Genomic DNA, 220,540 nt, shown 5'->3' on the forward strand with positions numbered 1-220,540 from the left:
CTGATTTTCAACTATGAGATAGTGTGAAGTTTACTTAGATATAAAAATATGATAACTCTAGACTGTAAACTCGCTGTGGGCAAGCATCAGGTCTATCAACTTTGTTGCATTGCACTTTCCCACGTACTGAGATCAAGGCCCTACATACTGTAAATGCTCAATAAATCCCGCTGACAATGGTATTGATGTAATAAAATTTACCGAGAGCCTACTATGTGCAGAGCACTGTTGTATGCACTTGAGAAAGTACAAGAAAATTAATAACTTGATCCTGATTCTCAAGAAGCTTACCATTTAATCAAGGGAGAAAAGCAGTAAATTAATTTTCAGATAAGAGGAAGTAGGAGAAGATCTGGTGGTCAGGGCTTATTCTACCAACTCTGTTATACTGGGATCTCCCAAGGGCTTAGTACAGTGCTCTGCACACTGTAAGCACTCAATACGTACCACTGACCGAGAAGCAGCACGCCTTAGTGGAAAGGGCACGGGCTTGAGAGTCAGAGGACATGGGTTCTAATCCCGGTTTCGCCACTTGTCTGCTGTGTGACCTTGGGCAAATCACTTAACTTCTCGGTAACTCAGTTACTTCTTCTGTAAAATGGGGATTAAGACTGTGAGCCCATGTGGGACAGGGACTGTGTCCAACCCGATGAGCTTTTATCTACTCCAGCACTTAGAACAGTGTTTGATGTATAGTAAGTGTTTAACAAATATCATCATGATTATTGACAACAGCAGAGAGGACTCTTTTGGCAGAATTAGAAAAAAAAGCTACCCCCAGAACTGAAAACAAAGAAACAGCATTTGGGTAAAATTACAGTTTGGCCCTGAACACAGTGGTTATATCATCACTGATTTAGGCTTTCAAATAATGAGCTGTAATTTGAAGAATCAGTGAGGTAATTATCACATCCACCTTTTGGGTAGAGTGGAGCAGCTGTTTAAGCAGGCCTAGCAACACTACACAACAGAATCAAACAGGAAGTAAAGGAGAAAGCCTTAGGCAACTGAAACAGGCAGTCAAAAGAGGGTAGCACAATGCTATCACCCAAATTAGTTTTTGGCCGGCACGCAAGGGTCAATAACTCTATACTTGTGAAGGCTTCCTGGACATCCTTTATGACCACAAATGGTGCCTACATTACTATTACCTACCATGTGAAAAATGCATTTCAAACAGCCCAATTCTCTGACACCAGGCTGAGGCGTTGGAGGAGCAGTGATTCATTAAGAAGAATGCCACCTACTTCATCACTTGGAATAGATTCCTGCAAACTCATGGCTCTTTCTTCAACGGTTTTCATCGAGGCTCAATTTTATTTCACTGTATTTTGCTATCTGACAAATTTGCAGCTCAAGGGCAGTGTGGTTGGCTTAAAAGGCACCAGGGACCCTGAGAGTCAGATGTCTAGAGTCGAGAATTTGTACTGTCTCTGTCCTCCCGTAATTGGTAAGAAGCTTAAACAAAGAAAGGAATGCTTATTTCTAAGACAGAACAATTTGCTGCTACTATCATCAGTTTGACTTGTGCCGTCGAGTCGTCTCCGATCTATAGCTACTCAATGGACACATCTCTCCCAGAACGTCCTGAGTGAGGAACTCATTTACAAACTGGACTTGTCTAGCAATTCTGTTATAGTATACTCTCCCATATGTTTAGTAAAGTAAACGCTCAGTAAATACCATCAATCCAGTTCCTCTGTTGTTCAAATCTAGAATGCATGCTGGAAGCACTTGATAAATAGGGAGCGTATCTGCCAACTGTTTTACTGTACTCTCCCAAGTGCTTAGTACAGTGGTCTGCACCTATTATGTGCTCAATAAATCCCACTGGTGATGATTAGACTAGATTGGGCGGGGATTGCCTCTATCTGTTACCGATTTGTACATTCCAAGTGCTTAGTACAGTGCTCTGCCCATAGTAAGCGCTCAATATATACTATTGAACGAATGAATGAGGATGATGACTGATTAACTGATAGAGGGCTACTTTGCCATGCTTCCCCGATCTAGGGATGTGGTGACTTTAGTAATTATTGAAATCGTAGCCACTGGTGGTGATGCTATGATGAATACCCTGTTCTTGATACTGCCTGCCAGTATTAAACAAATCACTACATCAAGAAAATATTGCATATCTCGATTTCCCCTTTTTGACACAAATGCATTTGGATGTGCAGATCAGTGAGGGGTATTTATTGAGTGCTGATTGTTTGTAGAGTACCACGTTGATCACCTGTGAAAGTACAATGCCATGGAGTTGGAAGTCATGATCCCTGCTCAGAAGGAGCTTACAATCTAATAATAATCATAATGTTGGTATTTGTTAAGCGCTTACTATGTGCAGAGCACTGTTCTAAGCGCTGGCGTAGACACAGGGGAATCAGGTTGTCCCCCGTGGGGCTCACAGTCTTAATCCCCATTTTACAGATGAGGTAACTGAGGCACAGAGAAGTTAAGTGACTTGCCCACCGTCACACAGCTGACAAGTGGCAGAGCTGGGATTCGAACCCATGACCTCTGACTGCAAAGCCCGTGTTCTTTCCACTGAGCCACACTGCTTCTTTACAGGGCTAGACCTTCACTGAGATAATAATGTTGGTATTTGTTTAGCGCTTACTTGGTGCAGAGCACTGTTCTAAGCGCTGGGGTAGATACAGGGTAATCGGGTTGTCCCACGTGAGGCTCCCAGTTAATCCCCATTTTACAGATGGGGGAACTGAGGCCCAGAGAAGTGAAGTGACTTGCCCACAGTCACACAGCTGACAAGGGGCAGAGTCGGGTTTCGAACCCACGACCTCTGACTCCCAAGCCCGAGCTCTTTCCAGTGAGCCACGCTGCTTCTCTGAGATAACTAGAAGCAGCTTGGCCAAGTTGAAAGATCGTGAGCCTAAGAGTGAGAAGACCTGGGTTCCATTCCCAGCTCCACCACTCGTCCCCTGTGTGACCTTGGGCACGTCACTGAAATTTTCTGGGCCTCAGTTACCTCATCTGTAAAATGGGGATTAAGACTCAGAGCCCTGTGTGGGACAGCGATTGTGTCCAACCTGATTGTCTCAAATCTACACTAACAATTCCTACTGACACATGGTAAACGCATAACAAATACCATAATTATATATGTATATATATATGTGAATATATGTGTATCTCTGTACATATATAAAAATGTACACACATACGTAACAATATGTATCACCATCAATAGTCACCGGGCAATTTTTTGAAGACCTATTGTGGGTAGTGTTTTGGGCTGCATTGCCTTGCAAACAAAACACCGATACATTGTTTGGAGGTGGATCTAGGGGATTGAGAGGAAAGCAGGCAATTTTCCCTAAAGAAACTACATTTCCCAGGAGGCAAAGGGCATTGCTAGGTCCTGAGGAGGACCCAGAAGTAACAAGCCCACCTTCAGAGATACACTTCCTACAAGACGTTTCCCTGCACTTCCTTCTTACCCAAGTCCCTTGGAGACTTGAGCATTAAAAAGCAGATGATGTAAGTCACTTTCTCTCTCATACTCTTTCTCTTTACTGGTGCATGGGGGTGTGCCTTAGGGAAATCCATGTTTTTTTTTGTGTTTGTTTCTGGTAAGGCCTCCATTGGGGCAAATGAGTCCTTTAGTACCTTGTATAACTTTTTTAAGAGCCCGGGATGAGAGTCAGAAGGGCCTGGGTTCTAATCCAGACTCTGCCGCTTGACTGCTGTGTGACCTTGGTCAAGTCACTTAATAATAATAATAATAATGTTGGTATTTGTTAAGCGCTTACTATGTGCAGAGCACTGTTCTAAGCGCTGGGGAGACACAGGGGAATCAGGTTGTCCCACGTGGGGCTCACAGTCTTCATCCCCATTTTACAGATGAGGGAACTGAGGCACAGAGAAGTTAAGTGACTTGCCCACAGTCCCACAGCTGACAAGTGGCAGAGCTGGGATTCGAACTCATGACCTCTGACTCCAAAGCCCACGCTCTTTCCACTGAGCCACGCTGCTTCTCTTCTCTGTGCCTCAGTTACCTCATCTGTAAAATAGGGATTACGACTGTGAGCCCCACGTGGGACAACCTGATAACCTGGTATCTATCTCAGCGCTTAGAACAGTGCTTGGCACATAGTATAGTAAGTGCTTAATGATTCTATTTATTGCTATTGTTCTTGTCTGTCCGTCTCCCCCCGATTAGACTGTAAGCCCGTCGGAGGGCAGGGACGATCTCTATCTGTTACCGATTTGTACATTCCAAGCGCTTAGTACAGTGCTCTGTACATAGTAAGCGCTCAATAAATACTATTGAATGAATGAATACCACTATTATTATTATTATTATTTGTGGAAAGCTCTAGACAAGTTGATAGGAAAACTGGAGCTTTGTTCGTCTTTTTTTCTATTAGTTTCCATCCTTCTCTGTATTGAACTCCTTTATAAGGGTGTCTGAATACTTGCCCTTTTATGTGATATATACCAGATCACTAACTGGCTTAGAGGAGCCTTTCTCAGTACCACTCAAAGATCTGCTAACACTTCAATTAATTTGGATCTGTCCCAGGGGAATGACATTTTTGATTTTCATCCAAGATATCATTGCGAGGGTATCACCTAACACAGAGAACTATACTAGGGACTTGGGGAACATCAAAGAAATAAGATGCAAACCCTATAATCTAGGATCTCATTAGGGAGACAAGTGTCCACCAATTGATTAATATGCCAGAAATAGGAGTAAGGAAATTGATATGACTTATAGATGCACGCTTGAACAGATAAATGTATGTGTGCTGAGTTGCCTGTAGGAATTTTTGACCGAAAAGATGGTGATATTAATCAGGAAAATCCTCCCGAAGGAGCAGAGTTTTTAGGAGAATTTTGAAAAGGGACTGAAGTTGTTTGAGGAAGCCAGGGACAAATAGTGTTGCTGGAGGACAGAGAGGAAGGAGAGATGATTGTATTAAACATTAGGAAGTTTGTTTGGGAAGAGAAAAGACCATTAACCAGGAAGGTGCAGGACAGAGAAAAGACGGTTGAATTTCATGAAAGGAGATCAGCCGACAACTTCAGTGAATGAAGAAGGTGAAAAATAGATTTTAGTGGGTTTAAATGGCAAACGGGATTTAGAGGAAGTGGGTATTCGGAGTCCATTGGGGGAATTATGCAAGAAAGGGCATAGCAAGATAAGATGACAGCTAGAAAGTATGATAGAAAGGAGAAGAGATGTCGCCTAGTGGATAGAGCACAGGCCTGGGAGTCCGAAGTACCTGGGTTCTAATCCCTGCTCTACCTCTTGCCTCCTGTGTGACCTTGGGCAGGTCACTTCACTTCTCTGTGCCTCAGTTACCTCATCTGTAAAATGAGGATTAAGATTTGGAGCCCCATGTCCGACATGGACTGTGTCCAACTTAATTTGCTTGTATCTACCCCAGCGCTTAGAACAGTACTTGACACTTAGTAAGCACTTAACAAATACCATCATCATTATTATTATCCCTAGCTAGTTTTTTAACCGGTTCCGGAGATACTTAAGCCTGTTTGAAAACTGAAGAAGAGTCAGAGGATAGGGAGAATTGAAAATAGCTGAAAGCAAATAGGAGGAATTGACAACATACCTATTTTGTAATGGTGTTTGTTAAGTGCTTATTGCGTGTCAGGCACTGTACTAAGCTTTGGGTTAGATCCAAGATAGTCATCTTGGACACAGTCCATGTCCCACGTGGAGCTCATAGTCTTAATCTCCATTTTACAGATGAGGTAACTGAGGCACAGAGAAGTGACTTGCCAGTGGAAACACAGCAGACATGTGGCAGAGCTGGTAATAGAACCTGGTTGTCTGACTCCCAGGCCCATGTTCTTTTCACTAGATCACTCTGCTTTTCGTCTAAAGATCAGAGAGAGGGAGAGGATGGAGCCCATGATACAATCTGTGGCCCAGTGAATTCAGGTAAAGTTTGTCCTACATCACCTGACACCCCAATCTTCCTAAACTTTCTCCACAAGTGAGGAACCCCCTCTTCTTTGCCACCTATTAAATATATCTTTCTATTACATCTATCTCTCACCCTTTACAATCATTCCTCAATCTAACCTGCCTCTCAAGAATAAGTTATTCAAATAATAGCTCCCTCTCCTACGCTCTTTTTTCTCAGTTAATTATCTCAGTTGATTAGCAGATGTTCCAATTGGCAACAAAGCACATTTTTCAGGGGTTCATATTAAATGCTTATAGGTACCAGGCACTGTATTAAACTAGTAGGTGAGATAGATGCAAGATAATCAGGTAGGACACAGCGCATGTTCCACGTGGGGCTGAAGGGCTTAACCCCATTTTACAGGTGAGTTAACTGAGGCACAGAAAAGTTAAGCGACTTAAATTCAACTAGTCAGCAGTGGCGGAGCTGGGATTAAGACCCAAGTCTTCTGACTCCCAAGCCTGGGCTATTTCTACCAGGCCAGTCTGCTTCACACTGCCGCACATACGTGCTGTCTGTCCATCACTTCGGCGGACGATAGAGTGAGCTTTGAGTGTCTACTTTCCCAGTGCCACCATCACAAGCTCACCAAGCTAGCTCTGAGTCTGGCTCGTTGGCAGAATAGATCGAGTTTTTGACTCATTCTCAGATTCCAGCCACACGAATCTTGAGCCGCATGGTGGGTATTTAAGAACACTCTACGTAATTCATCTGCAGATGTTCTTGGCTTCACCAGGAGAAAACACTGCAAGTGGGTTGACGAAAAGATCGTGCTGCCAAGCAGCTGCTGGAGGCCACACAAAACAATGGGAACTTGGATTTAAAAAAAAACCCATCACATTAAGAAGCACATTACAAGCCAGTCCGTGGAAATTAGATGTAGGAGAAATAGTGGATGGCAAAAATTGAGGACCTTCAGGAAGGATAGTCACAACGACTGGCCAGTCATGGGATAGTCCTGGTCAGGTGGGTTGAACATTTCAATCAAGTTCTCGATTGCTGGGGTAGATACAGGGTAATCAGGTTGTCCCACATGAGGCTCACAGTCTGAATCCCCATTTTACAGATGAGGTAACTGAGGCACAGAGAGGTTAAGTGACTTGCCCATAGTCACACAGCTGACACGTGGCAGAGCCGAGATTCAAACCCATGTCCTCTGACTCCCAAGCCCGTGCTCTTTCCACTGAGCCCTGTTGCTTCTCTGTAGAATAGAGTAGGTAGAGTAGATATAGGTTAATCAGATCAGAAAGAGTCCCTGTCCCAAATGGGGCTCACAGTCCAAGTAGGAGAGAGATTCGATTTAGAATCCCCATTTTAGAGTTGAGGAAACTGAGGCACAGAGAAGTGAAGTATTTGCCCCAGGTCAAAAAGTAGACAATTGGAAAAGTTTTAAACCCCTTGCTAAACACCAGAATAAAGGGACCATGGTCTATCTGTCATTTTGGGTGGGAGTCTTTCTCTCCCTCAAAAATGATATGCTAGAAGACTGTACAAGAAGTGATTTTGAGTAAATATGCACAAATTTCCCAGTTCTGTGATAAACCATAAAAAAGGATTAGATCCTCAGGCCCCAATCCATCAAAGAATGTCCTGAAACTAAGAGTTTGTGAAACTTTCCAGTTTTAGTCAAACCAATCCTTTTGTAATTTCTGTAATGAAATCTTAGTAGTGACCATAGAAATTCTTAGAATGTTCTTAAGAAACCTTACCATAGAGTTCAGCCTTTGTGTCATATGGTTGTCTTCAAATCCATCTTTGAATAATACCTTTCATTATACAGGATCTCTCCTGATGGGCTTCTCCTTCATCCTCATGATGATCCTGACTGTAATTTGTTCATTCATTCAATTGTATTTATTGAGTGCTTACTGCGTGCAAAGCACTGTATTAAGCACTTGGCAGAGTACAATATGACAACAGATACATTACAATGAGCTCACAGTCTAGAGACTGTAAGACGAATTATTCCGCTTTTGCTTTTCAATTGATGGAGAAAAGGACATGAAGCAATAAAATGGCTAAAATGAAAATCATCCCCCTAATCACCCAAAATAAGAACTTTCATAGCGCTTTACTTTGTGCAGACCACTGTACTAAACGCTTGGGAAGTACAACAGAGATAATTCCTGCCCATAACAGACTCACAGTCTAGAAGGGAGAAAACAGACATCGAAACAAGTAAACAGGCATCAGTAGCATTATTATAAATAAAAAGAATTATAGATATATGTATACATCATTAATAAAAATAAATAGAATTATAAATTTGTACACATATACACAAGTGCTAACTTCTGCTTCTCACTTTGGACCCGATGTATTCCAAACTTAGACGCAGTGAAGTATGAATTTGTAGCCCTTGCACCAGGACTCAAAATGGTTTTTCCATAAACCACTTTAGATAATAAAATAGGTCCTTTGTTGCAGACAAAATTGTGCATGCCATGCTGGAATTTAGATTGAACTCATTTCCACCTGAGGCAGCAGGCACGTATGATCAGTCAATCAATCATCGATATTTATTGAGAGCTTACTGTGTTTAGAGCACTGTGCTAAGTGCTTGGGAGAGTATAATGCAAGAGAGTAGGTAGACATATTCTTTGCCCACAGTCAATCGTATTTATTGAGCACATACTGTGTGCAGAGCACGGTACTAAGTGATGATGATGATGTCGGTATTTGTTAAGCGCTTACTATGTGCAGAGCACTGTTCTAAGCGCTGGGGTAGACACAGGGGAATCAGGTTGTCGCACGTGGGGCTCCCAGTCTTCATCCCCATTTTACAGATGAGGTAACTGAGGCCCAGAGAAGTGAAGCGACTTGCCGACAGTCACACGGCTGACAAGTGGCAGAGCTGGGATTCGAACTCATGACCTCTGACTCCAAAGCCCGTGCTCTTTCCACTGAGCCACGCTGCTTCTCTTGTGCTTGGGTGAGTACGATATGACAATATAGCAGACCCATTCCTTGCCTTCTAGACTGTAAGATCATTGTAAGCAGGGAACATGTCTACTAATTCTGTTACATTAGGGTCTCCCAAATGCTTAGTCCAGTGCTCTGCACATAGCAAGCATTCAATAAATATGAGAGGAAAGGGGTGCTACTTTGGTGTGGAAGAGTAGGAATGTCAAAGGCTGGCGGTTAGATCATGGGGGAGGATAATGATAATAATAATAATTATGGTATTTGTTAAGTGCTTACTATGTGCCAGGCCCTGTACTAAGCGCTGGAGTGGATACTAGAAAATCGGGTTGGACAGTCTCTGTCCCACATGGGGCTCACAGTCTTAATCCCCACTTCACAGATAAGGGAACGGAGGCCCAGAAAAGCAAAGTGACTCTAGAATGCCAAAGCATAGAGGAGAAAAGCAGTCAATTAAAGAGGCTGTGAAACAGATGTATTTAAAGTAGAAAGGATATGTGACAAACTGAACTAGATCTGAAATGTATATGCCGAAGAAGAAAGAAGAGGTCATCGATGATGGTGAAACGGGGAAGGAGAGGAAAATGGAGGGAGAAAAAAGGAGTGGTCAAAGATAGAAAAAGGAAAGAAAGAGGAGATAAGTAGATCACCTAAAAGAACATATTTCTTTTCAAGCCATGTCAGAACCTCACCCCAAAGGCTCATTTCCACTGCTGCAAATTCCCTTGCTATCTAAGCTTCTTAGCCACAGGAACCTAGTGCTCAGTACATTGTCTGGCATATAGTAAGCACTGAACAAATACTAAAAAAATCTCAATAAAAATGAGCCAGGTCTTCTCCCATTATGGAAATGAGGATGTCAAGGAAATACGGTAAAAGCAAGAACTGTAGAACATAAGTAGGATGGCTTAGTGGAAAGGTTCTCGCCCTGGGAGTCAGAGGTCCCGGATTCTTATCGCAGCTCCACCTCCGATTTGCCGGCTTTGGGTAGGTCAATTAACTTATCTGTTCCTCAGTTCCCTCATCTGCAAAATGGGGATTCGATATCTATTCTCCATGTGGGACCTGATTATCTTATATCTACCCCACCATTTAATACCATTGCACATAGAATGTGCTTAACAAAGGCCACAGTTATTATTATTAACAAAAGAGGCATAAAAGGAAAGTAAGTCATATAAGTATAATAATTATGTTGGTATTCGTTAAGCACTTACTATGTGCCAAGCACTGTTCTAAGCGCTGGGGGAGATACAAGGTCATCGGGTTGCCCCACGTGGGGCTCCCAGTCTTAATTCCCATTTTACAGATGAGGTAACTGAGGCCCAGAGAAGTTAAGTGACTTGCCCAAAGTCACACAGCCGACAAGTGGCGGAGCTGGGATTAGAACCCATCACCTCTGACTCCCAAGCCCGTGCTCTTTCCACTAAGCCACCCTGCTTCTCTAGGACAACTAGCCTCCAAAATAAATATTCGCAAAGAAAAAAGTAACTGTCCTTACGGGAATTGTGACAAAGAGGGGAAAAGAAAGCAGCTTCCAAAAGGTAGAGCGGGAGGAAAAAGAAATAGAAATACATAGCCAATATCTGTAGGATTTCAGCACATTTTACTCCCTAAGGTGCCACGAGGTGACACAGCAGTGGGTGACGGGTGGTACCCTCCGAGCAACAATATAAAGTAACGAAGCAGGGAAGCGGATGCACAGAGGGAATGCGATGGAAGTTTGGAGCTACAACTGGCAAGAGGAGATGTCACTGATGACATCTTGTGGCTTTGCAAGGCAGAAGCCGCAGGAGAGAGCTCAGGAGCCGATATTCCTACCACTGTTGACTTGCGATATTTGAAAAATGTTAACTCTGTTCCTGGCACTGTTCTAAGCACTGAGGCAGAATATAGAAGATAATCAGGTTGGATACGGTCCCCGTCCCACGTGGGACTCACGATCAGAAGCTTTCCAGTCTAATCCTCTTCTAATCCCGGCTCTGCCCCTTATCATCTGTGTGACTTTGGGCAAGTCACTTAACTTCTCGGCCTCAGTTAGCTCATCTGTAAAATGGGGATTAAGACTGTGAGCCTCAGGAGGCACAGCCTGATTACCCTGTATCTCCCCCAGCGCTTAGAACAGTGTTTGACACGTCGTAAGCGCTTTACAAATACCAACGTTATTATTTTATTTGCCAAATAGATAAATGGAAGTTATTCATTCCATTGTCCTTATTGAGTGCGTAATGTGTGCAGAGCACTGGACTAAGCGCTTGGGAGAGTACAGTTCAACAATAATCAGGCACATTCCCTGTCCACAACAAGCTTATAGTCTAGAGGGGGCTAGTTGTTAAATATCCACCTGTATCTGAATAATAACGTACGTCACCGCTGAAATACTCCTGTGTAAAAGCCTGTTTGTGTAGCCATCCGTAATGTATCCTTATTTCCTTCCAAGGATACATGTTTTTGTCTTTTGTGAGCCTGTGAGGTACGTTAGAACACGTTGCTTATAAGACCCTCTTTCAGCCCATGCTGTTTACTTTTTCCCTGCCTGTCTCCCAGGTTTATCACGGAGAAATATATACTCTGGCCTTCAGAAATCACCTCACCGTGAGTTATGAAACCAACACAGCAGTGAATAATGCCTGTAATGTCGGTGTATTCACTGACATGGGTAGGGCCACGTGGTTTATAGCTGATTATCTGGATATCAATCATTTACTGCAATGATCTATTCTTTGGTCAAAGATTCATTTTCGTTGTAAATTAATTCTTGAAATGTTGGACTGTGAATGTCATCAGCATCATTACAAAAACTTCCCACGACAGCAATTCTGTCATCTTACTGCAGGTGTTGGGCTTCTGAAAGGGTGGTCTTCCAAACTGAACACATTAGAGCATGACTCTACAATCTGAGGCAATCAATCTGTGGTATTTATTGAGTGCTTAACTGTGTGCAGAGCACTCGACTAAGGCAATCCCTCCTCAAGATGCGTGCGAATCCTCATCCATAACTCCTCACTGCCCTGTTGTTTTGGAAAGAGATCTATGGCTGCCATTTCTCATAAGAAACTGGGCTCAGGCATTTTCTCTTGGTTTGTTTCACTTGCCCTACAAAATGATCCCTAGAAGAGGCTTTCTTTTCCAAAATCCTGTCCACCTGCCTTCAACATTGTTGGATGAGGAGCTGCAATAAATGTATGATCTAGAAATTATTACTGCCGATGTCAGGGAGGCTTTTTAATTGTCATTATCCTATTTTGAGATTTGGGCTGCTGTTTTATTAGTGACATACTGCTTTGTCATGCATTCGATTGTGTTTATTGAGTGCTGACTGGGTGCAGAACACTGTACTGAGCACTTGGGAGAGTACAGTAAAACAATAGACATTTTCTCTGCCTTACAACAAGCTCACAGTCTAGTAGGAGAAGCTAACTGCTGCAGTCATATTTATGTGCAATTGCCAGGACGACAAATAAGACACTGGAGAACAGAGCACTTTCCTGTTTTTTACTGCCCATTTGCCTGCACTGACTACAAAACTGACCTGAGGAGAGGGTTTTTCCACTGTATTCATCTCCACATTCATCAGGCAAGGACATACCCAGCCAATTCAGTCAGGATTTAAAATATTTCCGAGTCAAGGATGATATATCATTAGGAAGCAACTTTTCTGCAGAAATGAATGGCAAAACACTTAAAGAAAATTCAAAAGAGGTATGGCCATGAGGAAACAGCATGGTATAGTGAATTGAGCATGGGCCTGCGAGTCAGAAGGTCATGGGTTCTAATCCAGGCTCTGCTACTTGTCTGCTGCGTGGCCTTGGGCAAATCACTTTACTTCTCTGTGCCTCAGTTACCTAATCTATAAAATGAGGATTGAGCGGTGAGCCCTATGTGGGACAGGAACTGTGCCCGACCAATTTGCTGGTATCCACCCCAGCACCAGGTGCTGTACAAAGCACTGGAGTAGATGCAAGCTGGTCATAGCATACATGGGACTTACATTCTTAAACCACATTTTACAGCTGTGGCAACTGAGGCACAGAGAAGTGAAGTGACTTGCTCAAGGCCACCTAGCAGACAGGTAGCAGAGCCAGGATTAGAACCCAGGTCCCTCTGACTTCCAGACCTGTGCTTTCTCCAGTAGGCCATGCTGCTTCTCCTAGGAACCTGCATGAGGTCATAGTCCCCTCCTCCACATTCCCTTACTTCAATCCCTTTCATTCATTCAATAGTATTTATTGAGCGCTTACTATGTGCAGAGCACTGTATTAAGCGCTTGGGATGAACAAGTCGGCAACAGAGAGAGACAGTCCCTGCCGTTTGACGGGCTTACGGTCTAATCGGGGGAGACGGACAGACGAGAACGATGGCGATAAATAGAGTCGAGGGGAAGAACATCTCGTAAAAGCAATGGCAACTAAATAGAATCGAGGCGATGTACAATTCATTAACAAAATAAATAGGGTAATGAAAATATATACAGTTGAGCGGACGAGTACAGTGCTGAGGGGATGGGAAGAGAGAGGTGGAGGAGCAGAGGGAAAGGGGGAAAAAGAGGGTTTAGCTGCGGAGAGGTAAAGGGGGGGTGGCAGAGGGAGTAGAGGGAGAAGAGGAGCTCAGTCTGGGAAGGCCTCTTGGAGGAGGTGAGTTTTAAGTAGGGTTTTGAAGAGGGAAAGAGAATCAGTTTGGCGGAGGTGAGGAGGGAGGGAGGGAGGGTTGTTACAGCCACACATATTCCTGTCAGGTGAACGCCTTCTACTTGGATCTTTGAATTCTTTCCTGAGCAGAGATGCCATGATCACTTTATCTGACTACACAGGTCAAAGCCTGAATTGTTCCAATCCTTTCACTGACTATATAGGTCAAAACCTGATGCTTATTCAGAAGTAAGGCACTGATTCTACAAAACTGTTTTGATAAAGCATTGTACAGCATGTGTATCCCTATAAAATCAGAATTCAGCTTTACACAGAGGACGGGAATCAATCCATCAGTGCTATTTATTGAGTGATTACTGCATGCAAAGCACTGAACTAAAAGCTGGAGAGAATACAACAGCATAGAGTTGGTAGACATATTCCCTGCCCCCAAAGACTTTTAGTCTAGAGGTGGGGACAGACATTAAAATAAATTTTGGTTCTGAGCATGATTGGTGGGAGGCTGAAGCTAGGCTGAATATCAGTTCTTAAAAGGTACATTGCTTTTACATAGGAGGTAGAAGGAGTAGGGAAAATGGGGGCTTATTCAGGGAAGGCCTCATGGAGCCGATGTGATCTTAATAAGGCTCCGAAGGTGGAGAGAGTGGATAGTCTCTCATATGTGAAGAGGGAGGGAGTTCCAGGCCTGAGGCAGGACATGGGCAAGTGGTTGGCAACTGGATAGATGAGGTACTGTGAGTGAACTGGTGTTCAAGGATCTCAGTGGGAAATAAACCGGCTAAAGTAAGAGGGCGAGGGCTGACTGAGCGCCTTAAAGTCAATGGTAAGTAGATTCTGTTTAATGCAGAGCTGGATGGGCAACCCCTGGAGGTTCTTGAGGGATGGGGAGAAATGGACTGAATGTGTTTTTAGACAAGTGATCCGGGCAGTAGTGTGAAGTAAGGACTGGAGTGGGGAGAGAAAGGAGTCAGGGAGATCAGCAAGGAAGCTGATGCAGTAGTTAAGGCGGGGTATTTGGATCAGTAGGGTAGCAGTTTGGATGGAGAAGGCAGATTTTAGTGACGTTGAGAAGGTAGAAAGGACAAGATTTGGTGACAGTTTGGATATGTGGGTTGAAAGAGAGATGGTAGCTGAAGCTGTGGGAGAAAATCAGTTCTCCAAGGAAATGCATGTAGATGGAGAATGGAAGGGGACCTAGACCAGAGCTTTGAGGGACTCTCACAGTTAGGGGGTGGGAGGCAGAGGAGGAGCCCATGAAACAGACTAAGATTGAGCAGCCAGAAGGGGAATTGGAGAGGACAGTGTCAGTGAAGCCAAGGGTAGATAATGTTTCCAGGAGAAGGGAGAGGCACCTGAGAGAGGCTGAGGAGGATTAGGATGGAGTGGAGGCTGTTGGATTTGGCAAAATGGGAGGTCATTACAGACCTAAAAGAGGGAGGTTTCCGGGGAGTGAAGTGGGTGGAAACCAGATCGGAGGGAGGTCAAGGAAATAATTGAGGAGAGGAAGTGAAGGTAGAAAGTTTAGACAACTCACTCAAGGAGTCAAGGAAGAGAGATTTTAGGTTAGGGGTTACATATGCTTCTTTGAAAGCTGTGGAGGAGGAGCCATTGGAAAGTGGCAGATTGAAGATGGCAGTCATGGAAGAAAGAAGGGAAGGGACAGTGGAGGGAGTAGATTTTGAGAGGAGGTGGTGGATTTCTTGTGATACTTCGAGAAAATTTGGGGGAATTAAATAGGGTGCAAGGGGAGAGGGGGCGGAAGAGTAGCAGGGGACATTTTAGGGAGTCACATCTTATTCTATTTTATTGATAAAATATGTGGCAAGGGCACTGGGGCAAGAGATGCAGAGGCAGAGTGATGGGGGATTTGAGGACAGAGTTAAAAGTCTGAAATAGATGACATAGGCAATGGATCTGGGGGTCGATAAGGATGGAGAAATATTGCTTCCAGTTGGCAGAAAAGGCAGAATCAAAGCAGGTGAGAGTAAGTTTAAAATGGGCTAGATCAATATTTAAGATGAGGTTTAAATGCCTTTTCTTCATCTTCTTATACTGTAAGCCCCACATGAGATAGGAACATGTCTGACTTGATTTTTTCATATCTACCCCGGTGCATAGTACAGAGCTTAGCACATAGTAAGCTCACTGTGGGTAGGAAAGGGGTCTGCTAACCCTGATGTATTGAACTCTCCCAAGTGCTTAGTACAGCGCTCTGCACATAATACGGGTTCAGTCAATGCCATCGATTGGTTGATTGACTGATAGTAGGTGCATTCGAAATACCACAATTTTTATTATTGAAGGAATTGATTATAGTGGTGGAGGAAGTGCCACTACCATTCTTTCAACCCTGCCAATAGTTATGCCATTAGACAGTGTATGCCCCAGTAAAGTGGTAGGCAGACAGGAGTACATGCCGAGTGACCTTGGACAGGTCACTTAACCTCTCTATGCCTCGGTTACCTCATTTGTAAAATGGGGGTTGAGACTGTGAACCCTGTGACAAGTACTGAGCCAATCCAATCTGCTTGAATCCACCCCAGGGTTTAGTACAGTGCCTGTCACATAGTAAGCACTTAACAAATATCCCCATGTCTAGTAGAGCAAGAAGTTTAATATTTACGTTCTTTCACGCTCTTGGACTGTTCTATGAAAAATACATAGCATGAAACACATCTCTTAGAAGCTACTTATATCTGCTTCAAAGAATTCTCTTCTAGAGCCCTTTACAGTTATGTCATCAAGGAAATATGGGATAATGAGAGCTGAAAATCATTCATCAGTTTAGAGGTTTCTAACCTGTGTGTGCATCTACCACTGATATGAATTACTCATTAAAAGACACATTATTCAAAAAATCTGGAAGCACCATCCATCCAGGAAGAGGCTATCATTATTGGTCTTTAAATACTAGTAGTGCCCTTGCCGCCTTACTAAACATGAAAGAAAACATAACTATGCAAGTTCTCTGTTCAATTCCCTATTGTGTTAGGATTTTTTCTTCTTTTGTAGAATGAAAAGGAAAATGGTCTTGAAATCTTAACTGCACCATTAGCTGTAGTCTGTATCTGAAATGAGAAGCTTTTATTATTATTACTATCATTATTATTCTTAGGAAGGAACAGGGTGAAAGAACAGAAAGATGGGAGCGGAGAAGAGGCGCATGTTGAAAATGAAAGCAGAAAGATCAAGGCTTCTGACCAAATCCAGGCAAAAAGTTTCAAGCTTTAGAAAGTATGGTATTCCATTTATAACACCAAATACCAGAATGTTACTCTATTCTTATATCCTTAGGAAGAAGACCCAACATTAAGGCGTTCACTTTGCCTTTCAGATTTCCTTATTGAAGGCTTATGGACCTTTAGACATGCTTGGATGTCTTTGAGGGTGGGAAAATGACCTCCAGCACTCTTCGATATCAGTTGTCAGTCTAGCATATTCCCAGGTCAGTCCGAGGACATGTACGAGGAGGCAGGATTCCTCTCTGGAGGACAGGACTTCCAGGAGTTGAGATTTCAGGAGACGCAGCTGCTGACAGGGATACTGCTGAAATGAAAATATCATTTGCATGACTGAAAAATAAATGAAATGAAAATGTGATAATAAAGAATGGAGCTTGAAGGTAATCCAAATAAAGACTGAGTTGTATGGATTATGTGTCGCCCCTTTATTTTAGGCAGAACAGGCTCCAGACAAGACTTACATTCTCTAGACTGTAAGCTCACTGTGGGCAGGGAATGTGTCTGCCAGCTCTCCCAAGCACTTAGTACAGTGCTTTACACTCAATAAGCCCATAATAACGAGCATTGATTGACAGATTTTGAAATAACTGTGTGTGTCTTCAGTCCATTCAGTTTCCTACCCTGCCCTTCTTCTCTCTCCCATCCTCCAACCCTCTAGACTGTAAACTCATTGCGGACAGGGAATGTATCTGTTTATTCTTACTTTGCACTTTGCCAAGTGCTTAGTACAGTGCTCGGCAGGCAGTAAGCGCTCAGTAAATGTGATTGACTGACTGACTTCTCCACTTTTACCAATCTCATATTTCCCCACCCATTTATCACGTAATCTGCTCTTTAGCCTCCACATTTTAGAACATGCCTGAATACTATACTCCGTCTGTGACACGCAACTCACCTACAACTCTCCATTTGCCCTCCCAGATCCTTTAGTTTCCTCCAGTTTCTTGTTTCTCTAATGCCTCTGCTCTTTCTCGTTTCTTCCTTTCCCTCATTTTCTATTTCATTGTATTTGCATCACATCCTCCTTTTCCTTGGATTATTTATGGCATTTCTTTGCAGCTTTTCCTTTAGGGTTGACTTTTCCTGTTATCACTTGATTTTTATTTTTTAGTAGTATTTGTTAAGCACTTACTATGTAACAGGCACTGTACCGAGCACTGGGGTCTTAGAGAAGCAGCGTGGCTCAGTGGAAAGAGACCGGGCTTGGCAGTCAGAGGTCATGGGTGTGAATCCTGGCTCTGCCACTTGTCAGCTGTGTGACTGTGGGCAAGTCACTTCACTTCTCTGTGCCTCACTTACCTCATCTGTAAAATGGAAATTAACTGTGAGCCTCACGTGGGACAACCTGATGACCCTGTATTTACCCCAGTGCTTAGAACAGTGCTCTGCACATAGTGAGCGCTTAACACATACCAACATTATTATTATTATTGTCTGGTCTTATGCTGTCGAGTTGTCTCCGACCCATGGAGACAACATGGACGCATTTCTCCCAGAATGCCCAATCTCCATCTGCAATCATTCAGATAGTGTATTCATAGATCACTGGCGTAGATACAAGATAATCAGGTTGGACGCAATCTCTATCCCAACTGCGGTTCACATTTGATAGATGAGATAACTGAGGTATAGAGATGTTAAGTGATTAGCCCCAAATCACACAGCAGACAAGTGGTGGAGGTGGCATTAGAATCTAGGCCCTCTGTTTCCAAGGTCCATGCTCTTTCCACTGTGCACCCTGCTTTTTCTTTCTTCTGTTCCCTTCCCCTTTTCATTTCCTAGCTTCCTTTTTGCCCCTTTCCCATTTTGATATTTTTATTTTTTCTTCCTTTTCTTCTCTTTTACCTTTTTCTCCTACCAAACACTGCACTGTCCTTTTGCAAAGTCATTGTCTACTTGAATGGATGGCTTTGCTCCTGGGATTAAAGCTTGTAATGGGGTCCAGATAGCCAGCGATCCTCAATTCTTCAATCTTTCAGTGGCAAGACAGGATCAAGGGGCTCTTCGAGGCCGGGAGAACTCTTTCAGATCCCTTTTCCTGGTCAACAAATATGTCACCCTTTATTTTGGCCAAGGAGTATGGGAACCAGGAGAACAAATCTGCTCTGTCAGAAGAAAAAGAAAGATCTCTTTCTTGAGGTACACCCATCGCTTTCTGGCCCTTCCGAGGTGCTGAAAAATCAGAATTTCATCCCCATCCCTTCCCACTTTTTCTCACTCTTCCCCTGCTCTAGTCCACATCTTTCCCACTCCTCTTCCCTGCACCAAGTGGTTTTCACAGGGCTGATTTGCCACTAGAGTTGTTACCTGTTGTTACAACAATTTTTATTTATGGTATTTGTTCCAGTGCTTACTAGGCGACAGGAACTGTACTATGCTCTGGGGTCGATACAAGCTAATCAGGTTGGACTCAGTCCACGTCGTACATGGGCCTCATTGTTTTCATCCCTACTTTACAGATGAGGTAACCGAGGCACAGAGAAGTTAATTGACTTGGTCCAGCTCACCCAACAGACAAGTGGCGGAGCTGTGATTAGCCAATTTGGCTGCACCGTTAGGTGAAGCTCAAAGAACACAACCGTTTCTTTACTGAGGTATGTAAATAGAACCCTTCACCCTCTAAGCAAAACTAAGCTAATCCTCCCCTCTCACCCCTTTAAACCCTCCCCTTCTATGATACTTAGCCCACGGCTTTCCTGCCCTCCTCCCCGCATCCAAAACTGTCCACCCTCTCTTGAGTCATCCGGCACCCCTTTCCTCATGCCTTTATTGTATTTCCACTTGTAACTTATGTAACTTGTAACACAGCTAGCTGCTCCTGCATTGTCCCTTGTCAGGATTTGCAGGTCTCACCTTCCAGGTCCCGTACAAGGATGGTATATAGTGGAAGAGCTAGTGACAGTGGCGGTGAAGGAAAAGGAAAAGAAGGGGGTCCCCACGTCAGACCCCTCCAGGCTTACTTCCCAGCCCACCGGCTGCCTGTCCTGCCCCCAACCCACCTGCTTCAGCCCCTTCCCTCAGTGTGGTGGCCCTAGAAGATGGGAACCTCAACGATTGGATTCAGCGGCCAAGATGGTGGCGACTGGGAGTTTGTGCAGGTCCTTCCCCTCAAACCCTGTTCTACTTCACGTCTGACTCTGTATCTCACCACCCCATCCCCCACCCCCCCATCTCCACCCCCAATTCCTCCACTGAAGTTGTTTAGCCTCCCCCAGGTGCAGGTCCAGCAGTGAACCCCATGTGAGATAAGGGACTGTGTCCAACTTGATTAGCTTCATCTACCCCAGTGCTTAGAACGGTGCTTGACACATAGTAAGTGCTTAACAAATGCCATCTTTATCATCTACCCCAGCCATTATTTATGTGGCTTAAACATAGTAAGTGCTTAACAAATACCATAAAAAGCAAACAAACAAAAAAACCATGGCAGTCGGGTGTCTTCCGGTCAAACTATTCTCAATCGCAATCCAAAACCTTTAGTTTGCAATCCCCCATTTGTTAGAAAGGCTAGGCTGGACCTGGCTGGACATTAAGCAGCTGGTGGCATGGTGATGTCCACATAAATTCTTTTTTCCATTCAAACTGCCTCATAGCTCACTGTGGTAGACATCATAAAAGTACAGTGGAGATTTGGCAATTATTCTGCGAATTAGATCCAAGTCAAAGGCCTGTGGGAAACTTTGGGATGATTGTATTTCCAAACTTCTGTTTTTGCTTGAGTCATCTACACTGATTAACCAGATAATGGTCCCAACTTTTGTTGGCTTTCCACTGTCTAGACATAGCCTGAGTGAAGTGACTAAATCCTTTAAATTGATCCCAGTGGGAGGGAATGGCAAGTATTAAGATTTCTATTTTGCAGATGAGGCAATTGAGGCACTGAAAAGTAACTTGAAGCCTCAAAGCAGGCCAGTGATCGAGCTAGCGTTGCCTGTATTCATTCCACTAGACTGTACTGCTTTCCTGAAAAAAGTAAAACTTTTCATTCATTCATTCAATCATATTTATTGAGTCCTTACTGTTTGCAGAGCACTGTACTAAGCACTTGGGAAGTACAGTTCGGCAACAGATAGAGACAATCCCTACCCCTTTCTGTAGAAAGATAATCTGGGCAGCAGAGTGAAGTATAGACTGAAGTGGGGAGAGACAGGAAGGTCAGAAAGGATGCTGATGGGGTTCTTCGGTTGCAGATATTCACTGCAAATGGCATAGCCCCAGAAGGCAGGGCTAGGACTAGATTCCGGGTCTAATTTCCAGAGCTCCTTTCACTGGACGAACAGCACTACTGCTCAGTAAACACTACCAACTGAATCAATCAATGAATGTTATGTTCTTTTCAGTAGGCTCAACGATATATCACTTCATCCCTAACAAATACCCAGGAGCCTGACTTAAGCAGTCAAATTCATCACGACAAAATGCTTAGCGAATTTGTGTTTTTCCTTTCGCTTGCAGAATGCTGTAGCCTCTTAGAGCCCTAAGTCGAGGAGTGTGTGCAATAGGTCTCTTTAAGAATCTTAAACCTGTGGGTCCTAATCAACACAAAAGCAAATCTGGTTGAAATAGACTTGTGTGAATAAGGAATACAGGGTTGCAAGTGATATCTTGGAGTAAATAACCTAAATATTTAGACACGCTCACCTTGTACAGCCTTTGTTAGGGATTGTCCATCAGGTGGTTTGGTTGTAAACCTTTTCTTCTCTTTCCAAATGATCACATATTAAGTATTCGAGGCAGAGTATTTTTGGATCATGGATTGGCAAATAGCTCAAGTGTGGGTATTTCTGGACTAAATGAATTTTGGGTTTGATTTAGCCCTTCATTTTTTATACAAATAAATTTAATTAATAAAAGCATTTATATTATTCACAAATATATATGGAAAGAGAGAGAGAGAGTTGTGCTTTGTTTTCAAATTGAAGCTATTGACAGTGAGATCCTGTGAGTATAAATGTGTCTGTGAAGATTGATATATGCATAACTTCTCCACAATGTTTGCATGTACTACTAATCATAATAACTGTGGTATTTAAGCACTTACTATATACCGAACACTATACTAAGCACTGGAGTCGATTCAAGGTCGTCAGATTGTACACAGTCTCTCTCCCCCATAGGGTTCACAGTCTAAGTAGGAGGGAGGTATCGACTCCCTATTTTGCAGATGAGGAAATGGAGATCCAGAGTTAAGTGACTTGCCTAAGGTCACCCTGCAGGCAAGTGGCGGATCCCAGGTGGTTTGATTTCCGGGCCCACTAGGCCACGCGGTTTCTGATGGTTTTTAATCCATTCAGGGTCTCTCTGATTTCTAGTTTTCCTTTTTGTGTCTAGAACTTCACAGAGCCTTTGCTCAACCAGAGCAATCCCTCTTCTTAACTGTTATTCACCACATGAGCCTATCTGCTCAGAGGTCTGCCCCAATCCATTGCTATAGCATATCGACTGAGCTGCACTTCACTAAATCTTTATATGTTTTCTCTGCCCGTGGATTGGGTCTGCTTCTTCTCATTCCCCTACGGTAGCTGCATGGGTAGTCCCATAAATAGAATCACTCAGGTCGATAACTAGTTCTCTTTTACTGGGGAAGAGAAGATCTATGTAAAGCTATATGATAATGTGTGCTTTTCTGCCAATATGAAGAAAAAACTGCTTTTGGACTTTAACTGGGTATAAAGGATGACCCTTCGCTCAATTGTTTTCTCAGCCGTTAATCAGTAATGTTTATTTTGCTCTGAATGTGTAGCGCACTGTATCACTTGGGAAAATACAATGGAGTTGGTAGATACAGTCCTCACTGTAAGCAGTGTGGCCTGATGGAAAGAGCATGGGCCTGAGAGGCAGAGGACCTCGGTTCCAATCCCAGCACCGCCACTTGTCTGCTCTGTGATCTTGGACAAGTCACTTAACTCCTCTGTGCCTCAGTTACCTCCTCTGTAAAATGGGGATTAAGACTGTGAGCCCTATGCAAGACAGGGACCGGGTCCACCCCAGTTATATTGTATCTATTCCAGTGCTTAGTACAGTGACTAGCACTGTGTGCACTCAACAAATACCATAAAAAAAGAAAGGCACTTAGAGTGCAACCACCTGCCTCTGACGTTATCTGTAGTACAATTTGAAGATGCTTCTGGTAAATTTCCCCATTAATTTTAAGGGTTTATTCATATTTTAATAGACACAAGCACATATTTCTTTTTTTTTAATTTTTAACACAGTAGTCAGTCATTAAGAAAAGCTTCTACCGGAATCCCATTAGTAAAAGTATATTAGGCTTTAGGTAATTTTGCTCCATGATAGCAGAACTAAGTCTTTATTTATTATTAATATTTGTAGAGTTAAGTCAGCCTGGGAGTTCTGAGTTAAATTAAAAATTTGCTCGTTTCCTATTGTTTGTGATGGCCTTGACTAAAGCCATGGGACTTTCTGAAGAAGCCGCAATACACAGAGCAAATAAACATTGCTTGAATTCTTGCAAGTGGATTTAGTTTTCTGTAGAACCTCTGGGACAATTAAATTACAGATGAGATTTTGTTCCAGTTCCTTCCTGAAATAAAACTCACCAATCAATCCAATGTAACGAAACCATAGGATAATTGAAAGGTGGGACAAAACGACTGGAGTAGACGATGAAATAAAAAGCAAGGGGATCTTTAAAAGGTAGATGGTGCTTTAGATTAACACCAGAGTATACGGAATATTTCTTTGGTATTTCTTTTTTTTTCCTGATGTTTCCCCGAAAGTATCCAACTTTGTTCTGAGAAAATTACAAGTCCCTCTTTCACAAAGCTTTTGCCTGCTCCCTTGTGGTCAGATGGAAAAAAAAAATCATTTTTGAACCTTCCTTTTACGTGTCTCTCACTCGATGGATTTTGCTAAACAAGTCTGTACTTTGGAGTCTCCCTCATATGCTCAGTAGTCAGTGGTGAGTCTAGAAATGGATTTAAACATTTTGGAGTGTCTCTTTCCTTGGACTTCCTCTGTTACACTTATTCTATTTACAAGATTATTGCCTGGAATTTTACAGTTGCATGCTGGTAGTCCATTCTGTTATTGTTTTCGTTGCAATTCTGAAAGGGTTACAAGGTTAGGAGTCAAACCTAAGTACTCATTCCATGTGAAAATACACAAACAGCCTCTCCTGGCCCTGTCTTTTTCCACTCAGCCTTAGTCCCTTATGAATTCCAAAAGAAGACTGAAGTGCTCTTTGTCTAGCAGGCAGATAGTGTCAATCAATCAATCAGTCAATCCACCAATTTTATTCATCGAGTGCTTACTCTGTGCAGAGCACTGTAGAATACTCTGTGCAGAGCACTGGGAGAATACAACAGAGTTGGTATTCCTGACCTCAAGAAGCTTACAGTCTAGAAGGAAGACAGTAAAATCATTACTGATAAAGGGAAGCAGCCATGGATAAAGATATGTACATATAATAATGTTGGTATTTGTTAAGCACTTACTATGTGCAGAGCACTGTTCTAAGCACTGGGGGGGATACAGGGTCATCACGTGGTCCCAAGTGAGGCTCACAGTTAATCCCCATTTTACCGATGAGGTAACTGAGGCACAGAGAAGTGAAGTGACTCGCCCACAGTCACACAGCTGACAAGGGGCAGAGCCGGGAGTCGAACTCATGACCTCTGACTCCGTAAGCCCGGGCTCTTTCCACTGAGCCACGGTACTGAGGAGCTGCTGATGAGATGAGAATCAAATCATTTAAGGGGCACAGTGTGTAGGTGATGCAGAAGGGAGGGCGAAGAGTGGGGAAATGAGAGGTTAGTCAGGGAGGGGCTTTTGGAGGAGATCTGACTTTAACAGGGTTTTGAAGATGGAGAGAATGGTGCTGTTTCCTCTAGGCCACGCAGTTCTTCCAGACCTTTGGCCTATTAGAGTACTTTTCTCTGTGACTGGGTGGTATTCTCTCTGCCCTTCACACCGTCTCAGGCTGAAAAAATTAGGGCAACCAGATAACGGTTGACAGCCAGGTTTAGCATTTGAAAATTGAAATGCTGAGTAGCTTCATTCTCATCTTGGAGAGTGCTTTGAATTTGAAATTCTGTATTTATTAAAAGTATACACGCCTACCTCTACCTCAAAACTTTCATCTGGCCGTGACTGGACACTTGTAGAAAGTTTCCTAATAATAATAGCGATATTTTTCAAGTATTTCCTATGTGCCAAGCACTGTGCTGTGGGCTGGGTTAGATGCAACATGATCAGATCACACCATACCCTATCTCATAAAAGGGGTGAGGTATTTAATCCAGCATGGCTCAGTGGAAAGAGCCCGAGCTTGGGAGTCAGAGGTCACGGGTTCGAATCCCGGCTCTGCCCCTTGTCAGCTGTGTGACTGTGGGCAAATCACTTAACTTCTCTGTGCCTCAGTTACCTCATCTGTAAAATGGGGATCGACTGTGAGCCTCCAGTGAGACAACCTGATTAACCTGTATCTACCCCAACGCTTAGAACAGTGCTCTGCACATAGTAAGCGTTTAACAAATACCATCATTAAAATCCCCATTTTACAGATGAAGAAACCGAGGCCTAGAGAAGTTAAGGGACTTGCCTATGGTCATACAGCTGAAAAGTGGCAGAGTTGAGAGTAGAACCCAATAGTCTTGATTCCCAGCCTGGACTCTTTCTAGCAGACTAGAAAGCATTAGCCAACCCTTCCAGAATCCTCATCAGCCCTAATTCGGACCTTTCTTTTGGGCAGAGATTTTGGGATGACTAGGGCATGGTGTCGCTATAGGTCGGAGATGACTCGACAGCACAGGACAGGACAAAGGCCTCCCTCTTGGCCCACTCGACTGGTACCAATGACGATAGCTGAGGGACGGAGGTACCGACGAAGCAGTGTCGCCTGGTGGATAAACCCAGGCCTGGAGAACAGAGGACCTGGGTTCTAATTCTGGCTCTGCCACTTGTCTGCTGGGGGACCTTCGGCAAATCGCTTCACTCCTCCGGGCCTCAGTTCCTTTATCTGTAAAATGGAGGTTACCACTGTGAGCCCTTATGTGGAACAGAGACTATGTCCAACCTGACTGTCCTATATCTATCCCAGTTCCTCGTGGTACATAATAAGCACTTAATAAATTACCGTCATCATCATCACTATTATTAGAGAAGCAGTGTGGTTCAGTGGAAAGAGCCCGGGCTTGGGAGTCAGAGATCATGGGTTCAAATCCCGGCTCTGCCACTGGTCAGCTGTGTGACTGTGGGCAAGTCACTTCACTTCTCTGTGCCTCAGGTACCTCATCTGTAAAATGGAGATTAACCGTGAGCCTCACATGGGACAACCTGATGACCCTGGATCTACCCCAGCGCTTAGAACAGTACTCTGCAAACAGTAAGCGCTTAACAAATACCGACATTATTATTATTATTATTGCATTATACTCCCCCTAAGCTTTTAGTACAGTGCTCTGCTTTCAGGAAGCACTCGATGAGTACCATTGATTGGTTAATCTCAATGGGGAGAAGGGGAACACCATTTTCCAAGTTCAGTCTCCCTACAGCTCCTCGCTCACCACTACCGTTTGCCATTTCCCCTAGGCAACGCCCACTCGCGGTTCTGGATTTCTTTATAGCAGTAAGGTCACCTCGGGAAGGAAGTCTTCTGAACTGCAGCAGGCCCTCTTGAACCCGAGGCCTAGGGCTTCAGCCCCATGAGACCCTCAGTTAATCCAGCCCCGATCGAGGAGGAACAAGGAGCTGATAAAGCAGCGATGAGCTTTCCTGTACCCCGTTGGCTTTCCCTTTTCCCATGTGGGGCTCCCTCCTTTGTATGCTGTGATTGCTTTTCAGCTTGGTTCATTCGTTGTCGTTATTGTAGCATACCCATTTCATATTCGGAGCATTTATTTCTGAGAATCCCTGCAGGGTTGGATTAAAACCGTGGAGTGAACACCTTGCTCTGGTCTTGTAAAAATTACACCCAAAGTGAGGAGACAAGGGAGAGAATGGAAGAGGGCTTTTTTTTCTTTTTCATTTCTGACTCCAACTGCAAGATTTGTATCCAGCCATTTTTATATGGCAGCTTTCCCTCCTGTGGCTCAGTGCCGGCCCTCTTGCTCTGTCATTCATTCATTCAGTTGTATTTACTGAGTGCTTCCTGTGTGCGAAGCACTGTATTAAGCTGTTGGGAGAGTACGGTACAACAATGAACAGACACATTCCCTGCCCACAACGAGCTTACAGTCTCAACAGCATCCGTTTCCAGGCTCCAGCTACCCCAACTCTTAGATGGTCAGTAAAGACCCCTCTCGCACTCCCGCCAACCTGGAACCGGGCCGCAGTCACCTGGGCTTTCCTAGAGGGAATCACCGCTGTCCAAGCTTCTGGCCTCCTCGGGAATTACCATGGGAGAAGGGGTAGAAAAAGCTTTAGCTACTGTCCAACCCTCTTATCTTGTATCTACCCCACTGCTTAGTAATAATAATAATAATGTTGGTATTTGTTAAGCGCTTACTATGTGCAGAGCACTGTTCTAAGCGCTGGGGGGGATACAGGGTCATCAGATTGTCCCACGTGAGGCTCACAGTCATAATCCCCGTTTTACAGGTGAGGTAACTGAGGCACAGAGAAGTTAAGTGACTTGCCCACAGTCCAGCTGACAAGTGGCAGAGGCGGAATTCAAACCCATGACCTATGACTCCCAGGCCCGTGCTCTTTCCACTGAGCCACGTAGCTCCACTGGACTTTTCTATAGCTCATGCAGTCTGTCGAATTTATCGGGCATTTAACTGGTGAGTGTGCAGAGCACAATGTAGCAGTCGACATACCCTGCCCATGATGAGTTTATAGTCCGTGGGCCTGTAGCTCAGTTTTCTCAAGATACCCCTTCTTCTTCCTACTCTGACTCTGAGCCCCGTGGGGGAAAGAGACTCCAGCAGACCTGATCAATTATTGTTATTATCATTAAAGGAGACTGAGATGTGGCATCTGGCTAATCGATCAATCAATAGTATTTATTGACCACTTACTGTGTGCAGAGCAGTGTACTAAACACTACGGCTAGGGGTCTGTGTCGTGGTGTGTGTGGGAGCATGACATCACTTTTCGTCTCGGTGAAAATTGAAAGAAGAGGCCGCCAAGCTCACTTTGCAGGGAACAAAAGATGCTGAGGAGACTCCCAGATGGAGCGATAACGTCTTTCGTTGGAAAGACTTGTGGAGTCGGAAGCCTAGTCAGATTCCCTGAAGGCGTGACCACACAATTCCAATTGAGCCAATGGATGAGTTCCCCTCAGGAGCTCTTGCCGGCCAGGCAATTTTGGGAAGGAGGCCCACGGTGACTGGAGAGCCTCTTTTTCTGTTTCATTCATTCATTCATTCATTCAATCGAATTTATCGAGCACTTACTGTGTGCAGAGCACTGCACTGAGCACTTGGGAAAGTGCAAACAACATTTAACAGTGGCATTCCCTGCCCACAATGAGCTCGTGGGATATGGGAATGGGAATGGGAATGGGAGAAACGTCAATACAAATATATAAAATTTCAGATGTGTACATAAGTGACTAGGGGTTGAGAGTGGGAAGAGAAAATCACAGATATATAGATATAAGTGCTTTGGGTGTTTGTGCATAGAATCGTTCTTAACCACCACCAGTGCTACGCAGTTTGGTGGAGTCCGTGATATGCAAGAACCTACTAGGTCAGGCAAGTTGAAAGCCCCAGCTCTGCATCAATCCGCTCCCGTTTGATGATATTTGTTAAGCGCTTACTATGTGCCAGGGCTCGTACAAAGCGATCGGGAAGATACAAGCTTATCAAATTGGACAAAGTCCATGTCCCACATGGGGTTTATAGTCTTAATCCCCATTTTACAGATGAGGTAACTAAAGCACAAAGAAGTTAAGTGATGTAATAATAATCATCATCATAATAATAATTGTGATATTTGTAAAGCACTTACTATGTGCTAGGTACTCTTCTCAGTGCTGGGGTAGATACGAAGTGATCATGTTGGACATAGTCCCAGTACCACATGGGGATTAAGACTATGAGCCTTATTTTACAGAGAAGTTAAGTGCCTTGCCCAAGGTCACACAGCAGACAAGTGGCAGACTCTTCTCTCTGTCTGGCATGGTCATGCCTCTGTATTCAGGGAGTAATGGGGAAAGAGATGACGTTATAATAATGATAATTGTGCCATTTCTTAGGTGCTTACTATGTGCCAAGCACTAAGCACTGGGGTAGATGCGGGATAAGCAGGTCATTCAAAGTCCGTCTCCCACCTGAGGCTTACGGTCTAATGTGGAAGGAGAATAAATATTTCATCCCCATTTTACAGATGAGGAAACTGAAGAACAGTGAGGTTAAGTGACTTGCCCCAGGTCACACGGCGGACAAGTGGCAGAGTTGGGATTAGAACCCAGGTCCCCTGACTCTCAGGCCCATGCTCTTTCTTTCCAAAAGGCACGTTGCCGTTTCCCGCATAACTAACCCAGAATCCTCTCAGACAAGGGGTCGTCTAACTTACTGGCGGGCAGAACTTGCCCTAACGATTCTGCCGTAGAGAGTGCCAGCCGAAAGGGGGATTTGCAGCATTGATGTTGGGAAACACCTAGTTATGGCTTTAAGAAGTGTACTTAACTAGGCCCAATCCCGCGGTCCTGGAACGCCCTCCCTCCTCTCCTCCGCCAAACTCTCTTCCCCTCTTCAAAACCCTACTTAAAGCTCACCTCCTCCAAGAGGCCTTCCCAGACTGAGCTCCCCTTTTCCCTCTGCTCCCTCTACCCCCCCTTCACCTCTCCACAGCTAAACCCTCCTTTCCCCCCTTTCCCTCTGCTCCTCCCCCTCTCCTTTCCCATCCCCTCAGCACCGTACTCGTCCGCTCAACTGTATAGATCTTCATCACCCTATTTATTTTGTTAAGGAGATGTACATCACCCTGATTCTATTTATTTGCTATTTTAATGAGATGTTCATCCCCTCGATTCTATTTATTGCCATTGTTCTCGTCTGTCCGTCTCCCCCGATTAGACCGTAAGCCCGTCAAAGGGCAGGGACTGTCTCTATCGGTTACCGATTTGTCCATTCCAAGCGCTTAGTACGGTGCTCTGCACATAGCAAGTGCTCAATAAATACTAATGAATGAATGAATAATTCAAGTCTTCCGTTTGGCAGCTGCCCCTGTCTGCGCTGCAAGCCATCTCCTGCTTTATAAAGACCCAGCCACCAGGCTGTAGAGGATTCAACTCCAGCAGAGTGTCACATCTCCCTTGGAAATCCACTCCCACCCAGCTGAGTTACTCCCTTTGCAGACAGTCAGTCAACCAATCAGTCATGTTTATTGAGTGTTTATGCGGAGAACTGTACTGAGTGCTTGGGAGAGCACGATGCACAGAATTCTCAGATCCATTCCCTACCCAAAAGGAGCTTACAGGCTAAGGGGGAAGAAGAGAAGCTTGGGGAATGGGAGGTAGGGGGAAGGGGGAGGAGTCAGGATGAGAGGTGGGGCCGGGGAGAGCGTAGCAGCTGGAAGAATCATTAAGGCCGGGAAAGGTTATAAGAGCAAGTGGAAGAGGAGGAATCAGCCCTGTAGCTTTGGCACGCTGAGGACCTTCAGCTAAGACAGGTAACTGTTGTTGGCTCTTTCCAACCTTTGGACCAGAAAGCAAAGGGGGCTACAAGTTGAGTCTACCTAGATGATAATCCTACTCTCACCCTGGACCCAGTATGAGTTGGGGTTTCTTTCCACCAGCCAGGCCCTGGGACACGGCTCCCAGACTGCTGGGTGGGTGATGTGATGGTAGCCAAAGGCAGATGAAATGGTGCTGTGACAGAGTGTAGATATTGAAGTCTTCGCTCCCCTTTTCTCTCTCTTCTACTCTCCTCCTTCTCCTTTTTCCCCCTTCCTCCTTTCACATCTCCCCCAGGTTATTCCTGTTCTATCAGTCAGTTCTATTTATTGGGAGCTTACTGTGTGCTGAGTACTGTACTAAGCACCTGGGAGTGTACGATATTATTATTATGATGGTAATTGTTAAGCGCTTACTATGTACAAAGCCCTGTCCTATACACTGTGATACAGTTTAACAGATATATTCTCTGCCCACTCAAAGCTCCACCTAAGTTTGTCCCTCAAAGGAAAAGTTGATACATTTTATTGCCTTCAATATTATCGGAAATGATGGAGGTAAATGCTCAGAAATTTGGTGCATTTTTGTTCGAATCTCTTCCTTCACACCGTTATGAAACTCTCTCTTGGAACAAACTGGGCACTGGAAGTGCCCAGTTCTGCCACTTGCTAGCTGTGTGACACTGGGTAAATTGCTCAACTCCTCTGTGCTTCAGTTTCCTCACTCTGTAAAACGGGGATTAAATACCTGTTCTCAGTTTCCACTGTGGGACAGGGACCATGTCCTATGCACTTGTGATATTTATTTAGTGCTTAATCTGTGTCCAGCCCTGTACTGGGTACTGGAAGTCGTGTAGCTGAGTCAGATGCTTTGGTTAATGGGAATAAGGTCCCTGGCTCCCTGCTCCTGGGAATTGGGGAGGAATTGGCATAAGAGGAGCAGGGAGGATCCTGGTCCATTCTTCCCACCCTAAGTGCTTCCCTAACTTGGCCCATCTCCCTTCTAAGACTGATCCCGCTTCAATTTCTCCACTCCCTGACATTCAATATGTGAACTGGAGAGGCCCCTTCTGAACCTCAGGTTAAAAATACGATCCAGTCTTCCTCTCAATCAAGCAAGCTATGGTATTAACCGAGCACTTATTGAGTGCTCTGCTTGGCAGTGGTTAAGATAATAGAGTTGGGTAGACATGATCCCTTAGTCAGGGAAGGCCTCTTGGAAGAGTTGTGTGTTCAATAAGGCTTTGAGAGTGGGGGAGAGTAATTGTCTGATGGATATGAGGAGAGAAGACGTTCCAGGCCAGAGGCAGGACACGTGTGAGGAGTCAGCAGTGAGGTAGACGAGATTGAGGTACAGTGAGTAGGTCGGCATGAGAGAAGCAGAGTATTCGGGCTGGGTTGTATTAGGAGAGTAGCGAGGTGAGGCAAGAGGGGGCAAGGTGATTGAGTGCTTCAAAATTGACGGTAAGGAGTTTTTGTCTGATGGGAAGGTGGATAGGAGGTTCTTGAGGAGTGGGAAATTGTAGACTTTTTTTGTAGGAAAATTATCCAGGCAGCAGAGTGAAATATGGACTGGAGTGGGGAGATACAGGAGGCAGGGAGGTCAGCAAAGAGCTTAAAGTCTACTGAAGGAGGTACAGTCTCACATATAGCCTCTTCCGCTCTGGAAGGGGATGCCTGGGTCCATTTTGACTCCTTGAGTGGGTTTGTGGGTAGCTTCGATACCCTGGAGTCCAAATCGGAAAAGAATCTGTACTTCTCCCGTGAAATTCTGTCTCTACTCCGATGCCTGGGGTGTTGTCCTTGCAGATGCCAGAGAGATCCTGTTTTACAGTTATCTCAAAGCACAGCTCACAAAGCTAGATCCTGGATACACCTACTTTTGGAGGAGACTTCTTTGCTCAGAACAGCAATAAGCGGGTTGGATCTGTAATTACTTGCCTAATATTGGGCCTCCCAAATACACCCCGTGGAATCAGGGACTGCCTGATAATGCTATGCCTGTCCTGAAACAAATGCCTTGTCACTCTCATAAGTACACGTGTCCCTCGGTGACAACCTGTGATTTAGACAAACCAGTAGCTGGAGTGCCACAGACTCGGACTAATTATAGCAGCCAATTTTAACACCAGAGTTGTGGCAGCTTGCACGGCCTTATATTTCTTCCATTTTGACATCCCGCTACCTGTTGTGCATGTTCCTTACCTTGATTTGTATATCACAAGGTAGGTTTCTATATACTCACTTGTATTAGAAGAGTTACAGCCTGTTCCCCTTCCGGGAACATTTCACTCTGCAGCCCATATCATTTTTATTTAAAAAAATCCATTTGCACACATCTCCCCACCCCTCAAAAACCAGAGATTGTCCATCTCTGAAAAGAAGCCAGACTCCTCCCCATCACCTTTGTGCCTCTTAATCGGCTCTCTCCTCCACCTATCCTCCCCCCCGCACAACTCAGCCCGCAAACTTCACTTCTCTAACACCAACCTATTTACCATGCTTTGATCTTGTCTCTCACAGTTGACCCCTTGCTTACCCTCCTGCCTGCATCTTCCTCCCACTTTATATCCATCAGACCAACACTCTCCCAGTTTTCAGAGCCCTACTATCAATCAATGAATGAATCATATTTATCGAGTGCTTACTATGTGCAGAACACTCCTCGAAGCATTTGGAAAGGTATAACAATTTAATAGGCACATTCCCTGCCCACAAGGGGCTTAATGTCTGGAAGGGGAGACAGATATCAATATATATAAATAAATTTTGGCTTTATACGGAAAGGCTGTGGAGCTGGGACAGGGGATGAATAAAGGGAGTAAGTCGGGGCGATGCAGAAGAGAGTAGAAGACAAGGAAAAGAGGGCTTAGTCAGGGAAGGCCTCTTGGAAGAGAAGCAGCGTGGCTCAGGGGAAAGAGCCCGGGCATGGGAGTCAGTGGTCATGGGTTCGATTCCCGGCTCTGCTACTTGTCAGCTGTGTGACTGTGGGCAAGTCACTTAACCTCTCTGTGCCTCAGTGACCTCATCTGTAAAATGGGGATGAAGACTGCGAGCCTCATGAGGGACAACCTGATTACCTGTATCTACCCCAGCGCTTAGAACAGTGCTTTGCGCATAGTAAGCGATTAACAAATACCAACATTATTATTATTATTATTATCAAAAAGGCTTTGATAGTGGGGGAGAGTAATTGTCTGATGGATATGAGGAGGAAAGGCGTTCCAGGCCAGAGGCAGGACAGGTATGAGGGGTCAGCAGTGAGGTAGACGAGATTGAGGTACAGTGAGTAGGTCGGCATTAGAGAAGCAGAGTATTCGGGCTGGGTTGTAATAGGAGAGTAGCGAGGTGAGGTAAGAGGGGGCAAGGTGATTGAGTGCTTTAAAATTGACGGTAAGGAGTTTTTGTCTGATGGGAAGGTGGATAAGGGGTTCTTGAGGAGTGGGAAAAGGTAGACATTGTTTTTGTAGAAAAATTATCCAGGGAGCAGAGTGAAATATGGACTGGAGTGGAGAGATACAGGAGACAGGGAGGTCAGCAAGAAGGATGACTAAAATCATATCTTCTCCCGGGAGGCTCCCCAGACTGAAATCTCATCTCCTCACTCTATTCTCCCCCCCACTGCATTGCCTCTGAACTGAAGTCCGTATCTCCTAAGCAGTTTGATACTTAGTCTATTCTCTTTTTTCTCTAAATCGGTGGTATTTACTAAGCACCTACGTGCAGAGCAGTGTACTAAGCATTTAGGAGATTAGAACTATCACATATTCATCATTCTTTGTCCCTTATCTACCCCAGTCAATTACAAACTCCCTGATAACAGGACAGTGTCTTTTACCAATTTCGCAAGCACTAGAACAATGGTCTGTACAAAGTTGGTGCTCAGTAAATGTTAATAGAGAAAGAGCATGGCCTAGTGGATAGAGCATGGGCCTGGGAGTCAGAAGGAACTGGGTTCTAGTCCTGGCTCCGCCACTTTTCTTCTGGATGACCTTGGACAAGTCACTTGACTTCTCCGTGCCTTTATTCCCTCATCTTCTAAATGGGGATTAAAACTGTTAGCCCTATGTAGGACAGGGACTGTTTCCAACCTAATTATCTTTTATCTATCGCAGTGCTTAGAACGGTGCATGATACATAGTAAATGTGTAACAGATACCATGATGATTATTATTATTAACTGATGTTATTAATAGAGTTCTGATATTCATCAGTGCATTCAAACAATTAGTTTCTCTTATCCCATCAAGACACAGGTGTCAAATTTATCCAGCTATAGAACCGTAAACCCACTCTGGGCAGGGAATTTGTCTACAGACTGTTACATTGTTATACTGTACTCTCCTAAAAGCTTAGTACAATACTCTGTACTTGGTAAGTGCTCAATAAATATGATGGATTGATTGAGTGAAAGTAGGACTGCATACCAGCACTTAATCCCACCCTGAAAATAGGGAAAATAATAATAATAATGATAATTGTGGTATTTATTAAGCGTTTACTATGTGCCAGGCATTGTACTAAGCATGGGAGTGGATAACACTGTACTAAGCTGTGTGACTGTGGGCAAGTCACTTAACTTCTCTGTGCCTCAGTTCCCTCATCTGGAAAATGGGGATGAAGACTGTGAGCCTCACGTGGGTCAACCTGATTACCCTGTATCTACCCCAGCACTTAGAACAGTGCTCTGCACATAGTAAGCGCTTAACAAATACCAACATTATTATTATTATTATTATTATTATTATTATTATTAAGCACTGGGGTGGGTACAAGCAAATCAGGTTGGACACAGTCTCTATCCTACATGGGGCTCACAGTCTTAATCTCCATTTTACAGATGAGGTAAACTGAGGCACAGAGAAGTGAAGTGACTTGCCCATAGACACCCAAATGACAAGTGGTGGAGCCGGGATTAGAACCCAGATCCTTCTGACTCCCAGGCCCACGCTCTCTCCACTAGCTCAGGCTGCTTCTCTAAAAGAGAATGCCAAGGCCTAATGGCAGTAGTGTAAGAAGGCTAGGAAAAGTTTGTCGATTGTTGAAAAAAGCATCCATGATAAGAAGAATTAACTATCAATACTGAAAGGAAGGGTTGTGAGAGGTGGGAAATGAGGTTGTGGGCAGGGAACTTTTCTATTAACTCTGTTTTGTTGTGCTCTCCTAAGCACTTAGTACAGTGCTCTGCACAGAGGAAGTGCTCAATAAATACAATCGATTGATTGGCTTAGGAAATATGAACAGGGCCTAAGGACATAATAATAATAATGTTGGTATTTGTTAAGCGCTTACTATGTGCCGAGCACTGTTCTAAGCGCTGGGGGAGATACAGGGTAATCAGGCTGTCCCACGTGAGGCTCATAGTTAATCCCCATTTTACAGATGAGGTAACGGAGGCACAGAGAAGTGAAGTGACTTGCCCACAGTCACACAGCTGACAGGTGGCGGAGCCGGGAATCGAACCCATGACCTCTGACTCCCAAGACCAGGCTCTTGCCACTGAGCCACGCTGCTTCTCTAAGGACATAAGATATGGGGGTGGTTACTGGGGAAGTCTTTGAGATTAGATCAGTCAGTGGGGAGAAGGATGTGAGTAAAGATGAGGATCCAGTGAGGACATACCTGTCCACCCTAGATAAACCATTTCTGATTGCCACCAATACCAATCTCTTTTTTCATAATAAACACATTACTCTCAGTCTTATGTCTCTAATAGTTTATACTTTTCAACAGCATAATATCACTTTGGTCAAGTTATACCACAGCACCTGTTTTGCAGCTCTTTGATAAAATAATGAAAACAAACATTGGGCATGCAATTCCAGAATTGTATTAATTTCAGGCAGAGTACTTTTATTTCTATTTTAAGTCCTTATAGCAAGCATCGTGTGTCTTCTGTGTTCGGAGCGGCAGGTAGACACACAGCAGATGTTCAATTACAATGTTCAAGAGCATTAATCATCTGCTTCTGCTCTCTAGAACATTCTCTAGATAGAATTTCCGCGTCTGATTTTTGTCCAAATCCATGAAGTTTCGTATTCCTCCGGGATCGGGAGGTAGTACAGTCTAAGGTTAGGTGGGGTGTCCTGAGTTCTGTTTCTGTTTCTACCTCTGATTACTTCATTAATGGTAAAATCAGGAGATCTCTCCATTCCCCAGGATCTTCCCTGCTATTTAAATCAAAATAGTATAAATAGGAATGCTGGTACATACTCTCTGTTTGCTGAGCTGGGAATGAAGTGCAATGATCTATTATTGAGCTTCTCTAAAAGGGGGCTATAAACATTCAAGCGTTTCTTGATAAAATAAAAGTAGCAAATCTGGTATATATAACAATACTGGAGGGAATCAGAATCCATAAACTCCCCGCTTAAAAAAAAAAATTGGTTAAAATTTTGTCCAAAGCAGGTAATTAGCTACTGTCCATTTAATGGTAATTTGACAAAAATCACCAGATCAACTTGGCAAGCTTCATTTGTTTCAGTGGGTCTCCAAAATGAATTACAGATCTGAATATCAAATCTTTACCATACAATGACTAATCCTTACCTCCTCCTTGTCAGCATGATAATTTCAAATGGCATTTGCTGAGTTTTTACAACCTATCTGGCTGCTATGAAAGAGACACTAGTCTGGGTTAAGGCTGCATTCTAGACTTGCCTGCTTGTGAAGGAAAATTTAGGTTGCACGTTTGAACTTCAGCTGAGAAAAAGTCCGGATTCCACCCGGCACCAATTCAACCACCTTCATCTCTTAGGGCCAGGAACAATCAATCAATCAGTAGTAGAAATTGAGGGCTTTGCAGGGTGCAGAGCACTGTAGTAAGCACTTGGGATAGTACAGTACATCAGAGTTGGAATAATTATAATAGTGATAGTATTGAATCGCTTTTGATGTGACAAGCACTGTTCTAAGTGCCGGATTTGATGCGAGTCAATCAGGTTGGACACATTCCCTGTCCTACAAGGGGCTCACAGTCCAAGTTGAAGGGAGTTGTACAGGTATTGAATCCTTGTTTTCAGATGAGGAAACTGAGACAAGGAGAAATTAGGTGACATGTCCAAGGTCACTCAGCAAGCAAGTGGCAGAGCCAGGATGAGAAGCCAGGACCTCCGACTGCCACGTCCGTGCTCTTTTCACTTGTTCAGCCTGCTTCGCAGGACTGGGTTAGGAATAGTTGGGAACACCAAGAACCTTCATACCTGATTAGAATCAACAAATCAATGGAATTTATTGAGCACTTATTGTGTGCAGAGCACTGTACTATGTGCTAGGGAGAGTACAGCGCATAGAGTTGGTAGATATGTTCTCTACCCACCCAGGAGCCTACAACCTAGAAATTCAGCTAGGCCAGAGAGATGGGGAATGTGACAGGGTTTGTCCGTGGCTCTGATTATCTCCTCAAACAGTGCTTGCCTTGCTAATACATGTGTTTCACTTGGTGAAAAGTGACAATGATAAAGCAAATTTTGGTTTTGAAAACTGCATTCGTAATTGAATGTGAACCCCAGGGAGTCCAGATTTTTCATGGAGAGCGACAGATCCACCCAAAACATCCAAATGCTAAATTTGTCTAAAGGATCGTAGGAATTTGTGTAATTAGAGAGCACTTTCTTGATCAGGTGGCTGAATAAAAAATCGATGGTATTCTTTCCGATTTCAATTAAAATTCAAGATCGTTTCTTCCCTCTAAAGCTTCTATTTCAAAGTAATGCTAAATCAAAACGAATGTAATCTGATGAAACAGAAAGTTTTTATCAAAATATGCTCCTTGAATCTGCCATCACACCTTTCTTTTGGGATAAAGAAAGGAATACTGCAGTCTAGAAGCTGTGTTTCTTGATTACCATTGAAATGAAAGAGGCTTCAGAAGTTCAAGTAAAGGAATGTAGTTTGACCTAACGTGGTGACTTCAGTAACCTCGGTGATTGGGCCTTTACTATAAGATGTTCTTATCTTGGTTTGGCATAGATTATCAACTTATTAGCAACTGATGCATAACATTTTATACAATTTTATAGACCCAAACATGATCTATTTTTGTAAGTTACTTTGTGTCTCAGCTGTAAAGTTTTTGAGTTTTTTGTGAACATGGTAAAGACATATACATATATATGCAGATCTATGATTATATATTTTTAAAAACTTCAGCATAACCTCCACAACAGGTACCATTAACCATTCTTTTGTGCTGATGTGAAATCACACAGTGACTCTAAAATTGAGATAACCCAGTGCGACTCCCTTTGTTAAAGACCATATTTCAAAATATTTCATGTTTATAAAGTTGAAAATTGGATGTCCGGTGCTCTTCCATAGCAGGAACACTATTGCAAATTTCCACCGAATTACATCTTCATCTTTTAAAATGATGAAATTACTGGAAACAATGTCTGCCCTTTAGAGAATAAAGTTTCTTCTAACATTTGTTTGCAGATGGCGATATGGCAGTTGGAAAGTTAAACTGTGTCTCTGACAAGGGATTATTGTAAAGCAAATGATGATTTTGCAGAGGCATTCCCTTTCTTAAGAATCAGTTCACCAGCCTCTGAACGATAGTTACTCCTGATAGTTTTCTTCCTGGATTCATGCATTTTCCTCTCACTTCTTCATGTTTTCACTCTTCTAGTTATGATAAAAATTAGTTTTTTTTAATTTGGTTTTGATGAGAAATTTTTTTCCCAGATAATTTTATGGGGAATTAGTACTTTTTGAATCTCACACCTTATTTGAATATCTTATTTCACTATTTACATTTATACATACTTTTATGTCTTCGGTAAACACTTTTTTGTGTGCCAGAGGAGAAGACTTTAAACAACTTAAAAATCTCTTTTCCCTTATTTTTAAGAGAAATGACATTTAAGTTACATGACCATGACAATAGCCACCTGTTAATCTTTGGGGGAAGTGACCTTCTAAGCATAGGTTAATATATTCCATATTATTTATTTAGGTAGCTACATATATAATTGTATGTACTATATGTTATCTAATTGATTCCAGTAACCCCTATCCTTCAATATCAAACAGATCTTCATGACAGCATAACAGTGTAGATAGAAACACTTTACATTTTGTCAAATTTTATCAACCATAAAATATAAAACTTTAAAAAAAATACAGAAAGCTGCATTATACCTATCACATGGATACCTGTTCAACAAAGTGAGGTCTTTTGCTAAGTGTCTTACTAGACATAATTTTATAGTGAGAAAAGGATCTATTTCTGTAACAAATACATTCTGACAATATATATTTTATGGAATAAATATACATTATATTCATTTAAATTTTAGAATAATAGATACCTGCAATGCCTAAATTCAAAAATACAGTACTAGAGTTCTCTATCCTTGCTGCTAACAAAATAAACGTTGACCTAAAATTGCCCCACCCTATTGATGCATAATAAAGTTTATGGAAACACCAAGAGTAAAAAGCCAATTGCTTCTACAACCTGAATACAGTATAAATATATTATACTAGTAACTTGCTATTTTCAGAAAAAAATTGGATTTATTACAAACTGGAAGTCCAATTGAATCAACTCTGCAATATATATATATATACACTTACCATATATATATGTAAGTGTATACACATATACACTTACAGGGGTGTTATCAAGTGAGCTGCTTTGATTTGTGTTTAGTGGCAAAAACCTTGAACTGATGCAGTTTGATGTACAGACTAATCACTTGTTAATCTCTGGAAATACCTTAGATCAGAGATTTACTCCATCCATTCTCTGAATACTCTTTTTTTTTTTCAGAAGCCATGGGTTTTCATGGTGTTTAAACTCTTCAGACTGCAACTGCAGCATATTAAAAAAATCCTTACACAGCAGAAATTTCCACTGTATCGAATGGAAGCTCCATCTGTGTAAAGATTACATAAGCAGGAAGGTATTAGAACCAGAAAATTAGGTATGCAGTTGCCTTGCCAAATAATAATTATTCCACTTGTTCAAAGTTTCTTGATCCGTACAATTACAGGATTTTCCTTTTCCTTGATGGTGGAATTACTGAAGCATGGCTCTGATTGCTTAATTCTTGAGCTATTAGCATTTTCAACAATCTAAAAAAAAGAAAGAAAAATAAACTAGTCAATCTTTATACCAAAACTTTCTAGGTATCATGAGCTATAAGTCTACAGGAAAGCTTTTATCACTGGTACTTCATTCTATTACTGTAAGTTATAAAAGGTATATGATACTGGCTCAGCAAAAACATCTCCAGATGAAGGAAGGGCATGTAGGATTAGAACATACAATATATATTTATCGTAAATAGGGCCAGTTTTGATGCACCAAAGGTATTTATTGAGTGCTTACTCTGTTCAGAGCACTGGACTTAAGCACTTGGAAAAGTACAGTACAACAGAATTGAGAGATGCTATTCGTGCCCACAAAGAACCTTCAGTCTAGAGCGGAAGATCAACATTAAAATAAAATATTGCTATGGGAAAATAGTAGAATATAAGAGTATTTAAATAAGTGCTGTGCGGCTGGGATAACAAAGTGCTTTAGGAGTTCGCTGCCAGAAGCATAGCTGATGCAGAGGGGATATTTTATATTGATTTATTTTAATACATGATATATTTATATTTGATATTTTAAAGATGCAGAATATATCATTCTCCATTGCTGCATCATTTTGTATCTTCGAAGGAATGGAATTGATCCAGCTAATTATTAAAATAAAAGTATATGCTTTTAATCCTCAAAGGCAGGTGGCACCTTTTTTAAAAAAAAATACCTCTTCAAACCTAGAAACAACCATTTTCTGAAATGACTAGACTGTAGATTGTAAGCTTACTGTAGACTGTAAGCTTTTTATAGGCAGGGAATGTGTCTGCCATCTCTATTTATTGTACTCTCCCAAGCACTTAATGCCTTGCTCTGCACACAGTAAGCAATCAATAAATAAGATTGATTGAAAAGTTTAGAACAATTAAGAAACCTTTTCAACATTTTGGACAGAGGCCTAGATCCAAGTGTGAACTGCATAAAAGCCCTGGAGGCTATGTCTTCTCAGGAAAACAAAACATTTTGTCCTGTGCAGTTTCCTTGGAGATCTTCAACTTTGTGGCCACCACCTCCCTCTCCCTCTTCTCAGCGGGTTTAGCGTGAAGATGTCCGTGAGCACCATGTTGCGTCAGTGCGTCTGCCATTTCACCATGTTCGTGGTCCACAGGGGCCACTAGGAGGAGGGACCAGGGAAGGTAACAGAGGCGCCAGAGGGTGAAACGGGTTTGGCCCTCACGGCCTGGGAGGAGGATGCAGGAAGGGACGGGTGCCGCGGGGTGGGTGGCATGGGACCCGGCCAAATCCATCTCCGCTTCTAGACTGTAAGCTCCTTGTGGGCAGGGAATGTCTGTTCATTGTTGTATTGTACTCCGTTCAGCACTTAGTACAGTGCTCTGCACACAGTAGTACAATTAACTGATTGGCTAATGTAACAGCAACAATCCTTCCCCAAAAGTCACAGAAGTTCAGCCTATTTTGATTGAGTCACTTTTATTTGATGACAAATCTATGGAGGAACTGTCAGGCAGAATTGGCAGAGACAAGATCAGATTTTCTTGCCTCAGTTTCCTGATTCTCTTCGACATGAATTTGCTCTTCCTCTTACCAAGAATTCTTTGGTTGTGAATATTCTCGAATCTCCAATTTGCTTTCCCCATCCATCCTCTCTGCCTTTCAAATGGGAGACTTTTTCTATATCAAGCATAACTGGAATCCATTGATTCAATTGTAAGATCCCTGAGGTCAAGGCACCCAGCTTTATACCCCTATATTATCTTGCTTTTGTGACTGCTCAAAAATCCTTGTGGATGATGATGATGATGATCTTGGAATATTCCTACAGATTGGGTGGATGACAGTAAAAACAGATGGCTTAATGTGAAATGCAGTTAGGATGAAGGTACAGTGTCTGGTGGATAGGGAATGAGTACTGATTAGAACTAATCTTTGTTGCATATCATCAGAAACATTGATTGAGTGCTTTATTGGGCATGACATTGTACTAATTTTTGACAAAGTAAAATGAAACAAGACACTTTATATTAATGCTTGTGAAGGAACTATTTAAAATTTACCTGGGCTGGGGGATTTCCATATTTCCATAAAATAAGTGACTATCTTTCATAAATATCTGACAAAACAATTGCAAATAATGTTTCCAATCAGGGTTCTATAGTGAATCCCATCAAACATAGGGTGTTGAATACTTGCTAACTCCACTATTCATTAGATTGCTAAGGGTTAAATAATATTGTTCCCTTTGCTAAGTAGAATGGGAATTTTTTTCAGAATTCAATCTACTGCCTCATTGAAAGCTTATTTATTTAATGCTTGCTCGATCCTCTAAAGGACTTGATAAATAGTGAAAGTCAGATTGGGTGTTGTTCAATTTCCCATCAAAAGTCATATCGATAGCCAGATTAGGAAGACTGGAGAACTCTCTGCCATATTAATTTTACAATCCCCAGGCTGCTTAGAAATGTGGCTGGAGCAGTGTTGGCCTGGTGGAAAGAGCCTGGGCCTGGGAGTCAGGGGACCTGGCCTTCTAATCCCGGCCCTGCTGCATGCCGGCCGTGTGACCCTGGTCAAGTTATTTCAATTTTGAGTGCCTTAGTTTCCTCACCTGCTAAATGGGGATTCGATGCTTGTTCTTCCCCTACTTATTCTGTGAGTCCCATATAGGACAGGGACCGTGTCCAACTTGTTTCTACCTCACTTTCTTTACTGGAAAGAATTTCACCTTTGAGGATCCATCCAGAGGGGCCACATGGGTAGAGAAATTTCAGGTTATAACAGTGGCATTTATTGACTTTCTATGCGATAAAATCTGCATTTATCCCTGGACTAGGTCTTAAATGATTACATTAGACACAGTCCCTGTCCTTTAAGGGACACACAGACTAAGAAGGAGGGACAACAAACATTTTAACCACAATTTACAGATGCTAAAACCGACATACATGGAATTGAAGTGATTTGCTTAAGGTCATAGAGAGGGCAAGTAGTGGAGCTGGGTCTAGAATCTGGTTTTCCTTTGAAAATGTCCAATACATTGGGTAACTATTAAGGCCGGCATTTACCTCGCGGGAGATTGCAAAGAAGTTGACGGCAAAGTTGACGGCATGGAAATCCATTTCTTACCATAGCCTCCAGTTAGATTTTGCCATAGGTGGGTGAAGAGGTTTGAATAATTCAGTAGGAAGATGGCCAAGTATGTAACCATGGTGGCAGAAATATTGGTCAATCAATCCAAGTATTTATTGAGCACTTACGCTGTGCAGAACTCTGTACCAAGCACTTCGGAGAGTACAACACAGGATTAGCAGACATGTTCCCTGCCCATAACGAGCAATCCGAGAATTCAAGGTGAGCATGGTTTTACTGAACCATAGTACGCAAATATGTAAAACTCTTCCAAAAAAGAGATAAGCCAGGTCAGTGGTAATAAGCATGCCAATATGTAAAATTGGCAGAATATTTGGGGTCAAAATTACCCCAAAGGGGGCAGATATCAGTACTCTGTGTAACTGCACAGCCTTGGATGCACTCAGTTATCTGAGAAGATAGAGAAGTAGCGTGGCTTGGTGGAAAGAGCCAGGGCTTGGGAGTCAGAGGTTGTGGGTTCTAATCCCAGCTCCTCCACATGTCAGCTGTGTGACTTTGGGCAAGTCAGTTAACTTCTCTGGACCTCAGTTACCTCATCTGAGGTAAGACTGTGAGCCCCACGTGGGACAACCTGATTACCTTGTATCAACCCCAGCGTTTAGAACAGTTCTTTGCACACGGTAAGCACTTAACAAATACCATAAATATTATTATTATCTTACGGTACAGAGGCTGCATTTTTAATGAACACTCATTAGGCAAGGTTCATGTTACAATGCCATTGTCTTGACAGATGCCATGCACATGTGGATTGCCATTTTTTTCAAATTGCTCCCTGTCTTGTATCCAGATAGATTCAAGCTGTTGAAAGACCATTCCCTTCTGCCCTGGAAGCACACTATGGAGGACCTGATTGTGTACCACCTTGAAAATTCAAATGAACTACAAATAAATACATGATATCAAGAAGAATGCAGCTTTTTTTATTTCCTATATCATTTGGAAAGAAGATGACATTATTATTGATAGCTAAGAAGTGAATCTACTATTCCTCTACCAGCCAAGTCCATTGAAATTCAAATCTTTCTGGGGGAATTGAAATTCCCTGATATTATTTTTCCAACTGTACATTCTAGCAGATTACCCAGAATATCAGAAACCAAAAAACTGCCAAGCATGAAAACATAACAAATATATATATATATATACATATATATATATATATATAGTTAACCATGCTTGTTTAAACTTTCTGCAAACATAACAAAGCATTTCTGTTTCTGGAGTAATTTGCTAAATGACAGGACAGTAGCCTAGAGAGTTGATGTCATTTTAACAGTGAATGAGCCTAGGACTAATCTCTGTTTTTTTGTTTTTTTAAATCATATTTGTTAAGCACTTACTATTTGCTAGGTACCGTACTAAGTGCTGGGGTAGATACAAGTTACTCAGGTTGGACATAGTCCGTGTCTCCACATGGGACCCTCAGTATTAATCCGCATTTTACAGATAAGGTAGATGAGGCACAGAGAAGTGAAGTGACCTCTAGACCGTAAGTTCGTTGTGGACAGCAATGGTTTCTTTTTATCATTGTATTGTACTCTCCCAAGTGCTTAGTACAGTGCTCTGTACACAGTAAGCGCTCAATAAATACGATTGAATGACTCGTCCAAGGTCACACAGCAGAGAAGCGGCAGAGTCGGAATGAGAACCCAGGTCCTTCTGACTTCCAGGCATGTGCTCTATTTACTAGGCGACGTTGCTTCTCTAAGACTTCTGGTTAGGGAACCTGTTTGAAGGAATTGATTCTACTGCTGGAGTGGGGACAGAGTCCCTCTCTTTCATACCTGCCAGTCATTTTCTTTCTCAGCATATCCAGTGCCGGTAGGCAGAGGTGTAGAAAATTGCAAAGTGCATATAGGAATTTTACCTAAGAGAAGAAATTCTTATGCCAATAGACGTGACAATTCCGGAGAGTAAATATCTTCTGGGAGACTCTAATTGCATTTCACTTACACTTTTTCTAGGGTCTTCATTCAATTAACTGGACTCTCAGAAAGCATTCCGTGATGCTATAAGAGGAAATTCATTTTTTCCTTAATGGTAAAAGGTGCATTCCTCACCTATGACATGTGATTTTGCTGTGTCTGTTGCTGCTGTTGCTGCTGTTGCTGAATTAAGAGTTGCTGCTGCTGGCGGCGTCGAGCTGTCCGTAGTTTTTCAAAACGAGCCTCCATTTCTTCCAGGACTTTGGGCGTGTAACGCACAACCAACTTGACACTTTCCTTAGCAGCCTTAAGCAGTTCCACTGCCTTCTCATGATGCTCTCCTTCCACACTCTGAAAGCACATAGTGAGTGTAATTAGTGTTACTTTTTCAAGAATCCTTCACCTTCCTTTTTAGTTATAGATGAGACAAACGTTTGCAACTTTTCAATTTTACCAGTCTTGCAATTAATGATTGGAATACTACCGTTTCCTATTTTCAGGACATCTTAGCTATTTTTGCAGTAACTGTACTTGTGATATTTGTTAAGCATTTAATATGTGCCCGTACTTGGGGGAGGAAAATACAACAGTACATAATGTGATATTTGCTAAGTGCTTATTCTGTGCTAAACATTTTGCTAAGCATCGAAATAGATACAAGATCATCAGGTCAAACACAGGTCCTGTCCCACACTGGGTATTTCATCCCTATTTTACAAATGAGGAAAGTAAGGCCCAGAGAAATTAAGTGTCTTGCCCAAAGCCACACAGGTGGCAAGTGGCAGATCTAGGATTAGAATCCAGGGCCTCTGACTCCCAGGCCCATGCTCTTTCCACTAGGTCATACTGTATATATTTTAATTACCCTATTTATTTTGTTAATGAGATGTACATCACCTTGATTCTATTTATTTGCTATTGTCTTAATGAGATGTTCATCCCCTTGAGTCTATTCATTGCTATTGTTCTTGTCTGTCTCCCCCGATTAGACTGTAAGCCCATCATAGGGCAGGGACTGTCTCTATCCGTTACCGATTTGTACATTCCAAGCGCTTAGTACAGTGCTCTGCACATAGTAAGCGCTCGATAAATACTATTGAATGAATTAATGGATGCGGTGACCACAGCCTAATGCTAGTAATGAGCTGTAGCTGCTTTGGAAGCCACTGAGATCTTTGCAGCCCACGTCAATCAACTAGTTTTTAGGATTTCGTGATTCGTGTTGGTTTTGTCCACTTTGTACAACACCATAAGTGGTTCTTGGCTTAGAGTCCTTCATCACTGATAGAACAGTCTCAAGAGGCAAAACCAGGAGTAGAATCCTCAGCTTGACTGAAAACAGTGACTGAATAATGCCAACTGAGTAGATAAGCTCTGGCACTGACTTGAGGTTCTGTATACGTAGGTTTGGAGTTTCAGTTGTCACACCGCGGCTGATTAAAATGTGCTTTCTAATAATAATGATAGTGGTGGTATTTGTTTAGCGCTTACTATGTGCAAAGCACTGTTCTAAGCGCTGGGGGGATGCGAGGTGATCAGCTCGTCCCACGTGGGGCTCACAATTTTAATCCCCATTTTACAGATGAGGTAACGGAGGCACAGAGAAGTTGTGATTTGCCCAAAGTCACACAGTTGGCAAGCGGCGGAGCTGGGATTCGAACTCACGACCTCTGACTCCCAAGCCCGAGCTCTTTCCACTCAGCCACACTGCTTCTCTCCATCATTCTGTCAGATTTACTCACCCAGTATTAATTTGTTCATACAGTTAACCACTTAGGATTTGCCGGTTTGCCTAAACAAGCCATCGAAGTGTATCCCTTCCTCTACTTGCAAATAGTGTTTTGTAATTAATGCAACTGGGCTAAATGCAAAACATAGTTTACAACCAGAAAGTTGAATGTTTACCACAATTCCAAATGGCCCTAATTTAACATTTAACAGAAAAATGATTGTTCTCAGAGTGCAAATGCAAATGAACATAATTCATCCTTCTGTGAAAAATCTGGTCACGCACAATAATTTTATAAAAATGTGTGTGGTCATATGCTTCGGTGAATGACTCTAGTTAGATATCGGAATTAAGAGCGTCATGAAAAATGATACAGCTATGCCACTCTGAGGTCTGCTTTCTCTGCCTTTCCTTTAGATTGCTTCTTGTTTTTCTTTAGCCTTATTTAAGGCTCAAATTACATATAATAAAAGAGGAAGAGTGTCCAAATGCAGGACTGGATCAAAGCCTGCACAATAATAAGAGCATCAGTAAAAAAAAAAAAAAAAAAACCTCCAAAGCATACTTAGAAGTGGGGAGTCAGAGGAAAGAAGATGATGGGTATGTTGATTGCTTTGAAAGTCATGGTATCAGGTTGAGTTATTCATTCAGTTGTATTTACTGAGTGTTTACTGTGTGCAGAGCACTGTACTAAGCGCTTGGAGAGTACAATTCGGCAACGGATAGAGACAATCCCTACCCAACAACAGGCTTATGATTCGTTTAAACCTTTATGGAAATAGGAAGGACTGCAGAGTACTGAACATTAATGTGACTGAGTTAATGGATTTAAAACAATAATAATTTTCGTATCTCTTAGGGACTTACTGGGTGCCAAGTACTGTACTAAATGCTGAGGTACGTACTACAATCATACTGGTCACAGTCCTTATCTCACATGAGGTTCACCATCTTAAGCAGGCAGAAATGCTGTACAAAATTGATACTAGAACTAGACTAGTAACAAATGTAACAGTTGTTATATTTGAGCTTAAAAGTTGGAAAGCCCAATAAAATATATGAATACAATCATGTATAAAATATTATATATAATATTTTGCTCCTTTTAAAAAATGGATATTCGTGGCTTTGCTCACAGTAAAGAAGCTCTCATAATTCCTTGGGATAAAGAAAATTGGGATATGCAGCAAGGTGTTTCAAAGAAAGGGAAGCAGCATGGCCTAGTGGAAAGAGCAAATGCCTGGGAGTCAGAGGATCTGAGAAGCAGCGTGGCTCAGTGGAAAGAGCACGGGCTTTGGAGTCAGGGCTCATGAGTTCGAATCCCAGCTCTGCCACTTGTCAGCTGTGTGACTGTGGGCAAGTCACTTAACTTCTCTGTGCCTCAGTTTCCTCATCTGTAAAATGGGGATTAAGACTGTGAGCCCCACGTGGGACAACCTGATTCCCCTGTGTTTACCCCAGCGCTTAGAACAGTGCTCTGCACATAGTAAGCGCTTAACAAATACCAACATTATTATTATTATTACAGACTTATCTGTCTCTGTAAATAGCACCTTCATCCTTACTGGAGAAGGAGCGTGGCTCAGTGGAAAGAGCACGGGCTTTGGAGTCAGGGCTCATGAGTTCGAATCCCAGCTCTGCCACTTGTCGGCTGTGTGACTGTGGGCAAGTCACTTAACTTCTCTGTGCCTCAGTTTCCTCATCTGTAAAATGGGGATTAAGACTGTGAGCCCCACGTGGGACAACCTGATTCCCCTATGTCTACCCCAGCGCTTAGAACAGTGCTCGGCACATAGTAAGCGCTTAACAAATACCAACATTATTATTATTATTATTATCTGGGTTCCAATCCCAGCTCTGCCACTTGTTTGCTCTGTGACCTTGGGCAAGTCACTTAACTTCTCTGTGCCTCATTTATCACATCTGTGATATGGGGATTACGACTGTGAGACCCATGCGAGACGTGGATTGGGTCCAACCTGATTATATAAACCGCTCATTTATCGGATCCTCTCTTGAAGGACTCGGCCTGATTGACATGCTCCATCTCGAAACCATAGAAAGTCTAGAAACGTACATCCCTGGGGACATTCAACAATAAATCAAGGAAGCAAGCAATGGTATTTATTGAAAGCCTCCTGTGTGCAGAGCACTATACTAAGTGCTTGGGAGAGTACAATAACAGAATTTGTAAGCATATTTTCCTGCCCACAGTAAGCTTACAGTCTACAGCACATCAACCAGAGAATCAGCGTGGCGCAGTGGAAAGAGCACGGGCTTTGGAGTCAGGGCTCATGAGTTCGAATCCCAGCTCTGCCACTTGTCGGCTGTGTGACTGTGGGCAAGTCACTTAACTTCTCCGTGCCTCAGTTCCCTCATCTGTAAAAAGGGGATTAAGACTGTGAGCCCCACGTGGGACAACCTGATTCCCCTGTGTCTACCCCAGCGCTTAGAACAGTGCTCGGCACATAGTAAGCGCTTAACAAAACAAATACCAACCAGTCGATCAAGTTACGTTTTAATGGGAAAATTCTAATTTATTATTTAAAATGCTTGAGAATATTAGAAAACATGGAGGATAATGAGGTAATCAAATAAGCCAATGGAGAATATTTATCTTTGGTGAGACATTCTCTGGCGCTGTCAATTTTTATTTTATCAAATATAAAGCGGCATATACATTTGGGTTTCCGTATTCAATGAATAATTGAAAAATGAACATTTAAAGTTTAGATTAATTACAGATAGAGACAATAACCCAGATGCCTGACAGCAGAGGAGTTATAGTTGAAAGTTGCCGTCGTCAAAGTTCTGATAATTATCTGGCATTCCATATTCGGCCCTTCTCAGGGAAGAACACAAATCATTTGCCATCTGGCTTTGAAAGATTAATTTTAGTAGGATTAATAGACCATCATGCCTAGATGTTCCCTCTTTCCCTCCCTTTATATTTGTGCACATATATATGTACAGGGAGAGGGAGAGAGGGCGTGTGTAATAAAATTTAACTTCAATTAGCCTCTCTCCCATCTTCCATCATCTCCTGAAGGCAGAAAAAAGAAAGCATAACAAACGGTTACTTGGGCATTGGTTTAGAGGGTCAAGGTGATCCCTTCATGACAGACAGATAGACTATATGCGATTAAGTTGTTTTACCAAGGGGGACGGTACGGGGGTGGAAATAAAATTTCCTTTAGCAGTTATTCTGTATATGGACTTAAAACTGTTGTAAACATTCTATATTGCTTTTCTCTTGAATTGTTCCATTTGTCTTGCCTGCACAGTTACTATCGATGTTGTTATTAAGTGACATAGTGTTCCCCCTGCCTGAATTATAGTTCAGGTGAAATATGGGAGTTTTTGGCAGAACAGTTTCAGTGCTTCTGACTCCAGGCCAGGGGTGTGGGAACTCTTGGTCAGGCTCAGCAAAATGGAAAATCTAATAAATTAAATTTGGGCAGTCATGCCTGATTGCTTTCTTTTTCTAGGCTGTTAATCTGATGGGAAACATCTTTCCTTCCTTCATTCCTTTTTTCTTTTTCACACTGATTGTTGAAAATCTCCATTTTATGTGTCTGGCAGATCATTTTGTAATTGTGTCTGAATTTGTGTGTTCTGGGCATGAGCAATATAGAGTGGTATGAAATGCTCCATGTTTAAATTTTTACCCCTCATGTAATAATTTCTGTAATGAAAAAAGTCATTTGTAGCCTTTTTTTTTCTGTAGTATCAAATCTGTCTAACCAGGAATTTCTGATAAGGGTGAATGGCTCAGATTGCAAGTTTTGAAAATATGGTATTATCATTTTTCATCCTTTATTGATAATCACAATGCTCTATGTGTGCATAGTTGTTAATAATAATAATAACGTTGGCATTTGTTAAGCGCTTACTATGTGCAAAACACTGTTCTAAGCGCTGGGGGGGATACAAGGTGATCAGGTTGTCCCACATGGGGCTCACAGTTTTAATCTCCATTTTACAGATGAGGGGACTGAGGCACAGAGAAGTTAAGTGACTTGCCTAAAGTCACACAGCTGGCAAGTGGCAGAGGCGGGATTCGAACTCATGACCTCTGACTCCCAAGCCCGGGCTCTTGCCTCTGAGCCACGCTGCTTCTCTTTGTGTCACAGATGACACAGTTGTTGTTGTTATGGCACTTAAGCTCTTATTATATTCCAAGTACTGTACAAAGCTAATCTTATTAGATAGAAACTAATCAAGTTAGACACAGTCTATGTCCCACATGGGGCTCACGGTCTTAATCCCCATTTCACAGATGAGGTAACTGAGGTACAGGGAAGTTAAGTGACTTCCCCAAGGTCACACCACAGACAAGTGGCAGGGCTTGGATTAGGACCCAGGTCCTTCTGACTCCCGGGCCCATGGTCTCGTGTGAAAATGGCTGAAAAGACTTCGGAACAGATCAACCCATCCACGCAGTATGGCAGAGAAGAGCATTGGTCTGGGAATCAGAGGACCTGGGTTCTTATCCTGGCTCCACCATTTTTCTGCTATGTGACCTGGACTTAATTTCTCCGTGCTTCAGTTTTCTCATCTGGGAAGCGGGGATTAAATCCTCTTCCCCCTATTTAGACTGTGAGCCCCGCATGGGACAGGGACAGGGTACGTAGAATTTAGTACACTGCTTAGCACACAGTAGGCGCTTAACAAGTACCATAATCATTATACGAAACATCCCTCCTTGTGCCAATGTATTTTTTCTTTTACAGGGAGTCTGTTTATTGTACTCTCTCAAGCACTTAATACAGTGCTCTGCACACAGTGAGCACTAGATGATCCCATCTTTGCCACTTGTCCTCTCTGTGACCTTTGGCAAATTAATTTATTGTGCCTCTGTTACCGCATCTATAAAATGGGGGTTCAGTGCCAGTTGTACCTCTTACTTCCCTTCTCATATCCAACACTTACTCTCCCCTCCTTCAAAGTCTAACTGAAGGCACATCTCTTCCAAGGGGCCTTCCCTGACTGAGCCCTCCTGTCCTCTCCGTAAATACGATCGACTGACTGACAAATTATGCTGCACTTGGAGGTGTTTTTGTTTGCTTCTTAGTTTCATGATCCTCCAGAAGCTTTCCCTTGAAACTTCCTCCACCTGGTGACATTTTATTCCCTATCTCCCCTACTAGATTATAAACTCCTTTAGTGATCCTGTCTGCTATTTCTAGGATATTCTCCCAAGAATTTAGTACCATACTCTGCACACAGTTTATGCTCGTGACTCAGTGGAAAGAGCACGGGCTTGGGAGTCAGAGGTCATGGGCTCGAATCCCGGCTCTGCCACTTGTCAGCTGTGTGACTGTGGGCAAGTCACTTAACTTCTCTGGGCCTCAGTTACCTCATCGGTAAAATGGGGATTAACTGTGAGCCTCACGTGGGGCAACCTGATGACCCTGTATCCACCCCAGTGCTTAGAACAGTGGTCTGCACATAGTAAGCGCTTAACAAATACCAACATTATTATATGCTCGATAACTACTATTGATTGATTTATTTGCTGCTATTTGAACAGCCATGTGCCTCAGTGGTCAATCTGCTAAAGTGCTGCCATATTGTCTGAAGCTGTACTTTGTGATATCCGGAAAGAGACTTCTCTTTCTCCTTTTTTGTTTTTTAATCGTATCGTTTCAACTAACTATGCAACAGCTGCTTAGGTAGTCTACTTTCATCCCATTTCCACCAAATTAAGGGGAACATACCTTCAAAACTGAGGTGTATCAAAGAGGCACTAATTTGACTAAAACGATTTAGATTTTGAAAGACTATCTGTAGTACAGCAAAAATGCATCAGTGATACCTTGCAGGTCTTTTTGATTATACCAAGTGGAGTCCTAGCAAAATCTTGAGCATGTGAAAGGAGCTAAGAAACCCATTTGGCCTGTGGTGGAATGACAAAGCTTAATCAAGCAGTCGAACAATCGACACTATTTATTACCTGTCAACTGTGTGCAGAGGGTTGTGCCAAGGGATTTGAATAGTTCACTAGTTTCATAGACATGATCTTTGCCCTTAGGACATTGCAGTCTAGCGGGGAAGATGGGAATCAATGCGAAGTACAGATTGGGATGAAGATGGAAAAAAGAATGAGTCCATGATTTAAATATTAATGAGATGGTATCCATATATCCAGCATAGGTTGACCGCCAACAAACTCAGGATTTTTACTTAACGCAAAGGAAGCTACATGGCTCTATCCCCACAAATATGATACTGATAATCGTATTGGTTGTAGTTTCCCTGAGGGACTGGACTAGTGTTCAAGAAATCTCACCGATGGATTTTAAAGTGAAACACCTTCACTGCAGGTAAGGAGAGAGATTTTGTATGGATGGTGAAAACATTATTATGATCTTTTGAACGTATGGATTGAGAGAGGGCTCGTGCAAGCAAGGAGGGGCAGTATAACTGTTTCAGAGGGATAGTAAACCACAAGCTCAACAATGCTACGTTACAGCGAGGGAGCGGCATGGCTTCGTGGATAGAGCACGCGTTGGGGAGTCAGAAGGACTTGAGTTCTAATTCCAGCTCTCCACTTGTCTGCTGTGTGACCTTGGGCAAGTCATTTCACTTCCTCTGTGTCTCAGTTACCTCATCTGTAAAATGGGGATCAAGACTGTGAGCCCCATGAGAGACAAGGGCTGTGTTCAATCCGATTAACTTGTACCTACCCTAGCATTTAGAACAGGGCTTGGTACATAATAAGCTCTTAACAAATACTATTATTATTATTATTATTATTATTAACAGTGAACCACTGCAAGTCAAACATATCAGACAGGGAAGTCTGGCGGCATGCAATCCACCTAGTAGTGGTTTCTTATGCTCAAGATTCCAAGAGACAATCTTGAAAACAGGGCTTTGCTTTGAGCAGTGCCATGAGGAATTATTTTCACAAGTATTCAAGATAAAGTAAAATGTTATTTGCACCGTGATCTTTTCCCCTCCACCTGCATACGCAAATTGAATGTCATCGTATCTTCATGTCATAAACGCAGGATATTCGTGTATACATATCCGAGGCCAGACATAAGACAAGTAGGAGTCAGGATTAGACGGTAAGCTTCCCGACCCACAGTTCTGTGTTCTTTCCACTAAACTATGCTGCTTTGCTCCTTTAATGCCAAATTATTCACTGTGCCTCGCTCTCGTCTCTCCGAATGCTGACATTTTGCTCACACCCTCCTTCCTGCCTGGAACTTCCTTCCCTGTTCCACAGCTCACTGCTCTCTGTATCATCAAAGCCTTACTGAAATCACAGATCCTCCAGGAAATCTTCCCTGGCCAATCTCTCATCTCCATACTTTATTTCCCTCCCTTCTGCATCACTTATGCTAAAAAGTCTATAGCCTCTAAGCACTTAGATACTCAATTTCTCCCTCTGACAGTAATAGTGCTCATATTCTTGTATGCAGTTGCTTCCTCTACCTGTAATTTATTATAGTGTCTGTTTTCCCCACTAGTTAGTTGCTTGATTGTGCCTGCTAACTCCGTTGTACTCTCCCAAACACTAAGTTCAAAACTGTGCAGAGTAAGTGTTCAGTAAATACTGTCGATTGCTTGATTCTCCCCGACTAGACTGTAGGCTTGTTGTGGGCAGGGAACGTTGTTGTAGTGTAATAATGATAATAATCATAATAGTGGTATTTGTTAAGTGCTTACTATGTGCCAGGCACTGTACTAAACTCTGGGGTGGATACAAGTAAATTGGATTGGACACGGTCCTCGTCCCAAATGAGGCTCACAGTCTTAGTCCCCATTTTACAGATGAAGTAACTGAGACACAGAGGAAACGAAGTGACTTGGCCAGACAAGTGGTGGAGCTGTTATCCCAAGCACTGAGTTCAGCGCTTCATCATAAATGAATCATAAATGATGATGATGATGATAAAAAATGATGATTGATTGAAAAGGGAGGAATGAGGGAGGGGTACGCCCCATCACTCCTCCCACTTAGAAGCATGACCAGAAGGCCCCTATCAGTGATCTTCCATCATCGTTCCCGACCCCCACCCAAGTGTGGAATGGGAAGAAAGAAACTCTTCAGGAAGGTCAGGTGGTCTCCATCAGTATAAGAGTGGGGAAATGATGACTCTGAGGGCACCTGGCTCTTCCTGTAGATAAACGTGGCTCTCGGGCGCAGATGCCACCGGTAGGCTCAGCACTGGAACAGTGACGTCATTAGCTTGGCTTCCACAACAGGAAGCTGAGCCAAAAGGAGCTGGGCCATCCTGCCCACCGGAGCTGGGATGGGGCTGAAGGGAGCAGAGGTGAGCTCCAATGTGTCTATTTGTTGTTATTTTGTACACCCCAAGCGCTTAGTACAGCGCTTTGCACACAGTAAGCACTCAATAAATACAAGTGAATGAATGGATGAATGAAGGCTGGAAGACTCCCGGGATGCAGTGGAGCTTAAGCTCCTCCCGTACCCTCTGGACGCTGACAAGCAGCACCCGACAGTGGAGCAGGGAGGTGGCTCCCCTTTCCCCATACTGGTACCAGACACTACATGCCCCAGTAGCAGCAATTTTTTACATTTTTTTATTTTTCTACAAAAACATTCATCCCATATTTCCCTTCTCAAGAACTTCCAGTGGTTGTCCATCCACCTCCGTATCAAAGAGAAAGTCCTCGCCGTTGACTTTAAAACACTCAATCACTTTGTCCCCTTCTGCCTCATCTTGTTACTCTCCTACTATAACCCAGCCCGCACTGTTCACTCCTGTAATGCTAACCCTCTCACCGTACCTCCATCTTGTCTATTTTGCCACTGACCTCCTGCCCACATCCTACCTCTGGCCTGATATGCCCTCCTTCCTCGAATCCGAACGAATAATTACTCTCTCCTGCTTCAAAGCATTATTGAAAGCACATTTCCTCCATGAGGGCTTCCCCTTACTAAGCCCTCCTTTCGTCTTCTCCCTCTCCCTTCTGGGCGTCCCTAACTTGTTCCCTTCATCTACCTCCCCCCCGTGCCCTTCCCAGCTGTCAACACTTATGTACATATCTGTAATTTATTTACAGTCCCTGTCCCATATTGGACTCACACTCTTAATCCCCATTTTTTACTGATGGGGTAACTGAGGCACAGAGATTTCCCCGAAGGCACACAGCAGACAAGTGGTGGAGCTGGGATTAGAACCCATGACCACCTGACTCCCAGGCCTGTGCTCTATCATGCATTCAATCGTATTTATTGAGCACTGTACTAAGCGCCATTACACCATGCTGCTTCTGGGGGAAACCGACGAGGAAATGGAGGCCCAGAGAAGTTAAATGGCTTCCCCAATTTTGCACAGAAGGCAAATGGCAGAGCTGGGATTTGTACTCATGCTCTCTGACCCCTGGGCCTGTTCGCTTACCTTCCCTTTCCTCCCTCAGTCCCTTCCCTTTCCCATTCCCAAAGTAGCTGCACGATGTAGTGATGTCACCACATTGCACAGAGCATTGTGTGATATGATGAAGTCACGTGTCAGACCGTCAATTATGTGGCTCTTTGTGTACCTCCACTCAAATATGTCATCTTCTTTGGCTTTTCTGCAAAACAAAGTGAGCCCCCTGTATTGAACCATCTCTGCTCATAGACATTTCACAAGCAAAAATGTGCACCAGGATTACAGCTCCAGAAGAGAATTTGGCTGAGATGTGAGCAGAAAACTAGCAATGAGCTCCAAAGGTTAAAATTTTCTTCTCATCTCATTTTTTTTTTCTGACAGTAGTTGGAAGTGCAGGGAATGTGAGTTTAATACAAACACAATTTACACTTCATTTGTCCGATCTCCCGGGTAATCAGTGTGAAAGAAAAATGACATCAAAATAATCTTCAAGGAAAATTTCTATATATAGTAGATTAGAAGCAAAGCAAACTCCAGTGGGTTTGGCTTGATGTCTGAAAAATGAGCCACAAAGAATTTGGGAACAGCCCAGAGGTATAACTTCAGCTTCAGAGGACATCGTATGCTAACTAAATACTAGTAGCTAGAATAGAGAATTAAACTGATCATTGCGTATGGACATGTGTTCTTGAAGCCCATCCCATAGAGTTTTTTCATAAAGTCACCCGCCAATTTTCTGAAAATAAACAGAAAAGGATAAACCGAGACAGCGTTACCTAGTAGATTGGGCCTGGGAGGCAGAAGGACCTGGGTTCTAAACCTGGCTCTGCCGCTCTGTGTCTCAGTTACCTCATCTGTAAAGTGGGGATTCAGTGCCTGTTGTCCCTCTTACGTCTCTCTTCATAATCAAAAATTACCGTCCCCTGAAGCCTAATTGAAGGCACATCTCCTCCAAGAGGCCTTCCCTAAGGCCTCCTTTCTTCTTCTCCCACTCCCTTCTGCGTCTCCCCGGCTTTCTCCCTTTATCCATCTCCCCTCCCAGCCTGATAGCACTTATGTACATATCTGTCATTTATTTATTTATATTCATATCTGTCACTTCCTAGACGGCAAGCTCACTGTGGGCAGGGAATGTGTCCATTTATCGTTATATATTAGACTGTGCGCCCCTGCCCCTAGCCAGTACTGTAAAAAGGGAATTAAATTCCCGTTCTCTCTACTGTTCTCAATAGAGCACAGAGAACAGATGGGCTGGGGTGCTGTGGATTGCCAACACAAGCTGTTTTATATGTGCATGACTTATTTATAGTGTTAGTGTGACCACAACACAGTTCTGCTGCCATCTTTGCTGTCCATGATCCACTGGACAAGCCCATCCGGACTCTTGTCTATCAAGGCTGCGGTGCGGATGTCAGGGTTCCCCCGTCAGTCCAACCGACACCGGACTGATGATAATAATAATGTGTCATATTTGTTAAGTGCTTACTATATGTCAGGCACTGATCTTCGAACTGCTTAGAACAGTGCTCTGCACATAGTAAGCGCTTAATAAATACATTATTATCTAAGCACTGGGGTAGACACAAGCTAATTGGGTTGGACACAGTCTCTGTCCCACATAGGCTCACAGCGCCCATTTTACAGATGAGGGAACTGAGGCACCGGAAAGTGAAGTGACTTGCCCAAGGTCACACAGCAGACAAGTGGTGGAACTAGGATTAGAATCTAGTTCCTTCTGACTCCCAGGCCCATGCTCTATCCCCTAGACCACAGTGCTTCCAGGAATACTGGAACATGCCCCATTGCATTTAATTTCCAGGCAGAAAAATTCTAAGTGAATATATTCCCTCTGGCAGGCATGGGCTTGGACAGGTTTTAGAGGACAGTGAAACGTTGCAGAATGCTTTATTTCTGGAACATAAGGTCAGCGCTGAGACTAAAGCCTGTAGGAGGTCTATGTTTCTCCAGCACTTCCTGAATACTGAGCAATAGTCAGAGATGATGATAGTGCATTCTATTGTAAGCACAATTTCCCTAGATGGAGGAAGGGGAAGTTCCCACATTTATGGAGAGTCCAAAGTTGCCTGAGCAATAAAAGTCATCTTCCTTTGATTGGATGATGCAGAATAGAAACTTCCAGGGATCGGGATGTAGAGTTATCTCACTTAGAAAGACTCAAAGTGTGTGGGTCATTGCATCCTACACTGTGATTTTTTTTCAAAAGCCAGCAATTCTTTAGGTTTTTCTTTTTCCATTTAATCTCTTCCATTTTTATACTATTATCACTTTTATTTAATGTGTCCATTTCAACTAAATTACAATTATCTTTGGATCCATAACCTTGTGTGAGCAACACATTCACTTTCACAGCTTGACATTTTAATGGTTTTGTTTAAATTCAGTTCATTCACTGATGTCCCTTCAGGACATCCAGCACATTGATATTTATTCATTTGATCTTTAAATGAGGGAATCTGCTAAAGTTCCCGACTTACAGCTTTGACTCCAAATCTTCAGCATTTAGGTAAATTGTAAAAAAGGAAAAATCAATTGCTGCCTGATATCTAAAGTGTGTGTGTGTGTGTGTGTGTGTGTAAGAGAGAGAGAGAGAAACTCATTCCTGCAGATGAACCAGGCTTCTGCATGGACTGCCGGTTAAAAGAGCTGTAAAAATTTGACTTAAATCTACACTATTTTTAGCAGCTTCATCCACTATTACTAAACAGATCAAAAAGAAACGGAACTAGCGAATAGCTCTAACTGTATTGCTTCCTGCCGTTATGGCATTTTTGTGAGGGTCTTCCCTTAAGAAATCAAAAGAAGCAGCCAGGAATTCAAGAGCTAAAGTGAGAGACAGATGCGAGTTCGTCCTTCTGGGCTTTCATTCTGCCCTCTCCCCTGCCCGGCAAAATTGTCTCTCTGTTCTTATTGACACCCGTGCCCGTTGCCCTTGCCAGTTGTAATCGCCGTTTAACTCCCTCCTCGAACCCCTGTCCCATGGTCATTCTTGCCCCTAATGATCTGGCCACCTATTTTATTGAGAAAATTGAATCCATCAGATGTAATCTCCCTAACATCTCCCTGTTCCTCTCTGGTTCCTCCCTCTTCCTGCCCCTTCTTCAACTCCCCCATCTTTCCCAGCAGGAAAAGAGGACATCCAAGAGGAGATCTCCTGTCTCCTCTCAAAATCCACCCCCTCCACCTGCACATCAGACCCCATCCATTCTCACCTTAGCAAACCACTTGCCCCTGTCCCTTCTTCTCTCCCTTCCACCATCTTCAGGTGTTCACTCTCCAAAGACTTTTTACCCACTGCTTTCACACATTTTATAATGATGATAATAATGATTCTGGTATTTGTAAAGCACTTCTGTGTTCCAGGCTCTGGACTAAGTGCTAGGGTGGCTACAAGCAAATCAGGTTGGACAGAGTCCCCGTCCCTGTGGGGCTCACATTCTCAATCCCCATTTTAGAGATGAGGAAACTGAGGCACAGAGAAGCGAAGCGACTTGGTCACACAGCAGACAAGTGATGGATCAGAATTAGAACCCACAACCTTCTGACTCCCAAGCCCGTGCTCTATCCCCTACGTCATGCTGCTTCCCATATTAGCTTACATTTGACTTATATATCTCTTTTACCAATTTAGAAAAATCTAATGCAGAAGAATTTTCAGAAGTAGTGATTAAACCACCATCTCCTCTACAGGCATTTCTAGCCTGGGAGAGCAATTGCAAATTCTCTCCCAATTCTCTCTTTTGCCGTTTCACACTTAACTATTTGATTGAGGGAGCTACCTTTTGATTGAGGAAGGCAACCATTTGCTTGAAGGAGGTGTCTTTCTTCAAACAAACTCCTTTTCTCAAGCAAATGTCTCCCCTCTCCTAAAACAAGCCTCCCTCTCTCGACCCCATGGCTCCCACTAATTATCATCTCTTCTCCCTCCTACCATTCCTCTCCAAACTCCTTGAGCAATTCTTCTGTACCCACCGCGTCCACTTCCTCTCCTCCAATTCTCTCCTTCGCCCCCTCCAATTTGGCTTGCATCCCCTTCACTCTATAAAAGCTGCTCTCTCAAAGGTCACCAGTGATTTCCGTCTTGCCAAATCCAGTGGCTTCTACTTCATCCCGTTCCTCCTCGACCTCTCATTTGACTTCGGTAATGTCAACCTCCACCCTTTCTTGTCCTCTCCTGGTTCTTCTCCTGTCTCTCTGGCTGCTCATTCTCTGTCTCTTTGGCGGGCTCCTCCTCTGCCTCCCACCCCCTAACTTTGGGAGTCCCCCAAGGTTCAGTTCTGGGTCCCCTTCTATTTGCCATCTACATCCACTCCCTTGGAGAATTCATTCACTCCCATGGCTTCAACCATCCCCTCTGTGTGGATGATTCCCAAATCTACATGTCCAGCCTTGTCTCTTTCCTTCTCTGCAGTCTCACATTTCCGCCTGCCATCAAGACCTCTCTACTTGGATGGCCCACCGACACCTCCAACTTAACGTGTCCCAAACTGAACTCCTCATCTTCACGCTCAAATTCCATCCTCGCCCTGACTTTCTCGTCACTGTAGATAGCACCACCGTCCTTCCTGTCTAACACGCCAGGAACCCTGGCGTTATGCTCGACTCATCTCTCCTGTTGGTTCAACATTCACAACGTTGCTAAAACCCATCCTTTCCACTCCATCCAAACTGCCGCCCAGCTAATGCACTCACTTATCCTATCTTGCCTTGATTACATTATCAGACTCCTTGATGACCTCCCTGCCTCCTGTCTCTCCCTGCTCCGGTTTATATTTCACTCTGCTGCCTATTTCATTCTTCTGTAAAAAAAATTCAGTCTGTGTTTGCCCACTCCTTCTGGGGTTGCCCATTCACCTCTGTATCAAACAGAAACTCCATACCATCCGCTTTAAAATTCCCAATCTCCTTACACCCTTCTACCTTGCCTCTCTGCTCTCCTACTACAACCCAGCCTACGCACTTTGCTCCTCTAATGCCATTCTGTTTTGCTTTGTTGTCTGTCTCCCCCGTTTAGACTGTGAGCCCGTTATTGGGCAGGGATTGTCTCTATCTGTTTGCCGAATTGTACAGTCCAAGCACTTAGCACATAGTAAACGCTCAATAAATACTATTGAATGAATGAAGAGAAGAGGAGATAGAGACAAAGGCGAAAGTATGAGTGGAAGAGGGGACGAATGTGAGAAAGTGGGATTTGCTAGGCAAAATCATTTTTCTTTTCTGAAGCGTCAGATGGAACCGGAGTTGAATCCGTTTCAGAGTATCCAGCGGGTTTACCTAGCTTTGACATATGAATTCGTACTTTCCGACCAACATGTCCAAAGCCTCTCTTGGGTCTAAGCCACGATGGGGAATTCCCCACCCTGTCCCTGGAGAGAAATTCTGGACGTGGAGGGAGGAGGGGTGGGAAGATTGGGAAAGACGAAATGTCCAAATGCCAGGAAGGACCCGGGAGGGGTTATCCCCGGTGCTATAGATTGTGAACAGTGAGGTTCTAGATCACTAGTCAGTCTCCTAGCATCGATTCTATGTGAAAGGCAAGTCACTTAACTTCTCTGTGTCTCGGTTACCTCATCTGCAAAATGGGGATTGAGTCTGTGAACCCCACGTGGGACAGCCTGATTCCCTTGTGTCTACCCCAGCGCTTAGAACGGTGCTCTGCACATAGTAAGCACTTAACAAATACCAACATTATCATTATTAATATCAACATAGCTCTGCTGGATGGAAATCTGAGGAGAATGAAAGTGACAGGGACAGGAGCCCCAAAGAAGCTGCTGCAAGGAGTGCTGAAATTGAGAAACTGAAAGCGAAGAGGGCAGAGGCAGCATTTTAAGGGCAGGGTGAAACAAAGGGTCAGATATTGCTGCATCCCAGCTATAAACTGGTAGTCAATTACTAAAGATAGCCCAGCTCATTGCCAACAGGAAGAGAGTAGCTCTCTTTCTCATGGAAAGGAAGACAAGGATGCAAATGAGTAAACAGCACTGAGCATAGAGAAGCAGCATGGCTCAGTGGAACCAACACGGGCTTGGGAGTCAGAGGTCACAGGTTCCAATCCCAGCTCTGCCACTTAGCTGTGTGACCGTGGGCAAGTCACTTCACTTCTCTGTGCCTCAGTTCCCTCATCTGGAAAATGGGGATTAAGACTGTGAGCCTCACGTGGGACAACCTGATTACCCTGTATCTACCCCAGCGCTTAGAACAGTGCTCTGCACATAGTAAGCGCTTAACAAATGCCAAATTATTATTATTATGATAAACATTAAGTACAAGACAACGATTTATAACCTCGTTTGCATGCCCGATAGGTCAAGTACTGAGGATCTCATATTCTCCTTTTCAGCCGCACACTCACTACTAGGTGAGCTTCAACAGCAGTAGTGTCTTCTGTGAATATTAATAATTATTAATAAGGGAGCAGCGTGGCCTAGTGGAAAGAGCACAGGCCTAGGAGTCAGACGACCTGGGTTCTAAACCCAGGTCCACCATATCCCTCCTGTGTAATTTGGGCGAGTCACTTAACCTCTCTGTCTCAGTTACCTCATTTATAAAATGGGGATTCGATTCCCGTTCCCCCTCCTATTTAGGCTGTGAGTGCTGTGTGGAGCAGGGACTGCCTCTGACTAGATTATCTTGTATCTTCCCCAGCGCTTAGATCAGTGCTTAACACGTAGCAAGCACTTAATTTTTTTATTATTGTTGTTACTATCGTTGTTATTATTATGTGGGAAATCCCTGTGTAATGCTGTGGAATGAAGCAGTTCAGGTCAGGCTGTTCCTGTGCCAGCATATCATGGATCTATCGCAGTTCTAATGGTAACATTTGTTAAACATTTACTGTGTGCCAACCACTGGGGAAGATACGATCTAAACCTGTTGGGCACAGTCCTTGTCCCAAATGGGAGAGAGAGGGAGCGTGGGTTTTTAATCTCCATGTTACCAATGGAGAAACGGAGGCATTGAGAAGTTAAGTTGACTTTCCCAAGATCACACAACAGGCAAACCTGCTGTGGGTAGGGATCGTCTCTCTGTCGCTGTACTGTACTTTCCAAGCACTTAGTACTGTGCTCTGTGCATAGTAGACACTCAGTAAATTCGACTGAATAAATAAATGAATGAAGTCGCGGAGTCAGGATTAGAACCCAGGTCCTCTGACTCAACAGGCCTGTGCTCTTTCCACCAGGATATGTGCTTATACGATTGAATGAATGAACCTGTGATTCTATTCATCTCTTCTGATGCTACTAATGCCCCTCTATTTGTTTTATGTTGCTGTCCGCCTCTTCCTTTTAGCCTGTGGGCCCGTCGTTGGGCAGGGGCTGTATGTTTCTGAACTGTATATTCGAAGTACAGAGCTGTGCACATAGCAGGCGTTCAATAAATACTAGTGAATGAATGAACCTATGATTCCATTTATTTTGCGGCTACTTCATTCAGTCACATTTATTGAACGCTTACTGTGTGCAGAGCACTGTTCTAAGTGCTTGGAAGAGTACAGTAGATCAATAAGCTCACACATTCCCCATCCTTTATAAATGATGGGGCCTGTCAGTACAACCCATGTCATCTGGCCTCACTCCGCATTTCTGGCACCTTAAAACCAGACCCTTTTTGTGACACGTCAGGGTGCAGAGTCCGAAGAGCAGCTCCCAAGTGTTACGTGATCTTCCCGAGTCGCAGGTGACATTTACTGTTTGATCCCATCTGCCTTTGGGTATTCTCTCCATGCGATGAGAATCAGAGAAAGACAAAGAACAAGATCTATTCTTGGAAGTTGCAGAAGCACAGATGGAAACACATTTTCATCCTTCAGTGGTAAACGTTTGGGATTTGTTTTCACAGGAAGTGGTGCTGGCCAAAAAATATCAATAGATTTAAGGAGGATTTGAATAAATGAATCTATGAGATGAAAAGCAGAAGGGTCCAGTGGATAGAGGATAGGCCTGGGAGTTGGAAGGACCTAGGTTCTAATCCTGGCTCCCCCACTTGTCTGCTGGGTTAGCTTGGGCAAGTCACTTCTCTGTGCCTCAGTTACCTCTTCTGTAAAATGGGGATTAAGACTGTGAGACCCATGTGGGACTGGACTGTGTCCAAACTCATTAGCTTGTATCTACCCCAGTGCTTAGTGGCGGTTCCTGGCACACAATAAGTGCTTGACAAATACCATTAAAAAAGGGGTGAGCAGGCTATAATGTGTTCAAAGAAAGAAAAGTAAGGGATGTTTGAAGGTGATTTATCATGATGGGAGATGGCTGTCAAGGAGAGCAACCATTACACGTTTCCCCCGAGCATCCTTTGCTGACACTGATCAATCCATCATAGTTATTGAGTGCTTTCTGTGTGCACAGCACTGTACTAAGCACTTGGGAAAGTACAATGTGACAGATTAGGCAGACGTATTCCCTTCCCGCAAAGAGTTTATAATCTAGAGGGGTAGACAGACAATAAAATAAATTTATGGAGATATACACAGGTGCTGTGGGGCTGAGGGTGGGGTGAATAAAGGCTACAAATCCAAGTGCCAGGGTAGCGCAGAAGGGAGAGGAGTAAGGGAAATGAGGGCTTAGTCGGGGAGGGCCTTGGGGAGAACATGAGGTTTTAATAAAACTTTGAAGGTGGGGAGAGTGGTGGACTATTATATATGAAGAGGAAAGGAGTCCAGGCTAGAGGCAGGATGAGAGAGAGATGTTGGCGGCAAGATACATGGGATGGCATCATCAGAAATAGAATACTATGCCAAATGGACCGTTGGTCTGACTCAATTCATGCATGTGGTGGTTTTTATATTATGTTCTTACATTAACGCTTGATCTCTTCCTCTCTTCCAATCCTCCTACCTAATCTGTTGCCAAATTTTGTAGGTTCTTCTTCCATATTTCCAATCCCACCCCAGCTTGATTACTGCAGCAGCCTCCCAGTTGGTCTCCCTACCTCTGGTTGATTCTTCACTCTGGTACTCGGATCATTTTTTTTCCAAAATGTCCCAAAGCGATCATCTCCCCACTCTTCAAAAACTCCCCAGTCCTCTCTACATCAAGTAGATATTCCTCCCTGTTGACTTTAAGGAACTCAACCGGCAATCTTCCTTCTATTTTTCTACTCTTCTCTCTCCCACTGCACATCAGTTCATAATTTCCATTCCCTACTCACTGCGCTTCATTCTGGTGTCCTCCCATCTCAGACCTCCCCCTTCCCCGTGTGGGGAATTCCTGCTCCCTGCGTATCGAACTCCATCCTAACCAACGGAGTTCTTCTCTATATCCAGCAGACCCTAGTTCAAGTCATTTTAAAAGCCCTTCTGAGATCAAGCTCCTCCATGAGAAACAGCATGGCTAAGTGGATAATGCACAGGCCTGGGAGTCAGAAAGTCATGGGTTCTAATGCCGGTTCTGCCCCTTATCTACCGTGTGACCTTGGGCAAGTCACTTAACTTCTCTGGGCCTCAGTTCCCTCATCCGTAAAAGGATTAAGACTGTGAGCCCCATGTGGGACTGGGACTGTGTCCAACCTGAATAACCTGTATCTACCCCAGAGTTTAGAACAGTGCTTGGAATATAGTAAGTGCTTAACAAGTACCATAATTATATGAGGCCCTCCCTGAAGAATCTTGTATCACCTGAGTTCTCACCTCAGTGATTCTGAGCCATCTAGGGACTGTTACCACAGCCTTTCCCACTACCCCACTGAAGTACTTAGGAACATATCTTATATACTCTATTACTCCCTAAGTGCTTTTGTTTCACATCAAGGATAATTGAAAGTGTTGCCCCATTAACTGTTGTTATGAAACAAGTCTGAGCTTCTTAGAGGGCAGGAGGGACAGGCATTTTACCCCCGATTTTCCATTCAAAAGCAGAACTTCTGAACAGTTCTTATGCAGCCAGCAGCATCATGATCTAGTGGAAAGAGAACAGGCCTTAGAGTCAGAGGACCTGGGTTCTCATACCTGGGAAGCAGCCTGGCTCAGTGGAGAGAGCCTTTGCTTCGGAGCCGGAGGTCATGGGTTCGACTCCCGGCTCTGCCCCTTGTCAGCTGTGTGACTCTGGGCAAGTCACTTCACTTCTCTGTGCCTCAGTTACCTCATCTGCAAAATGGGGATTAACTGTGAGCCTCACGTGGGACAACCTGATTACCCTGTATCTCCCCCAGCGCTTAGAACAGTGCTCTGCACATAGTAAGCGCTTAACAAATACCAACATTATTATTATTATACTGACTCCACCCCTTGTCAGCTATGTGACCTTGGGAAAGTCATTTAACTCCTTTGGGCCTCAGCTTCATTCGTAAAATGGGAATTAAATACCCGTTCTCCTTCTCCCTTACCCAGTGCAAGCCTGATTATCTTGCATCTATGCCAGCTTATAATGTAGTGCTTGGCACATAGTAAGAGCTTAACAAATACTACATTTATCATCGTCATTTGAAGAGGAACCATTATGCCTTCAACAGTTTTTTTCTCTAGGCCAGAACTTTATAAAGCTAGGAAAGAGGAGAAGGCCAATCTCGAGCCTTTTTTACATCTATGGGGGCTCATTACCTGAATCTTATACCAAATGGAGTGCAGGGAAAGAGACTTGAACTAAGTGACAAATCTTAAAACCTAAAAACCAAAGTGAATTTTACAGATAGCAGCAGAACATATTACCTTCCTTGAACTTTACCGGTAATATCTATTTAAATGAATCAAAAGCTATTAAGAAATAAATGGAAGAGTCAGGGTCTAATGGACTCTGCAGACTTCTCTTCCTGTACTTGATAACTATTTTGACCTCAGTGATTGGGTTATCCGGCTACATCTCTCTGATTGCTCTGATTCGATATTGCAGAAATGTGAACAGAGTTTAATATTAGCATAGTCTCAGACTGCACCTAAATGTGGATTGGTTTATTCATTTGGTACCGGATATCTTAAGGTTCATGTTTAGAGCTGGACTAAGGAAGAACAGCTTTGGTAGTTAAAGTTCTATAGTGATTCTACCTTTTCCATTAAAACTAGCACCATCGGTTTTTATTGTCTTACCATAAATCGACTGACAGCTCAATCAATAATATTTATTGTGCTCCCACTGTGTGCAGAGTTCTGTACTAGGCGCTTGGGAGAGGGCAATAGAATTTGTAGACAGGTTTCCTGGCCTCACAAAGCTAAAATATTTTACCGACAGTGGGAAGAAGGAAAAGGGATATGTGCAGAAGTTATTGCAGATGAAGAAACTGAGGCACAGAGAAGTTAAATGGCTTACCTAAGGCCATGCAACATGCAAGTGGCAGAGTCAGGATTAGAGCCCAGATTTTCCGACTACCAGTTGTGTGCTTTTTTCACTAGCCACCCACTTCTCCCTGGACCTCCTGGTGCTTCTGTTTAGCCTGGAGTAAAACCAAGGTTCTCAGGAACCCCAACCCTACCACATTCCTGTTGATGCCCCAAAGAGAGTCTGCCAGTTCTTGGAAACAGAAAAATTACCGCCGGACAAACTTCCTCTGTTCAGCCTCCCAAGTGACACTGAGTACGGTTGTTGCGGATCAGGTGACCATTCATCCAGCTGTATACCAGACGATCCATTTTTCAGCCGTTCTGGTCACCATCTGCTAATACGCTAGATGCCTTTATATCTGGTGTTTTTATTATAAGCACCACCCTCTTTTCGGAGAAACACCATGGCATCATGGGCCTGGGAGTCAGAAGGACCTAGGTTCCGGCTTCACCGCTTGTCTGCCCTGTGACCTTAGGAGTCACTTCAACTTTCTTTGCCTCAGTTCCCTCATCTGTAAAATGAGATTACGACTGTGAGTCCCATGCGAGAGACGGAATAGCGTTCAACCTGATTATCTTGTATCTACCACAGCGCATAGAACAGTGCTTGACACTTCATAAACACTTTAACAAATACTATTATTATGATTTCAGTTATTAGTATCTGGACTCCTGTCGCAAAGACCCAGGGCCAGAGTGATGTCTACGTTCTCTGGGACTAGGAGGGAACTCAAAGGCTCTGGACCAAGGTGAAGGGGGAGGTTTCAGGCAACCCCTGAGAAGCAGCATGGTCTAGTGGAAAGAGCACAGGCCTGGAAATCAGAGGACCTGGGTTCTAATCCCATTCTTCCACTTGTCGGCTATGTGACCTTAGGAAAGTCATTTATCCTCTCTGGGCCTCAGTTACCTCATCTGTAAAATGGGGATTTAGACTGTGAGTTCCATGTGGAACATATACTGTGTCTAACCTGATTAGCTTGCATTTACGCCAGTGCTTAGTGCAGGGCCTGGCACACGCTTAACAAATACCATTTCAAAAAAGAAAAACGAAAAGCAAAACAAAAAACCCTGAGAAAAGTTATTTGTCCAGGCAGAATTGGGGAAACTTCTGAAAAATGTTCTGATCAATCAATTGTATTTACTGAACATTTACTGTATGAAGAGCACTGTACTAAGAGTTTGGGAGAGGACAATATAACCTGAATGATAACACCAATGCATGCCATGTCCCTCCTCTTAACATATTCAATTTTCCATAATTCCTAGTGTCCCCTCTCGACGAGGCCATCAAAAACCACACCAACTGGGGACATGCACGGGGACAGATAAGCAGAGGTAAAAGTTATGATTCCCTGACCATACTAAGCAAGAGCGGTGTGACCTACCCAATGCTTAAGCCCTCCATGCCCCGGAGGAGCAGCAGGGTGTAGCGGATGGAGCACGGGCCTGGAGTCAGAAGGTCATGGGTTCTCATCCCAACTCTGCCACTTGTTTGCAGTGAGACCTTGGGTAGGTCGGTTCACTTCTCTGTGCCTTAGTTACCCCATTTGTAAAATGGGGATTGAGACTGTGAGGCCCATGTGGGACAGTGACTGCGTCCAACCTGATTTGCTTGTAACCACCCCAGCGCTTAGTACAGTGTCTGGTTCACATTAAGTGCTTAACAAATACCACAATTATTATTGTTATCTGAAATCTTTTTTTTTTCATCTCCCTCCCAACTCCTTTCAGGGAAATTATAAATCTCAATGATAGCAGAAACATACACCACCTGAAAAGGATTTGAAACAAACTCAAGAAAAACTAGGGTGTGAGCTCACTGTGGGCAAGGAATGTGTCTGTTTGTTGTTATATTATGCTAATTAATACTATTATACTAAATGATATAATAATATAATATATTATATATATTTAACAAAAAGGGTCTGGTGTTAAGGTGCCAGAAATGCAGAGTGAGACCAGATGACATGGGTTGTACTGACAGGCCACACTTGTCATTTATAGAGTACAGGGAATGTGTCAGCTTATTGATCTACTGTACTCTCCCAAGCTCCTAGAACAGTGCTCTGCACACAGTAAGTGCTCAATAAATGCGATTTAATGAGTGAACTTGGGGAAAATTAAAATGAATGAAAAGTTCCACATCTTTATGAACCTACCACACCATTAACCGAAAGCAGCTGGTCCCCTCTCTTCAGGCCGCCGTGTCTTTCCGCCACTCCTCCCGGGATGATGCGAGAAATGTAAATTGGGGAGTTCTGTTCCTTTCCTCCCATCACGTTGAAGCCGAGGCCTTCGTCCGTCTTCGGCAGTTCCACCACCCTAGGGTGGGAGTGACCTTCGCTGGCTGCAAAGGCCGCCACCGTTGCCTGGAAGAAAAGACAGTGATTCGGCAATGGGTGCGAGAGTAGGCGCATCTAGCGCAGTCGGCGGCATGGGAACATGCGAGTGACAACCCATCACTCTTTCAAATTTTATTGCTTTACCTGCAAAAAAAGAAAACAAACACACTTGTTCTGTTTTGTTACTAAGGGACCTTATGCCGGTGAACTGAAATTCGGTTTAGGTAGGTACCTTTGCTTAATGCAAGACGTGATCACCACTGTAGCAGATTCATTCCCTTTCTAAATAAGGATGATTAATTTCCAGAAAAAATGCCAAAGTAATGGGCTCGGACACTCAGGTTTTGGATGACTTTATATGAGATTTGGTGATAAAACTACATAAATCTGGCATTTTTATACTATTTCTTGCTTCTTTTTTTTTTTCCTTTAGACTGCTTTGGTCCTGGAGTGTGCTGGATATAATAATAATAATTACAGTATTTGTTAAGTGCTTACTATGTGCCAAGCACTGTTCTAAGTAATGGGGTAGAAACAAGGTAATCAGGTTATCGCATGTGGGGCTCACAGTCTTAATCCCCATTTTACAGATGAGGTAACTGAGGCACAGAGGAGTTAAGCGGCTTGGCCAAGATCACATAGCAGACAAGTGGCGGAGCCGGCATTAGAACCAGCATCCTCTGACTCCCAGGCCTGTGCACTTTCCACTAAGCCGTACTGCTTGATCAACTTCTCAGGGCTCAGTACTGCGCTTGGCACATGGTAAGTTCTTAACAAATACCAAACGGTCATTATTATTTACCTTTCAGCATTTTAACCAAGTAACTTGGATTTATAAAGAGAGCAAGGCCTGTTAACTCATAACTGTATTTGAGTAAATACATTGTTTTATGCTTATTTACAAAGGTCTTTACAAATGTAATACATTTAGGAATATTCTCATCACGACATTTATTGAGTGCTCACTATGTGCAGAACAGTGTACTAAGCGCTTGGGAGAGTATAATACGACAGAGTGGGCAGACACCTTCCCTTCCCAAAATGAGCTTACTATAGTCTAGTCTACAGTCTAAAATATAATCTTTATAATTTTTCAGCTTGACCAATGAACATGGCAAGATTATTTCCTCCTCAGAAAATTAATGCAAAACTAAGCAAGGCAAGAGAAGGAAAGTTTGTTTCAAAAAATAAAATTATCCATGTACTTGGTCACCACTAAGAAACAACTGATCACTCCCTTGATCAAATGACTAGAGTGTAAACTATGGGAAAATATTAACTACCACTTTGTTATATTACCGGTTTCTAGTAATATGAACTGCAGTGTAGCATTATGTTCCCACCTACGGTTAATAATGCCAGCGAGTAAATGATGAAAATAATGGCTCATTCTCAGCTACGTGCATTTGCTCATGCAAACCTTGTCATCATGCATAGATTAAATGGCCCTCATGGATGCACTAAAAATGCAATACAGACAGCCCAGAAACAACCAGGAAATGTTGAACTATTGCAACACTGCTCTATTATCCTGCTCTTCTATGTGAATAAGAAATGAGAATGGAGAAACACGATCCAATTCTCTTAGAACACTACCCACCCTTAATTATATCAAGGAGAAAGCATTTTTTAGCTGAACATCACCGGTTAAATCATGAACTATGAGGAGGATAACCTAAATCCGGTAGCGTGAACCTTCCCAGATCTACAGTGTTGACCGAACGTTTGAGCACAAAAATAGGGGAGAGTGAAAATTATAATGAAAGGCGACTAAAAGTTGACTCCCCGTCAAAGAGAATGAAATGTAGAGAAGAAATTGGAGGTGAAAGAGTTATGTTTTCACTGTCTTATTACTTTCAATTTATCCGACGTAATCATTTCCGAAATATGAGAATACATACCTTTGAGAGAATATTTTGGACTTTCAAAAATGCTTTATTTTATTGATGCATTTACTTTGTAAACATTATTTTCCAGAACATCTGATGATCGTTTACATTCCTTTACACTCTCTAGCTCTCAGGTTCAGATACAAACAAGGAACTTGGCTGTAGGCTGATAAAAAGCAACCAGTTCTCTTTTCTATTAGATGACACGGGCGCTCCTCTGGCTGAGTGTCACATTCTGTAACCATGAAACATACTACATGGCTGGATAATCAGAAAATCGTATCAATGCATGAAGCATGAGAAATCTACATATCTAATCTTAATATCTGAGACTTTTGCAGAGGAATACAATGAGTGAATAGACCCTCTTGTATCTAGAATAGTAGAAGAAAACCATGTAGTATTTCATACCATGAACCAGTAGATTTGCTTGAGCCAAACTGACTTTCAGTGAATTCAAGAATATCATTCTCTTTTCTTAAGCTACAGAAGCAGCAGAAATGTTGAATTTTCCATTATGATTTTTTTACCTGGGAAGTAGTACTGGTTCTAGACTCTGGGCTGCCACTGATGTCTAAATTTTCTTACAGTGAACACACGAGAATACCTGAAACACACACGCGCACAATCAATTACTAAACCACTGGGGTAGAGTATATTTTTAAAGTTGCACAAATCTTACCTTTGCAGTGGCCCTGGCATGGAATTCGGGACAGCCATTAACTGCAATGGTTTCATGCATATATTGATACACCTAAAAAATTCATGAAGACAAAAAAAATTATGAAAACATTACGCTTTATTTTTTCATCTTATCGTCGTCGAGAGAACAGATTTCTACACAGACATAACCAAATGTTGAGGTCACTACCTAGATGCTTTAGGCTGTCAAGAAAATTGATTTTGAGGTGAAAATAGAGACACGAATTTCACCATGCAAAGACAAGGCCATGTTTACGTGACTCAAATGCTGGCAAGCAAATGGATATTTTGTTCTAAGGCTCAATGGGCAAACTTGTGGTATAGCCCAAGGACATAAGTACATACACCGTTCCAATCTTGGCCAATCCTGTAACCGATCAAAGGTATCTATTAAGTGCTTACTATGTGCAGAGTACTGTACTAAGCACTTGGGAAAGTGCACTAAAGTAAAGTAACTTGATCCTTCAGGGAATTTAATAATGTTGATATTTGTTAAGCGCTTACTATGTGCAGAGCACTGTTCTAAGCGCCGGGGTAGATACAGGGTCGTCAGGTTGTCCCACGTGAGGCTCACAGTTACTCCCCATTTTACAGATGAGGTAACTGAGCCACAGAGAAGTTGTGATTTGCCCACAGTCACACAGCTGACAATGGCAGAGCCGGGAGTAGAACCCATGACCTCTGACTCCGAAGCCCAGGCTCTTTCCATTGAGCCACGCTGCTTCCCCAGTGTAGCCCGGGAAACAGAAATAAAAATATATTACAGGTAGGAGAAGCAACTGATTATTAAGACGTTATGTACATCAGTGTTGGAGTGGGAAGGATAAAGAAGGGGGTGATTACCGAAGTGAAGATAAAAAAGCAAAAGTGGTTCAAAAGGGAGGAAAATGGGGAGGGGGGGCGGGGGGGACTGACAGATTAGTCAAGGAAGGATTCCTTTAGGAGTTGTGATTTTATAGTAAAGTTTTTAAGATGAGTAGTAATTTGCCAGATGTGGAGGAGAGAGTTCCAGGCAAGAGGGGGGCTGCAAAGAGTCAAGTTGAGAGAGGTAAGAGTGAGGCACAGAGAATAGACGGGCTTGAGGAGGGAGAAGTCTGTGGGCTGGGTTGTAGTGGGAGAGGAAGAGGGGGAGAGCTGATTGAGGGCTTTTTTCTAAAATGATGATCAGTCTGTATCTCATCTCTCATTAGGAACCTCCAGGGGTTAGTCATCCACAAGCCTCAGACAGAAACTCCTTACCATCAGCTTTGAAGCACTCAATCAGCTCACCCCCTCTAATCTTACCTTGCTGATTTCCCACTACAACCCAACCCGGACACTTTACTCCTCTAATGCCAACTTACTCACTGCCCCTCGATCTCATCAAGCTCATCGCTGACCCTTTGCTCATGACCCTCTCTGGCCTGGAACTCCCTCCACTTCTATATACACTAGACCACTACTCTCCCCACCTTAAAAGCCTTATTAAGGTCCAAAGAGGGCTTCTCTTTTCCCCAACTCCCTCTCACTTCTGTGTCTCCAATGCACTTGGATCTGTACCCTTTAAGCACTTGATATTCGTTCCACTCTCGCGCCACAGCATTTACATTACATCCCCCGATTAGACTGTGAGCCCGTCATTGGGCAGGGATTGTCTCTATCTGTTGCCAGACTGTACATTCCAAGCACTTAGTACAGTGCTCTGCGCATAGTAAGCGCTCAATACTATTGAATTTACATACATATCCATAAATTATTTTAATGTCTGTCTGGTCCTCTAGGCTGTAAACTCCTTGTGGGCAGGAATATAGTCTACCAACTCTGATTTACTGTATTCTCCCAAGTGCCTAGAGTACAGTAAGTGCTCAGTAAATATCACAGATTGACCGAATGCCTTAAAGCTGAGTTTCTGCTTGAGGCCGGGAGATGAGCAAACTTTGGAGGTCTTTGAGGACTGGGGAGATGTGCCCAGAATGATTTTTAGAGCCAGTCACAGCACAGATGCCAGTTCCAACTGATTCTTTCCCCAGCACTGTGCCCCTTTCACCCCATTCTGGTTGGCTTCCAGCTTCTCAGTTCAGTAAAATGGCCGTTTCTCATGGTTTTATGATCCATGTTCCATCACTGTGCATCTCTCAAACAATGGAATGATCCTCCAGACCGTGAACCTGTGGGCGGGGAACATGTCTACCAACTCTGTTTTACCGTACTCTTTTGAGCACTTAGTACGGTTCTCTGGAGACAGTAAGTGCTCAATAAATATAACTGATTGATCGATCATTCTTCTGGAAGGAATTCCTAATTCTACAACAGCTCAACCATTTAATCCTGAAAATCTTTCCTTTCCCCATTTTACCTGAAAATATAGGCAGGGTGAAGCCACACTGTGGTTTGGATAACCCTCCTCTTAGTCAATCTGTTCTTATTCCTTTCCCCATCATCCTTCTAATTTCTCACCCTCTAATCTATACTCTGCTAAGTATAACCAATTCAGCTAACTCAAACTCAACTAACCTATACCCTCTAACCTGTACCTCAAACTAAACGTATCCAAAATAGAACTCCTTATCTATGTCCTCCCAATGTGTTTCCTTTCACTGTAGACAATGCCACTATCCTCCATATCTCAAAAGCCTGTAACCTCCGCGTAGTGCTCGACTCATCTCTCTCATTCTACCAACATATTAATTCAGTTACCAAATCCGGTTGGTTCTACCTTCACACACTGCTAAAATCTGCCCTTTCCTCTCCATCCAAACTATTATGCTGATCCAACCATTTATCCTATCCCACTTTGACTATTGCATCTGCCTCCTAACTGACCTCCCTGCCTCCTTTCTCTCCCCACTCCAATCCATACTCTACTCTGCTGCCCGGATCATTTTTCTACAAAACCAATCAGTCCATATTTCCCCACTTCTTAAGAACCTTAAGAATGGTTGCCCAGCCACCTCTGCATCAAACAGAAATTTCCTACAATTTGCTTTAAAGCACTCAATCAGTTTGCCCCCTCCTACCTTATCTCTCTGATCTCCTACAGCCTAGAGAGGAAGACATAATATAATCAATCATGGGTCTTACATAAGTCCTTGGGGGATGAGTGTGGTAAAATTAAGCGTACAATTCCAAGTGCAAGGGCAACACAGAAGGGAGAGGAGTAGAGGAAATGATGGTTTAGTTGGGAAAAGGTCTCTTTGAGGAGATGGAATTTTAATAAGATGAAAGATGAACATCCTTGATTAGCTGTACATGGTTGGAAGGAGGACCCATCTGTAAATGTCCCTGTTGGAGGAGTAGTAGTAATAAATATATTTTGTGTGTCTACTGGTACCAGTGAGCAGCATGGCGTAGTGGATAGAGCATGGGTCTGGGAGTCAGAAGATCATGGGTTCTACTCCCAGCTCCACCACCAGTTTGGTCAAGTCACTTCATTTCTGTGTGCCTCAATTACCTCATCTGTAAAATGGGGATTAAGACTGTAAGCACTAACAGATAACACGATCATTATACTAAGTGCTTAAGAAAATAATGAGACATGAAACAATTTCCTGCCCACAAGGAGTTTATATTCTGAAGAGGGAGAAATTAATATTTTCCAATAGAGTTATCAGGTCATACATACATACAAAATTGTTGAGAGAAGATATATAACTGTGGTATTTGTTAAGTGCTTACTATGTGACAAGCACTCTACTAAGCGCTGGAGTGGACACAAGCAAATCAAGTTGGATGCAGTCCTTGTCCCAAGTGGGACTCAGAGTCTTAATCCCCATTTTACAGATGAGATAACTGAGGTGCAGAGAAATGAAGTGACTTGCCCAAGGTCACCCAGCAGACAAGTGGAGGAGCCAGGATAAGAACCCATGACCTTCTGAGTCCCAGGCCCATGCTCTATCCACTATGCTAAGCTACAGGTGGCTTGGGATGTTGGAAGCTAATGAGAAAGGCTTATTGGAGGAGAAATGATTTTAGGAGAGCTTTGAAAGTGGTGAGAACTGTAGCCTACAGAATTGTGTTAGAGAAGGACTGGTGGAACAGCCACGTGAAGGGACGGGGGAGGAAAATATGAGAGAAAGATTAAGATAGAAGGTTGGCTTGGGAGAAATGAAGAGTGAGTTGGAGAAGGCAAATCTAGATTCAGAGAGAGTGACATTGACTAGAATCTGTATTCATGTATATTTATATGATTCCGTATGCACAAGGCCAAAATTACTGTGCCAGTAATAATAGATAGGATTAAAAACACTAGATTCCTTTAACTTTTCACTTATTTCTGCCTTAATGGATGATTGTTTGGATAGGTTTTAATTTTTATATCCATAGGAAAGGTTCGTCAAGATGGAAACCGGTGAGGTTCCCGGGAAAATATTAGCATACAACGTGAAGGAAAAGTGAAGAAATTTTGGGGATAAAAAATTCTAAAGTTATTTCCTGCTTTAAATGTAATAGCAGGGCTTTGAAATGCAAATAGCATTATTCAGGCAGGAAAGTGTTTGAATAATAACAAGGAAGAGATCAGTCCCTAATAAGTAGGTAGAGGAAGTGAACTACCTTCAAGGGGTAATCTTGTGGAAACAAAAGAGACTCTGCTGGCAATCTGAAATATTTGATGAGGATGAAGTAGCCATGAACTGTCAAAAAGATTTAAATGAGGATTTGTTTTTGCTCTTATATTTCTAACCTGGAGGAAGAAATGAACCTTTCAATAAAATTTTGAAAAATTGAATGACTCTAAACTGGGTACCTCAAGAGCAAACCCGAAAATGCCAACTCAATTTTCAGTTTTTCTTTTTCTTTTAAAGAACCCAGGAACATTGAAGTAATGATAGTAAGGAGGTGAACTAGGCAAAAAAATGATCAAAGAGCATATGAATAACAAGCATGAATAGAAGGGAAGTTACATATCCAGATTATAAAACCCTCTGCATTTTCAGCAGTGGCCAAAGTGGATAAAGAATGAACAAAGACCTAAAATATTCCCACAGAGGTTTTTAAACACAGAACTGAATTAGTAATATCCAAAATTAAGGTTAGGACAATCTTGTCCTCTTAGAATTAGAACCATCTGTGTGCTTGGACAACATATGCAATATTCTACTCCAATGAATTCACCATAATAGAATCAAAAAACAGCAGGTTTGTTGAAAACAGATTGTGAGGCATGGGAGGTGCCTAAAATGAATGTGACTCAGAATTTAATTGTATTCAAGGGAGTTCAATCCACCATAAGTAACTCCCACTGAAGAAAGCTCTGTGTGTAAATACCAAGTGCTATGATGGGTGTATTGTAATATGCTTAGAGTCACTAGAGAAGAAGTGAAAGGTACCTGTCAAAAATAAAAACTCAACATTCAGCACAGTGTATGCTTGTTCAAGATTCTATCCAATAAAATAACCTGTGCTGATGATCAGTTAAGAATTTATTTTTTGGTAGGGTTTTTTTGTTTTTGTTTTTGTATATGCAAAATTTGTGGTTGTTCCTTCAGTTTGGAGGTGACGCAGCTGGTGGCAAGATCTTAATGAGTGTGGGCAAATGAGACTGTTAAAACCTGTGCACCACCAGTAATCCATTATACATCTACATATGGTATTTATTAAGCATTTACTGTGACGAGAGCATATAAATATTTTCCTTTGCTGCAATATTGAGTTTACTTCCCACAGGAACTGGATCCATTTTCATTTCCCCCACTAGGTTTTAAAGGATTATGTCTCTTGTCCTCTTTCAAACAAGGTTATGTCTATTTACTCTATCAAACATTTGCTACAAATCTACCTTTCCAACTCCAACCTTTGTTCTTTTCAGTTCCAAAGAACTGTCTTTTCCAACCTACTGTCTTTGGGACATCTACTTGTATGTCCGGCTGATACCTCAAACGACATGTCCAAGTCCCTAAACTTCCCCATCACTGTAGACAATGCCACTATCCTCCCTTTCTCACAAGCCTGCATCCTTGACTCATATCTCTCATTTGACCCAGATATTCTGTCAGTCACCGATACCATCAGGTCTACTTTCACTCCACCCCTAGAATCACTCTCTTTCTTCTCTATCCAAGCTGCCTCCACACGGGGACAAGCACTTATCCTATCTCTGCCTCTAGTCTCTCCCTTCTCTAGCCCATACTTCACTTTGCTGCCTATATCATTTTTCTAAAACAAACATCCCGAGCACGCCTCAAAAACCTCCAATAGTTGTCCATCCATCTCCACACCACTGGCATTCCATCAACCCCCTCCTAACCTATATTCCTTCCTATTGCCACTGCAATCCAGCCCACACATTTTGCTCCTCTAATACCAACCTAATTACTGTGCCTCAGCCTCATCTGTTTCTCCATCAACCTCTAATAAAAACATATCTCCTCCAGGAACTGATTAACCTATCATTTTACCACCTTATTTATCCTCTTTTCCTTTTACATACTCTATGCGTAGGGTTTGTAGTTCTTAAGCACTTTGATACCCACTCCCCCCGACCCAGTACTTATGTACATGTGGCTTAGTGGTTAGGGTGTGGTCTTGGGAGTCAAAAATCATGTATTATAATCCCAGCTCCGCCACATGTCTGCTGTGTGACCTTCCGCAAGTCACTTAACTTCTCAGGGCCTCAGTTCCCTCATCTGTAAAATGGAAATTAAGAGTGTGAACCCCAGGTGGGAGAGGGACTGTGTCCAACTGGACTAACTTAATAACAAATAATAATAATAACAATAATAATAATTATAGTACATGTCAAGTGTTTACTATGTGCTGAGCGCTGTTCTAAGCACTGGGTAGATACAGATTAATCAGGTGGGACACAGTCCCTGTCCCACATGGGGCTCAAACTCTTAATCCCCATTTTACAAATGAGCTATCTGAGGCCCAGATATATTAAGCACTTGCCCAATGTCACACAGCAGACATGTGGCAGAGTCAGGATTAGAACCCAGGTCCTAATCTATCCCAGAACTTAGAACAGTGTTTTGCACATATTAAGCACTTAACAAGTACCATAATTATTATTATTATCATTATTATTATATCTATACATTCTGTTGCTTCCCCTATCTGAAATGTATTTTAATATGTTTCCTCTACTAGATTGTAAACTCCTTAAGAGTAGGGATTGTGTCTACAAACCCTTTTGTACTCTCCCAGGTGCTTAGTATAGCATACATTAAGTATTCAATAGACACCAGTGATTGATTGATAGGTTCATATTGTCCCTCAAGATCTGAAACTCCCTTTCCCCCAAACTCCACTAGACCTATTTCCAAGGTGGTTCTATTTCCACTAGGGCAACAATAGAGTTTAGGGAATACATCTGCTTAGGGAATCACAGTCTAAAATGTCTGATGGTTAATGTGACCAGTGTCTAGGGACCAGCACGCCACAGACCATCTTCCCTGGAGGGCAGTCTGGTGTCCTTGGAGTTCCTTGGTTAACATGATTTAGTTCACTTTGCCCAAATTTCCTTCACACCACCCCAACTTCAAACTCTATGCCCATTTTCCCTCCAACTTTTTCTCTGATCTCACACCTCTCTTTTTTAAAATGATATTTGTGAAGCACTTACTATGTGCCAGACACTGTACTAAGCACTGGGGTAGATCCAAGCTAATCAAGTTGGACATAGTCCATGTCCCACATGGAACTCACAGTCTTAATTCCCATGAAGGCAGGGAATGTGTTGTTTATTGCTATTTTGTACTGTTCCAAGCACTTAATACAATGTTTTGCACACGGTAAGCACTCAATAATATGATTGAATTAATATACAGATGAGGTAACTGAGGCATAGAGAAGTTAAGTGACTTGCCGCAAGGTTACACAGAAGACAAGCACTGGAGCTAGGTTTGGAACCCAGATCCTCTGACTCCCAGGTCTGTGGTCTTTCCACTAGGCTACGTTGCTTCTCTCATCTATCTCATTCAAATACTATAAAACCAGAGTATCCCTTCCTTTGCTGGAACTCACAGAGTACTGAGTCCTATGAGACTATTTGTATTATGACCAATTAGGATCAGAAAATCCAGGATGTGAGTGTTGTAGTGCTTGTGATTACCTCCTAAGGAAAGTCTTTGGTTTGAATAAATTGAACACAAAGGATGAATAAAATATTGGGTTTTATGATGAATAAGCTGAATTGATGAGACAAGGGTGTGCACTGTAATATTATTGATTAGGTTGGAAAGAATTTTAGTCCTAGCTTCAACTATTTAAATAATAATAATTCCTCACAGTCTTTATTAAGGAAAAAAAAGTATCAAAGGATGATTGAACAAAGATGACTTGAAGGTCTTTTTCATAGCTATCCCATTTCTTTGATTTTTTTAATAAAGAAAGTGCTCTATTTGTTTACTGACTGAACAAACAGAAATCCAAATAAATGTCCCTTACTATTGTTTTACAAAACTATAGCTAAAAATGTAGAAAATATAGTATACATTTCAAAGTTTAAGATCAACAAGCTATTTCTAGAGTAGATATCTTTAGAGACTGCTTTAATTGAATGCTGGGTAAAACTGACAGTTATCTCTGATAAAAATGAATAAATAGCAAGTTGAAAATATTAATGGTTGAGAGAAATTCGTTGAATCAATACAAATCTATAGAATGTACTAGATAAGAATTTGCCTCATAATGAAGCAAAATACTCTAATTACAACTTTCTTCTATGATGTTTTTAAGGCTCCTGAGGCTTCCAACAGCAATTACTTTGAAGAAAAGAACAATACAAAAGGTTAAAACGGCATTCTGATTCACATCTTCTTTCAGGATGATAAAATTGACCTAGTTTTTTTTTTATTTCAGAGAGAAATAATTTTCTCCAACACTTTCATATTAATAATGTTAGATTTTCATATATTTTTCCCAGTGACTATAATTAGAAGTGGCATCTTCTCTCCCGAAAATTCAATGATATTTAGTACATTTTCAGTTTGGCCTTTTTAATGAGCTTCTAATTCCGCTGTTTGCAACCAAATGACATTCACTGCTCTTGGGGGTTAGATCATTTTTGTGACAGTAGTAATAATGATGCAGATGTTTTTCTTCTCTGGTATCTCCTAGCAATATTCCCAGTGCAAAAGTCTATTTCTTGGAAACTAAATCATCTATTTTTCTAGTGCCTATTGTTATTTAATTACAGAAGTCTATCCGTTAACACTGGTCTCTTGAAGACATAAAATACTTTTTCATTCAAGAATGAAAACCTTTGAAAGCCACCAATGGAAAACAATACAATAAAAAGGAAATCTATATAATAATGTTGGTATTTGTTTAGCGCTTACTATGTGCAGAGCACTGTTCTCAGCACTGGGGTAGATACAGGGTGATTAGGTTATCCCACGTGGGGCTCACAGTTTGAATCCCCATTTTAGAGATGAGGTAGCTGAGGCACAGAGAAGTGAAAGGACTTGCCCATAGCCACACAGCTGACAAGTGGCAGAGGTGGGATTAGAACCCGTGACCTCTGACTCTCAAGCCCGGGCTCTTTCCACTGAGCCACACTGCTTCTCTATATACATTTAAAGAAAATGAAGCTAGACTAATCCAACTGATTTGCCAGCGGAAGTTGAACCATCCATATCTTTTATCATGTTCTCTAGCTTTAGTTGTGTATCTCAATTGTGAGCACGGTGCCAAATTGCATTTGTACAGTTGCTTTCCATCTCCAGGATAACAATCATGCATTTCTCTTGCCTGCAAGCTCATTGTGGGCAGGGAACATGTTTACCAACTCTGTACTCTCTCAAGCAGTTAGTATAGTGCTCTACACACAGTAAGCTCTCAATAAATGCCATTGATTTCTCCTTTATGAATTCCTCCTGTTGTTTTTTTTCTGACCGCGTTTCCAACTTAGCAATATTAATTTGAATACTATATCTAGATTTAAAGAAGCTGGGCAACCCTTAAACCTGGCATCATCTGAAAATTTAATGAGCAAATATTCTGCCGCAATATCCCTGTCACTGATGAAAATTATGAATCTCACTGAGTTTAGTATTGCTCCCTTATCATTTTTTTTTTCAAAATCAACTTTCTTAGTGTTTGCCTGTGCCCAATCTATTCAGTCCCAGATTTCCCCCTCTTAGGTCCTAAGCATTTTCTTGTGAAATTCTAAATGCCCCAACTTTTAATTGTGGATCATTATATTGTCATTACCAAACTGCTCCAACCTGTTAATTATGGTAATGATAATTATGGTACTTTTTAAGGGTTTCATATGTGCCAAGCACCGTTTCAAGAGCTGGGGTAGATACAAATTAGTCAGTTTGGACAAAGGCCCTGCCTGTCTCACATGGGGCTCACACTCCTAGTCCCCATTTTACAGATGAGGTAACTGAGGCACAGAGAAGTGAAGTGACTTGCCTCAGGTCACACAGCAGACATGTGGTGGAGTCAGGATTAGAACCCAGGTCCTTCCGACTCTCAAGCCTGTGTTCTAGCCACTAAGTCACACTGCTTCTCATATCCCTGTGTCCTTTGGCTAACTCCATCACCAAGTTCACTGAAGATTCTAGCAATTATGAAGTAGTGTGGCCTAGTAGAAGAGCACATTGGCTTACTGTGTGGCGTGGAGCAAGAAGTTACTTCACTTCTCTGTGCTTCAATTTTCTTATTTATAAAATGGGGATGATCGATTATGAGCCTCTTGGGACAGAGAATGTATCTGGTCTCATAATCATAACACATAGCTAGTGCTTTCTAAATGCAATGGCTACTTTTATTAATTATGATTCAAGAACACAGTAGTGATGGCTAAATAGTGAGGAATACTTGCTTCCAGCTTGGATCAGAAATTTCTTGGGGAGGAAAATGACAGAAATCAGAAGACTGATATTCTCGCTATTTTATAGAGAAGCAGCGTGGCTCAGTGGAAAGAGCCTGGGCTTCGGAGTCAGAGGTCATGAGTTTGACTCCCGGCTCTGCCACTTGTCGGCTGTGTGACTGTGGGCAAGTCACTTCACTTCTCTGTGCCTCAGTTACCTCATCTGTAAAATGGGGATTAACTGTGAGCCTCACGTGGGACAACCTGATGACCCTGTATCTACCCTAGCGCTTAGAATAGTGCTCGGCACATAGTAAGCGCTTAACAAATACCAAAATTATTATCTGGGCTACCAAGCCATGTACTCCACTGAGCTGGCTCTCTGAAGACTAGGCACTTGCGAAATTTGATCTTTACCTGCTCCCGGCTGAAATCTGCCCCAAAGATAAAATGAGATGGGAAAATAAATTGAACTTGATCTTCTGAAGTCCTAAAAGATTAAAAAGCTCAGGATATGTAAACAGAGTTTCCTTACCATGTAAATGATGAAAATTAATCATTTGTTTGACTGCTCCATACGGATATCAGTTTTATCTTAAATTAAAAGTGAAGGGCTTAAAATAATTAAAAGCATTTATCCGGTTCAACTCTTGCGAGCAAACCACAGATCCGATTTTAAAAATAATTATGCGCCCAGCTCGCGTTTTGCTATTTTTGTTTCTTTCACCAGAGGATTTCAAAAGTCTGATATTCATGAATGAAAGATGACACTACCTCTGGGAAGCCAATGGTAACAGATTTGCTTCTGAAATTATGTGCATTTTTTTCTGTTTTATTCTCTCCTGTACCTTTCAGGTTCTGAGCCTTTAGAATTTAGTGCTTCACTTCTACTAATGCTGGAAAATATATTGTTTCCTCATCCTTTTTGCCAGAATATAAGATTTTTCTGATTAAGAATTGTGTCCTGCTATTTCTTTGCATTTTCTTGCAGCATGTGGAATAGTGAGTGCTGCAAACTGAGTGCTCAATTCAAACCCCTGAATGGAATGATTGAATAGGTATCAATCACTCAATCAATCATATTTATAGAGTGCTCACTCTGTGCAGAGCACTGTACTAGGCACTTGGGACAGTACAGTATAACAAGTACAATGACCTTACATGGGCACTTTACCATCTGTATCATTCCATCCAGAAAATGTTCCCCCCCACAATATTTAAGTTATTTTCTAAATAATAGCCTCAATTTCCCATTTGCTCTGCCTGTGAAGACATAAACTGTGGTTGTGTCCTGATTAATGCTCCAGTGGGATCTGGGTTATTGGATTTTGTTGGGCCTCTATGTAATTTACTTGCATAAATTGCCCTGTATAAATTTCCTAATTTAAAACACAGTAATCACAATTCTGGTATCGAGGCTGTTATTAATGGTACTGTAAAACTTTCCTTTTAATTAACCTCAGGCCATTCTGTGGTTACGTTTCAGTCCTAAACTATGTTTTATATACATATATATAAAGTTATATATATATATATAGGTTTTTTTGAGGGTTGGGGAGGAGTGCTTATCCTGGGACCCTGAGCTGCAGTCCTTGGCTTGTCCCTTAAAAAAAAATCACAGCATAAGAAAATAAAATGTTCAAATTAAGGGTTGTTTCATCCTCCAGTCATCTTCTCATTTACTAAATATTACTTGTGTTCTATTTCTTGCCTGAAAGCTATATTTGTGAAGAAAAACCTAAAGTATCTTCGTGGGAGGAAATGAAACTAAAATAAATTCATAAATAGTATTTATTGAGCACCTGCTCTGTGCAGAGCACTGTACTAACCTCTTGAGAGAATACCATATGAATAGACATAATTCCTGCCCTCAAGGATCTTATAAGTCAGATGCTGAAAAGGAATTGATGCCCGAAACTGAGAGAATATACGTTTAGTGGTGTTATTCCACTGTGCATCTATAGCAGGGATAAATGTTTAACATTTATTTATTTATTTATACTATTTATATATACTAATGTCTGTTTCCCCTCTAGACAGTCAGATTGTTGTGGGCGGGAAATGTGTCTACCAACTCTATCAACTCTGTTATTATTGTACTCTCCCAAGCTCTAAGCAAAATACTGTGCATACAGTAAGTGCTCAATAAATACCACTGCTTGATGGATTGATTGAACGCCAAAGGAAGCTTCAGTTTTGGAGAGTGATGTTAGCCATTGTTTTCAAGTCTTTTTCGTATAAGGCAAAAGATGAGACTGTGTCTCATGAAATGATCTCATCATCCTGTATCTATCCCAGTCTTAATCAGTGGTTGGCTTTTAGTCAGTGCTTACCAAACACTATTATTCATTACAAACATTATTTTTATTAATTATTATCATTATTGTCATTAGACTGAATGCCTCCCCACTGTAAATCGCTGTATACATTGTGTTGTCTCTGCTGCTGTTAGTTAATAATAATGATAATAATAATCATACTTGTTAAGGGCTTTGTGTCAAGCACTGGGATAGTTACGAGTTATTCAGGTTGGACAGGTGAGTCTTAATCCCCATTTTACAAATGAGTTAACTGAGGCCCAGAGAAGTTAAGTGACTTGCCCAAGGTCCCAAAACAGACATATAATGAAGTCAGGATTAGAACCCAGGTCCTTCTGACTCCCAGGCCCATGCTCTATCCAGTATATTTATGCATTATTGCTTCACAAACTTTGTTCACCAGCTCCCACCTTGCTGGCAGATATATCACTGTGGTTTGGAATCCTCTTTAGGCTGGGTGGATGCCAACAGCAATCTGTTGCTTCTGTGATACCACAGATTTGGACAGAAGAAAAAAAAAGGGGTCTAAGGCTTTATGTGATTTTTTTTCCTAATTTTCAAATTATTTATCTGGAATTTTCCCCTCAAAATCACCTTTCTGAGGGGGAATCCCTAGGATGAGGCTAAAGTATAGGGTAAAGCCCGCTAAAGCTGTGACTTGCCCTACTTAATAATAATAATAATAATGATGATGATGGCATTTGCTAAGTGCTTACTATGTGCCAAGTACTGTTCTAAGTGCTGGGGTAGAAACAAGGTAATCATGTTGTCCCACATGGGGCTCACAGTCTTAATCCCCATTTTACAGATGAGATAACTGAGGCCCAGAGAAATGAAGTGACTTGCCCAAGGTTACACATCAGACAAGTGGATGAGCGGGGAGTAGAACTCAGGTCCTTCTCACTCCCAGGTCTCTGATCTATCTACTAGGCTACACTTCTTCCCACAACAAATTTGCCCCTTCCCAGGGACACCAGGGTGCATTTCAGTGCTCTGCACAACTTCTGCCTCCTCCTCCTTATCATGAGCCAGACTTTGATCCTGGAAGAGTCACTGCACCCTAGGATTTCAGTTTTTTGTAACATTTGGTGATAGGCATCACTTGTGAAATTGCATCCAAAGCTACATGTGGCATAACTGGATAGTTGGAAACATCCTTTATTGATAATGACAATGATAATGGCATTTGTTAAGCGCTTACTATGTATGAGGCACTGCACTAAGCACTGGGGTGGATAAAAGGAAATCGGGTTGGACAAAGTCCCTGTCCCATATGGGGCTCACAGTCTCAATCCCCATTTTACAGATGAGGTAACTGAGGTACAGAGAAGTAAAGTGATTGGGCCAAGGTCACATAGCAGACAAGTAGTGGTGCCAAGATTAGAACCCATGACCTTCTGACTTCCAGACCGTGCTCTATCCACTGCGTCATGCTGCTTTTACATCACTAAGGAGAAATAGTAGATAGTCCTCTAGCCTGTAAATGTGTTGTGAGCAGGGAACCTTTTAGTGACATTGTTATAGTGTACTCTCCGAAGTGCTTCGTACAGTGCTCCGCACACAGTAAGCGCTTAATAAATACCTCTGATTGATTCTGAAGAAATGAGAACAGGATTTTCTTTGCATGTCTAAGATGGTGTTTTTTAAATAACTCAGCTGTTTTACCTTGCGTGAAAAACCCACCATTTCCTGGTTAGGTATTCATTATTTACTGGAAACTCTGTTCACAAATTATACCAACTGACAAATGACAAATAACGCATGACTGTGGAAAAAGAGTGATTTTTGGACCATTTTCCATCCCGGGCAAAGAGTTGCCTTTCTAAGCTGTGCATCCTTCAAGCCCTGACAGGCTCTAAGTAAAAACTTGGTGACTGATTATCTTGTCACTAGGCAGATGGCCTTCACTAACAAAGACTGTGCATATGTACAAAGCAGCCTTCGTGATATCAGAGTGAGGAAACATGATTTCACCATGGGAAGTTTACCACAACTGCTCTTTTATCACTAGGGTAATAATCCAGAATTATTTTATCTGAGTTATAAGCCTGAAAATCTTCAAAGGAAACTGATTTCCTATGACAATAGGCACACTTTGCTTCTCTAAAGCCAATTTCTCACTTATTCGATTTACTTGATCTCACCTCTCTCCCTCCAGATATTTTTTGTTTGTTTGTTTCTTAGGGTATTCATTAAGTGCTTACTATGTGCCAGGCACTGTAATATGAGCAGGTATAAACTATTTAGTTTGAACCTGGTCCATATCCCACCTGAGTCTCACGGTCTTGATCACTATTTAACAGATGAGGTAACTGAGGCACAGAGAAGTTAAGTGACTTGGCCAAGGTAACACAGCAGACAAGTGGTGGAGCCAAAATTACAGCTCGGGTCTTTCTGACCCCCAGTTCTGTGTTGTAGCCCACTAGGCCACTCTGCTTTCATTAGGCCTCACTGCTTTTCAGCATTTATTGCCTTAACGCGCAATACAACCTTCCAGTGATATCGTGACTCCAGTTTAACAACCTGTATATTGTTTGATTTCTTACTTTATGCAACAGCCTGGTCAATTTTGATGTCTCAGCAAAGTGCTAAAGGTAAGTAAATCCTTTCCTGCCCTCCTTCCTACCTGGACTGAGATTGAGAAATTCAATCCATCAATCCATCTTATTTTTTGAGCATCCAGAGCACTGTACTAAGCGTTTGGGAGAGTACAATATAAGAGAGTTGGTAAGACACCTTCCAGGTCTACAGTCGAGAGAAAAAAATAAATCAACTTGAGGACGCTCAGCCCTCAGATAGATCAGGTTTTTGAGACATTGAAGAGTTCTCTGCCCAGATAACCAAAGAAGTTATTGAATTGAGCGGTAAATGAATTTAGAAATGGTTGAGGCAGAGATCTAGAGTTAATTGAATTTCATTAAGAAGAATTGTTGTCCAACAATGGATTAATTGATTGACTGCACGAAGAACTAATCAAGCTTTTACAATCTAATGTGTCATTACAAGATACTGTAAGAGTTGAAGTTCGGGTCATTCTTCCACCAGTTAAAATTTGGGAATTAGGAGATCTTGCATCCTTTTTCAAGACTATAGATGATTAAAATCACTTCTCCTCCAAGTGGTCTTCCCTAAGCCCTCATTTCCTCTTCTCCCACTCCCTTCTGCACTCTCCTTGTACTTGGATTTGCACTCTTTATTATTCACCTCTCCCTCAGCCTCACAGCACTTATGCACATATCTGTAATTGATTTATTTATATTACCATCTGTATCCTCCTTTTAAACTGTAAGCTCTTTGTGGACAGGAAATATGTCTACCAACTCTCTTGTACTGTACTCTCCCAAGTGCTTAGTGAAGTGTTTTGCACACAGTACGTGCTCAATAAAGACGATTGATATTTTTTTCATTTCTGAGGAAGACACAAATAGACAGAGACATCCAAACTGGGCAGAGGTGTTCGGCAATAGTTCAGCTATTGCAGGGAGTCTTCAGGATGCAACCTAAATTGGGGAAATTCTTCACGTAAATTAAAAGTCCACTATTACAGTCAGATGAACCAAACGCCTGCTTTTGCAGCCAATTGGTCAATCACTCAGTATGGTATTTATTGAGCACCTGCTGTGTGCAGAGCTTTGTAGAGTACAGTTAAATTAGTAGTCTAGCAGGCAGTCATATTTATTGAACACTTACTGTGTGCAGAGCACAGTACTAAGCGCTTGGGAGAGGACAATGCAACAATAAACAGACACATTCCCTGTCCACAGTGAACTTACAGACTAGAGGGGGAGACTGAAAATAATATAAATAAATAAATGACAGATATGTACATAAGTGGTGTGAGGCTGGGAGGGCTGATGAATATAGGAAGTATTTTGGAGAAGAGGAAAGGACAGCTCTGTCATGGAAGGTCTCTTGGAGGCGATGTGCCTTCAATAAGACTTTGAATAGGGGTAGAACATAGTCCCTACCCTCAAGAAGCTTCCAATCTACTGAGGGAGGTGATGATTAAAACAAATAATAGATGGGTGGAAGAAGAAAAAAGGAAAAGGAGATTTGTACATGAGTTAGTGCTTAAGTAATAGGATATGCGCAAAAGTCCTAGGGAAAGTTGTATTTAAGTTTTTGGAGGATTCGGGAATGCTCTATGCCCAATAGTGGAAATACAAACATGTGAGATTGGAAATTAATCAGGGATGGCTTCTGGAGGGAATGTGATGTCAGCCTCCTGCTAAGAGTCATGATCATGTCCCACCTGATTCATTCAAAATTGTGTTATCATGCATTAAATTCCTTTCAGAAACATTTGACAATAACTTAGTTACATTTGTCGTTACAACATATAGCATATAAAGGAATTCCATGTTGCTTTTCTAAAGGTTTTGGAAAGGATCCTCATTTATTGCATGTAAGTCTAGATGAAAATACACTCCACAGAATAACCTTTCAAAATACAGTCTCATTTTCTACATTCAGTACCTTAGTGTATGCCTATTCTGATGTTTACTACCAGTATACTCCCTAATTTGGGGGAAAAAAATCTTACAGTAAATTGATTAGTTCCACAGAGAATTTGCATTACTTATGGTGGCACGTTCAAAAATATATTGATTTTTTTCCTGGTTTTTTTTAATGAAATGTCAATGACGCAGTATTACTATTGGATAGTATGAGAAGATTTTCCATTGAGAGACACATACATAATTACTAAGTGGGTAGGAAGGATCAAGTGTCCAGAGTTATTTAGGGTTTATCTAGGAAAGCTCCCTCAACAAGGTTGATTTTTTGTTGTTGCTGTTATTTTTTGCAGTGTTGCGATGCACTCAAGAAGCAGTGTGGCTTAGTGGAAGGACTATGGACCTGGGGATCAGAGAACTTGGGTTCAAATCCTGGCTCTGCCACTTGGCTGCTTTGTGACCTTAGGCAATTCAGTTAACTTATCTGTGCCTCAGTTTTCTCATCTGTATAATGGGGATTAAATACCTGTTCTCCCTCCCACTTAGATTGTGAGCCCCACGTGGGACAGGGACTGTGTTCGACCTGATTATCCTATATCTACTCCAGAACTAAGTAGAGTGCATGGCACAAAATCAGCACTTTTAAATACTATTATCATTATTTATTAAAACTATATGGATTGGTAAGGAGAAGGAGGGAGAGTACCCCAGGCTGGATTCTTCCCTAGGCAATGGTTAGAAATGAGAGAATCTTATGAAAGGAAGAGTAAGTAGGTTAGTTTAACTTAATTGGAAAGAATGAGACGTGTCCTGCAAGGTATGAAAGCAGACACTTCAATCAATGGTGAGTATTGAGTGAATACTGGACTAAGCTTTATATTAAGCACTTGGAGAGTACAAAATCACTTTCTAAAAAAAAAAATTCAGTCCTTATTTCCCCATTCCTCAAGAATATCCAGTGGTTGCCCGGCCAACTCCACATTAAAAAAAAGGATAATGATAACGTTGGTATTTGTTAAGCGCTTACTAGGTGCAGAGCATTGTTCTAAGCACTGGGGTAAATTCAGGGTAATCAGGTTGTCCCACGTGAGGCTCACAGTTAATCCCCATTTTACAGGTGAGGTAACTGAGGCCCAGAGAAGTTAAGTGACTTGCCCACAGTCACACAGCTGACAAGTGGCAGAACCGGGAGTCGAACCCATGACTTCTGACTCTCCAGCCCGGGCTCTTTCCACTGAGCCATGCTGCTTCTCTATCTTACCGTAGGATTTGAAGCCCAATCAGCTCTCCCTCTTTTACCTCACGAAGCTGATTTCCTACTACTATCCAACCCACGTATTTCACTTCTCTAATGCCAACCTACTCGCTGAACTTTGACCACCTCTGTCTGCCACTGACCCCTTGCCCATGTCCGTGTCACGACGTGGAACTCCCTCTCCCTTCCACTAGACTGTAGGCTCATTGTTGGCAGCTGATGTGTATAAAAGCTCTGTTGCATTGAACTTTCCCAAGCATTTAGTGCAGTGCTCTGCAACACAGTAAGTTCTCAATAAATACCACTGATGATGATATACAACCGACCACCCTCTCCCCACTTTCAAAGCCTTATTAAAATCACATCTCCAAGAAGCTTTCCCTAAGACCTCATTTCCCCTACTCTCTCTCCCTTCTGTGTTGCTCATGTGCTTGTATTTGTGCAGAACTTACATTCATATCTGCAATTGAATTTAATACTTGTATCCCCCTCTAGAAGGTCCTTATGGGCAAGGAGTGTGTCTACCAACTCTTGTTATTTGATCTCCCAATGCCGGGACCCATCTGTTGTTTCTCATGTAAGGTTTCCATTCATGATCATGATCATTCAAAAAGTATAACAAGCCAAAATATATCTAGGAAGAAATTACATTCCTACCACCTTTCTCCTGGAATTTTTAGAGAACATATCAATGAACTAAGAAAAAGAGGCTCAGAGAAGTCATTGCTCTCCAATTTGTTGAAAATCCCAGGAAGGTAGTTGCAGAACCAGAGAAACTGAGATTTCACTTTTAATCTTTAACACTGACCTGCACATAAACTCTCTACAAAAACTCTTTCTTTAAGAAATGTCCTGCCCAGAAGACATAATTCAATTAAAATGTATTTGAACTGCTGGCAATTTCATCATTATTGATTTTTAACTTATTAAACCTATAACTCCCACACTTATCTCTTGGCTTGCGCTTCTGAATATAATCACACTTTCTCATTTAAAAATGACAATGATTTTTTTCCTTCTCCCATTTGCTACGTATCTGAGCAAACATTGACTAATTACTTTGTAGTCAGTAGAATATCAATCAATTCACTAAAAAGCCCAGTAATAAAATTTTGAGTGACTATTAGTCACTAATAGTCTTTGTGATCATTAGTCTTTGTTATTTGGGTGGGGGGGTGTAAAAATATATATTGTAGTTTAACAACAGAAGAAAAAAGAGTCACCATTGGTTCAGAAAAACACACATTTCCAAAAGTATTCACAAATGTCTTATATATCCTAAATACCTTCAGCCTCACTAATTTATAAATGGTGAGAATTATAACTGTGAATTGGCTCATTTTATTAATCAACTATTAGGAAGGTAATAATGTATCTCAATTATGATGTCATTATATACCCTTTATCATTTTTCAGTCATGGATTTTCTGAAAAGTATTCCCTTGACCCTGCCAATACTGTGCCAAAATTAATTAAGGCAAATGAGTATTTAAAATTAATTACATCCTCTTACCTACTTTTTTTCTTACTAGCTGGGGTTTTTAAGAAGGTATTTTGCAATATCTTCAAGAATGAAATGGTTCCAATTTGGGAATTCCTCTAAGCTGTTCATAGTTTCTAACAACTATAAAAAGCCTCAATGTCACACTTTAGTTATGCAACCTGACTTGTACAAGACTATACTCCAAGATAACCTGGGGTTCCTGTCTACTGGGCTGAAGTGGGACGGGGAGAATCCAAAGTGGCAACAGTAAACCTTCTCAACTTTGGAGCGTTAGGATGGCTGTTTCTGTAGTGATTGTTGGTCAGAGATGGTAAGGAATCTGAAAATCGTTCCCTTAGTTGCAAAGTTCCAACAGCTCTTTTTGTATTAAATATTGTCCTTGTATTCCTTAGTAGTCATCACTATATCATTTGAATCTTTCCACATGTGTCCATCACCATCCTCCCTGCCTCCTATTTAGATCAGATCTAATTTACCCCCTTTTATATTTTTTAATGACGTTTAATAAGTGATTTCTATGTTCCAGGCACTGTACACTGTACACTGTACACTATGTTCCAGGCACTGGAGTTGATACAAGATAATCGAGTTGGACACAGTCCATGTTCCACATGGGGCTCTTAATTCCCATTTTACAGATGAGGTAAGTGAAACCCAGAAAAATCGAGTGATATGCCCGAGGTGACGCAGCAGATGAGTAGCGGAGTAGGCATAAGAATCCAGTATTGCATTAGAACCCAGTACTTAGCACAGTGCCTTGGGCACAATAGGTGCTCAATAAATCCCAATGGATTTAAATCTTCCTGTCGGGAGAAATGGATGAACCATACCAAGACTACAGGTTCAAGAGCTTGGGTGGGGGAACTGATTATTGTGATAATGATTTGCACAGAGCCAATCCCATCCTCTCATATCTGCATGTCATGTTCCCTCTGGGTACGGAGTACAAAAAGGGAGTTGGCAGACATGGGGGCAGAACAATGTGAAATGCCAACAGAGGTTTTTAACGGGCAGGATCCATCCATGGTGTGCCATTGCCGACACTGTGACAAAGTGACATACAATCTCAGCCCAGCAGACGGTTGCCTTGGTGGCCACTGCAATCCCTGCTACGACATTAGACATCAGCCTTCCTAATTTCCAGAGAAATGCTCTTTTCACTGGGCCGTCAACGCTGCTGTTTGAAGAATGAATGAGTGAATGAATGCATTGTATTATTTTATAATCCATAGAAGGAAAGATATATCATATCATGAAATACCTAAGATTCTGTCTAGAGCAATCTACTTCATCTACACAAAATTCAGAGCATGAGCTTGTTTTTCTTTCAATGCTTGTAGAAGCTGAGCCACCCAAATGAGCCAAGTACGCCAGTGCTTAGTATAGTGCCTGGCATATAGAAAGTGCTTACCAATTATCATTTTAATAAAAAAGTGGATGGGGGAGGAGAAGGAAAAGGGTTGGGGGTAAGAGTAATGTTAGAAAACTTCTCAGGTAAACCTCTCTGTGTTGACATAATCTAGCAGATTTCTTTAAAAAATAAACTGCAGCCTCACTTTTCAAATAATTTCATATAAATTATGGTCACAGCATAGGAAGTCACCAACTTAGCCTCCCTCAAAAGAAATCCCTTAAATGTCACCATCTGATTAACATTCAGCTTTTAGGGATTGTGTATATCTTATTTGGGTTGCATTTCCAAATTTAGCAGACTAAATCACTCCTAACATCCATCCAAGAAGCTAAAAATGGCATTTAGTTGTAGTCAAGCTATTTCACTGTTTATAGCTTATGGGCAGAAAATATGTCTTCTACTTGGGTGACATATGGCTTATAATAGTGACTAAAATCTTTGTGCCATACCTCTCGGGTAGCAGTACAAAACTCACTCTGTGGTACTTTTTGAGGGATTGACTAAAATCTTAGTGCCATACCTCTCGGATAGCAGTACAAAACTCACTCTGCAGTACTTTTTTGAGGGATTCCAGCTTGTGTACAGGTACTTCTCCAGATGCTTGTAATTTCTCCAGTAGCTCAATTGCTCGTGCAACATCTGAGTGGATTAAAAAAAGGAAAGAAAAAAGAAACTTTGAGAAAAAGAACAACATAAATTATAACTGAAAGGAAAAGATCCACCATTCCAGCTTTAACAGAGTGAAGATAAAACGGAAGATGTAAAATCGGATTTCGCTACCTGGTATATCTAGTGTCCTCTACTATAAAAGCTGGGGAGAATAGGGCTCAATTACAAATTAAAGTTACTTAAAATAATGATAATAATTATGGTATTTAAGTGCTTACTATGTGGTGAGCACTGTTCTAAGCGCTGGGGTAGAAACAGGGTAATCAGGTTGTCCCACGTGAGGCACACAGTCTTAATCCCCATTTTACAAATGAGGTAGCTGAGGCACAGAGAAGTGAAGTGACTTGCCCAAAGTCACACAGTTGACAGGTGGTAGAGCCGGGATTAGAACCCATGACCTCTGACTCCTAAGCCCGTGCTGTTTCCACTGAGCCATGCTGCTTCTCTATAGAATGTATATTACACTCTATAGTCATCTTCAATAGCATTTGGTGAATACCCTAATCGGTGCAGAAAAATGACATCAAGTTATGATACATTCCTGAAATAAAAAAAAAAATCCATGTCCTAAGAGCGGAAGAAAATGAGCAGTGCAGTTATGGTCCGAACAGCTTTGACAGAGGAAATGGAAAGTGCTGGGAAGATCAATGAAAAAGGCATTTCTCCTTGATAGTGAATCTCGGGCTTAAGGATGATATCCCTAATTTTCTAACCTAAATCCCTATTATGAAGCACTTATCCTTGAACATATCTCACCCTTCTTGAAGCTAGTGGATTTCCTCCTTTTCTTTTGGTGATGAGTCCATATCTAACGTGAAAAGCTTTTCTATAGCCTGGATTGTCTAACGGGGTCTCTCACATTACCCTGGACTCTGATGATGCCATGCGTAGCTCTGCATGATGACATCATTACAGCACCACCAGCCAGAGTGTTGGCAGAGATGAATAGGAGCTTTGGGCAGGGTTTGCCACACGTGATCACCCAGAGATCTGGTTCAGTATGGCCTTTTGTCTGTGATGTGGGGAGGCAGGAAGACTCCTCCCTGACACTATTAGGGAGTGGAATCTTCAGATATGCTCCTCTTCCCCTTCCCCCTCCTCACTTAGCTACATTGCTTTGGTCTTCCATAAACAAAGTCAGCTACGGGGAAAGAGTGGGAAAGGAAGACGGTTGGCAGGGGAGTCCCCCTTTCATTCATTCAATCATTCAATCCTATTTATTGAGCGCTTACTGTGTGCAGAGCACTGTACTAAGTGCTTGGGAGGGTACAATACAACAATATTCAGGCACATTCCCCGCCCGCAGCAAGTTTACAGTCTAGAAGGGGAGAGACAACATTAAAATAAATAAATTACAGATATGGACATAAGTGCTGTGGGGCTGAGGGGGGGAAGAACAAATGGAGTGAGTCAGGGTGAAGCAGAAGGAGGTGGGAAAAAAGCAAAGGGGGGCTTAGGGTATTCCTCTTGGAGGAAATGTGTCTTCAATAAGGCTTTGAAGGAGGGGAGAGTAGTTTGTCGGATTTGAGGAGGGAGGGATGTTGAAGAGGGCTGGCGGTGAGATAGATGACAAGCGATCACATGCATCAGAAATTTCTGTGAATTAGAATCGTATACCTTTGCTCCCCAGAGATTTCTGACTCTTCCTTTAGCCTAATTTCCAAACTGCCTCGTGACACCAAATCTGTGTTCCCCATCTCTAATCTAGTCTAGTCACGAACCAAAACTCCGGGAGATCCAGACTCTGCTTATTCTCCCCATTTTCTGCAAGGCCAACGGTAGAGTCCCCTTTATGAGCCAAACACAACATCTTGGGCTGCCTTGAAGAATTTAAAGGAATCATAGTCATCACTCTCCAAACTGCAGCTCTCTTTGTAACTTCTAGAGGGGCACAATTTTAGGAGTTTGGCCAGTGGGAAACCAAGACCTCCAGAGCTGAATCCTGCTAGCCTCTGACCTCATTTGACTATGACTCTAGTCTGTTGGACGTTACATGCTGACAGAACGAACGTGAAGAAGAGAATGGAGACCAGAATCACTATGGGCATGGAGCAGATCTACCAACTCTGATGTAGTGTACTCCGCCAAGCACTTATTACAGTGCTCTGTACTCAGTAAGTACTCAATAAATACCAATGATTGTTTGGGAGTGAGGTTTGGTAAGAGATGTAACTTGGGAGTAAAGAAGAGAGTAGGCTAGAAAATAGTCAGTGGAAATAGCTGAGCCGTAAGATGGGGCGAGTTAGGGATGAGTTTTAAAGACTGAGGAGTTTTCACTTGATGAGCAACCTTGGAGGAATTCGAGGAGGGGAAAATATGCTCTAGGCATTGCTTCAAGAAAACCTATGAAGTAGCATGCAGTATGGGCTGAACTGAAGAGACATTGGAGGCAAGAAGACCAATCAGTGGTATTTATTGAGTGCTTACTTTATGCAGAGCATTGTACTTAGCCCTTGAAAGAGTATAATACACCAGAAAAGAAGAGGTTGACACAACAGTCTAGATGTAATGTGAGAAGAATTTGGACCAAGGAAGTAATTGCTTTAAACATGAGTTTAATGTGCTCTGTGAAGCAATAAAAAGAGAAATTCAGTATCGTGAGTTTAATGTGCTCTGCTAAGCAGTAAAAAGAAGCATCCAATATAAATAACTGGAGGACTATTTGAACAACTTTTTTTTCAAGCCACAATTCACACTGCCATTCCAGGCCTACCAACTTTCCAACCTACCAGATTTTAACATCTCTCACTTCTATAGTCATATGGAATATTGGCTATATATGGCATCTCCATTTATGTAAGATGTTTAGGGACAGTCACAGAATATAGATCTCTGTGATAGGAAATTTAAATATCTCTTTTTTGGTTTGAGGAATATTTGTTTTAGGTTTCTTTCAAGAACCCGCTGAAAACTCAATAACACTATATTCTGCCAGGGATTTAAGATGCTGAACACAATAAGTTGTTTATATTTTGGCCCTGGGAGTAGGCAATTTTCTCAAGACTAAAAGAACTTTGATTTTTAAAAAACCCACAAAGAACATAATTTCACATATTGTTCCTGACACAAACAGCAAGTTTGGGAGAACTGGGAGTTTTCCTTTCTAGCTATCAGGAAATCCCAATTCTCTTCTCTGCCATGCTCAGGAAATCGGTAATGAGGGACTTCTATCAAGTTCTATCTCACAAAGGCCTTGCACTGAGAAATCATATGAATGTAGCATTTCATGCTCCCAGATTCATCCACTAAATCAAAAGGGATGAATGTTTTTATCCAAAATGACATCTTGATGTATTATTCTGTTAGGTCCCTACTTAATAGTGTGCTTCCTCTGTTACCTTATCACACTAATACGGCTTGCTATTCAATTTCTTAGTCACTTTAAGGATGGTTTTTTTTTGGCGAAGGTGTGTTCAAAGCAATCTTCGACTTCAGGACTAGAGGCCAAAGTGAAACTTGGTGACTGAAGAAATTGTTTATTTTGCGTACTGTCTATTCTTTTGTGAACGTGCAAAGAATGAACTAAAAAATGAACTAAACCTAAAACAAAATTGGTGAATTTATAACATGTTCCTTCACTAATTATAAATTACTTATGTATTCGTATTCATATCTGTCTCCCCCTTGAGACTGTAAGCTCATTATGGGCAAAGAACTTGTCTACAAATTCTATTATATTGTATTCTCCCAATTACTTGGTACAGTGCTCTGCCCATGGTAAATGCTTAATAAATGAGATCTATCGACTGATTGATAGTGCTGCTTTCTCCAAGTTTCTTATAGAAAGCAGCTGACTGATACCAGAACAAAAGGAAAACACTTATTATGGGGACAATCCAAGTTATCTATTGAGTACTTCTGTGTGCAGGGCACTTCATTAAGTGCTTAAAAGCACTTACTCTAAAAGAGCAATTGAATAATAAGCATCGATGTAACCGTACTTTCTGTACCAACATGTAAATTAGGAACATTTAGTAGAAGACCATTCTAAAGAAGCTTTTTTTTTCACTGTTTTGAATTATATGACATAAGTATTCTACAGTCATGATGATCTAATTAATTGAGTCTCTCAGACGGAAGGCAAAGACATGTTTTGGGGGGCTTTTTGGCCTCCATTTTAGTACCTCTAATAGAAGGTAATCTCCCTGTGGGCGGGGAATGTTTCTCATAGCGCTCTGCAGATTGTAAACTCCTAGTGACTCGAGAACGTGTCTTCCAATTCTATTATAGTGTACTCTCCCAAATTTTTGGTGTGGTATAATTAATCAACAAATACTTTTGATTAAATGATTGATTGTGCTTCCCAAGCACTTAGCACATTTCATTGCAACATTAGATATTCAATAATTCCATTGGTATTACTATTACTAGAATGCAATTTTTAGGAATCAATTGAATAGATTATAGTATCAAAAATCCTTAATCTAGGACCTCCAAGCGACCACAGAGAACACTTACTACTCTCTGAAGTTACATCCTCTTTCATGTTTTACATATAAAACTTGACTTTCCAACATGGGGCTTGTAAAATATGAATAATGTTACCCCACCCTCTCTGTTCTCACAGCTTTCCTCTTCTCCCCATTCGACCCCCCACCTCCTCTGCTCAATGTCGCTCCTGCCACAACGCCTGGGAAGAAAATGGAAGTCATATACCAACCCACCTAGTCTGATGCTATAATCTGACCATATATCTGAAGAAAATGGAGGTCAGGTATGAGCCTACTTTCAGGAAAGCCTGCAGACCATCAGCGATTTCCCTCTAGCACCACAGAACTCAAACGATCACCAAATCTTTCTGTCAGCACAAATAGCACAGGAAAGGAGAGCCCCTTCCTAAGCCACTCTACTGAAGTAGCCTGTGGTTGACAATGATTCCCCTTTGACCTGATGTCAAGTAAACACTTAGAAACCATTAAGAACAAACAAAACGAAAATAAGACCCTGAAAAACCATTTAAATCTATCTCTGCATTTTTGTATCTTGATTGTTCGTGGTTTGGGGTTTTATCCCATGCAAAATGTTCTCCCATACACTGGAAAAGTATAGTTGGGCAACCTGGCTAGTAGAGGGATATGCCCAGGGAAATTTCCAAAGAAACTTTGCAGTCGCCTGAATAATTATTACCCCTCTTTTGCTCATTATATTGGTTCTGCCCTGGTGTCAGCTGAAGGAAACGTCTCGCCTTGGCCGAGGGAGCAGTAGATCTTGGTCCAAGACAGATCAGCACTCTCTTGTCATATTACAAAAAATCCTTTTTTTTATCAGAGTTTTGTTAATTGAATGCCAGTGTCGATGCCTCCAAAACTAATATGTCTCAGTGATTTTACTAATAGAGCAAAATTTGAAATGGCTATTGTCTGGGCCTGATAATAATAATAATGACATTTGTTAAGTGCTTAAGTCCCAGGTACTGTACTGAGCAGTGGGGTAGATAACAAGATAGCCAGGTCAGACACTAACCCTGTCCACCATGGGTTTGACAGTCTATGTAGGAGGGAGAATTGGTATTTAATCTCCATTTTACAGATGAGGAAACTGAGGCTCAGATCATTTAAGTGACTTGCCTTAAGTACACAGCAGGCAAGTGACAGAGCTGGAATTAGAACCGAGGACCAGTGTCTCCCAAGCCCAAACTCTTGTCATTAGGCTATGATGCTTCACACTGCTGATACTCAAAGTGTAAGTGAGGGTTACCTTTAGTCAACAATAAATAACTGTATTAAAACCTTAAAAGATCTTTTTTGCCACCCCCCCACCCCCATGACAACCACAGTAGGGGTACTTTTAACAGATTTTTTTTCCTTCTGGAGGAGAGGGAGAGGATTTTATTTTGAACCTTGCCATCTCTTTTAATATAAACTAAGATCAAATCGCAACTATGTGAATTAATTGATTCTGGTAAACAAAATGGCATTCTCTCCAAAGACATTTTCCTAGGGTAGTATCTTAGTCTTTGTTAAACAATGAAATAGCACAAGGCAAATGTTGTTGAGCGTTGTGGCTCTGATGAGTGATATCAGCGTTCTTCTGCAACCTTAATTCACCCCCATTAGTAGGAAAATTAAGGGGGTCTATCAAATGCATTGTTTTACTGTTGGTAGTGAGTATTCCAGTATAACTGTATACCATTATAGATTTATTTATGAACATTTTTTAAAACGTCAGTGAAACACATAAAAAGTAATAAAAATGCAATCACTTAGAAATGGTAGATACTAAACTACTTATTTGCATATCAGAAAGGACAAAATAATTAGTAAGTTAGCAAAACCAGGGATCTAGATACACTTCTTTAAAGTAGAGCTAAAGCTCAGTTACAAAATAGGATTTTTTTTTTCCTTCCCCTTTATCTTCATACCAGAGACAAATACGCAATTAATAAGGATGGTAAGAAAAAGAGGTCCACTTTAAATGGGTTTTACAAATACTAGAACCACACATCGGCTATGTGGAAATGCTATCAGCCTACGGTCCCAAGTGAAAAATGCATGAAGCAGTGACTTCTGCATAATTTAAGAAATGACAAAGGTTTAGAGTGATCTCTCATGAATCTATTTTGAGAAGTCTGGGATACTCAATGGATTTCACATCGGTGAAAGCCTTCAAAAAACATGGTCCCCTGCAGTTAATATCTGCAAAATGCCAAATGACTGTTTCTTGCATTCCAGGGTGTTTTTTTCCCCCTCCTACTGTACCTAGCTGATATCCTACTACAACCCCTCCCACACACTTTGCTCTTCTAATGCCAAACTACTCATTGTATCTCGATCTCATCTATCTCACCACCAACCTCTCCAGCCCACGTCCTCCCTCTGGCCTGGAACTTTCTCCCCTTTCCCAAAGACTGAGAGGTCCGTGTGGGACAGGGACTGTCTCCGACCTCTAACCTAGTATCTACCCTGACATTTAGAACAGTGCTTGGAACATAGTAAGCGCTTAGCAAGTACCACAGTTATCATTATTAATTATTTTATACCACAGACCACCACTCTCTCCGCCTTCAAAGCCTTATTAAAATCACATTTCCTCTAGATCCTCCCAACCAACTGAGCCCTCGTTTCTGCTATGCCCTCTCCCTTCTGGGTCACCCAAACACTGGCATTTGTATCCTTTAAGTACCTGATATTCACCCTATCCACAGCCCCACAGCACTTATGTACATATCCATAATGTAGTTTAGTGGCTCGCCCACATCCAGACTCCTTGCAGGCAGGGATCGTGCCAACCAATTCTATTGTACTCTCCCTAGTGCTTAGTACAGTGCTCTACACCCAGTAAGTGCTCAATATATATTTTTATTACCGTATTTATTTTGTTAAGGAGATGTACATCCCCTGGATTCTATTTATTGGTATTGTTTTTGTCTGTCTGTCTCCCCCGATTAGACTGTAAGCCCGTCGATGGGTAGGGATTGTCTCTATCTGTTGCGGAATTGTACATTCCAAGCACTTAGTACAGTGTTCTGCCCATAGTAAGCGCCCAATAAATACTATTGAATGAATGTAACTCTTTCAGTAGTCGATTACTGCTTATAAAAGTAAGTGCTTAATACAGGGCTTTGCACATAGTAGGCTCTCAATAAATATGCTTGAATGAATGAATGCATAAAAGCATAACTCTTTCGGTAATTGGTTATTGCTCATGAAATTTAGTGAAATCCTTTTTAAGTTCAATTTATTTTTCTTGTCCTAAACAGTGTAGCAGAACTTCATTACGTATCTAAGTTCTAAAGGCTGTATCAAAAACAAAGTATATCGATTAATGAGAGCAAATACAAAGATGTTTTGAGACAAAGAAAGAAGGTCCTAAAGGAACAATTTCAGCCCACCAGAAGACTATTTAGATTAAAATAATTTTTGAACTGTAATGTCACCATCTTGGATTGTTTATGTCAAGAGAAGAGGAAAATTCAGCAACTGATACTGCTTTCGATCAATGTCAAAAACAACCTGGCTGTGCAGAGTTTAGGGTTTCTTTTGTGGAGTTTTTTTTGGCTGAATCATAATTACCCCCAATCTTTTCTGGTCTGACCAGTGTAGGGTTAGGTAAAAAAATAAAATCATCCAATCAATTTTAACTGTGTAGTTGGAAGACCTATATGACAATTCAGGACAAAATGAGATCTAGTTTATCTTATGAATTTGGCCTATGCGATCAGGACAAGTTGCCAATTCTTTACTTCTTTTTGGACATCCTAGAGGAGTTTTTAGAATTCATCTACAAGAGCCAAGTAGGTTGAGCTTTTTTGTGTTTGCTTTTAAAGTTTTTTGTTGTTGTTTTTGTTGTTACTTCAATAGAAAAGTCCTTGGGCGCCTCTGTACTTAATTATAAAATCCTGATGGAATAATTGTACCTTGGATTGTAAAGTTCTCATCAAATATTAATCCATAGACTACCCATGGGTTTTTGTTTTTTTTAGGAATCAATCAATAGTGTTTACTGAGACCCTACTGTGAACAGAGCACTGTACTAAGCACTATATAATTAGTAGACATGATCCCTAAACTCAATAATTGTACAATCTAATGGGAAGGACAGTCACTACAACAACTTATGGACGGAAAGTCACTACAACACCTTATAAGTAGGAGGAAAAAAGAAATTCAATATGTTTGTGAGTTAATGTATAAGTAATGGTGTGGGCACATAGGTGGCCGTATATATATATATATGTGTGTGTGTGTGAAATATATATATATATATATAATGTTGGTATTTGTTAAGCGCTTACTATGTGCAGAGCACTGTTCTAAGTGCTGGAGTAGATACAGGGTAATCAGGTTGTCCCACGTGAGGCTCACAGTTAATCCCCATTTTACAGATGAGATCACTGAGGTGCAGAGAAGTTAAGTGACTTGCCCACAGTCACACAGCTGACAAGTGGCAGAGCTGGGATTCGAACCCATGACTTCTGACTCCCAAGCCCGGGCTCTTTCCACTAAGCCACGCTGCTTACACACACACACACACACACACACACACACACACACGCATATATACACACACACACACACACACATACACACATGTATATATACTGTGAAATCATGTGAAACAGGTATTGTGTCTGACCTGATTAACTGATTAACTCGCATCTACCCCAGTACTTGACACGTAGTAAGCACTTAACAAATACCATGACTGTTGTTATCATGAGTATTCTTGTTGTTGTTATTCTCTTCTACGAGAAGTTCTTATGAGTGCAGAAGTGCTGATGTGGAAATTGAGAGGATTTCAATAGGAGTGATTAGAAACAAATCAGGGAACGCTTCCTGGAAGAGATGTGATTTCAGGAGGGCTTGGAAGAAGGGGAGAGCTGTGACTGTCATAAATGAAGCAGAAGGTAGTTCCAGGCCGGGGTTAGGATTTAATCAATTAATCAGTTGTATTTATTGAGCACCGTATGCAGAGAACTGTACTAAGTGCTTGGGAGAGTACCATATTCCAGAGTCGGTAGGTAGGTTGCAGTTTACAGTCTAGAGGGAGAGACAGACATTAAAGTAAATTAAGTGCGGTGGGCTGAGGGTGGAGGTGAATAAAGAGTACAAATCTACGCGCAAGAGCAAAACAGAAGGGAGAGGGAGTAGGGAAAGTGGGGGGCTTAGTCAGAGAAGGCTCTTGGAGGAGATGTGATTTAAATAAGGCTTTTAAGGGAGGGAGAGGGAATGTCTTAAGGGTATGAAAAGGGAGGGAGTTCCAGGTCAGGGCCAGGACGTGGGCGAGAGGTCAGTGGCGAGATGGATGAGATAGAGCAACAGTGAGAAGGATGGAATTAGAGGAGTGAAGTGAGCGTGCTGGGCTGTAGTAGAAAATCAACGAGGTAAAGATAGGAAGGGCCAAGGTGACTGAATGCTTTCACGCCAATGGCCAGGAGCTTCCGTTTGACGCGGAGGCGGATGGACCGCCACCGGAGGCTCTCGAGGAATGGGGAAATATAAGCCAGAGATGACAGGAGACGAGCAATTAGGCACACCGAGTAAAATGAGGAGCAGTGGAGAAGAATGTGAGTAATTAGGAGGGAGAGATCACACCGACAGCATTAAAATAGTAGCAGAACTTATTAAGTACCCAGTTGGCGGCGTGCACCGTACTAGTAGTTTGGGAAGTACAGAAACAAGAAGTCACGTAGTCCCTGCCCACAGAGAACCTAAAACTCAATGCAGAAAGAAACGAGGAAACACTGGAGGTTTTTTTAGGAGAAGGGATGATCAGAACCAAGTTAGGCAACCCAGCGAATTATGGATCGGAGATGGGGGAGATTGGAGGGGGGAGACAACGGTGAGGAGGCCGATGTAACAGTCGAGCCCGGATAGGACAAGCGTCTGAGCCAGAGAGGTGGCCTTCTGGATGGAGGGGAAGGAGAGATCCTGGAAATGAGGTGGAGGGAGAAAAAAAAAAATCTGACATGACAGATTGATTATGTGGGTTGAAAAAGTCAAGGATAGTACCATGGTTGCTGGCTTCAGAATCTATACTATTGAAAGCAAGTGGAAAGGAGAGATAGGGTCAATGCTCCTACTGTAATCATCTGCATCTGGCCGCAGAATCCAGATTTCTTATCTACCGACAAATACGTTAGCCTTCTTTCCAAATGAGTAAAGATTAAGATGTTTCTCTTACACATCTTTGAAGGGCTGAAAAAAAAATCTTCTATTCCAAGTCGAAATTATAAACACCTCTATTTTGATCCATTTACCAGACTATGTGAAGGAGGCTTCCTTGAAATTTAGAAATAGTTGACAGTTTCATAGATTCAACATAATCACCACAGACTTTGTGCTCAGACACTCGTATGCGCTATGAGTACCTTAAATGAGATCTACAGTCCCGCAGGTCAAGAAGAAAACGCTATGACCGCAATTAAGAAGCTGTCTTTTAGTCAGGTTATTAAGACTTCAGCTGTTTCCGCGGTACGGATTTTTTTTTTTCATACACCTCAATATTAATGTAATTCCATTATTCTTTTCAAATCACTAAAAAAAAGTTTTCATTGCCTAGGAACCGTACATTCCTCAGTACCGTGATACATTTTAGCTAAAGTCCGTTAGCCCGTTTAACTTTTTTAAACGGTTTAACCCACGTTTAACTTTTGGTGGAAATACAGAATGTTCTTTCTATCATTTTGACCCTAGTTTTCTCGGAATTGTAAAGGAACGGGGTTGACGGATGAAGGGGTAGGAGGTCGTATTGTTTTAAAATCATTTTTTGGGGGGGTTGGGGGGATGGATTCATCACTTCTAACGGATGGCCTCTTTTCTAATTCTTCGACTCGATGGTCTGTGGTCCCGAGTTTAGGGCAGCTGAAGACGAGGGGGGTGAAACGGGGGATTATGCAGTGTGTTTCTGGACCCTACATGCCGGCAGCGTCCTGTGTCAATCCCCCTTTCCCCTCCACGCTCCGTACGCTCGCCGTTGCCATGGTTACCGTTCCGCATCATCTCTGGACCCGAAAGGGTCCCCATCAAGTTGTCCTACCAGGTTCCCCGGGTTACAGATCTCCAACGGGGTTCCCGGGGCGGGTGATGCGGGGGGAGACGATGCGGGGCCGGGAGCTTTTCCGTGGTCCTCGCTGCGGGATGCTCGGACCGGTTGCCCCTTTTATTAACCCTCCAGCGGGGTCATTTTTCAGCAAGGGATGCCCGGGCCTGGGCACGGGGGGATCCAACAGTTGGAGGGGCTTCTGCTGACCTTTCCCTCTCTCCCTGCAGCCGAGGACCCCTTCTGCTCCCCTTCCCCATCCCGCCAACGAGCCCGCCCCCCCGCCGGGTCCTTCCCCATCCCGCCATCGAGTCCCCCCGCTTCTTCTCCATCCCGCACTGGAGACCCTCCTCTTCTCCCCCATCCCGCTAAACGAGTCGTCCCACCCCCTGCCCCTTCCCCATCCCGCAGCGGAGCCCCTCTTCCGCTCCCCCATCCCGCACCGGAGCCCCTCCTCCCCTTCCCCATCCCGCACCGGAGACCCTCCTCTCCCCCCCCCCCCCCAATCCCGCAACCTACTGCTTCCTCCCCTCCTCCATCCCGCACTCGAGTCCCCCCCGCTCCTTCCCCATCCCGAACTGGAGACCCTCTCCCCCCTCCCCTCCGATCGCTCAGTGGAGCCCCTCCTCCCCTCGCCCATCCCGCAAACGAGTCCTCCCCCCTCCCCTTCCCCATCCCGCACCGGAGACCCTCCCCCTCTTCCCCATCCCGCCCCGGAGACCCCCTGCCCCTGCCCGCCGGGCCCCCGACCCCCCATAGCGGGGGCTCCCTCTCCCCCCCCCCGCCCCCGGCCGTGCCCCACCACCCAGGCCCCCTCCCCCCGGTGGAGCCCCCGGGCCGCCCCCCCCCCAAAGTCCCGGCCGTCCCGGCCCTACCTCTGTCCAGGCTGAGCGGGCGGACCACGGTGAGGGTGGCCATGTCTGCCCAAGGCGCGCTGGGCTCCAGCATCGGCCTCCGGCAGGGAGACCCAGAGACAGCGGCAGAGACACCTCCAGAGACGCCAGAGACGCACGGACACGGGGAGGGGAGGGGAGGGGAAGGGAAGGAAAGGGAGGGGAGGGGAGGGGAGGGGAGGGGAGGGGAGGAAAGGAGGGGAGGGGAGGGGAGGGGAGGGGGGAGGACCGGCCCGGGCAAGGGATGGACGCGGCCCGCCGGGGACGAGGGAGATGGACGGTCGGAGGGAAGGCGGAGAGATGGAGGGACGGAGACGATGGTGGACAGACGGACCGACCCGGAGGGAGTGGGGGAGGCAGTAAGGAAGAGACGGAGGGCAGAGGGAGGGCGGTGGGAGGGAGAGAGACGGAGGGAAAGAGAGAGACGGGGAGGGAGGGAGGGACGGATGGAGAGACGAGGGGGAGAGGGAGAGATGGAGAGAAGAGGGAGGGAGGGAGAGAGATGGAGGAAGAGATGGAGAGACAGAGGGAGGGAAAGAGACAGAAGGGGAGGGAGAGATGGAGAGGCAGAGGGAGGGACGGAGATGGAGGGAGAGATGGAGAGACGGGCGGAGGGAGAGAGATGGGGACGGAGAGAGACAGGGCGAGGGAGAGATGGAGACACTGAGGGAGATGGAGAGATGGAAGGCGGAGGGAGGGAGACAGATGGGCGAGGGAGAGAGACAGAGAGACGGGAGGGAGAGATGGAGAGACGGGGGAGGGGGAGAGATGGGGGAGGCAGAGAGACAGTGGGAGGGAGAGAGATAGAGACGGTGAGGGAGAGATGGAGAGCGCAGGGAGGGAGTAGAGCTGGAGGGAGAGTTGGAGAGCGGAGAGAGGGAGAGAGATGGAGGGAAGATGGATAGAAGTGATGGAGGGAAGGAGAGAAGGAGGGGAGAGACGCGGGGAGGGAGTGTGATGGAGGGAGGAGGGAAGGAAAGGGGAGGGGGGAGAGGACTGGGGCTTAGCGGCAAGGAAAGGGAAAGGTTCCGGTCGCTGGGGTCCGATGGAGACGCGATTGCTCGCTCGTTGATGGGGAGCTCATGGATCGGTGACGCTCTCTTCGGCTCAGCCCTCCGCTGCCAGCCTGGGTCACGGTGCCAGATGCCCCGGCCCGCGACTTTGCCCTTCCTCCTTCATTTGCTCCCTCCTTCCTTTCCTTCTTCCCTTCCCTTTTTCCCTCCCTCCTTCCCTCCCTCCTTCCCTCCCACCGTCCCTCCCTCCTTCCCTCCCTCCTTCCCTTCTTCCCTCCCTCTTTCCCTTCTTCCCTCCCTCCGTCCCTTCTTCCTCCCCTCCTTCCCTCCTTCCCTCCCTCCTTCCTTTCTTCCCTCCCTCCTTCCCGCCCTCCCCTAAGGCCACCTGCTGCATTCGGCCTGGACAATTTCCCTCTGATTATCCCCCAGATGATACAAAAACGGAACAGTCACGACGAGGACCTCCCTCGCCCTTAAAAAATAGAACCTTCCGTCTCCTGGCTTTTCTGGAATCGTTTAGCTTTCAAGGGAAAGATTTTAGCACCTTGAAGTACTGACGATTTCACTTAGGCGGAAATAACCCATATCGACCTAAGGATTTTGGAACTTGGGCTTGCTGGAGACAGGTGAATGGAAGTTATTTCTGTGTAAGAAGGGTTAGAGTAAGAGGAGACTTCTCCCTGACATCACTCTACGTTTAAGACCTCTTTGCTTTAAAAGGAAACTCTTAGAGTGACAACAAACACTTCTACGTCCTTGCTAGTATTTTTAGGGAGAACCCCCATCAGAGATGACTGTGTAGAATGCTCTTTTCGATTGTCTAAAAATTTGTCTTTTTTTCAAGTGGGGGACAGCACGTAACAATTTTAAGATTAAATGAAGGTGCGCCTTAAAAATTGTAATCAATTTGGCTGTGTGGTGTTTCTAGAAAGTTTATTATTTTAGAGTTCGATGTCTTTCTTCTGGTCTAGGGGCCTGGGAGTCAAGGCACCTGGGTTCTAATCCTGGCTCAGCCAGTTGCCTGCTGGGTGACCTTGAGCAAGTCACAACTTCTCCGGGCCACGGTTTCCTCAGATGAAAGCGGAGATTACATCTCTTCTCTCCCTCCAACTTATTCTGCGAGCCCCAGTCCAACCTGATTACTTGTACCCACCCCAGTGCTTCAGTACGGTGCTTAGCACATAGTGGTAGCTTAACCAGTACCGCAACCAATTAATTCATGAGTTAATCTCTTGAACAGAGCCGGCAATGTCTGGAACACCATGCCACTAAAACAATCAAATGTCAATCGATTCATTCATTTATTCATTCATCCAATCGTATTGATTGTCTTCTGTGTGCAAAGCACTGTACCAAGCACTTGGGAGAATACAGTATATCATCAACCAGACACATTCCCTGCCTTCAGTGAATCAATCCATCATATCTGTGGAGCATTTACTGTGTACAGTTCACCTGGACTAATCACTAGGGAGAGTATAACATTAAACAGACCCATTCCCTTCCCGCAAGGAATCGATCAATTCGTCATATGTACTGAGTGCTTACTGTGTGCTCAGCACCTGTACTAAGTGCTTGGAAGAGTAATTATGAAGAGAAGCAGCGTGGCTCAGTGGAAAGAGCCCAGGCCTAGGAGTCAGAGCTCATGAGTTCTGATTCCGACTCCGCCACCTCTCAGCTCTGTGACTTGGGGCAAGTCGCTTATCTTCTCGGTGCCTCAGTTCCCTCATCTGTAAAATGTGGATTCAGACTGGGAGCCTCACATGGGACAACTGATTACCCTGTATCTACCCCAGCGCTTAGAACGGTATCGCTTAACAAATACCAACATTATTAACATTATCATTACTCTGTAACAGTATAACAGACACATTCCTTGCCCGTACCTCCCACCTGGCAGTGTGGCAGTGTGGCCATTCCAGTACAAATGATTTCAAAGCGTATGCTTTTTTTTCTTTTCTCCTTTGCCCCGAAGCCATCGTCTACTGCAGTTCAAGGTGGGGGTCTGGTGCGTCTGATCGAGGAGAGGTTGGGCCTGGCGCTCTGGCCCAGCGGCCCCATGGTGGGGTGGACCGGAGAGCCCCTCACTTGTTGAGATCTGTCATCGTTGTATGTTTGAAGGTAGCCCACTTGAGGTATAGAGTACGTTGCAGATTGTATGTCATCACATCGGATACTGGATATTATATACAATATTGTTATATCGTACTCTCCCAAGTGCTTAGTTGAGTGTGCTGCACCCAGTAAGTGCTCAATAAATACAACTGACTGACTGACCGAATCAGATGGCATCTAGCCTCTCTCCAAGTGTATAGCACAGGGTCCGGGCTGCAAGGGGACGAGTGAGTCACTAGGAATGCAGTTTGCTCGGAGCTTATGATAATAATGTTGGTATTTGTTAAGCGCTTACTATGTGCAGAGCACCGTTCTCAGCGCTGGGGTAGACACAGGGGAATCAGGTTGCCCCACGTGGGGCTCACAGTCTTAATCCCCGTTTTCCAGATGAGGTAACTGAAGCACAGAGAAGTGAAGTGACTTGCCCACAGTCACACAGCTGACGAGTGGCAGAGCGGGGATTCGAACCCCCGTGCTCTTTCCCCTGAGCCACGCTGCTTCTCCACTCATTCACTCATTCAGTCGTATTTAGTGAGTGCTTACTGTGTGCAAAGCCCTGTCATTCCCTGACCATAATGAAGCTCCTGGAAGGGCAGAGGGTTGTCCCTGAAATGGGGATGGGAGAAAGCCAGATGACCCTTCCCACTGTCCCCAGCCTGGTCTAGGGGTCTGTGGGGACCCCTTGTCCTCACTGAGTTTCAGAAAGAGCTGAGATCAGTCAGTTCATTGTATTTATTAGGCACTTACTGTGTGCAGAGCACTATACCAAGTGCTTGGGAGAGTACACTATAACAACATAACAGACACATTCACTGCTCACAGTGAGCTCACAGTCTGGGGGCGGGGGTGGGACAGGCATTAATATAAATAAATTCAACATTACAGATAAGCACATAAGCGCCGTGGAGCCGGTACAGTGCTCTGCACACAGTAGGCGCTTACTAAATACTAGTAGATGAATGAATAAAGGGAGCAAGTCAGGGTGGCGCAGAAATGAGAGGAGAAGAGGAAAGGAGGGCTGAGAGAGGGAAGGCCTCTTGGAGGAGATGGTGCCTTTAATGGGGCTTTGAAGCAGGGGAGAGTGATTGTCTGTTGGATGTGAAGAGGGAGGGCGTCCCAGGCCAGAGGTCTGACAGGGCGAGAGGTCAGCAGCAAGATAGATGAGACCGAGGTTCGGTGAGAGGTTGGCAGGAGAGGAGCAAAGTGTGTGGGCTGGGTTGTAGTAGGACAGTAGCCAGGTGAGGTAGGAATTCACCACCTCTCCCACCCCCTGTCCTGGGATCCATGGCGGGGATTGGGCACCTTCCCCAGTGAGAAAGGCACCGCCTTTGCCCCCACCCCTGCTAATATCCACTCGCCGCGGCAGCTTTGGCGGTAGCGACAGCCGTGACTGTTTAAAATCCTTCAGTGTTTCGGTAAGAGCACAACTTTCACACGCCCGCTGCAGAGGTGTGTAAAGTTAGCAGCACCTACACTGAGATTCCCGAGCCCAAGCCCGTCTCCCCCAGTCTGCCTGCTGGCACCCCGAGCCCCCTCGGCTCCGACCCCGCATCGTCTGTTCTATTTCTCCTCTTTTCGCTGCTCGGTATTTTTTTCTACCAACCCTAAAGCTGTTGGCTTCCACTGGGAACCTTGTTGCTTCCGTCATTGTGCCTTCTGCCGGCCAATTCCTTCCACGGGCAGAGAGAGGGCTGCGGAGGAGGAGGTGGGGGTGGGGAGGAAGACCCCCTCGGCAGGCCCCCTCTCCCCAACCCCCATCCTCCCCTTCTCCCGCGCAGCCCTTGCCCCCACCAGTCCCCAGGCGTGTCAGGCCGGCAGTGCAAATAGAGTAAGGCCAAGGCAGCGAAATCCCCTGATGGAAGCTGGCAGCGTTGGACCTGCTCAAAAACTTATTTAAGAGTTGAGAATTGGGATTGGGAGGGACTGGGCAGACAAGGCATGATGCTGAGGTGTTGGGGAAGGGCAAGAAACCTCAGGCACTGGGGAGAAAGGGGGAAAACCGGGTCGGGAGGTTGGCAGGAATAGGAGAGGGGCAGAGGTTCTTTCCCGACAAATTCACCTGTAGGGGAAATGCTTTTCACCAGGCTGAGGAGAAACTATACCCTGTTCCCTCATATGTCTGCCTCCCACCTGGTGCGATACACTGCGGCCTTTATCTAATTCCTTCAGCCGTGGTCTGCGGAGCCGTTAGCGGCTATTCTCAATATTGCGTAAGGAGCTGAAATATTTCCTTTCCAGAGCTACCTCTTCTTTAATGGGCAGTTTTTGTGGCCAACAAACATCTTGAGAAACCTGCACTGCCTGCTTGCCGCATAAGAGTTTCACTCCACGTTCTTTACCTCTTATTACAGAGTACACGAATGCTCAGTCTTTCTACAGAAAATGCATAGATGACAGTTCGAGCTACTTCCCTTCTGTACGAGAGAGATAGACGTATGCATGATCGATCAAAAGGCAAAATGCCAAGTTGGAACAGAATTGCAAGATAGTTACAATATTTAAATAGTTCAATATCGGTTTCTATGATATCTGTTGAGTGCTTTCTCTGACGCTGAACTACACACTGGGGTAGATACAAGCTAAACAGTTTGGACATAGTCAGTGTCCCTTTTGGGGTTTAGAGTCTTGATCCCCATTTTACAGATGCGGTAACTGAGGCACAGAGAAGTTAAATGACTTGCCCAAGGTCACACGGCGGACAAGTGGAGGAGCCAGGGTTAGTACCCGGGTCCTCTGACTCCCAGGCCCATGCTCTATCTCTTAATCTTAAAGCTCGGCTCAAAATGCTCAAAAGAAGGCTTTCCCCTTTAGCTCACGAGCCTCTGGTCACAGCAATCAGTTTAATAATCCGCATCATTGAAATGATATCTATGTTTCTCTTCATATTCTTATATTGTTGATGCACCGATGTGCTTTTACAGCAAACTCTCAAGTGTCCAAATACTAACTTAGAGAAGCAGCGTGGCTCAGTGGAAAGAGCCCGGGCTTGGGAGCCAGAGGTCATGGGTTCGAATCCCGGCTCTGCCACTTGGCACCTGTGTGACTGTGGGCAAGTCACTTCACTTCTCTGGGCCTCAGTTCCCTCATCTGTAAAATGTGAGCCTCACGTGGGACGACCTGATTACCCTGTATCTCCCCCAGCGCTTAGAACAGTGCTCTGCACATAGTAAGCACTTAACAAATACCAACGTTATTATTATTATTATTATTATTATTAAATATCTCAAACCTGGGGGCGATGTGCAGTGTTGGTATATGCAGACATCTCCCTTGTCCCAGCATCTCCGGACTCTGAAACGAGGAGGGTTAAAAGTAATCTGCTTCTCCATGGAACCTATGACTGCAGAGGAGACTGGAAAAGTAGGTGATAAATGGAACCCTAGCATCCCCTCCTCTTGGTTACCAAAAATAAAATCAAGTCAAAATAGATTTGGTCCTCAGTGTTTTGGATAGTCAACCCTTTGCTCAACATTCATATAAACTAGGCCTTGTCATGCATCTCATTATCCTGCCCCCGGATGGCAGGAAGAAACAGAATAAGTAGCTGGGACCACCTCTTGAATTCATTTATTCATTCAATAGTATTTACTGAGCGCTTACTATGTGCAGAGCACTGTGCTAAGCGCTTGGAATGGACAAATCGGTAACGGATAGAGACAGTCCCTGCTCTTTGACGGGCTTACGGTCTAATCGGGGGAGACGGACAGACAAGAAGAGTGGCAATAAATAGACTCAAGGGGAAGAACATCTCATTAAAACGATAGCAAATAAATAGAATCAGGGTGATGTACATCTCATTAACAAAATAAATAGGGTGTTGAAGATCTATACAGTTGAGCGGACGAGTACGGTGCTGAGGTGAGGGGACGGGAGAGGGGGAGGAGCAGAGGGAAAGGAGGGAGAAGAGGGTTTAGCTGCGGAGAGGGGAAGGCGGGGTAGAGGGAGCAGAGGGAACAAAGGGGGGAGCTCAGTCTGGGAAGGCCTCTTGGAGGAGGTGAGCTTTAAGTCGGGTTTTGAAGAGGGGAAGAGAATTAGTTTGGATTCCGATCCTGTCATAGCAGAGCAAAAGCTGATTAAAATATCGAGCCTTCTCCAGCCTTTACTTCTCAGAGTTTTTTCCTCCTCCTCCTCATCTTGTGTTCTTTCTCTTTTCTGGCTGTCCGTGGACAGCCTGGTCTCTAACAGTGATAATAATTATAATAATTGTGACATTCGTTCAGTGCTTACTATGTGCCAGGCACTATACCAAGCGTCAGGGTGGATTAAAGCAAGTCGGGTTGGACCAGTCCCGCTTGGGACTCAGTCTCAATCCCCATTTTAAAATGAGGTAACTGAGGCGCAGAGAAGTGAAGTGACTTGTCCAAGGTCACACAGCAGACTAGTGTTGGAGCCGGGATTAGAACCCATGAGCCAAGTCTCTGGCTGACCCGCTTGAGCCTCGGAACTCCTGATCCCCATCCAGAACCAAGGGTCGGTGCCTTGATCCTGGCTACGTCGCCTTCCATCCACCTGGCTTTTACCTTGTGGTTTTCCAAGGTTTTCCCGGTTGCCATGCCTTCAGCAGGGAGCATCAGGTATTGGCTTCTCCCTGTTTTCCCACCTGGCACAAACACCTCATTTTGTGCACTGTGGATTCTCAGAGACCACCACTTTCCACTGAGCAGGGAACAGGCTGCCGTTCGCTGCAGAGTGTAAGCTCGCTTCGGGCTGGGAATATGCCTGTTTATTTTTGTATTGTATTCTCCCAGGCATTTAGTACAGTGCTCTGCATACAATAAGTGCTCCATAAATATGATTGACTGACTGACTGACAGGCAAATTCCCCTATATTGACCTGGGTAAATGTAGGCAAAACTGAGATGACCGCCAACTCCTGTTTAAGGTCTAGGGCTACTCTGGAATTTCAGAAGATCTGTGGAGGTTCAGCTCTTCTTCTTTATTTCATACATTAAAGTAATGGGAGGGAACTCTCTAGAGTAGAATCCCCTAGATTGCACAGTACCAAATCTGGCCTAAATAGCCAGATATGATAGATAACTGAGTTTATATCTCAGTTGTTTCTATCTGAGTTTATCTCTCAGTTGCTCAACTCTATATATCTTCATTACCCTATTTATTTTGTTAATGAGATGTACATCGTCTTGATTCTATTTATTTGCTATTGTTTTAATGAGATGTTCATCCCCTCGATTCTATTTATTGCTGTCGTTTTTGTCTGTCTCCCTCGATTAGACCGTAAGCCCGTCAAAGGGCAGGGACTGTCTCTATCTGTTACCGATCTGTACATTCCAAGCGCTCAGTACAGTGCTCAGCACACAGTAAGCGCTCGATAAATACTATCGAATGAATGAATTATATGAGTTTATAATCTGTACAGAACTCAGATCATCTGGGTTTATCAACCAAGCAAGGCCCAACTTCACTTACCTACTAGTCTGGGATCCAATCCTTAGAAAGGACTTCAGGGAACTCATGTGGAGCCCTAAATTGTCTCAGATTCCTGATCCCGAGGTCACTGTAACCATTTATTGGAGCAGGAGACAGGCTACATCGAATGTGCCGAACACTCTGGAATACAGCTTCTCTAGTCTGAAAATAGCATTTTCCGGATACGCAGAATCCAGATGCCAAAACATTCATGGTTTTTTTTGGACTTTACATTGTGTTGTACTTTTTATTTTTGGCAGGAGTAGGGTCTGTTTCCCCCAGTGCATAGTATGTTTAATGAGGGCAGCGGCCAGTGTCATTCAAGGTAATGGGGATTTCTCTAGGCGGATCGGTAATGTGGCTCCAAACCAAATAACAAATTCTAAAATTCGCCATCTATACTTTTTCTCCAATATGAGTCAAAATATTCCAAGACCGGTAATTTTCCAAACAAGGAGCACTGAGGAATGGGCTGCTCTGGCTCCAAAGGTAGAGTTGCAGCTGAACGCATAATAAGCAGTAGCACGAATCGCTGGCTCACTTGAGCTTCTTTAGCTGCTATTTTTGGCAGTTGGGTACCACACTGACAGTGATGTAGATGTGGATGGGTGGCCTCTGGATTACCTCTCCTAGGCTATGGCCAGTCTTCTGGCCTCCAAAATCAGGATCCTTCTTGTTAATGATAATAACGCTGATAATACTAAGAATGATATAATAATAATAATGATAATGGTACTTGTTAAGCACTTACAATGTGCCAAGTGCCATACTAAGTGCTGGGGTAGATACAAGTTAATCAGGTTGGACACAGTCCCTGTCCCACCCGGAGCTCACAGTCTAAGTAGGAGGGAGCAGGATTGAATCCTCATTTCACAGATGAAGGAAAAAGAGGCATAGAGAAGGTGAGCCATTTGTCCAAGGTCACACAGCAGACACGTGGAAGAGCCAGTATCAAAATGCAGGGCTTCTGACTTGTTGGAACCTCTCTGAGGGAATAGAGGGAGAGGAGGGCTGTAAAGTAATTAGGAAAGGTTTGGATTGAACCCTTGAGGATGTATATCTGAGGCAGGACTCACAACTGTGTCAAATACCCCATTTTCATGCTGGTATGAGGACAATGGCTTGGGGTTTTGCTCCCACAGTGGTGACCTTCCAGGTCTTTAATAATAATAATGTTTGTATTTGTTAAGCGCTTACTATGTCCCGAGCACTGTTCTAAGCGCTGGGGCAGACACAGGGGAATCAGGTTGTCCCATGTGGGGCTCACAGTCTTAATCTCCATTTTACAGATGAGGTCACTGAGGCACCGAGAAGTGAAGTGACTTGCTCACAGTCACACAGCTGACAAGTGGGGGGGGGCCGGGATTCGAACCCATGACCTCTGACTCCAAAGCCCGGGCTCTTTCCACTGAGCCACGCTGCTTCCCTGGCCGAGGTCTTTCTGGGCTCCTTTCTCTCCTGATCCTTGTGGTGGCTTGGTTGCTTTGTGTGTGTGTGTGTGTTTTTAATGGAATTTGTTAAGCACTTACCATGTGCTAGACACTGTACTAAGCACAGGGGTAGGTCGGAAAAAGCCCCTGTCCCACTTTAGGCTCACAGTCTTAATCCCCGTTTTACAGATGAGGTCAGTAGACAAATTGCAGAGCCAGGATAAGAACCCAGGTTCTTTATGTAACTCAGCTGTCTTCCTGATGGCAGACACCACGACTTTTCTTCTTCCGAAGCTATTACAAGTGCCCTGAACAGAGGTGCTTCGTAAAAATGGCTGATTTACCCTGATGAATCAAAGGCATTTATTGAGCGCTATTTGCAGAGCACTGTACTAAACGCTTGGGAGAATACCACAGAATTGTCAGACCTGTTCCCTGTACCCTCTAGACCGTAAGATAGTTATGGACAGGGATTGTGTCAGTTTGGCGTTGTGCTTTACTTTCCCAAGCACTTAGTACAATGGTCTGTGCACAGTAAGCGCTCAACAGATATGACTGAACTTAAAAAATACGATTGAACACAATGAGCTTACCGTCTAGAGGATCGCCGCAAACGCATTACTCGTATCTGAATGTCGATCGCTGGTTTGGTGTGGGTCAAGCCTCAGTTTTTCGGCAAAGCTGGTGTCATAACTGAAGGTGAAAATGCAAATTCAAATCCTGACTTCAAGTCTGTCGCATTAAAACGGAGTACTGATTCACATTTGGTCAAATTTAATTCCAACCTTCCCCAGTAGATCTACTCCCCAGCTATGTTTCCTAGCAGGGTGAATATTCTACTTCATTTCATACCTCAGAAGGGCAAGTTCATTTTCTTGAAATCTTCCAGCTGCAGTGTTAATAAATGCAATCCTGTAACAGTACCAGCTCCTAAAGATCACCTCAGGAGGCTTTGCAAGACAAATCCTCCAAATAAATAAAACCAGAATTTCCCCCTTTCTTTGTTCCTGTGCCAATTGCGTTGTGAGTAGGGGCTGCATGGGCTTTGTAATCTTAGGTTATGTCTGCGCAAAGTGAGTGGAGATTTTAGTACTTAAAAATTTCTGGTAGACTGCACTGTCTAAAAGGTTTATAAGGATTATTCAAAAAAATGTTCTTTCCGCCTTAACAGATTTGTTTCACCTAAGGGTTCCTGAGCTTTACCTTAACTCCACTTTAGCTATCTCTGAGACAGTTGTTCAGAGTGGAATCTTTTTTTCACTTGAGGTACGGTAAGTAATTTGAGGAACAATATTCTCAGTCCTTTTTTTGAGTTGCAGTTGCTCCAGTCTCTTCTACTATGTGTGTGTGTAATAATAACAATAATGTTGGGATTTGTTAAGCGCTTACTAGGTGCAGAGCACTGTTCTAAGCACTGGGGGAGATACAGGGGAATCAGGTTGTCCCACGTGAGGTTCACCGTCTTAATCCCCATTTTACAGATGAGGTCACTGAGGCACAGAGAAGTGAAGTGACTCGCCCACAGTCACACAGCGGACAAGTGGCAGAGCTGGGATTCGAACCCGTGACCTCTATCTGTCTCCCCCCTAGATTGTAGCTTGCTGTGGGCAGGGAATGTGACTATTCATTGTTCCATTGTACTCTCCCAAGCCTCTCTCAGAGTCACACCTGGAGAATTTCCAGTATCCTACCAGTCTCGACTATGGGAGGGAGAGTCAAGCAGAGGCATAGCCGTTCCATTCCTAGCTTGGACAGTGGCTAGCGAGCGGAAGGTAATATGTTACAAGTCAAAACTCACCTATGCTGGGCAGTAGCAGGAGAGAGTCGAGGGTGGAGACTCAAGTTTACTACACAGGAGGCAATGGTAAACCACTTCTGTGTTTTTACCAATAAAACTCAACCAGAAGGATTGCAGATGGAGGTGGGGAGTTCTGGGAGAGATGTGTCCATGGCGTTGCTATGGATCGGAGATGACTCAAGGGCATAAGACAAGGCAAGATTCTCCCAGTGCTTGGTACAGTGCTCTGCACCCAGTAAGTGCTCAATAAATACGAATGAATGAATGAAAGAGACAAGAGAGGAAGCAGTTCTACCTCTGTTCCCATTCTGGTTCCACTGGGAAGGGTGGACAGCCATTGCTAGCTAATAACTTCCACCTGACAGTGTAGATGGCAAGGAGGCGATGACCCCATTTGTCTGGATGGAGGGGCATCGGTGATCCTACCCATGCATATTGGCTGAAAAGAATAATTCGCATCTTTAGAGAGGTCCCTGGTGATCCTCTGGAATATCGGAAAAGGAGATGCATATGACAACACACGCTTTATGACAGGCGTGTAGTGTAATATAATATCATAGTTGCCATTTTGTAGAAGAATGGTCATTTTGCGTGAACCTAGACTGTTTCTTTGAGTAGATCCCCAAACCCCAACTTTCTCAAGGGCTTTGGGTTCTTCCAGATGTAAGAGTTGACTCAACACCTGAGGTAATGATTATGATAAAAATAATAATAATAGCAATATTTGTTAATAGGTATTAAGACTGTGATCCCCATTTGGGACATGGACAGTATCCAACCTGATTAGCTTATATCTACCCCAACTTTCAATATAGTGCCTGGCACATAAAAAGCATTTAACAACTATCATAAAAAAAAACTTACTATATTCCAAGCACTGTACTAAGTGCTGGGATAGATAAAACACAGTTTGGATACGCTCCCTGTCCCACACTGGGCTCACAGTCTAAGGAAGAGGGGGAACAGGTATTTCATCCTCATTTTACAGATGAGGAAATGGAAGCAAAGAGAGGTTAAGTGAGCTGCCTAAAGTTACTCAGAAAACAAATGGTGAGCTAAGATTAGAACCCAGATTCTCTGACTCTCAGGACCAGGGCCTTTCAACTATACTATATATATATATATATCTCAATACATATTATAAGATGGATGTTGGGAGTTTGGGTGCAGTATGATCTATGGAACCTAATATCTCTATGCACTCTCTGCAGTAACGGACGCTGACATGTCCCTATTCAACTAGTGTGCCACTGCTGAGTGTAGTACTTACCTCTGCTACAAAACAAATAGGGTCTTTCCTACTTAAAAAAGGGATTTTTCTGTGTAAACTATTTAGAAAGGCAACTGGATCCTCAGACATAAATTTGCATGACTGGGAATATAGTTAAATATGTACTAAAGCAGTTTTGATGCATGGTAGGAGACGGAAAAGAGAAAAGGCAACAGTACTGGCAAAAGAAAACCGGATCTAGATCTGAATGTAATATTCTAAGAAATCTCCAGGATAGTAAGGATTGTGTGTTTTAAAATTTAGGCCAAAAGGACAAAATCATTAGATCTTTTGTAGGTTTTTTTCAAAGCTACTCTATAAATGCAGTTTTTTAAAAAATTAAAATTGGAAATTTGTATTAATATAAAGGCTGACCAAGCTAGAAAAAACATTTTTAAGAGTCAAGTTTTAGGGGTGCTTTATTTCTTTGGTTCATTCCAATTAATGCCAATAATTAGAGGGACCTGAGAGGCTAAGATTTGCAGTAATGTGTTTCGAAGGTTATGAACGTGGTGTAGCTATAAATGCCAAAATATTGAAAACTTTTTAGCCCATTGTCTGTTAGAAATTCATTTTAACTAACAAAAAGAAAGAAAATTCTCTACCTTTAGAATACTCTTTTAAGAAGCATGAGTCAAGGTTAAAGTGTCAATTTTTACTTAGAATTTTATTTTTTGTGTGTTTTAATTATCACACGTGGCTGGTCTTTCCTTATTGGGCTATTTTCATTCTCTGGACTGTACCTTTTAACAGGTAAAAAATTGGAAAAAAATGTTTAAATTCAATTTGCATTATGATTCTTCTACTTTGTATTTGTGGTGACTGATAAGATATCAGTAGGCTTGTTAAGAAAATTCCTTCTACCAGTGTTTTAATTATAAAGTAATAAAGTATTTAGAGTCCAGTAATTGCTGATTTGCAAGAGCTGAATCCACTATTGTCATGTGAAGCACATCTTGCTCATAGAAAATACCCACTACTAACTGTTCACTCTGAATAGCATCTAAAATGACTAAATTCTATCAGAGAGAAATAATATACTTCATTATCCTATTGCCTATATCTCCCTGACCCTAGGGGAGTTAAAATATTTACGTATTTTAAATAATCAACATATTCCCATTAAAATCACTAAGAAATGTAAATTCTACATTCATCACTTATTGTATCTCAAAAATAATGCTTTGCTAATCAACACTTACATCGGTTATTAACCAGAGAAGCAATCAAGAGTTGGTGTGCATGAATATCAGCACTGAAAATTAGTAAAATTAGAATGGTAGAGTTATGAATCCAAAATTGGATATCACTAAATGAAAAAAGCATATGTTAGATAACAAAAGCTAAAGCCATCATATAAAGAAGGATTTATAATCCCTCATTCCTTCCCAAGAAGAGAAAAAAGGAAATCACTAATTTATAGCAAACTGACTTGTGAATTTTCTTATTGGGTTTTTGTGTGGTTTTGCATTAGAATTTTCCATTATCACAAAATTCAAAGCTTGCAGCATTGCCTAAGGGATAGAGCCCTGGCCTGGGAGTCAGAGGACATGAGTTCTAATCCCTGCTCCACCTGTTGTCAGCTGTGTGATTTGGGGCAAGTCACTTCAGTTCTCTGGGCCTCAGTTTCCTCATCTGGAAAATGGGGATTAAGACTGTGAGCCCCATGTGGGATAGGGACTGTGTCCAACCTAGTTTGCTTGTATTTACCCCAGAGCTTAGTACAGTATCTGGCAGATAGTAAGCACTTAACAAATACCACTATTATTATTATTGTTATTATTATTGTGCTTGCATAAGTGCTTCTCCTTTCTTAAGGATATGATACAGCAAAAAATATTTGTTAAATGTATGCTTTTACTGAGGAAAATTTCTTCCCCAGGTTCATTTAATTATTTAATTCAGCCAACTTCTCTTTTCTTTAAATAATCCTCTTTTCAAAAAGAATGTTGTCCTTACCTCTCCCAGAACTAAATCAAACATATTTTTCCTCCTTTCCACAAATACCTCTAAAGATGCACTCCTGTGGAGTGAACTAAGTAAATAGTTTGAAGTATTTAATAATGACAACAAAATCAGTGTGATGTAGTGGATGGAGCACAGGCCTGGGAGTCAGAATGTCATGGGTTCTAATTCTGCTCCACCACTTATCTGCTGTGTGACTTTGGGTAAGTCACTTCACTTCTTTGGGCCTCAGTTACCGCATCTGTAAAATGGGGATTGAGATTTGGAGCCCCAAGTGGGACAGGGACTGGGTCCATACCGATTTGCTTGTATCCACCCTTGCCATTAGTACAGTGCCTGGCATATAGTAAGCACTTAACAAATAACATAATTATTATCACTATTATTATTTCTTAACCCTTAGCATCTGTCCTCCTCAAAAGTGTTTCGTTCCTTGATTTATCTCTTTTTTTTTGTGATTTTAAAATGATTACCATCAAAAGAAAGGATAGAAATATCTGGCTCTAATATTCTGAGCTCATTCATCTGATACCGGATAATGCATATATCCTTGATCTTCTTTTGTAATTTTGCCCAAGTGAATTGCTGACCAAAGGGACTAGATCTTCAAAAAAAAAAAAAAAACTAAGGAAATTGAAGGAGAGGGAGAAAGTACATGTCTAAAAGTAGACATAGGATCTGAATTACAAAGACTTCAAGATATTGTAGCTGGGAAGTAGAGTACCCTGAAGTTACAAAACTGGTGTTTGTGTCACTGTTGAATCAATGCAAAATATTTAAAATATTTGGGTGGGTGAGTACTGGCCTTCATTAATATCTAATCCCTAATGGAGAAAGGCTTTTTTTTATTTTTGAAAACACTATGCCTTTTTTTCCTCCCTTCTGAATGGACCTTTTTTCTTCTATACAAGCTGTTCTTTAAAATGATCTTGAATTCTTGACCTCTGATAGAGTGTTGGAATTTGCAAATATGCTTAAATGTACTTCACAAAATGAAAGGCAGAAGCCACCTTGAGTAAACGAATTCCCAAATTACTATTATCTGAAATCAGCCTGCACACTGTTACCCACAAAGGAAGAGGACCTCTTCATTGTTTTAACGATTTAGCAAACAAATGGGTGTGACGATTCAAAAGTCAACTTTGTCCTCACTGTTTTTAACTTAATTTAGGAGCATAAAATGCACGATGGGAGTAGAGATTAAGGTAACTATTGTTTTTTTCCACAGCAACACACTCAGGAATGAGTAACAATATTTAAGCAAAAATGGAGATCAGCTTGCCAAGTAAGGTAAAATGGAGGGTTGTCATTCCAATTTTTTGTAAAGTGTCATTTTTTAAATCTTCTGTTTGTAAAGAACAGAAAAAATATTGACATAATATATGATGGTGATGAACATCAACTGCTTGAAAAAAGTACCCCAACTATTGGGAATATTTTCATTTTAAATAAAATTCTAAATATTTAACAGTTCTCTCTTAGAACAGATCAAATTCATTTCATCAGCGTAATCAATTGTTTCATTATCAAGTGCCCATCATCATCAATGATTTGTATAGAACTTAATAATAATAATAATAATGTTGGTCTTTGTTAAGCACTTACTAAGTGCAGAGCACTGTTCTAAGCACTGGGGTAGATACAGGGTAATCAGGTTGTCCCACGTGGGACTCACAGTCTTCACCCCCATTTTGAGGCACAGAGAAGTGAAGTGACTTGCCCACAGTCACGCAGCTGACAAGTGGCAGAACGGGGAGTCAAACCCATGACCTCTGACTCCGACACCCAGGCTCTTTCCTTCTCTGGGCCTTAGTTACCCCACTTCTAAATTAGGGATTAAGACTGTAAACTTCACATGGGCCATAGACTGGGTCCAACCTGATTACTTTCTATTTACCCCGGGGTTTAGAACTGTACCTGGAACATAGTAAGTGCTCAATAAATACCATCACTGAATGCTTACTAAGTGCTTAGTGTTGTACTAAGCACTTGGGAGAATACAGTGCAAAAGAGTTGGCAGATAGGTTCCTTACCCCCAACAACCTTACAGTTTCTAGAGAAGCTGTGTGGTTTAGTGGTTTAGAGCCCGATCCTGGGAGTCAGAAGATCTGGGTTCTAATTCTACTCCACCACTTGCCTGCTGTGTGACTTGGGCAAGTCACTTCAATTCTCTCGGCCTCAGTTGCCTCATCTGTAAAATGCGCTTGAAGAGCATGAGCCCCATGTGGGACAGGGACTGTGTCCAACCGGCTTCACTTGTTAACCCCAGTGCTTAGAACAGTGCTTGGTGCATAGTAAGTGCTTAGCAAATACCATAAGTGTTATTATCAGGCCACCGGACTTCCACTAAGTGTGCAGTGTTAAGGCAACCTGCCTAAAAAAACCATTTTTCTCACTGCACTAGATGCTATAAAATGCAGGCTGGGGTTGTTCCCGCCCTTTGGGAGTTTAATTCTTCACCGTATTACACCGCCACAAATATATTTAAGGACATACCCACAATATACTCAGAGATGTGAAAGAGCTGTTTTCTATGGGAAGAAATTCGACCCTCTTATGATTGTTCTCATTATTTCCAGCTGCTCTGGCACCTGGTTCTTGAACACTGCTGTTTCCAATTACTTTGTACAGCTCTGTTAATGGGTCTATCCGCTACAGCTGCACTCGTGATCCCACGAGTTGCTGGTTCCTTTACTCTCCGGCCACTGGAACGTCGCTCTCTCCAATCTAGGCAGCAGGAAGCATTCGAGACTATGTTTTAGGCACCCTAAACGCTTACAAAAGTAATTTGTGATAACATGAATCCTATCATGGTTTGACGCACGGCTTTTGTCCCCCTTTTCTCTAAGGAAAGGCAGGGGGATATGCCCACAACTTTTGTAATGTCTCGGAATTTATCTAATCTCGGTGGGCCTGGGAACAGAAGCAGATGGAAAGAGATTACCTACAAGATAGATATCCGCTTCACCTCACGGCAGTTACTGAAGACTGGACTTTCTCTGAACTGTTCTGCTTGTTTTCCTCTCTCCACCGAGTAATGAAGATGTCAAATCAGGTAACAACAGGGGCGAATGGGATCTGACAAAACATGCTTCTCTGTAGGCTGGGGGACTGGGGGATGGAATTGCTTGCCTGAAAATGTGGAGGAGGAGGGAGGCTTGAGGGGGAGAGTGAGCAGAGAAAGTGAGAGAGAGGAGTGCATCAGACAGGGCAATTATAATGTTATGGGTTTAGGTTCCATGTGTGGAGCTGAACAAAAGGTATAGATCTGGGAGGAACTGACTGTATCCCCTCTGCCTACTTTGCATTCACAACTTTATGACCCCCTTTCTCTGTTCTCAGGAGGAGTTGTCCAAACTAATAGAAATCTCTTTTGGATATTGGGGTTATCTTGCTGCTTCAGCCAACCCTGCTGAAAGAATCTCTGCAGTGAATTGTTTTCTTCCTTCCAGCCCATCTTAGTTCTCCCTGAGTTTACACCATGAATTAATAAGATTTTTACTGCATTTCAGGACCTTCAAAACTCACTCTTTAAAGATTGAATTGTACTTGCAATTTCAGAATAGCTCTCTTTGATATTAGTGGATAATGGGAGCACAAGACGGTATAAAATAATTAGGGACTAGGATTAGTAAACTGGCTTTGTTAATGGTGTAGACTACACAGTCATTATCTCAACTGTGTGTGTGGAACACCCACTGAGTGGATTGATAGTGTGGGTGTAGGTTAGTGTCATGTTAATTGTTCCATTCATCTTTACACAAATGAAACTGTAGACAGCTGCAAAATTTATGTTCTGGTTCTTTATCTCCTTTATCTCTTTAGTGTATGTTTCTGCCTTTTCAAAGTGCACACTGTGATTCTCCCTTAAGGATATGTCTTTTTTTTCCTATTCAATTTATCTCCAATTCTTTGTTTATTTCATTTAGTTCCCTTTTCCCCTATGTGCTTTGTTTTTCTTTGTCCTCTAATTCTGGATTCCCCCCCCGCCCCGCCCCAGGGAAAAATCAGAGGTAAATACAGTGCCACTCTATTTCCTCATGCAAGTTTTTGTGTTTGCTATTCAATAATCACAGCTTGTGTTTGTCTGGGGTCTTTGTCAGGCTCCGGATCATGGAATACCATATGTAAACTGCAAATTGTAATTAACACGCTAGCATCATAAATTATCCTGGAGCCCCAAATCTAGTCCGTATCCGGGAATTTGGCACACATGTTCTTAATGGGTACCATTAAATTGGCATCACACTGGAAATTCAGTTCTTACTGTATTCACTATTAGTGTCAGTTGTGAAATTTTGGTAACTTCTGGCATATAACACAACTCTGAAGTAGTTCTAGCTCAGGTTGCACCAGACAGCTTTATTATATATTCTTAGATTTATTCATAGACCCACTGACAATGAGGCAGGAAAGCTCTTTCTTCTTCTATAAAAATGTTGAAACAATAGCAGTTAGGCACTTTCATTTCTGGAGTTCACTAGGGTACAACTCAAGGATTTTTGTGGCAGTCCCCATGAAATTTAAGGAAGCAAAAATCTTGAAAAGTTCCTACATGTGATCTCATAATGCCTTTTGAGTGATTAGCCGTACCTCTACTAAAGTGAATTGTCAGTAGCTTTCAGTATTCACCATTCTACAAACTCTTTTTATCCGGTCTTTGCAGGGCAAGCTTCTCTGGAGGCCTGGCACTCGTCCACACTTCAGTGCCTTAATTAAAGTCTGCCACCCCTAGAACAACCCTGGGCCTCATGTACCTGGCACTCATCCCCCCACATTGAAAACCTTATTTAAGGCACATCTCCTCCATGAGACTTTCCTGAACTATACCCCTCTTTCCTCCTCTCCCACTCCCTTCTGTGTCTCCCTGATTTACTCCTTTGTTCTCCCGCCTCGTCCCCCACCCTCCCACAGCCCAACCCCTCAGTACTTATGATGCATCTGTAATTTATCTGTATCCATGTCTATCTCCCTTCCACTTCCTCTGACAGTAAACTGTGGGCACAGAATGTGTCTATTGTATTGTACTCTCCCAAGCACCTAGTACAATGTTCTGCACACAGTAAGTGCTCAATAAATACAATTTAATGAATGAATGTTGACCAGGGTGACCTAGGCCTCTCCAGTTCTCACTCTCCATGTATAGACTGAGAGGTGCAAATGAATTTCAAGAAATGACCAGTTGCAGTTACATAGATTTAATAGTCCCTTTTAGTGATACCTCTCTGCATGACTTAAATTTTATTACTTTATTTTAAATTCAGATACTTCAGTGGAAAAAGTCATTACAAGAAGGAAAAATACCATAGAGTGTTACTGGCAATCAATGGTATTTGAGTGCTAACTGTGCGCTGACCACTGTACTAAGCACTTGTGAGAATACAATGCAACAGAGTTGGTAGACACAGTCCCCTGCCTACACTGAGCTTCTAGTCTAGAGGGGGAGACAGTAATAGAAATTATGGATATGTATATGTTCTGTGGGGCTGAAGCTGGGGTGATTATCAAGTACTTAAAGGGTACAGTTGCAAGGAGTAGCATCCAAAGTACTGATAGTTTCCCCAGTGTGCAATATAGATCTACAAATTGAGAGACAGAGGAAAGTCGAATTCACGTGTATCTTAAGAGGAACAAATTGATTTAGAATCAACTCTTTCCCACCTCTGCCTACAGACTATTGGCTCTGTACTGAGAGATTGGCCATGTCTGAGTAGGATCAAGTTGACTTTTTTGAAAACAGAATTTTTGACTGGAAATGAGTTCATCAGTTGGTCTGCAAAAAGCCTAACATATATCACTAAATATTAGGAGGAATTAACCCTGGAAGAAATGGTTAATATGTTTGCAGTCTGACTTGAAAATGATGCTCCTGAAATTGTCCAAAATGGACAACCTGGGTACCTAGATGTGATGTAGTATGGAAACAGAGGGAGAAGAGAGAATGTTTCCCAGAATAGGGAGTGATCTATAGTATCAAAGGAAGCCAAGAAGTTAAGGAAGATCAGAGAATCAGAGCTCTTTGGATCTGGTTCTACAGAGGTCACCGCTGATCTTTGAGCATGTGTCGTCGGTGGGGTGAAGGGTGTGAAAACCAGTTCTGATGGATCATGAAGTAAGTTGGACAAGAGAAAGAGAGCCCAGTAGGTAATTGCAACCAGTTTAAGGAGTTCAGGCAGGAAAGGAGGAAAGAGATGGAGCCATTGATAGGAAGGGTGAGTGAAATTCAATCAATTGTATTTACTGAATGCTTACTATGTGCAGAGCACTGCATTAAGCAGTTGGGAGAGTACAGTATAACAGAGTTGGTCGTCACATTCCCTGCCTACAGTGAGCTTCCAGTCAAGAGCGAGAGACAGACATTAATATAAACTAAATTACAGATATGTACAAAACTGCTGTAGGGCTGAGAGAGGGATGAATAAAGAGAGCAAATGCAAGTGCAAGGGTGATGCAGAATGGGAGATCTGAGGAGGGAAAGCTTTCCAGGCTTAGAGGCAGGATGTGGGCCAGAGGTCAGCAGGGAGATAGACAACATGGAGGTGCAGTGAGTAGGTTGGTGCTAAAGGAGCAAAGTGTGTGGATTGGGTAATATTAGAGCAGAGAGGTAAGATAGGAGAGGGCCAGTGATTGAGTGTTATAAAGCCAATGGTGAAGAATTTCTTTTTGATGCAGAGCGGATGGACAATTGGAGGCTCTTGAGGAGTGGGGAAACATGGACTGAACAGGTTTTTATAGAAAAATTATCCAGTCAGTAGCATCAGCGTGGCTTAGTGGAAAGAGCCCGGGCTTGTGAGTCAAAGGTCGTGGGTCCTAATCCCGCCTCTGCCACTTATCCGCTGTACGACTTTGGCCGAGTCACTTAACTTCTCTGTGCCTCAGTTACCTCATCTGTAAAACGGGGATTAAGACCGTGAGAAACGTGGGTGGCCACAGAATCGAAAGCAGCTGAGAGGGCGAGGGTCATTAGGAGTAGTCTATTAGATTTGACAAGAAGATGGTTGTTGACTTTGGAGAAAGCAGTTTCAATAGAGTGATGGCGGATGGAAACCAGATTGGAGGGAAATTTCTAAGTGCAACATGGCCTTGTGGAAAGGGAACAGGCTTTAGAGTCAGAGGACCTACATTCCAATCTTGGCTCCAGCACTTGCTTGATGTGATCATGGGGCAAGTCAATGACTTCTCTGTGCTTCAGTTTCCTCATCAATAAAATGGGGATTCAAGGCCTGGTCTTTTACTCGGTGAGTTGCATATGGGACAGGGACTGCGTCCAATCTAATTGTACTGTGTCTACAATAGTATTTAGTACAGTGCTTAGCTCAGGCTAAGTGCTTAAATTCTATATTATTATTATGGTTATTTTGAGAGGGAGTTCTTGAAGTGGTGTTTTCCAATTACCCAGGTGACCCTCGTTTTATTCTATAAGAGATATATTTCAAGTATGAAAAAATATAATACAGTTTTTGTTTTATTCAAATACTAGCAGGGTTTGGGAAGCGCCTTGAATTATTCAGAATGCAAACCTTTGGATTCATGGAGGAGAGTCGAGATTTAGTTACAGTGTAATTTTTCTACTTTTAAAATATAGCTGCCATAATACATTTTCAGGCCGGATATGTTTGAGAGGTTTTATGAGGGCAAAATGAAGCAATACATAACTCAAATATCATTTTTGTTAAAAAAAAAAATAGAGCATATGCACTGTATGTGGTGGCAGCATAAATATATACCTTAAAGATGGACTTGATAGAGGACTTGTTCATGTGAAGGAATTCGGGTTTAATAGTAATAATATTAAGTGCTTACTTTGTGCAGAGCACTGTACTAAGTACTGCTGGAAAAGCAGTGTTTCTTTGGAAAGAGCACTGGCCTGGGAGTCAGAAGGTCCTGGGTTCTAATTCTGCCTCTGCCTCTTGTGTGCTGTGAGACCTTGGGCCAGTCAGTTCACTTCTCTGTGCTTTAGTAATTGCATATGTAAAATGGGGATTGGGATTGTCTCTCTATGTTGCCGAATTGTACATTCCAAGCACTTAGTACAGTGCTCTGCACATAGTAAGCTCTCAAATACTATGGAATGAATGAATGAATGTGAGTCCCTTGTGAGAAATGGGCTGTGTCCAACTGGAATATCTTGTGTCCACCCCAACAGCTCGGTGGAAAGAGCCTGGGCTTCGGAGTCAGAGGTCATGGGTTCGACTCCCGGCTCCGCCACTTGTCAGCTGTGTGACTGTGGGCAAGTCACTTCACTTCCTCTGTGCCTCAGTGACCTCATCTGTAAAATGGGGATTAACTGTGAGCCTCACGTGGGACAACCTGATTACCCTGTATCTACCGCAGCGCTTAGTACAGTGCTCCGCACATAGTGAGCGCTTAACAAATACCAACATTATTATTACTATTATTACAGTGCCTGGCCTATAGTAAGTGTAACAAACACTGTAAAGTTAATGATAATAAAATAGTCACAGAAGGAATTAGACATGGTCCCTTTCCTCCATGGGGCTCAAAAGCTGTTCTAGCCTAAATGGGGCCTCAAAAAAGTATCTTTGACTTCAGAGCCCTTTGTCAATTTCTTTATTGTCATTTCCTGTTTTTCTGGTTTCTTTGTAAATGGTGAGAGTGAAGATGAAGAAAGAGCGTTTGGTTTGATTACCTCAGTGTTGCTCGTTTCTGGGTCATGAGGAGTTTTTCCTTTCCAAGACTGTGCTAAGCTAGAGTCATTTGAGGGAGATTATCCTTCCATCTGCATCCTTACAGGATATGTAATCATCATTGAACCTGGCCAGTAGGATGGATTTAAGCTCACTTGATGAGCCTGTTGAATATGTTAAGATTCCATAGCAACTGCAACTATCAGTTATATTCAAAATGCACAGCTTCATTTTTACTCTATCACCGGTAATCCATTCTCCACACGGTATTGCACCTTTTAGTGTTCGGAGGAATAATTCTCCTTTCACAGATTTAGTTTGGCCCACTTCATCATGGGCTCGCTTGGGATCACAAGTCGCGTCACTTCTCGATGCCTTGGTTCCCACAGCTGTGAAATGGAAATCTTGCTACCTGCCTCTTTCTCACAGAGATGTTATTTCTTTGACATGTTCGATAAAAACAATCTCGGGATGGATGAAATGCAGGCAAAAAAAGCTTTGAGTGTATCAGCCTAAGTATTAGTGGATACTGCTTGAAACTCATGCAAAATCCTTATGATTTTTGTTTTTCCTCCTGTTAGAGCATTTACTGAGAGCTCACTTTGTGAGAGGCCCGAGGTAAATATAAGAATTTAAGCACACTGAGAAGCACTGTGGCTTAGCGGATAGAGCGTGGGCCTGGGAGTCGGAAGGAGCCGGGTTCTAATCCCAGCTCCGCCACTTGTCCTGCTGTGTGACCTTGGGGAAGTCACTTCACTTCTCTGTGCCTCAGTTTCCTCATCTGTAAATTGGGGATTGAAACTGTGAGCCCCATGTGGGATAGAGACTGTGCCCAACCTGATTAGCTTGTATGTATCCCAACACTTAGTACAGTGCCTGGAGCATAGTATGCACTTAACGAAGACCATGCGTACTATAGCCATAGCCCTTCAGCGAGTTTGTGAGGGTGGGTGGAATACCCCAAAACTATTAAGTGGGCCCTTTGAGTTGCTACCGTGAAAGTTGAGCCTATTGACTTCCGAACGAGGGGATTTATCTACGAGGGGATAAATCGCTAACATAAATGAATGCGCAAGTGTGTTGAGCTGGCTGAGAGATACGATAGGAAACCCAGAGGTAGAGTCAGGTAACACTCTCAGCCTCTGTCCTACTCTTGTCTTGGGTTCTTCTCTCCTGCCACCCTCAGTGTTTAATAATAATGTTGGTATTTGTTAAGCGCTTACTATGTGCAGAGCACTGTTCTAAGCGCTGGGGGAGACACAGGGGAATCAGGTTGTGCCACGTGGGGCTCACAGTCTTAATCCCCGTTTTACAGATGAGATAACTGAGGCACAGAGAAGGTAAGTGACTTGCCCACAGTCGCACAGTATTTCTCTTCCCTCTTCTCCCCCACCAATGGTCATCTTTTCTTTAAACATACGTACTCCTTAAGTACTTTGATCCCAAGACTCTCACTTATGAAAATATTCTTATACTCCACTATTTTCCCAGTTCTTTATCTAATTTAATGTCTGTCTCCCCCTGTAGACTATAAATTCGTTATGGGCGGAGGGATTGCATCTATTAACTCTTTTATATTTACTTTCCCAAGCACTTAATACAGTGCCCTGCACACAGTATTCAAAAATACCATTGATTGCTGCCCAAGGATAAGTAATTGTTACTTTGCATGCTCCATTCTCCTTTCGATATCTTTCCGTGAATACATAAATCACCTAAGAATAGCTCTGAAGACAACTTGGCATATATCACAGAATGGATAATTAAATTGAGCATCTATTTCTTTAAGCGGAAAAACAAAGCCCATTCTTTAAGTTGCCATTAAAGAACTTTTCAGTTTAGGTAATGTAGGAGGCATTTTATTCATTCTTGTGTTGTATGGTATTATTCATTCTGCACAGCAGAGTGGTGAAAGCTAAGGCAAAACCTTCTTTTTTTCTTTATTGTGACTCTTTCTATGCAAAATGTAAGCAAAAGATAGAAAATCTTGGGTAGGTATTGTTGTGATGGACCAAAACTGGTCTAGAGAATCAGAAGTGTATTTTAAGGAGAACAAGTGCAGGCAGGAAAAAAACAAACTCAATTTAGGGATTGTGAAAATAGCATTTATTTTTGGAGTTACATAGCACTCTCTCCTGAAGCTATGAATATTTTTTCTTAGTGTTTTAACAAACGGAGTGACTGTGAAACAGTGAAATGTACAGGAAGAAAAAACAGACAGGGTGTAATGGCAAACTAAGTGCCCAGATCCCGACATCAAAAGGCTATTGTCTTTAGTTAAGTCTTGATTGACATGACCATTCCACATCCTTAGGGTGGGACAGCATTGCATTCTTTTTTTAATGGCATTCGTTAAATACTATTACATTTCAGGCATTGTACCAAACCGTGGGGTAGATAATAATTGTGGCATTTAAGCGTTCACTTTGTGCCAAGCACTTTACTAACTCCTGTGACTGGGCTCCTACAGCCGGTAAGTGACAGAACCCGAATTATAAGATACAAGATGATGAAGTTGGACACAGTCCATGTCCCATAGGGGGATCAAAGTCTTAATCCCCATTTTACAAATGAGGTAACTGAGGCCCAGAAGTCAAATGACTTTTCCCGGGTCACACAGCAGAGAAGTGGCAGACTTGTGATTAGAACCCTGGTCCTCTGCCTCCCGGACCCAAGTTCGTTCCACTAGGCCACGCTCTCTCTCTGGCCCCTTCAAGACCAATGGGAATATAAATGTCCTGGTTTGGGCCATAGCAACTGAAAAAAGGAAAACAAAATATCCTGAAATTAACTGACCTGTTAAACAGTCCCTGTCCCACAAGAGTTGGTAGCAAGGGTGCTGCATTTGTTGATTTCCTGCTTCTACTGTTTCCCACCTCCATGAACACTAGAGAAGGTTTGCCAGTGGTGCATCACTGTGGAATCCTGACAGACACACCTCCAATATCCTTATTTTCAAAGTCTTACTAAAACAATCTCCTCCAGGAAGCCTTCCCTTCCTCACTTCCCATTTCCTGACCCTATTCTCCCTCCCTTCTGCATCACCTAAAGCATTTAAGTCCATTCCCCATAAGCCCTTTGAGCTGCCCCAAATTCCATAGAATTTATGTGCATCTCCTTATAACCCATTGCTTCCACTAACTATAATTTATCTTAAAATCCGTCTTCCCCTCCTAGACTGTAAGATTCTTGAGGGTGCAGAGCAGGTCTACTTTAGTGTACTCTCCCAGAGTGTTTACTACGTTGCTCTGCCCTGACTGAACACTTAATAAATGCATAGACTGAGCAGGCAGAATGGGAAGGTAATAATAATAATGGTATTTGTTAAGCGCTTACTATGTGCAGAGCACTGTTCTAAGCGCCGGGGGAGATACAGGGTAATCAGGTTGTCCCACGTGAGGCTCACAGTTAATCCCCATTTTACAGATGAGGGATCTGAGGCCCAGAGAAGTTAAGTGACTTGCCCACAGTCACACAGCTGACAAAATGACAGAGTGGGATTCGAACCCAGGAGCTCTGACTCCCAACCCCGGGCTCTTTCCACTGCCCCACGCTGCTTCTCTAAGAATAATAGAGGTGGAAGTTCCCGGACTGCAGTCAGACTGCTGCTGTTCCTCACTTTTTACTGCTTTTGACTGCCTTGGTTACATTTCTATGTTCCTTCTCCAGCTCTATTATGTCCTTCCATCTAGGGTGGGATTTTCTCTCCCTCTTATGATAATAATTAACTGTGGTATTTCTTAAGCACTTACTGTGCGCCAAGCACTGTAATGAATTTAATTTAATGATGGTATTTGTTAAGCACTTACTGTGTGCCAAACACTGTTCTAAGCACTGGGTAGGTACAAGGTGATGAGATTGTCCCATGTGGGGCTCACGGCAGCGTGGCTCAGTGGAAAGAGCCTGGGCTTGGGAGTCAGAGGTCATGGGTTCGAATCCCAGCTCTGCCGCTTGTCAGCTGTGTGACTTTGGGCAAGTCACTTAACTTCTCTGGGCCTCAGTTACCTCATCTGTAAAATGGGGATTAAGACTGTGAGCCACATGTGGGACAACCTGATTACCCTGTATACCCCAGCGCTTAGAACAGTGCTCCGCACATAGTAAGCGCTTAACAAATACCAACATTATTATTAATGATCAGTGCCGATGCTGAGATCTTTCTCCGGTCTTGTCTGATACCTCAGAATCCACCATTAACAATGATTGTGGGATTTAAGCTCTGGGGTGGATGCAGTATAAGCAGATCAGACACAGTCGCTGTCCCACACGAGGCTTTTAACTTAAGGGAGAGGGTAAACCGGTCGTTTAATTTCCACTTTACAGATGAGAAACCGGGGCACAGAGAAGTCAAGTGACATGCCCATGGGCACACCAAAAGTGTGCACAGCCAGAATTAGAACTCAGGTTTCCTGATTCTGTCCTGTGCTCTTTCCAATAGGCCATGCTTCTCCTCTTTTCAGTAATCATGATACGGACTAGCCATAAGCAGAGGCATTGCAGCGTACTTCATTCAATCGTATTTATTGAGCAGTTACCGTGTGCAGCACATTATACTAAGCACTTGGAAGCGCACAATACAACAATAAACAGACACATTCCCTGCCCACAATGAGCTTACATCACTCGAGCCCCTGAACCTCCCCTTTTAACCCACTCACGTGGCTCTTGGTTCCAACTGTGTTGCCTTCCTTCTCTAAAAGAATTCAGGGTCGTCTGCCAATGTTAGAATTTCATCAGACAATCCCTCATCATTTATGAAAGGATAAACACAAACAAACAGCAATCCCCAGGGGACCTCATGACTTTGCAATCCAAAAAGAGGCAGCTTCTCTTGGTTTCTTCTCATTAGCCAGTTTTCTATCCGTGACCGAACACACCCTCCGATATCATGATTGCTGAGGCTTTTTCAAAGGCTTTGGTGTAGATCCTTGCCAACGGCCTTTGAAATGTCTAAATAGCTTATATTCATTGTTTTCCCCGCTTCGATTTTCATGCTTAATGACCTCTTCAGAGAACTCCAGCGTATTTGTATTAGTGAGGCAGAACCTACCCCGAGAGTAACGATATCGTGCTGTGCTTTACCAAGTGATCGCCGACTCCGAATTTAGTTGGAGATTCTCTGGTTTTGCCAGGAATATAAAGGAGGTTTATGGGTCTCTAATTCCCTGGGTTGACTCTGGAACTCTTCGTACTGATGCTAGTTGCATTGGCAATCCCTCAATTGTCAAGTTTTGTATCTGTTTGAAACCACACACTTTTCCCAGGAATTCATCAAATTTGTGCCAGAGCCTCTTGGTACCTTTTGGGTAGATCTCAGTGATATGCTTACATCAGTTATCGATTTGGTATGACACACCCATGTGGATGACCTCTAGGTTGTAAGTTCCTTTTATAAAAAATGATATTTAAATAGTCCCATCTAGTCCCTATCTCAAATAGGGCTCATAGTCTTCATCCATATTTGACAGATGAGGGAACCGAGGCACAGAGAAGTTAAGTGACTGTCCCAAGGTCTCACATCAAATGACTGGCAGAGTCCAGGATTCGAACCCAGGCCCTCTCCCTCTCAAGCCAGTGCTCTTTCCAAATCCAGGCTGCACTGTAGGTCTCTTTGTTCTGTGTCAGCATATATGTACTACTAAAATAAATGTCAAAACCTCTTAAGAATATTTCACCACTAAAAATGGAACTCGTGTAAAAATGTTGTTACCTTTGAACTAGACAGTAGCAGCCTGGCGCGTGATAACCAGTTTAGAAAAGAGCCCTATAATATTAAGAACCTGAGAATGGAGGAGCCAGGGTAAAAGAGTACTAAGAGGTTCCTACAGTTAGAAGAAAAAAATATACTGTTGTAAAATAACATGTTCTGAATACTGAAACTGGAGAAGAATTGAAATCAAACAGCTCCCTCTAGACTCTAAGCTTGTTCTGGGCAGGGAACATCTCTACCATCTCTGTTTCATTCTGCTCTCCGAAGCTCTGCACACGGTAAGCGCTCACTCAAGAACATCGATCAATATTTCAAATGTATTTTTTTCTGTTAACTATTGCTAAAATAGACAAAGGACTAGAGGAAGAGACAGATATCACTAATAAATTGATTATGACTACGTGCATAAGTGGTGTGGAGCTAGGCTTCAAGGCTGTCCATCGCCTTGCCCCCTCCTACCTCTCCTCCCTTCTGTCTTTCTACCGCCCTCCCCGCACGCTCCGCTCCCCCGCCGCCCACCTCCTCGCCGTCCCTCGGTCTCGCCCATCCCGCCGTCGACCACCGGGCCAAGTCCTCCCGCGGTCCTGGAACGCCCTCCCTCCCCACCTCCGCCAAACTGATTCTCTTCCTCTCTTCAAAACCCTACTTAAAGCTCACCTCCTCCAAGAGGTCTTCCCAGACTGAGCTCCCCTTTTCCCTCTGCTCCCCCCTTTCCCTCTGCTCCTCCCCCTCTCCCGTCCCATCGGCACCGTACTCGTCCGCTCAACTGTATCTATCTTCATCACCCTGTTTATTTTGTTTAATGAGATGTACATCACCCTGATTCTATTAATCTGCTATTGTTTTAATGAGATGTTCTTCCCCTTGACTGTATTTATTGCCATTGTTCTTGTCTGTCCGTCTCCCCCGATTAGACTGTGCGCCCGTCAAAGGGCAGGGACTGTCTCTGTGACCGATTTGTCCATTCCGAGCGCTTAGTACAGTGCTCTGCACATAGTAAGCGCTCAATAAATATTATTGAGTGAATGAATGGAGCTGAGCGGAGGGATTAATAAAGCGAGCAAGTTAGAGTGAAGCAGAAGGGAGTGGAAGAAAAGGAAAATGGGCTTTTCTCATCTGCATAGAGGTGGTAGCTGAAACCATGTGAGCAGGGAGGTATGTGAAAAATATATTTAGGGAAGTTCAATATAAAGTGGAGAGATGTACGTAAGGGCTAAGGAAGGTGAAAATAAGTTTAGAATTCCTAGATCTTTAGAATAATATACCAAGACTACAACAATAGGGAAAAATTATATCTCTAATGGCAGTCCCAAATACACCGAGCCTTCTAAAGCTGCAGTTTAAAAAGAAACCAATACTGGCATGAGAAGCAGAAAATAAGCAATGGATGGAGACTGGAAAGGCCGTGGCTAAAGCTAGAGAGAAAACCCAGTTTATAATAACCGTGATATTTGTGCTTACTCTGTGTGAAACACTGTGCTAAGTTCTGGGGATACATTCCAGATATCTAATTGGACACAGTCCTTGTCCCATATGGGGCTTACAGCCCTAATCCCCAGTTTATAGATTTCATTCATTCAATAGTGTTTATTGAGGGCTTACTATGTGCAGAGCCCTGTACTAAGCACTTGAAATGTACAATTTGAAGTAACTGAGTCACAGAGAAGTGAAGTGACTTGCACAGGGTCACACAGCAGATACATGGTGGAGTCATAATTTGAACCCATGTCCTTCTGACTCCCTGGCCTGTGCTCTATCCACTAGACCATGCTGCTTAGGTAACAGATGATGTTAGAGTTGGAAAGGAGTTGAGATAGCCGATGGGAGAAAGTCAACCAGAGGAATAATGATAATAATTATGGTATTCGTTAAACTCTTACAATGTGCCAGGCACTGTACTAAGCACTGGGTTGGATACAGAATAGGGTTATTCTTTGAGAAGTGTGGCTTCTGGAACGTCTAGTTTGATGGTGGGCAGGGAGGTAAGTTTAAAGGGTAGCAGTCCTGTCCTAAAAATTCCTTCTCCTCACTGCCCAGTGTCATCCTGTCACCCTTTTCCTATTCTTCCCTCAGCTTCCCCACATCATCTGGGAGGGAAGGAGCTCATAAGTACGGCGCTCAAGCACTTAGTACAGTGCTCTGCACACAGTAAATGCTCAGTAAGTACGATGGAATTGAATGAATTAGGAACTGGAGGCCGAGGGGATCAACGCGTTTCCGGGAAGTGTGGTGAGGTCATATTCCAGACTTCTAGAGTTCCTGTCCCACCCTCCTTCGCAACCCTGCTAGCCCAATAACTCCAGATGAGGGAGTAAATGAATCAGTGGTATTTCCAACTCCAGTCCACTCCATGTGAGGTGGCAAGGGGAAGGGAGAGTAAGAGGACATGAGGAACTTGAGCTTGAGTTCCATCTGCTTCCAATTTCTCCTCCCTTCCATACCTGAGGCAGCATCCCATAATGGTAGTGTCTGGAGATTTTTCAATCAGCTGAGGAATTCCCCCACTCCTCCACCGGGATGTGGGGCCTGGAACTGCGAGGGATTAGCTTTACCAAGGGGATAGTATGGGTAGAAAAGAGGGAATGGAGGTGGGCCTGGGAGTCGGATGACCTGGGTTCAAATCCCGGATCCATCACCTCCCTGCTCTGTGACATTATGCGAGGAAATAACTTATCTGTGCCTCAGTTACCTCATCTGTAAAATGGGGATTAAGATACAATTTACTTGTATCTATCCCAGCACATAGTACAGTGCCTGGCACATAGTAAGCAATTAACAGATAACATAATTATTATTGTTAATAGGAGGGCCCAAAGCCCTCAGGCAGGAGAGGCAGAAGGGAAGCAGAGAGTGGAGTGTGCGTTCATTTTAGCAGCCCTGGGTACTAAAACGGGCTCAATATGTAGCTTTGGCGTCCTGGCACTGAGTTTTTGTCTACTTATAAGGGTTGATAATAGAGAATCAAGTGCTAATTTCTAGGAGTAGGTGATATTTCCTACTAGTTTTCTAGTGAATCCTTTAGAACAAATTGTCCATTTTCATCTCAGTATTTACTGACTGTAATAATAACAGCCTGGGTTAGGATTTGAGCATCACTAACAGCCACGGGGCATGACTAACATAGTACTGTTTCTCCTTGCCTATGATTTTGTTTTCTTAGGGCTCATATCTGCTTTCATCCATAAAGCGTCTTAATTACTCAGCCCGTCATGTTTGGGGAACCACACCAGGCTCTCCTACTCTTTGTTCTTGGTGACTCATTCAATTTGAGCATAATCATCTTCAAAGTTATTTTTCTGAGTGTGTCAGAACTGTTTTGTAAACCATGCCTCAGTGTGCCAGCTGAATGATCCAGCTCCACTCCTAATATTGACGACCCCCTTTACCCCTTCAGTCTGAAGGGCCAAAGTGATCAGGAATTTATCGGTTTTGTTGGTGATAGAGAGGAGTTATAAATCCTACTGAAATCCGGAAGGATGATCCTAAAACAATAGGACAAGAAAAGTAACATGGCCTAGTGGAGAAAGCATGGCAGTGGGAGTCAGAAGAACCCGAGTTCTAATCCCCGCACTGCCACTTGACTGCTTTGTGACTTTGGGCAAGCCATTTCATCTCTCTGTGCCTGTTACCTCATCTGTAAAATGTGGAAAGTGAACAGGAATTTAGCAGTTTTGGGGGTAGAGAGGTGGTATAAATCACACTGAAAACCAGAAGGGCGATCCTAAAAAGTAGGACAAGAAAAGTAACGTGGAGAGGGCATGGCAGTGGGAGTCAGAAGGACCTGAGTTCTAATCCCTGCACTGCCACTTGTCGGCTCTGTGACTTTGGGCAAGCCACTTCATCTCTCTGTGCCTGTTACCTCATCTGTAAAATGTGGATTACGACCGTGACCCCCATCTGGGACATTGACTATGCCCAATCCGATTAGCTTGTATCTATGGTGCTTATTACTGGGCTTGTCACATAGCAAGCACTTAATGGATACCATTTTTAAAAAAAATTGTATTAAATACTTACTACAAGCAAAACACTATAATAAACTCTGGGGTAGATCCAAGATAATCATGTCTGTCAGTCTCTGTACCCCGTGGGGATCGAGGTCTAAGTAGGAAGGAAAAAGGGTTTTGATTGAATCCTTGTTTTACAGTTGAAGAAAGTGAAGCACAGAAAAGTTATTTGTCTTCTACAGCAGGCAAATAGAAGACCCAGGCTTTCTGATTCCCAGTCCTGGGGATCTTTCTACTAGGCCATTCTGCCAAAAAGAAAATTCCTTCAAATGTAAAATGTGAAAATCTACATAACAGAAGCTAGTCAGGTTCTTAGATAATGAAGAAAGGTAACTTGCAATCTATGTGTATGTGACACGTTCACTTAATATAAATCTTGCTGAAGAATTCTGGAGAAGCTAGATATAATTTGCTAGCTGGAAGAGGGAGCACCTAACAGTGAAGACCTAAGTTTGAACAAGACTAACCATTTTAAGTGTAATTTAGGAATAAATTTCATTCCAAAAAAACTAAGAAACTATTCTTATTTAACAACCATCATTGAATCAAAATGACCTCTGAAATTTTAAGAGTATAAGGCGTTATCTTGAAAAATGCATTTTCAATATGTGACATTGGTTTTTAATGTAACTTTTAGAAGTAGAATCAGTATGAGACATGACAGGTGATAATTTGGAATAAAGACGATTCATAACCTTAAGAATAGTTACATAAGTTGTAGTAGGGCCTCCAAGAACTTCAAAAAGATTGAAATTCTAGAGTGCTAATTTGCCTTTATAAGAAAGCATTCTTCACTAGTTGAAATGAAAACCGTCATCATTCGCCTCTTACTTTGATTACTTTCTCAGTTCTAGCCCGAAATCCACCTTTGTGCGTCAGTGGCCAGGTAATGAATCTGATGCTCTTGAGTTTGTTGGGCCTGTCTGTGCGTGGGTGATGCTTTCCCAAGCACTTAGGTCCAGTGCTCCGCACACAGTAGGTGCTCAACAAATACCACTGATTGATAAAACGAAGGGATAATTATCAGTTTCTTTAGCGTCAAGAGTATGAAATAATTATATGTTTTGTTTTGCAGTGTGTGCTAATGAAAATATCAAACACTGTCTTCAAATCTTTTTTCTTGACCTGTTCTAGGTCAACTCACTACTCTGAGGGAAGTAACAGGGCTTAGTGGAAAGAGCACAGGCTGGGGTTCTAATCCCAGCTCTGCCACTTGCCTGCTCTGGGACCTTGGACAAGTTACTTAACTTCACTATGCCTCAGTTTCCTGAGAGGTAAAGGAGGCATCTGGGCGGTCAAAGAGGATTAGGATGGAGAAGAAGCAGTTGGATTTGGAAAGAAGGAGATCATTGGTGAACTTTGAGAGAGTGGTTTCTGTGCAGGGAAACGGGTGGAAGCAAGAATGGAGGGAATCAAGGAGAGAATTGGAGGAGAGGAACTTGAGACACTGGGTGTAAACAGCTCACTCAAGGAGTTTAGAGACGAATGGCAGGAGTGATTTGGGGTGATAACTGGAGGGAGCTGTGGGGTCAAGGAGGGGTTTTTTAGCATAGGGGAGATATGGACGTGTTTGAAAGCAGTGGGGAAGAAGCCATTGGAGAGCAAAGAGTTGAAGGTGGCAGAGAGGGAAGAAGGGAGCGGGCAAGTGTTTTGAGAAGGTGTGAAGAAATGGCGTCGGAGGCACAGGTGGAAAGGGTGGCTTTTGAGAGGAGTCAGGAGATTGCCTCTAGAGATACCGCTGGGAAAGATCGGAGAGAAGAAGGGGCAGGGGAGACTTTTCAGGAGATTCAAGCCTGACAGTTTCAATTTTCTTAATGAAGTAGGTGGCAAGATCATTGGAGGCAAGGGTTGGGACAGGAGGGGGAACAGGGTGCTTGGGGAGGGAATTAAAAGTCTGGAATGGTGGGCATGGGTGTCATTAAGGATGGAGAAATAATTTTGCAGGGCAGAGTTGAAGCACCTAAGGATAAACTTGAAGTGGACAAAGTTGGCCTGTTATCTAGGTTTCCACCAGCAGTGCTCTGTGGCTTGTGCGCAAGATCAAAGGAGGAGGAATGTGGAGGACATGGAAAGAAGTTAGTGGCAAAATAGACAGGATTTGGGCACAGTGAGTAAGCTGGAACTAGAGGGAGAGAAGGATGCTGCCCTGGGCTGAAGTAGGAGAAAAGAGAGTTAAGGTAGGAGGGGACTCTACCAAGCACTTAGTACAGTCCTCTGGATTTTTGATTCTCTTTGTTGTTTAAGGTTGTTAAGGGCAAGGAATATTTTCTTTGTTGTTGTTGTTCACAACAGCCCACACACTGTCTACTAATTATAGAATGCTTAGTACTGAGCTCTAAAAACACGCATTCAATAAAGGCTATTGATTGGTCTTTATATAAATGTTCCATGGAGTCAGAATTGGGTCTGTGCTTCCCAAGCCTTCTAATTTTGTTTCCAACATCCCCAGCCTATCTAAAGTATCCTACTCTGTTATATTGGACTCTCCCTAGTTGGCTTAGTGGAAAGAGCACGGGCTTAGGAGTCAGAGGTCCTGGTTCTAATCCCGGCTCCACCACTTATCAGCTGTGTGACTTTGATCAAGTTACTTAACTTCTCGGTGCCTCAGTTCTCTCATCTGTAAAATGGGGATTAAGACTGTGAGCCTCGTGTGGGACAACCTAATTACCTCGCATCTACCCCAGCGCTTAGAACAGTGCTTGGCACATAGTAAGCTCTTAACAAATACCAAATTATTATCATTATTACAGTGGGCGGCACATAGTGAGCACACAAGAAATAGCATTATTTAATTAGCAGATTCAATAGTAGCCCATGTTTAAATCCAGGGGTTAAGAGATGAAGAAGATTCATTCATTCAATAGTATTTATTGAGCGCTTACTATGTGCAGAGCACTGTACTAAGCGCTTGGGATGAACAAGTCAGCAACAGATAGAGACAGTCCCTGCCGTTTGACGGGCTTACGGTCTAATCGGGGGAGACGGACAGACAAGAACAGTGGCAATAAACAGAGTCAAGGGGAAGAGCATCTCGTAAAAATATGGAACGCTTCACGAATTTGCGGGTCATAGGGTTGTTCAAGCTCTGTTTCCCAAAGACTCCACCTTCAGCTGGTCATAGCTAGTCTAGTTTGTTTCAAATTCTTCTCTTGGTAGGGAGGAAAAACAAGCCTGTCAACAGAGAAGTAGTATGGATTAATAGAAGGACCACTGGATTAGGAGTCAGGAGAACTGAATTAAAAACCTGATTCCACTACTTGCCCACTGTGTGATCTTGAACAAGGCATTGTACTTCTTGGTGCCTCAGTTTCCTCACTGGTAAAGTGGGGATAAAATACCTGTTCTTCCTCCCCCAAATGCCGTGGAACCCGATGTGGAATAGAGTCTGTAGGTAATCTGTATTGAACCTACCCCACTGCTTGAGCAATGTTTGTAACACAAGAAAGTGCTTAACAAATATCAGAAAGAAGAAAAAGTTAAAAGACTGCCCCCACTAGAGTATAACAATATTGATATTTATTTTTGTTGTTCTTCAGTGAAACACCATGTGGTATGGTGTGCTGAATGCTGAAAATGAACTTTACCTATAGAGATATGTACTAGGTGAAAATAGCTTATGCCATATAATTCTTACCAATTTTGTTTAAATAAACAACTGAGGATCTCCTCAAGCAGCAAGAAAAAGCATATGCTTAGAAAACTAACAAGTCCAGTGTTAATTCTCACCGGGGCATATTTCCATGACAGACAACAGTTGCATTTAGGGAAATTCAGAATAATTCAGAAGCAGCAGCATGTCCTAGTGGTTAGAGCACATGCCTGGGAGTCAGAAGGCCTTGAGTTTTAATCCTGACTCCACTACTTATTTAACTCTCTGTACCTCATTTACCTCATCTGTAAAATGGGGATTAAGACTAGGAGCCCTGTATGAGACATAATCTGTGTCCAACCTAATTAGCTGCTATCTAACCCCAACGCTCAGCACAGCGCCTGGTTCACAGTAAGCATTTAACAAATACCATAATTTTTTTCAATCTAAAGAAAGGTAAGCATGTGTAGGATAATGTAGCATTGTCTAATGAATAATCTCTTCCTTTGCATATTTTTGCTTTAAATGCTTAGCTTTTAGTGAGCTGTATGAAGAGAGAAATTTCTAAAGAGCGAATGATTGGGTTGGAAACAACAGTTCTAAGGAGATGTACTGAACGAGAGCTATTTTTCCTTAAAAAGAAATGATTTCTAGTAAGTGGCCACATTAGCATTCAAATATTTGTCTCTTCCGTTTATTACCCAGATTTCCCTACTAGAATGGGATATGCCCTGAAACTCATTAAGCCTCTCTTCCAAAACTCAAGCAGTGGCTACTCTGAAGGGAAGCGGAATGTGAATTACAATATCCAAGTGTTTATTATATGCTATAACAAGATTCATATATGCATAGGAAAAGAAATGAAGTAAGACTGAAAAATGATGAAAAGCAGTGTGGAAATGAGCAAATATTAGTGGATGTAAAATATTTCCCTCAAGGGCAGCTTTATATTCTCATTCGAATGTGGTGTCTATTAAGGAAAGCACCAACGTCTAAAGGGACTGGAAGTGCCATCTGGCATTTTTACACTGAGCTCCTAAAAGGAATGTTATAATTTTACCCACTGAAACTCTACTAAATATTTAGTTTTCTTTCAAGAGGTTTAAATGCAAGCATGTGCAAGCTATTTACAAGCAAGAGGTTTACAAGCTAGTATTGCTCAAGGAGGAAGAGACTCTTTTTCTTCATCTAGAAAGGAAGGGCAAAAGTCATTCATTCATTCATTCAATCATATTCATTGAGGGCTTACTATGTGCAGAGCATTGCACCAAGGGCTTACCATGTTTTTGTTCCAAAATCTTTACTAGATTTGAATAACGTAGTAACATGGAAAGTAAAATCAATATGGAGTAAAAATGACAAATTCCGAAATATGCTGTTCAAAAATGTTAGAAATCTTATTACAAAACCTACTTTACGGGAATTATAGATGTTCAGATAATCATTAAATGACTGGACCGATATTTGGGCTCTAAAACTTTAGAATCCGAGGCAGTATTTTCACTGCTTTTTCAATGCATTAAATACTAAAACACCATACCCTACAATTTTAATTTTGTTTAGCTTCTATAAGCCCGCTAGGAGCTCAATAAATACTACTGAATGACTGAATAACTGAACCTGATTATTTGAACAATTAGCATTTTTAATAGCTTAAACACTCATTAAGATGGTTGATTTTAAATTACCAATTCGAGAGGCTTTTGAGGTTCTACTATTGTTAAATAATTTCCCCATATTCAGAATTGATAGGTTTATATTTAAAAAATTTATGGATGCTTATATACCTATTGTGATCATATCATTTAATATTAGCGTAGCAAATTTCTTGCGGTTAATGTAATTGAGCCAGGATTCATAAGGTGCTCTTTTACATCTTGGCCAAAATGAATGAGTTAGTAATCTGACTGAGAAATAGATTCTTGGTGTTTTTCTGTTCCTTTGCATTTCATATAGAATCAGAATTGAACATAAAAAAAGGGTTCACCAACTCCATTCATATTTACTAGCGTGATAGAGGTGTAGAGACATGATTGACTGAAAAATGTAGTCATTTCTTTCAGGCCCATATAATTTCCACTAGCCACCAGATTTTTCAACCTGTGCTAATTTGTGACGAGTGTATGGATTGCTTACATGACGTACCAGAGTCTTATTTAAAGAGCACATATCTATTTCTAAACATGAGGAACTACCTCTTTGATTTTGAAGATGAAGCTATTATCAGGATGTTCTTTCCAAGCCTGAGGGTTTGGCCTACAAGATTGATGTTTGGCCAACAAGCCATTCTACATGATGCGCATGTAGAGATATTATCTTGATTAGGGTGTTGTTCGCCCAGTAACAATAACGATAATAATGGTATTTAAGCGCTTTTTATGCCAAGCATTGTACTCAGTGCTGGAGCAGATACAAGCTAATCAGTTTGGACACAGTCCATGTCCCACGTGGAACTCAGCCTTAATCCTCATTTTACATAAGAGTTAACCGAAGCACAGAGAAGTTGTGACTTTCCCAAAGTCACACAAGCCGACAGTTGGCAGACCTGGGATTAGAGCCCGGGTCTTTCTGATTCCTAGGCCTGCGCTCTACCGACTAAGTCGCACTGCTTCTTATCATTTGCATTTGTGCACAGCATCTATCTGCGTATCATTTGTCCCTCACCTTTTCGGCTTTGGAAAAACACGTCAATTAATCAGGGGTGTTTATTGGATGCTTACTGTGCACAGAACATTGAATTCAGCCCTCAGGAGAGTACAGTGCAAAAGAGTTGGAAGGCACAATTCTTGCCCTCACTTCCTGCAGTTTTCCCTCCTTCAGACCCTTCAAAAAAAAAATAAAAAAAAATCCAGTAGTCTTTGCCGGACACCGCATCCTAGAGACTCTGCCCTTTTCAGGAAGCTGCTAACGGTACCAGATCGAATCTGTGACCGGTGACTCCAGGGGTTGATTCTGTGAGCCGGGAGATGAGAAGGGAAAGGGTTTGGTTCCTGACACATTCATCTATTTACCAGGTCAGTCAATCACATTAACCATCAAGCACAGATATATTATTTGCTTTTTTGTGTCCATTGGTATTTATTTTCCTGAGCTTGTACAGTCCAAGCGCTTAGTACAGTGCTCTGCACCTAAGTAAGTGCTCAATAAATACTACTGAATGAACTATTATCTATTCATCAGTTTCTATCTACTATCCATCTACTTTCTCCCCCTGTAGTTTATAAGCGCTTCTGAGGCAGGGATCGCGTCGTGTATATTTTCTCTTGTTCCCCCCCAATATTTAGTACAGCGCTTTACACTCGCTGCTCTTCGCTCAAACGCTGCTGATGGTGAATTAGGAAGAACCCACAAAAGGGGAGGGCCGCCAAGTCAGTGCAGTGGAACTCGTTGTGAGAGAAGATGCAAGGCAGGTATTTGCCATTGCTCACTCAACTTCTCTTTGCCTCAGTTTCCTCATCTGTGAAATGGGGGTCACATCCATTTTCCTTCCCCCTTTAGACTGTAAGCCTCATGTGGGACAGGAACCGTGTCCAACCTGATTATCTTGTATCTACTCCAGTATTTAGAACAATATCTGGATTATAGTGGTTAACAAAAAGAAGTCGGTTGACTTGTCCGAGGTCGGACAGCGGACAGACGGCAGAGTCGGAATTGGAACCCGGGTCCTTCTTACTCCCAGGCCCGTGCTTTATCCACGAGGCCATGCTGCCGCTTCTCTCCTAACCCGCGATCTTGAACCTCCTCTTGCTTTCAGGATACTTGCTTTCGTTGTTCCGGCGACTCCTCAAACTTAACATGTCCGAAGCGGAACTCCTTATCTTTCTAACCGAACCTTGTCCTCCTACAGACTTTCCCATCTCCGTAGACAGCACTACCATCCTCCTTATCTCAAAAGCCGATTAGACTGCGAGCCCGTCACTGGGCAGGGACCGTCTCTATCGGTCGCCGATCTGTACATTCCAACCGCTCAGTACGGTGCTCTGCACATAAATACTATTGAAAATACTATTGAATGAAAAGCCTGTAATCTTGGCATTAGCCTCAACTTTTCTCTCTCGTTCAACCTATCTAGAAAGTCGGTCACCAAAGCCCATCAGTTCTACTTTCGCTGCATCTCTAGAAACCACCCTTTCTTCCCTATCCAAACTGCTAGCGTGCATCAGCCGTGGTGCAGTGGAAAGAGCGCGGGCTTTGGAGTCAGGGCTCATGAGTTCGAATCCCAGCTCTGCCACTTGTCAGCTGTGTGACTGTGGGCAAGTCACTTAACTTCCCTGTGCCTCAGTTCCCTCATCTGTAAAATAGGGATTGAGACTGTGAGCCCCACGTGGGACAACCTGATTCCCCTGTGTCTACCCCAGCGCTTAGAACGGTGCTCTGCACATAGTAAGCGCTTAACAAATACCAACATTATTGTTATCAGCCTCCTCTCTGACCTCTCTGCCTCCTGACTCTCCCCTCTCTAGCCCCTATTTCACTCTGCTGCCTAGATCACTTTTCTAAATAAAATAAAAAATTCAGTCCACATCTCCCCAGTCCTCCAAATCCTCCGATGGTTGCCTATCCATCAAAACCTCATACAGAAACCTCTCACCATCAGCTTTCAGACACTCAGTCAGCCAGCCCCTCCCTCTCTTACCTCACTGATCTCTATACTAGACCCCAATCCGCACACCTCACTCTTAATAACCCGCTCTCTTGAATTGTCAATTATCATCCTTTTAATAATAATGTTGGCATTTAAGCGCTTACTACGGGCAGAGCACTGTTCTGAGCGCTGGGGGAGATACAGGGGAATCAGGTCGTCCCACGTGAGGCTCACAGTTAATCCCCATTTTACAGATGAGGTCACTGAGGCCCAGAGAAGTGAAGTGACTTGCCCACGGTCACACAGCTGACAGATGGCAGAGCCGGGATTCAAACCCATGACCTCTGACTCCCAAGCCCGGGCTCTTTCCACTGAGCCACGCTGCTTTTTGCCACAGAACCCTTGCCTACTTCCTTCCTCTAGCTTGGAACATCCTACATATCTAACCAACAGCACTCTCCCCACATTCAAAACCTCACTGCCTCCAAGAGGGCCTCCCTGACTAAACCCTCATCTCCCCTACTTGCCTTCTCTTCTGAATCATCTGCACACTTGGAAACATATCCTTTAAGCAATTTTTATTTATTCAGCCCAGGCCCGCAGCATTTACGTATCCTTCCACTCTCCCATTTCCTCTACCTGTAACTGATTTTAATCTCTCTTGCTGTCTAGACTATAAGCTCCACGGGGGCAAGGATCATGTCTACCAACTCTGTTGTCTTGTACTCTCCAAAGCACTTAGTACGGTATTTTGTGCTTAAGAAAATAGCGTTAGTTGATAATTAGGGTGGAAAATGAATGGATTGAGCAGCCATTGAGTGCTAAGGATGGAGCAGTGGAATTGTCCCTGCTAGAGATTTCTAGTTTCATAATCACGTAACGGTCGTTCATCTGAGTACAGTAATGTTGCCATTCATCACTTGGAAAGTAACAGGAACCCCTTTCAGAAAGAGCATTGTTGTCAATTTGGGAGAAGGCGAGGACAAGATTGTAAAATTTGCCTCATCTGGCTAATTGCTGTAAACATGGATAATTCTTCATAACTTGGGTAATCGAGCAGCTGAAAGAGAAACTTACCAATTGCAAATGATAGCCGAGCAGAACCAGATAAAAAATACGCATCCCCTGAGGATGACGTCAGCACAGAGGTTGATCAGGACTATCCTGCTCAACTGAGTATCAGAGGTGTTGGAAAATAATTTGCATTTTGCAAAAGAAATGAAAATCAGAGGCATAGATGGTGTGGGAAAAGAAAACTCTAATGGCTTCCACAGCAGTCTTGCTATGCAGTCATTGCTGAGATCATCTTTCACCCAGGGACTAAAACTCTAGCTTCTTATCGACTGTCCTCCGTCAAAATGATCATCAGAATCTGAGGGACTCAGGTTTGATGCACACGTGGGCTGGGTCGTCAATACTGTACCCGATTAACTCTCACAGCTCAGAAGAACTATGGTCTGAGAAGCAGTAAACCAGCTAGGTGATTCAACATTGCTCAATTTAACTGGAAAATCGTCGTCATTTAGCACATTAAATTGACAAAGCCAGGGAACATACGGCTGCATCACTCAGGAGTAGTTAAGTTGGTCGGTGCGTTTTACGGACCCCGGTAAAGCTTAAGTTCCGCTCTTCCTATACATCAGAACTTGTTCGATAAAATGATTTGGCACAAAAGATGTGCGGGCATCCATGCGTAGTTGTCAGAAACTATATAATCGCTCACCTACAAAAAAAAAAGGCAGATGGTGCGTAGTAAGATGCAGGTAATGGAAAAGAAATGGTAGAGTGACAAATGAAAATAGGAAGTTATTGCTGATTAGAAAATGCAAAGTGCCTCTTCAATAGGCTGAAAACTATTAATGAACCAAAAGACAGAGTCACAATGCTGATAGGGACCGAAGATGTATCAACCTTGTTTGGGGATGAGACTGACATTCCGAATCTGGCTGACCACTTCAGCAATTTCCTAAATTTCTCTGGCACGTTCTGCAGTGAAGACCTCGACTTGGAGGGGGTCTCATCTGCAAGATCCATTCTTTTTCTTGTCAATCACATTTAGGCAGCTCTTACTATGTGCAGAACACTGTACTGAGTGCCTGGGAGAGTACAGTGTGACAATAAAAGACACATTCCCCACCTACCACGACATTATACCCTGGAGAGGGAGACTGGCATTAATATAAATCACTTGTCTTGCCAATGTCATCTTGGCGTGTCGTCTCTATTGCGATCTGTTATCCACCATTGTCCGCTGCCACCTAGATTGTAAGTCTTTTGCGGGATAGAGACTGTGCTTGAGATGTTTCCCTCCCTTAACGTTCAGCGCAGGGTTTGGCACATAGTAAATGCTTAATAAATGCCCAAACTAACTTTTCTTAGTTTCTGATTCAAGAGTAACGAGCCCGTAGGCTCTTGGTACTAGTGCTGACAAAGATTTTGTAAGTAATAGCCAGTGAAATTATTAAAAAGTCCTATCTGGTCGGTAGGGAGAGTTCTCGTCAAGCCATAGGCCTCCGGACCCATCCAGGAATGATCCCAGGACCAAACTTTTGAACTTCACTTGATTTCATTAATCAGTTGTACTTATTGAGTGCCTACTGTGGGCAGAATATTTTGTTAAGCACCTCGGAGAGGACGGTATAACAGAAGCCGGTAGACGTTTTCCCTGCTCCCAAGGAACTTACGGTCTAGAGGGGGAGACGGGCATTGAAATAAACTACAGATGTGTCTGTAAGTGCTTTGGAGCTGAGGGGCGGGGAGGGTGAATATCAAGCGCTTATAGGGCCCACATCCAAGGGTGAGGGAGTAGGAGTCATGAAGGTTGAGGCAGGGAAGGCCTCTTGGAGGAGATGGGATTTCTTTTTTTTGAATAAGGCTCTGAAGGTAGGGAGAGTGGCGGCCTGTCTTACGTCGAAAGGGAGTGATCTCCGGGGCGGAAGGAAAATTCGGCGAGCGGTCGGTGATGAGAGATGATATCGAGGTTCGGCGAGTAGACTGGCATCAGAGGAGTGAAGTGACAGTGCTGGGTTAGACTAGGAAGTCCGGGTGAATAGCAGGGGATAAGGTAGGAATTTGATGCTAAGCTGGAAGGGCACCCATTTGGGAATTTTCAAAAGTGAGTTAACATGAGATGATTTTTTTTGATTTTTTTTTCCCAGAAAAATGACCCAGGAGGTAGGTTGAAATCTGGAGTGGGGAGAGGCAGGGAGGTCAGCAAAGAGGCTGATACTGCAGTCAAAGCAGGCTATGACACATGCTAGGGTTATCGTAGCAGCAGTTCGGATGGAGAGGAAAAGGCAGATTTTAGCAATGGTGTAATAATAATTGTGGTATTTTTTAAGCGCTTGCTGTGTGCCAGACGCTGTACTAAGCGCTGAGCTGGATACGAGCAAGTTGGGTTGGACACAGCCGTGTCCCACAAGGGGCTCCCTGTCTCTATCCCCGTTTTACAGACGAGGTAACTGAGGCACGGAGAGATGAGGTGACTTGCCCAAGGTCACACAGCAGACGAGTGGCGGGGCCGGAATTAGAACCCACGACCACCTCCCTTCCGAGCTCGTGCTCTACCCACTAACCCACGCTTCTTCTAAATGTTGTGCGGGTAGAACCAACAGGATTTGTTGGCATTGAATACGTGGGTTGAATGAGAGAGAGAAATTGAGGGTAATGCCAAAGTCATGGGGTTGTGAACCAGGTAGGAGGGTGGTGCTGTCTAAAGTGACGGAGAAAGGCAGGGAAAGCAGGACAGGGTTTGTCTGGGAATTCATTCAATAGTATTTATCGAGCGCTTACTATGTGCAGAGCACTGTACTAAGCGCTTGGAATGGACAAATCGGTAAGGGATAGAGACAGTCCCTGCCCTCGGACGGGCTTACCGTCTAATCGGGGGAGACGGACGGACGAGAACGATGGCGATAAATAGAATCGAGGGGAAGAACGTCTCACTAAAACGATAGCAAATAGAATCGAGGTGATGTACATCTCATTAACAAAATAAATAGGGTGATGAAGATCTATACAGTCGAGCGGATGCAGACGGTGCCGAGGGGAAGGGAAGAGGGGGAGGAGCAGAGGGAAAGGGGGAAAAGAGGGTTTAGCTGCGGAGAGGTGAAGGGGGGGTGGTAGAGGGAGTAGAGGGAGAAGAGGAGCTCAGTCTGGGAAGGCCTCTTGGAGGAGGTGAGTTTTAAGTAGGGTTTCGAAGAGGGGAAGGGAATCAGTTTGGCGGAGGTGAGGAGGGAGGGCGTTCCAGGACCGCGGGAGGACGTGACCCGGGGGTCGACGGCGGGACGGGCGAGACCGAGGGACGGCGAGGAGGTGGGCGGCGGAGGAGCGGGGCGTGCGGGGTGGGCGGTGGAAAGAGAGAAGGGAGGAGAGGTAGGAAGGGGCCAGGTGATGGAGAGCCTCGAAGCCTAGAGTGAGAAGTTTTTGTTTCGTGCGGAGGTCGACGGGCAACCACTGGAGGTTTTTAAGAAGGGGAGTGACAGGCCCAGAGCATTTTCGCAGGAAGATGAGCCGGGCAGCGGAGTGAAGAATAGACTGGAGCGGGGAGAGAGAGGGAATGTCTATCAACTCTATGTTATACTCTCCGAAGTGCTTAGCACGGTGCTCAACACAGAGTAAGCTCTCAATCGATACTACTGAAGATGAGGAATTTCCGTTTTGGACATCTTTCTCTTGAGATGTCGACGGGACGTCCTAGTAATAATAAGAATCATCATGTTGGTATTTGTTAAGCGCTCACTATGTGCCGAGCACCGTTCTAAGCGCTGGGGGAGATACAGGGTAATCAGCTTGTCCCACGTGAGGCTCACAGTTAATCCCCATTTTCCAGATGAGGGAACTGAGGCCCAGAGAAGTGAAGTGACTTGCCCACAGTCGCACAGCTGACAAGTGGCAGGGCCGGGATAGAGATGTCCCGTGGACAGGAGACAACGCGAGATTAGAGAGAAGAGAGGCCAAGGCTGGAGATGGAGATTTGGGAACCGTCCGTGTAGTGGAAATTCTCTGAGGTCGTGGGTGAAGATGGAGCATGGAAGGGGATTCAGAGATGAGCTTGAGAGACTCCCACAGTTAGACGGGAGGCAGAGGAGAGACCCTCGAAAGAACTTGAGACTAAGCACCCAGAGAGAGAGAAGGAGAACCACAGAGTAAGCGCCTGACAAATAGTAATAACAGTAATGATGTTGGTATCTGTTAAGCGCTTACTATGTGCCGACCACCGTTCTAAGCGCTGGGGGAGATACAAGGCAATCGGGCTGTCCCACGTGAGGCTCACAGTTAATCCCCATTTTACAGATGAGGTAACCGAGGCACAGAGAAGCGAAGTGACTTGCCCACGCTCACCCAGCTGACTCGTGGCAGAGCCGGGAGTCGAACCCATGACCTCCGACTCCGAAGCCCAGGCTCTTTCCGCCGAGCCACGCTGCTTTTTCCCGATACCATACTATCGCCATGCCATAAAGACCGTAATTATTATAAGCTGCACTGCCCGGCGGCAACAGCGTGGATTTGGGAGTCAGAGGATCTAGGTTCTAATCTCAGCGCCTCCCCATACCTGCTGCGTGGACTTGGGCAAATCACTTAACTTTCCTCATCTCTGAAATGGAGGATTCAGTACTCGTTCTTCCTCCTACTCAGAGTGTGAGCCCCGTGCGGGACCTGATTATCCTGTATTTATACTGTGTAATAATAACAGTGTTGGTATTTGTTAAGCGCTTATTACTATGTGCAGAGCGGTGGGGTAGATCCAGGGTAATCAGGTCGTCCCACGTGAGGCTCACCGTTAATCCCCATTTGACAGATGAGGCAACTGAGGCGCAGAGAAGTGAAGTGACTCGCCCACAGTCACACAGGTGATAATAATGACAATGATGTTGGTATTTGTTAAGCGCTCACTACGTGCCGAGCACCGTTCTAAGCGCCGGGGTAGACACAGGGGAAATCAGGTTGTCCCACGTGGGGCTCCCAGTCTTAATCCTCATTTTGCAGATGAGGGAACTGAGGCACCGAGAAGCGAAGTGACTTGCCCCCCCGTCCCGCAGCTGACGAGTGGCCGGGGCAGGATCCGAACCCGTGACCTCTGACTCCAAAGCCCGGGCCTTTGGCAGAGCTGGGATTCGAACTCATGACCTCTGACCCCCAAGCCCGCGCTCTTTCCCCGGAGCCACGCTGCAAGCGCTTAACAAGCGGCACAGTTAGTATTGTTGTTGTAACGTTTCTTGGAGAAGAGAATGTTTCTAATAATCACAACAACTGCATGTACGATCGAATACGTGCGAGGCACGGGAATTAGTCTTATAAGGGCTGGAGTTGCCTGGTGCACAGACGTGGGGAATCGGGAAGTAAGCGGGGAAAAGTGTTATCGGAGAAGTGGGATTTTAGGATATCTTTGAAATCGGGGCAAACCGTCGGCCCGGATTCCCAGGAGGGATGGGTTCTGCTCTTGGGGGACGTGACCGAGGAGACGAAGGCGGGAGGGTCGAGTCTGCACGGGGGGGGAAAAACGAAGAGATCCAACCGAGCCGTAGGGGGTGAACGCGGCCGACGTGTAAGATGGAGAGAACTGGCGGACGGTCTTGGAGCTTGAGGAGGAGGAGGAGGAAAATGGGACACCGATGAAGGGTGTTGAGGAGCGGAGAGCTCTGTAAAGAATCATGATAACGACGGCAAGTGCTTAAATAAATGGTGGTATTTGTTAAGCGCTTACTATGTGCAGAGCACCTTTTCCAAGCGCTGGGGGCTACAAGGTGATCGGGTTGTCCCACGTGGGGCTCACACTTTGAATCCCCATTTTCCAGATGAGGGAACTGAGGCACCGAGAAGGCAAGTGACTCGCCCGCAGTCGCACAGCTGGCAGGTGGCAGAGGCGGCATTCGCACTCATGACCTCTGACTCCCGAGCCCGGGCCCTTTCCACTGAGCCACGCCGCTTCTCTAGGCTTACTGTGTGCAGGGCACCGTTCTAAGCACCGCGGAGGAAACGAGGCGATCATCAGGTCGGTCCCCCACGGGGCCCGCGGTCTCAATCCCCATTTTACAGATGAGGTCACCGAGGCCCAGGGAAGTGAAGTGACTTGCCCCGCGTCACACAGCGGCCAGGATTTGGAAACTGACAGAGTTCCCCGTGTGCGGGGATCCTGTCTACCGGCTCCATCACGTTATACTTTCCCCAGCGTGGAGCCTAGCGCTCCGCACCAAGTGAGTGGAGAAGCAGCGCGGCTCAGTGGAAAGAGCCCGGGCTCGGGAGTCAGAGGTCACGAGTTCGAATCCCCGCTCCGCCACTTGACAGCTGTGTGACTGTGGGCAAGTCGCTTCACTTCTCCGGGCCTCAGTGACCTCATCTGGAAAATGGGGATGAAGACCGGGAGCCTCAGGTGGGACAACCTGATGACCCTGGATCCCCCCCAGCGCTTAGAACAGTGCTCGGCACCTAGTAAGCGCTTAACAAATACCAACATTATTATTATTGTTATTATTATTAAATGCCACCGATCGATTTAGTGATAGAAGGGATGCTTTAAAGAGACGGTCGCGTACGGTAGTGCCTCGTTGGCAGTGGAGGCGGAGAGGCGGGAAGGCTGACGGAGAGGGCCGGTGGACTAGCCTAGCCGTGACGTGAGAGGACTTTTCATCCATTCAACAGTATTTATGGAGCGCTTACTCTGTGCTGAGCGCTGGACGGAGCGCTCGGAATGGACAAATGGGTGAGGGAGACTCCGGCCCCGCCCCTCCCCCCGATCCGCCCAATCGGCGGCGTCTCCGCCCTCTCCGGCCCCGCCCCTCCCCGCCGGGCCCCGCCCCCCGCGGACGTCCGTCCAATCGGCGGCGTCTCCGCCCTCTCCGGCCCCGCCCCCCGCCCCCGCCCCCGCCCCGGCGTGTGTCCCCGGGGCCGCCGCGGACGGCGGGGATGGGCGCCTGGTGGCGGCCGTGCGGGCTGCGGGCGGCGCGGGAGCTGCGGGGGCGCCGGGGGTGCGGGGGGGCCGCGGGGGCCTCGTACGGGGCGCAGTGGTGGGCGTCGCTGGGGGCCCCGGAGCGGTTCTGGGCGGAGGCGGCCCGCGGCGTCAGCTGGCACCGGCCCTGCTCCCGCACGCTCCGCCCCGGACCCTCGCCCACTCACTCGTGGTCAGTCTGCGCCCCCCTTCCCCGCCCCGGGACCCTCCCCTCGGACCCTCCTTCTCTAACCCTCCCCCCAGGGACCCTCCCCCCCTCCGGGACCCTTCACCCCCCCCCCCAATTTCCCTCCCCCAGGACCCTCCCCCCAGGACCCCCCCCCCACAGGACCCTCCCCCTCCAGGACCCTTCACCCCCCCCCCAATTTCCCTCCCCCAGGACCCTCCCCCCAGGACCCTCCCCCCAGGACCCCCCCCCAGGACCCTCCCCCTCCAGGACCCTTCACCCCCCCCCAATTCCCCCCCCCCCAGGACCCTCCCCCTCCAGGACCCTTCATACCCCCCCCCCCAATTTCCCTCCCCCAGGACCCTCCCCCACCAGGACCCTTCACCCCCCCCAATTTCCCTCCCCCAGGACCCTCCCCCTCCAGGACCCTTCACCCCCCCCAATTTCCCCCCCCCCAGGACCCTCCCCCTCCAGGACCCTTCACCCCCCCCCAATTTCCCCCCCCCCAGGACCCTCCCCCTCCAGGACCCTTCATACCCCCCCCCCCCAATTTCCCTCCCCCAGGACCCTCCCCCACCCGAACCCTTCATACCCCCCCAATTTCCCTCCCCCAGGACCCTCCCCTCCCCCCGGAACCCTCCCCCACCAGGACCCTCCACCCCCCAACCTCCCTCACTCAGAACCCCTCCCCCCCAGGACCCTTCACCTCCCCCAAGACCCCCTCCTCCCCAAGACCCTCCTCCCAGACCCCTTCACCTCCCCCAAGACCTCCTCCCCCCAGGACCCCTCCCCCCAGGACCCCTCCCCCCACGACCCCTCCCCCCCAGGACCCTCCCCCCAGGACCCTTCACCTCCCCCAAGACCCCCTCTCCCCAAGACCCTCCCCCCCCAAGACCCTCCTCCCCCGGCCCCCCTTCCCCCCAGGACCCTCCCCCCATGACCCTTCACCTCCCCAACCTCCCTCCACCAGGACCCTCTCCCCGGGACCCTCTCCCCGGGACCCCCTCCCTTCCCCGGGCCCATCTCCCCCCCGACCTTCCCCTGCCACCCCGGAGTCCCGGGACCAGGGTTCTAATCCCCACTTTATGTATTTAATAGGATTTATTAAGGGCTGGCGACGGGCCCGACGCCGTCCCGAGCTCCGGGGTGGTTACGAGTCAGCGGGTTGGACCCCCTCCTCGCGGTGTTCGTTGAGCGCTTACCGTGTGCCGAGCACCGTCCTAAGCACGGGGGACGCGGGGCGATGGGGTCGGCCCGCGTGGAGCTCCCGGTCTTAAGCCCCGTTCGACAGATGAGGTAGCTGAGGCCCAGGGAAGTGACTCGCCCACAGTCACCCAGCTGACAGGTGGCGGAGCCGGGATTCGAACCCGTGACCCCCGACACCCAAGCCCGCGGCCTTTCCGCTGAGCCGCGCCCGGGTCCCGCTTGGGGCTCACGCTCTTCGTTCCCCCTTTTCCGAACGGGGTCGCCGAGGGCTTTCTTTCCCCTGGGCCGTCCTGCTTCTGATCGTTCCCCGCTTTTACCGTGCACTGTGAGAATTTATAGGGGATGGAAGAGGGATGTCCCAGAGAAGCCCTCCGCACCCGGCTTGAGTTTGCCGCGGCCTCGCGCGACCCCGTCGCTCCTGCCCCGTGTCGTTCGCCGCCGAGGGCGGGCTGCGTGACCCCGGGCCAGTCGCTTCACACCTCCGTGCCTCGGTTTCCTCAACCGTAGAAGGGGGATTCGGTATGTCCGATCTAATCGACGCGTCCCTACCCCGGCGCCTCCAACGGTCTCCGTCGCACAGTGAGCGCTCTGAAGCGAGGCAAGGCCTCGACCTCATCTCTCTCTCTCTCGTGTCTCTGTCCGTCCGTGTCTCGTGTCTCCGTCTCTCCGGCCGCATCTGTCTCTCCTTCGCTTTCCTCCTCCTCCCTTCTCCCCACCTCCTCCGGCTCTCGGGGTCGCGGCGGGCGGGTGAGAGGCAGCCTCGAACGGGAGCCTCCCGGTCCGTTTCCCAACGGGAGCCGACAAGGGTGACGTCTCCTCCCCGCAAACTACGTGAAAACTGGCCGGAGAGGAGGCCCCCGGGTTGCCTAGCGCTCTGTCCGGCTTCAGACATCTGCCTGCGGTGAAGCCCTGAGTGTGGCGACGGCCCCGCTCCCAAGGAGACGCCTCCCCGTCTGTCGCGGCCCGTCCCGGGAGCGTGAGTACGGAGCGGTCGGCCTCAGGAACGTGGGTTCCTTGTTTCTCGACTGTCCGGACTTGGAGTTTGTTCCCCTCCTTCAGTCCGACTAGTCCGATTGCCCAATCGTCTCCCGGTGGCGTGATCTTCCGTGGATTTCTCCCTACCGGTATTCCCTTTCCCGCTTCTTGGAAACGTCGTCTCTTTCTCCGTCGACCGCCGCCTTCTTCTCTCGTGCCCATCTCCACCGATCTGTTCTCCTCTGTCCCTTTTTCTTTCTCTATCCACAGGCTCTTTTCTCCCATTCTCCTTTTTGCCTGGGTTTTTTTCCCGATTTCTGGAATCGCTTTCATCCTAGTATTGTGTCTGTGTGGACTGTCCTTTGGCGAGCCCCACCTAGTTGCCAGGGATCGGTCAAAGATAATTTTAGGGACCCCCCCTCCTCTGAGCCGCCCCCCGTCGCCCCAAAATGCGTGGCCTGGAGGAAGAAGCCCGGGCCTGGGCGTCGGAAGACCTGGGTTCCGATCCCAGCTCTGCCGCTCTAAGAAGAAGTTAAGAAGTCCCTTACCTTCTCTGTGCCTCATTTCCTTCATCTGCAAAATATGCATTAAATCTCTGCTCTCTCTCCTGCAGGGCTGCGTGTAGGATCTTGTAGCGTGGCTCAGTGGAAAGGGCCCGGGCTTGGGAGTCGGAGGTCATGAGTTCGAATCCCGGCTCTGCCACTTGTCAGCTGGGTGACTGCGGGCAAGTCACTTCACTTCTCTGGGCCTCCGTTACCTCATCGGTCAAATGGGGATTAACCGTGAGCCTCACGCGGGACGACCTGATGACCCTGTATCCACCCCAGTGCTTAGAACGGTGCTCGGCACATAGCGAGCGCTCAGCGAATACCGACCCAGATACAAATCTTGTATTTACCCCAGGGCTTCGGACGGCGCGGGCTCGTCGTGCGCAGGGAACGGGTCTCCCGATTTTGTTGTACCGCGTAGTCCGGCGTCCCGCGCATTCATTCAGTAGTATTCATTGAGCGCCTACTGTGTGCAGAGCACTGTACTAAGCGCTCGGAATGGACAGGCGGGTAACGGATAGGGACAGTCCCTGCCCTTCGACGGGTTTACGGTCTAATCGACGGGCTTAAGCCCTCAGTAATTACCGCCGATGGATTGATCGACGCCCAGTCAGTGCTTAGGAAATATTTCGTATTCCTGCTTCCATTTTGACCACCTGGAGGAAGGACTAGTAGAGTGGTCGGTCAGTAACGCGGTCGGCACATAACAGTTGCCTGTGCGTCACCCCAATCTGCAGCCTAGCGGGATGTTGTCGCACATCCCGTTTCTCGGGCGCGCGCTAGTTTTGCCAGAACGTGACGCGCTTCTCCGGAATAGAAATCGGTGACGTGATTATTTTGGGAAAGGTAGGCTGCACTCGTGGCGTCGTGGTCAGCCGTCTCTGCTTTCGACTGGGTCGTCCGAGTACAGTTTGTGCCGTGCGAGACTCACGGTCGGAAGGAGGGAGAACAGATGATCTATTCCCATTTGACAGAGGAGCCAGTGAAGACTCAGATTAAGTGATTTGTAATAATAATAATGATGTTGGTATTTGTTAAGCGCTTACAGCGTAATCAGGTTGTCCCACAGTCTTAATCCCCATTTGACAGATGAGGTAACTGAGGCCCAGAGAAGTGAAGTGATTTATCCAAAGCCACCCAGCTAGCAGATAGAGCTGGGATTAGAATCTGGGTCTCATAACTTTAATCCACGTGGTATTTACTAAGCACTTTCTCTGTTCCAATAAATGGTGAGGGAGATGGGGCACAGTCTCCGTCCCGCAGGGGACGCACACGGTAAAGGGACTCTTGCCTCCCAGGCCTCTTTTTACCTAAGGATGTCAAAGCTCAGGGAGCAGAGCCAGATCTGGGAGAGTTGGAGGGATTACCCGGCTATAAGAGATCTCCTCCTCTGTCCCCTGATCTCCTGCCGTCCTGCCGTGGGCGACTCATCTGTATCTATAATAATGATATTATTGGTATTGGTTAGGCGCTCACTATGTGTCAAGCGCGGGGGGAGATGCAAGGTAATCAATCGGGTTGTCCCACTTAGGGCTCATGGGCTCCATCCCCATTGTACAGGTGAGGTAACTGAGGCACAGAGAAGTTAGGTGACTTGTCCACGGTCACACAGCTGACAAGCGGCAGAGCCGGGATTAGAACTCACGACCTCTGACTCGGAAATCCGGGCTCTTTCCCCTGAGCCACACTATCTGTAATTTATGTTAATATCTGTCTCCCCCCTCTAGACCGTAAGCCCGCTGTGGGCGGGGAATGTGTCCCTTATATTGTACTCTCCCAAGTGCTTACTACAGTGCTCTGCACACCGTAAGTGCTCAATAAATACCATTTTCTGACTGATCTTCTAGAATAGCAGTTTTACCCGACTTTCTCCGTAACTAAATGATACTCAGCAGCATTGTGAGAACGGGTGAGTGTTCTACTCTCCAGTATTTTCTCCATTTTGAAAGACTCATCGAAAATGATTGTTTTGGGGATTTTGGGGGGGCATTTTTGCCTGAGATCTGCAGAGGGGTGTTGGACAATTTTTGTCTCCTCGGTATGACCTATTAGGGGACGGTAGAAAGAACTGTGGCAGTCTTATAAACAGGACAGATGGCCCGGAAAACCTGCTTCCCAACAGACAGGGGAAATAATAATAATAATTATGATGACGATGGTATCTGTTAAGCGCTCACTGTAGGTCAAGCAGTGTTCTAAGCTCTGGGTAGATACAAGGTGATCAGGTTGTCCCACGTGGGGCTCACCCTCTTAATCCCCGTTTTACAGACGAGGTAACTGAGGCACAGAGAAGTGACGTGACTCGGCCAGGGTCCCACAGCGGACAAGTGGCGGAGCCAGGATTATGGGTGACCCGGTTCCTTCCTCCCGTGGGAACGGTTTACATCTCCGATTAGACCGTGAGCCCGTCGAAGGGCGGGGACTGTCTCTATCTGTTACCGATTTGTCCATTCCAAGCGGTCGGTACGGTGTTCCGCACATAGTAAGCGTTCAATAAATACTGTCGAACGAAGGAACGAATCTGCGGAAGGTGACCGATTCTTTGCCGTACGGTGTTACTTTCTAGTACCCCTGGAGAAAATCCGGTGGCTAAAATGGCCGGTTGTTTTCAGATTTCCCATTTCCGTAAGCAACGGACAGTAACGTCCTGAGAGAATGGGGTCTTCCGCGGGGCCCTTGCGATGGCTAAAGACACGCGTCAGAAAGTGACGAATGCATTGGAATGGTATTTATGAAGCTTAAAACGATCCTTATAAAAAAGGAAACCCAATGGCCTCGTAGAAAGAGCACGGATTGGGAATCAGGAGATCTGGTTCCTCATCCTGGCTCCACCAACTTGCCTGCCCCGTGACCTTGGGTGAATCACTTAACTTTCTCTGGGCCTCAGGTTTTTTTCATTCGTAAAATGATGATTCTGTTCTCCCTCCCCCGTACACTATGAGCATCCTGTGGGACAGGAATGTGCCTGATCGGATTATAGGGTTTAGCCAAGTGCTTTGGCCCATAGTAGATGCTTAGCAGATACCACAATTAGCATCATTATCTAAAGTCAATGTGGTAAGGAAAGGGTCAGCTTGAACTTCAAATCTGGAATGAAGCCCTGAAAAACAGTTTTTACTGCTGACAGAGCTGCTAGCAAAACTTTCCAATGCTTGGCCAGCTTTTTCCTTCCTTCCTTCCTTCCTTCCTTCCTTCCTTCCTTCCTTCCTTCCTTCCTTCCTTCCTTCCTTCCTTCCTTCCTTCCTTCCTTCCTTCCTTCCTTCCTTCCTTCCTTCCTTCCTTCCTTCCTTCCTTCCTTCCTTCCTTCCTTTCTTTCTTTTTTTCTTTCTTTCTTTCTTTTTCTTTCTTTCTCTCTCTCTCTCTCTCTCTCTCTCTCTCTTTCTTTCTTTCTTTCTTTCTTTCTTTCTTTCTTCCTTTCTTTCTTTCTTTCTTTCTCTCTCTCTCTCTCTCTCTCTTTCTTTTTCTCTCTCTCTCTCTTCTCTTTCTCTTCTCTTTCTCTCTCTCCCTTTCTCTCCCTCTCTCTCTTTCTCTCTCTCTCTCTCTCTTTCTCTCTCTCTCTTTCTCTCTCTCTCTTTCTCTCTCTCTTTCTCTTTCTTTCTCTCTCTTCTCTTTCTCTTCTCTCTCTCTCTCTCTCTTTCTCTTTCTTTTTCTCTCTCTTTCTCTCTCTTTCTCTCTCTTCTCTTTCTCTTCTCTTTCTCTCTCTCTTTTTCTCTCTCTCTCTCTCTCTTTCTCTCTCTCTCTTTCTCTCTCTCTGTCTCTCTCTTCCTTTCTTCCCTTCCCTTCCCTTCCCTTCCCTTCCCTTCCCTTCCCTTCCCTTCCCTTCCCTTCCCTTCCCTTCCCTTCCCTTCCCTTCCCTTCCCTTCCCTTCCCTTCCCTTCCCTTCCCTTCCCTTCCCTTCCCTTCCCTTCCCTTCCCTTCCCGTCTCTTTTTTATGGTATTTTTTAAGGACTTACTATATGCCAGCCACTGTACTAAACTCTGGGGAAGCAGTGTGGGCTAGTGGATAGAACACAGGTCTGGGAGTCAGAAGGACCTGGGTTCTAATTCTGGCTCCTCTACTTGTCTGCTCTGTGCCACTGGGCAAGTCGTTTAACTTCTGTGCCTCAGTTACCCATCTGTAAAATGGGAATTCAGGCTCTGAGCCCTATGTGGAACAGGGACTGTGTCCCACCCCATTAAGAAGCAGCATGGCCTAGTAGATCAAGCACGGGCCTGGTAGTCAGAAGGTCATGGGTTCTAGTCCCAGCTTGGTCACTTGTCTGCTGTGTGACCTTGGGCAAATCACTTCGCTTCTCTGGGCCTCAGTTACCTCAATCTGTAAAATGGGGATTAAGACTGTGAGTCCGATGTGGGACGGCGACTGCGTCCAACCCGATTTGCTTGTATTTCCCCTCCCCTCACCCCACACCCTCCCAACGCTTAGTACACTGCCTGACACATAGTAAGCCTTTAACAAATACCACAATTATTGTTATTATTAGATACAGGATGAGGAGGGTGGACACAGTTCAAGTGCTACATGGGCTCTGTTTTAATCCCTATTTTACAGGTGAGGTAATGAAGGCACAGAGGAGTTAAGTGACTTACTCAAGGACACACGGCAAACAAGTGGCGGGGCCGGAATTAGAACCCAGGTCCTCTGACTCCCGGGCCTGTGCTCTTTCCTCTTGGCCGTGCTGCTTCTCTAACAGTTTCTCCAAAAGCTTTTCTGATCCTGGATTTGCCTTTTGCTCCCATTACTGATTAACCGTCAGTAAACAACTTATTGGTTAGTTTTTGGCCATGCGTTTATTACTTTTCTGATGTCATCCCGGGTATTTCCAAAGGGGAAGAGCTAACAAAATAGAACTGCGATCCTTCCATCTCGACCGCATCGAAATCTTACCACAATATTTGCTTTCAAAGAGAGATTATAGAATGGAAAAAGAAATAAAGCTGCAGTGTATGAGAGGAGAACCAGTCTGGGAAACGTGAGAAAAATATGTTTATCATATCCATGTGACCGTAACAGACTTTTGAGAGAAAATCTTGTAGATACTTTAAAGGCGAAGCTGTTTTGCTATTTTTCCTAGAAATAGTTGGAAGTGTACACCGACACAAATGATCACTTGAGGGCTTAGTAACTTTTCCTTGTATTGCATTGTAGTTTGCTTATTTTTTCATATTTTAGATGATATATCGGGTTTATAATTGTCAGAAACTCGAGATTAAGCTGCTCTTCCTGTGATCGGTTCTGTCTTAAAACCCAGTATCTCTTTGACCTCTCCATGTCCTCTCACTTCCCCTTCCTTTTAGCTCCGCTTCTCATCCCCCTCTCCCCACGCCGGCCCTCTTCAGCTCATTCCGACTCCTCGTGCAGTTCCTTCCCCGCCCTCTTCCTCCTTCCCCACCCGACAGCTTCAGCCTCGTGTGGCCTTTGAACTCCCGCTCCATTTTGGAAAAAGCTTCCCTTCACCCTTGATCTGCTCCTGACCCAGTCAGGGCTCCTCACCATCGCTGAAACCTGGCTCTCCCCAGGTGACTCTCCCAAGGGGTGCTGTCCCAAGGGGTCGGGGGAGGGAGGGTTGAGAGCGCTCATTCATTCATTCAATAGTATTTATTGAGCGCTTACTGTGTGCAGAGCACCGTACTAAGCGCTTGGAATGTACAAATCGGTAACAGAGACAGTCCCTGCCCGTTGACGGGCTTACGGTCTAATCGGGGGAAACACAGACAAAAACAATAATAATAATATCATCTTCCACTCCCCAAATCTCACAGGGAAAAGAGGAGGAATTGGCTTCCTTCTTGCCCCCCCAGTATCGCTTTTGCAGCATCTCACCACCCCCCACTCTTTTTCCTGCGAGGCCCGTATTATCCGCCTCTACCGCCCACTCCAATTACTGATTGCTGTAATCTATCACACCCTCCAGGCTCCCCTCTAACTTTCTGAACCATTTTGTTCCCATTCTTACGTGGCTTCTCTCTCTCCCCATCCCTCCACCCATCCTGGAGAGCTTTAGTGTCCACATGATGTTCCTGATGACATTCCTGCTGCCTCTCAGTCCTCAATTCCACCAACCTCCTGCTCCGCCTCACCCACTCACCAACTTGGACTCAATCTCATCATCTCCAGTCACAGTATAATCTTTAAACTCACCGACTCTGAAATTCCGCTTTCTGACAGAAACCTCCTCACTTGCTTTCTCTCCCACGTGCACCCTCCTCGAAACAGTTCTGTTCCCCCAGAGAGACCTTTGATCTCTCAACTCCTCCTAATTCTCCAAAGTCATCGTGCCCCATTTAGTCTCCATATCCAAACAACCATCTCTTGATGCAAAAATATTAGTAACAATAATCATGGTATGTGTTAAGCACTTACCATGGGCCAAGCAGTGTTCTAAACACTGGGGTAGACTCAGGTATTCAGATTGGACACAGTCCCTGACCTATAGGGGGTTTACACTCTTAATCCCATTTTACAGATGAGGTAATTGAGACAGCGAAGTGAGGCGACTTGCCCAAGGCCACACAGAGAAGCAGTGGAGCTGGGATTAGAACCCATGACCTTCCGACTCCCAGGCCCATGCTCTGTCCACTCCGCTTTGCTGCTTCTCTACACCCTCAACTTCGTCCTCTCCATTGTATTCTCTCAACTCCCTTGCTCTCCTGTCCCTCTGTCGGTCTTGTATCACCAAACCCCAGCCCTGGATTACCTCAGTGATACATTTTCTCCAGTCTTGCACACAAGCTACAAAGCGCTGTTCGTGGAAATCCAGATACCAGGCCGATCTCACCTATCTCGAGCTCATCCTCACGGTTATAACGCTGCCTTTTCCTCTGTCCAGCAAAAATACTTTTCCATTCTTAGTTACTCCCATGTCCACTTCCCACGCCAACTATTTCAGTGTTTTAACTGCCTCCTCAAACTCCCCGTTCCTTCGCCGTCTCTCACCCCGATGACCTAGCCACCTATTTTATCAAAAACATTGAAACGACCTTGTGTGATTTCCCTCAAATCTCCCCTTCATCTCTCCAGTCTTTCCCTACTCCTGCCCACCTCTTCAGTTCTCCCGTCTTTCCCAGTGGTATCTCGAGGAGATCTCCTGCCTCCCCTCCAAGTCCACCCCCTTCACCTGTGCCTCCAACCCCAATTTTTCACGTCTCTTAAAACACTTGCCCTCTCTCTACTATTCTACCAGGAAGGATGGTGGTGCAGTCTACAGTGATAGGAAAGTCAGGGGGAGGACAGCGTTTGTTAGGGAAGATAAGAAGTTCTCTTTTGGATATGTTCCCAGACTCCCTTTCCTTCTTCATCTTCTTTCCCCCACTGACCATCTCTCCTTTTCCTCCTTAAAGTGGCAGGAGAGAAATCTTAATTAAGTTGGATTTTTTTTTTTGTTTTTGACAGTAGTCCCATCAGGCCTCTTTGCTCAGAATCTTGTTCCTCCACTAACAACAGTTCTTGGAGATGGGATTTCTGTGTGGCTCAGTGGAAAGAGACCGGGCTTTGGAGTCAGAGATCATGGGTTGGAATCCCGGCTCCCCCACTCGTCAGCTGTGTGACTGTGGGCAAGTCACTTAACTTCTCTGTGCCTCAGTTACCTCATCTGTAAAATGGGGATTAAGACTGTGAGCCCCACGTGGGGCAACCTGATTCCCTTGTGTCTACTCCAGCGCTTAGAACAGTGCTCTGCACATAGTAAGCGCTTAACAAATACCAACATTATTATTTCTTCATTCCCCTTCTCATCCTAATCTGTCGATCGGTATTTATTGAGCTCTTGCTGTGTGCAGAGCATTATACCTAGCACTTGGGAGAGTACAATAGACTAGCATTCTGGACATCTTCCCTGTCCACAATGAGCTTCCAGCCTAAAAGGAGACAGAGACATTGATATAATTTATATCATATTTATATATATACCTATATATATATCATATTATATATGATACCTATATCATAGGTATCCTAATCAATTGTATTCATTGAGCACTTACTGTGTGCAGAGCATTGTCCTAAGCACTTGAGAAAATTCAATATAGCAGAGTTGGTAGACACATCCCCTGCCCACAAAGAGCTTACAAGTCTAGAGAAGGAAGTCCTGAAGATGGGGTAAGTGGATGGGTCCATGTTGCGAAAATATTGAAATTTTTATTCTGATCCATTCCTTATACAGCTTGAAGTGCCACCTTTTAACTCTAACCCCAATTAGTTATCCTATTTTACTAATGAATTATGTAGTAGAATCCATCTTTTTTTTTAAAAAAAAACAAACAATCCTGACAACTTAGAAAGGGAACAGACACTGTTCATTAAATCCACAAATCAGATACAAATTATAGCGTCGTCGACTGACCTAAGAATTAGCACATTCGTGCTGGAGAAAGTTCAGTTATAGCCTAACTCCTTTTATTTCCTTCCAGGTTTGCGGATGGCTTGATCAATATTTGTTACAATGCTATAGATCGTCATGTTGAGAGTGGAAGAGGAGAAAAGGTCGCAATCATCTATGATAGTCCTGTTACAAACTCAAAATCAAGTATTACCTATAAAAGTGTTCTTGACCAGGTAACATAAGAAAAGTGGTGTATTTGGAATTGTGGTAATAGAATGGTTATTATTATTATTTTAATCATAATGTCTAAGCCAAAGTTCTACAGCTGTTTATTCATAACAGCCACATTTATATTTCTGAGAAATGTTCACAATCACCTGAAAAGGTATTTAAAATTTTAGATTTGGATGGAGAGAAAAATTTAATTGTACTTGAAATATGCAACACATTTAGATTCCAATCCCCGGGATCTGCCACCTTCCACTACTCCATTGCAGGTGGGAGCTGCTTTTACCTGGCATGGTTTGATGCCCTAAGACTTTCCCGACGGACTCTCACACAATTCTACTGTTGATTTTTTTTTTTTCCCGAGATGTCGAATTGTAATCAGTTTCTCCTTCCACCCAAACTCCAATTTAGTTTCTCCACCTCTTAGTATAATGCTCGCTACATGGCGAAATGCCTTGCACATTTTGTTAAAGATACCAAATACTCATTAGCGGTGAGCGGACCGGTGCTCTATCTGTTGAATATTAACTTATGATCGTGGCCGGTGGAACGACACTCTTGTCTCTCCGGAATCCGAGGTCAAGATCGTGGTCATATGGAGCAAAATCGTCTCAGACGTCCTTTTGATCGTTTTCTTTTGAAGTGTTAAATAGCGCCGAAAGCAGCCTAACTGATTACTCGGACTATCGTCCTCTCCTCAGGTCTCCAAGTTGGCTGGCGTTTTGGTGAAGCTCGGTGTGAGGAAGGGCGACACCGTTGTGATCTATATGCCTATGATTCCACAGGCCATGTACGCCATGCTAGCCTGTGCGAGGATAGGAGCCATCCACAGTCTCATCTTTGGGGGATTTGCCTCCAAGGAATTGAGCACCCGCATCGATCACGCAAAGGTAAGTGTTTGGAGAGTAAGACAAAAGCTCGGCATTTGTGAACTACTGCCCTGGGAAATGGCGATGCGTGGATTTTGAGGTGGTTCACTGTAACGAAACAGAGCCATTTTAAGAAGGATGGTAGAGGATATCTGAAAATCCAATACTTAACAGTATTTAATGGATGCTTACCGTGTGCGGTGCACTGTTCTAAGCTCTTGCGAGAGTATACCGTGACACGGTCCCTGCCCATAATGAGCTTCCAGTACTTAATAATAAAAATTGTGGCACATATTAAGTACTTACTATGTGTCAAGCACTCTTCGAAGCACTTGGGATGAGTTGATATGATCAGGTTGGACACAGTCTCAGTCTCAAAAGCGGCTCACAATCTAAGTAGGAGGGAGTAGGATTTAATCCCCGTTGGCCACATGAGGAAACTGAGGCACAGAGAAGTTAAACGATTTGCTCAAGGTCACACAGCAGACCGTTGGTGGAGTTGTGATTAGAACCCTGGTCCTCTGACTCCCTGGCCTGTGCTTCTATGCTATGAGGTTCCTCACCTGTCTTAAACCGACTGATTCCGGATAAAAGCAAAAGAATGGACCTGCTGTAGTGTAAATGATATATATACATCTGTGAATTTCATCTCCCAGCATCACCCCTAGTGTTTTGGCAATAATATGAAAGGCACAGTGATTATAAAGGATGATAATAACAACAATAGTATTTATTAGATGCCTGTAATAATAATAATATTGGTATTTAAGCGCTTACTATATGCAGAGCACTGTTCTAAGCGCTGGGGGTAGCTACAGGGTAATCAGGTTGTCCCTCGTGGGGCTCACAGTCTTAATTCCCATTTTACAGATGAGGTCACTGAGGCACAGAGAAGTTAAGTGACTTGCCCACAGTCACACAGCTGACATGTGCTAAGCACTGGGGTAGATCCAGTTTGGACACAATCGCTTTCCCATATGGGGCTCACAGTCTAAGGGTTAGTAATTCAATGACTAATTTTAAACTTTTAAAGTAACTCAAGGTACACTGTGATTATAAACTGCTACAGAAAAGCATCATGCATTCAAAGTTGCTACATCAAAAATATTCTCAGGGTAAGGATTGGCATATATAAAGAATATCTCACGTGAGCTAATTAAGTTATGGATGTCTTTTTAAACATTTTAGCAAACTGTGGTATTTACTGAGCACTTACTCTGGGTGGAACACCGAACTAAGCCCTTGGGAGAGAACAGCATAGCAAAACTGGTAGACACGTTCCCTGCCCATAAAATGTTTGATGAATGGTGACGACGGGTAAGGATGGTGATGAAATGAAAATTCACTGAAAGACATTGAACAGAAATATAAATAATAGTATTTTTAATAGTATTTGTTAAGTGATTACTGTGTGCCAGGCACTGAACTAAACACCGGGGTAAATACAAAGTAATCTGATTGGACTCAGTCACATACTCTGTGCAGAACTCTGTACTAAGTGATGGGAGAGAATACACAGGTGGAAATTAGACATGGTCCCTTCCTACCGGGAGCCTCAGGGTAAGGGCATTTTACCATTGCTCTCTTATCTTTTTGAACGGTATTTGTTAAGCACTTCCCATGTGCCAGGCACTGGAGTAGAAATAAACTAATCAGATTGGACGCGGTCCTTGTACGTAATGGGGCTCGCGGTCTTATTCCCCCATTGAATCATATGGAGCGGTTGATTCGGTCGCTAAAAAAAATGATCATTCATCTGGATTTTCTACTAAAGCGTCTCAGAAAATTTTTAAAATCTTCAAAATATGCTTTCCATAAATGCTCACCAGCGTCCAATATTTTTAGATCTTTCAGTTAAGAAAAGACTAGAAGATTTGGAAGTTCATGTTTTCATCGTTTCCCAAGCGGATCTATGCAAGTTGTGTTAAATTGCTAAACATTACATCTGTGACCATTAAAGTTGCACATTATTTAAATTGGCATTCTAGTTTTTTTTAAAAAAAACTTTTAAAAATTCCTTTTGTTGGCAAGTGAAATGATTTAACTTTTTCTCCCAAGGTGTATATAACTCCCTTGCCTTTATTCCAGTGTTTTCCGAACTTCTTGTCTGGGGACTCAGTGGATTCAGTCTGGACAATGGGTCCTGAATTAGCTTGCTATTTGGAGATGGGAAGTTGTAGTTACTAAACCGTGGCTCAGTGGAAAGAGCCCGGGCTTGGGAGTCAGAGGTCATGGGTTTGACTCCCGGCTCTGCCCCTTGTCAGCTGTGTGACCGTGGGCAAGTCACTTCACTTCTCCGTGCCTCAGTGACCTCATCTGGAAAATGGGGATTAACCGTGAGCCTCACGTGGGACGACCTGATTCCCCTGTATCTCCCCCAGCGCTTAGAACAGTGCTCTGCACGTAGTCAGCGCTTAACAAATACCAACATTTATTATAGTGCTCCGCTCAGAGTAAATGTTCAAATACATCGATAGGTTATGTCCCCGACTAAGCCCCTCTTTTCCTCAGCTCCCCCTCCCTGCCCCACAGCACTTGTGTATATATGTATATCTCTATAATTCTATTTATTGATGCCTGTTTACTTATTTTGATGTGTCTCCCCACTTCTAGACTGTGAGCCTGTTGCGGGCAGGGATTGTCTCTCTTTGTTGGATTGTACTTTCCAAGCACACAGTACAGTGCTCTGCACACAGTAAACGCTCAGTGTTACGATTGAATGAATGTACGAATCCAACTATCGGAGGGAGAGGGAGCCATTAATAGAGGTGGCAGGTAACTGATGAGCTTTCTGGAGGTAAGAGGCTCATGATACAAAAGGAGTGAGAGGAGCAAGGTGTGTCTGAAGAATAAAATGTTCTCTCTCTCTTGGAAATAACTAGCAATTTACGGTGTTACCCAGAGCCAAGCGCTTTCTTCCTATGGCATCAACCTTATTTATTTTTTACACCATGATTCCTGTCCTTGAGGCACTTAGAGTCAAATAGACCAGGACTCAAGTACTCATCAGTTTGGGATCCCAAGTTTGTAAAAGTACTATTGGTTTGGCTCGTGGGTGTGCTGTCGGTTGAATTTATCGAGCGCTTACTGCGTGCGGTGCTCTGTACTAAGCATTGAGGAGAGTATGATGTAATAGACTTGGGAGACACGTTCCCTGCCCACAGTGAGTGAACTTACAGCCTAGAGTGGGAGACAGACATTAATATAAATAAATAAATTTAGAGCTATGTACGTAACTGCTGTGGGGCTGGGAATGGGGATGAATAAAGCCAACAAGTCAGGACACTGCAGTAGGGTGTGGAGAAAAGGAAAAGAGGACTTAGGAGAAAAAGGGGGGCCTAGTTAGGAACAGTCATTTCTTGATTAACTGAGATGTTGCTAAATTCTGTTCTAACTCCTCCTTATTCTTTTTGTTGTAGCCCAAAGTTGTTATGACAGCATCTTTTGGCATTGAGCCCGGAAGAAGGGTGGACTATATCCCACTTCTCGAAGGAGCACTGAAAATGGGAGAACACAAACCTGACAAAGTTCTTATTTATAGTCGACCTAATATGGTAATCTTATTATTGATGTTATTTTTTTAAAAAAGTGTCGCTCGATGTTGCAAATTATCATAATTTTGAAATGTTTCATTACTTGTGGAAATATATGTATATACACATACACTATAGAAATTATTGTGGGATCCCATTGCTCTCCACTGAACACAGGACCTTAGCCAATGGTTTGCATGGTGGTTATTAAGCACTTACTATGTGCCAGGCACTGTACTAAGCACTGGAGTAGATTCAAGCTCATCGATTTGGACACAACCCACGTAGGGCTCACGGTCTAAATCCCCATTTAAAGACCAAGAAGTTAAGTGCCCAAGTTCACACCGCTCAGACAATGAATGGATTCAGGATTAGAACTCAGATCCTATGACTCACTGGCTTAGTGCTCTTTCCACGAGACCGTGCTGCTAACTCAGCAATTTCACAGTCTCAGAAAGACATCACACAAGAATGGGCCGTAGCACTTACTCTCTTTCATGCATAAAAGTCAAAGTATTTGACACCCAGCAATTAGAGCAATTCGAAAGTTTCAACTGCCTGAAATGCACCGATACTCTAAGCGGAGATGCCAGCTTTTTATTTTGCACAGGGCGGGTAAAGCTTTGGAAGAGAGGGAGGAATGGGGGAGGCGTGTAAGAGCGCTTATTTTGATGTACTCTTCCAAAAACCTGGTTCATAGTACTCAAAGAGTGGTGCTCAGTGATTGAATAATTGTGGTATTTATTAAGCACTTATTACGTGTCAGGCACTTACTAAGTGCTGGGGTAGATATAAGATATGGGGTAGATCCGGGTTGGACACAGTCCCTGTCTCCCATTGAGCTCAGTCTTAATTCCCATTTGACAGATGAGGTAACCGATACACAGAGAAGTGAAGTGATTTGCCTAGGAGAAGCAGCGTGGCTCAGTGGAAAGAGCCCGGGCTTGGGAGTCAGAGGTCATGGGTTCGAATCCCCACTCTGCCCCTTGTCAGATGACTGTGGGCAAGTCACTTCACTTCTCTGAGCCTCAGTTCCTTCATCTGTAAAATGGGGGTGAAGACTGTGAGCCTCACGTGGGACAACCTCATTCCCCTCTAATAATAATGTTGGTATTTAAGTGCTTACTATGTGCAGAGCGCTGTTCTAAGCGCTGGGGGGAGATACAGGGTATGCAGGTTGTCCCACATGAGGCTCACAGTTAATCCCCATTTTACAGATGAGGTCACTGAGGCACAGAGAGTTAAGTGACATGCCCACGGTCACCCGGCTGACAAGAGGCAGAGCCGGGGGTCGAACCCATGACCTCTGACTCCGAAGCCCTGCTGTATCTACCCCAGCGCTTAGAACAGTGCTCTGCACGTAGTAAGCGCTTAACAAATACCAACATTGTTATTATTAAGGTCACGAAGCAGAGAGGTGGCAAAGCTGGGAGCAGAACCCAGGTTCGTCTGACACCCAGGCTTGTGCTCTAGCCACTGGGCCATACTGCTTCCTTAACTTGCCCTCACTTCAGTGCCTCCACCTCCTCTCCTGCCACTCCGTAGCTCATCCCGTCATCGACAGGTGGTTGGACCACAGCCTCCTTGGCCCTAATATCCATGAGGAAGAGCCACTGCGAGTCACTGAGGAAGCCATTAATGCCGGAAGAGTCTCCGCCCCTCCCTTCCCCCTCAACCCCTTCCCCAACTTCATGGCCCATCATTGCTATCACCAGTGAGCAGCAGTGACCCTCAGGGGCGGAGTGCGGCCTTAAGGCCTTCTCTCACCGGAAACACCCTCCTCTTTTACATCAGACCCATCTCTAAAGTCTTTGCGAAATCATATGGAGGGCTTTTTTGAGGAGCATCGTGGCCTAGTGGAGAGACCGCCACCTTGGTAGTCAGTGGACCTGCGTTCTAAATCCGGCTTCACCAAATCCCTGCCGTGTGACCTTGGGCAGTTCACTTCCCTCTGCCTCGGTTCCTCATCTGCAAAATGGCGATTAACTCCTGCCCCCTCCTATCGTGATTGTTGTTCTCGTCTGTCTCTCCCGATTGGACCGTGAGGCCGTCATTAGGCAGGGAATGTCTCTATCTGTTGCTGAATTGTATATTCCAAGCGCTTAGCACGGTGCTCTGCGCGTAGTAAGCGCTCAATAAATACCATTGAATGAATGAATCAAGACTGACCAGCTGAGCTGGAATCCCTGCCGTCGTCTTGACAGCAGCAATGGCGACCGGACGGTGACTGTGCCCAGTGGCGAAAAGCCGGCCGTAGAGACTACTCTGGTTTGAGCAGCCCTCCCCTCGGGAAGCAGTGGGGCCTAGTGGATAGAGCACCAGCCTGGGAGTCAGAAGGACCTGGGTTCTAATCCCAACCTCGCCTCCTGTCTGCTGTGTGACCTTGGGCAAGTCACCTCACTTCTCTGAGCCTCAGTTACCTCATCTGTCTAATAGGGATTAAGACTGTGAGCCCCACGTGGGGCAGGGACTCTGGCCAACCCGATTTGCTTGGATCCACCCCAGTGCTCAGTACAGAACCCGGAACCGAGTAAGCACTTACACAGAAACCACAATTATTATCATTCCAGCGTGGCTCAGTGGAAAGAGCCCGGGCTTTGGAGTCAGAGGTCATGGGTTCGACTCCCGGCTCCCCCACTTGTCAGCTGTGTGACTGTGGGCGAGTCACTTCGCTTCTCGGTGCCTCAGTGACCTCATCTGAAAAATGGGGATGAAGACTGTGAGCCCCACGTGGGACGACCCGATTCCCCTGTGTCTACCCCAGCGCTTAGAACAGTGCTCTGCACATAGTAAGCGCTTAACAAATACCAACAGTATTAAAGCTTGTCCTCAGTGTGCTGGTGCTGTGGGTGAGAAAGTTGGGTCTTTCAACCCAGTGCTCTGCACTGTGGACTGAACCTCCTCAGATTGTAGGCCTCGAGTCCACTTCCTACCACGGCTGTTCTACCTCCAGCCCCTTCCTGGCTGTGAGAGACGGAGCGGACAAGTTAGGACTGCCTGGTCTGCCCAGTGAACAGTGAGGGGAGAGTTATTTATTCCAAAGAGCAAGCCTAAGTGTTTAGAAATGGCCCTTTTAGTGAGGAACGTTCAACTGAGGTCGGAGGCGGCCGTTGACATCCTGATCTCTTTTCCTTCCTTTTTCTGCAAATGGATTTCAGTCTGCTTATGGGTTTCAAGTGTATTTTTGGGTCCGTTCCAGCACATGCAAAATTGTAGAAGTACAAATGTTAAGCGTAGGATTCCCTGGAACTATTAAGAGGTATTTCTAAAGACAGTGGTTAAAGTAAATGCATTGTGAGGAGGGAAATGGAGTATTTTAAAATTGCTATAATCAATTCCTTCAACTTTAAATTCCACTGTGAGGTTTTAATAGTTCATAGCCCTTGGACTTCTGTACAGAATTATTTTAATCCTTTGGGCTTCCTGGAAGACAAATTCTAAATTCCTTTCTTAAGACAAAGGTTTGGGTTTCTTCTACTGATTTTCAAAAGACTGTTAGAGTCAAAGTGTTTTGTAAAAGGGAAGGAAGGGAGCTCACCTTGGATTTTTTTTCTTTCACCACCTCATCAAATGCAAGGAGAAATGTTGCAAATTGAAAGATGTCTTCATGAAAGAGTTTCAACATTCCAAGTCATGCTTAGGTGGAAATATCCAAAAAAAGATGATAATTTATGGGCGGTGTAGAGTTCCATTTTTTGATGGTATTTGTTAAGCACTTATTATGTACCAGGCACTGTACTAAGGGCTGCGGTAGATGCAAGATGGGCAGAGAATGTATCTACTAACTCTGTTATATTAGAGAAGCAGCGTGGCTCAGAGAAAGAGCCCGGGCTTGGGAGTCAGAAGTCATGGGTTCGCATCCCGGCTCCCCCACTTGTCAGCTGTGTGACCTTGGGCAAGTCACTTCACTTCTCTGTGCCTCAGTGACCTCATCTGGAAAATGGGGATTAAGGCTGTGAGCCTCATGTGGGACAACCTGATTCCCCTGTATCTACCCCAGCGCTTAGAACGGTGCTCGGCACATAGTAAGCGCTTAACAAATACCAACATTATAATTATTGTATTCACCCAAGTGCTTAGTAAGTGTTCTGAGGACGGTAAGTACTCAGTAAATATGACTGTTACTTTCCCAAGGGCTTATTACAGCAGTCTGCACCCAGAAAGCACTCAGTGAATGCCACTTATTATTTGATAGATATGTGGCCCCCTTCCTATCATGTTTAGCTTACGGAACAAGCGGTGGGATGGAACCAGTGAGAAGCGGTGTGGCCTAGTGAGAAGAATTTGGGTCCGGGAGTCAGAGGACTTGGGTTCTCATTCTGGCTCTGCCACTTGTCACATCTCCTCCAAAAGGTCTTCCCTGATTAAGCCCCCTTTTCCCTGACTTGCTCTACCTTCTGTGCCATCTATGCACTTCAGTCTGTGACCTTTGGACATTTGATATTCGTGTCTCCTTCCCCTCCCCCCCGCCATTCCGGTCCCCACTGCGATTATGTGCATACATTTAAAGTATATATTATAAATTACTTCCTCATATTAATGTCCGTCTCCCCTTCTAGACTCTAAGATCAGTCTGGGCAGGGAACATCTGTGCTAATTCTTTTGTATTGCACTCTACCGGGTGCTTAGTTAAGTGCTCTGCACATAATAAGCGCTAAATAAATATGGTTGATTGATTGTCTGCTGTGTGACCTTGGTTAAATCACTTACCCTCTCTGTGCCTGTTCCCACACCTGTAAAATGGGGATAAAGACTGTGAGCCCCATATGGAACATGTGCTTTGTCCAATCTTGTTAGTTTGTACCGTAGAGAGGCAGCGTGGCTCAGTGGAAAAGAGCCCGGGCTTGGGAGTCAGAGGTCATGGGTTCGATTCCAGCTGTGTCAGCTGTGTGACTGTGGGCAGGTCAGTTCACTTCTCCGGGCCTCAGTTCCCTCATCTCTAAAATGGGGATTAACTGTGAGCCTCACAAGGGACGACTTGATTACCCTGTATCTACCCCAGTGCTTAGAACAGTGCTCTGCACATAGCGCTTAACAAATACCAACATTATTATTATTACCTACCCCAGAGCTTAGTACAGTGGCTGGCAGATGGTGAGTGCTTAAAAAAATAAAAAAGAAATTAAAAAAGGACAGTAACTTTTGAAAATCTTATATACAGACTTTCAGTTGCTTTCAATAAAAACTATAAAAGTTAAAAGTTGGATGCTGTCTCATCACATGGGTTAATCTTCTTTCGGCAAAGATTTCTGCATTTCTTGTTGATTAGGAAACCGTTCCTTTAGTACCAGGCCGTGACCTCGATTGGGACGAAGAGATGGCAAAAGCTCAGTCACATGACTGCGTCCCTGTTCTCTCTGACCACCCACTGTATATCCTTTATACATCCGGAACAACTGGAATGCCTAAGGTAAGCATCGTCTGTGACCCAGATACTTTCTGTTTCAAAGAGAAGGCGTGTTTTCCCATTGACTCGTTTCCCAACTTTGGTATCCAACAGCCGCAGGCATTTCTCTTGTTTGCCTCCCTTTCGAAAGAAAAATAATCAGTTAATTTTCGGTTCTCTAATTTGCCCCAACCACATTTCTATTCTCCGTGTCTAAGTACCCCACCCCGGCTCAGTTAAGTCCTCACTTCCCCTCCCCCATTGCCTGCTGCGAGCAAGTCACCTGGGGGCAAGTTATCTGCAATATAGACGTGGTTTACCTTCGCTTTCTTCCAAACGGTGAAAACTTGAGTCTCTGCCGTTGTCTTTGGTCGACATTATGATCACTTGATCATCTGCCTCTGACTCTCTCCCATGCTACCGCCGCCCTGCACGGGTGAATCAGCTAGATCCGATGCGGTAGCTTAGACCTTTCCATTATGGGTGACCCTAACGAGAAAGTGTCTCTCAGTGGCATAGCTCTAAGCTTCGTTGGCCGATGTAAACTCTCCTTGCCGTAGTAAGATGTTGAGTTCTAAGAGAGTCCTTCCCTGCAGGGCACGGGAATCAAATGAGGGAGGCACGGGAGCGTGAAGTGAGGCCATTAGGGTACATGCCTGCCTACGTTCCCTGTCCCTCCACCCCCTGAAGGAGAGGGTGTTGGCTGTGGTGACCGTTAGGGCCATTTGGGCTGAAGCTTTCTGCTGTCGCTGCTGGGCCGGGGTCACTGGGGCAGACTGGTTGGGCAGGGGGAACCAGTGTTTTAACAGTGATGGAAAGAAGAGAAGGGACTGGACTTATGTCAGTCCATCATCAGCCCTGGACTGCTCCAGTGGCAACTCCAGGGTGTGTCCAGCCTCTCCCCATCACCACACACAGTTTCTCAATCTTCTCCTGGGCCGCAAACTGGAGAGCTAGCCTCCCAGGCTGGCCATCTGGACGAGAGAAGGCAGATGGAGAACTTTCCTCCTCCCTCCTCCCTTGCCCCTTGAGTTATTCTCGCTTTCCCCTGCCTTAGTGTCATTCTCATTTTCCCTCTCTGTTTCCTCCCTTGCCCCACGCCCCCACTTCTCTTAAGTCAATTAGTAAACATCTACTGAGGAAAGTCTTTAAAAATAATGATCACTTTCACTGGTAATTAGTCAACAAGTTCACTGCTTAGGCAAGAAGACTCCAGTCTCTGTAACTGTCAACTCTTTCGCATTACAAACAATGTTTTCTTCCTGAGTCTTGTTTTCGTTTTTACTTCCTCAATTGGCAGTATCCTAGGCCTTAAAATTCAAGAGTATTCCTTTTTTAATAAGTGGTTTGTCAATTAAAACTACATCAGGCTGGATTTTTGGCTGGTTGACACTCTCCCTAGGCCCTGTATGGCTCAGAAATAGCTTGAGGAAGACATGGGTTGGCTGCCTGAACCGTGGCGTGGGGAAGATGAGGGAGGAGTTCACAGTTGTGATGGCATTTAGTACAGTGGCTTACCAGGAAAATTTTGCTGAAGCTCCGTGGGCTGCAGATGCCATATGGGGAAAGATGGGGGGAAACGCTCCCATCTCCCTGGTTTGGAAAGGATGTGGAAATTTAGTCCTGGGCTAGCTTCATGCATGGCAGGCTTGATCTTGGACCAGGAAGGGGGAGAAGAAGGGTCTCCTTGGAAGCCCAGTTCTGGGAGACTGTACTGAATGCCACGAGGACTCAGAACAGCCCATTCTTTGAGGCGATCCTGAACCGAAGGAGGCCCGCTGGGGTACTCAGAGAGCAGTTACTCTCACTCCATCACTCACGCACATTTCCTGACTCTGCACATGGTGGCCTCTTGGAGGACCTGAGGTTTTAATAAGGCTTGAAAGGTGGGGAGAGCGGTGGTCTGTCGGATAGGAAGTGGGAGGGAGTTCCGGGCCAGAGGCAGGGCATGGGCAAGGAAGTCGGTCGGCGTCAGGAGAACAAAGGGAGCTTGTTGGGTTGTAGGAGAAAGGGGGGAAGGCGATGGCGAGCTTTAAGGCTTATGGTAAGGAGTTTCTGTTTGATGTAGAAGTGGATGGGAAACCACTGGGAGGTTCTTGAGGAGTGGGGTAAGAAGGGCTGAATGCATATTTAGAAAAAATGATCGGGGCAGGAGACCGTTGCTTCTTCAGAGCTGGCTCCATCCCATCCTCTCTGTCCCTACCCCTGCACTGACCTCTGTGTCATAATCTCTATTGCCGTTTTCCCCTTCACATGCTCTGCCTTAGGGAAACCTCTTGAGTAAAAGTCAAGTGAAAAAACTGCTGACACTTCCTTTGTGTCTGATATAGGCTTCACCCAGTTAAAATGCTAAACTCATTGCACCTTTGCCCCTCATCTTAAAGTAGCCGAGATCAATATAAAATGACCCAGCTGCCAAAGCAGCACTTAGAGGGTTCCAGAACCATCTTTATTCACTTTAAAGCCTGGGCCAAGGGATTGTACTTTGAATCCTCTACCTTAAGTTTACCACACGGAATTAACTTGCAAAAATAATTTCACTGTTTCCCAAATTAAAGGATTTGCCTCAAAAGAAGACAGCGTAGCGAAAGCTAAATTCCTCTTAATCACTGGATTCAAATAGAAGGCCAATTGCATGACCTTCATACACACCTTTTCTAGGCAGCAAGCACTTGCTGTCTCATTATCCCATTGTTTTCCCTTTGAAAGGATTTATTTGCCATTGTCTAAACAAATTCTGCCACCTTCTCGTCCCAACTGAACCTTGCTCCTTAAATTGGACCATTTCAGAGTAGTCTTGTGAGCAAAGGGCTATGAATGCAATGCAGATATGTTGTGTATGAACGGAAACTAGAGGGTTTTGGCAAATGGTCATTTGTTATTACTTTTAGCCTTATGGATAAAGTGAAAAGCAGTGTCGCCTATATTAAAGAGCGCAGGCCTGAGAGTCAGAGGACCTGTGTTCTAATCCCGGCTGTGGCACTTGGCTGCTGTGTGATCTTGGGCTGGTCACTTAACATCTCTGTGCCTCAGTTCCCTCATGTGCAAAATGGGAATTCAATACCTGTTTTCCTCCGATATGGATGATGAGCCCCATGTGGGACATGATTATCTACCCGAGCACTTAGTGCAGTGCTTGGCAAGCATCATTACTATTATTTTTTATTATTATTTTATCATCAGCATTTTCATCATTATTATTAAAGTGCTACCGCCATATTGTGGATTTGCTACTTGCCAAAAATTTTGCAAGCTATAAATCCTTGGCATTATCCTTGACTGATTTCTCTCGTTCAAGCCATGTATTCAGTCTGTCACTAAATCCTGTTTGTTCAACCTTCACAACACCACTAAAGTCCATCCTTTCCTCTCCATCCAAACTGCTAACATGGTACTGATCTTCTTGCCTCCCCACAACAGTCCAAACTTCACTCAGCTACCCCGAACATTTTTCTCCAGAAACGTTCAGTCCATGTTTCCCCGCTCAGGCACCTCCAGTGGTTACCCGTCCGCCTCCGTATCAAACAGAAACTCCTTTAAGTAGGCTTTGAAACACTCAATCACCTTGCCCCCTCCTACATAATCTTGCTGTTTTACTACAGACCGGCCCACAGAGTTAGCTCATTTAATTAATGCCAGCCTCCTCACTTGATCTCAGCTATCTCACTGCTGACTTTTTGGCCATGTCCTGCTTCTGGCCTGGGACCCCCTTTCTCTTTGTGTCTGACAGGCAATTACTCTCCTCATATTCGAAGTTTTACTTGGATATCCTCCAAGTGGCCTTCCCTGACTGAGCCTTCCTTTCTTCTTCTCCCACTCCCTTCTACTTCTCCATTGTGCTTGGATTTTTCCCTTTATTCACCCTTCCCTCAGCCCACAGCACTTAGGTACATATCTATCATTTATTTATTTATATTCATGTCCATCTCCCCTTCTAGACTACAGACTCGCTGTGAGCAAGGAGCATGTCTATCAACTCTGTTATATTGTATTCTCTGTAGTACTTTGTTCAGTGTTCTGCTCATAGCACCCAAGTACAACTGATTGATTGATGTCACGTCTTGTGCCTCATTCACCTCATCTGTATAGTGAGGATTAAGAGTGTGAGCTCCATGTGGAACTTGGACTGTGTCCAACCTGGTCTGCCTATATGTACCCCAGCGCTTAGTACAGTGCCTGGCATATAGTAAGTGATTAACAGATACAGTAAAAAAAAAATGAGGTGAGCAGGAACTCCCTAAGTCTTTTTACTTACTTTCTCTAAGCCTACCAGACTTGGGTGCCAAGAAGGTAAGAAATTGTAATTATTCTTTTTTTTGGAGGGATGGAGCATGGTCAGTGAATAAATGTACAGGTAAAAGGATAAAAATATTTCAAGTCATTGTTTCAAGCCAATCATTTATAATTTGTTCTTGGAAAAACCTCCTCTTTAAAAAGAGAGACTCCACAGCCTCCTTACTAGGCTTTCAGTTCACCAATTTGTCCCAAATACTTTCCCCGGCTCAAACTGCTATCCTAAGCTTCTCATCTTTTGGTTTGAGCCCATTACTTTCTTGCTAGTCCCAGTGCCCAGATAACGCAAAAGGAATGGATCTCTCTCAGATAAAACAATTACAGGCCATATCCCATAGCGCAGTCGTGATGTGTTCCTCGAAAGCAGGTCTGTAACACGAACAGCGGCATCGTGGGGTACATTTTCCCATGGACGTTCATGATATTTGTTAGGTTCCAGCCTCAACATGATGACCAGACTTAACACATAAATAACAATTACCCTGTAAATTCCTTCCCCTCATCCTTTCTCCTCTACTAGTCTTGAGGAGCCTTGTTTTAAAGTCAATCGACCCTACTCTCATTCTTCACTATTCCTACATCCTGGGTCACGTTTACTCCCCCAGCATTTTATTTTTTATTGTAAATCAGTGAGGTGCACAATGTCTTTAATCCCCAAAACCACACACCGTGGCCACAGCCAGAAGGATTGGGAGAAGAAAACACAACGCATGCTACCTGCCAAGTGGTCGACTTTCTGGATCCCGGCCCAGAGCCTCCTTGACTCAAGTGGTGGGGACGTGACCCAGGTGCCTCATGGCTCTCTGCCCCGGGCTCTGTCTGCCCAGTGCTCGGTTTCCAGAGATGCCAAAGCCACCCCCCGTGAGACCCCACTAGGTCCCCTTGATGTCCCTGGAGCACCGATCCTTAAGTGCAGCCAACATTTGACAGCCTCGTCAGTCCTCGATCCTTCCTCTCCCGTGGAGGCTTTGCTTCTGCTGGCAGCTGCAAACGGCTCTCAGGTCCCGGACTCAGCCTTGTCGTCCTTCCCCCCCGAGAGAGGCAGCATGGCCTAGTGGATAGAGCATGGACCTCGGAGTCAGAAGGTCGTGGATTCTAATCCTAGCTCCACCACTTGTCTGCTGGGTGACCTTGGGCAAGTCATTTCTCTGGGCCTCGTCTGTAAAATGGGGATTAAGACTCTGAGCCCCATGTGGGACATGGACTGTGTCCAACCTGATTTGTTTGTATTTCCTAATAAGCACTTAACAAATACCACAGTTATTATTACCGTCTTTATGGACCAAACCGGCTGCTGGTAAAGACAACCAGGAGTTGCGGGGAAGGTGAGAGTCAGTCCTTCAGCAGGGCTTGAGGAAGGCACCGTGTGGCACACTGTTGTGCAACAGGGTGTATTGTACACTCCCAAGTGCTCAATACAGTGCTCTGCACATAGTAGGTGCTAAATAAATACCGCTGATAGATTGAGGGGTGCTGGATGGATACAGGTGAGGGAGGGACCAAGTTGGAAGTCTGCAGGGGGAGGAAAATGGCTAGGAACAGGGAAAAGCGGGAATGGAACAGTGTAAGCAGAAGAGTTGGCAGGGAAGGAAAGGTATTTTTCCAAGTGATTGGAGGGAATGATTGGCGAAGCTTACAGATCCTGAGCTACATCAGCCAAGATGAAACTCTAGATCTTATGTATAGTGGTCATTCAGAAGTGGGGGCACAACTGAACTTCACTGTGATGGCTTGCTGTTCATTCATTCATTCATTCAATTGTATTTATTGAGTGCTTACTGTGTGCAAAGCTCTGTACAAAACACTTGGGAGAGTATCATATAACAATAAACGGATACGTTCCCTGCCCACAACGAGGCAAAACCCACGTGAAATATGCCTATCCAAAGTAGTGTTAAAACAGCTTGACAAGCTAAGCTAGAAATTGGGAAAAATTTACAGCATGGGCCGGGGAGTCTGAAGGCCAGGGGTTCCAATCCCAGCTCCTCCACTTGTGTGCTGTGTGACCGTGGGCAAGGCACTTTACTTCTCTGTGCCTCAGTCACCTCATCTTTAAATGGGGATTGAGACTCTGAGCCCCCTGTGGGATAGGGACTTTGTCCAGCCTGATTTGCTTGTATCTGCCCCAGTGCGTGGTACAGTACCTGGCATATAGCACTTAAATACCTCAATTATTATTATTGTTATTATCAAAAATCTGATTGAATTGTGGAGTAAAGTGACTGACACTTGAGCACTAATTCCTATAGACATTAGTGATACGGCAAATGGAATGCTTTGATTTTAAATCCTCTGAAAAATTTTATTTACCATCAAATGCACCCTGTGATTAAGCTAGGATAGTGGCCTTTACAGAGGGCAAAATAATTATCTAATATCCGATAGGCGGGAAGAGGATCAGAATGAAAGGGAAGAATAGCTCACCATTTTACCCTGGAGAATGCACCTGCTTAATAGAGAGGCAGAATTATAGTTCCACATGATGAGGAGGTTCAGTCTGCATACTAACCAAATCATTCAACCCAAACACATCTCTGTTTCCAGCAAAGCTACTTATGACAGTTGCCAAGGAGCCAGGTGCTGTTGCTGTTGTAGAAAATATGTTCCGCAGCTTGGTACCTATGTTTTATTGGTGTGACCTGAAGAGAGTAGGAGTTTTATTAAACAGTATAGAAATATCATGTTTTGCTTAGTCTCTCGATAAACATATATCCACAATTTAGGTATATATATGAAAAGTATGTGTGCCTATATCTATCTATCTATCTATATATCTATATATGTATAGTCAGTGCTAAATAAATACCACTGATAGTTTGAGGGGTGCTGGATGGATACAGGTGGGGGAGGGACCAAGTTGGAAGTCCGCAGGGGGAGGAAAATGGCTAGGAACAGGGAAAAGCGGGAATGGAACAGTGTTAGCAGAGGAGTTGGCAGGGAGGGAAAGTATATAAAGTATATATATAAAGTATATATTCTTAATATGGATCTATGAATATATATATATGTATGTATTTCCTTTTATTATTTTGTATATCGTTTCTTTAAAGGCATTTCTTGGTGTGGGTGAAGGGTGGTTTTAGAGATTTGAGGGGAATCAGGTATTGTCTGAGTGCTTTTTAATCACACTTTAATTTAAAAGATACTTGGGTCTTACAGATTATGTAGATGCATTCCTAGTTTAAATAAACCTTGTGGGTCAATATGGCCCATGCTAGAAAATCGGTCTGCATATTTTAAGGAAAATTCCGTTTCCACTGGGATTGGTGCATAGCTTTGGTTTAGTTCCCTTCCCCCGCCTGCCACCATTACAGGAGCTGAGAATGGCTGATGGAAAAGGGTAGCCTTCTCCACAGTTGGGAAATTTATGGCAGTTGGGAACAAGGGCCGTGCTAGACTCCAAGAGCAGGGATCCTTGTCTACCAAGTGTACCACACTTTCCAAAGTGCTCAGAAGCGTGCTCTGCATAATAATGTTGGTATTTGTTAAGCGCTTACTATGTGCAGAGCACCGTTCTAAGCGCTGGGGTAGACACAGGGGAATCAGGTTGTCCCAGGTGGGGCTCACGGTCTTAATCCCCATTTTACAGATGAGGGAACTGAGGCACAGAGAAGTTAAGTGAGTAGGCGCTCAGTGAGTTCCATTGACTCTAAGCTTGCTGTGGGCAGGAAACATGTCTAGCGACTCTGCTGTAATGTATTCTCCCAAGTGCTTAGTACAGTGCTCTGCACTCTGTAAGTGCTCAATAAATACATCTGATTGATTATAATAATGTTGGTATTTGTTAAGCGCTTACTATGTGTCGAGCACTGTTCTAAGCGCTGGGGTAGATACATGTCAAGGGGAGTAACGATTGGTAACCTCTGAGTAGTAATATACTGCTGTGTCTTGCTGTATTTTCCTCATATTTCTTTGTGCTTCGTGCAGTGTCCTGCACAGTGAAACTAATAACAATCATGATTATTGCCACGCTGAACAAGGAAAAAGACGATAGTCACACTTATAATAATAATGTTGGTTTTTGTTAAGCGCTTACTATGTGCAGAGCACTGTTCTAAGCACTGGGTTAGATACAGGGTAATCAGGTTGTCCCACGTGAGGCTCACAGTTAATCCCCATTTTACAGATGAGGTAACTGAGGCACAGAGAAGCGAAGTGACTTGCCCACAGTCACACAGCTGACAAGTGGCAGAGCCAGGAGTCGAACCCATGACCTCTGACCCCCAAGCCCGGGCTCTTTCCACTGAGCCATGCTGCTTCTCTGTAAAAGTACCCTTGACAAATAGATATTTTGTCCACTTTTATATTGATACAATCCTTTCTGTTTAGGTTAGAGGCATTTTGAAGATAGAGCCGTATTCTTAGGAAATGCATGATCTTGGACTTATTTTTCTTTCTTCTTTTACATCGTGCTGCAGTGTTCTGGAAGAACTATAAAAAGAGAAACTCGAATTAATCTTCTGTTTGGCACAATTCATATCATAGGTGTTTGTAAATAAAAACTATTATTTATTCATTCAATAGTATTCATTGAGCGCTTACTATTCATTCATTCATTCATTCAGTAGTATTTATTGAGCACTTACTATGTGCAGAGCACTGTACTAAGCGCTTGGAATGTACAAATCGGTAACAAATAGAGACAGTCCCTGCCCTTTGACGGGCTTACGGTCTAATCGGGGGAGACGGACAGACAAGAACAAGGTCATTTATAAAAGTTTAGAGACTGATTCAAATAACGGACAGGGGACTTATTGCACTTTTATCTACTTGGAGTGACTTTAACCTGAATTTGTTTCTCACTTAGGGTGTTGTTAGACCTACTGGAGGCTACGCAGTCATGCTAAATTGGACGATGTCTTCTATTTACGCACTTAAGCCTGGAGAGGTAATGGTGAAGTTTTTGAAAAAAAAATGGCTAAACAGCTTGCTTTGTATATTAAGTTTTTAAACCATATTCCTTTTATTGTTTTATAGGTGTGGTGGGCAGCTTCTGACCTAGGCTGGGTGGTTGGGCATTCGTACATCTGTTATGGACCCCTTTTGCATGGGAACACAACGGTCCTATATGAGGTAATTTCTTGATTCCAGTATGAAGATCATTTCTCATGTCTGTATTTTAAGTGATTTGATCGACAGGGGTTATAGTCCTATAGAGACATTTGATATTCTTCTGCCTTTTACAGATCTACCAAAGTGATGGTTATTAAAACTTTTAATCGTATTATTTCTGTTCTCTCTTTTCTGGTGTTTTGTAGGCAAGACAGTTGGCAGGAAATACTACTTTATTCCATCCCTCTTGCTCCCTGCTCACTGTTGAATATTATGCGATTTGGGACGAACACTAAGGAAAAATAGGGGAATGTAGTGACCATACCATGGTTATCCAATCAATCAATTGTATTTATTGAGCACTTATATAGTGCATAGCACTGTACTAAGTGTTTGGAAGAACAACAGATAATATAATAGACACATTCCCTGCCCACATTGAGTTTACAGCCTGAAGAGGGAGAGAGACATCCATATAAATAGGTAAATTACAGATATGTATTTAGAGTGCTGTGGGGATGGGAGTTGGGGGTGAATAAAAGAAGCCAAATCAGAGAGTGAGAGGAAAGGAAATGAGGGCTTAGGGTAGGTCTCTTGCAGGCGATGTGCCTTCAATAAGGTTTCAAAGGTGGGGAGAATAATTGTCGGATAGGAAGACGGAGGGCATTCCAGGCCAGAGGTGGGACGTGGCGAGAGGTCGACGGGGAGATAGATGAGATCGAGGTACAGTTGACATTAGAGGAGCAAAGTGTATGGGCTGAGTTGTAGAAGGAGAGCAGCGAGGTGAGGTCGGAGAGTGTAAGGTGACTGAGTGCTTTAAAGCCGACGGTAAGGAGGAGTTTCCATCTGATGTGGAATTGGATGGGCAACCGTTGGAGGTTCTAGAGGAATGGGGAAACATGGACTGAACATTTTTGTAGAGAAAAGATCCGGGTAGCGGAATGAAATATGGACTGGAGTGGACAGAGACAGGAAGCAGGGAGGTCAGCAGGGAGGCTGATGCAGCAATCAAAGGCGGGATAGGATACATTTTTGGATTAACACGGTAGTAGTTTGGAGAGAAAAGAGTGGATTTTAGTGATGTGATATTTGAACTGACAGAATTTAGTGATAGATTGAATATGTGGGTTGAATGAGAGAGATGAGTCAAGGGTGTTAGTTCACTATCTAATTTTGCCAGGAAAGCTGCTTCAAGAAGATGAGGGGATGTCTTATTAATATTGAAAAGAAAGTCAGTTATACGTATTTACCATTAATCATTTACTGGAAACTATTTTAGCGGAGCAATTGATTTCTGGGTGGCTTTAAGGAAAAGCTTTACAAAAAGCATTGAATTTCAGTAGGAATAATTTAACAACGTTTTGGGCAAAGTATGTTTAAACCTAGGATGCTTTCAGAAGATTACCTAAAAAAAATGTTGAAATGATTGTGAGCCCCATATAGGACATGGACTGTGTCCAACCAGACCATCTTTGATGTACCCCAGTGCTTAGCACGGTGCTTGGTACATAGTAAGCACTTAGCAAATACCATTTTCATTGTTATTATATAACATGATAGGGGAAGCAGCGCGGCTCAGTGGAAGGAGCCCGGGCTTGGGAGTCGGAGGTCACGAGTTCGAATCCCAGCTCTGCCACTTGTCAGCTGTGTGATTGTGGGCATGTCACTTAACTTCTCTGGGCCTCAGTTACCTCATCTATAAAATGGGGGTGAAGACTGTGAGCCTCATGTGGGACAACCTGATTACCCTGTATCTACCTAGTGCTTAGAACAGTGGTCTGTACATAGTAAGCGCTTAAATACCAACATTATTATTATTATTGTTATTATTAAAATGGACAGATCGTCCTCTGCAGTGCTTGTTGACAGTAGCACTATTGCATTTAAATGCTGGATGTTACCTGCACTCTCTCAAACGTTCAGGACACGCTCCCTCAAAAAAACTCTAGTCGCTGCCCATCCACCTCTGCATTGAACAAAAACTCATCACCATTGGCTTTAAAGTACTCAGTCACCTTGCCCCTTCCTATCTCATCTTTCTACTCTCCTACTACAACCCAACCTGCACACTTTGCTCTTCTAATGCTAACCTTCTCATTGTGTCTCTCTCTCAACTATTTCACTGCCGACCCTTTGCCCACATCCTGCCTCTGGCCTGGAAAACCCTCCCTCCTCAAATCCCACAGATAATTACTCCCGCTCTTTCTCCCCGTCCCCCTTGCCTCAAAGCCTTATTGAAGGCATATCTCCTCCAAGAGGCCTTCCCTGATTATGCCCCCCTTTCCTCTTCTCCAGCTTCCTTCTGTGTCGCTCTGACTTGTTCCCATTGTTTAATCCCCTCTCCCTGCTCCATGGTACTTATGTACACATCTGTAATTTATTTATATTAATGTCTGTTTCCCCGTCTTTGGACTGTAACCTCGTGGGCAGGGGATATGTCTGCTTATTATTGTATTGTACTCTCCCAAGTGCTTAGTACAGTTCTCTGCACACAGTAAACACTCAATAAATATAATTGAATGAACACAATAATAATAATAATAATGATAATTGTGGTACCTAAGTGTCTACTAATATACCAAATACTGTGAAATTCATTTTGGTTCACATTCCTCTGTTCTTTAACACTGTCATCTTCCTTAGCTTCTGGAAAACTTCAGATAGATCAAAGATGTTATTAACAGATGTTCATTCTTTGCTGGGCATTATCTTGATCTTTAGTCTCTTAGTACCAGGTTTCTTTTGCTGAGTAGGGTGGGAAAGATTACCCTTTGGAAATTCCATGTTTACAGACATGAACGTGGGAAAAAACCCAAAAAACCTATGGACAGAGATTGTATTTACCTACTCTGTTGTGCTCTCCTTCCCCCTTAGATTGTGAGTCCCATGTAGAACAGAGACTGAAGCCTGATTATTCTGTATCTACCCTAGTGTTTAGAGCATTACATGCCACCTAGGAAACCTGTAATAAATACCGTAATCATCACCCCACGTTCTTAGTCCGCTGCTCTTCACACCGTAAGCACTCGGTAAATACAATTGAAATTCTTATTCTCTCTACTCATCCTGATTCTGAATAGTTTACATCTTTGCAAAAATTCAGTGTTAACTTTTAGATTGTAATAATTTTTAGGTCATCTTAATGGTCCCCACTTTTGCTGTTACTAATAGGTAAAGCACATAATTTTAAAAAATGTTGAAATTTGTTCAATAATGAGCCATAGCTTTTAGTTAATCCTCCTCTGCTTCAAATGATGTGGATTAATTTTAAGATGCTTATGCCACTTGTGCTGGGAATTGGAAAAAAAAAAATACTTGGAAAACAATGTACACTCACTGGGAGCTTTGTTTTAATACCAAAACTACAGATTAATGGCATTCGTTGAGTGCATAATAGGTACAGAGCTCTGTATTAAATGCTAGGGAATTACAAAACAACAAAGGTGGTGTCCTTAAGGAACATACTAGGGGAGACGGACATTAAAATAGATCAGGGATTGGGGAAATGGTAGAGTATAGGAGTTGTTTACGTAAGTATTGTGGGGCTGGAGTGAGTGTCAAAGTGCTTAAGGGTGTATACAGCAAATTGATAGTCAAAGCAGAGGGAAGGGCGGATAAGGAAAATAAAGGGCTTAGGCTGGCTGGGAAGACCTCTGGAGGAGATGTGATTTTAGGAGGATTTTGAATTGTTCTTGTCTGTCTGTCTCCCCCGATTAGACTGTAAGCCCATCAAAGGGCAGGGACTGTCTCTATCTGTTACCGATTTGTCCATTCCAAGTGCTTAGTACAGTGCTCTGCACATAGTAAGCGCTCAGTAAATACTATTGAATGAATGAATGAATGTGGGAAGAGTGGTGGACTGTTGGGTATAATAATAATGATGATAGTATTTGTTAAGCACCTACTATGTGCCAAGCACTGTTCTAAACACTGGGATAGATACAAGGTTCTCAGGTTGTCCCACGTGGTGCTCACAGACTTAATCCCCATTTTACAGATAGGTGAGGCGCAGAGAAGTTAAGTGACTTGCCCAAAGTCACACAGGTGACAAGTGACGGAGCCGGAATTAGAACTCATGACATCTGACTCCCAAGCCCGTGCTCTTTCCACTAAGCCACGCTGCTTCTCTGCTAAGAAATGGGAGGGATTATCAGGCCCAGAGGAGAATGTGAACAAGATGCTGGTGGTGAGGTAGTTGAAATTGAAATGCATAGTGTAGGTCTGTTTTAGAGGAGTAGAGTGTGCTGGTTGGATTACAGTGGGAAATCACCAGATTATATTGGAAAGAGAGAGCAGGTTGAGTGGCTTAAAGCCAAAAGTAAAGAGTTTCTGTTTGATGTGGGGATGGATGGGCAAACACTGGAGATTTTGAGAAGTGGGAAGATGCGGACTGATTGGTTCAGTCCATAGGTAAAGTCAAAGAAGAAAAAAGATATAAATACTTTTATTGATTTTTTTAAATTATTATTGTTATTCTAACTAGGTGACTCCAGTATGGGTTATTATCCTTAGGCAATGACTCTGAATTTGCCGTCATGTCGGTTAAGTAAATTGATCCCCTTTTGGATGGCAAAGATCATCGGTTTTTGACAGCCTCTTTCACGCATGATCACTATTCAATCTTGAGATTATAAGAAAGGGAAGACTTACCAAAGCCAGGAACATGACATGCTGATTTAGCCAAGGAAGTCACCAAGGTTCTGGTGGTAAACCAACATGGAAGCGCTATGGGATTATCTTTATCACTCTGAATCCAGGAAATTTTACCCATCAATGAGAAGCTGTTTCTTCTAGAACACAGTACCACAGCATAGGTAAAGAATGCAGATGAATCCACTGTTTCCATTGATAAGGAGGAAATCTTGTGGCGCGTACAGTCCCATGACATTGCTGTTTCTATCATTTTTAAATTTTATTTCATGGTATTTAACTGCTTAATGTATGTCAGGGATTGAACTAAACTCTGGGAGAGATACAAGCTAATCGGGTTGGACACAGTCCCCGTCCCACATGGGGCTCACAGTTTTAATCCCCGTTTTAGATAGGAGGCTTTTCATCATTTAGATCGAGACATGATAAAGTGTAGCAAACCAGTTTGGCTTTAGCTGTAACTTTTGAGACTATTTCCACCTCTGGAAAAATCAGGAAAAATGGTAAAGCTTCCGGATCTGATTGCATTCCAGTTGAAATCTACAAGAAACGATGGTGCTTTGCAGTTTAGAAATGTTCATGAGCTTAGTCTCAAGATATGGAGTATCGAGAATATGTCTTTGGATTTCAAAGATACTGAAAGCAACATCTTGGAGGAGAAATTTGGGGTAGCTGATTGTATCATCTCATTGCTTTCCATTATGCACAAGAGTGTTAAGGCTTCTGGGCGCGATCACATTCTGATATGCACTGTGGCTTCAACCCATTATGCAGTGTAGACTGCATTTCGGCAGTTTGGTAGACTCAGAAGCAGGGAGCAGTAATAACTTTATACCAAATTTGTAGACACCACGCACCCTCAGAAGTCTGAGGCTTGAGCAACTAATCAGTGGTATGAAGTGCTTACTGTGAGTAGAGCACTGTACTAAGCACTTGGGAGAGTACAGTACAACAGAATTGGTACATATGTTCCCTGCTCACAGAGAGTTTACAGTCCAGAGGGAGCATATATTTTAGAGCAGCTAATGGGCATATTTCCCTCGATTAATAATAATGTTGGTATTTGTTAAGTGCTTACTATGTGCAGAGCACCGTTCTAAGCGCAGGGGTAGATCCAGGGTAATCAGGTTGTCCCACGTGAGGCTCACAGTTAATCCCCATTTTACAGACGAGGTAACTTAACTTCTCGGTGCCTCGGTTACCTCATCTGTAAAATGGGGATTAAGACTGTGAGCCCCACGTGGGACAACCTGATTCCCTTGTGTCTACCCCAGCGCTTAGAACAGTGTTCGGCACGTAGTAAGCGCTTAAATACCAACATTATTATTAACTGAGGCACAGAGAAGCGAAGCGACTTGCCCACAGTCACCCAGCTGACAAGTGGCAGAGCCGGCAGTCGAACCCATGACCTCTGACTCCAAAGCCCGGGCTCTTTCCACTGAGCCACGCTGCTTCCCCGATCTACCCCCTCGCAACTTTAACTGCAGTTCTGCACTGTCCTCCCCAGTCTGGGGCTATTTGTGTTGTTTTCTCTAGCACGGTTCAGCCAGCCCCTTTTCCAGCTGTGCCTTCCCATGAGTTCTGGGCTAGATCAGACGAGCTGGGGTTGGGGAAGAGGTGTGGGATATGGCCCCTACCACCCCCCATCCCCCCCAGACAGACCCCTGCAGCTGAGGCAGTTCTGGGTCTAGTTGCAGCCGGGGGAGGTGTGAACCACAAAACAGAAACTTGTTGCATTAAACTAATTAAAGAAACAGAATCAAGAAAATTTTCATTCGATCGTATATATGGAACGCTTACTGGGTGCAAAGCACTGACCTGGTGCTTGGCAGAGCACAATATTCATTCATTCAATAGTATTCATTGAGCGCTTACTATGTGGAGAGCACTGTACTAAGCGCTCGCAATGGACAAGTCGGTAACAGACAGAGACGGTCCCTGCCCTTTGACGGGCATAAAGTCTAATCGGCAGAGACGGACAGACAAAAACGATAGCAATAAATAGAATCAAGGGGATGAACATCTCATTAAAACAATAGCAAATAAATAGAATCAAGGTGATGTACATCTCATTAACAAAATAAATAGGGTAATGAAGATCTATACAGTTGAGCGGACGAGTACCGTGCGGAGGGGAGGGGAAGGGAGAGGGGGAGGTGGACACTAATATAAATAGATAAATAAATTACAGCTATATACAGATATATATATATATGATGTGGAGTTGGGAGGGAGGATGAACGAAGGAGCAAGTAAGAGTGGCCAGAAGGGAGTGGGAGAAGAGTGGCGGGCTTAGGGAAGGCTTCTAAGAAGTGATGTGCCTTCAATAAGGCTTTGATTCATTCATTCAAAAGTATTTATTGAGCGCTTACTATGTGCAGAGCACTGTACTAAGCGCTTGGAATGAACAAGTCGGCAACAGATAGAGACGGTCCCTGCCGTTTGACGGGCTTACGGTCTAATCGGGGGAGACGGGCAGACGAGAACGATGGCAGTAGAGTCGAGGGGAAGAACATCTCGTAAAAACAATGGCAACTAAATAGGATCAAGGCGATTTACATTTCATTAACAAAATAAATAGGGAACACGGCAATAAAGGTGCCAGCAGAGCGGACTTGGAGGGCTGTGGGGTGTTAGTATAGGATGGTCAGTGTCTTCAATGCCACTAGATTGTGACATTCTCTCTTGTTTATTGTATTTAATAATGTTGGTATTTGTATTTGTTAAGCGCTTACTTTGTGCAGAGCACTGTTCTAAGCGCTGGGGTAAACACAGGGGAATCAGTTTGTCCCACGTGGGGCTCACAGTCTTAATCCCCATTTTACAGATGAGGGAACTGAGGCACAGAGAAGTTAAGTGACTTGCCCACAGTCACACTATTTAAGCACTTATTATGTGTCCAACACTGTTCTAAGCACTAGGGTAGGTACAAATTAATTGGGTCAGACACAGTCCCTATCTTACAGTCTAGGCAGTAGAGAGAACAGGTATGTACTCCCCATTTTACAGGTGAGGAAACTGAGGCACAGAAAAGTGAATTGCCTAGGCTCCCACAGTAAACGATTGGCAGAGTTGGGATTAGAATCCAGGTCCTCTAACCCCCAGGCCTGTGTTCTCTACTAGCCCACACTGCTTCTTCTGTAGGCAGAGATCAAGTCTACAGACTCTATTGTACTCTTTCACGTGCTTAGTAATGTGCTCTGCCCACAGTAACCGTTCATAAATACCATAGATTGATTGATTCACCCAGGTTTGTGGGCCTGAAGTGTCAGAACCTAGGCTTATCTGACTCTCTGCAGAAGGCAGTTCATTATCATCACAAAAAAAAGTTACTAAAGTCTAAAATTGTGTAAGAAGTTTATGAAAATCGTACGTATCGGTTTGACTTTTTAATCATTCGCCCTGTGACTTGGAAGATGCTGCAGTCAGAAATGAGATTTTAAAGCCGTGTTAGTATGGCTAAAAAGACTGATATGCGAATGACTCCGTATGCGTGTACAGATTAGCTCTATTGCTGTATTTGCTGCTATCAGCGTCTGGCAGAATCCTGAATTTTGTCTCTTCATATTATGATCTTTTTAAAGCTGCTGCTATAAAATGGTCATCCCACTCCTAATTTCTCCATCCTAGATCAGTAGTTTGTCTTATTTTATATCCAATCCTATTTATTGAGCACTTACTGTATGCGGAGTTGCCAGTAGACATACTCCGTTTCTCTCATGACGTTAAAGCCTTTCTTTTGTCCTTTTTGCTGAAGATGTCTTCAGTTCAGCATATAGTAGTTGATTAAATGCCGTCTCGACACGCTTTGTCTTCCATCTATCAATCAGTGGTGGTTATGGAACACTTAACTGTGGGCAGTCTGCTGCACGAAGAGCTTGGAAATGTTATAATAATAATTGTGGTACTTGTTAAGCACTTACTGTGTGCCAAGCACTGTTCTAAGCGCTGTGGTAGATACAAATTAATCAGGTTGGACACAGTCCCTGTCCTACACGGGACTCACACTTATCCCCATTTTACAGATGAGGTAACTGAGGCACAGGGAAGTTAAGTGACTTGCCGAAGGTCATACAGCAGACAGGTGGCCGAGCTGGGATTAGAACCCAGGTTCTTCTGGCTTCCAGGCCTGTGCCCTCTCGACTAAGCCACGCTGCCACTCTAATGCCAGCGTACGCACTGTACCTCTATTTCGTCTGCCTCACTGTCCACCCCTTGGCCACATCCTCCCTCTGGCCTGAAAGTCCCTCCTCTCCCACGTGGAACAGAATGAATACATTCAATAGTATTTATTGAGCGCTTACTATGTGCAGGGCACTGTACTGAGCGCTTGGAATGTACAAATCGGTAACACTTGGACGGGCTTACAGTCTAATCGGGGGAGACGGAAAGACAAGAATGCCACTCCTCGTTTCCCCTACTCTCTCTCCCTTCTTCTTCTTCACCCTTGCAATTGGATTTCTACCCTTTAAGCACTTGATATTCCCCTCACCCTCAACCCCAGATCCTTTGTATATGTATCTGCAGTTTATCGTAGTGTCTACCTCGCCCTCTCGAATGTAAGCTCCCTGTGGGCAGGGAACATGTCTCCCAACTCATGTAGGGTACTGTCCCAAGCGCTTAGTACTATCCTCTTCACGTGATTAATTAAATGCACTCTTCCCATTTTCTTCGGCTTGATGGATATCTTGGTTCGGGAAGTGTGTTTCAGACAGATATTTCTGTTCTTTTAGCCTAGTGTTATGGGAAGAAGTAGGAGTGAACTGGACTAGAAGGCAAGGAAAGGGCAAATATTGATTGGTGTGAGTAGAGCCAATATAAATTTTGGGGTTCAAATATATGTTTTTTCAAGAGTAATGATTTCTGAAAACAATATTTAAGATTAGAATTGGCTCTTGCAGATCAGTCAGGGGAGGGATAGAGGAGTGATTGTGTCTGCGGATATTCATCCATATCTGAAAATATTGAGGATTTTTTTATGGTCTTTGTTCAGTGCTTACTATGTGTGAAACATTGTCCTAAGCACTGGGGTAGATAGAAGTTGAACAGGTCAGAAGCAGCCCCTGCCCGACGTGGGGCTCACAGTCTAGGTAGGAGAAAGAGCAGGTTTTGAATCCTTAGTTTACAGTTAAGGAAACTGAGGACCAGAGATATAAGTGACTTCCTAAGGTCACACAGCAGGCAAGTGATGATGCTGGTATTAGAATCTAGATCCTCTGACTCCCAGGCCCATGCTCTTTCCACTAGGCCATACTCTTTCCCGGGATTAATTCTGCTATGATTAACTTTTAGATATAATTTGCCTATTGTCCCAACTCTGCCACTTTTCTGCTGTGTGACCTAGGCCAAGTCACTTAATTTCTCTGTGCCTCAGTTACTTCATCTGTAAAAATGGGGATTAAAAAAGGTGAGCCCCACGTGGGACAATCTGATTGCCCTGTATCTACCCCAGCACTTAGAACAGTGCTCAGCACATAATAAGCGCTTAACAAATACCATCATCGTCGTGATTATTATTATTGAATTGGTATAAAGTCACTAATAATAATAATATTGGTATTTGTTAAGTGCTTACTATGTGCAGAGCACTGTTCTAAACGCCGGGGTAGATCCAGGGTAATCAGGTTGTCCCACGTGAGGCTCACAGTCTTAATCCCCATTTTTCCAGATGAGGTAACTGAGGCACAGAGAAGGTAAGTGACTTGCCCACAGTCACACAGCTGACGAGTGGCAGAGCCGGGATTCGAACCCTCTATCTCTGACTATGCTTTTGTAGGCAACAATGAAGCACTCTACCACGCAATCTAGATTTCTTCTCTAATGTTTTAAAAAGTAAGCTTCCTTCTTCTGAACATGATCTTTCTCCTGAAGAGGTCATGCTAGAAGAGCTCTTCTGAAGGATCACTGCAGTCTCTCCCTATCCTCTTTTAGTTTCCGATTTGGGATATAGCTAGGCTTCACCGTTGTTGTGATCTATAGTTTGCAAACTCCTCATGGGTAGGAAACGTGTCTACCAACCCTGTTGTATTTTTCTTGACCAAGGGCTTAGGACAGTGTTCTGCCCACAGGAAGCACTCAGCAAATTCCACTGAATGAATGATTGTGACCGAAAAGCTGGTTTTAAAGTAGTTTACTTAGTACTTTACGCACAGTAAGCGCTCGATAAATGTGAATGACTAGTCCCCCTATGAAAGTCGTCAGAGAGGAAAGAAGTTTGTTTTTTGCATGAGTACTTATGTCTGTAAGGATTTATTGTGTTTTCAGTTATGGAGATTCTGTTCATTCAGTTGTATTTATTGAGTGCTTACTATGTGCACTAGGTGCACCGTCTCCCCTGATTAGACCGTAAGCCCGTCCAAGGGCAGGGGCTGTCTCTATCTGTTGCCGACTTGTTCATTCCAAGCGCTTAGTACAGTGCTCTGCACGTAGTAAGCGCTCAATAAATGCTATTGAATGAATGAATGAATGAATGTGCAGAGCCCCGTACTAAGCGGTTGGGGGAGAGCGTTGTTTTAATGAGATGTTCTTCCCCTTGACTCTATTTATTACCATTGTTCTTGTCTGTCTCCCCCGATTAGACCGTAAGCCCGTCAGAGGGCAGGGACTGTCTCTATCTGTTGCCGATTTGTACATTCCAAGCGCTTAGTCCAGTGCTCTGCACATAGTAAAGCGCTCAATAAATACTATTGAATGAATGAATGAGAGTATAATATAATAATAAGTGGACACATTCCATTCTGCCCCAGTAGACTAAAACAACTCTTGAATCCTTGACTAGTTGTGTTTTAAAGACAGAACATTCCATTATTTTCTGCCAAATCCTAGCCAGAATGATTGGACAGGGCTTGGAGCCAATTCACTCTAAGTTTTCAATGTCGAAGGAATTAACGGTCTTTTAAACCTGGTGACATTTTTAATGAATCGCTTTGTAGGGGAAGCCCGTAGGGACGCCGGATGCTGGAGCGTATTTCCGTGTGCTGGCGGAGCACGGCGTGTCTGCTTTGTTCACAGCCCCGACCGCCATCAGAGCCATCCGCCAACAGGACCCTGAAGCCACCTTGGGGAAGCAGTACTCTTTGACGAGGTGAGCTCAGAATCCCCCTGCACAAGTCACAAACCGACACAAACATTCACGCAAAGCAGATTACATCTGAAAGAGTTTTTCTCAGCCAAGTGATTTTTTTTTTTAAGTCCTAGGCTACCATCCTACAGTGCATTTTAGATGTCCTTGTAATGGAATTTGAAATTCCACTGGGCCAGATTGTAGTGAATATGACCATTAAGGGTTGTGTGTAGGATAGAATTTGGGGCTCTCTGAGATAGAAAGAACAGGTCAAGAAGGAGAAGCTAAGTGATTTTTTGGCCAATCTTCATGATCTGTAGTGGGATGGCTTTAGCTAGGATGTCGCAGGATTAGGGTACAGTCATTCTGCTGGTTGGCCAGGATTTTTAAAAGTGTTCCGAAGCAGCATGGCATAGAGAAGCAGCATAGAATAGTGGATAGAGCACAGGCCTGGGAGTCAGAAGGTCATGGGTTCTAGTCCCTGCTCTGCCCCTTGTCTGCTGTGTGACCTTGGGCAAGTCGCTTCACTTCTCTGAGCCTGTTACCTCATCTGTAAAATCTGTACATTGAGACTGTGAGCCCCATGTGGGACAGAGACTGTGTCCAATCCAATTTGTTTATATCCACCCCAGTGCTTAGTTCAGTGCCTGGCACATAATAAGCACTTGACAAATACAATAATTATTATTATAATCATTATCACTTTTATTATTATTATAATAAGCAGAACAGGACAGGAGACAAAACACTCAAGGGCTACTCAGAACAATTGGGATTGTTCTTTTGTTAGTGGCCTTAAGAGTTGGGTACAAATGGACTCAATACATCCTTTCATGGCCCAAGGAGAACCTGGAATCTATGTCAGACTGGATGTGTGAGTGTGTGTGATATGATTTTTAAATGTAGTTTTATATGTACATTTGAGCTTAGTTGGATTGGAATTCCATTTAATTTAATGGAATCGCTTTACAAGTCATTTTGACACCCTCACAAATTTTGAAGTGGAACTTGATTGCATTATTATGAAATTCTGCTATGACCTCTCCATTAATATTATTAGAGACTGAATCTTTGAGGTTGTTTTTCAAGCCTTTATGATAACTTAGAGACTTTTATCAAACTTCATTGATCCCACTAAAGTATTCATTTGCTTCGGAAACTTTTCTTACGAAAGCAAGCTATTCTGTTGAGCAATTTGGAACACAGTAGAAATCAGTCAGTGATTTAAAACGCCCATATAAATCTAAATGCAGACTGAAATTTAATTGAGAGAATGATTCACACAGGAAAAATGAGTGTTTTACTTGTTATAGGCAGGATGGCAAATCGATAGTACACAGATACATAAATCATTGGAAGAATGACTTCATATTCAAAACATGTATTTCTTTTTAATGCGTTAAAAATTCTTCCTTCATGTTTTGTTTTTATTGCTGTGATGGATTTTGGCGAACGTCATTGTTGAGTGTTATAGGTAATAGAGTACACCATTCTCTGAGTTGGAGAGCACTGATTGATGTGAATTCATTTAGGCATTAACTTGTTTGGTTTTATGTAGAGATGGTCCCTGTCATTTTAAAGGAAATTTGTGCTGGATTTGATCCTTGGCCTCCTGCAGTTGCTGTTTTACAGCTGTCTGCCAAATCCGTTGTCTTCCAAGTGCTTAGTACAGTGCTTTGCCCATAGTAAGCCCTCAACGAATACAGTCGGTCAGTCATATTTATCGAGTACTTACCATGTGCAGAGCACTGTCCTAAGCACTTGGCATAGTACAATGCAACAAGAAATAGACACATTCCTTGACTACAGTGAGCTTACAGTCCAGAGGGGGAGATAGACAATAATATAAATAAATAAATGACAGATCGGGACATAAGTGCTGTGGAGCTGCGAGGGGGCGGAGAATAAAGGGAGCAAGTCAGGGCAATGCAGAAGGGAGTGGGAGTAAGAGGAAAGGAAGACTTGACACTCTGGTAGTTGAAGCAGAGTTGCTCGTGGGTGCTGGATGAGGGCCTTGGATCCCAGGATTACGAGGATTGTGTTCCCTGCCTGAATCTGACTGGAAAATACCTGCTGGGGCACCCTACCGTGATCGGGCCCATCATGAAGGAAAGGTGACCACTTGGGCTGTCTAACCTGCTCTCGCCACTTCTGGAGAGTCCCAGACTTTGGTTCTGAGGCCCTCCAAATCATTAGCTACCATCAGCTTCTGCCATAATGGATTGAACCCCCAGTCAATCAGTCAATGTTATTTGAGTGCTTACTGTGTGCAGAGCACTAGACTAAGCTCTGGGGAGAATACAGTACAGTAGCGTTCATTCTAGCGGGGAACTGCCAATCTAGTAGGTAGTAGCTTAGAGTCCAGATAATAAAAGAAATACTGGCTTTGGACTTCTCAACATCAAATACAGAAGTTTTCATGAATTCTAAGCAAGCGTTAAAATCTACCTCTTGGACCTGAAGGTTTGTCTTTATTTTTTACAAAATGGATGTCAAGAATGCCAGATTTAGTAGGAGCCAAATCAGGTGTCGCCATTGAAAGCATTCAGCCAGCTGTTATTGTTTGTGATTGTGTTAAGTTGTTGTTTTGTCGTTGGTATTGTCATCAATCGTATTAATAGAGCACTTGTGGGTGCTGAGGGTGGGTGAATAAAGGGTAAAAATCCAAGTGCTATAGTGTCATGTAGCAATATAAACTAGGGCTTAAAAAGTTATCCGGAGGGGGGAGAATAATTTCTATCCATTCTTGAGGATGAATGTTAGTGCGTTTTCTCTTTTATTTCAGATTCAAAACCTTATTTCTGGCTGGGGAACGCTGTGATATCGAAACACTGGAATGGTCTAAAAAGGTCTTCAAAGTACCTGTCCTGGATCACTGGTGGCAAACAGGTGAACATTTCCAGTAGAATCACTAAATTGCTTGGTACAGGTCTTCAGTGCTTGCGGTGTTAATAACAACATCAAGAAGGGCAACAACTAATGTCAGAGTTCCAGGAGAGTGAAATCAACACAAAATCATTTCAGCATCAAAAATCAAAAAAAGTTGAAACTCCCGTAGACCAAATGGAGTAGGAGGTCTCTGCAGCAGGGTGGGAGACAGGTGATCAAATTTGCTGGCTGTCCATGGTAAGGGAACTATGTTCGGGGATTCCACTTCCCCACAGCGATAAAGAGAGACAATCCCTGCCCACAACGAGCTTATAGTACAGAGGAAATAATGATGGTATTTATTAAGCACTTACTATGTGCCAAGCACTGTATTAAAAGCTGGGGAGGATCCAAGCAAATCAGCTTGGACATAGTCATTGTCCCACCTGGAGCTCACGGTCTCAATCCCCATTTCACAGATGAGTTAATTGAGGCCCAGAGAAGTTAAGTGATTTGCCCAAGGTCACACAGAAGACAAGTGGCTGATCCGGGATTAGAACCCATGACATCATGACTCCCGGGCCCGTGCTTTATCCACTTTGCAATACTGCCATGGTATTGGACATGTCACAGTACACGTGCTACTTTTTTGTGGGGTTTCAGGAGAATATAATAAGGTATTTGTTAAGCACTTACTATTTGTCAAGCACTTTTCTAAGCGCTGGGGTAGATACAAGGTAATCAGGTTGTCCAGGTGGGGTTCACAGTCTTAATCCTTAAGGTGAGGTAAGTGAGGCACAAATAAGTAAAGTGACTTTTCCAAAGTCACACAGCCGATAAGTGGCGGAGCTGGTTTTAGAACCAACGACCTCTGACTCCCAAGCCTGTGCGCTTTCCCCTAAGCCACGCTGCTTCGCTATCAATATATCATCCTCACATCAGAGAAGAATTGACTGCGTGTGACTTGGAAAATCTGTGGTGTGCTTATAATCATGGAATCAGTTTCATTCAGTTTCATCCCTGGAGTTGATGTTTGTATTGTTTCGGGGGACTCAGTTACCCCCAGTTTGAAATGCTGTTACCTAGTTGCATGTATAGGGAAAAAAAATGCCATTGGCTTCTAACATTTTGTTTTCCCCAAATCAAACAGCCGCCATTAACATAAGGCACATAATCTTACCAATGATTTGAGAACATGAAGTCCATAGTTAAGCTCCCCGAATCCAGATAATGGAAGGAATAATCTTTAAAGCAAGTAGGGTGCATTTAGCCTTTGAGAGGAGAAAACTGTTTAAAAATGTTAATCCAGTTGCGGACAATTTTACATAAATAAAATAGTAATAATCTAATCAGTCTTTTGCAGATTTACAGTATTATTACGTTTAAAATATTGAAAGCTTTCAAGATGATTACTGCCCACGAAATACTAAGCACAGAGATGTATAATTTTCATAACCTGTTTGTACTAAGCCCTCTCTACTGCAGCAGTTGCATGTTGCTGCAGAAAGAACCGAAAAAACCCTCCATAAATCAAAAGTCCAATGGATGGACTTTTGGGATGGAATGCACCTCTGAGGAGTTAAATGAGTAGACTCTCCCAATCTGAGATTTCTATTTTCAAAAATGTCCAGGAAAGAAGATGGCACAAGAATTCGCCTTTCAAATCCCTCCGCATTTCCCTCATTTGTCTCTGTTGATGTGCCCAGAATTGAGTGTAGATATTTAGGCAGTAAAAAAAATTCAAATCAGACACCCAGATTTTGCCCCAAATAAGTTTTAAGTTTCTTTTGTAAGTGGCTATCTTTTGTTTCCACACCACCTGTGGTTAGAGCTGATCTGTGTGTGCCACTGTGGTGTAAAGATTGATGCCAGATCCTCACATCCCGCTGCATTGTTTGCAAGCAAATCAATCATTCAATAGTATTTAGTGTTTACTGTGCATGGAACACTGTACTAAGCACTTGGGAGAGCACAGTCCAACAAAATAATAGTGGCATTTGTTAACCGTTTGCTATATGCCAAGCACTATACTAAAGCACTGTACTGTGCTTACGAGAAGCAGCACGGCTTAGTGGCAAAACGTGGGAGTCACGAGGTCATGGGTTCTAATCCTGGCTCCACCACTTGTCTGTTTTGTGACTTTGGGTAAATCACTGCACTTCTCCGGGCCTCACTTACCTCATCTTGAAAATGGGGATTGAGACCGTGAGCCCCACGTGGGACAGCCTAATTACCTTGTATCTACCCCGGCTCTTAGAACGGCGCTTGGCACGTAGTAAGTGCTTAACAAATACCATAATAATAACGATAAATGCTGGGGTGGATACAAACAAATCAGGTTGGATACAGTTTTGATCCCACATGGGGCTCACAGTCTTAACGTCCATTGTGCAGATGAGGTAACTGAGGGTTAGAGAAGTGTACTGACTTGCCCAAGGGCACACAGCAGGCAAATGGCAGGTCCTTTTGTCTCCCAGACCTGTGCTCTATCCATTAGGCCGTGCTGCTTTTCAGACATGTTTGACTCTTGCTAGGCAAATGGATTGGTCCCATGTCAAACCTGCCTCCATTCTTGAGTGACTTCTCAGGATCTTGATCCTCGCAGAGCCTTTACTCAGGTGAATAGTGTCCCTCCCAATCGGTGAGCACTGTGCTAATCGTCACACTCAGTGTTCTCCCAACATCACACCATGGCGTTGAATCCTTTGAGACTTTGTGTTTCCGTAGTTCACTCTGCCCTCCTTGCTTTCCGTGTCCCCACTCGGTTTTCCGTACGGGCGCCTCTCAGGTGTCCTGTTGGAATCCAGTCTTCTCACGTGTCCTGCCCAGCAGAACCGATGCTGGCAGCATTGCTTCATTGCTGGTGAGCCGACTCGTTCCGGGACGTTGTGGTTGGTTGGCTTGTCTTGCCAGTGATGTGGAGCTTCAGCTCGTTAGGGTCAGGGAACGGACCTGTTCATTCTGTTGTACTGTACTCTCCACGAATAATTTCACATGGTATAAAGTAATGATTGGAGTACTGGTTGAGTGCTTATTACGTTTCAAGCATCGTAGTAGATACCAGAGAGTCAAGTTGGACGTCGTCCCCATCCCACGTGGGGCGAAGAGGGTAAATAGGACAAAGAGCAGATATTGAATCCCCATTATTCAGATGAGGAAACTGAGGCCTAAAGAAGGGAAGTGACTTGCCTAAGGCACACAGCAAACAATTGGCAGAGTCAGGATTAGAACCCTGGTCTTCTGACTCCCAGCCCCTTACACTTTTTCCACTAGATCATTCAGCATGGCGTAGTGGAAAGAACACGGGCTGGGAGTCCAAGGTCATGGGTTCTAATCCCAGCTCCGCCACTTGTCTGCTGTGTGACCTTGGGCAAGTCACTTACTTTCTCTGTGCTTCATCTGTAAAATGGGGATTAAGACTGTGAGCCCCACGTGGGTCAACCTGATTACCTTGTATCTACCCCAGTGCTTAGAACAGTGCCTGGCACATAGTAAGTGCTTAACAAATACCATTATTATTATTCTCTAAGTGCCGTTACCCATTAAGGAAGGGAGGATCATGGCTCCATTTTGACCATCTAGGCCAGGACCCAGATGAGAACATCCCCCCACTCTCCCTTGACAATTGCAAATTGTTTTGTCGGATAGCCCTGTGACTTGGTATCACCAACTATGATCCCAGGCTACTATTGAGTGCTTACTGTATGCAGAACACTGAAGTAAGTGCTTGGGACTGTACAGTAGAGTAATAGACACATTCCTCGCTTAGGCAGTTTTGGCTTACCCCTGTTGCCTCTTAGTATTAATTCTGTAGCGTAGGAGTTATAAATTTAGGACTCATCTCTAAAGCAGCTCATATGCTATTGTCATTTCCTCTGTACCCATTTTTTTCAGGAAACGAGCATACCTAACCTCAAAGGCAGGATTCACAAATAATTACATAATATATACAGTTATAGCTAATATACTGTATTGAAATCATAAGTATATCATAGGATCTAATATATCATAAGTATAAGTTGTATAATAAAATCAGTGATATGGAATCACACTACTCATTTCCACTGACCTTTGTGCTATTTTGTATGTTTACATTTTATATCTGAGATTTTGGTGAAAGAATGAACTCCTTTGACTCATCACACATTTCTGCCATCCCATTTTTCATATTATTAAACTTGAATGTTTGAGGTTCAGCGATCACTTCATTGGAGGACCTAATCCTTCTGTTGCTCAATAAACATGATTGATTGATCGACTGCTTAATCTGTGCTGAGCTCTGTACTAAGCCTTTGGGAGAGTACCGTGCAACAGAGTGGATCGGCCAGTTCCTGCAGACAAGGAGCTTGCAGTCTAGAGGAGAATGCTGACTAGAGAAGCTGAATGAAGCTGAATGATAAAACGTAGATGTTTTTCGTGACAATATCACTTCTTTGCCAACAGAAACCGGATCTCCAATAACAGCATCGTGCATAGGTTTGGGGAATACTAAAACCCCTCCCCCAGGACAGGCTGGAAAACCTGTCCCCGGATACAACGGTAAGCGGTGATTATGTATTCCAACTAGATATTTGAAATGGGCAGAAAAAGTATCAGTAATTAGAAATTTAATCTCATTTGTTATTCTTTGTTTACCGACACGATTATCAGCTTTATAGGTTGAAATACTATGATTATCCATCATCGTGCAGCGTGGCTCAGTGGAAAGAGCTCGGGCTTGGGAGTCAGAGGTCTTGGGTTTGAATCCCGGCTCTGCCACTTGTCAGCTGTGTGACTGTGGGCAAGTCACTTAACTTCTCTGGGCCTCAGTTCCCTCATCTGTAAAATGGGGATTAAGACTGTGAGCCTCACGTAGGACAACCTGATTACCCTGTATCTACCCCAGCGCTTAGAACAGTGCTCTGCACATAGTAAGCGCTTAAATGCCAACATTATTATTTCATTGTGAAATACTCTGGGCTCTGTTCTATATAGTTCTCTTCTCGTTTGAGGCATAGTCTAAATCGCACCAATACAGCTATCTTTGATTCCATCAACTGCAGCACTGTTTATGTTTATTGTGGGCAAATGGTGTCTTTTTTGGTGGCTGTGGGGAAATGAGAAACAGTTCTGCGACTGCCCGATTTCCTCATCCCTGGAGGGATTACATGGAAAGTGAGGGCAAGAAGTGGAGGAAGAAGGCACTTTAAAGAGAGTGCTTAATTTAACTCAGTCCACTCTCTACATCCACTTGAATGGTTCTGTTAGCTTTTTATCAATCAGTCAATCAGTTATTGATTACTTACTGTACTGTATTACTTATTAAGCCCTCGGAAGAATACGATATGAGTTGGTAGACATGTTCGCTCCCCACAGTAAGCTAGCAGTATTAAGGAGGAGACAGATAATAAAGGGAATAAATAAACTATGGATATGTACATATGTGCTGTGAGACTGAGGGGGAGGGGTAAATAAAGGATGAAAAACCAAGTGCAAAGGTGATGCAGAAGGGAATGGGAGAAGGGGAGATAAAGGCCTAGTCAAGGAAGGCATTTTGGAGGAGATGTAGCTTTTAATAAGCCTTTGAAGGTAGGGAGAGAGATCGTCTCTTGGATAGGAAAAGGGAGGGCAATCCAGGCCAAAGGCAGGATGTGGGTGAAGGAAAGGAGGTGAGATAGATGAGACTTTGACATTAGAGGAGCAAAGTGTGTGGGCCGGGTTGTAGTGGGAGAGAAGTCAGGTGAGGTAGGAGGGGGCAAGGTGATCGAGTGCTTTAAAGCTTATGGTAAAGCATTTCTGTTTGATGTGGAGGTTGATGGGCAACTACTAGAGGGTCTTGATAAGTGAGGAAATGTGGACTGATGGTTTTGATAGGAAAATGATCTGGGAAGCAGAATGAAATATGGACTGGAGTGGGGAGAGACGGGAGGCAGAGATGTCAGCAAGTAGCCTGATACACTAAATAAGGCGGGATAGGACAGGTGCTTAGAGTAATGTGGTAGTTTGGCTGGAGGGGGTAAGGTGTATTTTAGTGATGTTGTGGAGATTGAACCGACAGGATGGGGTTCAGATTGAATGTGTGGGTTGAATGAGAGAGATGAGTCAAGGACAATGCCAAGGTTTGGGGCTTGTGAAGCAGGGAAGGATGGTAGTGGTACCTGCTTTACAGTAGAGTAATGTGGAAAGTTTAAAAAATGATCTCTCTTTCACATATTATTCTCATCAGTGTTTAAAAATAACACATTTAACTTCATACCCTCCTTCTGCTGTTTTAGGGATACTATGATACCATGGATGCTGGTTACATTGAGGGGAAAATCAGGAGGAGGACAGGGTTTGGGTGGAATTTGAGGAGTTCTGTTTGGGACATGTTAAGTTTGAGGTGATGTCAAGACATCCAAGTAGAGATGTTGTGAAGGCAGGAGGAAATAGGAGATTGCAGAGGAGGAGATTGATCAGGGCTAGAGATGTAGATTTTGGAGTCACCTGCATAGAGATAACAGTTGAAGCCTTGGGAGTACATGATTTCTCCAAGAGAGTGGGTGTAGATGGAGAACAGAAGGGGACACAGACCTGAGCCTCAAGGAACTTCTACAATTAAGGGGTGAGAGGTAGAGGAGAAGCCTGTGAAAGAGACTGAGAATGAGTGTCAAGAGAGATAGGAGGGAAACAGTAGAAGACAGTGTCAGGGAAGCCAGAGTTGGATAATGTTTCCAGGAGAAGGGAGTGGTTGGGAATATTGTAAGAAAGCTGAGAGGTCGAGTTTTAGGATGGAAGATTGTATTTGTCAAGAAGGAGATATTGGTGACTTTGGAAAGGACCATTTTGATGGAGTGAAAGGCGAGGAAGCCAGGTTGGAGAGGGTCGAGGAGAGGAAGTGGAGGCAGCGAGTCTAGCCAGCTTGTTCAAGGAGTTTAGAGAGAGAGGATTATTACCATAGGGAGCTGTTGGTTAAAGGAAGGGGTTTTTTTTTTTAGGATAGGGCAAAAGTGAACATGTTTGAAGGCAGTGGGAAAGAAGCCATTGGAGAGTGAACAGCTGAAGATGGCAGAGAGGGAAGGAGGAAGAAGCCAAGATCTGTGGTCGTTCTAGACCTCAGATCGTTTCTATTACTCTCCCGTGTGCTGATCTAAGTGCTTAGTACAGTGCTCTTCACTCAGTAAAGGCCGAATAAATACGATTGACTGAATGAGTGAATGATCTACAAAGCCTGTATAGTCAATGCATACTATGGATTGGTTGATTAGACTACTAGATGACTGAAAAAGTTTTCTCCCTTGTATGGGTAAAGCCACTGAAATGGCAGCAGCAGGAAGTGGGCTGAGCAGTGAAGGAAGGAGAAAGGTTTTCAACTTCCTAGTTATCTTTGGGACCAAAAAGATTCAGGAAATGGGGAACAGTAGTTCATACCATGCTTCCTCGTGCACTGCGTTCTAAACTCCTGTGGTTTTCAAGGCCTGCGCTTCACCACACCAGAGCTTGGAGTGAACGGAGGTCAATGTGTTTTACTCTCCCAAGCACTTAGCACAGTGCTCTGCACACAGTAAGCATCCAGTAAATACCATTGATTGAATTCAAGGCCAGGAAAAAGTGACAGACTGAAAAAAAGACAGAGATAAAAGTAAGGAAAACTGAAATGGAGAGGGGAAGAAGCATAATATCTGACTACCCCGTGAGGAAAGGGTATTTTCTTTGGAATGGTGTCTTCTGAAAATACTTAGTTCTGGGATTACTGTATATTTTTCAAATTTACAAGTTACAGGTAGGTTTTTTTTAACCTTTTTTTCAAGTGAGGAAGTTGATGGGATTGTTACTGAGGATTTGCAATTTGCCTTTTAAATTTTACCAAATTTCTAGTTCATTTATTCATTCCATCATATACCAAGTTTATTCCATTGGGGGAGACTTTATTTCCATCAGCACCCTTCCTTCAGTCACCCTGTTTAGAAAGGAAAGGTTGAAGAGTTCCCAATTTTTATACTTCACCCTGCCACCACCTATTGTTCCTTGGAAGGGCCTCATTCATACTTTCCAAGTTTTCATTTTTCTCAAAACAATCTCAAAATTATTGCCATTCTTATTACATGATTCTCATCTGGTCTCTCTTTAATTTTGCTTTGCAGTTATGATTTTGGATGATAACATGCAAAGAGTGAAGGCTGACACTTTAGGAAATATTGTGGTAAAGTAAGCAAACTTTCAAGACCTAGTTAACAGATTGCCTACTTTAAGGACTTCAAACTGATGGTTGTCACAAATTAAAAATAGAATGTGAGATGGTGAGGATATTTTTTTCTAATACTGCTTCTGGGAAATTCTGCCGTTCCGTATGCACAGCTGTGGCCCTACCCAAGTTAATATATATATATAAAAACCAGAAAAATCTGAAATTTAAGTCCTGTTCCCAGCCAACTTGACCTGCGGTTGGAGAAGTGGATGAGAACAGAGAATGAGTACTCAAACTAGCTGTATTGGATCTTGTTGTCCCAGAAATGTTTAATTTATATTAAAGTCTATCTCCCCTCTAGACTGTAAACTCTGCGGGCAGGGTATGTGTCTCCCAACTCTGTCATATTTCACTCTCCCAGTTGCTTCGGACAGTGCTCTGCACACAGTAAGCAATCAATAAGTAAGATTGATTGGTAGCTCTCACGTGTCCAGCTGCAACACTACTGCTTATGATTGGTTTGCAGTTAATTCTTCCACTCGGAAGAAATCCATAATTGCAATAGGGAAGGGCATGAGCGACCCTGACTGGTCCACTAAAAAGTGCCCCAACCAAGGATTAATCCAGAGTTCTAATTTGGCAGTATCCGAAGAGTGAAACCTAATTTCAAAATAGTATTTCATCAGTGCATATGAGTGCACTTTTTTCAACTTCTTTAAATGGAAATGTTAGTGAATTTTACACGGCTGAATCTGTCATTATTGAAGTAAGGAATGGTCTACTCTTCTTAAAGTGAAAAATATCTTTCACAGTCAATGTCAGTTCATTTCAGAGAGCTTCTTGGTGGGTTTGAAGGGCTTCTACCTGTAGCTTCCCTTTCTGCCTCTCCAATGGCCTACCGTTTTTTCCTTACATCAGACACCTGATCATTGGGTTCAAGTCAATGCACCAACTATCCCGTGGCCTTTCCGCACTCTTCTTCCTCTACAAGTCAGCTTGTTCTCTTCACTTCGAGCCTATTATGCATTCTGATTTCCTTGCATGAAATGTCATCGTGAGTCTTTCTGTCCTCTTTGGTTACAGCGCCTTGCCTTGAAAGAGCCTGAGTATTTCCACCGGCAGACTCTGCCAATACTTCATTCCTCCCTGCCGGTCAATGTACTGTCAAATCAGTTTCCCCTGATCAACATTTTCCTTTGCTGATTGCTCTCTCTTCCATGTAAGGTTGCCTCTTCCCCCGGGAGCCTTTTCAGGACTCTGGAAGAATCAGGAAGGATTCAAGAATTTGTATTTCCAAAAGTATCCAGTAAGAACTTTAAATCGTCTACTTCTTAGCTAATTAAATACTACTCATGGTATCTAGTAATAATCTCTACCTATAAGATTGTTAGACTGACAGCAATTTTTTAGAGGTTAAAAACACCTATGGGTCTTAATATTTTTTCAGTCTATAAAAATGGTATTATTTGTCCTACATTTCTCAGTGATATGCCTACACCTGTTAGGGGGGAAATGATCTACCAATCTATCTTAAATATTTTTAGAATGTCCCATAATCATCATAATGATAATTGCGGTAGTTGTTTCTGTAAGTCACCATGCAGCCCAAAGGGAGTGGTATGAGAACCAGAGAGAAACAGGAGAGGATAGGTGAATTTGTGGTGCAGGGAAGAAGGATGGGAAAGCCACCAGGAGCAAGCGATGGTGTGGTAAGGAAAGGGATAAGGGAGAAAGGAGTGGGGAAGGAATTTCTACTAATGACTGCACATAAAATGGGGCTGGGTGATTTACACTGGGGAAGCTCTGAAACCAAAGCCTGCTTTACGGTAGAGTAATATGGAAAGTTTAGAAAATTATCTATCTTTCACATAAGATTCTCACCAGTGTTTAAAAATAAGACATTTAACTTCATACCCTCCTTCTGCTGTTTTAGGGATACTATGATACCATGGATGCTGGTTACATGGATAAAGATGGCTATCTGTATGTTATGTCTCGTGTTGATGACGTGATCAATGTTGCAGGTCACAGGATTTCAGCTGGTGCCATTGAGGAGGTATTAATCTTGGTTATTAGTTGAAATGGGGAAAAAAAGCATGAAAGGGATAAATGACCGGAGACAGCGTATCTTAGTTTAGTGGTACTTGATTATTTTTTAAAAGAATCTACTTCTTAAAACCAAAGTCATGAAATGAAATATTTTTAATGAAATACGCATGTAGAGTGAAAAATGGCAGGCATAAATGATCACATCACACCCCTTTTTAGGTGGGTGGAGAGGAGATCCTTATTGTCATGCCAGTCCATCTCGTGAATATTCTTTTGCCCTTTGCCCTTTTTGTGTGCCGAGTCTGGCAGATAAACAAATGTAGAACAAAAAATGTGGGTTTTTTTCATTCTTTTAAGCTATGCTTGGATTAAGCATGTTTATTTTTGATATTTAAGCCATGAACATTCCATTGGTATTAAGGGATTTTAGCTTTTCATTAAATTTGGGAAGCTTATTAGTTGAAATTTACTCTGTAAACACAGGTAATAAATCCCTTTAGAGCTATTAAAGTGCACAGGATGAAGTGCTGTTTAAATGGCGAATAATGTTAAAGGTGGTGCAATTAACTCTTCAGGGAGGCCAGTAAGATGTTCGGGAAATATAATATTAAATGATAGGCATATTTATTTTCCTTCATACCTCATTGAAAAACTAATTATTCTATAGACTTAGGTTGTTTTTTTTCAATATAAAGGCCAGTCTAATCATATTCTGGTAAAAGAAGGCATTTCATTGACCAGTTTGTAGGTTCCATATTATGGTTATTTATCATATTTTAAAATGATTCCTCTTTGATAAAATTCAACAGTAAGATTTTTAGCTGTATTTACTTTACTCTGCCGCTTGGGCTTAAGGGAATTTGAAACCAATTCTAATATTTCTTTAATGTCATGAAAATGCACTTAAACCAAAAGTAAAGATTTCCCCAGAATACAAGGATTTTTGCCTAATGACAAAATAGTGTGGGTTAGAGCTATGCTAATTTAAGAATCTCTTACCGAAGACCTGAGATCTACTAGGGTTCATTCTAGCTCCATTTGATTCTCACTCTGGGCTAATTTTTTGTTAATATTCATTAGGTGCTTACTATGTACCAGGTACTGTACTAAGCCCTGGGGTCTGTTTATTGTTGTATTGTGCTCTCCCAAGTGCTTAGTACAGTGCTTTGCACACAGTAAGCTCTCAGTAAATATGACTGAATGTATTAATACAGGCTAATCCGGTTCATGTCCCTTGTGGGGTTCTGAGTCTTCATCCTCATTTTACGGATGAGGTAACTGAAGCCCTGCCAGTCTCTTGCTGTGTGACTTTGGGCAGTCACTCAATTTCTCTTTGCCTCAGTTTTCTCAACTGTAAAATGAGGATTCAAAACCTGTACCGCCCTGTTTCTTAGTCTGTAAACCCCACGCGACACCACATAAGTTTTCATTTCTGGTAATTTCCCCTAGAGGTAAACTCGTCCTCTAGACTGTAAACTCTTGGGGAAGGAACATGTATTCCAACTCTGTTGGAGTGTACTCTCCCTAGTGTTTATAATACAGTCCTCTGCGTACAATAAGTGCACAATAAATACCATAGGGGATGATGGCGGTAATTTCTAGTGCCATCGGAGGCCACTTTAGCCCTTCCGCCAATCCCTCGCTCCCCTCCAGACTGTGCTGTTTGGTGGCTGTTCTGTCATTCTGGCAAGCGGCGTGGCTCAGTGGGAAGAGCCCGGGCTTGGGAGTCAGAGGTCATGGGTTCGAATCCCAGCTCTGCCACTTGTCAGCTGTGTGACTGTGGGCAAGTCACTTCACTTCTCTGGGCCTCAGTGACCTCATCTGTAAAATGGGGATTGACTGTGAGCCCCACGTGGGACAACCTGATTACCCTGTATCTACCCCAGCGCTTAGAACAGTGCCCTGCACATAGTAAGCGCTTAACAGAATACCAACATTATTCTGCTCCTCCCCGTCTCACACAAAATACAGTTACCCCTTCTTAGAGCCTGACCTTAGAAAAATTGGCTACCTAGAATCATTAAGATGTTGTAGGTAGCTCAGAAATATCTTCGGGATAATCCTGTCAAGGCCAAGCTTAGCTGTGCTTTATAGGAACTGAGGGGAAAGGAGTGGAAAATTGCCTGGGTTAATCAGGAAATGACAAATTGAGTCAGGTGTTGGAAAAACAATTTAAAGATCTCATAGTATTGAATTGAAAGGACTTAAAGTGGACCCTTCGTATAAGGTTTACAAAGGAAAAAATAAATGAATTCTCTAATGAGACTCTACAAATATAAAACCTCTGTTTCAAGACACATATTCATTCATTCAATCATATTTATTGAGCGCTTACCGTGTGCAGAGCACTGTACTAAGTGCTTGGAATGTGCAGTTCAGCAACAGGAAAGAGCCCGGGCTTGGGAGTCAGAGGTCATGGGTTCGAATTTCGACTCTGTACCTTGTCAACTGTGTGACTGTGGGCAAGTCACTTCACTTCTCTGTGCCTCAGTTCCCTCATCTGTAAAATGGGAGTGAAGCCTGTGAGCCTCACATGGGACAACCTCATTTCCCTGTATCTACCCCAGCGCTTAGAACAGTGCTCTGCACGTAGTAAGCGCTTAACAAATACCAACATCATTATCATTATTATTATTAAACATATGAAGTCAAAGATGGTAGTGTGAAATGCAGCTTCTGATATTGAAACTGTCAGGAGTTTGTATATTTAAAAGTAAATGAATTTTCTGCCTAAATGAATACAGGAACCATTTAGGAGTAAGCAGAAATCATTTAGGGGGATGTAAAGGAAAAAAAAATGTTGGAAATGAACATGAAAATATTTTTCAAATACTCTGACAGATGACCACCTGTTGAAGATATATTTCAGTGCCTCAGAGGTACGTTAGTTACCACGATAGGTTCGATGCTGCATCCCAGCAAAAGGCAGAAGGGTTTTTCTGAGGGGAGCACCTAAAGAGCAGTGGGGACAATTGGGACAGGCAAATTTGGTTGGGATTTTCTGCTGAGCCTGACGAATTCTTCCACAAAACCTGAATGCAGGTCAGCGAGGCCTCTCCCCATTGCTGCTTGTAGGAAAATGCAAAGGATTTGGGGAGGTTTTTGCTATTTAAAAGACTCGCGTTTGGAGGAAAAGGCATCGGCAGGTTGGAATTTTTGACTTTTTTTAGTTTGGCAGCCTGTGGCCAGGAAGCCCAGGAAATTGCCGTCGTGGCTGTTGGCAGCCACAGCATCTCAGCATTGCCATCTCAACATCTGCTGTCGTCTTGAGGACCTCTGAGAAAAACTAGGTTTCTTGCCTGCCTAACACCTCTGCGCCAGAAACAGTAGCAAATTCGTGTGCCCCGGCAAGCCTGCACAAGTCATTGTTTCCTTTGTTTCGTGCCCCCAAGTAAAGCTAAACAATTGAGTTACCGTAAACCCGATCTTGACAGCACTTAATTGAGCCTGATTTGTGTATATTTGGCACTGTTCCACACGATCTCAGGCTTCCTCACAAACAAGTTTTAATGAAGAAAAACATTTCTCTATGAAAATTAGCTAAGGAATTTGTCTTCATTATGGTTAGTTTTTATTGGCCCTGGGTTGTTGCAAAAGGATATTCCAAATTCACCAGCATTTTTCTAAAAGATAGCTATATGTTGTGTTCAGGTTTCCTGGCATGATAATAGTAATAATGATAATAACTGTAGTACTTGTTAAGCACGTACTATGCTTACATGATCATTAGGTTGATCGTGGTCTCTTTCCCACATGGAGCTGACAGGCCAAGGGGGAGGGAGAACAGGTATTGAATCCTGATTTTCCAGATGTGGGAACCGAGGCACAGAGGAAGTGAAATGACTTACCCAAGGTCACACAGCAGGCAGGCGGCGGAGCCGGGATTAGAGCCCAGATCTGCCACTTACCTGCTAACTCTTACCTGCCACTTGCCGTCCGTTCTTTTATGAGCTCGGTTAAAAAGATCACTCAGTGAAATCAATACCTATATCTTCTCCTGTTTTCATCACAGTCCCTTCTTTCCCATGGAACTGTGGCAGACTGTGCTGTCGTCGGCAGAGAAGATCCTTTGAAAGGTCACGTTCCACTAGCGCTGTGTGTTTTGAGGAAAGGTGAGAACTTATCACTGTGCTGTTGACTTGTGCTCACGCTTGAATGATTGGCTGGGTCTTGGGGTTTTCTGCCGCTCACAGTCTGTAATCTCTCACCAGGCATAAATACTAAAGAGAGAGAAGTTCAGGAACAAATCGTAAAGCACGTGAGACATACTATCGGCCCCGTGGCGGCTTTTCGGAGTGTGGTTTTTGTCAAGCAGTTACCGAAGACCCGTTCAGGCAAGATACCCCGGTCAACCCTTTCCGCCCTTGTAAATGGCAAGCCGTACAAGGTGAGTTGTCCGAGAGCTTCAGTGCTTGGTGTGTTTTAATCGGCTTGGGAGGCAAAATTTCTGTTTAGAAGCAGCATGAGAGACTTTGGCGTAAGAGCGGATTTCCGTTCTGATTACCTAAACAATAATGGATTTGTGATTAAGTGCAATACAGCAATCAGATTATTACTATGTAAATGATTTATATATATATATACACAGACACATTTTATATATATACATTTACAGACACATTTTATATATATACACAGACACATATATATATATTCTCTAGATATGTATGTATATATAATAGCCGTCTGTGTATCTATATGTACATATATATACAATATTGTTCTGCATTCATTCAATCATATTTATTGAGCGCTTACTGTGTGCAGAGCACTGAACTATGTGTGTTGTATGTGTGTGTGTGCATATATATATATATAAACTCTTAGTATGTATGTATGAGAAGCTGCGTGGCTCACTGGAAAGAGCACGGGCTTTGGAGTCAGAGGTCATGGGTTCGAACTCCGGCTCTGCCACTTGCCAGCTGTGTGACTTTGGGCAAGTCACTTAACTTCTCGGTGCCTCAGTTCCCTCATCTGTAAAATGGGGATTAAGACTGTGAGCCCCACGTGGGACAGCCTGATTCCCCTGTGTCTACCCCAGCGCTTAGAACAGTGCTCGGCACATAGTAAGCGCTTAACAAATACCAACATTATTATCATTATTATAGAGAAGCAGCGTGGCTCAGTGGAAAGAGCGGGGGCTTTGGAGTCAGAGGTCATGGGTTCGAATCCCAGCTATGCCACTTGTCAGCTGTGTGACAGTGGGCAAGTCACTTCACTTCTCTGAGCCGCAGTTACTTCATCTGTAAAATGGGGATTAAGACTGTGAGCCCCACGTGGGACAGCCTGATTCCCCTGTGTCTACCCCAGCGCTTAGAGCAGTGTTCTGCACATAGTAAGCGCTTAACAAATACCAACATCATCATGTATGTGTGCATATATTATATATATATATACACACACACAAGTTTATATACATATATATATATATATATAATCACATAGTATTTATTGAGCACTTACTCTGTGCAAAGCACTGTATTAAAAGCTTGGGAGAGTACACTATAACAGACACATTCCCTGCCGACAGTGAGCTCACAGTCTAGACCTCGTACAGCCCACACTCAAGCCATGTGCCGCGGCTCTTTCCAGCACCCTATTTCAGAACCCTATTAGATATTCTTAAAAGCCAAATTACTTGAGTCCTGTCCCTGCCTCTTTGCCCCAGGTAGCAGTTAAGCGATTCATTTTGTCTCAGCCATGGCCCCGCTATTAGCTATTTGCTGTCAGCCTGACGTGGAGTTCCTTCCTACCATTCCCGGCCCTCCTCTTAGCCACCTGTCAGCTTTCACGGTCATGCGGGCTTAGTCACTGTTTCAGCTGCGATGAGACACCACTTGCCTATCCAATCACCACTCCTTTCTCCCTTTCCTCACCAAAGGCGACACAGAGTTGGGGTGGGAGACAGGAGGAGAGGGGGCGGGAGAGTGGCTGAATGGGATTTTCTATCTTATTTGACCCCTCGTTTCCCAGCCTTTCTGTGACGCTTCTCCCAAGATCTTGCCAAAGTGGAGACCTGGGCCACGAGTCATTGATTGGGAAGAGCCGTTGTGGAAGCGAGGCTGGGGGTGGGGAAGTGGAACGATGTGCTGATTGGATGTAATGTCAGGCAGAGCATATAGATCCAGGGCAGACAGCATTGAGTAACATGATGCTTCTCATTTATTCATTCATTGTCATATTTACCGAGCTCTTACTGTGTGCAGAGCACTTTACTAAGTGCTTGGAAAGTACAATTCAGCAAGAAAGAATCTCCAGATTCTATGTATTGTAATCGTAATAATAATGGTTTTTGTTAAGCTCTTACTGTGTGACAAGCACTGTACTAAGCACTGGGGTGTATACAAGCAGATCGAGTTGGACACAGTCCCTGCCCCGTGTGGGACTCAGGGTCTCAATCCCCATTTTACAGAAGAGGTAATTGTGGCACAGAGAAGTGAAGTGACTCGCCCAAATGCATGCAGTAGACAAGGGATGGGGCTGGGATTAGAACCCACACACGGCCTTCTGATTCCCAGGCCCGTACTCTATCCGCTACATCATGCTGCTTCTATTCATTATTTAGATGAACGTTTGCCAATTCTGGTATTTTTATATGATCGATACTGTGTTGTTGGATTAATATTGTCTCCTATAATGACTCTGTAGTAAGGTGCCTCTAATAAAGACACAGTGGTTATTGGAGGACTGGGACTATGTTGATGTTTTATCCATCATTCACTGTGCCATGAAAAGTACTGCTATTTATGATGTTTTTGAAAACAACATTTCTCTTTACCTACAATGTCTTACTTTGGAAATCTTAAATGATTCTTGTAGTGTTGGTGAAAAGAAAATCAAGACGGCCTCAAATTCAGGTTTTAGGGGAGACTGGGACAGAGGGTAGGAAGAAGGCAGAGTACTTCAAAGGAATAGAAAGGGGCAGGTGAACTAAAGTTGTAATATCCCTCTGTTTCTTTCAGATATCTCCCACCATTGAGGATCCTGATGTGTTTAAACACATAGAAGAGGCAGTGAAGCAGAAGATGTGACAGCTGCATTGTGTGAGGACATTTTTCTGTAAAATCAGTCCTGAAGCTGAAGGTGGCTTTTTTTTAAAAAAAATTATTCTCAAATTACCTACAGGGAGAGATTAGTTCTATTTGAACAAAGCTACTGCTGCATTCTGTTTATAAATTCCTGGACCCAAATGTTTTAGATATTAAGTAGTCTTTTTTGCCATAAAAATTATGATCAGATGTGATCCATAAATGGGTAAGTGTTAGTTGTATGGTTGCTTGAAAAAAGGTAAAATCACATTACCTGTAGTTGCAGGTTAAAGGGCTTTGGTCATTGGGAGGATTGAAAGCTTTCCTTCTGAAAACTGTGATAATGATAATGATCATTAAAAACATTTATTGAGCTTGCACATGTTGCTTTCAGTGTTGCTTTAGTGTTATCAATATTAGACTATTATTACTAAATAGAAATCGTTTGAGGGTAAGCCCCTTGGTAATGCTTTTAAAAAAATTTTGCACCCAATCTTTCTTCAATTGGATGAGTCAGAACAAAGAGATAAAAGTTATATCCATAGGAGCCTTTTTTTTTTTTTTTTAGTTATCATCATGTGCCCAGACAGGTTTCCTTTAAACTTTGAATCACTATTTGTCTAGTACATTTTAGCCTATATATATTTGAGTTTAGAGATAATTGGATGAAGCACACACCGAGATGGAAGGTCAGGAATTGAATTTCCACTGGGAAGCAAACATAAATCTTCATAGCTAAATAGGAGAAAGAAAAACATTTTTAATAGACAAGAACTGAAAAAAACCAGTGATGTTATAGACCAGGAGATATTTATTTGTGTTTCTTCCTACTGTCCTGCCAATCTGGGAACCACGGTGACAGTGGCAAACTTTCTATATAGGACTATCTTTGGAGACACTAAAGACAAAGATAGGAATAAAGTAATGGAAAAAGCAACTGCAGTTAGAAAACAAAAAGATTGAGAATTTAGAGGATTGGTGGAATTCCTGTGCTTTCCTCTGCGGGCAAAAAGCGAGAGAGGTGAGCTAAGCATTCACTCAATCAGCGGTATTTATTGTGTGCTTCCTGCGTGCAGAGCACTGTACTAAGCACAAGAATGTCCTAATGTGAAAAGCATTATCAGTGATGGCAGCGAGTGACAATATGATCTGTTGATACTGATGTTACCA

General features: G+C 43.7%; 2 protein-coding genes across 4 annotated transcripts; one reads left to right on the forward strand and one right to left on the reverse strand.

Moving 5' to 3' along the window:
* Positions 1-39,283: 39,283 nt before the first annotated feature.
* On the reverse strand, positions 39,284-107,606 carry LIN7A (lin-7 homolog A, crumbs cell polarity complex component). Its single transcript, XM_029078535.2, has 6 exons — positions 107,470-107,606; positions 94,965-95,083; positions 72,742-72,813; positions 69,988-70,197; positions 45,613-45,828; positions 39,284-40,434 (listed from the first exon to the last, which is right to left on the reverse strand). Exons 1-5 carry the CDS (start codon positions 107,540-107,542, stop codon positions 45,613-45,615), a joined length of 690 nt encoding a protein of 229 aa, XP_028934368.1. The 5' UTR covers positions 107,543-107,606; the 3' UTR covers positions 39,284-40,434.
* Positions 107,607-125,328: 17,722 nt separating this feature from the next.
* On the forward strand, positions 125,329-219,750 carry ACSS3 (acyl-CoA synthetase short chain family member 3). Of its 3 annotated transcripts, none has more exons than XM_029079466.2 (16): positions 125,329-125,560; positions 168,294-168,438; positions 169,135-169,323; positions 172,722-172,856; positions 178,105-178,245; positions 187,322-187,402; positions 187,492-187,587; positions 199,149-199,300; positions 202,065-202,168; positions 206,591-206,686; positions 210,250-210,313; positions 211,518-211,599; positions 212,227-212,349; positions 216,355-216,454; positions 216,554-216,729; positions 219,305-219,750. In XM_029079466.2, exons 3-16 carry the CDS (start codon positions 169,201-169,203, stop codon positions 219,371-219,373), a joined length of 1,542 nt encoding a protein of 513 aa, XP_028935299.1. In that variant the 5' UTR covers positions 125,329-125,560; positions 168,294-168,438; positions 169,135-169,200; the 3' UTR covers positions 219,374-219,750. The 3 variants fall into 3 exon arrangements, with proteins under 3 accessions (XP_028935299.1, XP_039770026.1, XP_028935298.1); XM_039914092.1 differs by lacking the exon at positions 125,329-125,560 and adding an exon at positions 161,778-161,796; XM_029079465.2 differs by lacking the exon at positions 125,329-125,560 and adding an exon at positions 164,774-164,857.
* The last annotated feature ends 790 nt before the right edge of the window (positions 219,751-220,540 follow it).

This window comes from Ornithorhynchus anatinus, chromosome 14, assembly GCF_004115215.2.
Source record: "Ornithorhynchus anatinus isolate Pmale09 chromosome 14, mOrnAna1.pri.v4, whole genome shotgun sequence".
Classification (NCBI taxonomy): domain Eukaryota; kingdom Metazoa; phylum Chordata; class Mammalia; order Monotremata; family Ornithorhynchidae; genus Ornithorhynchus; species Ornithorhynchus anatinus.

Coding starts and splice junctions, on each gene's coding strand:
- LIN7A (XM_029078535.2), bottom strand. CDS start 107,542: ATGCTGGAGCCCAGCGCGCCTTGGGCAGACATGGCCACCCTCACCGTG. Junction 70,198..72,741: donor ATGCCAGGGCCACTGCAAAG/GTAAGATTTGTG, acceptor CTTTTCTTCCAG/GCAACGGTGGCGGCCTTTGC. Junction 45,829..69,987: donor TGCTTTCGGTTAATGGTGTG/GTAGGTTCATAA, acceptor ATGTGCTTTCAG/AGTGTGGAAGGAGAGCATCA.
- ACSS3 (XM_029079465.2), top strand. CDS start 164,805: ATGGAAAAAGAAATAAAGCTGCAGTGTATGAGAGGAGAACCAGTCTGG. Junction 187,403..187,491: donor ACGCACTTAAGCCTGGAGAG/GTAATGGTGAAG, acceptor ATTGTTTTATAG/GTGTGGTGGGCAGCTTCTGA. Junction 199,301..202,064: donor AAGCAGTACTCTTTGACGAG/GTGAGCTCAGAA, acceptor CTTTTATTTCAG/ATTCAAAACCTTATTTCTGG.